This window comes from Heptranchias perlo, chromosome 4 (assembly GCF_035084215.1).
Source record: "Heptranchias perlo isolate sHepPer1 chromosome 4, sHepPer1.hap1, whole genome shotgun sequence".
Lineage (NCBI taxonomy): Eukaryota > Metazoa > Chordata > Chondrichthyes > Hexanchiformes > Hexanchidae > Heptranchias > Heptranchias perlo.
This window is the reverse complement of record NC_090328.1, coordinates 30000058-30243850: the sequence shown is the minus strand read 5'-3', so window position 1 is coordinate 30243850 and position 243793 is coordinate 30000058. Positions and strand designations below refer to the sequence as shown.

General features: G+C 43.9%; 2 protein-coding genes across 5 annotated transcripts in view; both read left to right on the top strand.

Moving 5' to 3' along the window:
• The first annotated feature begins 343 nt into the window (after positions 1-343).
• On the top strand, positions 344-143438 carry sv2ca (synaptic vesicle glycoprotein 2Ca). Of its 4 annotated transcripts, none has more exons than XM_067982156.1 (12): positions 344-914; positions 75361-75541; positions 79471-79622; positions 118059-118192; positions 118923-119012; positions 121470-121558; positions 128312-128422; positions 129454-129618; positions 130181-130314; positions 131621-131824; positions 135595-135754; positions 143255-143438. In XM_067982156.1, the coding sequence occupies exons 1-12, from the start codon at positions 344-346 to the stop codon at positions 143436-143438; spliced, it is 2175 nt and encodes a 724-aa protein (XP_067838257.1). The 4 variants fall into 4 exon arrangements, with proteins under 4 accessions (XP_067838257.1, XP_067838256.1, XP_067838255.1 ...); XM_067982155.1 differs by having other exon boundaries at positions 121470-121569; positions 128323-128422; XM_067982154.1 differs by having other exon boundaries at positions 121470-121580; positions 128334-128422.
• Positions 143439-198958: 55520 nt separating this feature from the next.
• iqgap2 (IQ motif containing GTPase activating protein 2) overlaps positions 198959-243793 on the top strand; it is a 330491-nt gene continuing 285656 nt past the window's right edge. Inside the window, exons 1-2 of the mRNA XM_067982692.1 lie at positions 198959-199112; positions 230729-230828. Of these exons, the coding sequence (XP_067838793.1) occupies positions 199070-199112; positions 230729-230828 (143 nt within the window). The 5' untranslated portion in view covers positions 198959-199069. The remainder of the gene's footprint in view (positions 199113-230728; positions 230829-243793) is intronic.

Here is a 243793-nt window from a genome sequence, read left to right as displayed (position 1 = left end):
AACAAATATAGTAATTTTTGTTTTTTGCTCACTGTAAGACTCCATTTGGAGTCAGTCAATTTAATTGCCATGGTGTTATGCCTGATTGGGTTTTTCCCTCTCATTCTTTTGTTGTGTAGCTCCCCGATGATGGGAATATAAGAGAAAAAAAATCATCAATCACTAGCTGACAACACTGAAATTGCAGCCCTAAACTCCAGAGCTTTTTGAGTGTGTAAATTAAAAACTTAATGCCAGAAGCCCAAACCCAAGATTCCAAATTTGGAAGGTGGTTCTTTCTTTCTGTCTGTCTCGTCTGGTAGAGTCTGTTCGCTGAAGCAAGGCGTCTAAGATTGGAGAAAGGATGGATGATGCTTACAGGGACAGGACTACCCTGATGAGGGGTGCCAAAGACATTGCCAAGGAAGTTAAGAAGCAAGCTGTAAAGAAAGCAAACCAAGGAGCAGACCACACACAGGATGAATACACCAAGACGTCTTATGCTAATTTTCAAGATGATGAGGGCTACAACTATCGCGGAGGGACTTATGGAGAAGAACCTCTTGAAGATGAAGGCTCAAGTGATGCTACTGAAGGCCACGATGAGGAGGATGAGATTTATGAAGGGGAGTATCAGGGAATCCCAGATATGGGCCAAAGGAAGGAGAACCAGGTAGCCATAGGGCAGCCTATCTCAGATGAGTACAAGGACCGCGAGGAGCTGGATGCTGAGAGGAGGGCCGATGAGGAGGAGCTGGCGCAGCAGTATGAGCTGATCATTCAGGAGTGCGGGCATGGCCGCTTCCAGTGGGCACTGTTCTTTGTGCTGGGATTGTCTCTCATGGCTGATGGGGTGGAGGTGTTTGTGGTGGGCTTTGTCCTGCCAAGTGCCGAGACGGATATGTGTGTAGAAAACTCCAGTACAGGATGGCTGGGTGAGTAACTACATTGATCTTTATTCCTTTGAATTCCATTACGTTTTTCTTTCAAGAACAAAGCTGCATGTCACCTTGAGTTATTTTTTGTAACCTTTCATTCAGTTTTATGATTTTGTCATGCCAAAATCCAATACTACATTGGCTTTCCCATCATTAAACTATTTGCCAAAAATATAAATGAAAGTGAAAAGTGTGATAGTGTTTCTTGTTGTTAAGATCTACTGTCTGAGATGACTAGGAGAAAATATTAAACTGCTATAAGTCAATAGTTGGTTTCCTGCAATATCACTGGTTAAGAGATATGCATCCATTTGAAAAAAAGCTACCTGACAAAAATGTTGTTAAAACTAAACTCTGGCATCCATTTTCAACAGTGATTATTTTTCAGACAATAAGATATAATACGTGAAAGCAAATACTGACCATAACAGCAATTACAAGATGCTGATGTCATTATGGACAAGTACTGTGTTGTCTTTCAAATATAAATTATACAATGTCTTCAGTGTGTCAGTATTTTAAAAGAATTTCAACTTTTAAAAATGAATTCCTTCAAATTGTTAGAGTAACAGCAAGTTCAGCCACTGAATGGATACATGTAGCATTAGTAGTATTTTAAAAATACAAGATCTCTCTGATTAATCATGAAAATATAGAACACACACATATATACATGGACACATACACACCCACTAATACATGGGTGTGTATGTGTCCAAACACAGGTTGGTGCACACACCATACACACACATACAGACACACACACGTACACATACACGTGCTGGTGCATGCACACACTTTCCCCACTGCTGGACACCATAATGCTCTAATTTACATATTTTGAGCCGGGAACATTCGAGGGCAGCTACACACTTTACTGAGTGAACCGATCTAAGCTATGGCTGTACAAATTGTCTTTGTCTCCTAATATGGGAGAAGGCTATTTTCCACCATGTGGCGAGGAGGGAAAATTCACTTCATTAATACACTGGAGAGGTTCAATGGTGGAGTCAAGGGGAACATTGTACAAGAGGAAGAAAGGGATAATATCAATAGATGTTCTAAAGTATAACAATCAGGGATAAATCTTCACCTAAACCCCACCTATTACCGCCTCCACGCTGTACCCATTGGGCAGTTTTGTAGCACTGTCATGGAAATATTGTCTATTATTACTAATATTAAATATAGAGGAAATAACTAGATAGTGCCAGCTTAGCTCAATGGTAGCACTCTTGCCTCTAAGTCAGAATGTTGTGTGCTCAAGCCCCACTCCAGTACTTGATTACTTAATCTTGACTGCAGTACTGAGGAGGTACTGCATTGTTGGAAATGCCATTTTTTTGGGATGAAACATTAAGCTAAAGCTCTGTAGGCCTTTTTAGATGGATATATAAGATCCCATGGCATTTTTCAAAAGAGATCAGGAAGTTCTTTCTCTCAGTAACCTGACCGATAGTCATCCCTCAACCAACACCTTCAAAACAGATTATCTGATTGCTGTTTGTGAAACCTTGCAGTGCACAAAATGGCTGATGCCTTTGTGTAAATAGCAACTGTGACTACACTTCAAAAGTAATGCATGGCTGTGTAATGCTTTGGGAAATCTAGAGGATGTGAGAGGTGCTATTTAAATGCATGCTCTTTCTTTCACCATTTCTGTTCTTTTATCTGTGGATTAATGCTCCTCTGCAGCTTTTCCGATGATGCTTCAAGTTTATTCAACGAGTAGTTGAGCCGTACATGCCAGAAAGATCCCATGTTTGATCCTTGGTCTGGGCTCAGTTACTCATCTGTGGTAGCAGAAAGGGCACTGGAATGAGCTTCAATGCTCTCTAGTCAGAGAGGGGAAGAGGGACTGGATATCTGGCTCGTGGTCACCACCAGGCAGGGGACAGGATTGGACTCACCTGTAATACTTCCTTCCATTTAGTGGCCTGCTGACATTCAAAGTCAAGGTTTACGTGAGTGGTTGCTTGGATGAGAGGGCAGAAGGAGAGCAGGGATGAGGAAAAACCTGGAAAAAAATGTTCCTTTGCATTAATAGAGTTCAGCTGTTTTACGTTTGGATTCTGCTACAGATGCTTTCCATTGTTCAGGTTTATCTTTACACTTATGTGTCTGGGATGAGATAAGGCTATATGTGCTCGTCCCCATCCTTGGCTGTTTCCTCCCCATGTAACAACCCTGCATTTCTCCACTTACTAGGAGAGGCAAAAAATCATAGACCTGCAGCTAACTGAGGAGTCCTCTGTGAAAAATTCATTTCCAACCCCTGATGGGTAAACAGGCAAGGCCCAGAGGTGCCAAGCCCATTAATTACAGAACTATTTGCCCTTAATTCCATATCACCCTGTTTTCCAGAAACCTATTGGCTTCTTGAAGGATTGTAAAGCTGTCACTCATCTCCTCTGTAATCCTGTTCTATAGGTCGATCGCCCCCTGGGTAAATTAAAATTTCTGGACATGCAACCTCACTCCCTACTTCCTTTGTTTATATGCATAATCTTTAGTTCTATCCAATCCCATCACCTCAAACACACTACTTACATATCGTTCTTGCCTTTAATAATTGTAAATAACTGGATGAGATCCCCTCCAAGTCTCCAATTCTTTAATGAGTACAACCCAAGACATCATGTCTATCTTCATAGCTCAATGATCTCAGGCCAGGGATAATTTTTTTGTCCTTATCTGCAATGTCACCAAAGTCATAATGTCCTTCCTGAGTTAACAAGGTCAAAACTTGACACTATACTCCGAATGAGGACTTACCACAGCCTTGTATAAGCCTATTATTGTGCTCTTAGTTTTGTAATGAATATCTTGGCAGTGTAGCCAGGATCCCGTTTGCCTTGGCTGGAGCCTGCTAACACTGCACCTCAACTTTGAGGGAGTAGTCAGTGGTCAGTCCCAAGACTTTCTCCCTCCCAGTTACCTTTAACTGAGACTAACTCATGTTTTATTCCATTCTATTATTACATGCGCCTATGTGTATAAATGTGCAGCTGTCCATACTGAAGGCTACACTGCCTGGATATTTATTCCAAAACAAAGACCACAATAATAGGCTTATTTGATGCTTTACTAAGGCCTCATTTGGACTACTGTTTCCAGCTTTGACCCCTACCAACCTTGAGCTCACTTCTCTACTATATCCAAGTCCATTTGAAATTTATTTTGTTGTTATAATTTTGCCACACAATTTGGTGTCACCTGGAATTTTAATTACTATGCTGCCTATGTCCTCCTTTATATTAATAATGAATGTATACTGAATAGAAAGTTACCCAGCGCTGAATTCTGAGGCACACTATTTAGAACCAGCCCCTATGATGGGGTCCACAATGCTGAGAGAGAATCTGTGGATGGCAGTCCGCCCCAAACAAGGTCATCAGTGTTAGAGGGGGCTTGGCCAGAGAGAAGACTCTCAAACTAGCCCAGCAGAACAACACCAGCCGTTATGCTCGTGAAATGAGGCATTCAGGCAGCTGCAAGGGCACGAGAGGGCCCACATGGAGGTCCAGGCCTGGGTCATGGTGTAGGGCTCCAAAGAAAATTTGGCAAGCTCATTGCTTGATCGGCCTCCTTCACAATGGGGCTGTTAGTCACTTTGAAATTTGAAACTGTGGCTGGGCTGCCGCTGTTTGCACAAGTAGCAGGCCTCTGCCGCACTTGCAGCCTCCCCCTGCTACAGCGGGTACATAGGATGCACTCCTAGTGGCATGGCCAGCAATATTTAAATAAGGTGCTCTCTCCCTGACCTCTCATACTCTGATAAGGTCAGGAATGAAGGTCACTGGCAGGCCCATCCCAGCACTTACACTGGATCGTCAGCCCTGCAGATTTTTGGCTCCATTCTCTAAACAACAATGAAATGGCAACATCTATTAATGAGCTTCTTAAACAAAATGTATTGCTCAGTCCAGCAATGAAAATACATGTTTCAGAACAGACTGTGACATTTCCAAGGGCCTGAGGCCATGTAATATAAAAGAAGGAATGAAATGAAGCTGAACCATGTTTGTACGTATCAGACCCTGTTGAAACCTTTGGAGTTCTAAAAATGTAAAGCACTGGTGGCCTGGATTTGGACCCAGTTCTGCCATCTGTACACAAGAGGATAGCTAATCAAAGGGTATGAAATCGATGTTTGTATTTCACTGTTAGGATAGCCCCACAAGTAATAAACAACATGAGTGAATTGTGTAAAGGACTAACTATGATTTACACTCAGTATAGTTTGTTTATACTATCAGCCACGGACTTCAAACCTTGTTTTCTTATGTTAAATACTGTAGGAAGTTAAGCAGGTTCACAATATAGTGAGGCGCTCAAAGCAGATTCAGTGACATCATTAAGAAAGCAAGGATGAAGGTCCCAAAAACTGAGGTTCTGGAATTCCAGGGCGTGGAGAAGACCTTCCGCCTGGGGTATGGGGCCAGGAATTTTGGGGAGGAGTCTTGTTTGGGGATTTTGCCCCATTTCCTTTGGCCAATTGAACTCCAGCAGGGGGAACTGTGGGCAGATCTTCCGCCCCAGCCCTCTACATCAAGGCGGAGTTCCCATGTGACCCAGGGAATTCCACCTTTTACACTCTGCGTAGGCCTCAGTAGAACTCATGCCAGCTGACGTGACTTCCAGTGAGGCTCATCAAGAAGCCTGGAATCTTTACATGGGGATCTGTTAACGTCACAAAGAGGTTCATTGGGAGCAGAAGAGGTAAAGAGCAAGAGAATTTTTGGGGCCTCCCCAGGCCTCCTCTCTGTTGTCAGAATGTTGCCAGGCTTTGGTCTGACACTCTGGGTCACTGGCTCGGGGCTAGGATGAGCAGGGAATCAGCAGAACAGGCCTCCAGAAAGTTATCTTTTTGCTTACAGAAGTAACTCAAGACATTTTCTACATTATATAAATGGAAGTTGTTGTTGTTGAATCCTGCAATCCATAATTTGAAGTACAGATGGATAGGAGAGCAGGTGTGCAACGGGCATAGAGGGAGCACTGAATTGGAAGAGCAAGCCCTGTGCCAATTTCTTCTGAGACCTGCAATTCTACATGTTTCTGTTGTTAAGGTTTGAAGTGCTTGTACCCATTTCCCGTGCAAGCCTCATTAAGACCCCAGCATTCATTCAAATATATTTAAATGCACATTTAGAACAATGCAACAGTGTTTGCTCGTTTTTTTCCATTTGGAATGGGAGCAAGAGAAGTTTCATGGGCACAGGAGCACTTAGATAGACTTTGAAAGGGTTTTTAAAGAAAATTATTACAGTGCCTTTACAATGCAATGTTTCTTGTTATGGTTTTCCATATTTATGACATTTTAATTAATACTGTATATCACTTTTTTGGACAAAATGGCAGCCGTTTCATCGGGTGGGGGGGTTGCTGTGGGGAGACGGGGTTCTCCCAGTCTCCCACTGCATCTCTGACAGGAGACCATCAGAAGCCCCCAGAAACAGGCAGAGACTCAGTGTGACCCAGTTACGGTGAGTCTCTGCTGCTTTTTTGGGGGGTTTCGCCAGTCCCCCCTGAAGTTACAGTGAAGGATTGGAATAAGCCCATGAAATTTCAGAGTCTTTGTTTTATAAAGTACCCCAAATACATTTGTTCATGGTTGAGGTGGTACAAGATAAAAGAAGGAATACCATGAAGACCAGCAGGCCCCAAAACATTCTACAGAGCTTGGCACATCTATCTGCTACAGAAAACTGCCTCAGCTAGCTACAGGTTGTATAGAATTACATTGAATTTACAGCACAGAAACAGGCCATTTGGCCCAACCGAGTCTCCTCCCCCTCAATTTACCATCTCACCCTATCAACATAACTTTCATTAGTAGGACAGAGCTTTGGCATCTGCAGCAAGGTCACCTCCAACAAACTTGCAATGTAGGGACAGCACTACCTGTGATTGGCATGATCACAATGCCCTTATTTATTATGCCTGTGGATCATTCCCAACTAGCTGGAGTGCCAAACAAAGCTAAGATTCTCACATCCATTTCATACAGTAGAACATCCGCTTTTCCAGCTATCAAACCAAGGGTAGGCATCAGCACTGCTCACCTATTTGCTCATAGACTCCATTTTGTGCCTTCACATTGCTTTGTCCTTTTGACGTTGCCCATCATTTCTTTCTCTCCTATCCCCCTTTGCAAAGGTTAAAAACTGCTGTGATCATTTTTGAGTCTCGAAAAAGGTCCCAACATTTTAATTCCCCTATAGCTGGTCACTCACCTTTGGCCACATCGATTTAATTTTGAGCAGTAGCCTTCAAGAGTTCCAAATTTCCTCCCTTCCTTATCCTCCATGTGCAAGGTTCAATCTGTGATCAACATAGATTAGCCAGCCACATAACTAGAACAATAGGTATGGTAGCCTTGCAGTTATGCTAATGGTCTAGGAATCCAGAGGTTGTGGCCCCGATATTTACGGGGAGGCGGGGAGGGAGCGGGGGAGCGCGGTAGCGGGGAAATGCGGAAATCCTGGGGACGCCAATTCGGCAGGACCTTATTATAATTTTTTAATTCCGTTTCCCACCGGCAGCCAGATGGATTGCCAGGTTGGCCGGCTGCCAGGAAGGAAAGCCTGTGTTGGGACGGTTCCCGGCAATCGGAGTTCGGGATCAGTGCTTGGTGGAGTCGGGGGGGGGGGGGGGGGGCGGGGAAAGAGAGCGGCAATCGGGAGGGAGGGAGGGCGAGATTGGGAGCCGATGATCAGGGCTTGGGGTTGGCCGATCGGAGGGCAGGCCGGAGATCGGGGGGGGCGGTCGGCACATCGTGGGGCAGGCCGGGGATCGAGGGTTTAGGGTGGGTCAACAGACTGTGGGGCAGGCCGGGTCACGGCAGCGAGAAGAAGCTGCGATCAGCAGAAGGTTTGCTTGAGGGGCCAATGACGGCTGCTTCCGTCTCCATTTCGCTGCCAGGTTTCCCGAGACCTGATTTAAATATGATAGTGAAGTGTCCTGCTTCTCCAAGACGTGACACATGCACGTCTCGCAACCCGCTGCCATAAAAACGTCAACGGGCGTGTACACGGTGGGTTGGGGACACATTCTCCGATCTTTAATTTTGAACCTACTCCCCCGACCCTCCCCTGCCTGTCGTGGGGGTGGCAGGGTTAAATAAACCCCTGTGAGTTCACTTTGGCTAATTGGGAAACTGAATTAATTAAACCTGGTGATTTGTGGGCTGGTACCAAATAAAATAACCATAAAGGCTGCCAGACATCTCATTCTAAACTTGCTCAGGTTATAAATTAATATTTGTGAATTTCTGCAAGTACCTTTCATTATATATGAGGAAAAATGTAAATGCTGCACTACACAGCTGTGGGTAAAAAGAATGCAGTGTTCCTGGTGACCTAGATGTCACTTGCCTTTGAGCTGGTATGTAACACGTGCCATAGAAAATCCAATAATTGGATCAACAGGTATCAACCACTAAAGGACACTGTTCCTTAAGGTCAATAGAGGGTCAACATTTTTTCTCTAATGAGAAAAACATCCATTTATTGGAGCCTTTTTTCCAGCTCAAGGGGTTAATTCAAGTGATGTTATTGATCCCTGATCCAATCTCAGTACCCCTGGAGTAGGTTTAATACTCTCATTTGGTGATGTACTTCCCTTGATGTGGGCTATCTGGCATCCACCAATATATTCAATGAAAACATCAGTTATAGAGGCATAACACTAATTGTGTAAAGAATTCAAAATATGCACTTCCTTTCTTTAGTAATTGACATCATAGAACTCAGAGCAAAAGTGATTTTATTTATTATGCACCATACTTTTTGTACCTAAATGATCAAAATGGTTGTGAATGCTTGATTTAATACAATGATTATGACTACCTAACTACTTAATTTTATGGCAACTGGTCCTCAATAAGTCAATATGACCTAAAAGTCGAGTTTCATCATCAGTAACCATTTAAAAATCAATTAGAAATAATTAAAATTTACTCTTAACTCCTCCTCCCCCTCCATCCCACTCTAATTTTTAATGTTTTTGCTTAAGCAATAAGTACAGATGAAATCATGGGGGAGAGGGGATTCTGACTGCAATGAGTAGTTGAGCTTGCCAGTGTGAAGGAGCTCGATTAACACAATCGAAAGACTATAATCCTTAAAGTACACTGGGTTAATGGCCAAGTCTACTGATGTTAATTCATGTCCCTCACAGTCAATCTAAGTAAATCCTTTCAGCAAATATCCTCAGTGATGTTATCAACACTCACCATTCAAAAAACTCAGGAGTTGGATAGAAAGAAACAGTATTAAAGTTGACCAGAATGTTGTATAATTATTTTGTTTAATAAATGCACATGGCTAGATTTTCAATTTTCAAAATATGGGAAAGTTGTCTGCTTTTGACCAACTATTGAAATCACATAGTTTTCAAACCTGCTCTTTCTGAGTGCAATTTTGTTAAGCACCAATGAAAATTAGCAGCCAATCATGATGCACCTGTAACGATCCCTTAATACTTCTCAAACAGCTCATGAGCCCCTTAAGTGGTAAAATATCAATAAGTTCATAAATGGAGCTGTGGAGTACACAATGGTTGTGGATAATGCCAGTTAAATATGTCACTTTAATGAACAAACCCTGCATGTACTGGTAAACTTAATAATGGAGAAACACAAACAGATTTCTGGTTATGGAGCGCGGCCCTCAAATGTGTAAATGAGGCCCTGACTGTGGATGTATGTCACTGAAGAGTGAGCAACTTGCATTTATATAGTGCCTTTAACGTAGAAAAAAAGGCCAAAGACACTTCACAGAAGTGTAATCAGATAAAAGTTGACACCAAACCAAAGAAGGAGATTTTAGGAAGGTTGACCAAAAAAAGGTGGGTTTTAAGAAGGGTCTTAAAGTGGAGAGACGGAGAGGTTTAGGGAGGGAATTCCAGAACTTATGACCAAGATGGCTGAAGGCACGGTCGCCAATGGTGGGACGAAGGGAGTAGGGGATGCACAAGAGGTCAAAGTTTGTTTTTATTCGTTCGTGGGATGTGGGCGTCGCTGGCGAGGCCAGCATTTATTGCCTATCCCTAATTGCCCTTGAGAAGGTGGTGGTGAGCCGCCTTCTTGAACCGCTGCAGTCCATGTGGTGAAGGTTCTCCCACAGTGCTGTTAGGAAGGGAGTTCCAGGATTTTGACCCGGCGACGATGAAGGAACGACGATATATTTCCAAGTCGGGATGGTGTGTGACTTGGAGGGGAACGTGCAGGTGGTGTTGTTCCCATGTGCCTGCTGCTCGTGTCCTTCTAGGTGGTAGAGGTCACAGGTTTGGGAGGTGCTGTTGAAGAAGCCTTGGTGAGTTGCTGGCGTGCATCCTGTGGATGGTACACACTGCAGCCACAGTGCGCCGGTGGTGAAGGGAGTGAATGTTTAGGATGGTGGATGGGGTGCCAATCAAGCGGGCTGCTTTGTCCTGGATGGTGTTGAGCTTCTTGAGTGTTGTTGGAGCTGCACTCATCCAGGCAAGTGGAGAGTATTCCATCACACTCCTGACTTGTGCCTTGTAGATGGTGAAAAGGCTTTGGGGAGTCAGGAGGTGAGTCACTTGCCGCAGAATGGCCAGTCTCTGATCTGCTGTTGTAGCCACAGTATTAATGTGGCTGGTCCAGTTAAGTTTCTGGTCCATGGTGATCCCCAGGATGTTGATGGTAGTGGATTCGGCGATGGTGATGCTCTTGAATGTCAAGGGGAGGTGGTTAGACTCTCTCTTGTTGGAGATGGTCATTGCCTGGCACTTGTCTGGCGCGAATGTTACTTGCCACTTATCAGTCCAAGCCTGGATGTTGTCCAGGTCTTGCTGCATGCGGGCACGGACTGCTTCATTATCTGAGGGGATCAAAGTTGTCAAAGTTAATTCCAACTTATCAAAGTTATCAAAGTTGGAGGAACGCAGAGTTCTCGGAGGATTGGAGAATGTTACAGAGATAGGGAGGCCATGAAGGGATTTTAACATGATGTGTCAACTATTCAGAGGACCAAGATGGAGGTCTGAAAGACACTGCATGTCTTAAAGATGGCACAAATGTAAGGCATTGATATTACTGTAAGGTAGCTATATAGGGACATAAAAGAAATGAACAATAACATAAAAGAAATTAACAATTGTTAAAGATAGGTGCGAATCTACTATACTGACACATAGAAATGTTAGTAAAGATGCAATCAGGAAAGTTAAATTAATAGGATTATACAATTCATGATGGGAAAGATGATGTATTGCAGGAAAGAATTGTCAATGGGCTATTCAACTCGTACAATCTCCATCACTCTTATGCTTAAAGGTAAAGGTCACACATAGTTGAGGGCACAGCATGGAACAGGTGGTGGACCCTATGATACAAAAGAACTGATACCAAACAAGGAAGCAACAATTGATTTATTTGGGAGAGCCTGGAAGGGATTGGGACAATGGAGCTGCAGAGAATTACTGGTATTTACTATATTGATTACACATTCTATAATGTACAAACTATGGTAAATCAACATGTTTGTACAAACAGTGTTGCATGTAATGGCAGTGCAATACTCAAATGGATGTCTGCTTATGAACTTAAAATATCCCATATGCTCTCTTTGCAAATCAAGTAGTGCTCAGTCATTGATCAAGTATATCAAAAGGGCACCACTCTCCTGAGCACCAACCTTCACAACTTTCACTTAAAGCACGCACACCACAAGAGGAGATCATAGTGATGTTGAGAAGAAAGCTCAGGGTGAAGCACTGAATACTGGTAATGAAGGAATAATAATGATGGGGATTGATGAGGTGCCAGCTGCTAAGTGCTTCTGCTGAGCTGTATGGGGATTAAGCTCTTAATGGGCTTGTTTTCTAAATGGAGGCAATCGGAACATCAGCACTGTACTTTCAGTGTGCACAGCACATTGGAAATTGTTCGGGTACTAAGGGGGATCCAGCACCCAGATAGTTATCGCCATAGTGCCGGAGGATTGCAGGACTGCTAACGTTGTACCGTTGTTTAAAAAGGAAGAAAGGGATAGACCAAGTAATTATAGGCCAGTCAGTCTAACCTCAGTGGTGGGTAAATTATTGGAAAAAATTCTGAGGGACAGTATTAATCATCATTTGGACAGGCACAGGTTAATCAAGGACAGTCAGCATGGATTTGTTAAGGGAAGGTCGTATCTGACTAACTTGATTGAATATTTTGAGGCAGTAACAAGGAGGGTCGATGAGGGTAGCACGTTTGATGTAGTCTACATGGATTTTAGCAAGGCTTTTGACAAGGTCTCACCCCATGGCAGACTGGTCAGAAAAGTAAAAGCCCATGGGATCCAAGGGAAAGTGTCTAGTTGGATCCAAAATTGGCTCAGTGGCTGGAAGCAAAGGGCAATGGTCGACAGGTGTTTTGGTGACTGGAAGGCTGTTTCCAGTGGGGTTCCGCAGGGCTCAGTTCTAGGTCCCTTGCTTTTTGTGGTACATGGTAATGATTTTGACTTGAATGGGGGGCATGATTAAGAAGTTTGCAGATGATACAAAAATTGGCCGTGTGGATGATAGTGAGGAGGAAAGCTGTAGACTGCAGGAAGATATCAATGGACTGGTCAGGTAGGCAAAAAAGTGGTAAATGGAATTCAATCCGAAGAAGTGTGAGGTAATGCATATGGGAAGGGCAAACAAGGCAAGGGAATATACAATAAATGGGATGATACTGGGAGGCGTAGAGGAACAGAGGGACCTTGGAGTGCATGTCCACAGATACCTGAAGGTAGCAGGACAGGTAGATAAGGTGGTTAAGAAGGCATACGGGATACTTTCCTTTCTTAGCTGAGGCACAGAATATAAGAGCAGGGAGGTTATGCTCGAACTGTATAAAATACTAGTTAGGCCATAGCTTGAGAACCGCAGACAGTTCTGGCCACCACAATACAGGAAAGATGTGATTGCACTAGAGAGGTCACAGAGGAGATTTATGAGGATGTTGCCAGGACTGGAGAATTTTAATAGGGAAATTTGGATAGGCTGGGGTTGTTTTCTTTGGTACAAAGGAGGCTGAGGGGAGATTTAATTGAGGTGTATAAAATTATGAGGGGCCGAGATAGAGTGGAGAGGAAGGATCTATTTCCTTTAGCAGAGAGGTCAATAACCGGGGGCATTGATTTAAAGTAATTGGTGGAAGGATTAGAGGGGAGGTGAGGAGAAATTTTTTCACCCAGAGGGTGGTGGGGGTCTGGAACTCACTGCCCAACAGGGTGGGAGAGACAGAAACCCTCATCACATTTAAAAAATACTTCGATATGCACTTGAAGTGCCATAACCTACAAGGCTACGGACCAAGTGCTGGAAAGTGGGACTAGGCATGATAGCTCTTTTTCGGCTGGCACAGATATAATGGGCTGAATGGCCTCCTTCTGTGCTGTAAATTTCTATGTCTCTATGATTCTATGATCTCTCATATGAGTAATGTTATGAAGCAATAACTGCTCACTGTGATCTGCCACTGGACAGAGGGCAGCCCTGGTGGCATCTTAAGTGCAGACCCCAGTTAAACAGCCATAAACAATACTCCCACTGCTGCTTTTAAAGCTTTGGAATCAAAGACGAAAGATGTGGTTATGTCTGGTATCAACTTGCTTAGAGAACAGTTCCTCGTACAAGAAACACAAAAGGTTAGTATGGAGGTACAGCAGGCAATTAGGAAAGCAAATGGCATTCCAAAATTCTATAGATTATGGAACAGATCCTGTAGATTGGAGGGTGGCAAATATAACCCCACTATTTAAAAAAGGAGGGAGAGAGAAAACAGGGAAATACAGACCGGTTAGCCTAACATCAGCAGTAGGGAAAATGCAAGAGCTTATTATAAAGGATGTGATAACAGGACACTTAGAAAATATCAACGGGATTAGACAAAGCCAACATGGATTTATGAAAAGGAAATCATGTTTGACAAACCTATTGGAGTTTTTTGAGGATGTAACTGGTAGAATAGATAAGGGAGAACCAGTGGATGTGGTGTATTTGGATTTTCAGAAGGCTTTTGATAAAGTCCCACATAAGAGGTTAGTGTGCAAAATTAAAGCACATGGGATTGGGGGTAATATACTGGCATGGATTGAAAATTTGATAACAGATGGGAAACAGAGTGTAGGAATAAATGGGTCTTTTTTGGGGTGGCAGGCAGTGACTAGTAGGGTACAGCAAGGATCAGTGCTTGGACCCCAGTTATTCACAATATATATCAATGATTTGGATGAGGGAACCAAATGTAATATTTCCAAGTTTGCTGACGACACAAAACTAGGTGGGATTGTGAGTTGTGAGGAGGATGCAGAGAGGCTTCAAGGCGATTTAGACAAGTTGAGTGAGTGGGCAAATACATGGCAGATGCAGTATAATGTGGATAAGTGTGAAGTTATCCACTTCGGAAAGAAAAACAGAAAGGCAGTGTATTATTTAAATAGTGATAGATTGGGAAATGTTGATGTACAGAGGGACCTGGGTGTCCTTGTACACCAGTCACTGAAAGCAAGCATGCAGGTGCAGCAAGCAATTAGGAAGGCAAATGATATGTTGGCCTTCATTGCAAGAGGATTTGAGTACAGGGACAAGAATGTCTTACTGCAGTTATACAGGGCCTTAGTGAGACCACACCTGGAGTATTGTGTGCAGTTTAGTCTCCTTACCTAAGAAAGGATATACTTGCCATAGAGGGAGTGCAGCGAAGGTTCAACAGACTGATTCCTGGGATGGCAGGACTGTTGTATGAGGAGAGATTGGATCGACTCGGCCTCAATTCACTCGAGTTTAGAAGAATGAGAGGGGATCTCATTGAAACATATAAAATTCTGACAGGGCTAGACAGACTGGATGCAGCGAGGATGTTTCCCCTGGCTGGGAGGTCCAGAACCAGGGGTCACAGACTCAGGATACGGGGTAGTACATTTAGATCTGAGATGAGGAGAAATTTCTTCACTCAGAGGGTGGTGAACCTGTGGAATTCTCTACCACAGAAGCCTGTGGAGGCCAACTCACTGAATATATTTAAGAAGGAGTTAGATAGATTTCTAGACACAAAAGGCATCAAGGGGTATGGGGAGAGAGTGGGAATATGGTATTGAGATAGAGGATCAGCCATGATCATATTGAATGGCGGAGCAGGATTGTAGGGCCGAATGGCCTACTCATGCTCCTATTTTCTTTGTTTCTATGTTGGCCTTTATTACAAGGGGGTTGGAGTACAAGAGTAAAGAAGCCTTACTATAGTTGTACAGGGTTTTAGTGAGACCTCATCTGGAGTACTGTGTACAGTTTTCATCTCCTTATCTAAGGAAGAATATACTTACCTTGGAGGCAGTGCAACAAAGGCTCACTAGATTAATTCCTGGGATGAGAGGGTTGTCCTATGAGGAGAGGTTGAGTAGAATGGGCCTATACTCTCTGAAGTTTAGAAGAATGAGAGGTGATCTCATTGAAACATAAGATTCTGAGGGGGCTTGACAGGGTGGATGCTGAGAGATTGTTTCCCCTGTCTAGAGAGTCTAGAACTAGGGCTCATAGTCACAGGATAAGGGGGTGCCCATTCAAGACTGAGATGAGGAGGAATGTTTTCATGCAGAGGATTGTGAATCTTTGGAGTTCTCTACCCCAGAGGGCTGTGGATGCTGAGTCATTGAATATATTCAAGGCTGAGATCGATAGATTTTTGGACTCTTGGGGAATCAAGAGATATGGGGATCGCGCGGGAAAGTGAGTTGAGGTTGAAGATCAGCCATGATCTGATTGAATGTCGGAGCAGGCTCGAGGGGCCGTATGGCCTACTCCTGCTCCGATTTCTTATGTTCTTATGTTCTTACAAGCCCCCATGAGTGATGAATTCAGATGCCCTTTTTTATGCTCAGATAGATCAATGGACATTGTGCAGAGATACTTTCCAGCAATGGTACGTGTAGAGTCACACACATATTGAATTCAGAACAGATTGCTAAATGCTGCTGCAGGTGAGGCGGGAGGAATGGCAAAAGTTTTAGAGAACAGTACCAGGAACCATTAACTCACCTCTGAAGAGCCCTTTCATAACTCGTGAATAGCATTCTGTTTGAGGCACACATACTGTTGGTGTTCCAGAGCGCAGATGTGGATTTGTAGTAAAAAGACAAAGCAGCTGCAAAAAGAGGGAGTTCCTGCCTCCACCAATCTGTCACTCAGTAAACTGGAGCAAGAACTCCGCCTCATGATAGGTACACCCCAGGTGCAGATCTGAATGAAGCAATTGTTGATGAATAAGCCTGGTATAAGACACTGGACCTAATGAGTAGGGTGGACAAGCATCAGGAAGTTTTCCAGTTCTCTATATTGGTAAGCTATATGGTGTTGCAGTAGACTTGCCGCTAAATTCAGTGATTTTTTTATTCATTCATGGGATGTGGGCGTCGCTGGCAAGGCCGGCATTTATTGCCCATCCCTAATTGCCCTTGAGAAGGTGGTGATGAGCTGCCGCCTTGAACCACTGCATTCCGTGTGGTGAAGGTTCTCCCACAGTGCTGTTAGGAAGGGAGTTCCAGGATTTTGACCCAGCGACGATGAAGGAACGGCGATATATTTCCAAGTCGGGATGGTGTGTGACTTGGAGGGGAACGTGCAGGTGGTGTTGTTCCCATGTACCTGCTGCCCTGGTCCTTCTGTGATGCTGCACCTTCTATCTCCTCTGCGCATCCGGGTAGATCTCTCTTCAAGCTCCACAGTAATATACCTGTCAATGGCCACTGCACCCTGCTCTCAGGCTGAAAACTCATCTGTACTATTAACTTCTTTCACTGCTGTCCAAATGTTCTCCTTCATTAAACTCACTCCGGGTCTGACCTGGAGCCAAATACGCATTTTTGATTTGACTTTGCACCTGCAGAATGTCGCATGAGTACGTCACATATGATTTTAGCAAATTAATAAGCAAAACTTGGCTTTTAAATTACTTTTCACTAACGTTGGGCAACCCATGTTTGGGGGGGCGGTGGAGGTATGAATCATCAGAGCAACATTACAAATGAATGAATTGTCCATTTTGCTTTCTACTGGCATTACGCCACTTTTTCCTACATTACAATAGTGACTACACTTCTAAAATACTTCATTGGCTGTGAAGCGCTTTGGGATGTCCTGAGGTTGTGAAAGGCAGTATATAAATGCAAGTCTTTCTTTTTTTGCTCACACCTTTTTCGAAAATTAGCGAAGATAAGAATGTCATCCCTATAGTGAGAAGGAGCCTCCCACTTTGATATGTGTTACAACCTAACTCCATTGCAGGCACGTCAATCACCGTGCAGTGCTGATGAGCTAAACAGAGTGAAACATGGTTTTACATGGTTGCAATCCTGGCCTAGTATCTCTATTACAGACAAAGAAGCTACTCTGTGCAGCAGCCGTAGATCAGACTGACTTATCAGTTTTGCTGCATGAACATCAATTTCTAAGTTCAGTTGCATCCTAGTGTCATACTTTATTGAATATAATGGAATTTCTGAATAGAGACAGAGCTGGTAATGCTATGGAGCTGCATTTTAAACAGATTGGATACTCTGTAAAAGCACCATAAACAAAGGATAGTTTGTTTCAATCCTCTGCACTATTAGTATTAATAATAAAAAGGCTGGTAGCATTAAATGTGACCATGAAACTGTCAGATTTTTGTAAAAACCCAACTCATGTCCTTCAGGGAAGGAAACCTGCCAACCTTACCCGGCCGGGCCTATATGTGACTCCAGTCCCACACCAAAGTGCTTGACTCTTACCTGCCCCTGAAAGTGGCCTAGCAAGCCACTCAGTTAGGGATGGGCAATAAATGCTAGTAATTATGCCATCATGAGATAGAATAAAATAATTTTTGCCTTCATTAAGTGATTTTTTTTCCCCAATAGCAGATGGGTGGAATGACAGACTCATATTGGTAGATTAATGGACTCCCACTGATAGATTATACAATATTTCTGTTGAGTTGGTAGAAAGTAGACATCAGTCCTGTCAGCACTCCCTGTATTCCAGATGTCCATATGTATTGCTGCAACATCCTTTAAAGCCACTACTTCAGAAAGACGTACTCTGCAGTACATCGTACAGCTACTGCATGGAGTATTTTTAGCCCATGCGCAGAATAAAGATAAGCTGCTTACTCACTGGTGTTGGTGACTGTTTCACTTGTGAGGGATTACGTCCAAATCAAAGAAAGCAGCAGATGGGTATGGTCCACTGACAGCTGTTAACCTCCCTCCCCCATGGCAGAAACCTTCAGTATGGCAGAAGATACTCTTGATGGTACCCTTGAAGTTTGTTTTTTCTTATTAATTCGTCAATTATTTAAGAGTTTGCCTAAGCTTCAGATGAGTTGCATCGGGGCTATGCATATTTCATTCACCGCCTGTCATACCAGTGTGCAATATTATTAAATAAAGAATAATCATGCACACAAAAATCCTGGCTGGCGCCCTTTGGAGTGCAGTTTGTTCAAGTCTAAACATAAGTTTGTGCTGATGAAAGGGTTAAGGGTCAAACTCCATTCAAACTCAAACTCGGCAACATTCTCTGAAGACGTGGGGTCAGGGTTCCACATGTACGCTGATGACACCCAGTGCTACCTATCCACCATCTCTCTTGACCTCTCCACTGCATCTGTGTTGTCAGGCTGGTTGTCCACCATCCAGTCCTGGGTGATCACACATTGGGAAGATTGAAGCTAAGGTTGAAGGAATGGGTCGAAGTCCAGATTTGGCCGGCTTGGCACAAAACAGCCGCGATGATGTTCTCCAATTACACATTGCTGTTCGCGTCAGAATCAAAATAGCAACATGTTCGTGATTGAGAATTAAAAAGTTAAGTGAGTAAGTTATCTACAGTCAGTTTTGACTGTTCACAACCTCGGCATCCTATTTAACCCCAAGATGAGTTTCCGACCCTATAGCTTCTCCATCACAAAGACCGCCCATGTCCGCCCTTGCCTCAGCGCATCTACTATTGAAACCCTCATGCATGCCATTGTTACTTCCAGGCTTGACTATTCCAATGCTCTCCTGGTTGGCCTCTCATCCTCCACTCTCCATAGACTTCAGCTCATTCAAAACTCTGGAGCACATATCCTATCCTACACCAAGTCCTGCTCTCCCATCACCCCTGTCCTCATTAACCTACATGGTTTCCCGGTCCCCCGATGCCTCGAATTTAAAATTTTCATCCTCATGTTTAAATCCCTTCATGGACTTGCCCCTCCCTTTCTCTGATCTCCTCCAGCCCTACAGACCTCCAGGAAATCTGTGATTCTCTGACTCAGACCTCCTCTGCATTCCTCACTTCCTTCACTCCACCATGGGTGGCCATCCCTTCAGCCGCCTAGGTCCTAAGTACCTCTGCCTCTCCACTTCTCTCTCCTCCTTAAAACCCATCTCTTTAACCAAGCTTTTAGTCACCCCATCTAATATCTCCTTTGGCTCGGCATCAATTTTTGTCTGATTTGCTACTGTGAAGCACCTTGGGACATTTTTTCTACATTAAAGGCACAAGATAAATGCAAGATGTTGTTGTAGTTGTTGTACATCTGCTCACCCTACTTTCCCTTTCTATTATTCTCTTTTTTTTATAGTTTTATCATTTTAATGTTACTTTTACTTTATTATATATAATATTTAACACTTCCATTTTTTTGAGCTTCTAAGATTCTACCATCCATTTAGGAGGTGGGTCCCACCTAATTCAGTACTGGCCTTTCATTCACTAAAGATCCAGATCCAAAAATAAATTCATCCAATTGGTTTGTTGGGGGGTGAAATTCAACTTTGGCTTAAAAACATCGAAAGATAAACCTTGTCGCTTTTAATGACACAATCTGGATAAAATTCAACTGCATCAGGGGTTCACATGAAAAGAAAATCGGGCGCAGTATATAACAGACGGCTGATCCACTACCGCCCATTTTGCACCGATGCAGATGTTCAATTTGACCCTTGTGTCACTAAAGCGACTAAACTAGTCTTCAGATGTCTTTTTAGGGATACTGTGGCTTCTTAATGAAATAATTTCTTGGCAATGCAGGGAAGTGGATGCCTCCAAAATCCAGCATCCTACGAGTTAACAAACCCTCTTTTGATTAGCTATGAAAAACAAATTTTAAAACCAATTTAAGTCAAAAAGCCAATTTAAGTCACCTCCTTCTACATCCCCTTGGTTCGCTCAAGCATTTGTTGTGGGAAAAGAAGGCCAATAATACAATGATGTGGACCCCAGAAAATTGGACATGGAGGCCTCCAGCACACCTGGAGCACTCAGCGTGCCCAATGTAGGCAGTGAGTGCTGGGGGCCAGCAGCAAGATGTACACAAAGCACTTTCGTCTCCCCAAGTTCCGTTTAATTGAGGTATCCACCCCATAATAGAGCTGGCACGCACAGCACTCATTTTGAATGGGTGCAGAAGAGGGTGTTGGCATAAAAATGAATGGTAAAACATTTGGATACCCCTGCCCGTTACCTCCCTTTTGCACCTCTGGCCTTTAGCACCAATTGCCCTTTTCCTAGTACCCTCCACCCACCCATAGCCAAGAAAGTGCCCAGCACACAATAGGCAGCCATCAGACCTTCCATGGCTGCTAGTGCCCGATGATGCATTGTAAAAGATGTGCCTGGGCCACCAGTACATTATGTAGATGGCCTGACCTTGCTTTATCCAACCAGTTCAGACTATTTGAGTACAGACGCACATAGCTCGGGCTGTGCGTCTGTACTCAAATAGTGTATGACAAAATTGTGGCAGAGGAATTACTTCAGTCAAAACTTGTTTTTCTTGACTCTGATGGTGAACAGAAGCTGAAGATTCCAGATCAGAAGAAGAAATCGATGTATCGAAAATTATTATAAGATATAATAATAATTACTGAGTAAGCGACAGAGTGATGAATGTCAGTGTGTATGGCTTTTGTGACACCATGCAATCCCCAGGGTGATGAGGAATGAGTATGTGTGGCTGTGAGGTTGTATGCACGACTGAAAGACTGCAATATATTGTTTAACTACAGATGTACAGCTCAAAGAAAAACTTACTGTGTTTTTCCAAAATACTCTCTTTTGTCAAATTGGTACATTTAAACCTCCCAGATGATTTATCCCATCATAGCCCTGAAATTCCACTGGGATTCTCCTAGTCTCTTGCCGTGACTTCGGCAGGACATTGATGGAACCCTCAGAGAATCCCTGAAAACGGCTGAATACAACCATTTCTCTAGGGATTCCACCAGTGACCTACGGAAGTTACAGCGAGAGACAGGGAGAATCCGTAAGGAATTTCAGGGGAGATATATATATATACATACACACTGTAGTCCTTTTTAAAAAAAAATCTTCTGCTAGTTAGTGCTGGGGAATGGAACAGTTTCTGTTTCAGGCACTAGTGTCAGCCTAAATCACTCCCAGGTCAGGCATAGTACGATAGGATACAGAGTAACACACTTTTCATCTGAATAATGGACATCAGCTCCAACCTCAGAGGATCTCCGTTTTTCCATTTCCCACATAGCAAGCCTATAGTCTACATGAGACTGCCAAATTAGTGCTAAATTATGAGCAGTTTTATGTATGGAATCATGCCCACTGGAATCTGGATTGAGGCTGCCGAAACTCATTTCACATGGTCACCTGACAGCCAGCAGATAGAGACTTTCATCCCATCAGCCTGATATAGATTTGAATCCAGTCCAGAGGTGACAGGCCAGTATCTATCCCACTGCACCAACCGTGCCTACACAGCACCCTCTCCAAAAATATGTAGATGATCCAAACATTGGGGTCAATTTTAACCCCCGCCTGGTGGATTCCATTCGGAGGTGCAGTTAAAATCGAGCAGGGGACTTACTCACTCCTTTCCCGCCCCGATATGGTCAAGTGCGATTTGAAATTGCAGCCGGCAAGCATACCCACCCCAAGCCAGCGCGGTCCTCTTTAAATATGGAGATCAGGCTCCCACGATGTAACCAGGGCCTGATCTGCCATTTTAACCTGAGGCCTAAGCGGGGCGACAGTGGTGGCCTTACCGCCAAGCAAAACCTGCTGGGAACAGCAACCAGGGCCAGAAAAGACCCCGCAAAGTCAATTCTTTTCATTTAGTTTCCATGTGGGCAAGGAAGAGCTGGAGTGCTCCTCCTTGCTTCACAAGGAAATCTTGAGCCTCTTCTGCCCCAGGCTTCCTCCCCCCTCTCCCCTCCCCCCTCCCCCCTCCCCTGACTGGGAGTCCCCTCCCGGAGCACTTACTTTGTGCCAGGAACCGTAGTGCTGATTTTAACAGCCAGGCAGCCGCTTCCCACCAACTACCCAGCCGTTTTGGTCGGGAAGTTGGCAAGCAGTTTGCTATTGAGGGCCAACCTTCAAAATTGTCCGAGCCTGCCCGCTGCCGCTCACTTTTCTGCGTGCCCACCCGGGAGTTAAAATCGAGCCATTTGAGTCTAACAGGGTTAGTGAAATCTTTCCAAAAACAGTATTTCTGGGGAATGCAAACTATTACCAGGACCTGAACACATAATCCAAAATGACACGTCAGTGCAGGACTGAGGGAGTGCTCCATTGTCAGAGATGCTGCCGTTTGGATGCGACATTAAAGCAAGGCCCTGTCTGCCTGTTCAGTTGGATGTAAAAGATCCCATGGCATCTTTTTGAAGGAGAGCAGAGAGTTCGTCCAGTGTACTGGCTAACATTCATCCTTCAACCAACAACACAAAATCAGATTAACTGATCGCTCACTTCATTGCTGTTTGTTGGACCATGCTGTGCGCAATTTGGCTGCTGCATTTACCGACATTGCAAGAGTAATTCATTGGCTGGGAAGCAGTTTGCTATATCCTGAGGATGTAAGAGGTATTATATAAATGATAGTCTTTCAGCACACTGGGAGTCTTAATTAAAAGCTGTGATTCTGTTCTTTACTACTACTCTAAGTATAAAACTGCCTCCAGTTAAAAATTCGGCAGTGTTTTTGAAGGCCAAGAACTACTATTTCACTCCTTGTAAAAATACAGGTCACTGGAGATGGTAAACTAGTATTTTCTTCCAACATTTATTAATTTAGATTTAATTTTTTTGGAGAAACTCCAAAGTGATGTTCCATTCCATCATAAAATGCTCACTGCTGATTAAGGTATTATCATAGAATTTTACAGCACAGAAGAGGGGGATGGTAGCATAGCGGTTGTGTTACTGGTCTAGTAATCCAGAGGCCTGGACTAATAATCCGGAGTCATGAGTTCACAATCCCGCCACGGCAGCTAAGGAATTTAAATTCAATTAATTAGATAAAATCTGGAATTAAAAAAAATACTAGTATCAGTAATGGTAGCCATGAAACTAGCAGATTATCGTAAAAACCCATCTGGTTCACTAATGTCCCTTCACAGAAGGAAACCTGCCGTCCTTACCCGGTCTGGCTTATATGTGACTCCAGACCCACAGCAATGTGGTTGATTCTTAATTGCCCTCTGAAATGGCCTAGCAAGCCACTCAGTTGTAAAAGCTTGCTAAAAAAAAGTCATAATAAGAATAAAACCAGACGGACCACTGGACACGACAAAGGCAAACCAAGCCCAGTCGACCCTGCAAAGTCCTCCTCACTAACATCTGGGGACTTGTGCCAAAATTAGGAAAACTGTTCCACAGACTAGTCAAGCAACAGTCTGACACAGCCATACTCACAGAATCATACCTTTCAGCCAATGTCCCAGATTCTTCCATCACCATCCCTGGGTATGTCCTATCCCACCGGCAGGACAGACCAACCAGAGGTGGCTGTACAGTGATATACAGTCAGGAGGGAGTGGCCCTGGGAGTCCTCAACATTGACTCTGGACTCCATGAAATCTCATGGCATCAGGTCAAACATGGACAAGGAAACCTCCTGCTGATTACCACCTACCGTCCTCCCTCAGCTGATGAATCAGTCCTCCTCCATGTTGAGCACCACTTGGAGGAAGCACTGAGGGTAGCAAGGGCACAAAATGTACTCTGGATGGGGGACTTCAATGTCCATCACCAAGAATGGCTCCGTAGCACCATTACTGACCGAGTCCTGAAGCACATAGCTGCCAGACTGGGACGATGGCAGGTGGTGAGCGAACCAACACGAGGAAAAACCTACTTGACCTCGTCCTCACCAATCTACCTGTCGCAAATGCATCTGTCCATGACAGTATTGGTAGGAGTGACCACCGCACAGTCCTTGTGGAGATGAAGTCCTGTCTTCGCACTGAGGACACCATCCAACGTGTTGTGTGGCACTATCACCGTGCTAAATGGGATAGATTCAGAACAGATCTAGCAGCTGAAAACTGGGCATCCATGAGGCGCTGTGGGCCATCAGCAGCAGCAGAATTGTATTCCAGCACAATCTGTAACCTCATGGCCCGGCATATTCCTCACTCTACCATCACCAACAAGCCAGGGGATCAACCCTGGTTGAATGAGGAGTGTAGAAGAGCATGCCAGGAGCAGCACCAGGCGTACCTAAAAATGAGGTGCCAACCTGGTGAAGCTACAACACAGAACTACATACATGCTAAACAGCGGAGGCAACATGCTATAGACAGAAGTAAGCGATTCCACAACCAACGGATCAGATCAAAGCTCTGCAGTCCTGCCACATCCAGTCATGTATGGTGGTGGACAATTGAACAACTAACAGGAGGAGGAGGCTCTGTAAACATCCCCATCCTCAATGATAGCGGAGTCCAGCACGTGAGTGCAAAAGACAAGGCTGAAGCGTTTGCAACCATCTTCAGCCAGAAGTGCCGAGTAGATGATCCATCTTGGCCTCCTCCCGATATCCCCACCATCACAGAAGCCAGTCTTCAGCCAATTCGATTCACTCCATGTTATATCAAGAAACGGCTGAGTGCACGGGATACAGCAAAGGCTATGGGCCCCGACAACATCCCAGCTGTGATGCTGAAGTCTTGTGCACCAGAACTAGCCGCGCCTCTAGCCAAACTGTTCCAGTACAGGTACAACACTGGCATCTACCCGACAATGTGGAAAATTGCCCAGGTATGTCCTGTCCACAAAAAGAAGGACAAATTTAATCCGGCCAATTACCACCCCATCAGCCTACTCTCAATCATCAGCAAAGTGATGGAAGGTGTCATTGACAGTGCTATCAAGCGGCATTTACTCACCAATAACCTGCTCACCGATGCTCAGTTTGGGTTCCGCCAGGACTACTCGGCTCCAGACCTCATTACAGCCTTGGTCCAAACATGGACAAAAGAGCTGAATTCCAGAGGTGAGGTGAGAGTGACTGCCCTTGACATCAAGGCAGCATTTGACCGAGTGTGGCACCAAGGAGCCCTAGTAAAATTGAAGTCAATGGGAATCAGGGGGAAAACTCTCCAGTGACTGGAGTCATACCTAGCACAAAGGAAGATGGTAGTGGTTGTTGGAGGCCAATCATCTCAGCCCCAGGACATTGCTGCAGGGGTTCCTCAGGGCAGTGTCCTAGGCCAAACCATCTTCAGCTGCTTCATCAATGACCTTCCCTCCATCATAAGGTCAGAAATGGGGATGTTCGCTGATGATTGCACAGTGTTCAGTTCCATTCACAACCCCTCAAATAATGAAGCAGTCCGTGCCCGCATGCAGCAAGACCTGGAAAACATCCAGGCTTTGGTTGATAAGTGGCAAGTAATATTCGCGCCAGACAAGTGCCAGGCAATGACCATCTACAACAGAAGAGAGTCTAACCACCTCCCCATGACATTCAACGGCATTACCATCGCCGAATCCCCCACAATCAACATCCTGGGGGGTCACCATTGACCAGAAACTTAACTGGACCAGCCATATAAATACTGTGGCTACAAGAGCAGGTCAGAGACTGGGTATTCTGTGACGAGTGACTCGCCTCCTGACTCCCCAAAGCCTTTCCACCATCTACAAGGCACAATCAGGAGTGTGATGGAATACTCTCCACTTGCCTGGATGAGTGCAGCTCCAACAACACTCAAGAAGCTCGACACCATCCAGGACAAAGAAGCCCGCTTGATTGGCACCCCTTCCACCACCCTAAACATTCACTCCCTTCACCACCGGCGCACAGTGGCTCCAGTGTGTACCATCCACAGGATGTACTGCAGCAAGGCTTCTTCGACAGCACCTCCCAAACCCACGACCTCTACCCCTAGAAGGACAAGAGAAGCAGGCACATGGGAACAACACCACCTGCACGTTCCCCTCCAAGTCACACACCATCCCGACTTGGAAATATATCGTCGTTCCTTCATCATCGATGGGCCAAAATCCTGGAACTCCCTACCTAACAGCACTGTAGAAGAACCTTCACCACATGGATTGCAGCGGTTCAAGAAGGCGGCTCACCACCACCTTCTCAAGGGCAATTAGGGATGGGCAATAAAAATTTTTTTTTTTTTTATTCGTTCACGGGATGTGGGCTTCGCTGGCAAGGCCGGCATTTATTGCCCATCCCTAATTGCCCTCGAGAAGGTGGTGGTGAGCCGCCTTCTTGAACCGCTGCAGTCCGTGTGGTGACGGTTCTCCCACAGTGCTGTTAGGAAGGGAGTTCCAGGATTTTGACCCAGCGACAATGAAGGAACGGCGATTTATTTCCAAGTCAGGATGGTGTGTGACTTGGAGGGGAACGTGCAGGTGGTGTTGTTCCCATGCGCCTGCTGCCCTTGTCCTTCTAGGTGGTAGAGGTCGCGGGTTTGGGAGGTGCTGTCGAAGAAGCCTTGGCGAGTTGCTGCAGTGCATCCTGTGGATGGTGCACACTGCAGCCACAGTGCGCCGGTGGTGAAGGGAGTGAATGTTTAGGGTGGTGGATGGGGTGCCAATCAAGCGGGCTGCTTTATTTTGGATGGTGTCGAGCTTCTTGAGTGTTGTTGGAGCTGCACTCATCCAGGCAAGTGGAGAGTATTCCATCACACTCCTGACTTGTGCCTTGTAGATGGTGGAAAGGCTTTGGGGACTCACTCGCCGCAGAATACCCAGCCTCTGACCTGCTCTCGTAGCCACAGTATTTATATGGCTGGTCCAGTTAAGTTTCTGGTCAATGGTGACCTCCAGGATGATGATGGTGGGGGATTCGGTGATGGTAATGCCGTTGAATGTCAAGGGGAGGTGGTTAGACTCTCTCTTGTTGGAGATAGTCATTGCCTGGCACTTATCTGGCGCGAATGTTACTTGCCACTTATCAGCCCAAGCCTGGATGTTGTCCAGGTCTTGCTGTATGCAGGCTCGGACTGCTTCATTATCTGAGGGGTTGCGAATGGAACTGAACACTGTGCAGTCATCAGCGAACATACCCATTTCTGACCTTATGATGGAGGGAAGGTCATTGTTGAAGCAGCTGAAGATGATTGGGCCTAGGACACTGCCCTGAGGAACTGCTGCAGCAATGCCCTGGGGCTGAGATGATTGGCCTCCAACAACCACTACCATCTTCCTTTGTGCTAGGTATGACTCCAGCCACTGGAGAGTTTTCCCCCTGATTCCCATTGACTTCAATTTTACTAGGGCTCCTTGGTGCCACACTCGGTCAAATGCTACCTTGATGTCAAGGGCAGTTACTCTCACCTCACCTCTGGAATTCAGCTCTTTTGTCCATGTTTGGACCAAGGCTGTAATGAGGTCTGGAGCCGAGTGGTCCTGGCGGAACCCAAACTGAGCATCGGTGAGCAGGTTATTGGTGAGTAAGTGCCGCTTGATAGCACTGTCGACGACACCTTCCATCACTTTGCTGACGATTGAGAGTAGACTGATGGGGCGGTAATTGGCCGGATTGGATTTGTCCTGCTTTTTGTGGACAGGACATACCTGGGCAATTTTCCACATTGTCGGGTGGATGCCAGTGTTGTAGCTGTACTGGAACAGCTTGGCTAGAGGCGCAGCTAGTTCTGGAGCACAAGTCTTCAGCACTACAGCTGGGATGTTGTCAGGGCCCATAGCCTTTGCTGTATCCAGTGCACTCAGCCGTTTCTTGATATCACGTGGAGTGAATCGAATTGGCCGAAGACTGGCTTCCGTGATGGTGGGGATATCGGGAGGAGGCTGAGATGGATTATCCACTCGGCACTTCTGGCTGAAGATGATTGCAAACGCTTCAGCCTTGTCTTTTGCACTCACGTGCTGGTCTCCGCCATCATTGAGAATGGGGATGTTTGCAGAGCCTCCTCCTCCCGTTAGTTGTTTAATTGTCCACCACCATTCACGACTGGATGTGGCAGGACTGCAGAGCTTTGATCTGATCCGTTGGTTGTGGGATCGCGTAGCTCTGTCTATAGCATGTTGCTTCCGCTGTTTAGCATGCATGTAGTCCTGAGTTGTAGCTTCACCAGGTTGGCACCTCATTTTTAGGTACGCCTGGTGCTGCTCCTGGCATGCTCTTCTACACTCCTCATTGAACCAGGGTTGATCCCCTGGCTTGTTGGTAATGGTAGAGTGAGGAATATGCCGGGCCATGAGGTTACAGATTGTGCTGGAATACAATTCTGCTGCTGCTGATGGCCCACAGCGCCTCATGGATGCCCAGTTTTGAGCTGCTAGATCTGTTCTGAATCTATCCCATTTAGCACGGTGGTAGTGCCACACAACACGTTGGATGGTGTCCTCAGTGCGAAGACGGGATTTCATCTCCACGAGGACTGTGCAGTGGTCACTCCTACCAATACTGTCATGGACAGATGCATTTGCGACAGGTAGATTGGTGAGGACGAGGTCAAGTAAGTTTTTCCCTCGTGTTGGTTCGCTCACCACCTGCTGCAGGCCCAGTCTAGCAGCTATGTCCTTCAGGACTCGGCCAGCTCGGTCAGTAGTGGTGCTACCGAGCCACTCTTGGTGATGGACATTGAAGTCTCCCACCCAGAGTACATTTTGTGCCCTTGCTACCCTCAGTGCTTCCTCCAAGTGGTGTTCAACATGGAGGAGGACTGATTCATCAGCTGAGGGAGGACGGTAGGTGGTAATCAGCAGGAGGTTTCCGTGCCCATGTTTGACCTGATGCCATGAGATTTCATGGGGTCCAGAGTCAATGTTGAGGACTCCCAGGGCCACTCCCTCCTGACTGTATATCACTGTACCGCCACCTCTGGTTGGTCTGTCCTGCCGGTGGGACAGGACATACCCAGGGATGGTGATGGAAGAGTCTGGGACGTTGGCTGAAAGATATGATTCTGTGAGTATGGCTATGTCAGGCTGTTGCTTGACTAGTCTGTGGGACAGCTCTCCCAATTTTGGCACAAGTCCCCAGATGTTAGTAAGGAGGACCTTGCAGGGTCGACTGGGCTTGGTGTTTTGCCGTTGTCGTGTCCGGTGCCTAGTGGTCCGATGCCGGGTGGTCCGTCCGGTTTTATTCTTATTATGACTTTTTGTAGCGAGATTTTACAACTGAGTGGCTTGCTGGGCCATTTCAGAGGGCAATTAAGAATCAACCACATTGCTGTGGGTCTGGAGTCACATATAGGCCAGACCGGGTAAGGACGGCAGGCTTCCTTCCCTAAAGGACATTAGTGAACCAGATGGGTTTTTACGACAATCCGATAGTTTCATGGCCATCATCACTGATACTAGTATTTTAATTCCAGATTTTTATTTAATTAATTGAATTTAATTAATTAATTGAATTTAAATTCGCCAGCTGCCGTGGCGGGATTTGAACTCATGACTCTGGATTTTAGTCCAGGCCTCTGGATTACTCGCCCAGTAACATAACCACTATGCCTTGCCAGTGATGCCCACATCCCATGAACGAATTAAAAAAAAGGATGTCATTCGGCCCATCGTGCCTGTGCCAGCTCTTTGAAAGAGCTATCCAGTTAGACCAACTCACCCGATTTTTCCCCATAACCCTGCAAATTTCGCCTTTTGAAGTATGTATCTACTCCCCTTTTTAAAGTTACAATTGAAGCTGCTTCCACCACCCTTTCAGGCAGTGCAATCCAGATCATAACAACTCGCTGCATAAATTTTTTTTTCGTCAACTGCCCTCTGGCTCTTTTGCCAAGAAACCTTATTGATTAGCACAAAGTTCTTCAGCAGCCTCGTCTGAGTAACATTACTCGTTATAGTAGATGAGCCGTATGTATTTGAAATGTATATTTTATGCAGGGAGTTATGCATCACAGAGCAGTTTGACTGGAAATGTGCTCGGCATCAAATATTAACTGTTTCTTTCATTATTATAATATTCAGTCGGGTGGACCTTGCACATACTTTAAGGAGAAACATGACTTTTTTTCCGCATTGTCGTGCTTTTTATTTTAAATGCTGGTCACAAATTGTGACCAAGTCACTTGTGCAAACAGCTTTTTATCCATATAAAGTGATGAGCACATAATTTCTGAACTCAGACATACAGAAACAAAACAAACAGATATTGCAGGGCAACAGCATAGCCTTCCAGTTATAAATAGATACCGCTATCGACATAAATGGACGGGCAAAAAAGAGTGGTGGTTTGTTTACTGAAAGAGAATACTAAAAGTGGTATTTTGCACCCACTCCTAAGTTGGAAACAATATTACATTGTTACATTTTTAATTTTAGGTTCTGTTGTGCTTTTACATTCCGAATAAAACATTAACCCTTAGGAGACTGAAGAGTTATATAAGGTATTGGTGAGACTGCACCTGGAATACTGCATACAGTTTTGGTGTCCATACTTAAGAAAAGACATGCTCTCGAGGCAGTACAAAGAAGGTTCACTCGGTTAATCCCGGGGATGAAGGGGTGGACATATGAGGAGAGGTTGAGTAGATTGGGACTCTACTCATTGGAGTTCAGAAGAATGAGAGGCGATCTTATTGAAACATATAAGATTGTGAAGGGGCTTGATCGGGTGGATGCGGTAAGGATGTTCCCAAGGATGGGTGAAACTAGAACGAGGGGGCATAATCTTAGAATAAGGGGCTGCTCTTTCAAAACTGAGATGAGGAGAAACTTCTTCACTCAGAGGGTAGTAGGTCTGTGGAATTTGCTGCCCCAGGAAGCTGTGGAAGCTACATCATTAAATAAATTTAAAACAGAAATAGACAGTTTCCTAGAAGTAAAGGGAATTAGGGGTTACGGGGAGCGGGCAGGAAATTGGATATGAATTTAGATTTGAGGTTAGGATCAGATCAGCCATGATCTTATTGAATGGCGGAGCAGGCTCGAGGGGCCGATTGGCCTACTCCTGCTCCTATTTCTTATGTTCTTACGTTCTTATGTTCTTTTGCTTTCTGAAAAGTAAATGCTTCCATTTGGACTTCTTTAAAGATGGCCTGTCTCTGACTCTCTATCTGATCGTCAAGTTAAAATATCCAAATGTTTTAAAATCACATGCATATTTTTACAAACTCATTCTTCTGGTCCAGAACTTTAGCCAACGGGACCAAATATTGGGAATTTGGCATAGATCCCTGCTGGATTATCCATTAATTTCATAAGGAGAGGCCCCGCACTGGGAGTACAAATTTATAAAATTACCCATACAGTCTTACCATGCTAGTATACTGCTTTTTAGTCAGGTATCAGTCAAATGAATTACATTATTTTTAATGGCCACTGAGATCCTCAGAGAGAATACATGACATTACTATTTGTCTTAAATAGTATTATTTGATAAATTTTATATTAACAAATACATATATGGATTTTAATAAGAATGTTCACATTACAGTCAAAGTTCTGCTTGTTGGATAAAATCTCAAACCAGAGTTTAACAAAATCAGAATCTAATACATAGAATTTACAGCACAGAAACAGGCCATTCGGCACAACTGGTCTATGCCGGTGTTTATGCTCCACACGAACCTCCTCCCTCCCCACTTCATCTAACCCTATTTGCATATACTTCTAATACAGGGATGCCCAAGCTTTTGTCTTTGTGGGTCACACAGGTCCATACCGTGAAGCCTTGGGAGCCAGATATTGGCCTGGAAATTCCGCAAAGGGCTCTCCCAATTCCCCTCCATAACCTCGGCATGAGATTGGTGGAACCTGTGGAAAAATGGCATAAATGGCAGAATTTACAGGCCGTAAAATTTAAATCTATGTTCCCATTAACTTGGAAATATCTCAAGTTGTGGATACAAATAAATCTTGAGTTCTGAAATGTATCCACCAATAAGGTAACGGTGCTAAAAACAACCCTTTCCAATCCTCTAGGTCCACAAAACCAGTAAATAAAAAATATAAACACAAATAGGACTGTGTTACCTGGGCTTTAAGGGCTGGGTGTCCAAGGATCAGGGGTCACGTAGCAGATCGGATGCCCCTGGTGTAACTAGTGAGGTTATAAATATTATCCCTTCCCCCATCATAGGTACAGCTTTCTAATTTTGTTTAACTAGCATGCTGAACCAATTTTGTTCAATTGATCAACCACTAGCTCCCATATTTTTGCTGAAAGAATCAAATAGTAACTTGAAGATTTAACAATTTAGCCTGCATTTAACAATTTCAGGAATAATTCAAGCTCTCGGTTGTATATTTGCAATCTTTCCCTCAGCTATTCATCCAACACCTTCATTAACAATCAAAAGGATTGGCTGAAATCTCTACCCAACGCAGACATATTGTAACATGAGGCTAGATATAGATGGTCACTGTATGAATCATGGATCTATGCTGCTGGGGTAATCAATGTGCCATCTGTTAAATGAAGCTAATCAGCATTGGATAGTGTGGGTTGCAAAGTTGTATTGACATCGATTGGCTCAATTTTCAAGTGCTTTATCTTCTTGGACATTTAACCTCTGTCTGGTTGCCACTCTTAGGAGATTAAAAAGCATAAGTAGTGTAAAATAAAAAAGAGAACTTATATAGCGCCTTATCATTTCCTCAGATGTCCCAAAATACATTACAGCCAATGGATTCATTTTGAGGTGCAGAAACTATTATGTAGGCAAATGTGGAAGGCAATTAGCAGACAGCAAAGTCCCACAACAACAAAGGAATGAGCGATCAGCAAATCTATTTTTGGTTGTGTTGAAGTTGGGAAGAATGCTGGCCAGGGCACTCGGGGAATTCCCCTGCTCTTCTTCGATTAGGGCCATGGGACCTTTTATGTAAATCAGCACAGGCAGAGAAATAAGGATGGAAGTCAAATGGGCCAAGCTCCCAATCTCCTCCCACAGCCCTTCAGTATACAGTAATTAAGTATTGATTGTACAATCATGTTTTTTTTGACGATATTGGCAGCTATTTTAGAACTTCATAATATCTATTGATATTTTAGAAGCATTCCAGGTTGCTGGCAGTACAAAACCCCAAGGACAGAGCAACCCAATTTTGCCTCTAAGTGCATTAACTATGGGTTCACCATGTGATGTCAAAAATTTAGTGCACTTAAAATATCCAAGATTAAAATTGCATCATGGTATGTATATTTATATAGTAAAGAGTTGTGTGCCTGTAATGTGTGCCGTGTCCAAGATATCTCTTGCGACCGTCTCTTTCAATGTCTGCCAGTTTCTCTATTTTCTCATTGGGTAAGTGTATTTTCTTCTCCTCTCTGTGTTTTTCTTATTTCCGATTTTCTACTTACATTATGCAATCCTTCCAAATTTAATGTTTCTCCTCAATTATTTTTCAACAATAGAAAATTTTCCCAATCATATTATAGCAAAAATGAATTTCTTCATGATACAGCCACTGTGACGCCCACCCCACGATACACCATTAAAAATAACATTTCTGCTCTTTTTTTAAATATACTCAAAATAAAAATGCCCTATTCCAAGCACACCTTACCTTGTGCAAAATAAGTAGTCAGGTAAGTCGCAATCCAAGTCTCCTTCTATCATGGTCCTGACCTCCCTCCTTAACTCCCACTGGCTTCCAACTGGAGGGCCAGGGTCATCTCCAATGTTACCTGTAGCATGCCAGATTCTGAGTGCCTGGGACTACAACACCCAGCACACACGATACTAATTCAACGCATGATCCTCTGAAGCAGCATAAGATCTGGAACTTTGTAAGCAACAGTAACAAGTGTTATAGTTCATCTATGATCTCCAATCAGGGCTGCAGCAAATATCAAATACTGCGCACCAGACCCTAAACTACCAATGAGCAAAGGCATGGAAGATTAACTGTACTATAAAATATATTAGGAATCTGAAATTAAGTTTTGCTCTTGGCTATTTGATGAAATTACAACAAATACCTCTGTTGTACAGTACTTGGAACAATTGAGGTTATAAATATTCGTTATTTAAAGGTTCATCAGTCTTTAGTGTTGTTACCCTCTGTTAATATGTCTCATTTAGAGTAGCCAGATTTACCAGCAGCGACTGAGCACTGTTACATTTAATGGGAAACCACTCCCAGACCCAGTTATGATGCTGGCACCAAAGCAGGCTGGGTAGCCTCATCAAGCATGTGAAGAATGAAGCCTTGGGCTATTTTATACACTGAATTGGATAATGGAACTTTTTTCTGAAAATGGAAGCATTTTTAAAAGATCAATTTTCACTCATTTACTTGTTTACTCGCTGCACTCTTCTATTCATGAACTCATTGACTTGTTTACCCATTTTACACTCATTGCACTCATTTACTATTTACCCATTTTACACTCATTGCACTCATTTACTATTTACCTATTTTACACTCATTGCACTCGTTAATTCGTTTACCCATTTTACACTCATTGCCCTCATTTACTTGTTTACTCATTTTACATTCTTTACACTTATTTGCTAACTTGGAACACACTGCTACCTGAACACTTTTTGATCTACCAGGTGGCTATCACCTGAGTCAGGCGGGCCCTTCAGCCACCTAAAGAGAAGGCCCAGTTAAGGTGGTGGTGAACGGGAATAGAGGGCTAAGTTTTCGGATGCAATTTTAACTGCGCGGTTGCTCTATTCCTACCAGGTGGGGTGAGTTAAAATTACCCCTTGTCTTTCATTATATCAAAATTATTCTGCCCCTTCATTAATGTGCAACTTTTCAAAATTGGGGCTTGATCAAATTTAAAAGTGGAACATTGAGCTCACTGAACAATGATATATCATTTCATCTGAAAAATTCTTAAATGAAAACTTGTACATTCAAGGTGACTTAACAGGATCAAGGTTGAGATATACTTAAAGCTTTAATTAGATGTCAGATTTGAGCAATAGTAGGGGATACATCAATTTATGGGCCACAAAACATTTGTAATTATCCATTCAAAAGTGAATAGGATTCCATATCAGCTTGCATTATCAATAATTAAATTATAAAAGGGAAAATTTATGCTCTGACCATATGGAATTTCTATGAAGGTTTAATCATAGTATGTAATGGTATGGGGAGTGTATGTGAATATGAATGTGGATTATACGTAGTGTATAATAATAATGGTGTTCAGGTATGAATGAGGATTAAGTCTTCAAAAATCAAAAGTGGGTGTACTCAGTATATCCTCAACTGAAGGGAGAGAGGGCTGCAGTCTACAACGACTTGTCACAGAATACCTTGGAGGGGTGGGCGTTAGATTATTGACAAGCATGTCTCTTTGCCAAAGCTGCTCCATTTAGATCTAGATTAAGCAAGCAAGACTGGTTCACAGCATTGGACTTAGATAGCTAGAAAATCAAGTTAGCTGGCACGTTGCAAGTATAGGTCCTCCTACCATCCTGAAAGAGGATGTTCATTGAGTATCTGTTGAGGAAATGTTGAGACTTGGTATGATAGCTGCCAGAAAGCATTACCTGGAGACGATGTATCAGAGCACATTGTTCACGTATCCAGGCTTTGCTGTTTACGGTGATTGAGCTGCAGAGAGCCAAGTAGCTGCTGCTGATGCTGTCCACCTGCAACTGATGGAACCATCATTCAATCAGATATGGTACTTGTCCATTCTATGTTAGTAGGTTAGTGACAACACACTCAGATTTTATAATGAGTTGTGCCATTCACCATGCTGCTCACAAGGATTCACCGAGCAAAGGCTCAACCCCAGTTGTCTAATGACCAAAGAGTGACTATTCTCCTTGGGGAGAAGGTAAATGAGGTCTTTCGGGGTTGAGATGATAATGACTGACATGCCTGATGATGGAAGATAGACCAGTGACAGGCAGGTCCGCAGTACTCTAAGGTACAACTGATGATTGACCAGCCAATTTGGCTCATTAATGGGACCTGAAGAGGTGGAACCGTCACTGGAAGCTGGGATTCTTCCACTTGGCTCCAGGTAACCCTGCAAGCCGATGCCCTAATGGGTAGAGTGCTCCTAGTTGGATGAGCAGAGGGAAATATATCAGCGACCTTTGCTGGTAGGTTTTCTGTAGCTGGTGAAACTCTAGCAGTAGCCCTCGAGGGTCTCTAACCCTTGGCTCTTGCCAACCACAGTTTAAGTTCTCTGGACTTAAATAAAAGGGAGAGTGTCTTTAAGGGAGAGTACATTCATTCCTTATCAGGCAAACATAAACACTACTTAAGTGGTTTTCACAGTAGCTTGGTATGAGACTCTTAAGCATTGGTGATGGGTGTCTGCATGTGTCAGATACCCAATTCATCAAAAGAAAGAGAATAAATGAAGGGTTTGTGACAACTCAAAACTCCTATGGGCCTAAAGCAGCCTCCTGAATCCTCCCAAAATTTGACTGCACCTCACACCTTCAGCATTTGGCTAACTGGGAAACTGACGTCAGGTTCAAATTTGCATCATGGTGTTGCAACAATAGACTTCACATTTATAAAATACCATGAAACATTATGATACAAGCTTGAACCTGACACAAGTTCCCAGTTAATGGGTGTCCTCGCACAGGGGCCTGCTCTGGATTACAGCTGCTAGATCTTGTGTTGAAGGATTCAGTTCACATCAAGAAGATGCTAATTGAATCTGTACCAGTGATGTTAATGGGGTATTAGATGTCTATGTTAATAGTGCAAGTCTTTCCCCATTGTCTACTGTATCTATGCTGGTGCAGGCCTGGTATTTGCATGTTATTTGTCATAACCATCAAATACTGCGAATTATTGCTGACTGTTTATTCTGTCAGAAAATTGCTTCTGAATTTTACACATAGATAAATGATTTCAATGAATGTTAATCCTAGGATTAAATATTACCATCTCTCAATGCCCATGAAGTCAGTTAACGCATTTTACTTCTCATGCCTACTTCTGAAATAACTTTGCAAGAATCCATTTTATATTTTAAAGACTTATTTGAGGCTGTAGCCAGCACTTAACTCTTTGAGGTTGGCAGTAGCAACAACAATAAAAAATGTGTGTTTTTAAATGTATTCAGAGAATAATATAAATCAAGAAACAATTTATGATGCCAAAAATCACTGAAATTAAATATTTTATCAGTTCACATGTGCTCATATTGTACAAGAAACTATAGCCCAGATTTTCCTGGGGACTTATGTCATTATAATGACACATCTACATCATAGGGACCCTTGACAAACAACAACTTGCATTTATATAGCACCTTTAACGTAGTAAAAGTTCACAGAAGCATCATCAGACAAAATTTGACACTGAGCCATGCAAAGAAATATTAGAACGGGTGACCAAAAGTTTGGTCAAAGAGGTAGGTTTTAAGGAGCGTCTTAGAGGAGGAGAGAGAGGTAGAGAGGCAGAGAGATTTAGGGAAGGAATTCCAGAGCTTAGGGTCTAGGCAGCTGAAGGCATGGCTGGCAATGGTGGAGTGAAGGAAATCTGGGATGCGCAAGAGGCCAGAATTGGAGGATCGCAACAATCTTAGAGGGTTGTAGGGCTGCCGGAGGTTATAGAGATAGGTGCAAAAAAAGAGGACTTTCCGATGTTCCTTCAAAGCTCTACCATGGATTTCCTTTTGATTTCTATGTAAGAAAGTTATTTATTTTCTTGTTTTTTCCAGCATTGTGCAATACCCATATTGCCTTAGTCACATTCCATAATTCCTTCAGAAATTAAGATAACCTTTCAAGCAAGTACTCAGCAGCAGACCTTATCAAGGTTCAAACTTCAAAGCACCAATATTTTCAGTGTAAGTCAGGTCTTTAGTGATTCAGTGCACATAATCACAAAACCTGGTATGAAAGATTCAGCTTGTTTAATGCATCATGTCTTCACATTCCACCTCGAATGATTTTAGAATGCGATACTTTTACATTCGTGTTCCAAATCTAATTATTTGTAAGTCTTTTTTTGTTTGAAGTAAAAAAGCAAAGTTTATCAATATGTTCAAATTGACTGGGGAGCTTTATGATGTAGAAATACTTACGTGTTTTACTCCGGATGCTGGAGGTTATGGTCACCCCCATTTAAGAGGTGGCTGATAAAGAAGTTAAAATGTGAATAAATCAAAAACTGGTTTCTTGCTGACTAATATAATTTAGCCTTCTGTAAAAGCATCAGTGCACGAAATCAGGAAAAACACTGCATGATGCAGCTGAGTGGCCACATCTTTCCCAGGGGTCTTTTCACAGCCTCTCATTGACATGAAGTAATTGAGCTGCATACAAAAAAAATTAGACTTTTCCCCCCTCTAAATCACAAAATATTTATGGGCCTTTAGGCAAAAAACAATCAAAGAAGACCAATGTGGAATTGAAATGCACAATGTATTAAATGATGTTACATTTAAATTTAATCTCTCGATGTTAAACATTGCGAAGCAGTTTGAATTTTTTCATGGCAAATGGTTTTTTCTTGGACTTCCATCACCTCTCAGCTGGAGTTAAACACAGGAGCCTCGTGCATTGACTCACACAGTAGCGTGCCTTCCCGTCCCATTATAGAACACAGCACCATACTGTAAAGTGTCAAATTACCAGAGAGTCGCAGTGGAAACCCCTGATCCTAATGCTGTTTCTATGGTGCACAGCTAGCATTTTATCAGCTGTGTGATAAGGGACTCAAGATGAAAGTGCTGATGTTCATTTAAATGCTGCTTACTGGCCTCTGACTCAAGTCAGGTTTTTCTGATTATCAGGAGCTGAAGGGATAGCCAGTTCTTTAGATTGGAAAGGCAGCCAGTATACCCCCAGAGGTTTGACAAAATATTTTTCCAAGAAGATAATTAATGCACTTCCCAATGTGAAATTGAGTTGAACCAGGACGGTCAGGTTCACTCCTTGGGCTATACTGAGTTGGCATATTTCAGCCAGGGTTGGAAGGGTTGAGCTACGGAAGGGAAAAAGCAGCCCGTGTTCCTGCTTCTAGAATTACATAGAATCTACAGCACAGAAACATGCCAGCCGGTCTACGCTGATGTTTATAATCCATTTGAACCTCCTCCCACTCGAATTACCTCTTTGCACCCTGCCCCTATGTCCCTCTATTTCTTTCTCCCTCATGTATGCATCAAGCCTCCCTTTAAATGTGTTAATGCTATCAGCTTTAACCACTCAACGTGGCAGCGAGTTCCACATTCTCACCACTCTCTGGGTAAAGTTTTACCTCCTAAATTCTTTATTTGATCTGTTAGTGATATTTATATTTTATATACTTGCCATAGAGGGAGTGCAACGAAGGTTCACCAGACTGATTCCTGGGATGGTGGGATTGTCTTATGAGGAGAGATTGAGTAGACTCGGCCTGTATTCTCTAGAGTTTAGAAGAATGAGAGGTGATCTCATTGAAACATACAAAATTCTTACAGGGCTCGATGCAGGGAGGCTGTTTCCCCTGCTGGGGAGTGTAGAACCAGGGGTCACAATCTCAGAATAAGGGGTAGACCATTTAGGACTGAGATGAAGAGAAATTTCTTCACCCAGAAGTTGGTGAATCTTTGGAATTCTCTACCCCAGAGGACTGTGGAGGCTCAGTCATTGAATACATTCAAAACTGAGATCGATAGATTTCTAGATATTAAAGGCATCAAGGGATATGGGGATGGTGCAGGAAAATAGCGTTGAGGTAGAAGATCAGCCATGATCTTGTTGAATGGCGGAGCAGGCTCGAGGGGCTGGATGGCCTACTCCTGCTCCTATTTCTTATGTTCTTATGCCCCCTTATTCTGGTCTCACCCACAAGTGGAAACAGCTTCCGATTGTGATGCAGTGACACGTGCTAGACAGCATGTGCTAGACAGCACGTGTACATGAATGTCAGGTGAGCACAGGATCAGCTTCAGGTCTGATGTCCCCCATGATAACAAAGCTGTTGACACTCACATTCCAGGCCACCTGATGAGGTATTGATGGATGGTCAGCATCTATGTCTAACAAAAGTCAGTCCCTTCTCAGAGAAGGAGGGGAAAGCACTAGTGGGAAACCTAAGTTAAAAGCAGGTTTTGCACAGATTGTAGTTATACTCCCATTGGTGAAAAGTGAAACAAAATGTGACCTCCTCTCAGAGATCCTGGCCGCGATATTTACTCACAGTGGCGGGGGTGGGGGGGGAAGAATTTCCAGACGGGAATCATGTCTTGCCGATTTTGACGGTAGGACTTCTTTTAAATTTTTTCAACATATTTCACCTCCAACAGCTAGACAGATTGACAGGTTGACTTTTTTTTTATTCGTTCATGGGATGTGGGTGTCGCTGGTGAGGCTGGCATTTATTGCCCATCCCTAATTGCCCTTGAGAAGGTGGTGGTGAGCTGCCTTCTTGAACCGCTGCAGTCCGTGTGGTGACGGTTCTCCCACAGTGCTGTTAGGAAGGGAGTTCTAGGATTTTGACCCAGCGACGATGAAGGAACGGCGATATATTTCCAAGTCGGGATGGTGTGTGACTTGGAGGGGAACGTGCAGGTGGTGTTGTTCCCATGTGCCTGCTGCTCTTGTCCTTCTAGGTGGTAGAGGTCGCGGGTTTGGGAGGTGCTGTCAAAGAAGCCTTGGCGAGTTACTGCAGTGCATCCTGTGGATGGTACACACTGCAGCCACAGCGCACCGGTGGTGAAGGGAGTGAAAGTTTAGGGTGGTGGATGGTGTGCCAATCAAGCGGGCGGCTTTATCTTGGATGGTGTCGAGCTTCTTGAGTGTTGTTGGAGCTGCACTCATCCAAGCAAGTGAAGAGTATTTCATCACACTCCTGACTTGTGCCTTGTAGATGGTGGAAAGGCTTTGGGGAGTCAGGAGGTGAATCACTCGCCACAGAATACCCAGCCTCTGACCTGCTGTTGTAGCCACAGTTTTTATGTGGCTGGTCCAGTTAAGTTTCTGGTCAATGGTGACCCCCAGGATGTTGATGGTGGGGGATTCGGCAATGGTAATGCCGTTGAATGTCAAGGGGAGGTGGTTAGACACTCTCTTGTTGGAGATGGTCATTGCCTGGCACTTATCTGGCGCGAATGTTAGTTGCCACTTATGAGCCCAAGCCTGGATGTTGTCCAGGTCTTGCTGCATGCGGGCTCGGACTGCTTCATTATTTGAGGGGTTGCGAATGGAACTGAACACTGTGCAATCATCAGCGAACATCCCCATTTCTGACCTTATGATGGAGGGAAGATCATTGATGAAGCAGCTGAAGATGTTGGGCCTAGGACACTGCCTTGAGGAACTCCTGCAGCAATGTCCTGGGGCTGAGATGATTGGCCTCCAACAACCACTACCATCTTCCTTTGTGCTAGGTATGACTCCAGCCACTGGAGAGTTTTCCCCGATTCCCATTGACTTCAATTTTACTAGGGCTCCTTGGTGCCACACTCGATCAAATGCTGCCTTGATGTCAAGGGCAGTCACTCTCACCTCACCTCTGGAATTCAGCTCTTTTGTCCATGTTTGGACCAAGGCTGTAATGAGGTCTGGAGCCGAGTGGTCCTGGCGGAACCCAAACTGAGCATCGGTGAGCAGGTTATTGGTGAGTAAGTGCCGCTTGATAGCACTGTCAACGACACCTTCCATCACTTTGCTGATGATTGAGAGTAGACTGATGGGGCGGTAATTGGCCGGATTGGATTTGTCCTGCTTTTTGTGGACAGGACATACCTGGGCAATTTTCCACATTGTCGGGTAGATGCCAGTGTTGTAGCTGTACTGGAACAGCTTGGCTAGAGGCGCAGCCTGTTCTGGAGCACAAGTCTTCAGCACTACAGCTGGGATGTTGTCGGGACCCATAGCCTTTGCTGTATCCAGTGCACTCAGCCGTTTCTTGATATCACATGGAGTGAATCGAATTGGCTGAAGACTGGCTTCTGTGATGGAGGGGATATCGGGAGGAGGCCAAGATGGATCATCCACTCGGCACTTCTGGCTGAAGATGGTTGCAAACGCTTCAACCTTGTCTTTTGCGCTCACGTGCTGGACTCCGCCATTATTGAATATGGGGATGTTTGCAGAGCCTCCTCCTCCCGTTAGTTGTTTAATTGCCCACCACCATTCACGACTGGATGTGGCAGGACTGCAGAGCTTTGATCTGATCCGTTGGTTGTGGAATCGCGTAGCTCTGTCTATAGCATGTTGCTTCCGCTGTTTAGCATGCATGTAGTCCTGAGTTGTAGCTTCACCAGGTTGGCACCTCATTTTTAGGTACGCCTGGTGCTGCTCCTGGCATGCTCTTCTACACTCCTCATTCAACCAGGGTTGATCTCCTGGCTTGTTGGTAATGATAGAATGAGGAATATGCCGGGCCATGAGGTTACAGATTGTGCTGGAATACAATTCTGCTGCTGCTGATGGCCCACAATGCCTCATGGATGCCCAGTTTTGAGCTGCTAGATCTGTTCTGAATCTATCCCATTTAGCACGGTGGTACTGCCACACAACACGTTGGATGGTGTGCTCAGTGAGAAGACGGGACTTCATCTCCACGAGGACTGCGCGGTGGTTACTCCTACCAATACTGTCATGGACAGATGCATTTGCGACAGGTAGATTGGTGAGGATGAAGTCAAGTAAGTTTTTCCCTCGTGTTGGTTCGCTCACCACCTGCCGCAGGCCCAGTATAGCAGCTATTTCCTTCAGGACTCGGCCAGCTCGGTCAGTAGTGGAGCTACCGAGCCACTCTTGGTGATGGACATTGAAGTCCCCCACCCAGAGTACGTTTTGTGCCCTTGCTACCCTCAGTGCTTCCTCCAAGTGGTGCTCAACATGGAGGAGGACTGATTCATCAGCTGAGGGAGGACGGTAGGTGGTAATCAGCAGGAGGTTTCATTGCCTATGTTTGACCTGATGCCATGAGATTTCCTGGGGTCCAGAGTCAATGTTGAGGACTCCCAGGGCCACTCCCTCCTGACTGTATATCACTGTACCGCCACCTCTGGTGGGTCTGTCCTGCCGGTGGGACAGGACATACCCAGGGATGGTGATGGAAGAGTCTGGGACGTTGGCTGAAAGGTATGATTCTGTGAGTATGGCTATGTCAGGCTGTTGCTTGACTAGTCTGTGGGACAGCTCTCCCAATTTTGGCACAAGTCCCCAGATGTTAGTAAGGAGGACCTTGCAGGGTCGACTGGGCTTGGTTTGCCTTTGTCGTGTCCGGTGCCTAGTGGTCCGATGCCGGGTGGTCTGTCCGGTTTTATTCTTGTTATGACTTTTCGTAGCGAGATTTTTACAACTGAGTGGCTTGCTAGGCCATTTCAGAGGGCAATTAAGAATCAACCACATTGCTGTGGGTCTGGAGTCACTTATCGGCCAGACCGGGTGAGGACGGCAGGTTTCCTTCCCTAAAGGACATTAGTGAACCAGATGGGTTTTTACGACAATCCGGTAGTTTCACGGCCACCATTACTGATACTAGTATTTTAATTCCAGATTTTTATTTAATTAATTGAATTTAATTAATTAATTGAATTTAAATTCACCAGCTGCCGTGGCGGGATTTGAACTCATGACTCCAGATTTTAGTCCAGGCCTCCGGATTACTAGTCCAGTAACAGACTGTCGGAGTGGAAAGCAGTCGGGGAGTGATTGGGGTCTTTAGGGTTTGAATCGGGTGGGGGGATGGGTCGGGGAGCGATCGGGTCCTTGGGGTTTGGATGGGGAGGGCGACCGTGGGGAGGTTGGGGAAGTCGGACACTGTGAGGAGGTGGGGCGGGGGAGGGTTGGACGATCATGGGGTGTTTGAATGGTGAGCTTGAGGGTCCGGGGGGAAGCACTCCTGCTCCTCTGCTCCTCCTGTCCCACAAGCATTGCAGTAAAGGCACTTACCTGATGGATCCGGCCCTTCAAACCTCCCTTCAGCTGTTGGGTTTCCGGAGGCCCGGGAGTCTTGGCCTCCATGCGTTAGAAATAAAAATCCAGTTAAAATGGAAGCACGCACCCTCCTTAAAAGATTTAAGAGACCGACCCGCCTCCTGAGAGCGGATTTTTCACCTGCCCCTTGACCCGCCTCCATTAAAACCAGAAGTGGGCGGGATGGAGGCGAGTTAGCTGTCGGGTTTGAGAATTTGAAGATTTTTACCTTCCCACCAGCCCCCAACCCACCCATCCTTGAGGGTTAAAATCCCCCCCTGCAACCCCTGTGTCTCTAATGCATAACATCTGCTCACATGAACAACTTTATACTGATCTATTGACACTAGAGCACCAAAAATAACAGCACAATGTTGGCACCTAAGTCACAGTATAAGGCAGGACAAGTGGTTTATTTTATAATAAGTGGTAGAGACATAAAGGAAATCTGGCACGTCATGCCATCACTGTAGAGGTAGAATGTTATCCTGCTCACCACCACCTTCTCAAGGCCAATTAGGGATGGGCAATAAATGCTGGCCTTGCCAGTGACGCCCACATCCCACGAGCGATTAAAAAAAAAATTGCCTTATCCGAGCTTAGAGCAGCACTGACATCAGGCAGGGAGAAGTCCGCAACCCAGACTGTTCTACCCTCCCTCCCTCCCTCCCTCCCTTCAGACTCGCACCATGTCCTGAGGAAAGGGCGGTGAATCCTAAAAAGGGAAAATAAAAATAATCATACGTGGCAAGATAAAACGACAGAGGCTATTTTGCATGACAGCAGGAAGCAGCATCAGAGGTCGATAGTAGGGAAAAACTGTGAGGAAACAATGTACCTAAAAAAGACCATGGGCTCAGTTTTACTGGCACTGCATCGTTACACATGTAATTTCGTGCTGTGCAAACCACAACTGTATTTTAATCCCAATCGTTCACATCAAAAGCTGTGTGATGCTGGAAACACCCTCGGTTTAAATGATATGGTTTTGTTCAATGCATTAGCCTTGGCTGTACAATGTCAATATCAATGCCTCAGCGACAGGAGGATTGCAGTCCTGCTACACTAACATCGTTAATAGAACTGACACAAGTAATATCTCGTCCTGCAAAATATGGTAACTTGTATTCAAAAAAAATTCTGCATTATTCGGTTTGAAGATGATGAAACCTTTACTTCGGCATGAAGAAGTAAAGACAGATTATGGTTAATTTTGTGAAAAAGTGTATCAGAATGTCTATTGCTAAGGCTCTATTACTAACCTTTTTGTCTGTTGCATGTTTTTGTATTCCAGGGCCTGTATTAAAAATGGATATTTTCACAGTGTAGTTTTATTCATAAAATTGATTCCGCTGTAGACAAAAGTACAAAGATATTACAGCAGGTTTGTTGGGCACTTCTGAGTCTGTATTCTATCAAATCACCAAATTATACTATCTTTCACTGTGATTCCAGAGACATTTGTAGTGCACACAACACACATCCATGTACACAGACACCTCTAAACACATACACCCCTAAACACACACACACACATCCCCTAATACACACACAACACACACATATACACATATATCCCCCTAAACATACATACCACACACAGGCCTAAACAAATACACACACACATACACAAACACACCTAAACACATACACACCCCTAAACACACACATACATCCCTAAACATATACACACACCCATAAATACATACACACACATCCCTAAACACACAAACATGCCCTTAAGTACTGGGGAAATTAATAAGAGTAAAAGCTGACAAATCCCCTGGACCTGATGGCCTACATCCTTTGGTTTTAAAAGAGGTGGCTGCAGAGGTAGCGGATGCATTGGTTTTGATCTTCCAGAATTCCCTAGATTCTAGAACGGTCCCCGTGGATTGGAAGGTAGAAAATGTAACCCTGTTATTCAAGAAATGAGGGAGAGAGAAAACAGGGAACTATAGGCCAATTAGCCTGACATCAGTAGTAGGGATAATGCTAGAATCTATTATTAAGGACGTAGTAACGGGACATTTAGAAAATCACAATAGGATTAGGCAGAGTCAACATGGTTTCTGAAAGGGAAATCGTGTTTGACAAATCTATTAGAGTTTTTTGAGGGTGTAACTAGCAGGGTAGATAAGAGGGAACCAGTAGATGTAGTATATTTGTATTTTCAAAAGGCATTTGATAAGGTGCCACATAAAAGGTTGTTACACAAGATAAGGTCTCATTGGATTGGGGGTGATATGTTAGCAAAGATTAAGAATTGGTTAACAGACAGAAAACAGAGAGTAGGAATAAACGGGTCATTTTCAGGTTGGTCGGTTGTAACTAATGGGGTGCCGCAGGGACCAGTGCTTGGGCCTCAGCTGTTTACAATCTAAATTAATGACTTAGATGAGGGGACTGAGTGTGTTGTATCCAAGTTTGCTGATGATTCAAAGCTAGGTGGGAAAGTAAGCTGTGAGGAGCACACAAAGAGGCTGCAAAGGGATATAGACAGATTAAGTGAGTGGACGAGAAGGTGGCAGGTGGAGTGTAATGTGGGGAAATGTGAAATTATCCACTTTGGTAGGAAGAATAGAAAAGCAGAATATTTTTAAAAGGTGAGAGACTAAGAAATGTTGGTAGTTAGAGGGTTTTGGGTGTCCTTGTACACAAATCATAGAAAGTTAACATACAGGTACAGCAAGCAATTAGGAAGGCAAATGGTATGTTGGCCTTTATTGCAAGGGGGTTGGAGTAAAAGGGTAAGGAGGTCTTGCTGGTGAGACCACACCTGGAGTACTGTGTACAGTTTTAGTCTCCTTACCTAAAGAAGGATATACTTTCCTTAGAGAGGGTGCAACCAAGGTTCACTAGATTGATTCCTGGGATGAGAGGTATGTCCATTGAGGCGAGATTGAGTAGAATGGGCCTGTGCACTCTGGAGTTTAGAAGGATGAGAGGTGATCTCATTGAAACGTATAAAATTCTTAGAGAGCTTGACAGGGTAGATGCTGAGAGTCTGTTTCCCTGGCTTGAGAGTCTAGAACTAGAGGTCATAGCCTCAAGACAAGTGGTTGGCCATTTAGGACTGAGATGAGGAAAACTTTCTTCACTCAGAGGGTTGTGAATGTTTGGAATTCTCCATCCCAGAGGGCTGTGGATGCTCAGACGTTAAGTATATTCAAGACTGAGATCGATGGATATATGGACGCTAAGGGAATCAAGGGATATGGAGATAGGGCAGGAAAGTGGAGTTGAGGTCGAAGATCGGCCGTGATCTTATTGAATGGCGGAGCAGGCTCAAGGGGCAGTATGGCCTACTCCTGCTCCTATTTCTTTTGTTCTTACGTTCTAAACATACACATCATGTACACCTCCTGAACACACACAACATACACATGCAAACACATAGACACACACACCCCTAAACACATGCAAACACAAACACATATACACACACAACATACACACACCCCTAAACAAATATACACACACACACACGCACCCCTAAGCACATACACTCACACCCCTAAACACACACACACTCATACACACATACTTAAGCACATACATACACACACACCATAACACATACGCACCCCTAAACACATACAACATACACATGCAAACACATACACACACATCCCTAAACACATGCAAACACACACACATATACATGCACAACACACACACATGCACACCACACAACGTACACACACAAACACATATACACACATACACCCCTAAACACATACAGCTAACTAATGAACTTCCCAAGAGAAGAAGACCAAGACAACCTGGGGGAGGGGAGTGGCATAGAATTAAATTTGCATATTACACCATTTTGTTTTTGCAATCTCACATTCCTATCCTTTCTCTTCATCATTGTTCAGTTTGCAAGTGTGTCCTCTCATTCCATATCAAATGGACAGTGCCTTAATGGGTAGGGTGGTCCTGGCTGTATAACCAGTAGGAAGCTTTACTAACATTCTGTGCTGGTAAACATTTCAATTTTAGTTGCTTAATCTCTAGCAGCACCCTGGCACATATTGGGGGTATTGGGGGGGGTCCCCAAATTCTGACTCTTGTCAACCTGCGCCTGGGCTTTTTGGACTTAGGTAAATGGGGTGTGTGCCTATGGGGAGAGAGGATGTGCTCCATATTGGGCAAACAGAAACTCTCCCTGTGTAGATTGCTCAGTATTTTTTGTGGAGACATAAACATGGTGGGAGTTTTCTGCATGTGTTAGATACCAGCTGAACAAAAAATATTATGGGGTTGAGACAGTCCCTAATATTGCAATAATAAAACTACTTAAATATCAAGAGTAGCCTTCTTGCAAGAATATTGATTCTGTAAAGGTAAAATAAATATTAAACAAAAAAATATATAAAAAGTGTTTAACACTTTTCTTCTATTTGACCTGTCTTCCCTTTCCCCCATTCACTGTCTTTCCCATTGTTCTATTTTTTTTATCATGTTAACATCACTTATACTTTACTTTACCTAATATGTCCTACTCTACATATTGTTCAGATTCTATAATTTCATATTCTTTAATTACTTGTATTTTTCTGTGCCTTCTGGGTGATATCATCCCTTTTAGAGATGGGGCTAACTTTGTCGAATTTGATTTCTGATTGGATGAAAATCAACTTGAAAGTAGGGAATATAAGTATTCAGACTCCATAAAGTGTGTGCTGCTAAGGTTCATTCAGTGTTGAGACCATTATTACATTCACAATGCTGCAATATTGCATTGTAGTACAGACTGTTCCATACTTGTTATCTAACAGATCATTGAATTTCATCCAGGGATGGACGACTCATTTATTTTGGCTATTATCAATCTGACACACGTACGTGCCAACAAATCCAGACAAGCACAACAGGCCCAAAAACATACAGTCAGAGACAGATACAAATACAGACAGACACAAACACAGACACCTACAGACACAAACACAGATATGGCCACGCACTGTCGGTTACTTACAGACACAGATACGTACAGCGTACAGCCGCAAACACAGTCAAGCACAACAGGCCCAAAAACATACAGTCAGAGACAGACACAAATACAGACAGACACAAACACAGACACCTACAGACACAAACACAGACATGGCCACGCACTGTCGGTTACTTACAGACACAGATACGTACAGCGTACAGCCGCAAACACAGTCAAGCACATACAGACCCAAAAACAAACAGGCGTAGACATACAGAGTCACAGACAGACACAAAATAGAGACAAACACAATGGGACACAACCACAGTTAAGGCCAAGTACAGCCACAAACGCATACACCTACCAACAGACAGGCAAACATAGACACGAACAGAGGCATATTGCAGTTCCAGCCTTTACAGAACTCCTAATAATGTATTGAAGTTTCAACACTACCACTGAATGACAGTATTGCGATTGAAATCAGGCAGTACCACCTCAAGAGGTGTTTATCCCACTGTGCCACTGGCTACACAGCAGTGCTGGTGTAAAATATGAACACCGGTGTCCGTGGTGCTGGATGCTTCATATACTGTGCCTGCAGACAGACTTAGCACTTAGCCTACCTGTATAGGCCAGCAATGCGGTTTTCCTATTGCTGACCTACATGGACCTTCACAGATATCGATGTACGTCCACAGGCAGAAATTAAAAGTCACAATCAAAATATTTAACAGCTGCACCTTGATAATTTTTGCATATGTGCATTTCTGTGTTGCTGCTGGCACTCTGCTGCCCACTCTGCTGTGCAATGGGTGCTAAGAGCCGATAATCTATATTAACTGTAAATGTTTTCCAGTGTAACCAGTGCATGATGATCAGCTACTAATTAACTTGAATGGATAGCACATTATAAAGTAGGAAGCACATGAACCCTCCTTGCTAGTCAGAGTTATTTACCCTAGACACCAGTGGGAGGTTAATTGGACAGAAAGCCGTATTGTAGAACATGTGGATCAAGGCATAGAAAGCCCTGTGACAGATTGTCATTAAGATAGGCCGTGCCTGAGGTGTGGCTCAGACTGTGACTTACTTGGCATCGGGGAAACTCGCAGAGCATAGAGAAGAGCAATGTTCAGGATAATAAGATGTGAATGAAAACAGACGTACGTACTGGGGAATGCCATTATACACACAATAGGTCAGGACTGGCAAAGAGGTGTCACACAACATTTGGACTTGGTAAAAGATATATCGATAAGTTTACGAGAATTGTCCTATCAGAATTGTGATACATGGCTTTGATGGGAAGCACTGGAATAGAGAAGTGCGGAAATGGGAGGAATTTCAGTTTATTTTTGTACTTGGTGTCATATCATGTTCTGGTAACAACTAATGTGGTTAAATGGTGGATATTATAGGCAATGTGTGAGGCTGTGCATATCAGTGCCTGTGCACAACACCCATTCAATTTTTTCCCCTTTTTTAAAATGCAATAACTTTCAACAGAGCCCTTTACTGAGTATGTAACTGTTTTGATTGGATTACCGTGAGGTAAGGCACTGATAGCTGCCCTGTATCCTCTATAAGATAGATAAAAAGAATGTCAAATATCAGCAACAATACATATTATTTCTTAGTAAAGCCCTTTTCTACTGTCAGTTTACCGCAATCTTGTGACATGGGTAAAATTTTCCCTCATTTGCCTTGAGTGAAGGGAAAATTCCAGCCATTATGTTGTAAGTCACTCCCTCCTTTCTCATAAAGTGGCAATAGTTCATGGCAGTAACAAAAAAATCTGACAGTAGTAATGGAAGAAACAGTTTTGGCTGACAAGATGTGAATACGAGGGCTCTGAAACAAAAAGAAGTGAAAATGGTTTATATAATCACAATAAAAGATACAGATATCAATACACCCCAGGGTGCATTGAAACCTGTTAACATAGCATGAGGGGATTCTCATTACAGTGCAAACCGCTTAAGCATTGCTGTCAGAGTTCATGGCACCACATGAACATGTCTAGTGCATAACACACTCCTATCCGTTCTCAACCATCCTCAATGTAATTGTTTAAGACACACATAGGATTCTAGTTAGGTATATAATGCCAAATAACACAGAAATCAACATCTATGAACAGCTTCTGTAGATATAATTAATGGAAGCAATTAATGTACGGAGTGTGTGTGAGCGCTTTGCAACTGAATTTAATAATGTGACTCTCTAGCACTATCATGAAGGGATCCGCAGATCTAGTGCATGGCTTAATTTCACCTGTGAGATACAACATTTTTGAACTTACAAAACTTTTGATACAAATTGAGACATAAAATATTTCAAAATGAAGATGTTTCCTATGATAGTGTCTGGATTTCTGACATTTTCCAGTATATGTCATTAATGTACTTTGCAAATATTTATACCATTTAATTTTGCAAGGGAAGAAAAGGAAGATGATATTTTAAAATTACTTCATGTTTTCTACAGCATTGTCGCAAATCTTGTTGCATTGAAATTTGTCTGGTTAACCTTCAAGTCCGGCTAATGCACAAGAGTCCTGTTGGTTTGTTGTTGCTTGTGGTGGGACACAGAAAAGCTGGCAATCAATGTATTACCTGACCATCGCATTTAGACATATGGCCAAAGCACCAGCTGTCAGTGTTTGTAAAAAGCCACATTTACAAAAAACAACACATGGGCAATATTTGATTTGATTGTTGCAAGAAGCACCTGGCTTCACATGTTAAAATCTCCAGATGCACTAATTAGCTTTAAACAATTTACCTGTACAATATCTATGCAAATCCTCATGATTCCACCTGTTGTAGGATTATTCTGCAACGTGTTCTGCTCTTGGGGTAATCACTTTTCCTCTCCTCATTCAGAGACCTTCGGAATAGCCATTTTGCAACCATTCTGAAGAAAAATGCTGTTCTCTCAGAAAGTACTTGCACATTTTCTAGAATTTGTTAAACAAGCATCAGTTATTTTTATGTAATTCTGAAAAGTGTGACTGAATATAAAATCCTGTCCTTTCATTCTCTACTGATGATTCAGTGGGTAAATGCACTGCTCTGTTTGCAACTAAGCCATCGAGGTCAAGAAGACTTCAGGTTGAATCTCCGGCCTGCAGCTCATCTCAGCTAGTATGGTGGTCAGCTGGCCTCAGAATATTCCCACCCCTGACTTCTGTTCAGTAACCCCTGCTGAAAGTGCATGTGTATGGATATTGGATGAGGACTCAGCTCTGATACCCCCACCTACTGCTGATTCTCACTGTCTTGACTCACACATAAAGAATGGCCACTTGGATGAGATACCGGAGAGCTGCCAGTGTCCTTCGAATCTTATCCCTGCAAGAGTCAGTGCCTACAGGAGAAGAGGGAGACAAATAGAATTGTATCCTTTCACCTCTGCAAAATGGGGTTGAATGCAGCTCAGACGTACTACTCATTCTTTCAGCTATAATAGATAGTTTAAGTAGTCTCAATGTAGTTCCTAATAGTCGGAAATCCATAGTGTAGAACTAACATTATCCAGCACTAATTGTGTCATTTCGAGATGCCACAATGATGATTGGTGAAGGAAATTGAACATTCACATTGGTACAACAGAAGATGCCTTTCTGAGGTTTGGGTTAGGACATATTGTTGGGGTGAGCAGAATGATCTTTACTCCACATTGGGCCATGGTTCGCCATAACTGATGCAGATGCTGGGTGCAAAAGATGAGAGAATGTTACATTTCCCAGCAGGCAACACTGACATTTCTTTCACCTTGATGAGCACTGCAAAGAAAAAAAAGAAATAACAATTTGTTTTTTTTAACCAGGCTTGAGAAGAAAAGGCAAATCCCTCATCAGGAAATATATTGCAATCACAATGACTTTGCAAGGGAAAAACTGCAAGTCATATTTACATTTACAAGGTTTTTGAAATATAATCCCAGTTTGAAATAAATATGAAATTTGATTTTCTACATTAGTTCAGAAATGCTACTACAACCTCAAAGAGTTAAGATACTTCACAAAATCTATAGCGAGCATTAAATCATCAGCTTACCAGTCAGAGACACAAAGGTTTCCTTTCCCCTCTTTCCTCTCTTGCCCTCTTGGGAATAAGAATAAGAAGACTGGAAAATTAGTGGTATTATATGGGCTTTAACTGGTCACTTTTATCTAATGCTTTTCAATCAGGGCTTTCTTCTAATACTAGGGGGACTTACAGAATTAACATAGGGATACACTGGGTGAGGGAAGGATGTGCTCAGCTGCCTCAAATACCCCAGCATTATCTGAAGGATTATACAGCTGCCTCACTGTCATGTGGGGTTGTATAATTCACATGACACCCTGCTGTAACCTGTCAAAACAATTCAAGCAGCAGAAAACTCTTCAAGACAAACCTTTCAATTATGTTTGAAGTCTATAATTGCCTCTTCTTGGTCTGTGTTGAGTGGATTAAAAACAATTCAAACTTCTTTAACAACATCGGTTTAAATGGCACCTTGTCAAAACCATCAATGGACTTTAACAAAAAAAATCTGAACAAGCTCTCTTTCACTCAGGCTGTGTGGAAAATTGCACAAATTTGCAAACAAATGAAGTACAACAAAGCAATAAAGTAAAATGTTTCCAATGGAGTCAAAGAGTGGGAGAAGTTTAGAACATTAGATCAACTATAGAATTCTAGGTCCTGAAAATCCAGCGGCCATCCAATGCATTCCTGCTGAAGACCGCGAATGAGACCAATTTCTGACATACCAGATCCTGTCTTCTGCTGGGCCTTTCCTCAAGAGCTTCTTTGGGGTGGAACCTCTGACAAATTTTCATCTTCGGGCCTAATTTAAGTGGCGATGTCGCGGTCTGATGACATCATTTGGACACGCACCACATTTTAACTGTGCTCCTCCTCGGGCTACTACCCCTTCCCCTCTTCGCAATCAATCCCGACCCTCCCCCGCTAAGTTACCTTGCCGGGACCGTTACCATGGGACCCTAGCAGCAGCCTGCCACTGCTGCGATTCCCCACTCCTGCCTGCCAGCCTCCATGGGTGGGAGTCAATGTCGGGAGATACAAATGAGGCCCAGGAGTTAAAATCTCTCATGCCTCATGTTCCGGGGGACAAGACGGATCGCCTCTCGCTTCAGCCCCCGATCCCTGGCCTGAGCTAAAATCTCTAGGTCTCGCGCTCGGGAGGACTGGACGGATCACCGCCTGCTTCAGCCTCCGCACCCCTGACCCCCAGCCTAAGTTAAAATCAACTCCAATAAACCTAAACCATTGTAGAGTTCTAATGTTGTAAAGCCCTCTCTCTTTACTTACCGATTCCAATACAGAATTCTAAGGTACTGAATCCCTCTCCTTCACTCGCATTGTATATAGCTCTTGATCTCATTACAAAATTTAAATATATGGAACCTCTCCCTATTCACTGCCATTGTATATAGATCCTGAACCCAATACAGAATTCTAATGTACAGAACCTCTTCTCATTCAGTCCCATTGTATTGTGCTCTTGACCCTCATTATAGAATTCTAATGTATGGAACCTCTCCCCATCCCCAGTATAGTTTCTAAATATCTGGTTTTAATACTCAGCAAATTAACTATCTTCAGTTTACTTTGCAATCTACCTGCAAAAGGCAGCACATTTTAGAAATCTAATCACTTTGTGCAAAATCTTGACTTTTTCTTAAGCGTTTCCTATTTTTGTTAAAATTAATTGCTGAATGAATGATTTAATTATCTGTGGTGCAACAACAGCAAATTGTTGAATTTTATTTGGCGTTTACAAAAATCCTGATCCAAGCACTTCATTTCCTGGCAGAGAAGTCCAACAGCTGCCACGCACATCTGTAGGAATTTACACCACTTGTGAAGATGGCAGAACAAATAGAATTTTAAAAGAAATCCCTGATGTCAACAGCTTCCGTGGACTGTCACTTTGATTTTTAGTACATCCCTATATAAAGCAACTAATACTTCCTAAGAGCTGACCGATGTCTCAACAGCAGTGATCCCTGCCTTGTCTCTATCTTGTACCACTGATACAGAAAGCCAGCATAAGACCGGACAATGAACTCTCCATCGATAACTTGGTCCCACAGAGAGAGCTGGCAATTAATACTAACAGGGCCCCAATTCTCAATGCACATCACTCTGTTATAACATTTTGACATAAACTGAGACCAGTTTATAGAATCATACAGCACAGAATGAGGTCATTCAGCCCATCGTGCCCGTGCAGGCTTTTTGAACATAAGAACATTAGAACATAAGAAATAGGAGCAGGAGTAGGTCATACAGACCCTTGAGCCTGCTCCACCATTCAATCAGATCATGGGCCGATCTTTGACCTCAACTTCACTTTCCCGCCCGATCACTTGATTCCCCTAGGGTTCAAAAATCTATCCCTCTCAGCCTTGAATATATTCAACGACTCAGCATAGACAGCCCTTTTGGGGTAGAGAATTCCAAAGATTCACAACCCTCTGTGTGAAGAAATTCCTCCTCATCTCAGTCTTGAATGACCGACCCTTTATCCTGAGACTGTGCCCTCTCGTTCTAGACTCTCTAGCCAGTGGAAACAATCTCTCAGCATCTACCCTATTAAGCACCCTCAGACCGAGGCTCAGCTTCCTGGACCTCTCTGAGGAGCAGGAGGCTCAGATTCAGTCGCCAGATGGTGGCAGACATCTGCAATCTCCTTCATGCCGAGCTGCTCCCGGCTGGGCCTGCGGCATCTCATTACCCGCCGCTGTTAAAGCCACCACTGCACTCAACATCTTCGCCTCCGGATCATTCCAGGGTGCCACCACTGACATTGCCGGGGTCTCTCAGTTGTCTGCACACAAGTGCATGAGGCAGGTCACTGACAGCTCGTTGCGCAGGGCCTCGTAGTACATCAACTTCCCCATGGACGACCTCAGCCGGATGGAGCGGGCAGTGGGATTCCACTCTGTGGCTGGCTTCCCATGTATAAAAGGTGCAATCGATTTCACGCATATAGCAAGCCGAGCACCTCTATATGAGCCAGGACTGTTCATCAACAGAAAGGGGTATCAGTCCATCAACGCTCAGCTCGTTTGTGACCACCGCAAAAGATTCCTTCACATGTGTGCCAGATTCCCTGGCAGCTGCCACAATTCCTTCATTCTGAGGGAATCCAACATCCCGCCCCTCTTCCACGCACCGAACACCCTTAAGGGCCGGCTCCTCAGGGACAAGGGATACATCCTGCAGATGTGGCTCATGACAATCTGAGGAACCTCATCAGTGAGCAACAGCGTTGATACAACGACAGCCACATCGTCACCAGGTCTATAATTGAACATGCGATAAGGCTGCTGAAGATGTGATTTTGGTGACTCGATTGTCCTGGGGGAACGCTTCAGTACGCACCAGCGAGAGTGGGTCGCATTATAGTAGTGTGTTCTGTCCTGCATAACATGGCGCAACAGAGAGGGGTACCGGTTGAGGAGGCCCCATCACCTCATCCACCTTCCACATCTGCGATCCACATTGAGGAGGAGCAGGAGGAGGAGGAAGAGGAGGAGGAGAAGTAGGAGGAGGAGAAGGAGGAGGAGGAGGAAGGCAAAGCAGCGGCTCACCTGGCTGCTCGTGAGGCCAGGGAGTCACTCATATGTGAACGGTTCTCGTTAAGATCAGAAAGTGAGAAGAGTCCAGTCCTCACACTACCTGGACAGACCAGCACCAACACCAGCTCTCCCGCACCCCCCCACCCCGGCCCCTGCACAAAACAGTCCTGCAACTACACATACACCTGCTGTAAAATGACCCACTGGGTAGCATCATGTGTTGCTGTTCATGGTAAACCACATGAAAGGGCCCGATCACAAAAGCTGGTCAAGAATGGGCAAGATGCGGCAGTAGTGGTGAGAATGATAACATTCAGTGCAACTTTAACAAAAAACAAATATAAATGAAAAACGTGACAGTCTGTCAGAAACCCTTGTGCATACCCTTCGTGATCACAAATCCTTCGCCTTTTTCTTCCTGCTACTTCTACGTGGTGCATCCCCTGTGGCTGCAGCAAAGGTAGTGGCAGTTTGCTCATGTTCATACCCTGATTGCTGAGATGCTTTGGGCCTACGCCCTCTGGGTTTTGGAGCCCGTGAGGGCCCCTCCATAGACGGCTCCACCTGTACCTGTGCAGGGGCAGACTCGGTCACCTGGAGAGGGGGCAGCATTGCGGGTACTGGTTGAGAGGGGGGCAACGGGTGAGACGTGGGAGTGCTTTGAGTGGCGCCCCACTTCCATGTCCCCTTTCGCCATCCCTCTCCTGGGCCAGGCCCACATCATTCCTACCACCCCTGCTGGACCACAGTTTGGAGGACATGTGTGATGCTTTTTAAGGCCACTTCTAAAGTATCTGTCAGTCTGTTTAAGGCAGCAGAGTGTTGTTCGCCTTGATTCCGAACGGCTGTTGTCAGGGCCTGAATGGACTCATTTGTGAGCCATGCTTGAAGCTCAACGGAGGCTAGCCTTCTCTCCATCGCAGACATTCCCACACTTACCTGCGCCACTATCTCAGACATTTCAGCAGTTACGTGCGACACTATCTCAGACAGTTGCTCACGTCCCTGTGACACTATCTCAGAGATTCCCTCCCGTACCTGTGCCACCATTCCACTCATGCAGGAGTTGGACTCCTCCATCCTCTGCGCGATTGTAGAGAGTGCGCATGGCACCTGTTCCAGTGCCTCGCAAATGTGCTGCTGTCCCTCGATCATTCTCCTTTTAAAGGATGGCCCCCGAGGTTCAGCATCTGCGTCCAGCTGAGCAGAGCCTGGAAAAGAGTGCGCCCACTGACGCGGACTCTCCACAGCTGCCCCTGCCACCAGTGTCTGCTTGTGCTCACTTGTGTGTGGTGACTCACCAGGTGCCAACCCAACTAACTGACTACGAGGACCCACCGAGGTTTGAGTATCTGCACTGGTGGATGGATCACTAAGATGTGATGGTGTGCCCTCAGAGGCCAGGAGTTCCTCTGAGGAATCACCCTCTGCCATCACTGTAGTCATTGAAGGGCCTGTAAGAGAACAGAAGGCAATATTAAGCATCATCACAGATGTGTCATGTTGCAATGAGCATACTGAGGTGTTCAAAATGCCAATCGTTGTTAACATCAATTCGTGTTGTGTGTGATGAATGTTAAAGTTGTGTCACCAGACGATTGTGGGGTGCCAGTCTCGGCGTCCCCGACAGACAGGCACTCGAGGGTACGGCTGATCGCCAGCGCCTCCTCCTCCGGGTCTGTGAGGACCACTATTTGTTGTGGCCCACCTCCAGTCCTCGCCTTCTCGTGTGCATTTTCCACTGTCTTCTCCTAGAAGAGGGGAATGTATGGACGTGTGAGTGAGTGATGGTGAAGTGGTCAGCCGATGAATGCATTGCTTTGGGTGAGGCTGATTGTGAAAGAGGTGCATCAGAGGGTGAGTATGAGACAGAGACATCACATTGGATGAGGATTGGGGTGAGTGGCAGTGGTGGGTTCACAAATAGGGAGGTGAGGAAGTGCTGAGGAAGTGCAGGTAAGTTGAGGATGAGCTTTAAGTGGGTGTGAGGAGTGATGTGATGGAGTAGTCTTGGCAGTGCAGAATGAGTTGGGGTGGGGGGGTGGGGTGATGTAGAATACGGAATGCAGGAGAATCAGTAAGTGTACTCACCTTTGCTGGCCTAGTTAGGTCATTGAAAAGATTCCTGCACTGGGCCCAGGTGCGGGAGATGTTGTTGCTGCTGGTGACCTCCTCTGGCGCCTCGAGCCAGGCCTCCTTGGGGCAGAGGCAGGGCATTTCCTCCTTTGAGCCGGGTAAAACAGTTCCCTCCTCCTCCTCACCCTGGCCAGTAGCACATGAAGTGAGGCATCATTAAATCTTGGAGCAGCCTTGCCCCTGTGCTGCTCCATTCTGTCTTTTTGGTCTTTGCTCCAGTAAAAGCCAACGGAGCAATGGCCCTATAAATACAGATGCTCCAGCTGACATCCTATCATGTGGGTGCGCAGTCTGCCCACTGCGCAGCTTTCGGATGGCAAACCTGGAATCCACGTTAAGGGTCACCACTTGAGTCGCGATCGCATGGGGAAAGGTAAGATTTTATTATCTGGGTTTGCCGCGCGCCCATTGACCCCCCCCCTCCCCCGCTGCCATCCCACCGCCATTTGAAAATTGAGCTCCATGTGTCCTCCTCACAGCTTACTTTCCCACCTAGCTTTGCATCATCAGCAAACTTCGATACATTACACTCGGTCCCTTCATCTAAGTCATTAATATAGATTGTAAATAGCTGAACCCCAAGCACTGATCCTTGAAGCACCCCACTAGTTACAGCCTGCCAACCTGAAAATGACCCCTTTATCCCTACTCTCTGTTTTATGTCCATTAACCAATCCTCTATCCATGCTAATAAATTACCCCCAACCCCATGCGTCCTTATCTTGCGTAACAACCTTTTATGTGGCACCTTTTCGAATGCCTTTTGACAATCCAAATATACTACTTCCACTGGTTTCCCTTTATCTACCCTGCTAGTTACATCCTCAAAAAAACTCGAATAAATTTGTCACACACAATTTCCCTTTCATAAAACCATGTTGACTCTTCCTAATCACATTATGATTTTCTAAGTGCCCTGTTACCACTTCCTTAATAATGGATTCCAGCATTTTCCCGATAACTGATGTCAGGCTAACTGGCCTGTAGTTCCCTGTTTTCTCTCTCCCTCCTTTCTTAAATAGTGGGGTTACATTTGCTACCTTCCAACCTGAAAGAGCTATCCAATTCGTCCCACTCCCCTGCTCCTTTCCCATAACCCTGCAGATTTTTTCTTTTCAAGTATATATCCATATTTTCAAGTTTATCTGCCACTAATTCAATTCTGAGCCTTCACCCCCACCCTCACCCAAGTATTTATAGCGATGCCAATAAGTAGGTTTAAGTGTGAGGCAACAGTGAAACAGCAAACATGTATGGGGCACTCTAACTTCTTCAGAAACCCAGATTTCTACTGCAGACATTCAAGACAGTCATTATTACTCATGTAATTGACCTCCGCATATGCAGTGTGCTCTGAGTTTCTGAGAAATGAAAGAAAGAATTGGCATTTATATAGTGTCGTTCACATCCTTGGGAAATCCTAAAGTGTTTACAAGTGATGGATGATTATTGAAGTGGCATCACTGTTGATATGTAGCCAAGCACACTGTCAGTGTGACCACTGCAAGGGCCCATAAACATCAAATGAATGAATGAATAACCTGTTAATCTATTTTTTGGTGGGTACTGGATGCTCTACAAATAGTGCCATAGAATATTTTATGTCAACCTGAACAGGCAGATGGGACCGCGTCAAACATTTAATTCGAAGGACAGCATCTCTGATAATATACACACTCCCTTAGAACTGCACTGAAGTGTCAGCCTAGATTGGGTGCTCAAGTCCATAGTGACACTTGAACCCATAATTTCTGACTGAAAGGTGAGAGTGTTATCAATGAAAGTACAACTGCCAAGGGTTGCCAGGAATAAAGCAGTATTGTTGAATGTGCCTTAATTGCACTGGTACCATGTATAACAATGGGAAGGATACGAAGGATAGCTAATGTGTCTTACAGGATAGTTAATGATGTGGAGATGCCGGTGATGGACTGGGGTTGACAATTGTAAACAATTTTACAACACCAAGTTATAGTCCAGCAATTTTATTTTAAATTCACAAGCTTTCGGAGATTTTCTCCTTCCTCAGGTAAATGTTTCGAGATCTTGAAACATTTACCTGAGGAAGGAGAAAATCTCCGAAAGCTTGTGAATTTAAAATAAAATTGCTGGACTATAACTTGGTGTTGTAAAATTGTTTAGGATAGTTAATGGTCTAGAAATTACTCACCTCCAGGTGCCGTTCCTCAATGGCGTCTTCTCTCTCCGCCGGTGAAGGGAGCAAGTTCACGATTGCGCACATGCACACAAAACCCGGAAATCGCAAACTTGCTCCCATTGGTTCGCCGGTGGTTTGACAGGTCCAAATTAAAGGGCCACCTACGCTACAATCAATGGAATCAATGGAATCATTAAACATTTATAAACTTTTCCATCTGCCCATTAAAAGGTACTCTGGAAAATACCAGCTCTACACTAATTTTTAAAAGCGCGATGACTATTACTGACTAATAAAAACAACAAAAAATTAAATTTTAAAAATGTGGACTGTCATATTACTCTTATTTTAATATTTTTTGAACATTAAAAATTAAATTTTTTTTTACTTTTAACCTCTGTAAGTTTCATTCAATTTTTATAAGATATGTTAAATTTTTATTTAAACTAACATACAGAAGTTAACTGTGAAGGGATGGTCTCTACTTGCCTGCTTGTGGCCATGACTTCTCTCCATGACAGATTCTGTGGGCGAGGCTTCCAATCCCACAGTCTCTATCGGATCCAACGGAATCTGCGCTGATTTCACAGCGCTTAAATTAAAAGAAATTGAAGAGGGTGCAAGTGGACGTTGGAGACCAAGAAGTAAGTATTTTCATAGTGTTTGTCTGCAGGATGTGTGGACAGCCTTGCCACGCTGGTCGGAGCAAGTTCTGGCCAATTGTGTCTTACAGAAATAGCAGTTATCTTGCTTCCACTCATCAACCTGGTCATAGAGAGAGAGAAGAAAAGGAAGAGAATGTGTTGGAATGTGGTGAAGAGAGAATCATTCCCTGCTTAATTAGTTCATATCACACGATGAAATATAAAGGAGGAGATTGATATACAAAGACCTCCTTTCTTCAAATTTTTATGAAAAACTGATATAGAAAATAGCCCACTCTGAAGGTTAAGACAGTTCCAGGAAAATTCCTAGTCCATGCTGATCTAGCTGATCTCAGCTGGGGCAACAGTAAGAATGTTTTAATAGGCCTCAGTCCATGGGTATGTAGCCCCTTTCACATCTTCAGAACATCCCAATGCACTTCACAGCTAATTAAGTACTTTTGAAGTGTAGTCACTGTTGTGTCCAATTTGCACACAGCAATATCTCACACATAGCAATGAGATAAATGACCAGATAATCTCTTTTTGGTAGTGTTAGTTGAGGGATCAATGTTGTCCCAGGACACCATTGAGAATTCTCCTGCTCGTCTTCAAATAGTGCCATAGAATCTATTACATCCATCTGACTAGTGTTAAAAAGGAACTATGAAGCCTTTTAAAAAATGCATTTTAAATTTAGCAGTTTCTTATTTTTGTTTGTTTTCTGCTAAAGTTTTCTCCTATTTTGTTCTGTATTTACTTTTAATTTTCACAGTCTGTGTAACTTTGTTCCCTTTCTGCATTTTCCCTCTTTTGTTCACTTTCATTTCTTTGTCTTTGTCTCTTAAATCAAGCTTCTTTTCTATGTTATGCTTTTTCTTTGAATTATGAATATTTTGGCAGGCCTTTCTGTATTCTTTAAATACTTCATATTTTCTTTAGCTGCATCAATTTTTCTTAAATTTATTTTTTCGTTTTTTTCTGTGTTTTGCTTGTCTTAAAATGGTGCGATCCTGTTCTTTTCATTTTTTCAGTTTCCCATTAAATAGATTTTTTCTACTATTATCTTCTTGCTCGCTTTAAAAAGGTATTGGGTTAGGGTTACGCTGAGGAGGAGATGGACATGATGAGACATTAGTGTTGTGAGCTGGATCGCTGGGGTAGTGTGAGAAGCAGCAGGATAGGAGGGCAGCTGCTGCGATAACACTCCGACTGCCTCAGAAATAAGAAGACATGCTGTGATGTGAGGAAAAGGCCATCAGTGAGTTCCTGCTGACTGCTAAATGGGTTGTAATGAGACATTGGCAAGATGATCAATCCTTCTCTCTGGTGACTCACCCTTACCGCTGTCACCGTATATAGTCAGCTCACGGTATTTCACACATGCGAAAAGGTCTTTTTTTCTACCCATAACATGTCCCATGGCTAAGAAGCCAGGCAGTGAACCTATTCCCGGAACTCTGGTAAGTTGGTTGTAGGGTGTATGAGCAACCTGGCGACCACTCTCCCTCTGATTTCCCCTCCCTCACGGGGAGGCCACGATCCATGGTAACACATGTGAGATTGCAACTCAATAGCCCGCCCCCCCTTTTCTGTGCCCGTGCGCTGGTCCACTAGTCAGCACATTTTACCTGGGGATGAAAGACCTGAGCTCTACTGCACAGCATAAGTGCAACAGAGTGGGCGCTGTTGACCTCCTCTTGAGTATTCAGTGTCAGGGTGGGGTCACATCATTTGCATGCCAGTGGCGCGCGCCTATACCACAATGGGTGCAACTTGGGTGCCCACCAGAGGAGGGGGCAGGAAATGAGGTGCCAAATGACCACTTGGTGAGGGCCACCCCAAAGGTACAGGCAGCGAGGCTGCTTGGCCTCCTCGATAGGGAGGCTGAAGTATGCAGCAGCTTGCATTATTACTTGGGGCCTTCCAGACCATGACCCCGGCCTGGTGACCCCAATAGGTGCCGCATACACCCCTTGGCAGACCAATATGCCAGGTTCATCCTGGTGTCCAGGTCACTGGGTAGAGGGAGGCTGAGGCCAAGGAAATCCCTGACCTATAATGTCCCGAGCTATAGTTTGGGGTAATGGAGGTTCCAACCACTGCAGGTACCTGTCGAGAATTGTTGGCCTAGCTCATTCATGGCAGAGATCCAGCGTTTCCAGGTCCTACCAGAATTTGCCTCTCTGTCAACCCCAATGTCTGTTGGGAGTCTGCTCTTGGGGCTGAGAAAATTCAGTGGCAATCTTTTTTATGATGTGTGACCAACTTGGTTTGAATTCCTAAACCAAAAGAAGCTAATATGAAAGTTATTGACCGTAATATTTTATTATTGGCCCCAGGCATTGTATAACAATACTATAAGCAATTCAACCCATTTTCCAATTGCCATTCGGCAGTTACACCAGAAAAACGCTCAGAATCCGATTGGAGTTTTGGCCCTAGGTATCTAACTCCAACTAATACGTCTTGCGCACCATCTTGCTGCGTATTCTCAGCTTTTAAACTGGTATGGGATAAAACTAAATACATTAAATACATAAAAATAAAGGGCACTGATGGCGAATGTACCCCATGCTCCCCACCCCCACCTGGTGTGCCAAAAATGGGCACGCGGAATTTCTACCCCTTGAACTCTTTGACTCTTTCAGATTTTTCTTCCTCCGAAAAATGTCAGGCTTTTAAATTCCAGGCTTGGTATCATCTAATCACTAGCTCCTAATTCACCTTGTCTTCTCTTTTACTCTTTTCAATATGAATGGTATCTTGCATTATAGGCCTTGGCTTGGTTTCTGCATCATAAAGTACCACTGCAAACTAGTCAAGGTTAAAATAACTTGTTTTCATTTATAGTTGAATGCCCTTGAAGTGAATCTAGTACAAGTTAAACCCTTTTGAGAATTGAATACTTACAGTGAATGATCAGTGCTTACACAAAAATGCTTTCCCTCATCCACTTCTGCTAATGGACATCCTTTCATTATGTATCCATATAGTTAATATTTTCTGTTCTATTGTGCATTGCTGATATATATCTATGTCATTTCATGTTATTTTTACAGTGTAAAGTTAGTAATCTTGAGTACTGCAGTAGATTTTTGCTGCAAGATGTGAGGCTGAGTGCAGCACACCAGAAACTTGATTGTTATTCAGTGCCCGCATCTATTCTCTGTCTGCCCACCATTTTGGTCAGCATCCTATGATAGTCAAATCTTTGTCTTAATAGTCATAGGTCATCCTGTTAAATTATCTTTACTGAACGAATGAATAACTAAATAAATATCATACATGAGCAACAACTAAAGCAATTTATTGTTCTGCATTGTTTAGGACTGATTTCCAAATCAAAGGGTTACATTACTGACCAGATTGAAGTGATGGTGGTTCTAGCAGTGATGGTTTTTATAGTGTTTTACTGCACATGATGACAGCAGCACTGTCACCGGGACACGGCAGTGACACAAAGAATTGTATTGTGCTGTGTTACACTGGCAGAAACCTGCTGCCATTGGTTTTACGTGACTGTGGGCAGTTGGCTTTTGTAGCACTGGAATAGATATTAAAGAAACTCCATCGGAGTTTGGATCTTCTGCATAGGTTATTCTTTCTAACAAGGAAATATTGATTGATCAGACTTTATTTTTGATTGTTTGGATATTATACTCAAATGAAACATGATAACACCTCCTCAAGTGTCTTCCCATACCAGAGGCTGTGCATGTAAGCTAATTGAAATTAGAGACATCACAGGAGGGTTGGTGCAGTTGGAAAGGGAATTAAAACCTATTTTTATTTGATTAGAAATATTACACACATGTTACAAGACTACCTGAAGAACTGGGTTCTTCCATTCTCCCCCTTGGACAGCAATGGCTGGCCCTGATATCAGGAGTAACCAGGTGCATTAGTGGCCTATTACTGTGATATGTTAGTGCAGTGTTATAAAGTGACAGGGTGTTAAAAACGTCATTAATGACAAAAGATATAGGGATAAATGTTCCAAGTTATCACTCCCAGGGCAAGGTCATCTGGTCCCATTTGTGGTTGCAGTGATTTCCAGGTAAAGTTTGTGCTATGGCCACCAATTTAAACTGCCAGTAATTTCTATAACATTCTGTACCATGCTAGCAAAAAAAAGAAAGTAGAAATACACAGCAGGTCTATCAGCAACTGAAAAGATAGAGGCCCTTCATCAGAACTCTGAGCTTCTGTTTCTATCCAGATTTCCGAATTTGTAGGTTTTATTTCTTATCTCTAGCGTTGCTAAAGTTTATAGAATCCAGATATCAATAACTACAAAGCCTTTGGATTTGGCAAACAAGATCCAGTTTTCAGAATCAGGACACCAATAACCCTGGAGAATTCCAATAAATGATAAATTGTGATAGCTCCTCACTAAATAACATTGGCGTCTTGAATTTCCACGGGAATTCTCTGACGGGAAATCGGTGGAGCCCCCGGAGAAAGAATGTAAATGGGTCCAATTAAAGACAACCATGTTGCAGTTTCTGATCATTAACAGTGTAAAACCATCAGCCAGACACAGAAAGAGGTCAGAAACATGGGCCTGGAAATTCCTGGGGCCCCATTCCACTGGTGTAAGTGTGCTGGAGCAGAACCCTTGCCCGCTTACACCCAAGGCCAGATACCCAGTCCCAAGTTCCAAGGACGGGCCTAATTGTATAGCTGGGAAATCCCAAAGGGGACAAAACCTTCCATCTATCCCCAACAAGACCATAGATGCAGAAAGAAGTGAAGCTCAGGGCAGGAACTCCCAGTGCTGGAAGTTTCCACATTCCTAGCACAGCAAAGGCTTGGCCAATCATCAGCAACCAGTCCACCTGGTGAGACCGGGTATACTGGGTCACCGAACCATGTATTTCCTGTCCTGGACTTCTGAATACCCAGGAATCTTTTTCACTAACATTTCAGCCCCCTTGCAAAAAGATCTGACACGACATAATAGAGAGGTTTCTAGGGAAAGGGAGATCGCCCCTCAGACCAAAATCTTGCGTCGCAGTATGCAACTTTCGGGGAAAGTGAGCTCCCTAGATTCACCCTTCTCCTGACCTCATGGTGTGGGTAATGCTGGAGGTCCCAGGCAAACCATCTGAGCTCTTAACCCGATATTCGCTTGCATGGATTTTCGGTTCCCATATCTGTGTGAAAAAACTCTATATGATGGGAATGTCATACCTGTGACAAACAGGGACTAAAGATATTGAGACTGTCCAGAGAAGCGAAATGGTAACAGGTGACTTAAGGGTTTCCTTTTTAACTGGAACTATCCTATGACTGTTAAGGTCACAGCTGCTATGACCGCTTTTATTATTGACAAATGTCAATCATCTTGTAGTTGATTTAGCAAGCAAGAGCATGGGTACAATGGCCACCACCATTCAAGCTATGAGCTGCCTCAGGTGTACTCCACTGAACTCACTTAAAGATAAGGGTACTCATAATCAATCTGAGGCCCTACACCAACCACAAAGACTATCATACAAACAACGTGGCGAGTGATTCACAAGAAAGGATCTTGCATTGTAGCCAGGTTCAATGCATAATTCCTTTATTTTCAAGCAGTTGTCCCTGGGATACTGTATCTCTATATGATGATTGTGCTAAGCTGGTTGTTGGGGAATTTGGGCTGGGGCGATGAAAACATTGCCCACGATGTTTTGACAGTTTGGGCTAGGGAAAGAGGGTTCCTTTACAATATAAATCAGTCCAAGAGTAATGAAAAATTGTGGTATTCAGCATAAAATGTAAGCTTGCCATTAAGGAACTTCACTTTGAACTAAAGGAAGAATATAACTGCTATAGTCAAAAAGGATGAAGAGCTGCAATTGCCTGTACTAGCAGAAGTTGAGGTAGCATTGGCACGGGAGATTAGGGAGAATCAGATTGTCACCCACTACAGCTAGGGCAACTTCAAATGCCATGGTGAGAAACTTAATACATTGACTTGGCTGCTACCAACCAGGCACAATAACAGAATCATCACACCAACCTTGCACCTGTAGGAAACATTGCACAGATTGTATATAGTAGTTGCTGGATACAATAAGTTAGCTGCCACAATAAAGCTTGTAATTTTCCTTTCATTATAGCAGCAACCATCCTCATTATCTTATCTTGCTACTTCCTATGCCAACTCACAAGTACATGTAACAGAGGGTACAAATGCAAAGATGGTAATTTCTATTTGTTTTTATTAGCTTTGCATAAAGTGCTTTATGTGCCTACTGTGTGTACATTTGTGGTCTTCAGCTGTAGTTTTTCTTGCCTGGTGGTTTAAGGCCAGTTCCTGCGCTGTTGTTTTCTCACATCATGGAAATATTTTCTGACCTACTGCCAGGTTTCACATTTGGTGAACACAGCAATGATCTATTGGCAACATGCACCCAGGCTTGTTTAGTGGCATGTCAATGGAGGGGCGGTGATACATGTCTGAGCATAATATTGCTGCTCTCCTGGGTAGTACCTCTTCCACAATGTCGCACACCTCAGCATTGGAGAAACAGCTTTTTCTGGACAGTTTCCAAACAATAGCTCTGATCTTTCTCATCAGCACATCTGGATTAGCGACTACTTAATAGAAGTGATTTTAACCCTGCCCATCCACCCAACGGAAATGGGGCAAGCGGGCGGTTAAAATCTCTGCGGAGTACTTATCACTCTGTTCCCGCTGGCCTCCATTTTAACTGTGTGCTTTTTTTTAATTGGCAGGGGCACCTGCCAGAGACAGGCAGGGGCATCATGAATACATGCAAATCAGGGTTCTATGATTCAATTAGGACCCCAATACCATTTTAACGCAAAATCATGGACATCCCAATCAGCGCATAACCCACCAGTAAAACTTAGCGGGATTGGTTTCTAAGAGCCACGAGAAACAGTATTTAAAGGGGCACTCACCTGACCTCCTCCACGAGGATATCCCAGGGCGGCATCTGAAATCCCAGGGGCAGCCCTGAGATTGATTGCTGTGAGAATAATTGTCTTCACAGTGTCCCAACGAAATCTTACAGCAAGGAATGCAAACACGCTTTAAGAGGTGCATTCCCACTTTAAATGGGCCTCAGTAGGCTCATCAGAAATTATGTGGAGAAGATGGGCGGGCTGCTCATTTTCTGATGTGATCGGGTAGGCAGCCAATTAAACGTATTGAAATGAAGCCCAGGAGTTAAAATCGCCAGGCCTCACATTGGCAATGTCATGGGGGTTGCCCCCACAACCCCCCTGATTCCCGCCTTGAGTTAAAATCGGGGCTAGTATCTTATAGGGGTCAAAAGATTCGTTCGCTGCTTGCTAAGGCACTAAACTGTGATCATTGCATTTTGGCAAAGAGTGGTTCACTAATAGAAAAAAAAGAAAGGGAACTTGCATTTCTATAGCGCCTTTCACACCCTCAGGATGTCCCAAAGAATTTTACAGCCAATGAAGTACTTTTGAAATGTAGTCATTGTTATAATGTACGAAATGAGGCAGGCAATTTGCACACAGCAAGGTCCCACAAATAGCAATGTGATAATGACCAGATCATCTGTTGGTTGAGGGATGAATATTCTCCACAAACAGTGTGCATTACAAAGCTGCAGCGTTCCGATGGGCTCACCTCCTACAATTTCTATATTAAAGGCTCTAAATGGCCAATACCCAGGAAATTGTCCCCTTTCCTCATACCACATTTTGTCACATCTCAATCAGTCTTGCTCCCCTAAAAAGTGAATGTTAACCATGGTGGGGCTGAGCTTCCATGGCCCACCTGGCATACTGGCACCGCAATTCCAGTGGAAGGGAAGAAAAATGGTACCTGCAGGGCTTTACAAGGGGCGGAACCTCCCTCTGCCACTTACACCCCGTCAGAGGGGGCGTGGGCAGCAGTGGGGACTCCCGGGTCAGAAGCCTCCTCAGCCTTGGCCTCTCAGTAGCCTGGCATTGAAGAAGCAGCAAGTACACCCAAGGAAAAAAAGCATATCAGCCATTACCCTCGTGGAAGTTGGGCCCACCTGCGATTCTAGGCCTCAGGCACAGGTCATCCAAAATGTTTTTTTAATTGATAATTTCAGCCCCCTTACATAGAGGACTGAGGAGCATTTAAAATGGGGGAGGGGTGGAACCCATGCCCTCCCGGGACAGCAGCGGGCACCGCACATTCCAGCCTGCGTAGGCTAGCTGGTGCCCATAATGTGCCCCTAATGCTGCAGATGCCCACCTCCCAGTGATCCCACATACTCCAGTGGTGACAATTTCCAAGGCTGTTTTCTTCACCCACCTTAATAATATAAATGTTACTTCATAATATTTTACTGTCTGTTACACAGCAGTAGATTTGGCAATGCACCTTTTTCTTGACCTTCTACAGACATTGTAATTTAGATCAAGGTGTACAAATGTCAATGTGTTAGTGTATGGTGAACAGGGCATGGGAGAGGAGGTGATTACAGTACCAAATTACCTCTCCAGCTCACTGCTTTCTGACAGTTCTTCAATTAGAAGTTCACCTAAGAAATATGGCACAAAAATTTGCTTTTGAACACCGTAAATGAGAGTGGAGCTAAAGTGGAACGCACCTAATGTCTAACTGTTATTTGAATAAAGAGGAAGATTGTAAATTCCTTTTTTAATTTTAATCACTGTACAAAAAGTGTTAGCCAGGTGCTCCTAGGTTAAAAGCCTTTCATTTCTGCCTGCAATGATACTTTGTCTTCCCACTGGTTTTTGGAGATAGCCTCCAATCTCTTTCCTTATCATTGCGTACAGCTGTGCTTAGTCTGCTCCTCGTGCTCCTGTGCAATCTGTTATTCATGACAGCGACTGCAGTCACACTGCTGTCTGTCACGGATTCATCGCTGCCTGAAGGCGCCTCTAACTAAAAAGTTAGTTTAGAAGCATACACCAGGGATGCGCTATGATCTCACATGAAGGCAGCAAGAAATTCTTCCTTTATTGACAGGGATGTTTATGTGTCTTCGCAGTAAAGCATTTGGTCTGTGTCCAATTGCATAACATTCAAAGCAAAGCAGATGCTCTCCCCATCACTCCTTCCTCACGCCATGGTGGAGTTATTTTCAGTTTATTCTCAAAGCAATAGATTGATTATATCTCTTTTCTCCCCCAACAGGAAAAACTTGTATTCTTGCGCTGTGTATTCTCCAGTGCTCCCATTTATCAAATTGGATCTATTTGAATTAAAATACAACTAATTAACTCTAAGTGGGATGTAGTGTAGAACAGTATCCATTCCCTTCCGGTGCTTGGGTACAGATCCAGCCAGTACAGATGGGGATGAAAATCGTCTGCTTCTGATGGCTCAATGTGTACCATCTACAGGATGCACTGCAGCAACTCGCCAAGGCTTCTTCAACAGCACCTCCCAAACCATGACCTCTACCACCTAGAACGACAAGGGCATCAGGCACATGGGAATAACACACCTGCACATTCTCCTCCAAGTCACACACCATCCCGACTTGGAAATATATCGCCATTCCTTCATCGTCACTGGGTCAAAATCCTGGAACTCCCTTCCTAACAGCACTGTGGGAGAACCTTCACTACACGGATTGCAGCGGTTCAAGAAGGTGGCTCACCACCACCTTCTCAAGGGCAATTAGGGATGGGCAATAAATGCTGGCCTTGCCAGCGTCACCCACATCCCATGAACAAATAAAAAAAAAAGTTGGTAGCCCTCTCGCCTCTAAGGAAAATAGGTTGTGGGTTCAAGTCCCACTCCAGAGACTTGAAAATGAAATCTAGGCTGACCGTCCAGTGCAGTACTGAGGGAGTGCTGCACTGTCGGAGGTGCCATCTTTCGAATGAGACATGAAACTGAGCCCCAATCTGCCCTCTTAGGTGAACGTAAAAGATCTCATGGCACTATTTCAAAGAGCAGGGGAGTTCTCCCTGGTGTCCTGGCCAATATTTATCCCTCAACCAACACCTAAAGCAGATTATTTGGTCATTTATCTCATTGCTGTTTGTGGGACCTTGCTGTGCGCAAATTGACTGCCGCATTTCCTGTAATACAACAGTGACTCCACTTCAAAAAGTAATTAATTGGCTGTGGAACTCTTTAGGATGTCCTGAGATTGTGAAAGACACTATATAAATACAAGTCTTTCGAGTCTTTCTTTTACTTAAAGTGAAATTTGCTGGAATAGTTTCAATTCACTTTCTAGTGAGCATTTATCCATAGCACGGTCGAAGCAGCTCTGCAATATGCGTGGGTCTGTGTCTCTGTGGTCTAGTGTGAGAAGCTTAGAAGACTTACTAATTGTACTAATTTGGCTTAAGCATGCTGTAACAAATTACAAACCCCAGTCTGTAAATAGCTGTGACATCCCTGGAAAGCCCAGCTTCAGTAGAAATAGCTGCTCCCTCCCACACTGCAGGATGTGCACCTCATTAGCAATTATGGCTGAGTGCAGAACAGCTACTAAAGCTAATGTTGATTTGTGGTCATCTGCTGCATGCTCCATAACTTCGCCATCATGAAGGACCAGCCTTTACCACCACCTGGTCAGCAAGAAGTAGAGGAGGAGGAGGAGGAAAAGGAGGAGAAGCATGAGCCCTCACTTCACCACAAATAGAAGCACCAATACCAAATCCATACCAGAAAAGAATTTATCCAACAACTGAGTTCCATCAGTGCCAAATATTTTACAGGAATAATTAAGAATCACCCTTGAGAAACTCCTTGGTTCCTGTCTTGTGTGCTTGTTTATCTATCCTAGTGCTCCAATGAGTTGTAACCTCAGTGGCTACAGCTTGATAGGTGGATGGCAGCGGAGCTTGCATTAAGGACACTTCAGATGTGTGGGCGACCTTGAGTAGCTCTGGGTCATGAGGGCCTGGCTGCAAACCGCAGCATCTCAACATGAGCCACGGCAGTCTGGCCCAGCTCGCGGTTTGGCACTAACAAGGACACTAGCAGAATGGGTGATGGGGAAGCAGACATGCTGTCTTCCTGAAAGAGGACAGCCGATGTCTCTCCCATAGAGGCAAGGCCACTCTCTTAAGACTGGGCCTCATCTCTCCTACGGCACTTCATGAGACCAGGGTGCAGGAATGTTGCGATGCTCTGGAAGCCCCTGTTGACACTGGCCCTCAGAGCCAAGATGGCAGCCATCTGTGTTCTGGGCCTTCCCACCATATTTATACATCTTCTTTGCCAAGATGGTGACATGTCAAAGCCTGCTAGCCAGGATATTGTGGTTTTAAATTTCTAGGCTCTTTGCCACTGTTAGAAATAAATCTATTCAGTTCTCTTTAAGCCAGGCCCCTAGACAGAGTGGGTGGTGAAAAATTGAAACGGCTTGCCAGGCTATAACCTTGCCATTGCCAACCAGTCATGCATCAAACTGACAGTGTCAAGTATTCCTGATGGTTTGCTAAAGCTACAAGTTCCTCTGAAGGCTTGCTTGGCAACAAACATACATGAAGGCTTTCAAGATAACATTCATGCTTAATGGCTTGTCATACTACAAGCATGTCAAATGGGCTTTCCAGGATACCAGGAAGCATGAATGCTTGCCAGGCTCCAGTTGTGTTTAATGTGGTTGCCAGGCTACCAGCATCCCTGATGGTTTGTTAGGATGCAGACTGACCTTTCACTGGACTATTATCTAATCTTATTGGCAGTAGTGATGGAGAAGTCTCAAAGCCCGAGATGATCCTTTTATCTTGACTGAAGGGAGTTGCACATGTGACAAGTGGCACCTGCAATAAAATCAATTGTGAATCCATTTGGGACTGTGTGATAGTTGTTGCCAGAAAACCTGCTGCTTCATTCTACATAAAAGAAAATAATATTTTTCAATGTCGTTAAGTTTATATAACCTAAGAATAACAACAGGCTTCCTTCAATCCTCGACATCAAGTTAAAGGATAAACAATTTTAAGTTTATTCACATAGTGAGACAATGGGGTAGATTCTTGTCTCCTTACCATCTCATTTACACCCAAAAAGGTGGCAGTAGTGTACTGAAAATGATGCATCAATTCATCCTGCCCAGTTTACGCCGGTTGCAAAGTTGCCCAATTTCCCGGGCGGCATAATTCCTGTCAGCGAGAGAGAGGTAGAAGCCTCATGAATAAATGCATATCAGGGTCACGTGATATCATTAAGACACCAACACAATTTCGCGACCTTACTAATGGACTGAGGCCACTTCCTGCTCCTACTCACAAACCACGGATTGTACAAAAGATTAAGCAGCCATTTCAAATGCTATTTAAGGGGATCCTCAGCTTCTCTATGGAGCTTTTGCATACATTTTGTTGCACTAAATTGTGGGTCATTTATCCTTATGGTTGTTTTATTTGCTATTGTATACTTTGCACTGTGAAATGGCTTTTAACATTACAGTTGTACTTTCATGGGGCTCTCCCATTCTGGGAGGAGGAGGAGGTGGAGGAGGAGGAAGGAGTAAACAGAGGTGAAGGGAGAGCAAAGAAAGAACTTGCATTTATATAGCACCTTTTATGTTCTCAGGCCGTCACAAAGTGCTTCACAGCCAATGAATTACTTTTTGAAGTGTAATCACTGTGATTTTTTTAGGCAAACGCAGCAGTCAATTTGTGCAAAGGGGGGATCCATGCTTGGAGAAACCATTACCCTCCCAACAGAGTTTATAGGCCCAGGACAACATGCCTGCAGCTCTCTGAGAAACAATGCATAAGGAGGCTTCATTTCTCCAGGGAGGCGGTGATAGAATTCAGTCACATCCTGCAGCTAACTGCCAGAGCTAGCACAGCGCTCACCGCTTGTGTCAGTCAAGGCCATGACTTTCTTTGCCTCCAACTTCTTCCAGGCTGCCATAGGGGATAGCAGAAACATCAGTCAAACTGTTGTTCATGCTTGTATTAAACAGGTGACTGATGCCTTGCTTGCTAGGGCAAAAAAAAAATGATTATTTTCCCCAGGGACATCCAGAAAGAGCAGAATAGGGCTCTGCACCCAAGTTGCCTGTGGTTCCTTCAACTATGACAGCTGCCTTCATGAATCATAAAAGGTATCACTCTGTTAGTGTTCAACTGGTCTGTGATGACCATCAGCGGTTCATATAGGTCTGTGCCCAATTTCCAGGCAGCTGCCATTATGTTTTTATATTGTGTCAGTCAACCATCACCGTCCCCCACCCCCCTACACACACACATTGATTACCCCTGCACAGCAAATTAAAGACTGCCAGCTTACCTGCCTCGGACCACTGTCCCACTCCCACTTCCAGTATCACCCTTTCTGTGAGTAAGTCTAGGAGCTTTAGGGAGATATTCCAGCATCGTAAGTGGTGGGCTGTAAAGAACGGCTCCTCCTGTGATAGAACCTGATTTCAGGTATAATTATTTGACTTCCACCAGCAATGAGGTTATAAATGTTTAATTTATTGCTCTGACCAACTAGTTGGAAGTAGTCTTGCGGAGAGATGGAGTCCCTAATTCCTATTGGCAATCAGTGGCAAATTCCTCTCGAGGTTCCTGATCCAAATTTGTGGGGATTCTCTCCTGTTTGGTGTTGGAATTCTTATGTGCAAACACATGTGGAGACTACTATACCTTGCATGTCAATTGGCCTTCTACAGTGGATCCATCTGGAACAGTGGATGAGGCGACAGTGAAATATGGAAGTTTGTGGTATGACAGCAGGTGAAATGTATAGACTCCAGAAAAACTCATTAATCAACTCACCTAAATAAAAGCTGTGATTAATAAAACTAAAATCACATTGCTAAAATGTTCATGCCGCAGCAGAAACAGCATTTGTCTCAGTGAGCACTTGCAAAGGTGCTTCAAATGGCGATGTTACAGTAGAGTTTTTTGAAGCTGTTCAAAGTACTGAGTCTGTTTTTAAAAAAAGTCGTCGCTGAGGTGATATTTGACAACAATGACTAAACAAAGACCATCTCTGTTTTATTGCAGGCAGTATAGTGTACCTTGGGATGATGATGGGAGCTTTTTTCTGGGGCGGTTTAGCAGACAAAATGGGCCGGCGGCAAGCCCTCATCATTTGTATGTCTGTCAATGGATTCTTCGCCTTTCTTTCATCCTTCGTCCAGGGTTACGGGCTCTTCCTCTTCTGCCGATTCTTTGCTGGATTTGGGTAAGATCTGCTGCTGTGTTATCACACCTCCGCAAGTCCAGCAAGTCTTTAATTACACTGAGATTGCTGAGCTTCCATTGAAAGGGTATCATCAGCATCTCATTAAAAACTGTATCTCATTATCATCTTTTTAAATTTGTAAATATCTTATAGAATGCATTTTATCTAATTTACTAATGAATTTAATGTTTGTATGCCATTTACAAATTACTTTTTGATCATACTTAACGGGGAGAAAGGTGAAAAAAGATTTATAGTATACAATTGATACATTTCAATGGAAGCTAGATAAGTACATGAGGAAGAAAAGATTTGCAGGGCTACAGGGAAAGAGCAGGGGAATGGACCTATTTGGATTGCTCTTACAAACAGCCGGCACGGACTCGATGGGCCGAATGGCCTCCTTCTGTGCTGTAACCATTCTATGATTCTATGATTCTAAAAAAAGAAAAGAAGGATATGCTGATAGAGTTAGATGAAGAGGGGTGGGAGGAAGCTTGTGTGGAGCATAAACACCGGCATAGACCAGTTGGGCCGAAAGGCCTGTTTCTGCGCCGTAATTGCAAAGACATTATTGTGCTTTGTAAATCTAAAATTCAGGCACTTTGGAGGTAATTTTAAACCCCAAGAACGGGTGGGTTGGAGGCGGGTGGGAGTTGAAAATAGTTGTTTTTTGGGTCGCGACCGCAACCCAGCTTTATTTCCGGGTTTAACGTCGGTGCGGAAAAGTACAGGTTCCCCACTGGGAATGCCAAGTCCAAAGATTTTGCGGTCACAACCCAAAAAAACAACTATTTTCAACTCCCACCCGCCCCCAACCCACCTGTTCTTGGGGTTTAAAATCATGCCCTTTGATATCCTCTTATCTTAACAATAGCGATCGAGGAAACCATAAATAATTTGTCTGCATGTATGTGTTGGGGGTGAGGTGTGAATTGTTTTTTGTATCTTCAAAAAACCTAGGTGAAAGACTAAGGTCAATTATACAGGGCACAACCAAAGTCGAATCGGGTAGGAGAGAATACGAGGTAAATCAGAAAATAATAATTAAACGACACCAAGCTTGGGTTTGGCAAGCCGACAGATGATAAGAGGAAGGGAAGATGAGAGGAGGCAACGAGTTCTGAGGTCCTGCAAAAGATGAAATTAGATTACAGGTGATGGTGTGATGTGCTGATTTCAACACAGTGAGAATGCAGTGAGGAGGAAAAATGTGTAGAATGGCACATTTGGAGTTCAAATTGTAGAATTCATTAGAAAGTTTAGATTTGGAAACTTTAGATTTTCAGTGCACGAAATACTCGCAATTGAATCTTTTTTTTCACTTTTCTCCCTGTTAAGTGCAATTTTAAACAAAGTAATTTAGAATGGCGTACAAACATGAAATTCATTATTAAATTAGATAAAATGAATTTTATAATCCACAGGGGACTGAAGGGGACACTGAGGGTGGGCACTGAAGTTGTCAGCACCATATGGCAGGCGGGCTCCAGACATATACCCGTAGTGGAACTGGCACTCTCAAGCCCCATAACTAATGAGGGGCCCTCCCACTGACTCCACAAATAGCCAGGAATACAGCTCATGGGTTTTCAGCTGATTCAGTGAAAACATGAGGAATATTCCATGGGGACAGTGAAAATTCCCAGAGAAAAGTGACACACATTCTGGATTGAAGAGCTGAACAATCTTTATAATCTTGGGATCTTGTATAATCAAAGGGATAGAGCACATATCTCAGGAGATGATAATGAGTCGGCACAAGATACTGGTATGGCCACACCTGAAGTACTGCATACTCTTCCAGTTACTTCAATGCAAAAGGAAAATTGGCTGGGTTGTATGAGGTGTGGCCGATTTGATGCCGACCGTTTTGTGCCCTGTCAAGGCTGAATTTTATAACCCATGTCTCTAATGGCAACCATTTTGCTTTTTACTTATAAAAAAATTGAGGAAGAATAATTACATGGGAGCATTCCTTGATGCCCTTTTCACGGAGTTTATCAGCAGCTAAAATAAAATGCACATGTACTGACTCATGGAACATGCCCACAATTTCTAACAGGCCTCAACAGAAGTTGAGGATTGTAAAATTTTGTCACATCACACGTACAAAATGCAATGAACCTTAAGAGAAAAATATGCAAATGCTGAAAATTTGTATTAAAGACACAAGATTCTGGAAATTCACAGCAGGCCCTTCAGCATCTGAAAACTGAAAAGATAATTTAATGTTTCAGGCAGAGACCCTTTATTGTTTCTGATGAAATGTCTCTTCCCAAAATGTTAATTTATCTTTTCTCTTTAAATATGTTGGCAGGCCTTTTGTGTATTCCCAATGTTTTGTGCTTTTATTTCCACTGCAATTAAGTCTTATTGGGGTTGTACCCTTAATATCCAGAAACACACTGAATACAGAGGCAGTGTGTTAATATGAGTTATGCTTGTTAACTCTCAGGAGGATTTTTAGGAGCATGAGCAAAAGTTAGCACCCACTCAATTGAGGCTAATGCACAAAATTACTGCATCTTAATGCACAATGAACATGTGAATTACTAATGTAATACTCAGAGCAAATTTTCCCCCTAATTGTCTCTTGAACCCATTTATATGTTGACTCCAGTGGCTTCTCTGATAACTTAACCTACAATTATATTACCCCTTGGGTCAAAAGTTCCACATGACTTCCCTTCTTACTCCTAGTTTTAACTGTCTATTTAGACCATGGTAAAGGTAATTGCTTCTTTTACACAAATTTAATCTGTCAATTTTGTCAACTATTATTTACTGTTTGTTCCAATCAATATGTTTTGAACCCATTTTGATACTGAATTTCCCAGGATTGGACAGTACAAAATCACCTCATAGCATTCTGTAAAATATTTAATAATGCAATGTTTTCACCCGGGCAGCTGGGTTTCGTTCACTCATTAATATTACATTGGAAAAATTGCAACGCTATATTCATCTTGTGTTGAACTATTTTGGCTAAGGTGGGGGTAGAGATTCACGACTTATTGAAAGGGTTCTGCCCAATCAACGCAGTGTTCTATTTTATAACATGTTTTACCTAAAGATTCCTCAGTAATGCTGTTACGTGCTTTACAGATACTGAGGATGTTATTGACTACATGGGGGTGATTTTATTTTGTGTATGACAAAAGTAACATGAATTTAACCCTACCTGTTCTGGTTTCCCATCGCTTCCGTCAGGTGAAAGCAGGTGGGAAGGGCCGGATCCATGAGGTCGGTGCATTTATCACACTGCTTGTGGGCCTGGAGCAGCAGGAGTGCTTCATCCAGGTCCAACAAGCTCACCTGGCCGACAGGACCCCACGACCGGCCAACCACCACCGCCCCCCCACCCTCCTCCATCCCGATCCCCAATGCTGGCTGATCCCCCTGATCCCTGATGCTGGCTGGCCCCCCTGATCCCCGATGCTGGCTGGCCCCCCTGATCCCCGATGCTGGCTGGCCCGCCTGATCTCCGATGCTGACTGACTCCCCCGATGTCGTTGCTGGCTGAAACCCCCCCCGATCGCCAATGCTGGCTGACCCCCCCCACCAATCTCCGATGCTGGTTAGGCCCCCTGATGTCATCCACATCCCCCACCACACCCCCCACCTCCGATTTTTTGCAATGCCGATGATCTCGCTCTTCCTCCCGCCCCTCTGTCTGATATGCAGCTCCTTTCTCTGCCGACAGGAAGCAAATTGAGTGCGTCGCAATGTGCGATCGCAATTCAATTTGCTTCCGGGTTCCCCAGGTGAATGTCTGTGGACATGTGGGGTACCCGGCTCTGAGGGTGAAAATCGTGCCCCATGTGAACGAAGGGGCAATGAAGCTCAGAAATCATAGTTAAATGGTATCCATGGTAACTGTACTATGACAGCAAATATCTGGCATGTATTTTGTTTTACTAACCCAGGATCGGAGGAGCAGTTCCAATTGTGTTTGCCTATTTTGCTGAAGTCCTGGCCCGGGAGAAGCGTGGTGAGCATTTGAGTTGGCTCTGCATGTTCTGGATGATTGGAGGAATCTATGCATCCGCCATGGCTTGGGCCATCATCCCTCACTATGGTAAGATAACAAAACAAATAAGGGCTGGTAATCACCAGGATACAGTATGCTGTTAGATGTTGGATGTCAATCTGGGGTGGGCAGAAAATGACTGTCTTAGGAGTGAGTTTTGAATGCAAAGATCAAATCTAAATTGTATGAAAATATGAGCTTTTGAGAAATTTGGATTCGGATATTGTTTTGGATTTGGACACATCTGCTCTGTGACTGAAACTGGTGGTCTAGCAGTGTAGTGCTCAGCTACACTGTGTATGGAAATACATAGAAGTTACAGCATGGAAACAGACCAACCGGTCTGTGTCAGCGCTTCCCCTGCACTAAACATAGATGCACAACAAGCTGCCTGGCCACACTAGCATGTGAGTGTTGATAAAGTGCAAGGTTATTCACTACAGGGAGGAAAGAAAAATTAGAGGACCATTCACCCAGATCATTCTCATGCACCTCTTAGTGGCCATAAGAAAATAAGAACATAAGAGATAGGAGCAGGAGTAGGCCATTTGGCCCTTCGAGCCTGCTCAGCCATTCAATAAGATCATGGCTGATCTGATTCTGGCCTCAACTCCACTTTCCCGCCTGTTCCCCATATCCTTTGACTCCCTTGCTGATCAAAAATTTGTCGAACTCAGCCTTGAATATATTCAATGACTCAGCCTCCACCACTCTTTGGGGCAATGAATTCCAAAGGTTCACAACCCTGTGAGAGAAGAAATTTCTCCTCATCTCCGTCTTAAATGGGAGACCCCTTATTCTGAGACGATGCCCCCTAGTTCTAGATTCCCCTATGAGAGGAAACATCCTCTCAGCATTTACCCTGTCAAGCCCCCTCAGAATAAGATCACCTCTCATTCCTCTAAACTCCAGTGAGTTTAGGCCCAACCTGCTCAATCTTTCCTCATAAGAAAATCCTTCCATACCCGGAATCAACCTAGTGAACCTTCACTGAACCGCTTCCAATGCAAATATATCCTTCCTTAAATAAGGGGACCAAAATTGTACGCAGTACTCTAGGTTTGGTCTCACCAGCACCCTGTACAGTTCTATCAAGACTTCCCTGCTTTTATACTCCACCCACCTTGAAATAAAGGCCAATATTCCATTTGCCTTCCCAATTACCTGCTGCACCTGTATGCTAACTTTTTGTGTTTCATGTACGAGGACATCCAAATCCCTCTGTACCACAGCATTCTGTAGTCTTTCTCCATTTATATAATATTTTGCTTTTTTATTCCTCCTACCAAAGTGGATGACTTCACATTTTCCCACATTATACTCCATCTGCCAAATTTTTGCCCACTCGCTTAACTTATCTATATCCCTTTGCAAACACTTTGTGTCCTCCTCACAACTTACTTTTCCACCTATCAGCAAATTTGGCCACAGTACACTCGCTTCCTTCATCCAAGTGATTGATACAGATTGTAAATAGTTGAGGCCCTAGCACTGATCCCTGCGGCACCCCACTAGTTATAGATTGCCATCCTGAAAATGACCCCTTTATCCCGACTCTCTGTTTTCTGTTAGTTAGCCAATCCTCTATCCATGCTAATATATTACCCCCAACACCATGAGCTCTTACCTTGTGCAGTAATCTTTTATGTGGCACCTTATCGAATGCCTTTTGGAAATCCAGATACACTACATCTACTGATTCCCCTTTATCCACCCTGCTCGTTACTTCCTCAAAGAACTCTAATAAATTTGTCAGACATGATTTCCCCTTCATAAAACCATGTTGACTCTCCTTGATTTTATTTTGCATCTCTAAATGTCCTGCTATTACTTCCTTAATAATGGATTCTAGCATTTTCCCAATGACAGATGGTAGGCTAATTGGCCTACAGTTACCTGTTTTCTGTCTCCCTCCTTTCTTGAATAGAGGTGTTACATTTGCGGTTTTCCAATCCTCTGGGACCTTTCCAGAATCTAGTGAATTTTGGAAGATAACAACCAATGCAAGCACTATCTCGGTAGCCACTTCTTTTAAGACCCTCGAATGCAAGCTGCATTGGCAGAGGATTGGTAGAAAATCACCAGCTGCCCTCTCAGCCTGGCAACTCTAAATGTTGTGGAGAGATAAAGAATTATGCAAGATAATGGGTGATTTTTTTTCAAATGACAGCTCACATCCAAGGTAACTTTGTACAGCTTTAATAATGCTTCCTGTGTCCTACCAAAGTGTTCTTCCACCATTGCTGGTGTTAGTGGCTGGAGTCACTGTAGCAAAGGTAGGTCTATAGTAATAAGAGGTGCAAAAAATGGAATATGAAATACACTTGCAAACGATGTCAAAGCTAACAACAGAAGTTTTTATAAATATTTTAAGAGAAAGAGAATGGAAAAGGAGAATATGGGCCCATTAAAGACAGATGCAGGTGAAACTATATGCGCAATAAGGAAATGGCAGACTTGTTAAATGAATGCTTAGTATCTGTTTACACAGTGGAGAAAGAGGACAAAATACCAATGGTGCAAGGGAACCTAAAAATAAGTCAATGGGAGAAACTTAATGGATTTAACATAAATAAGAAATAATAATGGAGAAAATAATGGTACTTAAGATAGACAAATATCCAGGACCTAAAGGTTTCTACCTCAGGCTATTAAAAGAAATAGGTGAGGAAATTGCAGGTGCATTAGACAGACTTTCCCAAAGCTCTCTAGATTCTGGAATTGTACCTTTGGATTGGAAAATTGTAAATAGTACGCCATTATTTAAGAAGGGAGAGAGAAACCAGTTTAGCATCAGTTGTGGGGAAGTTAATTAGGGACAATGACTAAGCACTTAGAGAAGTATGAGCCGATCAATGAGAGTCAGCATGGATTTGTGAAGGATAGGTTATGTCCAACTGATCTAGTTGAACTTTTGAGGAAGCCACTGGCATGGTGGATAGGGGAGTGCCTATGGATGTTGTCAATATGGACTTTCTGAGGGCATTTGATAAGGTTTGACATAAGAGATTATCAAAAATGAAAGTGCACGGAATTGGAGGTAACCTTGCGACATGGTTATTGGTTGGAAGGTAGGAGACAAGGAGTACAGATAAAGGGAACATTCTTTGATTGGCGGGACGTGACGAGTGGTGTTCCCTAGCGATGTGTATTGGGGCCTCAGCTTTTCATCATATGTATTAATGAGTTGGATGAAGGAATAGAGGGGGTGAAATTCATCTTCCTATCTGCCGCCTGTCGTATACCCTGCTCGATACTCAGTTCTATTAAAGTCCACCAGAGAACTAACACTTTGTGGAAGCAGAAAGCCATGGAGAAGAGTAGAATAGAGCAAGGAGGGAAGTTATTCGAAGGATTTAACTCCTGGTTGGATGTTATTACTAAGTTTCAACATTATAATATCCGATTTTGTGCATTCACAACAATGTACTGGCACTGTAGGTGATACCATTCATACCTCACTTGTACTCTGTCATATTCAGAGTCTCTCCCACCTGTTTGTGAAACCACATCATTTATACAAATGGAGGCAGTTTCAGCAACAGGAATGAGAAAAAGATGGTCATAACAGTGCCAAGAAGAAGACTGCCATCAGCCCACGGTTCTCCCACATCCGCTCTTCTACTTTGCTTGAAAGGGAAAAGAAACCGAGTGAGAAGGAGGGAGGAACATTAAGAAGCTGCAGCACATGTGCGCTGCGTGTTTCCATTTTACATTTGTTTCCCCATTTTCTTCAGTTCTTTTTCTTAAAGCCATTTAAGAACCAGATGCGGGTCCTGTGAGATCTGATTTGGTTTGGGGTGGGGGAGTGGTGCAGAGGTGAATGGGTAGAATACAGGCAGGCTGGTGGCGGCCATGTTAATTCACTATCAGAGGCTGAGTGTGTTGAGCTTTAGCAGATTACTTTTCGGGGGGTTCTGTTCATACTAAATGTTGTATATCCACAATATTTATAGTGATGATTTGGCCTCTTTTTTGTCACTAGAAACAAGGTATTAGGCAACAATAGCCTGAGCTATTTTAAGAAGCTCCCTGCAGCCTAGCAACTTGACACGATAATACAGCCTCTTAAAGGCAAAGGCACTTTTTTTTTGTCAATTTTATGAAACTTGAGGGAATCTTTGTCCTGTGGCATGATAGGAACCAGATTGAAAGTGACTGACCGCACTTTATTCAGGATGCTTTAAAAGCCGCCAGAGAATAGGGCCTTTCATCCCTTCCATCTGAGCTGGATTTGAAACCATGTCTGGAGGTGAAAGGATACTACTCTAACCTAGTGTGTAATCCGATTTCTTTGAAGGCATTTTTTCGATTTAGATGGGGATGTGTCATAATTGATTTTCCATGCACTGTTGCACTTGTGTTATTTTACATTTGAACTGTAGTCCGTTCTGCTGGACTGAGATGCTCTTAAAAGAAAATATCAGCATTATATCATTTCCTTTGTAACTTTTTGCACAGCAAAGCTGTCCGTTGGGTTTGTTTTATAAGCTAATCATGCATGTAGGTGTTGGTAGTCCAATAGTGCAAGGAGCATACCTCCTCCCTCTTAAAGGTGGCAACTTAAAGCAATGGAGCATCTTGTCTTTGGCGCTAATTATATCCATTGGCAATGACATTTGCTGGCCCTCAGCCAGGCCAGTACCTGAAAGCATGTTGAATCTTGGTCTGGTGCATCAATGGTAGACATGTGGTACTCCACATCCTGATCACTGTCCTATTGGCTGCAAGAGGCATAGGGATAATGTTGAGGATATGAGGCTTCAATCAGAAGTAAAGGGAACAGTGATAAATAAATTAAGATAAATATATAAAGGCAGAACCCTCAACTGCAGTAATGTAGAGTATTTATTGAAAGGAAGGAATATTAACTTATTGGACGGAGATGATCAGTGCTATTTTATTCTCAGAAATAATTTAAATTTTGTTCCAGTCTCATCTTGTGTTCCATTTATAGTCTGGAAGAAATTTAGCTCTAATTTAAATGTAGATTTTTCTTTCCAAATTTTAGTCATATATTAGGTTTAATCTTAGAAAAATTTTAGTAAAAAATTTAGTTTTTCCTTTCCATATTTTTGTTCTAGTTTTTTCAGAATGTTTTTTTCAAAATCTATATTTCAAAAATTGTCGTGAGTACTGTTTCATTTCCCACACGCTTCACAACTCAAGGGTCACTAGTTAGTGACTGACACTGGAAGTAAGGCTGATTTTTTCCCTTCTCTAACACAGGGGACACAAAGATCAACACAGCACGTACTAGAGAGCATGTCTTGGTAATATAGTGGTTATAGTACTGGACTAGAGGTTGTGAGTTCAATCCCACTCATGGCAAGTTATGAAATTCAATTCAATAAATCTGATCAATTGTGGGTGAGCAGAAGGAAACAAGTGACCATGAAAGCTATCAGATTGTCATGGGTCTATAATATTCTTTCAGAAAAGAGAACCCTATTACTTACATGGCCTACATGTGACTTTGGTCTTATCCTATGTGATTGACTCTTAACACTCTCTGAAGTGGCCTAGCTAGTCACTCAGTTGTCCAAATAATCACTGTGTTCAAGAGGAAGACCCACTAACCACCTACTGAGGGCAACTGGGGATGGGCAATAAATGCGACATTGCCAGTATTGTCCAGATCCCATGAACATATTGGCCCAGAATTTGCTGTCAAAATAATGGTGAAGCTAGCAACACTCACCATTATTTATGTGCAAATCACACAGCAACTTCAGGTGAGGGCAGATGCGCAGTTAAACATGAAGAAACAGAAATTGCTGTCCAAGATGCACCGCTCCTTCATTAGCTTTGCGAAAACAGTATCTCACTGTCTGACTCACCATACAAATGCATTGAACAGCATGAAGTTCCTGTACTTGCATGGTAGATATGAACTAAACTCACCACAGAAAGTTAGGTCTTGTCCATTTCAGTCTAAGTACCCTTTTTAACGGGGTGATAAGTGTTAATTACTTCCAAACAACTTCTCTGGCACTGTTAACTATTACAAGTGTGGAGTCTCGTTCCTCCAGCTTTTAATTGTTGCCGGAGATTTTTTTAAAATGTAAATTACATTTTTTTTTACTTTTTCTTTTTGTCTCTTTTTTTCTCTCTCTCTTAATGAAATCTTTCTTTCCCTCTCGTTATTTCTCTTTCTGTACCTGATTTGACATTGAATTCACTATTCTAATTTACACTTCCTGGTTCATACTCTGTGCTGGTCATTTCACAATTCTTCAACCTGATAGGTTAAGGAGATACACAGTTGCTTGCCCTGTTTACACAGATCCCAGGTGCCCTGTAGAGGGCCTCACCATTTCCATCTCCCACTTACAGCAACTTCCAGTGCAAAATCTCATGGAAATTAAACAGGCAAGGGTAAGTCTAACTAACGGTGGTTGCCATTCGTTGACTGGCTACAGCAAATTCTGGACCAATAAAGAAATCCTGAACTGTGATGCATTTACTTGCTGAGCCATGAGGGAAGTTCACTTTTACTATCATAGAATCATAGAGAGATTACAACACGGAAGGAGGCCATTCGGCACATCGAGTCCATGCCGGCTCTATGCAAGAGCAATCCGGCTAGTCCCACTCTCCTGCCCTTTCCCCGTAGCCCTGCAAGTTTTTTCCTTTCAAGTACTTATCCAGTTCCCTTTTGAAGGCCATGATTGAATCTGCCTCCACCATCCCCTCGGGCAGTGCATTGCAGATCCTAACCACTCACTATAAAAAAGTTTTTTCTCATGTCACCTTTGAATCTTTTGCCAATCACCTTAAATCCATGTCCTCTGGTCCTTGACTGTGTATCTCCTGAACCAATCAGATGGAAGGATTGTGAAATGAACAGAGCAGAGTCTGGGAATATTGAACCTCTAGCTCATTTTACACCTCCTGTCTTTCATGCTGCTCGTTAAAATGTTCGCAACTACATTTCTGGGTCATATGCAGGTCAAGGTATGAGGTGAATATATTACAGAGACTGATATCTTATCTTCTATCAGTGCAACGTCACATGTGTAAAAAATGGGGGAAAGGTGAATAAAATCATCATATCAAATAGTAATAGAAGAGTAAAATGTCCTTTAAAATGAGATCTAACAGGTAAAGGTAATCAAAGCAATTACAAAACTTTTTCTAAATGTAGATAATATTTTCATTTTTTTCTAGGTGTGAGTGTCTGACATCAAAGTTCAAATATGTTATTTTGCAATTCAGTCGAGTGAAATTTTTTAATAGGTTTTGCATGATGTCTATTGCTGTTAAGAATATCCTGGGGAAACCTTTAATTTCATTATTCATAACAACTTGGTGAAAAAAAACCTGCATTGGCTTCTGTCCAATTGTGTTTTCCACCTGGAATTTCTTTAATGATATATACTTACAAAAATATCAGAGAAAAGCTTCCCCCTGCAACATTATCTAGCCTGTCGGGGAGAGGGTAAACAAATGTGAAAAACATAAGAGAAAAGGTCCTTAAAGACCTGGAAGCAGTCAAAAGGAGAAAACAAAACAATACCTAAGATAGGAAAAGAGATAGGTACATTTAAACAGAAAGTACGGAAACCTGATGGCCCGAGGGCTTTGAAAGTTATTTGCAAATGAAATGTGTTCTGTATGCGAGCCACCAACATGAGCTATTCAGTTTTATGGTGCATGTATTTTTAAAATATTGTGGTTATTTTGCCACATTCTGAAGTGGAAATAGAGAATTTACTTTTTGGAACGGTGGAACAACACTCAGTCCTCATGATGTATGGGCTGGTTTCATGCTGGGCACCAGTTCAGTACCTACTGCTGTGAGTGGAGTGAGGGTCTCTGAGCAGCCTCTCTTCTCTACACATAATGGAAATATTTTGATGGGGTTTTGACTCTGGAGGGAGCCTACAAATACTCTTCATTAAAGTTAGATGCTCTTACATGCCTTCATTTTATTGTCATGTGTCAGGGACCAGACATATTGATGGTTGAGATCAGGGGTTAATGAAGGTCCTGCAGGGCACCTGGATTTTTTTATTATTAGCCATTTTTCGGATATGGGCATCACTAGCAAGGCCAGCAATTATTGCTCATCCCTAGTTGCCCTTGAGAAGGTGGTGGTGAGCCGCCTTGTTTTTGAACCGCTGCAGTCTGTGTGGTGAAGGTTATACCACAGTGCTGTTGAATAGGGAGTTCCAGGATTTTGACCCAGCGACGATTAAGGAATGGCAATACATTTCCAAGTCGGTGTGTGACTTGACTTGATGTCACACTGTTGGGTTTATGTTTGCTCTTCAAAATAGGTTGTGTTCCAGAAGGCATGACATTCATTTTTTAAAAAATAAAATCAGGAGAAACAACCTTTTAATGGGGCACTGTTTTTTTTTAAAGTGTTAAAGAAAGAAAGAACTTGTATTTACGACCTCAGGACATCCCAACACGCTTTACAGGCAATGAAAATATTTGTTTGCAAACATTTGATGCAACAGTGTAAATGACATAGAAGTGGACCATCCATCAATCTCACATGATACCATCGTTACTGAAGTGATGCTCAGCTCTTCTGGCAGTTCCCACTAAGGAGAAAATAGAATCATTGAACTACACCACAGACTGATTCAGCTCATCATTGCCTGTGCTGCTGCTAGCTCTTCATCTTGGAGCTGTATAATCCTATTTCTCTACTCTTTGCCTGCATCCCTTTTATATTCTTCCTTTTCAAATATTTATTCAATTCACTTCTTTAATCTCTGCCGCAGTAGCCATTCCACCTTCTAATATCTCTCCGTGTGAAAACAAAATTCCAGCTTCCCCCTTTCATTCTAACAATAATCCTGAGTTAACGTTGATGATGCGCCAACCAATGGAAACAATCTTTCACTTTTTACCATCTTAAAACTTTTCAGAATTTTGAAATCCTCTATTGGTCCCCCTTAACCTTCTGAGAAGGCAAAGACAGTTTAATGTTTCGGGTAATTGCCGTTCATCAGAAATGATCAGTTCTCATTAAAGGTCAGACCACAAATATTAACCTTTGTTTTCAGATGCTGGTTGGCCTGCTGTGCATTTCCAGCATTTTCTCTTTTTAATCAGGTAACAATGCAAAAGATGGAAGCTAACAATGCAATTTTAGCAGCATCCAGTTTAAAATAGCATTTTGGACACATGGACAGAACCCAACGGGTACGGTAGCATAGTGGTTATGTTACTGGACTAGTAATCCAGAGGCCTGGACTAAAATCCCGCCACGGCAGCTGGCGAATTTAAATTCAATTAATTAATTAAATTCAATTAATTAAATAAAATCTGGAATTAAAATACTAGTATCAGTAATGATGGCCATGAAACTACCAGATTGTCGTAAAAACCCATCTGGTTCACAAATGTCCTTTAGGGAAGGAAACCTGCCGTCCTTACCCGGTCTGGCCTATATGTGACTCCAGACCCACAGCAATGTGGTTGATTCTTAATTGCCCTCTGAAATGGCCTAGCAAGCCACTCAGTTGTAAAATCTCGCTACGAAAAGTCATAATAAGAATAAAACCGGACAGACCACCCGGCATCGGACCACTAGGCACCGGACACAACAACGGCAAACCAAGCCCAGTCGACCCTGCAAGGTCCTCCTTACTAACATCTGGGGACTTGTGCCAAAATTGGGAGAGCTGTCCCACAGACTAGTCAAGCAACAGCCTGACATAGCCATACTCACAGAATCATACCTTTCAGCCAACGTCCCAGACTCTTCCATCACCATCCCTGGATATGTCCTGTCCCACCGGCAGGACAGACCCACCAGAGGTGGCGGTACAGTGATATGCAGTCAGGAGGGAGTGGCCCTGGGAGTCCTTAACATTGACTCTGGACTGCACATTGTTCAGTTCCATTCGCAACTCCTCAAATAATGAAGCAGTCCGAGCCCGCATGCAGCAAGACCTGGACAACATCCAGGCTTGGGCTCATAAGTGGCAACTAACATTCGCGCCAGATAAGTGCCAGGCAATGACCATCTCCAACAAGAGAGAGTCTAACCACCTCCCCTTGACATTCAACGGCATTACCATCGCCAAATCCCCCACCATCAACATCCTGGGGGTCACCATTGACCAGAAACCTAACTGGACCAGCCATATAAATACTGTGGCTACGAGAGCAGGTCAGAGGCTGGGTATTCTGCGGCGAGTGACTCACCTCCTGACTCCCCAAAGCCTTTCCACCATCTACAAGGCACAAGTCAGGAGTGTGATGGAATACTCTCCACTTGCTTGGATGAGTGCAGCTCCAACAACACTCAAGAAGCTCAACACCATCCAAGATAAAGCCGCCCGCTTGATTGGCACCCCATCCACCACCCTAAACATTCACTCCCTTCACCACCGGCGCACTGTGGCTGCAGTGTGTACCATCCACAGGATGCACTGCAGCAACTCGCCAAGGCTTCTTCGACAGCACCTCCCAAACCCGCGACCTCTACCATCTAGAAGGACAAGAGCAGCAGGCACGTGGGAACAACACCACCTGCACGTTCCCCTCCAAGTCACACACCATCCCGATTTGGAAATATATCACCGTTCCTTCATTGTCGCTGGGTCAAAATCCTGGAACTCCCTTCCTAACAGCACTGTGGGAGAACCATCACCACATGGACTGCAGCGGTTCAAGAAGGCGGCTCACCACCACCTTCTCAAGGGCAATTAGGGATGGGCAATAAATGCTGGCCTCGCCAGCGACGCCCACATCCCATGAACGAATAAAAAAAAAATCCTCATCATCATCCTCATCACCATTATCATCATTTTCCTCGTGCCATTGAGATACATAAGGCAGTAACCAATCGGCGCCATTCAATTCACATGGACTGCAGTGGTTCAAGAAGACGGCTCACCACCACCTTCTCAAGGGATGGGCAATAAATGCCGGCCTCACCAGTGACGCCCACATCCCATGAACGAATAAAAAAAAAATTCAATTCTGTCTTGGGCTTTTGCCTCCAGCTCACCGAGTTGCAAGTGTACTCTAGCTGTATCTGTTGTTACTGTATTGTGTAGAGTTCCCCTTGGTCCACCTCTAGTTCTTCTCCTACGTGGTTTCCATTTCCATGTTTGCTTAGGGATCCTTGTGTCAGGACTTCTCAGAATGTGACCAATCCGTCTTCTCTTCCAGCCAGTTATAGTCAGTGATGGCATCCGTGCTCTCTGAAGTATGCTCTCACTCATCACTTTGTTAAATCATCGCAGGCATCTGTACTGGAAACTGTTGAGCTTCTTTAATGTGGTTTTGTTGGACCGCCACATTTCTGATCCGTTAAGGAGCACAGCCAGCAATTTACTCTTAAAAATGTTCAACATTGCTTTTTCTCCAATCACAATTGATTTCCAGATTGAGTGAACCAGCTTTCCTGAAACTCCATTTGCAGTGAAATTGTACACTCCAATCACATATTGAGCTCATCAGAGTGTTTCTCCCACATCTATCTGTTAGACCGCAAGGATCTCAGTAAGGCAGTAATGTGCTTTTTATTTGGAATAACAGTACTTCCAGGAGCACTAAGCTCATCCACATTATGAATCACCTCATGTAGCATAAAACAACAAATGAGTAAAATATTAATAACTAGACATTTTGTGGATTGTTGCATTGCTTTGTGTATGTTCATCTTTTGTTGTAGCAACAGCTTACAAAGTAATTTGTTCATAATAACTATTTATGTAAAATACAGCTTAATAATTAGATGTAAAAATTAGCACTTGACAAGTAAATCTGACTCGTTCCAGAATAATTTAATTAGATATTCTGCCTCCAATGTTTTTAATGTATTTTTTTTTCTATTCAATGGGATTGAAGTTTATAGAGATAAGTATAGATATGAATTATCAAATATTGCTGGGACTACGGACAAGGCAACCAGTCAGGTTTAATGGTACAAGTGTAAGTTTAGATAATTATCGTAAAGTTTTATTCAACTATCTTGGGAGTCAGGGAGAAATTTTGCAAACTTTCCCTCAGGAGATTAACAAAGTGAGATCGAGCCCACAGTAGGATCTGTGAAAGGAATGGGCTTGATATGCTCATTAGCCTTATTCTGTTCCATGCTTTCTTATGTTCTCATATCCCCACACCTAACACCATTCCCAGGCTAAGAAGAAAATTAGGTCATCTGCTCTGAGGCTTTTGCCAGTTCTGCTGTTAAGCCAAGTTCTAGGAAGGGCACAAAAGTGGCATGGGGTGACTTCCCCTCTCATTATCCTTACCTTCTGGGAGCGAGTTTCTAAGTAGTGAACCATGAGCATGAACCCATGCCCTGCCTTCAAGTTGAGTAACGCATTGAGTGCCAGTGCACAGTTCTACTGAGCAAACTTTGGTTTAAATGAATGAGCTATTATTTGACCAAATAATTTGTAAAAACGGTCAGAAGTAGATAATTACTGCACATACAAGGGGAAAGAGCAGGGAAGTGGGATTAATTGGATAGCTCTTTCAAAGAGTCACACAGTCACAATGGGCTGAATGGCCTCCTTCTGTACTGTAAGATTCTATGATTCTATATATATTGTACATAAAAACTGTTTTTGAGCTGTTTGGGTCTATTTTAACCCCTAAGAATGGGTGGGTTGGGGGCGGGTGGGCGGTAAAAATACTCCGTTTTCGGATCGGGACCGCATTCCGGCGCCTACTTCCAGGTTTGACCCAGATGCCTTTGGATGTGTGAGTGCTTCTGACACCCAGAAGTCCCGCTGGTTTTAGATATTTAAAGGGCCAATTTAGGTGTTTAAAGTACTTAATCCTATAAATATTTTGTGTACTGAGTTACACAAACCATTTAAACTTCTGAACGTATTTCCCGTGGCCTTTGAAAAATTCCATGGAAATGGAAGTGAGTTGCAGCCGACCCTCACTTGGACCTTTAAACCAGTGATTGACACATGTGAAGAAAAGGTGAGTTTTCGCAGCAGGGCACTCAGTTCTCTCAGACAAACCTTTGGCTGGGAGTTCTTCGTGTTCAGACTGAGATTTCTTTGTTCACACTCAGAATTCTTGTGTTCAGACAAATTTACCTACATTTGGACTCCCTCAAACTGACAACATCAGGATGGGGGGCCGCTATGGATTTATTCTACAGTACATCTGAGGAGGAGGCACATCACCATCCATGGCAGGCACAGCGTGCAGTTCTGGGAGCTGCAGGTACACAAGACAGAGGTGCACCAGAAAGACCTGGAGAAGAGCAGAGACGGACTAACGGAGGGGCCAGGGTCTCAGGAGGCACTACCCACATGGGAGGGTATACAGATAGAGGCTGAGCTTCCTGGACCTCTCTGAGGAGCAGTGACTACACAGGCTCAGATTGAGTCGCCAGGTGGTCGCAGACATCTGCACACTCTTACATGCAGAGCTGTTCCCGGCTGGGCCTGGTGGCTACGCATTGCCCGTCACACTCAAAGTCATCACTGCCCTCAATTTCTTTGGCTCCGAATCCTCCCAGTGCACCACTAGTGACATCTCCAGGGTCTCTCAGTCGTCTGCACATAAGTGTATATGACAGGTGGCTTGTTTGCCAGGGCATCCGGTTACATTAGCTTCCCCTGTGACGACATCAGCCAGACTGTGATGGCAGTGGGTTTCCACTCTCTGGCTGGCTTCCCATAAGTGCAGGGCCCAATTGATTGCACACAGGTAGCAATCCGGGGACCTGCACATGAGCCAGAAATGTTCATCAACTGAAAGGGATATCACTCCATCAATGTGCAACTGGTTTGCTATCACCGGAAGAGATTCCTGCAGGTGTGTGCCAAATTGCCTGGCGGCTGCCATGATTCCTTCATTTTGCGTGAGTCCAACATCCCGGCCCTCTTCCACGTACAAGAGAGACTTAAGGGCTGGTTTGTTGGAGACAAGGGATACCCCTTCAGACATGGCTCATGACACGTGTGAGAAACCTCACCAATGAGGCACAGCAGTGGTACAGTGACAGTCACATCACCACCAAATCTGTCATTGAACAAGACATCGGAATGCTGAAGATGCACTTCAGGTACCTGGATCAATTTGGGGGAGCCCTTCAGTATTCACCAGTGAGGGTGTGCAGAATAATAGTTGTGTTTTGCGTCCTGCACAACATCGCTCAACAGAGAGGGTTACAAGTGGAACAGCTCCAATGCGCTCATGAAGCATCCGCATCTGCCATCAACATTGAAGAAGAGGAGGAGGAGAAGGAGGAGAATGAAGATGGGCAACCCATCGCAGAACAGCGGCAAACATGGCTGCTCGTGATGCCAGGAAGTCACTCATACCTCAGATTCTCATAAGGAGATCTGCAAAGTGAAGATAGTGAACTACTCAGACCACCTGGAACAAACACCGTCACCAACACCAGCCCACCCACCCCCGCTTGCACAAAACAGTCCTTCAACCACGCACTCACCCATTGTACACGCGCCTAGTGGGTGGTATCATGTCTTGGCGTTCATGATGAAGCACATGAAAGGGAGCTTTCACAAAAGGGACTCAAGAATGGACAATGCGTGGTAGTTGTGGTGAGAATTACAACATTTATTGTGCATCTAACAAAAAACAACTATAAATGAAAAACATGACATTGTGTCAGACACCCTTGTGCAAATCCTTGGTGATTACAAAACCTTAGCTTCCTCTTCCTAGTGCGTCTACGTGGTGCATCCCCTGTGGCTTCAGCTGAGATAGGGACTGATTTGTGAGCTGTGCTTGAAACTCAATGGAGGCTGCCATTCTCCCCATCAGAGACATTCCCACACTTACCTGTGCCACCATTCCACTAATGCTGGAGGTGAACTCATCCATCCTATTCGCTACTGTGGCGAGTGTTCGTGGCACGTTTTCCAGTACCTCACAAAAGTGCAGCTGTACCTCTATCATTCTCAATCTCAATGATGGTCCCTGGGGTTCAGCATCTGCGTCCAGCTGAGCAGAGCTTGGAGAGGAGTGTGCTCCCCGATGCGGACTCTCCACAGCTGCCCCCGCCACCAGTGTCTGCTCGTGCCTCACAAGTGAATCACCAGGTGATAACCCAACTATCTGCCTAACAGGACCCATGAATGTGCCAGTATCTGAGCTGGTGCATGGCTGGATATGATGTGATGGTGCATCCTCAGAGGAATGGAGCTCCTCTGAATCGCCCTCTTCCATGGCGCCTGCCTCCCCATCAACCTTTGAAGGCCCTGGAAGAGAACATAAAGCAATATTAAGAATCATCACAGAAGTTAGTTGCCAGTGACCATATTGAGGTGTGCAACAGGTCAATCATTGATAACATCAATTCATGATGTGTGTGAAGGATGTTAAAGTTCTGTCACCAGCAGTTTGTGGGTTGCCAGTGTCATCATCTCGGACGGCCAGGCACTCCACCATTGGGTGAGCTCCAAGGCCTCCTCCTCTGCCTCTGTCATGGCCACTATTTGTGGTGCCCCCCTCCAGTCCTACTCCTCTCTCGTGCATTTTGCGCTATCTTCTCCTGCAAGGGAAGAAAGAACAGATGTGTGAGTGAGTGAGGGTGATGTGGTCACCCAACAGATGCATTGCTTTGGGTGAGGCTGACAATGAAACAGGTGCATCAGATGGCGATCAGACAGATTGATCGCATTGGATCAGGATTAGGGTGAGTGGGAGTGGTGGGTTCACAAATGGGGAGGTGAGGAAATGCACAGAAAATAAGGTAAGTTGATGGTGAGACTTAAGTGGGTGTGAGGAGTGATGTGATGGAGTAGGCTTGGCAAGACACGGACTGCAGTGGTTCAAGAAGGCGGCTCACCACCACCTGCTCAATTAGGGATGGGCAATAAATGCTGGTCTTGCCAGCGATGCCCACATCCCATAAATGAATTTAAAAAAAGACAGAGTGAGAGGGGGGGTAATGTGCACCACAGGATGTAGGTGAATCAGGAACTGTACTCACTTTTCCTGACCTGGTTAGGTCATTAAAGCTCTTCCTGCACTGCACCCATGACCTTGCCACTGTGCTCTTGCTGCTCAGCTCCTCTGCCACCTCGAGCCAGGCCTTCTTGGTGGCAGAGGCAGGGCGTTTCCTCCGATCAGCCTGGTATAGTATGTTCCTCCTGCTCCTCACACCAGCCAGTAGCAACTCAAACGAAGTCGTTACACCAGGGTGGTGCCTTCGTCCTTTGGTGCTCCATCTGCAAATTCCTCCTTTCTCCCTCAAAATCCATGGTTGCAATGGCCCTTTAAATACTCCAGTTCCCAGCACGTCATTCAAGTGTGCAGTATGCCCGCCGCGCAGCTTGGAGACGCGAAACCCGGAAGGGCCTTCAATTGAGTCGCGGTCGCTCAAGCCGAAGCACACAAAATTTTTCTGGGTTTCCCACGTGACTATTCACCTCCCCTGAGTTCCCACTGCCATGTTAAAATTATGCCCGTTATCACTGTAATTTTCACCATACTTCAATGGCTGATACAAGGCTTGCTCCTGACCAAATACCTTTCCAATCATTTCCTGCAGTAGCAAGCAGGGAGAAGATGTTCAGACCTGGAAAGGAGCAGGTAGGTCCTTGTGACCCTAGGTTCTCTGAATTTCCCTCCAAATGTTAGGCAAAGGGTTTATTGTATGTAACAGCTGCCAAAGACAAATGTTACTTCATACCAACACCACAACGCTGCTTTAAAAAAACATAGTGCATTTCTTACCCTTTTTCTTGTTTTTGCTTATCAAAAATTATAGGAGTGTTACAGATGTTCAGATGCTTAACAACAACAACTTGCATTTATATGGCACCATTAACATAGTAAAACGTCCCATGCGCTTCACAGGAGTGTTTTCAAACAAAATTTGGCACGAGCCACATAAGGAGATATTAGGACAGATGATGGTAGGTTTTAAGGAGTGTCTTAAAAGGAGGAGAGAGGGAGGTAATTCCAGATCTTAGGGCCTCGGCAGCTGAAGGCATGGCCTTTGGAGTGCAATGAAAATCGGGGACACGCAAGAGGCCAGAATTGGAGGAACGCAGAGATCTTGGAGGGTTGTTAAGGCCTTATTTTAATCCTGCCCACCCGATGAACCTACTACTGCAGAACCCTGATTTGCATAGTAAAGCAGCTGTACACCTGTTTCAAGCGGGTGGGCTGCTTGTTTGTTTACAGGCCCGTCTGAAAATGGCATCAGGTGGGCCTCAGGCATCAATGGGCTAGCTGAGTTGCCCCCCCACCCCCCACTGCAATCTATTTTGAACACTTGGTCACCCATTTCTCAAGCGTAAAACAGATGGTCGTGAGTTGAATTTCTCCCCCAAGGTCAGTGAAAGATCGAAAGTCACGTGAATTATGTCAATGCGTGGAGTTTTTGTCGACAATTGAAATAAGATTTGCCAAACCAGTTTCATGAAATGCTGCTGCTCTAAGGTTTGTTGTACTGGGTGAGACAAGATTTGTCTTAAAACTCTACAGTTAATCTGACAATTAAAAAGGGAAAATTCTAACATTTAAGTGCAATATTAAAATTTATGGGGAGCCGTTTGTGAACAATGGCACACTTTAAGCGGTAGTCCATGGATCTTTTTGAATTCTTTGAAAGATAATCCAGGTAGGCAAGGGTATTGCTTCTTTGCACTGTTGGAGCGCTACTGCAACAACATCTTAATCATGTAACATTTGGCACAGTGCAAAGACAGAACTCATGCTGTGGGAAAGAGGGCTGCCAAGTCAACTGTCTGATATGACTCATGGCATCCGGGTGTGAACAGCTGCTGAATAAACAAGCTGAGATAATCTGTACTCATACAATATATTAGAGAAACTGACAGAAAATATTTGTTCCCAGCTTACTTGTGATCTTTTAGAAGCTGTCTTTCTTCACGGTTATAACCACCCCAGTTATGCTTTCCACCTCTATTAGTTGGTGACCACCTCAGGTCTTCCTGCATCCAGGAAGATGAAAAGGCCTGAGCCACAGGCTGTGACCACCCAGTGTTTCAAGTGGGACAAGAGCTCAGTGCTATACTTTTTTTCTTCCTCCCACGTTGCAGTGCCTTATTTGCATTTGGTGCTCCATTTTGCAATTCAGTTTAAAAGTCGTTCAAGAGAAGTAGGAAGATTTGGGTGGCAAGCAACCCTGAGATTCAAACTCACAACCTGATGATTGGGCGGATAGAGCTATTACCACTTGCTGCACCACAATCACTTTTTATTTGACTTATCATTCATTTCGTGGTTCTCCATGTATTTTGTTCTCACTCCCCTTCCATCATGACCAATGTGCCCATCCATTTTTCTTTGTTTGGAGAACACAACAAGAAGTTACATTGCTTTCCGTCTGCCAGTAACCTGCCAGCACAATGTTACTCCTTGCTTGGCCAACAGATGTTTTTGTGGTAAAGGAACATCAATAAAAGTCAGTGTTCTCCCCAGATCAACTGTTTTCTCTCTGTAGGTCATCCCATGTAGCAACGAGCTCTGACAAAATGTCTCACCCTAATGACAGCCCAATTTGTGTCCCATTAAGGAGGTTTGTAATCAGTCTTTACATCTTTAATATATGTGCAGTGTAAAATAGGACTTTTTTTTCTCCTGTTTGTTTTTTTTTGTCAGTTTTCTCTCTTGCTCTCCGTAAAGCACTGATTCATACTACAGTCCCCAGCCATCCCACAGTACCTCATCCAAGTGACCATACTTCATGTGTGAGGTCTGATGGTGAGTATTAATAGGCTATTGAATTATGGGGGGGATCCATCACAGCCAAGTCCAATCCTTCCCAGACATGCAAACACTCAGCAGGGGATAGCGGACAAGAGCTAAACCACTGGTTGATTTTTTTTCCTCCCTAGCCCAAGGCTGCTGAGGCTAATGCATCGCCCCTATCACCATCCCAGCCAAAATCAGCTAATTCAGCACAGGCTGGAGATTAAACCTGGGACCTTCCTGATCTGTGTGACGCCTGTTAACAGTCCAATTACTAATGTAATGCATCAGGGCAGATAAAGAATGATTTTTTTGTTTATACTGGACCTTCTTCCTTCCAGCAGATGGCACTATTGCACATTGTAAATCACATTATGAATGCAAAGATCCCTCCCTCCCTTTTGTATTTACAAGCCTGTTGGAAAGGGCTTATGGGGGAGGGGAGTAAATACAAGACTGTGATGAAAAGAGATATAAAGTCTGAGTTTAATATCTTTCACTGATGTTGGTTCCAAAGTAACAGCAGAGCAAAGACTCTGCTTCTACACAGATGTTAATACTGGAGTTAGTACCGACTAAAAACACCAGCTGGAGACCAGTAATGTAACTGTTATGCTACACAGAGGATTGGTAAGATGTAGACTTGAGCCTGCATTTCCTATGCAGAAAGTTTCGAACCTCACCCAGATCATCAGAGGAACTGGTGAGTAGAGGATACGTGATTCACCACAAAGAGGTAGAAGAAAAAAAAAATCAGCGGATGAATTAAAAGAGGCTGCTCTCACACACCTCCCAGCATGCACACACTTCCTACCTAGGAGGTGGCTGGGTCATGAGTCCTGTGAGCTACTGCAGTTGATCCTTATCTACTGTCTTCCTCAGATAGGAATTGGTGCAAGAATTAGGGAGAATAAACAATAAAGCAAAAAATAACCAAAATAAATCTTTTTTTTTATTCATTCATGGGATGTGGGCCTCGCTGGCTAGGTCAGCATTTATTGCTCATCCCTAATTGCCCTTCAGAAGGTGGTGATGAGCCGCTGCCTTGAACCGCTGCAGTCCGTGTGGTGAAGGTTCTCCCACAGTTAGGTAGGAGTTCCAGGATTTTGACCCTGCGACGATGAAGGAACGGCGATATATTTCCAAGTCAGGATGGTGAGTGACTTGGAGGGGAACGTGCAGGTGGTGATGTTTCCATGCACCTGCTGTCCTTGTCCTTCTAGGGGGCAGAGGTAACAGAGAGCGTTGATGAGGGCAATGCGGTTGATGCTGTGTATGTGGACTTTCAAAAGTTGTTTGATAAAATGCCACATAATAGACTGGTCAATAAAACTGAAGCCCACTGAATAAAAGGGGCAGTGGCAACATGGATATGAAATTGGCTAAGTAATAGGAAACAGAGGGTAGTGGTGAACGCCTGTTTTTCAGACTGGAGGAAGGTATGCAGTAATGTTCCCCAGGGGTCGGTGCTGGGACCACTGCTTTTCTTGATATATATTAATGACTTGGACTTGACTGTACATGGCACAATTTCAAAATTTGCAGATGACACAAAACTTGGAAGTGTAGTGAAGGATAGTGATAGATTTCAAGAGGACATAGACAGGCTGGTGGAATGGGTGGACACATGGCTGATGAAATTTAACGCTGAGCAGTGTGAAGTGAAACGTTTTGATAGGAAGAATGAGGAGAGGCAGTATAAACTAAAGGATACAACTCTAAAGGGGGTGCAGGAACAGAGAGACCTCGTGGTATATGTACACAGGTCATTGAAGGTGGCAGGACAGATTCAGAAAGTGGTTAAGAAAGCATATGGGATCCTGGGCTTTATAAATAGAGGCATAGAATACAAAAGTGAGAATTTTATGTTGAACCTTTATAAAACACTGGTTCGGCCACAATTAGAGTATTGTATTCAATTGTGGGCATCGCACTTTAGGAACGATGTGAAGGCCTTAGAGAGGGTGCAGAAAAGATCTATGAGAATGGTTCCAGGATGAGGGACTTAAATTACGTGGATAGACTGGAGAAGCTAGGAGATTTGATAGAAGTGTTCAAAATCATGAAGGATTGAGACAAAGTAAATAAAGAAAAACTGTTCCCATTGGCGGAAGGGTCGCAAACCAGAGGACACAGATTTACGGTGATAGGCAAAAGAACCAACGGCAACATGAGGAAAAACTTTTTTACGCAGCGAGTGGTCAGGGTCTGGAATGCACTGCCTGAAAGGGTGGTGGAAGCAGGGTCAATTGTGGCTTTCAAAAAGGAATCAGATAGGTACCTGGAGGAGAAAAATTTGCAGGGTTACGGGGAAAGAGCAGGGGAGTGGGACTAGCTGGATTGCTCTTGCAGAGAACCGGCGCAGGCTCGATGGGCCGAATGGCCTCCTTCTGAGCTGTAACCATGCTATGATTCTATGACAGGTCGCAGGTTTGGGAGGTGCTGTCAAAGAAGCCTTGGCGAGTTACTGCAGTGCATCTTGTAGATGGTACATACTGCAGCCACGGTGCGCCGGTGGTGAAGGGAGTGAATGTTTAGGGTGGTGGTTGGAGTGCCAATCAAGCGGGCTGCTTTGTCCTGGATGGTGACGAGCTTCTTGAGTGTTGCTGGAGCTGCATTCATCCAGGCAAGTGGAGAATATTTCATCACACTCCTGACTTGTGCCTTGTAGATGGTGGAAAGGCTTTGGGGAGTCAGGAGGTGAGTCATTCGCTACAGAATTCCAAGCCTCTGACCTGCTCTTGTAGCCGCAGTATTTATATGGCTGGTCCAGTTAAGTTTCTGGTCAATGGTGACCCCCAGGATGTTGAGGGTGGGGGATTCGGCAACGGTAATGCTGTTGGATGTCAAGGTGGTTAGACTCTCTCTTGTTGGAGACAGCCATTGCCTGGCACTTGTCTGGTGCGAATGTTACTTGCCACCTATCAGCCCAAGCCTGGATATTGTCCAAGATTGCTGCATGCGGGCACGGACTGCTTCATTATTTGAGGGGTTGTGAATGGAACTGAACACTCTGCAATCATCAGCGAACATCCCCACTTCTGACCTTATGATGGAGGGAAGGTCATTGATGAAGCAGCTGAAGATGGTTGGGCCCAGGACACTGCCCTGAGGAACTCCTGCAGTAATGTCCTGGGGCTGAGTTGATTGGCCTCCAAAAACCACAACCATCTTCCTTTGTGATAGATATGTCTCCAGCCACTGGAGAGTTTTCCCCCTGATTCCCATTGACTTCAATTTTACTAGGGCTGCTTGGTGCCACACTCAGTCAAATGCTGCCTTGATGTCAAGGGCAGTCACTCTCACCTCACCTCTGGAATTCAGCTCTTTTGTCCATGTTTGGACCAAGGCTGTAATGAGGTCTGGAGCCGATTGGTCCTGGCGGAACCCAAACTGAGCATCGGTGAGCAGATTATTGGTGAGTGAATGCCACTTCATAGCGCTGTCGATGACACCTTCCATCACTTTGCTGATGATTGAGAGTAGAATGATGGGGCGGTAATTGGCCAGATGGGATTTGTCCTGCTTTTTGTGGACAGGACATACCTGGGCAATTTTCCACATTGTCGGGTAGATGCCAGTGTTGTAGCTGTACTGGAACAGCTTGGCAGGAGGTGCGGCCAGTTTCAAGTGGAAAAATCCTTTTACTTGCAGCTAATTGCTGAGGAAACAGGATGGTAACATCGTTTTTTTGCATTTCGACACAAGTTCAATGGAATGGAAGAAAATAGTAAATCTGTTGTATTTTTACACAGAGTATCCAGTCCTTAATGCAGAGATACTCATAAACTGTTTGTCAAGGGCCACAATGCAGTGCATAGGCTTGCTCGAGGGCCTCTCTCAGTTCCAGCGTAACTCAACACTGTGTGCATATTATTTTTAACATTTACATGTTTTTCTTATGGTGACCTTTTCCTCTTTCCCTCCCCTGAATCCCGGTCCCATCAACATTATTACATATTTGTCGATGATGTCATTGGGAAACCTAACGGCAATTTTTACTTGACAGCCTCTGCACTGCTCATGTAGCCACAGTGTTGATAATGGCTGATCGAATTAAACTTCTTTGTCAGTAGATTTTGATGGTGGGACACTTAGTGATTGTGATGACATTGAGGGTCAGAGGGAGCTGCTGGGATTTCTCTTGCTCATGATGGTCATTACCTGGCACATATGTGGCGCTAGTGTTAGCACCCACTTGACAGCCCAAGCCTGAATGTTATCCAGGTTCTGCTGGAATGGGTCGTTTTGCACTAAATATATAACTTGTGCTATATCTGTAATGCTTGGCACTAAGTGAAAGTTTTCTATCCGCCGGAATTGACATTGCTTATTGTAATAAACACAAAAAATGATTTCCCAAAAGTTAGAAATTGAAATATTTTAACTTTGAAAGATTTCCATACGGGGCAATGTATGTCATGTTGAAAAAAGTAAGAGATAGAATGAATATCACTCAAATCACAAGGAACACATGTCCACTGTTCTTTGACAGCCTTTCTAACCAGCATGTAAATTGGATCATTGTTTCACTATTGCCAAAATACATGTATTATATTATTAAAAAGGTGAAGAAATTCAGTATGAGATAAGAAAAGGCCATGTGGACATAAGAGTCTGTTCCTTCCAACAAATTGTATTAAATTTGCTCTCTCATGAGCTCTCGTCCATTATTTAATTGCCCGAGGGAAATGATTAGACAGAAGGTACAGTCTTCAAGAAGAGAAATCTCTGCAAAGTATCTCTCTGATACCTGGAGGTAAACAAGCAAATGCTCAAGCTATTAATCAAACCCTTCAACTTACATTAGCCAACCCTGTCTGGTTGTATTCCACAGATGACATTCCCATGGCCAACAGCACTGCAGCCACAGTGTTCCAAAATATTTGATCACCTATGACTAAACATCCTTATAACCATCAATCCCTTTCCTGTCAAACTATTTATCCAGAGTTGATTGACACGGAATTAACAACTTCAAATTGTCTGTTCCAGTTGAAAAAAATAAAAGTTCTAATTGCTGATCTCATTTGAGGCTTTCCAATTTTATTCTGTTCTTCTCTGGTTCTGCAAACTTACCTTAAATTCAATATCCTGTTTACATCAATGTTATCCCTGCTTTTCCATCATTTTAAGACCTGGATTAAGTCATTTCCCAATTGTCTTTTGTCCAATGAGAAGAAACTCGATTCTGTTGCCTTTTATCATAAATTAAAGTTTCAGAACTCTTCCTAATGCATCCTTTCAAAGGTAGAGTGCGCAGAATTGTACAACAGATTGAAAACATGGCCTTACCAATGAGGAAGAAAATGTCGTCCAATTAAAGGTGAATAATGCGAGTTATAAAGTTAGGTAATTACTTTATTTAATTACCCCCAATAGAGGCATAGAGTACAAAAGTATGGAAGTCATGATGAACCTTTTGGTTTGGCCACAACTGGAGTATTGTGTTCAGTTCTGGGCCCCTCACTTCAGGAAAGATGTGAAGGCCTTAGAGAGGGTGCAGAAGAGATTTACTAGAATGATTCCAGGGACGAGGGACTTCAGTTACGTGGATAGACGGGAGAAGCTGGGGTTGTTCTCCTTGGAACAGAGACGGTTGCGAGGAGATTTGATAGAGGTATTCAAAATCATGAAGGGTCTAGACAGAGTAGCTAGACAGAAACTGTTCCCATTAGCGGAAGGATCAAGAACAAGAGGACATAGATTTAAGGTGATTGGCAAAAGAACCAAAGATGACATGAGGAAAAACTTTTTTACACAGCAAGTGGTTAGGATCTGGAATGCACTGCCAGAGAGGGTGGTGGAGGCAGATTCAATCATGACCTTCAAAAGGGAACTGGATAAGTACTTGAAAGTAAAAAATTTGCAGGGCTACGGGGAAAGGGCGGGGGAGTGGGACTATCTGGATTGCTCTTGCATAGAGCCGGCCCAGACTTGATGGGCCGAATGGCCTCCTTCTGTACTGTAACCTTTCTATGATTCTATGATTTTGCCTTCTGGGAATTTGGAGAGCATTATACATGGTTTGTGGAAGGAATTAATTTAACAGACCGAGTGGTCTGTTCTTACTTAATGCTTTCATATGTTGTTTTTTTTCTCCCCGGCGCTAGGAGGTTTGAAAAGCAATGTTGCCTGTCCTAAAAGAGGAAAAACAGTCCTAACGTACATGGCATTCTGATGCCTTCTGCCAACCCTCAGGGATGAAAGCATCTTTATTCTCATGTTGTGTACTTGACTGTGCTGAATGAATACTAAAGGATTGCTGGGAAGCACACAGAGAATAAACTGGATTAGCAACATCATACTTGGCCAAAACAGAGTCACTGAAGCCCCATGGGGATTGAAAATGGTGGCAGCAAATCAAAGGACAAAGAGAGATGTGAGCCGCCTTTGAAAATAACAGACACAGTTCTTGTATTTACCGATTGGCAAGCATGGTTCCTTGTATTTACCCAGTCCATTCTCTGTGTGATGGTAAATATTGCAGACTTCAAGTCTCAAGCTTTCAGTTGGAACATTTGTATATGTGCAGTACTCAATTTCTCTACTCACAGCTGAACCAAACAGAAATATTTCTGCAACCGTTGTTTGTGTTTAATCAGAGTCTACAGAGGAATTGAATTCTGCACTTACCTTTCCTGCAAGAGTTCAAGATGAGCATAATGAAAAAGAAACTCTGATTCCACCTCTCCCCACTGACAGACACACAGACACACACACAGACACAGACACACACACACAGACACACACACACACAGACACACACACACAGACACACACAGACACAGACACACACAGACACAGACACACACACACAGACACACACACACAGACACACACACACACACACACACAGACACACACACACACAGACACACAGACACACACACAGACACAGACACACACACACACAGACACAGACACACACACACACACACACAGACACACACACAGACACACACACACGCACACAGACGCACACAGACACACACAGACACACAGACACACACACACACAGACACACACACAGACACACACACACACACAGACACACACACACACAGACACACACACACACAGACACACACACAGACACACACACACGCACACAGACACACACACACAGACGCACACAGACACACACAGACACACAGACACACACACACACAGACACACACACACAGACACACACACACACAGATACACACACAGACACACACACACACACACAGACACACACACACACACACACACAGACACACACACAGAGACAGACACACACACACACAGAGACACACACAGACACACACACACACACACAGACAGACACACACACACACACACACACACAGACACACACACACACACAGACACACACACACACACACATAGACACACACACACACACAGAGACAGACACACACACACGTCAAGAGAGTAAAAATATCCCTCAATAAATTGAGACAAGAGTCTACGTTAATTCCTTTTTTCAAAATGTTCTGTAAAATATTATATAATTAAACATTCAACAATTTGTATCTACTACAGATTAAAATGAACACCAGTGACGTTTTAACAGACTGGACTTGGAGAAAAGCAGTTACAGTAATGATTATTGCTGGCATTAGGTAAAAAGTAAAGCTGGTCTCTCCATAGCCTTTATTTCAGGAAACATATCTGACCTGATTGAGTTCTATTGATCAGTAACCTCTACCACTCTGTAAAGAATAAATCTTGAGGACTTGCCATTGATTCTGCCCTCAGCCTGGCAGTTTCATCAGTATGATTGGTGCTGTGTCGTGTCCACAGTATTTCTAAAGCAAATTCAGTGCGGATGTACAGAGATAATTCAAACAGCTTCATGCAGGTTACTGAATGAGGGTGTTGAGTCAGAGAGTGCCACCTCCGATCAAGGACTCTTGCAGCAATGTGTAGGCATAAATCTCGAGGGCTGCTGACTCAGTCAGCCTTGCAGTGAAGTCAATTATGTACCATAATCCACATAATGAGATTTTCTGGGGATCAGCTAAAATGTTAACCCTCAGTGCTGTACCACAGCATTTTATAGGTTACTGTTTGTGCACAATATGGTAAAATAAACATCATGCTGAGATTTGTATCTTTGCTGCCTTGCTAACAATCTTTTAACATTATTATTGTTAGCTGAATTCAGCAATACCTTTACACTGAGTTTCAGGTATAATGAGACATTTGTTTGTTTATTTTATCTTCAGGTGGTACATTATTGAAGGAGACTGTCCCTTTCTTATTTATATTTTGCGATAATTTTGAGGTCAGGTTTTGTAAATTTGCTTCTTTCTATCATCAGAGAGGACGGAGGAATCCAAGGTACATACATCTTCTACCATGAAAGAAAAAGAACTTGCATTTGTATAGCGCCCTATCATGTCCTCAGGGCATCCCGTCATTTATCACCCATCCCCCAGTCCCATGTCGATTTCCATACCAATATATCCACCCATCTCTCTTCCCTCAACCTCTGGATTAAGCATGTCCTCATTCTCAGTGATTTCAACCTTCACATGAACTCTTCTAGCATCCACTCCTTCGATCTCACCACCCTCCTATCTTCCCAAAATCTAATCGTTCGCATAAACACGCCACCCGTATTTTTGATCAACTCCTTGACCTCATCATCTCTCACAGCCTTTCTTCACTCGAAGTCTGGAGGAAATGTCTGACCATCTCCTTTGCCACCCACATCCCGCTAGTCCTCTTCGAGTTTAACTCATTTATGAGACCTATCCCCTGCTCCTTCAAACCCCTCCCCTCTCAATACCTGACCACTAAACACTCCTTTCTGGCTTCCATGCTAGGTGACATCTTCAGTGGTTCCCTTTGCTTAGGGATTGTCCTTCCCTTCAAAACCACTATTATTCCCTCGCTCAAAAAACTCTCAAACTGCCACTCCATCTTAATCACCCCTTCCTCGCTAAGGTCCTTGAACATGTCATCATTTCCCAGTTCAGATCCCATCTCTCCTGAAACTCCCTGATTGAATCCTGCTAATCCAGCTTTTGCTTTTCTGACAGTTCCAAAATGGCCTTAGCCAAAGTGAAAAAATGACATCCTTTGTGACCGTGACTGTGGTGTAAGATTCCCCCTCGTCCTCCTGAACCTTTCCACTGCTTTCAATATAGTTTACCACATCCACCTTCTTCAATGCTACTCTTCTTCAATCCAATGCCTGGGACTGCCTTTGCATGGTTCCACCCCTACATACTGAACACAACCATTGCAACTCCAGCAATGGCTTCTCTTCCCTCTCCTGCATTGTCATCTTCAGAGTGCCCCAAGGATCCATCCTTGGCTCCCTCCTCTTTCTTATCTACATGCTACCCCATGGTAACATTTTCACAGGCACAGATGGCTGCTTTCACATGTACACAGATGATACCCAGCTCTATCACTCCACCACTTCTCTAAAACCCTTGACTAGCTCCATGCTGTCAGACTGTTATAGTTCGAGATTGCAGAGACATCATTCCTGGACGAGTCACAACCTCCTCCAGTTCAACATCAGGAAGACTGAAGCCATTGTCTCCTTTGCCACTTACTCCACCCGCTACCTGAGTTGAACTTAAAACCCCATATCCTATCCAATGCTTGCACCTGCCTCTACTCCTACCACAGCCTCTCTGCCATTGAAACCCTTAGAGATGCCTTTGTCACCTCCATAATTTGCTCTCTCCTAATGCTCCCCTTGTTGAACTCCCATCCTCCACCCTTTATAAACTCCAAATTGTCCAAAACTCTGCTGCAGATATTGTGTCTCACACTAAGTTCCAACTACTCATCGCCCCAAGCTTGCTGACCTACGCTGGCTGGCTTCCTATCCCCCAACATGTCAAATTCAAAGTCCTTGTCTTCATCTATAAACTCCTACGAGGCCTTGCCCCACCCTATCTCTGCAATCTCCTCAGCTCTATATCCCCTCCTGAATATTCTTTTCCTCTCCGAATCCCCCCCTGACTTTATCCCATCACTAGTGTTAGTGTTCAGCTGCCTTGACCCTACTCTTTGGAATTCCCTCCCTAACCCTCTCCACCTCCCTTGCTATCTTTAAAAACTTCCTCATACCCATTCTTTCAGCTTAATCTTTGATGACCCCTCTAATTCCTTCCTTCTGGCTCAGTATTTGTGAAGAAACAAGAAATTGCCAATTCAAACCACTTTAGGTTTTCAATTTGTTTCAAGTTTCATTCCTAAAAGTAACCAAACATTCCAGATGCGTTTTTTTGGGCCAGTACCAGGGTATAGAGTTAAATGTTTTCACCCCTTTCCCCTCCTCCCTGCCCCAGTTGGTGCTTCCCAATTCCTCCTTCAGCTGAGAGAGGACAAGACAATATCAGCTACAGATAGAAGTTTACAAAATGGAAACAGGCCCTTCGGCCCAACATGTCCATGTCGCCCAGTTTATACCACTAAGCGAGTCCCAATTGCCTGCACTTGGCCCATATCCCTCTATACCCATCTTATCCATGTAACTGTCCAAATGCTTTTTAAAAGACAAAATTGTACCCGCCTCTACTACTGCCTCTGGCAGCTCGTTCCAGACACTCACCACCCTTTGAGTGAAAAAATTGCCCCTCTGGACCCTTTTGTATCTCTCCCCTCTCACCTTAAATCTATGTCCCCTCAATATAGACTCCCCTACCTTTGGGAAAAGATTTTGACTATCTACCTTATCTATGCCCCTCATTATTTTATAGACTTCTATAAGATCACCCCTTAACCTCCTACTCTCCAGGGAAAAAAGTCCCAGTCTATCTAACCTCTCCCTATAAGTCAAACCATCAAGTCCCGGTAACATCCTAGTAAATCTTTTCTGCACTCTTTCTAGTTTAATAATATCCTTTCTATAATAGGGTGACCAGAACTGTACACAGTATTCCAAGTGTGGCCTTACTAATGTCTTGTACAACTTCAACAAAACATCCCAACTCCTGTATTCAATGTTCTGACCAATGAAACCAAGCATGCCGAATGCCTTCTTCACCAACCTATCCACCTGTGACTCCACTTTCAAGGAGCTATGAACCTGTACTCCTAGATCTCTTTGTTCTATAACTCTCCCCAACGCCCTACCATTAACGGAGTAGGTCCTGGCCCGATTCGATCTACCAAAATGCATCACCTCACATTTATCTAAATTAAACTCCATCTGCCATTCATCGGCCCACTGGCCCAATTTATCAAGATCCCGTTGCAATCCTAGATAACCTTCTTCACTGTCCACAATGCCACCAATCTTGGTGTCATCTGCAAACTTACTAACCATGCCTCCTAAATTCTCATCCAAATCATTAATATAAATAACAAATAACAGCGGACCCAGCACCGATCCCTGAGGCACACCGCTGGACACAGGCATCCAGTTTGAAAAACAACCCTCGACAACCACCCTCTGTCTTCTGTCGTCAAGCCAATTTTGTATCCAATTGGCTACCTCACCTTGGATCGCGTGAGATTTAACCTTATGTAACAACCTACCATGCGGTACCTTGTCAAAGGCTTTGCTAAAGTCCATGTAGACCATGTCTACTGCACAGCCCTCATCTATCTTCTTGGTTACCCCTTCAAAAAACTCAATCAAATTCGTGAGACATGATTTTCCTCTCACAAAACCATGCTGACTGTTCCTAATCAGTCCCTGCCTCTCCAAATGCCTGTAGATCCTGTCTCTCAGAATACCCTCTAACAACTTACCCACTACAGATGTCAGGCTCACCAGTCTGTAGTTCCCAGGCTTTTCCCTGCTGCCCTTCTTAAACAAAGGCACAACATTTGCTACCCTCCAATCTTCAGGCACCTCACCTGTAGCTGTCGATGATTCAAATATCTCTGCTAGGGGACCCGCAATTTCCTCCCTAACCTCCCATAACGTCCTGGGATACATTTCATCAGGTCCCGGAGATTTATCTACCTTGATGCGCGTTAAGACGTCCAGCACCTCCCTCTCTGTAATATGTACACTCCTCAAGACATCACTATTTATTTCCCCAAGTTCCCTAACATCCATGCCTTTCTCAACCGTAAATACCGATGTGAAATATTCATTTAGGATCTCACCCATCTCTTGTGGTTCCGCACATAGATGACCTTGTTGATCCTTAAGAGGCCCTACTCTCTCCCTAGTTACTCTTTTGCCCTTTATGTATTTGTAGAAGCTCTTTGGATTCTCCTTTGCCTTATCTGCCAAAGCAATCTCATGTCCCCTTTTTGCCCTCCTGATTTCTCTCTTAACTCTACTCCGGCAATCTCTATACTCTTCAAGGGATCCACTTGATCCCAGCTGTCTATGCATGTCATATGCCTCCTTCTTCTTTTTGACTAGGGCCTCAATCTCCCGAGTCATCCAAGGTTCCCTACTTCTACCAGCCTTGCCCTTCACTTTATAAGGAATGTGCTTACCCTGAACCCTGGTTAACACACTTTTGAAAGCCTCCCACTTACCAGACGTCCCTTTGCCTGCCAACAGACTCTCCCAATCAACTTCTGAAAGTTCCTGTCTAATACCATCAAAATTGGCCTTTCCCCAATTTAGAATTTTAACTTTTGGGCCAGACCTATCATTCTCCATAGCTATCTTAAAACTAATGGAATTATGATCACTGGTCCCAAAGTGATCCCTCACTAACACTTCTGTCACCTGCCCTTCCTTATTTCCCAAGAGGAGGTCAAGTTTTGCCCCCTCTCTAGTCGGGCCATCCACATACTGAATGAGAAATTCCTCCTGAATACACTCAACAAATGTCGCTCCATCCAAGCCCCTAATGCTATGGCTGTCCCAGTCAATGTTGGGAAAGTTAATGTCCCCTACTATTACCACCCTATTTTTCTTGCAGCTGCCATAAACACTGCTTTCCAATGAAGTCAACTGATGGTTGTGCTTCTGCAGAATCAGACTGGGCTTGCTTTCCCCTGGGATTGAGTATTGTACTGCCATGAAGCTCTTCATCTAAAAGCCCTAGATAATTAGCAAAATATATGTAATTAGTAAGTTGCCTGAGGCATTGCCCATGGCCAGTTGATGAATATAAGTTTTTTTTAATATCCAAGATGGTAATGGAGTTGTGAGTGACTTCAGGAACTAGTTCCACAGAGCCACCCAGTGGCCAGAGGCTGCAACTGCACTGTGACACCTAACATAGTAAAATTGAATGGGAAATATTGACATAACAATTTACAATGGTAAATGTTGATGAAATATTGTGACAGCTGGAAGGTTTGTACACAGGAAGTGCATGCCCTACATAAGATTTTCAATAACGTGTAATATCTTACAAATCTGATTGTTGCACACACTTCCTGTCTACATAACCTAACTTCCTGTTGCCCGGCTTTTGTCGCACTTTTGTATACTTGTCACACTACAATTACACCCTCCTGCCAGTGGTGGCGCTGTAGTGCCTCGGTTTTGCACCTTCCAACACCTTGGCCTGTACTGCGTGGAAAGTCCTATGGTCCAACCAACTCTACTTCCCTGCTTCCCAAATTGCCATAAGTTTTGCTAATTGACCATAAATATTAATATAAAATCAAGGTATTATATTGAAATAAAGACAGAATGTATAACTTTAAAATGGGGACTGAGTTATGTCAGTGCACCCTGATCCGATTAGGCCTTGACCTCTAACCCTGTTTTGACTGAAGACGACACTTGGTCTTGACTCACCGTGTGAAATTTCATGGAGATCAACTGGCATATATAATAAATAGGAGAAGGGGAGTTCGAATAGCAGCTGATGTTGGGATTTGAGTTTGTAACCCCCCAGTTGGAGGTTGGCTACTTTCTCTCTTGAGCTACCAGATCTGCCTAGCTCTGTACTTTTAATTTTCAATGCTCCAGAGGAATTAGGATCTCAGTAGACTTGGGAAATATGTCTAAAATCATGTATGTCTCCAGTTGTGGTGCTCCAGATAGACTCTTTTGTCGACTTATTTTATTTGAAATGTTACGGTTTTCTTGAAGTTCTCTTTTTTTTAGCAGATCTGATGGCTCAGAGGTAAAGTTTCTCACTCTGCCCTATACAGACCAGAAAGGTCCTAGGTTTGATCCCTCGGTAGATGCGGAGTTAACTGAACTCAGTCAGGGCAGTGGTCAAGGTGCTATAATGCCGGCTGCGCCCATTGTTTAGGAAAAAGAAAATTAGCTGGAATTCCCATACCTGATTACTGTCCAGCGACCCCTGATGGCCGTGTGTGATGAGGGCAGGATCGGGCTTGGCTGTGATACTTCCACCGTTGGATAGCCAGCTGGCACTCATTGTCAAGGCTCACAAGTGAATAATAGCCAGAATTTGGCCTGTGGAACCATATTCCAGGGAGGGAGTCAACACCTTTGGAAAAGGAGGAAAGGGGAAAAAATTGGAAAGAAAAAGAATTGAAAAAAAAAGCTCACATTTATAGCAATTCACATGGTGGGTTTCTTTAATGAAGCATTGGGTCAGCTCTGCACATCACGTACTGCAGGCACCACTGTCGCAGTGATTCATTTGGTCATTTTGGGTAATCAGTAGAGTGAGAAGGTGATATTGAGCGAGAGGAATGCTGAGGCTGTCTCTGGGGTTACTCGAGTTCTGCCTGCGCAGTGGTCCACGGAAATTGCTCCCTGGATACAGCCTAACCAATGGCTTTAACAATCTGTGACATTGCAGGAACTCAGGGCTAGACTGAAGATTAATGACTAGCCAAGTATATACACACTGCGGCACCTGCAAAAAGCAATAGTGATATTTAACCCTGTGTTGTATTCTTCATTTCTTTTGGGGATACAGTTGCCTTGACAAGACCTTGTGATCCTTTGGGTACTGGCTTTTGTTACTATCTTGAGGCGGACATATGTGGTTCATCACCTTACATCAACAAGCATGTCCATTAGCAATAATGGGAAATGAAAATGAACAGAACACAATGTACTCTTTACTGCAGGTTTATCGATGTCTTTTATTGATTAATGCAAACTAGCAATTACAATGTGAAAGCTGACTTATATTCACGTGTTACTTAGTTAATTAAAAAAAGCTTTTAAAGCTTTATTTATCTAATACAATCAAAGAGGGTTTATCACGATACCATTCTGACTTACCTGATGTACTTTATACAATGTGCCCAACATTCTTCTCCAATGACTTCAATGGAAAAGAAACTGGGGCGGGATGTAAAACAGGGTTTTAAAACAGAATTTGAAACTTGAGGTGTTGGGGGACTGAGAACCAATGTAGGTCAATGAGGACAGAGGGCGATGGGCAAACAGAATAAGATAAGGTGTGAGTAGCAAAGTTTTGGATGAGCTGCAGTTTTTGGAGTCTGGGAGGTCAGCAAGGAAAGCATTGGAGTAATTCAATCTGGGTGATGTAAGGCACGAATGAGGATTTAATGGCAAATGAACTGAAGTGGAGACCCTCAAGACTACCATGGGTTTTCTCCTTTTTCTGTGAATTTTCTCTCCTCCCATTTTCTTCTTTTGAAAGCCTTGTTGGGTATTGTTTAACAGACACAGACTGTCCTCTGGTACTTTTCCCAACTGGCCATTCTTTACGTGAGCACCTGGACAGTATGTATTGAATGGCTATTGGACTGTAGGAGGTAGGGGCATCACATCAAGCCCAATCCTGGCCTCACTTGATGATCACATGCACATATCACTACTTCCAGGGATCACTGGATTGCGATCAGGAGTGAGAACCGTGGCAGATTGTCACCTCTTCTACACCATTGCTGATGAGCCCAATTATGGTGTCCCTACCACCAACCCACCTGAGACCACAGACCACAGCACAGATCAGGTTTTGAACTTCAGACATGCCTGGTCACTCACTTCCCTAACCGGTTGAGTTATTGGGGAACTTGTTTCTTTAAAATATATAAAGCCATGCATTTTCCAGTTAGGTTTGTTTCATTTTCTACCATCTCCACCTTTAAATGTATAGTTTGCAATTTGAACTACTTCCATGTGTTATTTGAGTCAAACAGGCACATTATTTGCCAGGAAGGCAAAACTTCATGTGATAGGAATAGAAAGGGATGGAAAATTGCTATTTCCATTTTTCTCCAGCTGACAGGAAGTGAAGGGGGAGCAAAACTGCCGTGGAACAGGAAGAAAAGCAGAGATAAAAAGCTGCACCTTGTATTTTAACCAGCTCAAAACTCCGTATTCTAGGATAAAACATCCTGGGGCTCTCATTATAACTATTAGTGGGTAGTAATGCAGCTATTAAGCTGTGAGAGTTAAGTTCTTTTTTGGAAGATGAGCTTTCATCACTCCCAAGAGCCTGCATTAGTCAATGGGATAGCAAGGACTCAATAATCTATTTACCAATACAGTTTATCATAATGGGCTCTTATAGGTGAATGCAGAGTGCTCGACTCTCTACAAGCAAATTGTTACTTGACTTCTTTCTATCTGAATTTTTAAAAAGTCAATGTTGTATTAATCATTTATTAGCTGCAATAAAACAGCTTTAAGGGACTCTTCCTGCATGGGGCAGTTAATGTACTTTTGGTGGTTCTGTAATTACATAAATAACATAGATATACATAATATACAGTACTATTTTACCATGCAATGCCATCCATGTTTCTGCATTGTAATTTAGCATTGTTTGTAAATTTAACCCATTCTATGGTAGGCTAGATGAAATTGTATTAATTGACCGGTTTAATAATCAGAAATAAACCACTTGACTTTTGTTAATGAATCTGGCTTAGTCTCCACTGATAGTAACAGAGACAAAATGGTACACTCAACTGAGGAGACAAGAAAATCATGCTTTCACGAAGCTGAATTGATGGCTTTAGTCAAAGAATTTAAAATATGGTGGGTAGACATTACGAAGTCTCCAAAAGTTCCTACCTCTTCAGTTATCAGTTCAATGGCATTGTATCATTGCAGCACATTACTCAACAAGTCTGGGCCTATATAATGGAATAAATTAGCTCTGCAGTCGATCTGCTGACCTGTAGTGACGAACTGATTTCACAGTCAATCTGCTGACTATACCACTGCGGAACCAGCCACCCTTCTCTGTGCGATTGCTAGTCAAAGCTTCATGGAATTAGCTGATAGGCAATCAGATGAGAGAACACCTTTGAGTGCCCTTGCAGTTAATGTGTCACCTTTCTCTGCAGATCAATATATGGAACTTCCTTTCACAGAACAAATTAACATTTTTCTTGCATTTGTACCATACATGTATTTTAAGAGTACCTCTCCCCTGACGATTCAGTTGATAAAGGCAGCATGTAACCGGCCCGTACAGACCAGAAGGCCCCAGGTTCAACTCCTGGTCTGAGCTGAGTTAACTGATCTTAGCTGGGTGACGGGAGGACTGCTATAATTGCCCTCAGTATCCTGGGTGTCTCGCACCTGATCACTTTCCAGTGATTGCTGCTGGAAAGTGCACATGCAAAGGGAGGTTATATTTCCAGCATTCCTACCGTCTCTGTATAAAATCTGCATTGGCACTAGCAAGTATTATGGGTGAAGAATGCGCTTCTATTTTGCACTATAAAACTGGGCATTTCCCACACGGATATTCTGCCTTGCGTTTCTGCACCTATTTTGTTACGTTTCTTTTGTTTAGTACACAGGCACCTCTCTCTTTCACAGATTGGCACAGGAATCAGCTGGGCATGGCTAAAACAACTACTATTATTCAACCACACAAATAGTTTCTCTGAGACAGGTCAACACTATGAGTAAGCAGTTTAGAGTCTGGGTTTTTATAGTGAGAACCAAAAAATTGTAAAACTTAAGAAAAATATGAAACTAATTTGCAAGTATCTCTGCAACAGAACTTAATGTTACTAAAATTGTTCTGCTTAAGTAACATGGCCACAAATTTCCTTGGGACCTGGGGTGCAGTTCCAGGAAAAAGGGGCAGGAAAGGACCAGCGGGGGCTGGGAAATAGGGTTGGACCCAGAAATGCCATGTTTTCATGTATGGAAACTCCTGCTGCGGAAGTAGTTACCAAATAAATTTCAGCTTAAGTGGATCGAGGCAACCCATAACAAGGAGTTAGTAGAGAAAAAAGAATATAAATGGGGGAAAAATATGGAAGCAGAAAACAACTAACTGAACTACGACAAGAAAACATAGGGAGTCCCCACCTTTGACCCCACCTCATAATCCTATTCCCCCCAAAAAAAAGAGACAATACAAGCCTTGTTTTATAAAATGAGATCTATATCCATATCAAATTGTCAGCATTTTACACTAACAGTCAGTAATTTGGGGGCCTGGTCAGGATTTAAGTGTTTCAAGACAAAAATCAACAAAGCCAGGCTCCCTTCTGTGCGGCAGACCCATTCCTCCCAAATCAGCACACTCCCTGCACTAATGATCACAATTGCTGCTTCTGCACACTGTAGGTAGGAACTCTCATGCAGAGGCAGCAATCCTGGCCATTAATGCTGGGATGCTGCTTAGAGCAGAGTGGATGCGTCCTGTGCATGAGCCACTCGACTCAGGTAGCGGGGAGGTGATGAATGGCAAGTGGATGACAAGTGAAGAGGAGGGGGTGGGAACAGAACAGATTTCAAAGGGAAGGAAGCAGGGAAGTAGAAAGCAAGGGAATGGGTGAGGCGTGGCAGTGGGAAAGGGAGATGGAAGAATGGATGGCAGGGTGAGGCGAATAAATGCCAGTGGAAAGGAAGAGTGGTTAGTAGTGAAGTAAGGGGCTATTGATGAAAGAGGGATATGGATGGCCATAAAGGAGAGAGAGAAAAGGGAAAATGAAGGGGAGCGGGAAGGGATAAATGGGTGGCATTGAAGGGGACAGGGAAAGGGACAGAGGTTGTGATTGGGGCTTTGGGGTAGAGGAGGAAAAGACTTGGCAACATTAACTGAGAGGGAGTTGGGAGGGAGAAAGCCAGTATGAACTCTGGGGAGGAAGGAAGAGTACTATTTGAATGGAGGAAGATTACCAGCTTAACTAGATTGGAGGGGCGAAGAGTGCCAGGTTGAATTGACGAAGGAAAGAGGGAAGAATGCCAGTATAAACTGGAAGGGCTGGAGAAGAGAATGTCTCTGTGAAAGGGTGGGGATTTGGATGGGTGCAATGAGTCTGTATACTGAAGGGAATGGGGGCTTTGGATGTTGGAGCAAGATGTACAAATTCAAAATTTGCCAGGGGAGCAACCTTCAGATTTCCCAAGAAATGCACCACTAATTTAGTGCCTTCAATATTTGGATTTCTCATTCAGATTTGCATGTATGTATTTTATTCCTGGTGTAAACGTGAAGGAATGTTGGATGTGCCTACAGCTTAAGTTACAAATCCCGTGTAACTATTTGTTTCCATATATCACGGCCATTCTTGAGTTGTCAGCTTTATGGGGGCTGTGTCAGTTTTGCTGAATTTGTTGATCAGCTTTTGCTGATTTTCTAAGTTGGCATGTATTGATTCAGCCCCTAAAATTGTATTAATTACTTTTTACTAAACTGGTACTAGTCAATCAGAGTTATTTTAATATAACGTGGACAATGTACAGTAACCTCCTTTGCTATCAGCATTACCACACTGTATTTGGTGGTAAACATGCAGTAACATCACATCACACGGAACAGTCATTAGACACATTTAAAAAGAAGTTGCTTCGTATACTTTCACCAAGCACTAGGCGATCAGCCCTCAGAGGTATGTTTTGAACAATGCCTGTTGATTATAACAGGAAAATAGTAAAAGCTTTCCAAATGAGTTGTTGGCCCTTTGGATTTGTGGAGTCGGCTCTCATTTATGAATGAGGTGGTACTGCTAAAAGTCGCATGGATTAGTTGCACTAAAGTTCTAAGAATTTGCATTTTTCCTGTCCAGGTTGGAGTTTCAGTATGGGTTCTGCGTACCAGTTCCACAGCTGGCGAGTGTTCGTCGTTGTCTGCGCTCTTCCCTGTGTCTCCTCTGTTGTGGCACTCACCTTCATGCCTGAAAGTCCTAGATTCCTGCTGGAGGTAAGGTATTTGGAAAGAGGGCAGAGGCCCACGCTTCCTGAGTGGGCTTTAAAGGAAAAAAAAAGTCAATGATGTGTTTTTTGAAGAACAGTTATTCATAGTAAAGGTCACCATTTTCTCTTTTTTTCTCGATTTCTCTTTTATTTTTCCCCTCCTTTCCTGAAGGCACTGATTCATGCTGGGGTAGGGTTCCACAACCCTTTATTGGCTGGTCTTTGTGCGTGAGCTCAGATATTGAGTTTCAGCAAGCTAATCTACCATGGGGGGTTAACAGTTGGGCCCAAACCCATCCTCGTCCGACAAAAGCACTTTCCAGCAGGGGATCACTGGATCACAACCAGGAGTCGGAATTTGTGGCTGATTTACTCCTTCCTGAGGACACCAAGGCCCATTTTACCCTAGCTGAGACTAGTTAACTCAATAGAGAGAAGGAAGTGAGCCTGAATCGTTCTTGAACTGTATGGCTTATGTAGATAATGCATTGCACTTCAAAAGTTATTCATTGGCTGTGAAGCACATTGGGACATCTTGAGGAAAGCTCGATGTAAATGCAAGTTCTTTCTTTTCTTCATAAATTGAGCAAAATTGATTGATTCTTCCTTACATAAAATGCCCCCAATTTTAACATTAATAATTTACTGTGGGTCCTGGATCAACAAAGGACCCATGAGTTTAATCTGTTATTTCTGAAATAGTTAAAACATATGTTCTTATTTTTTCTGTTTTATAGGTGGGGAAACATGATGAGGCCTGGATGATTCTGAAGCAAATCCATGACACCAATATGAGAGCACGGGGACAGCCTGAAAAAGTGTTCACTGTAAGTGCCAATGATGAAGAGTTCAAGGATAAAGGATGAGTTTGGTTTAGTGAATTGGAGTCCTGAGAGAGACTAAAATGTAGGACAATAAGATAAAAAGAGCGTTTATTGAAAAATAAAACTCATTGCTCTCGGCCTTCCTGCGTCATAGCCCATACTCATGCAAATGAGCACCCTGGTCCCAGGGAGCAGGTGATACTCTACAATGTGACAACTATGAGATAAGTGAGAGTGGCTCAGGATAGCTACCCCACCAAAAATCCCTGTAGGTGGGAAAGCATCTGGCTCACCTCGAATGCAAAGCTGAGGTCATGGATATTTCACTACTTTGTAAATTGAGACAATGACATTCTAATATACTGTGCCATTCTGCCACCCTAGAAAGACATTTTAAATAGTATGTAACTTAGAAAATTACCGTACATGCCAACTTACAAAACTAGCAAAAGTTGATCAACAGCTTCAAAAAACCTTGACACAACCCCAAAAAACCTATCGCCTCAAGAACGGCCCTGATTATAGGCCTATAAGACGTGAAAACAAATAGTCACGCAGGCTTTGTAAATTGAGCTGTAGGTGCATTCAACATTTCTTCACTTTGGAGGGAAAAAAACGTAAGTATGAAATCCCAAACGAAGAAATTCAAATGTTGAAGGGGCAGATGGTGCTTTGGGTTAGCGACTCATCTGAATGACATCACCTCTGGCGATGTAGCATTCATATCATCAACTGCTAGCGATGCAGCGGCCCAAAATTGAAATCCTTTTCTCTAGCGAGCTGGCTGGGGCGCCCAGCAGGGGTCTGCAGATCAACAGTCTCATGCAAATGAGGACCGAGGCCCAATATCAGGTCGACCCTACCCTTTCCAGCACGGGGATTGTTCCCCATGCCCAATTTCTAGGCTTATGTTTGGGAAGAGAGGAGGCAAAAACTTAATTACCATTGGTACTACAGGGTGCTCTCCATTTGCTCCAGGGATAAAAAAAATGACTTTGCTTTGAAGCAGACTGCTTTTTCCAAGAAGAACATTAAATTATAACAAAGGTTGAGACAAATTAGAAATTGTTATCCTGAGGAGCTACTTTAAAAGAACAGCTACATTTGAGTTGCTGGCAGTTTATTTTCATAGAACCGTAGAAAGGTTACAGCACGGAAGGAGGCCTTTCAGCCCATCAAGTCCGTGCCGGTTACATGCAAGAGCAATCCAGCTAACCCCACTCCCCCACCCTATCTCTGTAGCCCTGCAATTTTTTTCCTTTCAAGTACTTTTCAGTTACTCTGCAGTATTTTTGGTAGTTATTTTCCATGTATATTAGAGCAGTAACGTGATTTACATGAAATTCATCTTGGAATGCGTGAGGTGTAGGTGAGAGTCTACAATTTTCCCATGCCAGTTAGCTTTTACAACTCTCAAATGAAGTGAAAGAGAAAATTAGAGTTGCTCTGGCTGATATTTTTGGGAGCTCCATAGTATTTGAGGAAAGAAGGATGGTAAATGTGATTCCAAGGGAATGTAATTGATCACAAACAATTGCACCCATCAGTTACGCTGGAGCCAGCCAGCCCCAACTACTGGCACCCCTGGCCTGTGGAAGTCATATTCCAGTCCCCCTGAGGCAAGTCTCCTGGCGAAGGTAGAAATCACACTGAGAGCCCATCAATAATATTGGGCCAGAATTTGCTGGCAAAATAACGGCGAATTTAAGGAGCATGTGTCATTAGTGTGTAAATAACCCAGCAATCTGTAAGAGGAAGAGATACACCGTGAATTGTGAATCGCCACAAATTGCTGGACGACTTGCGCCGCCCTGCTGTTAGCCACGTGGAAACAGGAGCTTGCCGTCAACCTTCCCATGAGCTCCAAGAAATTGCTGCATTTGCGCTGTTTAAACTAATTATAGTCACTGCAGAAAGTTAGGGCCAATACTTAATGACTTAAGGATCCTTTTAATGATGAGATTTATGTTCCTGCAATGCCACTCAAATTTTTTACTTTAAAATTTTTTTCTTACTTTTCTTTTCCATCTCTCTTTTTCTCTCTTTTCATCCAATTTTTCTTTCTGTACCGAATTTGACTCTAATTCACCCTATTTCCTTCTCCGTCGTTCCTCTGCTTCCTTCTCTATCCTTAAATCTCAATGTGTAAAGGAGATAGACTGTTGGTCCCGTCATATACCAAGGTCCCAGCTGCCCCCTTGACCTCCCCGTTATCAGCTCGCACTTCCAGCAATTTGTGGCGTAAACATTTTTCGAGCTGTAAGGTGAGGAAAATAATCTAACAAAAAGGGGCACGTCAGACGATGCCCCACTCCAGCAAATTCTGGACTATATAAGTTTGATTATCAATGACACATTTACATTGTGGTAAACAGGGAAAGAAATCTTGAAAATATATTTAGCTCAGAAACTTCGTATTCTGGTGAGCTATGTTTTATTCACCAGCTCTTGTTTTCACAGGTAAATAGAATCAAGACTCCAAAACTGATTGATGAATTGATAGAGATACAGACAGACACAGGCACTTGGTATATGAGGTGGTTTGTTCGAATCAAGACTGAACTGTATGGAGTAAGTAAAATAACTCTGTGATTTAATTTATAAATATATCTTCCCCCTCGATGATACATGATACAATATACCAGAAAAGAACATTTCACCAGTGATTTGTGCAATTCATGTTGGATGTAGACTAATCTCATGATGAAATGGCACCGGCTGCAGTTTTGCTCAGACAGTAATCTTATCTAACGACGATCTGAGCTCCAAAATTCCTAAGTTCAGGAGGGTAGAAAAGATTTCTGCCTGGGAGGGGACAGGAATTTGTGGTGGAAGCTGGTACTGTTGGGATTCCAACTCGACAAAAGTGCCTCTTTCTGCTGGGGGGAGGCGGTGTTTGGGGGGGGGGGGCGGTGGGAGGGCCATGGGCGGATCATTTGCCCTGTCATCCCCGCCCACGTCAAGGGAGCACGTTTGGGAGTGGGCTACCCTGGGAAATTCCACCCCGATTGTCCTTAAAAGTCCTCAGGGGAACTCACGCTAGTTCTCAGTTGGCCTGACCTCCTGAGGGCCTTACAAAGGGCTCAAACCATTAATAAGGAAAGGTACTCAATCTCAGAGGGTGCTTAGATTACCCTTCTCTGTTTGGTAGCAAATGGACATGAAAACCACCAGTAGTTAGCAAATCACACTTCAACGAAATACTGTTTGTTGTGATGAAATGATTTCGGTGTAAGAACTAGTTCAGTGCAGCTGAATTCAATATGCAAGCATGTCTCAATGTTTCCAAACCAAGCTTATCATTGATGCTACATATCTCTGAGTGAATCAGTACCTGAGTAGGTTATCTTACAAATAGAACACAGACGACTCCCTTAAAACAACAATTAATGCTACAATTAGATACGACAGTCTAATTGTGCACATACAAATAGACACAGTACAAAACTTACAGAAAGAAAGGCATACAGAGAGACCAGGCAGGAAAGTGTGTGAGAGGCAAAGAGAGTATATGATGTAATGAAAGAAACTGAAAAAGAAAAGCAAGAAAAGGAAGAAAGATACTAGAAACTGTTTGAGAGGAGACAAAAGCAAAGGGAGAGAAAGGGGTCATTTTAACCTAACCCGCCCAGGGGGAAACTGACGGGATCCGATCGGCTGCTCGTTTTACACTCTACCCGATTTGACTTTCCTTTCATTTTGATGGAAAGTAAAATCAGGCGGGGTGTAAAACAGGCGGCCGATCTGATCCCGTCAGTTTCCCACTGGGTGAGTTAGGTTAAAATTAACCCCAGAGTTAGAAACAAACCCAGAGATTCAGGGGTAAATTTTAACCCCCAAGAACGGGTGGGTTGGGGCGGCGGGTGGAGAGTAAAAATACTCCATTTTCAGAGCGGGACAGCATCTCAGCTCCAACGTATCTGCTTCTGGGTCTAACCCAGGCAGGTTTGTCTGTGTGTGGGGAGTAGACACCAGGCAGTCCCACCCCAACTTAATTCCGGCGGGCCGATACTTAAGAGGGCAATGTACCTCATTGAGATACTTGAGGTACTTAATATTTTGTGAATTGGAATAATAAAATGAATTTAACCTTACCCGTTCGGGTTTCCCATCGCTTCCGATTCACGTCAGGTGAAAGCAGGTGAGAAGTGCCGGATCCATGAGGTGAGTGCTTTTATTGCACTGCTTGTGGGCCCAGAGGAGCAGGAGTGTTTCATCCAGGCCCAACAAGCTCACCTGACCGACAGGACCCCCGCGATCGGCAGACCCACCCCCCCCGACCAATGGTGGACCCCACCCCCGTGGTAGACCCCACCTACCTCTGACTCTTCACCCGACCTCCAGCGACCTCTGATCTGCTTCTCAGCCCCCCGATCTACTTCTCAGTCCCCCCGATCTGTTCCTCAGCCGCCCGGTCTCTTCCGCAGCACCCCACCCCTCCGATCTCCACCCCGGTCCCCCAACCCCGATCTTCTCCCTGGTCGCCCCTCCATCTTCTCCCTGGCCTATAGTCCCTCCCTCCCTCCCTCCCTCCCTCTGATCCCCGGCTGCAGCCTGCTGCAGCAGGCCTTCCTGGCCGACAGCCAGCCAGCCTGTCAATCAGACTGGCTGCTGGGTGCGAAACCCGGAAGTGCCATTGATCGGCCTGATTAACCCACTTATCTTCCGGGTTTCGCACCCGGAAAACTTTCCCCTCTGCTCCCTTCCCATCTCTCAGTTAAAATTTACCCCAGAGAGACAACAAGAAAAGTGTATCAGAGGCACAGGGAGAGAGAGAGAGAGAGAGAGAGAGAAAGAGATGAAATTCAACTATAGTGTGGGTGAAAAACGGAAGGTAGCGGCTTAGCTGCACATTATTTACCCTCCCCGGAAGGAAAACCGGGCGGGGTGTATAACAGGCCCTCGATCTGCCACCATCCATTTTGCGCCCCCCCCCCCCGGAGAGAGAACAAGAAAGACAAACTAAGACGGAGAGAAGCAAAAAGAAAGAATTAAGGTGGGAGACAAGCAGAGACACAGTTACAAGAAGGGGGAGACACATTTTTTTCTAATTTTGGTCTGTGAGCATTGCCACAGGGGATTAACTGTCCTAATATATTTTACATTTCATACTATAATACTCCTCTGACTTGCCATTAGCAATGCCACAGAAAATCTCAATGTTAATGTTTCATTTTTTTCTACCTTACGTAAAATATTTAATTTCTTATTATAATTGGGCTATATCTGCACAAATCTTTGAAGGTGGCAGGAAAGGTTGAGGAAGCGGTTAAAAAAGCATACGGGATCCTGGGCTTCATAATTAGAGATATAGGGCTCAATTTTAGCCCGCAAGGTCGGGTGGGTCGGGGGCGGGAAGTGGGGGGGCAGACAAAATCGATATTTTTGGGAGCGGGCAGACATCCCGGCTAGAACCCGCCCATTTTTGCATTAGACTCAGGCAAATCTGCATGCGTGCGCACAGCAGACACCAAGAAGTCCCATCCCCACTTAAAGGGGCAATATACCTCATTGAGATACTTAAGGTAGTTTATATTTTGTGTATTGGACACTTAAAATAATTTTAACCTTACCTGGGCGGCTTTCCCATCGCTTCCGATTCACTCCTGGTGAAAGCAGGTGGGAAGGGCAGGATCAATGAAAAATACAACCAATTAAATAAAATAAAATGACATTTTCCATTGTAAAAAAAAGTTAACAAACATACAAGTTAAAAACTGCGGATGTCCAAAGGGACTTAGGGGTTCAGGTACATAGATCATTGAAGTGTCATGAACAGGTGCAGAAAATAATCAAGAAGGCTAATGGAATGCTGGCCTTTATATCTAGAGAACTGGAGTACGAGGGGACAGAAGTTATGCTGCAGCTATACAAAACCCTGGTTAGACCGCACCTGGAGTACTGTGAGCAGTTCTGGGCACTGCACCATCGGAAGGACATATTGGCCTTAGAGGGAGTGCAGCGTAGGTTTACTAGAATGATAACCGGACTTCAAGGGTTAAGTTACGAGGAGAGATTACACAAATTGGGGTTGTATTCTCTAGAGTTTCGAAGGTTAAGGGATGATCTGATCAAAGTTTATAAGATATTAAGGGGAACAGATAAGGTGGATAGAGAGAAACTATTTCCGCTGGTTGGGGATTCTAGGAGTAGGGGGCACAGTCTAAAAATTAGAACCAGACCTTTCAGGAGTGAGATTAGAAAACATTTCTACACACAAAGGGTGGTAGAAGTTTGGAACTCTCTTCCGCAAACGGCAATTGATAATAGCTCAATTGCTAAATTTAAATCTGAGATAGATAGCTTTTTGGCAACCAAAGGTATTAAGGGATATGGGCCAAAGGCAGGTATATGGAGTTAGATCACAGATCAGCCATGATCTTATCAAATGGCAGAGCAGGCACGAGGGGCTGAATGGCCTACTCCTGTTCCTATGTTCCTATGTTCCTACCTTAAAAGCAATGCTGTATGGACCCCCCCCCCCTCCACGCGTCCGATTTCTGATGTCGCCCGGAACCCCCAACCAATCTCCGATGTCTCACCCCCCCCCCCCAATCTCCGATGTCTCCCCCACTCCGATGTCTCCCCTCCCGCCCCGATCTCTCTCCTAACAGCCGATGAGGTCTCTCTCTCTCTTTCTCACCACCGCCCCCCAACTCTCGGATGTGTAGCTCCTCTCTGCCGGGTGCGAAACCCAGAAGAGGCATTGATTGGCCTCATTAAGGTCACGACCACCGATCGTGACCTGCTTACTTCCCTTCCGGGTTTCGCACCCGAAAATCCCTTCCCCCCACTCTCCTCCTGCCAACATGATAAAATCATGCCCATAAAGTACAAAAACAAGGAAGTTTTATAAAACATTGGTTTGGCCACATCTGGAGTATTGTGTTCAATTCTGGGCACCGCACTTTAGGAAGGATGTGAAGGCCTTAGAGAGGGTACAGAAAAGATTTACTAGAGTGGTTCCAGGGATGAGGGACTTCAGTTATGTGAATAGACTGGTGAAGCTGGGGTTATTCTCCTTAGAGCAGAGAAGATTAAGAGGAAATTTGATAGAAGTGTTCAATATCATGAAGGTTTTAGATAAAGTAAATATAGAGAAACTATTCCCATTAGCAGGGGGGTCGAGAACCAGAGGACACAGATTTAAGTTGATTGGCAAAAGAACCAAAGACAACATGAGGAAAAACTTTTTTGCGCAGCGAGTAGTTATGATCTGGAATGCATTGCCTGAAAGGATGATGAAAGTAGATTCAATCATGGCTTTTAAAAAGGAATTGGATAAATATTTGAAGGGGAAAAAATTAGCAGGGCCACGAGGAAAGAGCTGGGGAATGGGACTAACTGGATTGCCCTTACAAAGAGCCGCCTCTTTCTGTGGTGTAATCATTCTATGATTCTATTATTCTAATTATAGGGTTGTCACTGAACTTCTCTTGTTGTCCTAGGCATCGAACTGTCCTTATATTTTTTCCTTTACTATTGAGCAATCAACTGTGCTACATTTGATTTGCTTGATTGGCATCCCATCCACCACCTTAAACATTCACTCCCTCCACCACCGGCGCACCGTGGCTACAGTGTGTACCATCTAATAGATGCACTGCAGCAACTCGCCAAGGCTCCTTCAACAGCACCTCCCAAACCCGCGCCCTCTACCACCTAGAAGGACAAGGGCAGCAGGCTCATAGGAACACCACCACCTGCACGTTCCCCTCCAAGTCACACACCATCCCAACTTGGAAATATATCGCCGTTCCTTCATCGTCGCTGGGTCAAAATCCTGGAATTCCCGACCTAACAGCACTGTGGGAGTACCTTCATCACACGGACTGCAGCGGTTCAAGAAGGCTTCTCACCATCACCTTCTCAAGGGCAATTAGGGATGGGTAATAAATGCTGGCCTTGCCAGTGACGCCCATATCCCATGAATGAATTTAAAAAATTCAGCTCTTTTTTAATTGTCCCTATGTCAAATCTCACTGTGGTAGTAATGACCTGTGTTTATCATTGGGGTTGGAAGGGGGGTGGGAACAAACAATAAGATTTCCCATCACATGTACCATTAAGCACCTCTGCCAGTAAACTGAGGTCCTGTTTTAAATAATTACTTACTGGTTGTGCTCTGACAATTTTAAATTACGGTTAAAAAGGAATACCACCAGCAGAGGAAGGGATAACTGGTCCAGGGGAAAAATCCAGCCCAGCTTAAAAATGGGAAATAGATTAGCCCTCCTCCCTCCTCAAATGCCTTGTAAAAAACACATGCTGGGAATCCTGTCACATTCAGGACATAATACCAGCTGTGCCTGATGGGAAACAGCTACTTAAAACACATATATTTAGTAGTGCCATTGTGTGGCCTAAGTATATTGTGTCCTTATCACAAATACTTTTAAAAATGTTGAAATTTGGGTTTTACTCAGAGACACTCAGGTTAAAACCATTAGAAAATCGGATGGCAAAGTTACTGCCCACAGAAAATTCAGCCTGAAATCTCTTCTCTGTGACTGTTTTAATAAATCCTGGAAATCTTAGCTCAAATTTAAAATGAAATATTTATAATATACTACTAACCAAGATTTTGGTTTTGCAAAGTCTGCTGTAATTGTGTAAAAGACACAGGGGTAGAAATTGGACCTCATTGCACCTGTTTTAAGGGTGTGAAATGTTTCACACCCAAAGGATGCCTGAAAGACATAAGGTGATTTTTCAGGCGTCCCTGGAGGCTGCCTAAAAGAGGCGTTACATATGTAAATGATGGGCCTAAAACCTGTTTTATGTCCACTCTGCTAAATTTGACATCGCGGAGAGGAGCAGGAACTTGAGCCTGCTCCGCTCAGGATTTTTAAGCGCCATCAAAAGACAAATTTTTAAAAAAACAATTTTTAAAAAATCAGGTCAACCCAGGAAGACCAGCAGCACTCCCCTGACTCCACAATATCCTGGTCGCTCCACCCCCCCAGTTGCCACTTCCCCACCACCCCCCCTCCACCCCCAGGACGAGTCTGCAAGCCGCTGTCAGTGAGGCATGTAGACCGATATTCATTTCTTCAAATGGGCGAGCGGCCTCTAGAAGATGACAGACAATGGCAGCTCACCCAATTGATATTAATGAGGCCCAAGACCCAATTTCAGGCCAGCTTCGGGCCTCCCAGTTCAGACGCATGTTTTGGCCTCCTTCATGCCTGAATCCGGACACCGGTGAATTTATACCCCTTACTAACAGTTCCCTTAGCACCTTTATGTCTCCTTGTGTTAGCAGCTGAGAATATAATTACATAGATCTTGCATCTTATGATATCACTTTGTCTATTTTCACAGATTTGGATGACATTTATGAGATGCTTTAACTATCCTGTCAAGAAAAACACCATTATGCTGGTTATAGTTTGGGTAACCTTGTCATTTGGGTAAGGCTTGTTATTGTTGAAAACCATTAAACACAACTTACCTGTGACATAAGCTTTTTTTCTGTTGTTTGATTTAAATTACTTGCATCAAATAGTAGATATATCCCGGGCAGCAGTGTGATTACCATAAATATCTACGCAGGTAAAGCTGAATGGATAGTTGTGTAACTCTATTTGCAAATAGGTCATAAACTTATTTCTTTCACATGATTTGCCATGAAGGTTTTCAAAGGGGAAGGGGGAAGAACTTCACTGAATATTTTTGTAGCCCAGGGAAGTCAATTGAAACCTGTAACTGTAACATATGCTTTTTTTAATCTGCCCAGATGACTCAGTGGGTAAATGTACCACCCTATGTGCTACTGAGCCATACTGACCAGGAATGTCCCAGGTTTGCTCCCCAATCTGTGCTGACTGACAGTAGGATTACTATAATTGGCTACAGTGTTCTTGGGCTAGGGTGGGGGAAGTCAATGATTGCTGCATAGTGACCTGTGCTGGAACGTAGGGGTGTGAGGATCCCAGGTGAGGACAGGTGATTAGGCTCAACTGTGCTGCCCCACAGTTCAAGAGTCTTCTGGCACTCACTGCCTAGGCCCACATTGCCTCTCAGTATCTCATCCAATTAGCTTAGAAAGACTGCCAACAACCATTTAACCACATTGCAGCAAAGGAGGGGAGAGCACTGGAGACATACTTTTAATTTAAAAAGTATTTACATTTTTCTTTCAAATTTCCACATGTGTTGAAAAACCAGTTCTGCGATATTTTAAGCCTATCTTATTCATACCCATGGTTTGCAGTAGTCAGTTAATTAATCAATTATGAAACCATCCATTATATGTATTATCCCATCATGCATTCCATTATTTTCTCTCAAGCATTACCAAACAGATTTAATTGTATAAACAGCAGAGAATTGCAGCAAATTGCTTCCTGTGCATCAGTTAATGTGAAAGCAATATCCTTCTGTTCTTATTTATACATCTTCCGGCAGACGTACGTCTTAAACCCATTCTGTTATTTTTCAGTTACTATGGTCTCTCTGTCTGGTTCCCTGATGTCATCAAACACCTTCAAGCTGACGAGTATGCATCCCGAGTGAAAAGGTTTTATGGAGAAAGAGTTGATGATTTTGTGTTCAACTTTACACTGGAAAACCAGATCCACACAAATGGAGAATACATCAGGGACAGGTCAGGAATGGTTAAGTCATTCATCTTAATGTATGCAAAAAGTAAAAAGCATTCCAGTGGAAGTTGTTAAGAATGTAAGCTCTTTTTTTATCAACATTCAAGTTCAGGGGGGTTAGTTAGCTTCTATGCTCTATTCCAGATGTTCCCAAACTGGGTGGCTGACGGACGCATTTCTGCTTAATACACATTTCAAATCTTTTATTAATTCTAGCCTGGAAATTACTGTTGGTACAAGCTTGCAAGAAGACTGTTTCTTAGAAAGAGGGACGGCATGGGCCATGAATCTCTGATGGGAGGCTCAGCTTGCCTGGCTGTATGGAGAAGAGAGACCTTTAAAATAGATTTTTGATAGCTTTCTGTTAGGCAAGGGTATTAAGGGTTTTGGAACCAAGGTGGGTAGATGGAGTTAAGATACGGATCAGCCATGGCTTGAGGGGCTGAATGGCCTACTCCTGTTCCTATGTTCCTAAAAGAAGAGGGATAAAATAAAGATGGGGCAGATATTTTTTTAGAGCAATCAACAACAACAGTAAATACAAAAGTGTATTTTCTCTTTTAATAGGTTTACTAGCATGAAGTTTAAAGCAGTAACTTTTGAAGACTCCCTCTTTAAGAACTGCTATTTTGAAGATGTCACATCATTAACTACTTATTTTAGGAACTGCACATTTATTGAAACTCTCTTCTATAATACAGGTGGGTGTGTAAATCATGACTCTAATGGTGAACATGTTAATTGCACATGTCTAGTTTTTCAAATAGTAAAGCAGTATTCATTTCAGGCCCAGGTAAGGCTGTGAGACTCTTTTTAGTCAATGGCCCCAAATTTCCTCAGGTCACAATCTCATTAGTTACATTATGCCTGAGAGTGCCCACCAGCCACAGTTTGCAATGGGGAGCGTGCCTCATTTGCACGTGTCAGGTGGGTGTAAGCACCACTTTGGTGGCATCGCCAGCGCCTAATCCCAGCCACGACCCTGTGCGTCCCCTAAGCAAAGGTGCTGATATGTGAAAAATCTTTACCTCTTTGGGGGTCTAGGCCGCTTGCCTGGCCTGGACCCCCAATGGTGAAGCTCACATATGCCTTTGTGGAGGACGATATGCCTCCACTCACTCAGCTTACCAGTCACTGCTACAACGCCAGCTCATGGAGTCCCCACCATTGTCCCTGCCCCCCGGTCATCATTTGCCCTGTAGGGGATGGACAGAGGTCCTATCCCTTAGGAGGCAGCCAGGAAATTCCCAGAAATGGCAAGACCCCTCGCAACTGGAGTTACAGCTTGAGACTGGCAGAACCTCCGAGGAATTTCAGAAGAGTTGTGTTTTACTGCTAGTTAACTGAGATCGAATCTGACTGGGTCCAGGCTTCTACTTCATAAATATATCGGTAGCTTCAGCCCCAGCCAAGCATAAAATTATCATAAATTTATACTTATTATGAGAGTGTGGGGTAAAAGTATATGGAAGTAGAAACATTTTGTGTGTTGGCATGGGGTGAGGGGAGGGCTCTCTCTTCTAAATTTAAAATTGAGGGGCATTCCAGGAGGTTGAAATCCCTTGGTGAAATAGTAGTAAGAAAATTCTTTTGTATGCGATTTTGACAAAGACTTTAACCGCTTATTTTAAACATCTTCCTTAAAGTAGCCTATAGAGGAATTCTATATGATCGCATTCACTACAATTATTTCACTGTGCAACTTCAGCCCAGAAGAATATAACCATGCCATTCATCTACACTGAAAAGAAAGTCTCCTAAAACATAAACTTGTACATTATCTACAGAAGTCGGGGAGGAAGCTATTTTCATAATTAACTGCCTAGTTTTCTGATCTGGCTTTGCATGCTTACACTCTTCAGTTTTTTCTTGGCAGTGGTTTAAACACTTAATCATAATGAGGAATAATAAGGAGGAAATACCAACCATTAAGTAATTTAAATAATAACTTTATCTTTGAATCAGTGCCAACCATAAATTAATGTGTGTTTCTTGTTTTTCCCTCAGATCTTGAAGAGTCTAAATTCATTGATTGTCAGTTCATCAATACTACATCTCTGCACAATAAGCAAGGATGTCAGATTAACTTTGATGAGGACTACAGTGCCTACTGGATCTATTTTGTCAACTTCCTAGGAACATTAGCAGTGTTGCCGGGTAACATTGTATCTGCACTGCTCATGGACAGGATTGGACGCTTGACAATGTTAGGTACAACTTGCCTTTTATTTTTACAAACATTTATATAGCAGATGGAGACCTTCCGAGTAGTCAGCATTAGTGTGTTTCTTATTCCAGCTCATCTAACAGTAACGTGGTATTGAGAATGGATGTGATTCCAATTTGATTCAAAACTGATCTTGCAATGCTTCTTTTGCTAAATATTTGGTATATGACCATGGGCTACCACTCCTAATCTGGCTGTTAGCCATGCAAACTAGGTAGATGCCAGAGTTAGCTGGTTTCACCCAGGCTGATAGTGAGGCCATTACAAATGGCCTTACTGTCCCTGATCTGTGTAGGGGGAGAGTTGAGGCCACGATTCCTATTAGTATCCCTGTCTTATGACGCCTGTTGGAAAGTCATGTGGGCATCTGATTAAGACAGGATTAGGCTTGATAATGATCCATCCCTCTTTATGCACCCACTTACACTCTGGATATTCTGCTCACGGCCGTCCGATCTACGGGTATATATCAGGCGGCTATGAACTGAAAATTGGCAAAAGTTCCACTTTGCTGGAATTCTGTCCACTTTGCAGCTCATCTTGGTTTCTAAGGGGCAAACACAAGCAGTGTCAGAGGAGCTAGCCTCAAACAGGTGGGAGCCGCATTTCATTATTAATTTGGGGGCAGGGATAGCTTACATCCCATTTTGCAATGGTTTTTGCAGGAGATAGTTTCCCTTATGTTGCTAGGGAATCAGCTGTGGTGGCAGTTTTTTAAGGACACTAGCAAATTGAATGTGCAATTTTATCAGTTACTTCTTGACCATTGTTGATGATTTTTGCGACGGGAATACCTGTCAGAAATTGGGGTGTAGGCCTCAGCTTGGCTTGCACGCTTTTCCATCCGAAATTAATGGACAGAAAATCATGTGGATCACGCTGACCTCCACACCCGTATTCCCAATATGTGCTCCTGTGCTAATTGGTGAAATGTACTCTACACAATTTACAACTAAACTGTTATAATGTTGAGTTTTTAGAAAATAATTTTCACTGTCAACTGATTCGCAGCAGTTCTTGTAAATGCAACTTATCCTCTAAAGTCTGAAAACTGTACATTTACTGCTAGTATGTATTAACAACTATCCTTACTTGCAATAATCTCCTTGGGGCATTTACCATGATCTCATTTTCCAATACCATTGTTTTCAGATTGACAGAATATTAAACACAGACCAGAGATTTTCGACTAAAATTGTTTGCAATTAAGTGAAAATATGAAGCAAAAAGGAACTAAACAATCTATTGCTAGAACACAACATGAAGCATAATGAGTAAAGTTGGAACTGGGTTAATTGCCCCATTAAATAACTTTTCTTGAAGAAATACAAGAGTGTTTCCTGTTTTGAAAAAAAACACAAATTTCTTGTTAATGCTTTGAAAGCAGCAGTTTTGTTTCTTTCTCTCCATTGCCACTTCCTGTCATTAATAACTTTATGAGCTGGCCACCAACTTTCAGAAGCTCCCATCCTTTCACAGTATCATGGTTTTCACCAGTTTGTATTCCTGCCATTCATCCTGGGAATTTGCAATTGCTGTCCTGCTCAGACAAAGGTAAATGATGACTTCAGTTATCTGAGTCACTGCAGATACATTGGTATGTGTAGATGGATGGGTTTCCTGAATATAATGAGATTACACTTGAACAATGCAAAGAGTACCATTTAACAATTCAAATATCTATGTGTGATTGGTGGCTCAACAGTACATTACATAAACTCATATATGGAGGTGTCAGGCACCCTTAATAATTCCCCATCAATCTCTTGATTAATCATGGAAATAAACCATTTTGAACACGGATCAAAATCCCCTTTTGATCTTTCAACTGGAAGCTACTGCCTGAACTTTTAATTGAAAATGGAACAAGCACATCCACATAATTAGATCAGTAACCCACCTGGTATCAGAGACTATCATAATCCATTTACTATTGATATTTTCTGTTTAGTTAGGAACATAGGTACAGGAGTCGGCCATTCAGCTCCTCGAGCCTGCTCCGCCATTCAATTAGATCAAGGCTGATCTGTATCTTAACTCCAATTAAATGGAGTTCTTCATATTTTGTCCTGATTTGAGTCCCAAAAGACACCGGTTAATAGAATTATATTTATGTTAAAAAAAGATTTCCAGTCATAATGAGCATGAATTAAATAATTTATTTTGCGAACACATCCAAACCATTTTCTAGCTGATCGTTCTGAGAACTGTACCCATCATTAATTTCATGATTATACCCTTCTGTGACATTTCAACAGTCTTCTCAATATTTCATCTCCTTACAATGTACCACACCTGCTTCTTCAGCTCTTCTCATTTTCTCTGATCACTTTCTTTATTGCTGATCCTTGAAATAATTGATTTCAGCAATACCCTCTTCCAACTGTCTGGGTATCATTTATGCCTGTAACTGAAACTGATAACCATCTTGTCTTGTGTCCAAGGGTGAAATTCAATGGTGCGTTAGACCACTGTAAATATTTAATCAATGTTATCTTTGCCTATCAGCTGGGCAGTGGTTCTACTGGGACATAAAATGCCTCTCCGCTTTTGATATCTAAGGCTAAATTTTTCTGTTGGGGCAGAGTAGTGGCCGTGCCTGTCCTGCCCGTCTGACGCTGTGTCGACTCCAACCCATTTTCTTGGGTCAGGGATCATCAAGCATGCAGGGCAGGCTCCTGGCAGGATTCCATGCTGCTAAGAGGGAGCCCACAGCTGCGAGGCCGGAAACTCCTGGTGATGTTGCAGCACCAGAAGAGGGGGCAAGAGATTTTAAAAGAGAAGAGCCCCGAAGATCAAGGAAGCTAATAGGAAGTAAGCTTTGGCAGAGACCGAGGCCGGCAAAGGTAAGTTTTGGGGCTACATCAAAGAGAGAGGAGGCATCTTCTAGGTCCTTTATCTCCATTAATAGCCCACTGCTATTATTGTGATTATTGCCACCTTTCTCCAAGTGGTCCTGGGGAATGGTGGTAAGAGGAGTGGATGGGAGGGAAATTCACTGGGAACACAGGCCCCCCACCCCCTTAACATGTGTGACAGACAGGGGAGAGGTAGCCAACTTAAATAGGCTGCTCACAGCTGCATCATCTATCTTCTCACTATTCTGGAGACTTAGACCATGGTGGGGTATTTTTTTGAGTAGGTGACAGTGGAACCGTGCCCATTGCCAGCACATATTGGAAAATTGCAGGCAGGCTGCAGTGGGTGATGTTTCCCATAGTTATCGCAAACTAGATGCATGTCTCAGTGAAAAGAGTCCTGTGGATCTCTCCTCTTAATTAGAGCCCTAAATCCCAAAGTCAGGATGATCCCAAGCAGAGCCGGGGAGCTTCACATGAGAGTCACAACATCAGAAAGAGGTGACTCGCGTTGCTTATGCATCCCTGGACAGTAGGAGAGAATGACATTGGTAGCAGTTCACTGCTGCCTTGTCAGGTAAAAGTGGAGGCATGATGCAAAAGGCAGGTGAAATAAATTCAGGAAAAACAATTGATAAATTGATTTGGCGAGTTTGTTTTCTTTAAGCTGCATGATATCGAGGGGGCATCTCAGTTGTCTGTGGTGTTAATGAAATGTTTCTCTTTACTCATATGGGCAGGTTATCTTGTGATTACCTTCACTCCCGTGAAGTCACGTCCACCCAAAATGTTAACCTGTCTATTTTTTCCCTTTCAGATGCTGATGAGGCAATGTATTTCCAACATTTTCTATGTCTATTTTACATTGATTACTATTGGCTTGTCAACCTCTGTAGGTGGTTCCATGGTTCTGTCTGGGATCAGCTGCTTTTTCCTGTGGTTTGGGACAAGTGAAGCCATGATGATTGGAATGCTGTGCCTGTACAATGGTCTGACTATTTCGGCATGGAACTCTCTCGACGTGATCACTGTAGAACTTTTGCCAACCGACAGGAGGTTAAGTATACCGTTTGCACCCTATTTCCTTTTTACATATGTGTCATTCCGAGGTAAAACCTCTTTGCAAAATATGATATGGGGTTTGTAAATGATGGGCCTTAAATGCTGAAAAACACATTGCACTTTATTTGTGGAAATGTGCAACCTTAATGATTTTGTACATTTTTCCCAATAGCGCAGGGCAATATGCGACCAACCAGATCTGATATTTAAACAAAGCTTATTTCCAGTCACCATATTTCTGTGCCAAATACACTGCTACTAATCAGGAGATGTATTCTTAAAAATTATACTTGCAAGTCACCAGAAGTCAATTTAAATCGATGTAACTCTTCCATCAAAATCATTCTAAAATATTTACAACAGTTGGATAATCTATAGTATGTTTGTGGGTTACACACATTCATTTCTTTATATTTATATTTCAATTAAATTTCCACCTAAATGTGCTTTTCTTTTCATATCTGACTTTAATACTGCTGTAGATATAGGGTCTGAGCAAAAGTCGTATGTCTGGTGTAGGGCACTGGATACACCTGTTCTAAGAAAAAACACACTACATTCCAGTGGTGTTGACTGCTGGAAGAAGATGTGTCCGCCTCCAAAGTGGCAAATGACAGACTAATAAGAGCCAAAGCTGGTGTCCCAGATATTCCACCATTTACTGTACCTCTCACTGATTCAGAAGATTGTGGGTTGACGTCCCACTCCAGGGACTTGAGCACAAAGTCTAGGCTGACACTTCAGTGCAGTACTGAGAGAGTGCTGCACTGACGGAGGTCCTGTTGTTTGGATGAGACGTTAAGCCGAGTCCCCGTCTGCCCTCTCAGGTGGATGTGAGATCCCATGGCACTATTTCAAAGAAGAGCAGGGAGCTCTCCCCGATGTCCTGGTCAATATTTATCCCTCAACCAGCACCTAACAAAGCAGATTATATGGTCACTATCTCATTGCTGTTTGTGGGATCTTGCTGTGCCCAAATTGGCTGCCACGTTTCCTACATTACAACAGTGACTACACTTCAAAAGTACTTAATTGCCTGTAAAGTGCTTTGGGACGTACTGAGGTCGTGAAAGGTGCTAAATAAATGCAAGTCTTTCTTTCCTTTCATTTTTACATTAGTGTTGCACCTAACTTAACATAGAAAACATAGAAAATAGGAGCAAGAGTAGGCCATTCGGCCCTTCGGGCCTGCTCCGCCATTCAAAATGATCATGGCTGATTGTCTAACTCAGTACCCTGTTCCCGCTTTTTCCCCACATCCCTTGATCCCTTTAGCATTAAGAACTATATCTATCTCCTTCTTGAATACATCTAATGACTTGGCCTCCACTGCCTTCTGTGGTAGAGAATTCCACAGGTTTACCACCCTCTGAGTGAAGAAATTTCTCCTCATCTCGGTTCTAAATGGCATACCCTGTATCCTGAGACTGTGACCCCTGGTTCTGAACTCCCCAGCCATCGGGAACATCCTCCCTGCATCTAGTCTGTCCAGTCCTGTTAGAATTTTATATGTTCCAATGAGATCACCTCTCATTCTTCTAGACTCTAGTGAATGTAGGCCTAGTCGACCCAATCTCTCCTCATACGTCAGTCCTGCCATCCCAGGAATCAGTCTGGTAAACCTTCGTTGCACTCCCTCCATGGCTAGGACATCCTTCCTCAGATAAGGAGACCAAAACTGCACACAATACTCCAGATGTGGTCTCACCAAGGCCCTGTATAACTGCAGTAAGACATCCCTGCTCCTGTACTCAAATCCTCTTGCAATGAAGGCCAACATACCATTCGCCTTCCTAACTGCTTGCTGCACCTGAATGTTCGCTTTCAGCGACTGGTGTACAAGGACTCCCAGGTCTCGTTGCACCTCCCCTTTTCCCAATCTATCACCATTCAGATAATAATCTGCCTTTCTGTTTTTACAACCAAAGTGGATAACCTCACATTTATCCACGTTATACTGCATCTGCCATGTTCTTGACCATTCACCCAACTTGTCTAAATCACATTGGAGCATCTTTGCATCCTCCTCACAGCTCACATTACAACCCAGCTTTGTGTCATCTGCAAACTTGGAAATGTTACATTTAGTTCCCTCATCCAAATCATTGATATATATTGTGAATAGCTGGGGCCCAAGCACTGATCCCTGCGGTACCCCACTAGTCACTGCCTGTCACCCGGAAAAAGACCCGTTTATTCCTACTCTCTTTTTCCTGATGTGGAGATGCCGGTGATGGACTGGGGTTGACAATTGTAAACAATTTTACAACACCAAGTTATAGTCCAGCAATTTTATTTGAAATTCACAAGCTTTCGGAGGCTTCCTCCTTCCTCAGGTGAATGCTGTATTCACCTGAGGAAGGAGGAAGCTTCCGAAAGCTTGTGAATTTCAAATAAAATTGCTGGACTATAACTTGGTGTTGTAAAATTGTTTACAATTCTCTTTTTCTTGTCAGTCAACCAATTCTCAATCCATACCAGTATATTCCCCCCAATCCCATGTGCTTTAATTTTGCACACTAACCTCTTGTGTGGGACCTTATCAAAAGCCTTCTGAAAATCCAAATACACCGCATCAGTGGTTCTCCCCTATCTATTCTACTTGTTACATCCTCAAAAAACTCCAGTAGATTTGTTAAGCATGATTTCCCTTTCATACACACATGCTGACTTTGTCCAATTCCGTTAATGCCCTCCAAGTGTTCTGTTATCACATCTTTTATAATAGACACTAGCATTTTCCCCACTACTCATGTTAGGCTAACTGGTCTATAATTCCATGTTTTTTCTCTCTCTCCTTTTTTAAATAGTGGGGTTACATTTGCCACCCTCCAATCTGTAAGGACTGTTCCAGAGTCTATAGAATTTTGGAAGATGATCACCAATGCATCCACTATTTCCAGGGCCACTTCCTTTAGTACTCTAGGATGTAGATTATCAGGCCTTGGAGGTTTGTCAGATTTTAGCCCCATTAATTTCCCTAGCACTATTTTTTGTACTAATACTGGTTTCCTTCGGTTCCTCTCTCTCACTAGACCCTTGATTCCCTAACATTTCTGGGAGGTTATTTGTGTCCTCCTTTCTGAAGACAGAACCAAAGTGTGTGTTTAATTGTTCTGCCATTTCTTTGTTCCCCATTATAATTTCTCCCATTTCTGACTGTAAGGGTCCTATAATTTGTCTTCACTAATCGTTTTCTCTTGACATATTTATAGAAGCTTTTACAGTCAGTTTTTATGTTCCCTGCTAGTTTACTCTCATACTCTATTTTCCCCCTCTTAATCAATCTCTTTGTCCTCTTTTGCTGAATTCTGAACTGCTCCCAATCCTTAGGCTTGCCGCTTTTTCTGGCAATTTTATATGTCTCCTCTTTGGATCTAATACTATCCCTAATTTCTTTTGTAAGCCACGGTTGAGCCACCTTTCCTGTTTTATTTTTGCGCCAGACAGGAATGAATAATTGTTATGCTTGTAAAGGAGAGTGGAAAATTACCTGCATCACTTGTCAAACCAGCAAGTGGTTTAGTTCACAGCTTATGAATGTATAGAAACTGTGAGAAAAATATCATCTTTGACTGAAGCAATTAGCAAATTCTTTTCTCAGTTGGGAATGATGGGTATGGTTTTGGTATTGGACTAGCAATCCATGGGTATGAGTTCAAATCCCATCATGTCAAGTTATGAAATAGATTTCAATAAATTGGTAATTTGTGGCTGGCATTAGAAAAAATGAGTATTAAAGCTGCTGGATTGTCAATAAAAACCCAACTGGTTCACTGATGTCCTTCAGGGAAGGGAATCTGCCACCCCTATGCTGTCTGGCCTCCAGGTGACTCCAGTTCCACACTATGTGGTTGATGCAAATTGCTCTCAGGGCAACCGTGGAACCATGGATGGGCAATAAATACCTTGCTCATGTTGCCCACATCCTTATATAAATAAAAACTAAGAAAGGATTCTGCAAGCTGCTTCTCAGCTGTTTAAGGCTGGAAAATCTTTTGCTTCCCACTGATCTGGAATGCACTGCCTGAAAGTGTAGTGGAAACAGATTCAATAATAGCTTTCAAAAGGGAATTGGATATATATTTGAAAAGGAAAAAAATGCAAGGCTATGGGGAAAGAGCAGGGGAGTAGGTCTAATTGGATAGCTCTTTCAAAGGGCTGGCACAGACATGATGGGCCGAATGGCCACCTTCTGTGTTATATGATTCTATGATTCTACATTTTTCATTTGTACAATTGTGAAAGATCAATTGTGTTTCGGACAGCAAAAACTTAGTGTTACACCACGGCTGAAACAGGTCATAGGACACAATTTTAGCCCGGGATGGAGGTGGGGGTGGAATTCTGGTCGGGAAATCCGGAAGTACGGATTTCCCAGACATCCTTACAATTTTGACATAAGGACGTCGTTTTTTTTTCTTTTTTGCTGGTTGACAGGCTGGCTCTCAGTCAGATGCGAGAAGAGCCAGGAAGAGAACGTGTTCAGATAAGTGTTAGATTGGTGGGGGGGGGTCACCGGGGGCGTGGTCATCGGGAGGGGTGTTGTGGGTCATCAGGGAAGGGAGGGTCAGTCATCGGGGAGGGGGGGTTCAGTCATCGGGAGGAATCGGGGATCGGAGGGTCAGTCATTGGGGAGGGGATTGGGGGTCAGTCATCGGAGGGATCCTTAAAAGCTTCTAATGCCCAACCCGCCTCCTGAGAGCTGGTTGGTTTCCCGCCCCTCGTCCTGCCCCTGTGAAAACCGGAAATGGGCGGGTTTTAGATTTTTGCCAATTTTACTGTCCCCACCCCCCCCCCCCCCCCCCCCCGCCCTCCACCGCCAACCCACCCATTTTCCAGGCTAAAATCATGCCCATAAATCCAAAATAGCTCTGGAATACCATAATCCAACAACTACAACAACTTGCATTTATATAATACCTTTAACGTAGTAAAATGTCCCAAAGAGCTTCCCAGGAACATTATCAAACAAAATTTGACACCGAGCCGCAAAAGGAGACCAAAAATTGGTCAAAGAGACAGGTTTTAAGGAGCGTCATAAGGGAGGAGAGGTAGAGAGATGGAGAGGTTTAGGGAGGGAATTGCAGTGTTTAGGGCTTAGGCAGCTGAAGGCACGGCCTCCAATGGTGGAGTGATGAAAATCAGGGATGCGCAAGAGGCATGAATTGGATGAACGCAGAGATCTCGGAGGGTTGTAGGGCTGGAGGAGGTTCCAAAGATAGGGAGGAGCGAGGCCGTGGATGGATTTGAAAACAAGGATGAGAATTTTAAAATCATAGCATTGCCGGACCGAGACTCAATGTAGGTCAGTGAGCACAGGGTGATAGGTGAACAGGACTTGGTGTGAATTAGGATACAGGCAGCAGAGTTTTGGATAAGCTCAAGTTAACGGAGGGTGGAAGGTGGGAGGCCGGCCAGGAGAGCATTGGAATAGTCAAGTCTAGAGGAAACAAAGGCACGGATGAAGGTTTCAGCAGCAGATGAGCTGAGGCAGGGGTGGAGATGCAGTCAGCTCATAATTAATTTTACATCTCTTATGACATCTCTGAAACAATGTGTAATCGTCTTTGAGTCTAATAATAAGTTATCCTGCTGGATACAAATAATGAGAAGGAATGCTTTAGTCATCTGCTAGCATCTTCCGTAATTAACCTTCCTACAGCCCAATAACTGCGTTCATGCGAAAAGCCAATCAGATGTCATGGAGGCAGACTATGTACCAGCAGGATTTAAAAATAATTATAGAAACAGTACAATAACTCTTTTAATACATTTAAGAAAATGAACATTAAATAATTAGATTACTGTCCAGTTTCATAGTTGAATGAATTTTGGAACACATTTCAACCACTTCTCCAGGAGCCCTGCTCTACTTCCCTCACTTGAAGAATTTTACAGATATTGGGCTGCCTGTGAGAAGCTGCAGTAACTTATACACAGTTGTAATCTGAACACTTTACAGGGTCAGGATCAAATATATGTGGTGCAACGGGCTGGGTACTGGCCTTTCACCACTAGGATCTTGGTTCGTACATAAGTGCAGCACAATGCAGCACCAGGTTGCCACACTGCCTGTATGTGTGATTACTTGTAGAAAGAGAAAAGATGTGAGAAATAGGCGGACGCCCTGCTGTACTTGGCCTTCAGCATCATCATCCCTGATGTTTCTCCTGCTGCCTGCTCCAAGCTTCCTCTTTCATCTGAGTGAGAGCTCGTATAGAACCTGGTCCACCCCCCATTCTGGTCCTCTCTCTTTTGTTGTGAGCCAGCTTGTCCTGCAGGAAGAGTGGGGGTGAATTAATATATAATTTGTACAGAGAGTTGTGCAGATGTGTGAGGCAGCTTCATATAACATGTGTGCTGAGAGGGGAAAGCAGCAAGTTGTGAGCAAGATGAGAATGTGGTAATGTGCAATAAAGTGACTCCAATGTGACTGTGAAAGCAGTTAGCAGAAGAGTGAAATGCTTTCTAGTTGTTACCAAGTGAAAGCAGAATGCGGTTTGTGCCTCTTGTCAGGGCAGCGTCAGTAGGTGAGTGTGTGATTAGAATGAGAGGAGGGTTGGTGCAGTGTCCTGTTCTGATTGAAGGAGGAGCATATGGAGTGGGGGAGGGAAGTGTTTGGAGTGCTTGGGGGGCAGATAGGGGAAGTACCGTGGCAAGGTCTCACCATGAGAAAAAGAGATAGCAAGTCATCATTCTCACCTTTGCTGTCTGGGTAAGGTCGTTGAGCTTCTTCTACCACTGCACCCATATTCTGTTAATGATGCTTCTGACATTGACATTCTCAGCCACCTTTTCCTAGGCCTGCTGTAGCATCTGCCTGGGCACCCTTTTGCCATTTGTGGGGAAGAGAATCTGTCTCCAGGTCCTCATCTGCTCCATCAGGACCTCCGCTGCTGCATTACTGAAGCTGGGAGCCCTCATAAGAGATATCTATTGCAGAAAACTACACTAAAAAAATGTTCAAATTTAATGCACACCTACCTTGCTTTGAGAGGTGCAAATTTGCTTTAAACAGGCACTGGGCCCACCAAAAATCCTACCACTGACTCAAATGCAGATCGCTTTTGAGATTTAAATGAGGTCCAACCATCAAAATGGTTCAGACCTCTTGCTACTGACATCAGGCAGGTATCCTAATCACCCTGTCTACCACCTGCCCGATTTGCACCACATATGAAAATCAACCCCAGACTTTTAACAATTGGCAACATGATAATGTAGCTGACATTTTCTGAAAAAGTTGTTCCAGGGACAAAGGCCTCCTGAAATCTCCTCATTTAACCAACAGCCTTCTTTATATTGATTAAATCAGCCATGTTTTTTTAAACCTAGCTTTCTTTAAAAAAACATTCTGAATGGGACTCAATCTTAGCAAAAACACCAGAACAATCACTTGACCTTGACAGTGTTAATTATGTGCCTGCTTCACTCCTGAGGACAAATGAATATCATTTCATTGAAAATAATCAACACTTTATTTTTTAACAGAGCGACAGGATTCGGATTCTTGAATGCCCTGTGTAAAGCGGCAACTGTACTTGGAAATCTCATTTTTGGTTCTTTGGTTGGTATAACCAAAGCAATCCCGATCCTGCTGGCATCCACTGTCCTTGTCTGCGGAGGCCTCGTGGGACTCCGACTTCCTGATACAAGAAACCAGGTGCTTATGTGATTAGGTAAAGCCATCTGATGGATTTTTAGGTGCCCTGCGGCAGTGATCAAGTGAAAGTTTTGAATAAAAATATCTGTGGTGTAAGAAAAAAAACTATTGTCACACACAAGTACATGCCCTGGTTCTTTGCTTTCCCTGAAGATTCCTTCCTATATCTTTGCTCTTTCTAAATTGTACTCACTCCTACTTCAATTAAAGTTGTGTGATCAATGAGGCTGCAGTACACAGATACACACTAGTTTGTATGGCTGCAGTGAGAATAAAGAAGGAATAGAAAATCTGACCTGACAGTGGTTTTTTATCCAGCGTGTGACCATTAGTCAGGTTTATCATCCACTATATATTTAAACCAATTTAAAACTTTCAGTCACAATAAATCAGCAAATGCATCAAATCAGTAAAGCTATGAAGCAATGCTAACGGCAAACAATGGAGTGCCATTAATCCTAATGAGATATTTGCAGGACCCATGATCTGAAATTATTCCATTCCTTCAATGTTCTCTAAATTAATTTTGGTTTCCAAACAGTTTGTTGTGTTTTCTTTTTTAAAAATATTTAATTTCAATGGACATTGTTTTGTTTAAATGAGAATGGAGATTATAATTGCAATGCAGAAATCAACTTTTTTGTTGGGTTTTTATATCATTTTATAACTGCACACAAACTCACCATTATAGATTTCACGACAGTGGTAATGATGAATGAGTGTCTTGTCAATAGTAAGCAGTGTCTCTCAGAAAGGAAAACTGTAGTCTCTTGCATTTCCACTTCTGTCTTTTAATGCACGTTATATTTCCATTTCCAAACACATTCAGTGATAATGCTATAAAACAACAGACACTTCAAAGAAAGTAATTTATTGTGCTAAGACATTTGAGACATTATTAATAGGAAAGATGCTGTACAATTGCCAGTAATATTATACTAATTATACAACATTAAAACATTTAAATTGTAAATGCACTAAAAAAGGTCATTTTAAACAAGAAGAATGTACAGAATCATCCATTTAGTTATGTTACTTTTACATACTTTTATAACATTTCATGTGAAAAGAATGTCTTTTATTTACTAAATTCAAAATATGAATAAGAATTTTTTTAAATCACTAGTTAAGCAACCAAAATGAGCCAGTGTGTCCATTTGTTCTTTGAAACCTAAACGGCCTTTGACCTCATGTCTGCCTGTAAATTATGCATTGTGCCTCTTGAAGTTTGGATTATATATAAAATATTGTTTCCATTGCAATTATAAATGCCAGGGCTGGACATTAAAACTAACTATTAATGTCTAAATATTAATATCATTTAAAGATAATCTGAATAATTATTTCAATAGGAACTATTTTCTGTCATTTTTTTTATTCTTTGCATTTAACTTTCTTTGAATAGTTTTGTGGTGAATAATGAAACATAGGCTAGGAATATCCTCGGAGCTGCTCCCGCTCTGCCATTGTAACTTTGCTGCAAGTGTGGTGGAAAGCACAGGAGCAGCTGTGAGGAAATTCCCAGCCATAGTTTTGCATTTGCCAAATCAATTCTTCCATTAACCAAAGTAAACTACACAGTCGGTGATCAGGTTTGGGTTTCCTCCTTTTCTATAACATTGCAGTATATTTTCCTCTGCCCACTAATTTTACTGAAAAGTAGATGTGAATCTAAAGTGGTGTTACCTTTTACTAAAATGAGCAAATGGAGGAAAATCTAGCCCATTTATAGCGTAACATGGATATCGTCTTAATAAATGTAACTTTTCTAATTGTCTGGGGAGGAGGGAGTGTTTTATTGTTGATTATTTTTCCATTCAATACAACAACAACCTGTATTTATGTAGCACCTTTAACATAGTATAACGTCCAAAGGCGCTTCACAGGAGCGTAATCAGACAAAAACATTGACAATACCAATGAATGCATTTTACAACTCATTTTCAACTTTGGCGGGGCTTCAAACATTCAGTATCGGATCAGCCGCCTGTCATACACCCCACCCAATTTTCCTTTTCATTGAAGCCAATGGAAAGAAAAATCAGCTGGGATGTATAACGGGCGGCCGATCCAATATCGCATCTTTTACATCCCCGCAGAATTTGAAAGTTCCACCCATTACCCCAGTCCTTTTCTTTACATAAAACACAAGATAATCATTGGAAAACTGTAACTGCAAACTACCAGCAGAAATGTGATGGTTGCTGCTCTCAATGGGAGAATACGGCTAAATAAAAATTTCCAACAGGACTAGAAAAGTTGAACAAAATCTGGCTACAGATTAGTAAAATATCCCATCAATGCAGAGCTGAGCAAGATTCTTGAACACTTTCAGCTTCTTAAGCATTCCTTACCTTGGGCTGTTGTAGGCATTTGGGGATTACTTTGCAATTCTTCTTCCAATGACAAGTGTATTTCCTTTGTTTCTGCTGGTCTACCCTGTAACATGTTAACCTGACCAGAATCACCTAGAGTTTGGATCTGAAATGGGTTTTTGCGCTTGCCTATTTTATGTTATTTACACTTGTAAATGGAGATCAAAGGAAAGACATTTGCTTAAGTCCGACCTCCAGTGGACAATATTAACATGGCAACCAATTAGTTCAGTATAAAATAAGTTCACCTCAGGAGTAAATTTCATGTCAAGACCAATTTGGAGGCTGCACAGTGCAATTTTTTGGTGAATTCACTGTCAAGTTAACCACCTCAGTAGCCATTTTCCTCATTTATCAACCATATCTTTGAGGTGAGCAGGAATTCATAAGGGCATAAGGAAAGTCAAATTTAACCTGTTGAAGCTCATCTATTTTGTCCCCTAATTCTACCGTTATGGTATCCATCTTCATTTTGAACTTCCTTAATGTTTTTTGCTCAACATACATTTTCTGGGTAATCTTTCGTCTACCATAATGGGATCTGTAATAATCCCATTTTTTGGTTATAAGATGTAAATTTTAAAAAACTGTATACTAGAAAATTAAGTTAAAGATCAAGTTCCAGCCTAATCCTTCAAGGAGCCAAAATGTGTTAAACCTGCATAAGGGCAAAAAAAATGACCCAGGAAGTCACAGGACATCCAAGGAGATGTTAGGTGAATCTTTCAGTGCAAACTCAGCAACTCCTTTATACTTTACAAATGAAACTCACATTCTGAGCTCCACAGGATTAAATATCAAGAAAGTTCAATCTAAATGTTCCAATTAAACCAGTGGATTTTCACTCTTTTATTGCCAGGTTAAGGTCTTATAGGGTACGGAGTTGTCTTCTGAGAAATGCCTAAAGAATTGGCATTATTCCGCAATGTATAATATTTACCTGCCTCTATGTAAAAATGGAAACTTTTTTGTCTGTATCTTCCTCATGGCTTACTGTTTTAAATATGCGTATGTGTCGTAGGTCTAGTATATAACTGTGAGAACTCACTGCAGTTGTTTCTCCTCATTTGTGAACTTGCACCTGTCTCTGCCAGGGCCATCGCCAGAATTTAGTAGGCCGGGGGACAAAGCTCTTTAGAAAGACTATAGCATAATGCAATAGCGCTGAAATTATGGTAGTTTACAAATTCATAAGACTGTGTACAATCTGTTCAGTAATGGATTCTAAAATGTGACACATGATTTGTGAATTCATGCACTATTAAAGAAATAAAGGTCTACAGCTATCAAATATCCAGTAGGATAAACTATTCACAAATTGTATGTAACCTCTTTAGAGCCTTATAATTTAAATCCAATGCTATCTTGTAGGATAAATGAAGAATCCTATAGGAGTTCTTGGTAATGCCTATGCAGGCTTTATGCCAAAACTTTTGTATATAGATAGATCCATGCAATGCTCCCCTTAGTCTTATTAGGACATTTTCTACAAATGTAACGAAATGGGAAAAAAATGTCTGCAGGTCTATCAAAGGCTGAATTTGTTAACCAGGATGCCACTGTAACTGGTCATACATTTGTTGTAAGTACTTCAGCACAGTCACTTTACATGCTTCAGATCACAGATTGGCATGACATTTCTTGTGGAGCACAAGGGCAACACTTTGTAGACTTTTGCTGATAAGAATGGAGAGTAAATTTCGTACATTGATGAAGAAGGTATTTTGCATCTATAAACCCTACAGTAGAGAAGAAAAATAGCGTAGTACGAATATTTTAACATAGGCAAAAAAACATATTGGATCATATATCCTTTCTGTGGAGATCATGATATGCAGTTAACCACCATTTGTCATAAATTGTAATGCAACTGATAGCTGGAGATATGAACGATGGAGTTTTACCAAGTTCATGTTTATTCTGTTTTCTTAGACTTTGGGATTTGTATACTCTTCATTTCTAAACAGAGTTATTAATTGGAAAGGTGATAACAGCCAGTTAAAATCCATGGTTGACAGCTAGAAAGGGATCCCTCAGCCCCCATCCAAGGTATAAAACATTAATGATGCAAACAATATACTTTATGTAGATTTAAAATGCATGCCCTGTGGTCCTGTAATATAATCCTGCTCAGGATGACTCTCTAAACCCACACAACCTACACAGTATTTGCATTATAAATATATGATAAGAATTCGAGTTACAATTCTTCTATAATTTCAAATCTTTCTATTTCAGTTCTCATTTATCTCTTTCAGCAATGCATTCCTGCCTCTTTAATATAATGATTATGATGGTACTAAAGACATAATTTCACTGATCACAGATATTAAATCAAAACAGCACTACCTGACATAGTAAGGTGGTGATACCTATTAGATAGCCTGGGACCAGCTTGTGTCCGGACTCCCCTTCATTGGTCAATTATTCAAGTTATAAAATGACATTTTTACTCTTTGTTACTGAGCAGTGCTGCATTTAAATTATCTTTTAACAATAAGTAATAACTATACTGATACTTCAAAATCTTCCCCTTCCTTTATAAAACTAACTCAGAAGCCTGAATGTGAATTCAGAACTCATTTTTCATTTATATCCACCCCCCACTACACACACACACTTTTTTCTAGACTTTATTATTATTCTTTAATACGGTTTTAACAAGCAATTTTTTGCACTAATTTTCATTACACATTTTAGCATGGCAGCAAGACTCGGTTAACAATAGAATAAAAGTCAGTTGGCATTTAGTCTTGCTCACCAGTTTATTCACATCTACTTTTTCGTTAAACCTGAAGCAAATATGGCCCATGGTTTGAGTTTTCCCCCTTTTTGTGACTTGCAGTCAGCAACTTCCCAAAGTGGCATGATTGATGAGCTTTTGATTTCAATGTGGGAAAGTGCATGTGCAGTCCCATCACCCCCATGATGCACTATGTTGGAGTCCTCTAAGGACAACACTGCTTGGGATTGTGGCCCTTGACGAAAAGTTAGTGAGTTACACTAAAGTAAGACATGGTCATGAAGCTAATTGTATTGGCATTAAAGCATCATCATTTTCTAATAATAACTAATAAAGATTTCCCACAAGAAATTGCTACAGCAATTACACATTAATTCATAAAGCTTTGTTCCCATTTTGTGTTTGTGATTTTTTTAAAAAATCACTTTTGAGTATTCCCAAACTCAAGAGTTCTCTGAAATTTAAACCAAACTTTTTAATTCGTATTGATTTGACACTATATATTTCTTTCATATAGTTGTTATCATTGTCCGTTACATACACACCAACATATAGACAATGGAACTGTAGCGATATTGACCCCATCAAGAATGATTCTTTTAGGACAAGTACATCAGATTATCCATTAAATGTAAATGAAATTGTGTCAACTATAATGTGATTATGGTAAATTTAGCCACTTAGTGATCAAGTTGTGGTTTTGCCTCCAGTGATACCCTTGCTCTACTATGATTTAGCTCCTTAAGCTTGACTGAAACTGGCTAATGTTGTTTCACTGCATGGTCTATGATGGGTGAAGTTCCTAAGAGCATTCTTTCTACAGGTATACAACGAAAGAAAAACATGCACTGAAATTTAACTTACTTGATCAGTTTATAAAACAGGACAGATATATAAGCAGATGATAAAAGGGGCTTGTGAAGATATAACAAATTAGTTTAATTTGTACTATATATGACTCTCCTATCCTTAATGTTGGCGATGTCCCTGACATTTAAGTCCACACATCTCTCCATAGTAAAATTTTGGGGGAAAAAATAACACACATAATCATCTACTCTGTGCGCTTGCTATTGTGTGTCAGCTGATTGTGTACAAGTTTTCTGATTTTTTTCTGTTAACGTTGTCCAAAACTGGGATGCATCTTGCTAGTATGCTGCAACCAATGGGATTTCTGTGCACTGGAACTACAGTGTGTTTGCCATAAATCTCTCGAAGCTGTGTCTATACTTGTGAAAGGGCATGTCAAATGTACAGTATAAATTTAAAAACGTGGGATTGTGTATAAAAAAAATTGCCAAATAAATATCATTGATGTAACAAATAAAAAGGTTTAATGTGAGCCACATGAAAGCAAGAGCGTTTTTGCTCTATGGTATTAAAATAAATAAAAACAGCAATGTTCTCAGTAGAAATATTTGCAGCTGTGTTTTTATTAATAGTGATGTTCATAAACTGAATAGTGACTTGAAAGCTAAAGGAATTCACATTTTCTAAGCGATCTCGGAGGAAGGACTATACTGGCCACTATGTATAGCGAAATCATAAATATGTTCTTTTTGAATGTGTTTTCGATGTTGCCACACAGCAATTAGAGTAATGCTTCCCCCTCGTTAGTCCTTTTCCAATGTCTAGGACAAGTTTCTGACATCTTTCTGATTCAGAACATACATAGGAAGATCTACTTAGTCAGTCTTTACTGTGGGGATGACCCATATCACACAAGTTTTGCAAGAGTCTCACATCAAAATCTTCACCCCACCCAGCTTTGATGGAGACACATTGTCCTCCGCCCAACATTGCATCTTGCAGAAGCATGACCTCAATCCCTTTTTTTACAATGGTAATGCAGTGTCTGTACTAGGCTAATTGTTTATCTTCTGGCCAGAAAATGGCAGTGGACACGTTTAAGCCTGCCTCAAATTTTCTCTGGGTTTTGCTTGACTCCCGCCGCATCTCTGGCGGGAGTCTGGCAGAACCCACCAGAAGATGGCAGGGTCCCAGTTGCGCTGCATCCCTGCCAATTGCAGGATTTTCTGGTCGGCTTTATAGAATCATAGAATGGTTACAGCATAGAAGGGGGCCATTCGGCCCATCGAGTTCATGCCGGCTCTCTGCAAGAGCAATCCAGCTAATCCCACTCCTCCGCCCTGTCCCCGTAGCCCTGCAAATTTTTTACCTTCAACTACTTATCCAATTCCCTTTTGAAAGCCACGATTGAATCTGCCTCTACCACCCCCTCAGGCAGCGCATTCCAGATCTTAACCACTCACTATGTAAAAAAGTTTTTCCTCATGTCGCCTTTGGTTCTTTTGCCAGTCACCTTAAATCAATGTCCTCGGGTTCTCGACCCTTCCGCCAATGGGAACAGTTTCTCTCTATCTACTCTGTCCAGGCGAGGAAAGTAACCTGGACATCCGAAGGGCAACAATTTTTTTAGGAAGACCCAGATCAGCCCCTCACACAGGGCTGAAGGTAAGATGGCTGGCGTCAGCACCGTAGCGCACTGATGGAAAACACAGCCTGCAGGTTTTCACGTCACTGGCAATAACTGCCTCGCACAAACAGAAGCTCACCCTCAACTTCCATGTTATTTTTAAGAACTTGCTGGATTTACACATTAATTGCTTCTTAAACTCACCGTAGAAAATTAGGGCTCTTAGCAGCGTAAATACCCTTTTAATGATGTGATAATTGTCATTGCAATGCCAATCAACCTCTCACGCTGTTATCAGCTTGCACTTCCAGCAAGTTACGACGCAAACTATATTTGAGCTGAAGATTGTAGGAAAAAGTCTAATTAACAGCATACGCTGCGAGATGCCCCACTCCAGCAAGATTTGGCCCGTTGTGTTTTTCTTTGAATTATCGACTTAGTTTTACAGTTGATAAGTATTTTGTTTTGCTACCAGTTGGTAAATTCATTGGTCAGTCCAGCACTGTTCCAATCAGAGCAGTAATATTCTAGGCTCGATCTCAGCCAACACCACATTTTCATTTTGTGGTTGTGCAGTACTTCCTGTGAGCAAATCTCTGTCCCTCTGTAGTAAATTGGATACTGAAATTGACATAGAATTCCCAGTATATATCTAGGCTATTGTGATGTAGAAATATCACACTCCAGACTACACTTAACCAGGCTAAGAGATCACTATAATATTATAATATAACACATTAAAGAAGACACAGACATTTAAGAACTGGACAGCATTATAAGCTGAAGGTAGTATTTTAAAATGCATAAAGCGATAAAAAGCCCTCTTCAATTACCTTAATTCTCATCTTTTCTCTGGATTTAAAAAGTCTTCTGTAGGTTAAAAGCCACAAATGATCCAAGAAGCAGAACTCCACCAATGTATTTTAATTTCTTCCATTGTGATGTGGATTTCTTTCTTCTGACTGGCTTAGGTTGAGAATAAACTGCAGAAACGGTCATTCTTTAAGTTCACCCTTGCCTTTGAAAATCAGACGCCTCATCAAGTTTGATTAAATCAATTATGAAAGTCATACTTTCATTTTGACATGTAACAATTGCACAGCCTCTCCCAATGTTTCTGTAAGATTATAATATGCGGTATTACAAGAAGACCAAACAGGATCCTAATAAGCAATTTAATATAGATGGACCAGAACCTGAGCTAGCTTAACACCATTGTGACTGCAGGCTAAGGATCTGACACTTGCTGGCATATCACCTCCTGATTTCAGGAAGAATAAATCTGGCAGTTCACAATTTAGAATGCACACTTTAATTCATATATAGATGAAAATAACTTTCTTAAAGATTGGTCAGCTTGTTTGCTGATGCCATTTTAAAACCTAGTATCCATTTTACCATTAAAAAACAAACTGGGCATTCAGCTTGATCAGTGTACACTAACATGATAAGAGGACATAAATTTGCCACAATAAAAGCTCTACATTTGGTATTAAAAGCCCCTTTGCCGAGGAGAGAAAAAAAGTCATAGGGCTCCCACATCTGATCATTATCCAAACGACCTCTGCTGGAAAGTGTGAATGTGAGGACAAGATCGAGCTCAGTTGTGACGGTTGAACAGTGGCTGGTCACACAAATAAAGACTGGCCACCTGAGGGAGGTACTGAAGTGATGCCTGCAACTATACCCAAGCATGAGTCAGTGCCCTCAAGAAAGGAGGGGAGAAAATAAAAACAAACAAAAAAGCATCTTTTCTCCCATTGCTTTTCACTGCCTCTATAACCTACATCTCTAATAGCTGCAGATTTGGTAGACCCAAAGAGATGGATTTTCCTCTGCTATCCCACCCAAAATTGGACAGGTTAATAGAGTGCAGTTACGTTTCTGCCCAGACTTCAATTTCCCTCCCCTAGCCCCTGCTGAGATGGCTCTTCTACTCCCTTTAAATCCTAGCTGCCCATTTTGATGCTGCAGTAACAGTCGCACTGTAGCACTCCCACAATTCTCCACTTGTGCAACGGCAGGCTTCGCCTTGGTGGCAGATTCCCATCGGGAGCCTACCCCACATCCCAACCCAGGCAAATGGGTAGAGGTTACAGCAGAGTAACAGTGGTGTGCAGAGGTCCCAACACGCTACTACCCTGCTGAGAAGAGGAGAATTCCGCCAAATTTGCACTGCTCTAAATGTGCCCCATTCCAACAGTGGCAAAATCCCCAATACAGGTTAACCTTGTGGCATACAGGATGTGTTTAAAATGTTCCCCTTTATAGTTCAGAACTCCTAGGCATGCAACAGGGGGGTTTTCCCTGGCCTATGCGCAAGATCCAAGATTAAACTGTGAGGTGGATCTATGGCAAAGGGAAGAAATAGCAACAGGTATTAGGGCAACAGCCTACATTGATCTGCTACTGAATACCCTTTAAGTAGGGGACAGGAGTCAGCCTAACATCTCTTTGCTGGTGATGAGTATGCCTGGTGTGTGGCACTGAACTGGGACATCTAGAACATCAATGTGGCTGGCACAACACATACTGCCCTGTGTAGGTTCTTCCACCATGCTGAAAACAGATGTCCATCATATAGCTGCTGAAGAAACTGAGACTTAGGGTGCCAGCTCCTGGAAGGCATTACCTGAAGGGTGGATATGAAATCACATGCTCATTTTTCCACGGTTTAGTGCCTGCTATGATATGGTTTCAGAGAGGCAAGCAGCTGTTGATGAAGCCTTGCACTTCCAATTGATGGAACCGACATTTGATGGGGTATGTTGTATGTCCACGCAGTGGTTAAGAGGAGGGTGGCAATGCACGCCATGCTGAGTAGTGTTGCTCACCATATCACTCATCCTGAGCTCTTGGTATGTGCTGTCCAACTTGCAACAGCTGAAATCTAAATTTGTCAGTTGTCTAACAACCAACTAGTGACTATGCTCTTCGGAAGATCTCTTTGGGGTCAAGGTGGCTCCACTCACCTGCCAATGGGGGAAGTTCAGAGCCAAGTCAACCATCTGTAGCAGGCTTGGTAATTGATACAGGAACCAGAAAGATCTGCAGTATTTCAGGGCACTGTTGATGATTAACCAACCAGCCTGGCTCATTATTGAAACTGTAGAGATAGCCCTGTTCCTGGGCTAGGGATCTTCCCATTAATTTCCAAATGACCTTGCCTACCAATTCCTTAACAGGTAGAGTGGTCCTAGCTGGTCAACCAACAGGTTTTTATCAGATTAAACTCCAGTATTATCCCTGTATACACTGCTGGGCGGTGGAGGGGGGGTGGGTGTGGAGTTCCCAAGTCTTGGCCCTGCCAACCTCTTTTTACGTAGGTAATTGGGATGTATTTTTATAGGGAGAGAGTGTACACTCTTAAATATGGTGATGGGTTCTTGTGTGTATCAGTCACCCGGCTGACCAAAAATAGAAAATGTCCCAATCCAACTCTTTCCCCCGCCCCCCCCCCCCCCCCCCACCTCCAGAGAGGCAATCCCAAACACAGGGAATCACCCTAAATTCAAATACAACAGCAGCGATCGGCAGGGATTTTTTTTGGCTTATCTTGATTCAAGCATATGCTTCCTTGGGAAGTAGGCAACAGTATCTATTGTACATGAATACAAATGAATGGCTGGTTCTTTAAATTCACTGAGTTGTGCACTCACTGTGCACATCAGCGCACAGGAATTTTCCTTAAAGGCAGAAACTGAAATGACAAAATTTGATTGTATTTCTTGTTCATTCACATTCCCAAAGAATGTGGCTGCACAATGTAAATAGATTATTATCTAGTCTGGTTGCCGGTACAGTTGAGATTTTATAACTACAATTCCATTTTGACAAAGAAAGAAAGTTTATTTTAAAGGAATATTACACGATACATGAAATGAACAATTATCGAGGAAGGGATGTGCCTTTCCAGCTTCACCAGCAAACTTTTCTGCAGGTAGGGATTGGTCCCTCGATGTGCATTTGTGTCGTTAAGCAACCATGGTCAACAAATGAGGTAAGGGACAGTATCAAACTAAACCAAAAGGCTTACATAAATGCAAAGAAAAGTGTAAATCTAGCAGACCGTGAAAGCGATAAAAAGCAACAAAGGAATACAAAGTATTAAGCTGCAAAAAGGCAGAAAAAACTTGCAACGGATATCAAATCCACCAGCAAAAGTTTTAATAAATATTGTAAGAGAAAGTGGGGTCTAATTTGACTTTTGGATGTCCCTGACTGGTGGAGCGCCCTGGTCTGCTGCCCATTCCGGCTGCGAAGAGACCCCTGCGATTTTGAGGCTCTAGCCTCATTTAAACCTGGCAGGCAAGCTGCAGGGCAGCAAACAGGCTGGATTGAGGTCTCAAAATCAGGCCAGGGCAGCTGCCAGCAAGGTAAGTTGAGGGGGGATGGTGTAGGACCCAGAGTGGCAACGGCCGAGATTATTTTTGTGGCACTCCTGCAATGCAACACTTGCCTTTAGCAGGTCTCTTCGGCTTCTATTGGCTGTGCAACTGGTTGAAACCTGCATTGCACATGCTCCAACCTGTTCTGATCTAAAATGGCAATTGGGGTCCTATTTTTATTTATTTGTTCATGGGATGTGGGCATCGCTGACAAGGCCAGCATTTATTGCCCATCCCGAAATACCCTTGAGGAGGTGGTGGTGAGCCGCCTTCTTGAACCATTGCAGTTCGTGTGGTGAAGGTTCTCCCACAGTGCTGTTAGGTAGGGAGTTCCAGGATTTTGACCCAGCGACGATGAAGGAACAACGATATATTTCCAAGTCCAGATGGTGTGTGATTTGGAGGGGAACGTGCAGGTGGTGTTGTTCCCATGTGCCTGCTGCCCTTGTCCTTCTGGGTGGTAGAGGTCGCGGGTTTGGGAGGTGCTGTCGAAGAAGCCTTGGCGAGTTGCTGCAGTGCATCCTATAGTTGGTATACACTGCAGCCACGGTGCACCAGTGCTGAAGGGAGTGAATGTTTAGGGTGGTGGATGGGGTGCCAAACAAGCGGGCTGCTTTGTCCTGGATAGTGTGGAGCTTCTTGAGTGTTGTTGGAGCTGTACTCATCCAGGCAAGTCACACTCCTGACTTGTTCCTTGTAGATGGTGGAAAGGCTTTGGGGAGTCAGGAGGTGAGTCACTCGCCGCAGAATACCCAGCCTCTGACCTGTGCTTGTAGCCACAGTATTTATATGGCTGGTCCAGTCAAGTTTCTGGTCAATGGTGACCCCCAGGATGTTGATGGTGGGGGATTCTGCGATGAATGTCAAGGGGAGGTGTTTAGACTCTCTCTTGTTAGAGATGGTCATTGCCTGGCACTTGTCTGGTGCGAATGTTACTTGCCACTTATGACCCCAAGCCTGGATGTTGTCCAGGTCTTGCTGAATGCGGGCACAGTCTGCTACATTAACTGAGGGGTTGCGTGGAACTGAACACTGCAATCATCAGCGAACATCCCCATTTCTGACTTTATGATGGAGAAAAGGTCATTGATGAAGCAGCTGAAGATGTCTGGGCCTAGGACACTGCCCTGAGGAATTCCTGCGGCAATGTCCTGGGGCTGAGAAGATTGGCCTCCAACAACCACTACCATCTTCCTTTGTGCTAGGGATGACTCCAGCCACTGGAGAGTTTTCCCCCTGATTCCCATTGACTTCAATTTTACTAGGGCTCCTTGGTGCCACATTCGGTCAAAGACTGCCTTGATGTCAAGGGCAGTCACTTTCACCTCACCTCTGGAATTCAGCTCTTTTGTCCATGTTTGGACCAACGCTGTAATGAGGTCTGGAGCCGAGTGGTCCTGGCAAAACCCAAACTGAGCATCGGAGGGCAGGTTATTGATAAGTAAGTGCCGCTTGATAGCATGTCGACGACACCTTCCATCACTTTGCTGATGATTGAGAGTAGACTGATGGGGTGGTAATTGGCTGGATTGGATTTGTCCTGCATTTTGTGGACAGGACATACCTGGGCAATTTTCCACATTGTCGGATAGATGCCAGTGCTGTAGCTGTATTTGAACAGCTTGGCTAGAGGCACGGCTAGTTATTGAGCACAAGTCTTCAGCACTACAGCCGGGATGTTGTTGGGGCCCATAGCCTTTGCTGTATCCAGTGCACTCAGCTATTTCTTGATATCACGTGGAGTGAATCAAATTGGCTGAAGACTGGCTTCTGTGACGGTGGGGATATTGGGAGGAGGTCAAGATGGATCATCCACTCGGCACTTCTGGCTGAAGATAGTTGCAAACGCTTCAGCCTTGTCTTTTGCACTCACGTGCTGGACTGTCATCATTGAGGATGGGGATGTTCATGGGATCCTGATTTTGATATTAAAAGGGGTTGATCATCTGAAACAGGTGGACACTTAGGACAGCCGAGAGTAGGCCCCTTTCAAATCTAGAGTACTGCGTTCAGTTTTGGGCATTGAACCTCAGGAAAGATATATTGGCCTTGGAAAGGGTACTGTGCAGATTCACCAGAATGATACTGGGCTTAAAAGATTAAATTATTAGGAGATGTTGCATAAACTTGGCTTGTATTCCCTTGAGTTTAGAAGGTTGAGGGGTGATCTAGTCGAGGTGTTCAAAATGATTAAGGGATTCAATAGGGTAGATACATAGAAACTATTTCCTCTGCTGGGGGAATCCTTATCAAGAGGGCATAATCTTAAACTTAGAGCTAGGCCATTTAGGAGTGAAATCAGGAAGCACTTTTTTACACAAAAGGTAGTAGAAATCTGGAATTCAAACAATATTTGTCCCTATATTCAGCTAGTTACCTTTAAATGCATACCTCCCTTTAAGTTTGAACAATGGGACAGATTTTTCACAACCCCCTTTGGGCTAGCTCCCTACACAAGGCCAAAGCTGCACGGGCAGCTATGAATAATTATTCAAAAGAGCTGACTGCGGAAAATTGGGGCCAGTCAGCTCACTGTGCTCCTGGTTGGCTTTACACCAGCAACTAGGTAGGAAAGCTTCAACTTAGCCTGAAGTAGAAAATTGGCATTAGAATATTGGGAATCAAGATTGCGCTTTATCATTGTTAATAAAGTCAATTCTAGTAGTGCACTACGCTTACAATAACAGAAATGTACTCCTCATTACATCCAGTAGGCATGAGAGTCAAGATAACCCTGTAAATAAAATATAGAGTACCTGATCAATTCTGCCCTGTCCATCATTCTCGTGAATACAAACCATACATAGTTACAATATACACCTTTATTCCCAGTGATATATTGATACATTTTGCTGCACAACATAGCTTACATCATGCATCAATAATTAAATGTTTATTTGACTTTAGGCAGTCTTTGAGTGGTAGCTGTGAATTAACAAGCCCTCTAAACCACAAACTCCACAACAAAATAGTTTTAATTAAACTCCATGGTTACTGATATTAGCTGGGAGCATGTCTATTCTGATTACATAGATAGCAAAACAATAACACTATATAAAAAAAATCACATGATATCTGGTTCCATTTCATAGGAGCTATCGGTGACAAAAGTGAAACATTTTTCGTTTATGATGTATCATCTGATTGACTTATTTTTTTAAACGTCATATATGGGATTAAAAGCTTACCTGACATTGGTAGGAAAATGGCCTGGCTTGTTTTGATACAACTGGGGCGAAATTGGACCGTGTAGCTCCCGTTTTGTAGGTGCTATGCAGACTCCTAACCCCCAAAAATGGCGTCCAAGAAGCACGCGCACACTTCTGACATGAAATGTGCAGGACGTCATCTTGATAAAGGCGTTTGCACACACGCAGCTAACGAACACCGGCAGCATGTAGAGCAGGGAAGTTATGACGTAAATAGTGCACAATGCTGATTTAAAGCAGTCAGCGGCATTTTCGAACTCCACGCTCCAACCAACACACTATCCTAACCTCGCACAGCTGAACAGGAGTTAAATGGTATGAAGGACCCCGCCACTAGTACTATTTAAAGGGAGCATGTCGGAGTTACAGGTTAGTTGCTGGATGAGTTATTCTGGCTGCTGGTACAATTGTGGGTGTTTGTGGAAGTTTCCTATACTTGGAGAAAGCTGCAATATTCTATAGAGAGTGGTCTGGGTGGTCTTGCAGTACTGTTAGTGGCATTTCAAATAGTTTGCTGACCAAAGTTGCTTCCAAACATGAATGGCCTGCTGGGGCTTCCTCTGGGAATTGAACATGACTGGGAGTATGCAGAGAGGCCACGCAGTGCAAGACAAGCTGCTAGAAGAGGGAGGAGGAGGAGAAGTCGGCGTAGGGCACTCAGCAGGAGGCCATATCCAATGATGACCTTCAGGGAACAATTCTCTTACCTCGACTTCAGCAATGACCAGTGCATCCGACTGCTGCGGTTGACTGAGATTTGTCAACTGCTGCAGCCACAACTGCAGCCTCAGAGCAGGGCAAGGACAGCATTGCCTGTGGCTGTCAAGGTAACCATGGCGCTTAATTTTTATGGTTCTGGCTCCTTTCAGGCTGCTGATGGAGATATAAGCAACACCTCGCAGTTTGCAGTGCACTGCTGTATAAGGGAGGTCACTCTGAAACAGATTCACCACACTCCCTCTTGCCAGAGACAAGCAGCAGGAGCGAGCACAAGGTTTTGCTTGCATTGCAGGCTTCCCCATGGTGCAGGGTGTCATTGACTGCACACATATTGCCATGTGTGCTCCACATTAGAACTCAGCCATAATCATGAACAGGTTAATGCCTGTTATCCTGGCAGCAGTCATGATTCCTTCATTCTGCGGGAGTCCCACGTGCCACCTATATTTCAACCAGCACATCAAGTCAAAGGCTGGCTACTGGGCGACAAAGGTTATCCCCTCACGAAGTGGTTCATGACTCCAGTCTGGAACGCACGCACATGTGCACAGCAAACGTACAACAAAAGCCACGCTGCCACAAGGAACATCATCGAGCACACCATAGACATACTCAAGCAATGGAACATAGGAACATAGGAACAGGAGTAGGCCATTCAGCCCCTCGTGCCTGCTCCGCCATTTGATAAGATCATGGCTGATCTGTGATCTAACTCCATATACCTGCACACTTCTGACATGAAATGTGCAGGACGTCATCTTGATAAAGGCGTTTGCACGCACACAGCTAACGAACACCGGCAGCATGTAGAGCAGGGAAGTTATGACATAAATAGTGTACAACGCTGATTTAAGGGCCCATATTCCCTAATACCTTTGGTTGCCAAAAAGTTATCTATCTCACATTTAAATTTAGCAATTGAACTAGCATCAATTGCCATTTGCGGAAGAGAGTTCCAAACTTCTACCACCCTTTGTGTGTAGAAATGTTTTCTAATCTCACTCCTGAAAGGTCTGGCTCTAATTTTTAGACTGTGCCCCCTACTCCTAAAATCCCCAACCAGTGGAAATAGTTTCTCTCTATCCACCCTATCTGTTCCACTTAATATCTTATAAACTTTGATCAGATCACCCCTTAACCTTCTAAACTCTAGAGAATACAACCCCAATTTGTGTAATCTCTCCTCGTAACTTAACCCTTGAAGTCTAGGTATCATTCTAGTAAACCTACGCTGCACTCTCTCCAAGGTCAATATGTCCTTCCGAAGGTGCGGTGCCCAGAACTGCTCACAGTACTCCAGGTGTGGCCTAACCAGCTTCTGCTGCCTGGAGGAGCCCTGCAGTATTCAGTTGAGCGGATATCAAGATTTGTCATTGTATGCTGCATGCTGCACAACCTCGCCATTATGAGAGAACAGCCTTTGCCACCACCTATCTGACAAGAATCTGACCAAGAGGCAGAGGAGGCGGAGGTGGAGGAGGAAGAGGAGGAGGAGGAGGAAGATGAGGAAGAGATGGGGAGGAAGTGGAGGGAGAGGCACGGAGGCAAGAGGTGGGTTGCCAGCCTCTCACTCTTCGGGGCCCCCCCAATGTCGGTCCCACGATCTCTCCAGGGCCCCCCCCAATATCCGACCCACGATCTCTCCAGGGCCCACACCCCCACCCCGAAGTCCGACCCACGATCTCTCCAGGCCCCCCCCCTCCCCCCGATGTCCGACCCACGGTCTCTCCAGTGCCCCCCCTCCACCCCGATGTCAGACCCACAATCTGTCCAGGCCCCCCCAATGTCCGACCCATAATCTCTCCCTCCTCTTTGCTCCCTGGCTGCAGCATGGTACCGCAGGCCTACCAGCCCGACAGCCAGCCAGCAGCCGAGAAACGGATTCAAAAAATGTTAATCAGATCCTGCCATTAAATTCGGCAGGATCTCCAGGAAACCCGGGTTTCCCGGCCACTAAATCTCCCCACCGCTCCCTCCCCACCTCCCCGTAAATATCGGGGCCATTGTCTCTAAAGGCTTCTCCACCACCGACGTTAAACTGACTGGCATGGAGTCGCTGGGTTTATCCCTCTCCCCTTTTTTGAACAGGGGTGTAACATTTGCAATCCTCCGGTCTTCTGACACCACTCCTATATCTAGTGAGGATTGGAACATTGTGGCTAGAGCCTCAGCAATTTCCATGCTTACTTCCCTCAGCAACCTTGGATGCATCCCATCTGGACCGGGTGACTTTTCTATTTTGATCCCTCCCAACCTTTAATACCTCCTCTATCTATTTTTACCCTATCCAATTTCTCTACCACCTCCTCCTTTACTGTGACATTGGCAGCATCCTCTTCTTTCGTGAAGACAGATAAAAAGTACTGATTTATTACCTCAGCCATGCCCTCCGTCTCCACAAGAAGATCTCCTTTTTGGTCCCCAATTGGCCCCACCCTTCTTCTGACTATCCTTTTACTATTTATATGTTTATAAAAGACTTTTAGATTCCCTTTTATGTTACCAGTTAATTTATACTCATACTCTCTCTTTGTCCCTCATTTCCTTTTTCATACTTTCTGTATTCGGCTTGGTTCTCTACTGTATAATGAACCTACCATATTTCATAAGCCTCCTTTTTCTGATTCATTTTAATCTCTATATCTATTCTTCCAGGGAACCCTAGCTTTGGATGACCTTCCTTTCTCCCTCATGGAAATGTGTCTGGTCTGTACCCAAACTATTTCCTTTTTGAACACCTCCCTTTGCTCAATTACCGTCTTGCCCGCCAATGTTTGATTCCAATCCACCTGGGCAAGATCCCTTTTCAACTCACTGAAATTAGCCCTCCTCCATGTAAGCATTTTCAAACCTGAATGATCTTTGTCCTTTGCCATAACTATTCTAAACCTGATAATATTATGATCACTGTTCCCCAAATGCTACCCCCTAAAACATGCTCCATTTGCCCCACTTTATTCCCCAGAACTAGATCCAGCATTGCTTCCTTCCTGTTGGGCTGAAAACATACTGATCAAGAAAGTTCTCTTATACACATTTCAGGAATTCCTCCCCCTCTTTGTCCTTTACACTGTTACTATCCCAGTCTATCCCAGCTCATCTATTGTTCCTTAACTCTAACCAAATAGATTCTGTCTTTGACCCCTCAACTTCATCATCCCTTTCCAATGCGGTAATAGTTTCTTTGATCAATACTGCCATCCCTTCCTTTTGTTCCTTTCCCATCATTCCTGAAAACCTTGTAGCCAGGAATATTAAGTTCCCAATCCTCCCCTTCTTTGAGTCAGGTCTCTATTATTGCCAATATATCATAGTCCCATGTGGCTATTTGTGCCTGCAGCTCACCAACCTTATTTACTACGTTCTGTGTATTTACGCACATGCACTCCAAACACATCTTAAACTGTCTCACATTAACCCCCCTGTCTGATCTCTCCTATTTCTGAACTATTTTTTACTCTAATGCTGTTTGTCTCTCCCAGTCCTCTGTGCACCTTGTTCCTCCCTTCTAATGCTTCATCCTGTTCACAAAATTCCTGGGTTGGAAGATGGCCTAAGTCTGATTTCTGCCCAGCGAGACAGGGAAAAGGGGAAGACTGGAATATGGGACAGAACCCTGTTCCACCAGGATTCTGCTCCATTTAGGCCAGAACTTTAAATTCTGGTTGGGGGTGCGAGCATGGGCAGATCTTCTGCTGTCCCCTCAAGTCAAGGAGACATGTTAGGGTAGTTCCTGGGCTTGCCTGGGAAATTTCTCACTTTGCACCTTGAAAGGCCTCAGCAGAACTCTGCCAGTTGAGGCCTGGCGTGAGGCCTCTCAGGCTCTCAGAAGGTCCTAAACCTTCACTACACTCTAGAATTCAGTGGGTCCAACGGAAGCCAAAGATTGGGAAAAAAAAAATCGGTCAGCCCGTTTGGGCCTTGTGGAGACTTCAGACAGAGCAACAAAGCTCTGGCTATGCCATGACCCCATCCCCGGGATGTGGAACACGGTCTCCGGCCTTGGACAAGGGTGAGTGGGGGTTCCATTCTGCCGCACATGCCGGTGGAGTGGACTGGCAGGAATTCCTGGGCCATTATGTCTGATTAGGTATCTGATGGAGAGGGCAAACCATTCAATCCAAATACAAGCAGCTTGTGGGTTTTGTTTCCATATGTTTGATTGGCAGACCCTTTCTGAGTTTCGTAACACATAGAAGTCGATTTTAACCGTACCAGCACAGTGGAAACTGGGTGGGTGGGCAGTTAAAAAAGAGTGGGTTACTTATGTACTTGTAACTCAATTTTTCCCTGACATTGACGGTTTTAACCTGTAGGGTTCTGCAGGCAGATAAGGCGCCCGCCTAAAGCAGGTGGGGGCCTCATGAGTTTATGCAAATTGGGGTCCTATTATGTCGAAAGGACCCTGATTGTACTTTAACTGAGCGCAGCCGGTGGTTTTCCCACCAGGCTGAAGCTGGTCTGCAGACAGAAGAGGCCCTCCAGGGTAAGTGTAAAACTTTCCTTTGTGGGGCCAGAAGGAGCTGGAGTCATCCTCTGAGTACCACAAGGAAAGTCGTGGCCTCCCCTACCTTGGACGCACTGCCCGCAAAACCCTCCCTATACCCCCTTTCTGCAACTTGCCAGCGAGCCTTCCCTTAGTGGCAGTCTACTTCCTCTCCCGCCCACCGCTTTCCACACATTTTCAGCTGTTCCTGACCATCACAGATTGTGTCCGGAGGAGCAGGGAAATGCGGACTTGTACCCATGATTTCTCACGTGGAAAACTCTGGATCCCAATCCCAAATGAGCCGTCTGGGAGAATTGCTGAGTAAAGACCAGGCTGTATCCACAGGGAGGGAAAATCAGAGTACGTGTCATCCAAGGCTGCTCTTCTGAACCTCTTAAGTCTGGGGCAAATGTAAAATCACGTTCTCTCCGACCAAGAAATTGTATTGTTACAGACTTAAAAGAGGTGAGAAGTCCTGAAAAAATAAAGGCTGTGGCCATGTATTTTTTTAAATGTACAAAAACAAAGTCCAGTATTAACTCTTTGGGGATGCATTATTTTCTGCTGCAAAATTCAAACATAATCAATTTTACAGCTATAAAACAATGCTCTCTGGTTTGTAGATTCTTCATAATTATATTTAATGAGAACATAAGAAATAGGAGCAAGAGTAGGCCATACAGCCCCTCGAGCCTGCTCCACTATTCAATAAGATCATGGCTGATCTTCTACCTCAATTTCACTTTCCCGCCCTATCCCCATATCCCTTGATTCCCTTAGTGTCCAAAAATCTATCGATCTCAGTCTTGAATATACTCAATGACTGAGCATCTACAGCCCTTTCGGGTAGAGAATTCCAAAGATTCACAATCCTCTTAGTGAAGACATTTTTCCTCATCTCGGTCCTAAATGGCCAACCTCTTATCTTGAGACTATAACCCTAGTTCTAACTCTTTAGCCAGGGGAACAGCCTCTCAGCAGCTGCCCTGTCAAGCACTCTAAGAATTTAATACATTTCAATGAAATCACCTCTCATTCTTCTAAATACCAGAGAATATAGGCCCATTCTACTCAATTTCTCCTCACAGGCAACCCTCTCATCCCAGGAATCAATCTAGTGAATCTTTGTTGCACCACTTCTAAGGCAAGTATATCCTTCCTTAGGTAAGGAGACTAAAACTGTACACAGTACTCCAGGTGTGGTCACACCAGAGCCCTATATAATTGCAGCAAGACCTCCTTACTCTTGTACTCCAATCCCCTTCCAATAAAGGCTAACATAACATTTGCCTTCCTAATTGCTTGCTTTACTGCATGTTAACTTCTTGTGATTCATGTACAAGGACAACCAAATCCCTCCCTGACTACCAACATTTCTTAGTCTTTCACCTTTTGAAAAATATTCTGCTCTTCTATTCTTCCTACCAAAGTGGTATTAGATTCACCAGGACACTGGTCCCAGCCCAGTTTAAGTGGAGCCATCCCAACGGAACAGCTCACTCTTTCCCCAGTACTGGTGCCAGTGCCCCATGAATTGAAACTTCTGCTTCCCACACCACAATTTCAGCCATGCATTTAACCATCTAATCTGTTTGTCCCTATGCCAATCTGCACGTGGCTCAGGTAGTAATCCAGAGATTATTACCTTTGAGGTTCTGCTTTTTAATTTGGACCCTAGCTCCTCAAACTCCCTCAGCAGAACCTCATTCCTAGTTCTACCTATGTCGTTGGTTCCTACATGGACCACAACAACTGGATCTTCCCCTCCTGCTTCAAGTTCTTCTCCAAGCGCGAGGAGATATCTTTAACCCTGACACTGGGCAGGCAACACAGCCTTTGGGACTCCCAGTCGCGAATGCAAAGAACAGTATCTATCCCCCTGACTATACTATCCCCTAACACTGCCAAATTCCTTTTCGCTCCCCCCATTTGAATGGCCTCCTGTACCATGTGCCGTGGTCAATTTGCCCATCCTCACTACAGTCTTTGTTCTCATCCACACAGGTAGCAAGTACCTCATATTTGTTGGACAAGGTCAAAAGCTGAGGCTCCTCCATCACTGCATCTAGGGTCCCTTTACCTGCCTGACTTGCAGTCACATCCTCCTGTACTGATCACTAAATAAATCTAAACCACCACCTAACCTAAGGGGTGTGACTGCCACCAGGGTCGAAGTGTCCAGCAACTCTCCCCCTCCCTGATGCATCACAATGTCTGTACCTCGGACTCCAGTTCAAAAACTCTGAGCTGAATTACATCGAGTTGCAGACACTTACTGCAGATGTGGTTGCCTGGGATTATGTTGCTCTCAATAAACTCCCACATGCTGCAGTTATGGCACACCACCTGCACTGCCATCTCTATCTAATCTTGTTTAATTAAGTAAATAATCTTGTTTGATTTATTTACTTAATTAAAGTTTTTATATAATTAATTCACTTGGTTTATTTCTTTAAACGAATTAATTAATCTAGTTTAAGTTATTAATTTAATGAAGAATTAGCAAGTTATAGGTTCCTAGTTCCCAGTTTAAACCACTCCCCTAGCTTAGAGAGCAAAATAATATACTCAGCAACCAAACACCAACCTGCTGTCCTCTGATGTCACTCGTTCAAATTTCTGCCTGTGTTTGAGTTGGTCTCAGCTTTATTTGCACTGCTCTCGGTCGCTGGGCCCGTTCCTTCTGCTCTCAGGCCTCCTTTTATACCCAATAACCACAAAAACCACTAAAAACACTAACCAATGAACGAAATACTTACTGACTTATCCTCAGCGCTCCTCCTTGTCTTGTGACTCCACTTTTTGACTTTTCTTGATTTTTGATCCCTTGTGGGGCTCCCTTTTTGCTCCGCTCAGTATTAGTCTATAGTTCTTTGGTTTAAATCACTTAGCACCTCCTTCCCCCTCTGCACCTAATTCCCAAAACTCACTAAATTCCCAATTGAAAGTCCTCACTCTGTTGGTACTTCACTCCGTTAGAGGTTCACTCTCTGTCTTTCCCAACCTCTGAGCTCCTTTAATCATGTTTATTGTATAAAATTTACATTGTACAGAAAATCAGCCTCGGAAATGCCAGCATCATGACTATTGCTGCCCTTCCCCACTGACCCTACTGGAATTTGCAAGATCAATGGAGGACACCTCATTTTGCATGGAGCCAGTGGGTGTTTGTACCATTATGAGTACACCCTGAGTGCCCACCTGTCCCGTGCTGTAGCAAACTTCAGCACCTGGCTATCATCCAGAAGGGTGCCCAAGAATCCCCCACCACATTTACTCCCTTGGCTCCCTATGTAAGGGGGCTGATCCATAATTTTTAAAAAAACATTCTTACCCTTCTTCACGGGTCCTGCACTCTTCCTTGGCCTGGAATCTCCCCCCCCCCCACCCCCTGCCCACACTAGGGTTCATTTCTGTCCTTCTAGAGGCCGGTACATCTCATCTCACTGTGTGCACTGGCTTCCAGCATTATGCAAAGTCTGCCCAGGCCCTATCTTATCTCTATAAGTAGCCTTATAAGGGGTGGGTGGATGCTTTGCTTCTTATAAGGTTAAACAGGAATTCCCAACTAAGTTTGGGACCCAGTGTATCTTAGTCCTGGCCTTTTTTTGTGGTGTTCTTACCAGACTCCCACCCAAGTTGTGGTGGGAGTCTGGCAGAACGGCAGAGGTAATTTGGCCCCATCATGTTTCTAGGGGTTCCATGAAAGGAAAAATATGTGTACTTCCAAAAGATAAAATGGTGTTCCAGTGCTCAGAGGGTTCAGCAAAACTGGTTATGTGATGAATACACCTTCAGCAACCAATTTGACTTCCCCAGTATATTTCAGGTTCTTTAGCAATATTTCTGAAGAACTAAATTACTAATTTGCTACATTTTAAAATATTAAATGTGATAAATTAAATACTGAATCCCTTATACTTTGTCAGAACATTTTGCTGTGGCTCAGTGCATGTGAATTGACAACAGACTTTACAAATGGAAAATAGAAACTGACTGACAAACAAGGGATTAACTGCTACAGCACCCTCTAAATCAAGGAGGAGGTTAATTTGAACTGATACCTTATTTGTCAATGTCAGTGGACAAAATCAATAGCTGAACGCAAGTCAGATTATGCACTGGTACAGCTCCCTAGACTGAAAGTGATGATGCTCTCTCTCATTTTGTTTGGGTGAATCTGTCAGATCTCATATAGGGTACTGGTAGGTGGGTTCTGCTGCTCTGACTCATGAAATAGACTGATTGGTCTATTTGAATGATGTGTTCTGTTAATCATTCACAGAGCAGCATTTACTGTGACTGTGAAGAAACCTGTATGGGGCCTCTGGTGGGCTGCAGGGGTGATAAGTGCAATTACTGAGGATAAAATTGAGGATCAAATGAGAGAAAAGATAAATGAAGGTGAAGATTTAAGCAAAAACACTCGACGTTCATTGAATTTGTAATGAAAAGTTATCCAGATGTAGAATTAGAAGCTAGAAAAACCCCAGAGCTTCTTTTGTTTTTCTCAAAGGGATGGTATGATCAATATCTATTTCTGCTATTGCACCACCATGCCCATGTACCCAGTTAGAGGCTGCTGTAGATGCTGGCACTCTGCTTAGCTTAATAACATTCTGATCACGCTGACCCTAGGCAAATATCAGAGGTCCTTGTAACCTGCTCAGGAGATAAAGGGACCAGGGAGAGGAACTCTTTGGGGGTGAATTTCTGCAACAGGGTCTCCCAGTGATCAGCCATAACCCTTTCCACGGCTCTTCCGTCGAAGTTACAACAGGCAAACAAGATAAGCCCCGCAGAAATTCACCCCCTCTATCTTTGTCAGGCAACACTTTCATCTGCCAAATTATGATTAAAAATAACAGTGAGCTCCCTGGATGGCTCAGTGGGTAATGCACTGCATGCTGAGCCAAATTTGATTCCTGATCTTTGCTGACAGTTCTTCTCAACCAAGGTGTGGTAGGATCCTTCTAATAGCCTTAGTCTTCCTGAAGTATGGAACAGTTCCCTATCCCAATTTTTATCGAGTAATTTTCACATAGACTAGAAGAAGCAGAACAGCTCAAGTAATAAAGGCAATCAATTTCTAGAACAATATGTTTTAGAACTGACCAGGGAACAGGCCATACTAGACTTATTGATGAGTAGCGAACAATCTGACGGTAAGGAAACATCTTCCAAATAGTGACCACAATATGAATTAATTTGATATTAGGTTTGAGAAGGAGAAGGGAGAGTCACGAACCAAGGTTTTAAATTTATGTAAGGTAAACTTTGACAGTATGGGAAATGAATTCACAGCAGTAAACTGGGTCGAACTGTGAACGGGTAAAGCTGCAGACAAATGGTGGGAGGTAATTGGTACAATGCAAAATAAGTACATACCCCTAAAATTCAAAAGCTTCACTTGTGTTGTTAAGCAACCATGGACAACAAATGAGGTCTGAGACAATATCAGGATAAAAGAAAAGGCTTACACAAGAAAAAGTGGAAATACAGCAGACTGGGACAGCTATAAAAATCAACAGAGAGATAGAAAGACAGTCATAAGAGGTGCAAAAAGGAAACATGAAAAAAACTTGCAAGGGATATTAAAGATAACAAGAACAGTTTTTAAAAGTAAGAGAAAGAGAGTGTAAAGGGGAGTGTGGGTCCATTAAAGACAGATGCAGCTGAGACTATAATGGACAATAAGGAAATGGCAAACTAGTTAAATAAGTGCATTATATCCATTTTCACAGAGGAGGAAGAGGACAAAATACCAGGGGCACAAGGGTTCTTAAAAATAAATCAAGGAGAGCAACAGTGGATTTAATATAAGTTAAAAAATGCTAATGGTGAAAATAATGGGATTTAAGGTCGATAAATCTCCAGACCTGATGGTTCCCACCCCAGGGTATTATTAGAAATAAGTGAGGAAATTGCAGGTGCTATAGTCATAATTTCCAAAACTCTCTAGATTCAGGAATTGTGCCTTTGGATTGGAAAATTCTAAATGTCACTCCATTATTTAAGAAGCGGGGGGGGGGGGGGCAGAGGTGGGGGGAGAAACTAGGTAACTACAGACTTGTCAGTTTAACATCAGTTGTGAGGAAGTTACTGGACTGTGAGCACTTGGACAAGTATGAGTGGATCAAAAAGAGTCGGCATGGATTTGTGAAGGTCAGGTTATGTCTGACTAATCTAGTTGAATTGTTTGAGGAGGTCACTAGTTTGGTGGATATGGAAGTGTATATAGATGTTGTCAATATGGACTTCCAGAAGGCATTTGATATGGTTCCGGAAAAAGGCTGTACGCTGGGACCATGCGCCAGAAGCCGGAAGCCCGAGGCTCTTCCGAAATTGGTGCCTTGGGAGTCACCAACATATTGCCAATCGGGCATCCAGAGGCAGCTCGCCAGTTTCACAAGACCGAAGTTGGCCTGCTGCCTCCCTCAATCCTGGGAGGGGGCCAAATGGGGGCTGGCAATGCTGTTCAGGACTGCTGTGGAACCGAAATGAAGACACCTTTTTTCCCCATCTCGAGCTCAGGGGTGCTAAGGTCAATTGTAGCACCTCGATTGCTACCCTGGCTGAGAACACACTGTAGTTTCATTACTGGTGTGTGAAATGGAAAATGGTCACACTAGTGCAAAGGGTGCTGTTTTAAAGATAGTTGAGACATACTGTTGAGGCAAAGTTGAGGGAGATCCAGAGTCCTTGATGCTGGTACAGGATGCACAAAATTAAAAATGCTCCAATCTCCAGCACTAATGGACTTCCAGGTAGGCTAGTGGTGGCAAAATCTATTAAATCAGTTATAGAAACATTTGTATGCAGGTGGGTGGACTGTCAGCTTCTCTTGGACTAATTAGCTAAGATGGCCTTCCTTATGGGTATTCACCTTATTAATCTCCCTCACCTCGGAGAGCACAAAACAACTAATAAACTTTAATGCAGTTTTTGTTTTCAGTGAATATTTTTTGAACATCTAAATTGAAACAGTGAGTGCTGATGACATTCATTGGGGTAAGTGGATTGGAAGAGTTACTGTTAGAGAGATAAATTAACATACACAGTGGAAATTACAGGATTGCTGAAGCTCTTTGCTGATATTAAGTCAGCTCCCTCACATCAATGGACTCACTAAATCCTCCAAGTTCCTTTCCCTGATAATGTCATTAGCCCTAATTGTTAAGAGGAATGTTTAACAGCTTGACTGTTGCAAAAATCACCACAGCAAAAATAAAATGTGGATGTATATGGATAAATTGTGGGTTTGCCGTTGTGTTCTCACACATCATGATAAACAATTTGGTTTTGACCCACAGGCTCATTTTGGAAAGACAATTTTAAAATATCAGCAGTAGCATAAAGACCAAGCAATTAAAGCAACTCTTCTGACCATTTATAACTTGGAAGTTGTTTGTTAGATCACAGTTTTACGACAAACATTTTTCATTGAGACTGCTTATCTTGTGCTGACCAGCAATCCTCTCACTTCAAGGCTGCAGGTAATAAATCAAACGTTTCAAAAGGATTTACTCTTTTATTCCACAACAATGTGATTCTACACAGCCGTTTTCAACTGTGTTTGAAAGGCATTGTTCTGCTCTTAGGTGTTTGACCTGCACTGAGAATGTTTTACAAAGATTATCCCGTCAGTTATACTGTACATACATGCCAATCTAGAAAACTGACAAAAGCTGACACAGGTCCCAAAAAGCTGACAATTCAAATAATAAGCAACAACTCAAATATATATCTCTGACCAAGGCCACTGCTTTAGCTTGACTGAAGAAGTTACATTCTGTTTTATTACATGTGATTCCAGCATTTTCACCAGTGTTTTGGGATTAAATTTCACAATTCAGGTGAAAACTGAAACCTAAAGGCTTTGTATGTGATGTGAAAACAGATGGTGATGCTGACATACATGCCAACTATCAGAATTTCAGGCTGACAGTCAACGTTTTGGGAGCCTAGTCAGCATGCTGGCAGAAATCAGTGTAACTAAGCACCCCTCTGCCCTCCCCACCTGTTCTACTTCTCCGTAGTCTGATGGCTAATGCACCAGGTAGGACCATCTCCTGCTCTTCACACTGCCCCAAGCATTAATAACCTGGATCACTGCTTCTGTATACTAAAGATGGAAAATTACAAGAGGGGGAATGCATTGGGGCAGAATACATAACAAGGGGAGATGTCAGAATTCATGCCAAGGGAAGGGGAGGTGGCAAATACAAGGAAAGGAGAGGAGGCAGATGCATGGCAAGGGGGTAAATTTATTGGGGAGGGAGGGGAGGGGGTCTGTGGATGGCAATAAAAGAGGGACGGAGAGGAGGGCAGTGAAAAAGGGGGAAATGAATGGCAGTGAAGGGCAGAGGGAAAGGGGGAAATTTAACAGCAATGAAGGAGGAAGTAAATGGATGGCATCAGAGGGAATGGATGGTAATAAAGAGGAGAGGGAAAAGGGCAGAAGCTGGAAATAATGATTTGGGGCAGGAAGAGGGGTGGTGCTGGAAGCAGAGCTTTGGGGTGAGGAAGGAAGAAGAGAGTCTGCATTAAGTGAGAGGTAGTGGGTACAGAAAGTGCCAGCATGAACTGGGGAGAGGGGAGGGAAGAGTACCAGCTTGAATGAGGAGAATGGAAGAAGCCTACCGGCTAAACTAGATTGAAAGAGGAGAAGAGTGGCAAGTTGAATTTACAAGGGAGAGAGGGAAGCATGCGAGGGTTGGAGGAGAAGAGTGTGTCTCTCGGCTACTTGCAGAAAACAAGGAAAGTGAGAGGGGGGTGACCACCGTCATGCACCACGTCAGCTATCAAAGAGCAAGTGGCCTGGGTATGATTCATAACTCTCTACTGTCTCTGCCACAGACATGCATGAGAGAAGGGAGGGCGAAGAGCCTACGAGGGGAAAAAACACAGGGAGAGTAATGCACCTTCTCAAAAAATGTTAACATTTCAGTAGTCATGAAAAAAGACTTCATTATTTAGTATTAATTTTCTTGCTAAATATTTCTTGAATCAATGTTATGTTGTAGTAAAGTGCTATTATTGTCCGATCTTATTTATTTTTGGTGGGATTGAAGTATTGAAATACTGAAAATGACAACGAAAGGCTCACCTCCAATCCAGTTTCAAATCTCCTGAACCTATAGCAATATATAGATAGGTTGTTAATCCACCCCTGCCTCATTTAGACACATCAGACAACCAGGTTACAAAATGTATCAATGTGGCAGGATTTCAACAATCGTACAATGAATCCACAGAGGACAGCAACATCACCAATGTAGCAAGCTAAAAAATGCTTCACTTGTACCTTCTCTGTTCTCTGAGTATTTTCAACAGAGACATATTCGTCTGTCTGGTCACTTAACTCTCAGTCTGTTTAATAACATTCAACGTTATGTAGTTTAGAAAGAATCATGTGATGAGAAAAGAGTCTGTCAGAAACTAAAAAGAACAGTCCTTCAGTTGACTAAAGGATCCTTGACGATCCTCTAAGGATTTTTGAGGAATACGTGTTGTGATGACAGGAAGCTTTTTTGGGCCTCAGACATTTCAAGCAGAATTACAATAATGGAGAAACTAGAGGAGAACAAATGTTTTTTTTTTACTGACATGTCAATGCAACTGAAAACACTGAAGGAAATTCTGGGCCAATTTTATTGATACTGCATTTATTCTAGGAGCAATCATTTGTTCTTGTTCATATTTCTGGGTGTTTTAAGGTTAACATTTATGCACTACCTACAATAGTATCAAACTTTCAATAACTGTACATGCAAGGTCCTTTGACGGCTTAGTGGGAAAATGCACCATGTGTGGCTGCTTGGTGCCACATGCTTTTTGGCACACCTACTGTCACTTGTGCAAAGACCTTGATAGTTTAAATGTGGCGTCACCTTGACAGCCAGCTTATTGATTGGTGACTGTTACTAACAGGCCTTTGCGACTGAGCACTTCATCAATATGTGCAATGATTTTTCAGAGTGGAACTTTGGGCAGCCAAGACGTTTGTGAATCTCTGGCTCAAAGTTGTCTTTAAAATAATGAATCTTAATGGTTAGCGCCTAAGACCTCTATTGTAGCAGTGTAAATATTCCTGAGCGATGCTCCCACAATGCCCATTGCCTGTGGCACTCAAGTTTATTGTGTGCTCTGTAGGGCAGAACGTGATACAAACATTGTGATCGTGGCCAATAGTTTGAGGGAAGACTTAGGCTTCATAGTTCCTTACTATATCAATGCTTTCCCTCCCAATATTTTCTAAGATGGCCTTCTCAAATGGGGTCAGGTGTTTGTACTGTTTAGGGCTCCTTCTGATGAAATGTCATTGTGTCTTGTAAGTAAAAGAATAGTATTGAGATATTGAAAGTACTTAGATCACTGACACTGCCTTGCAGCTGTGCAGTTTTAAGGATATGAAGCATGTTTCACGTGGACAGGCCTCACCCTGCTAGGTTGAGATCTGCAATCTTTTAACACAATATCAGGTTATGAAGGTTTGGGATACAGAATTGACACGTTCTGGGGTTTCCTTCCATGCCTACTGCACCAGGCACCTCTGGGTGAGGGAGGGGTGGCCATCCATTGTAAAAATTTTCTTTTTTAAAAATTTGTTCTTGGGATGTGGCTGACAATAACAAGCCAGTATTTTGAAGCAGTGCTTCCAGCATCGTTGCCTTTTATATTCCATTATACCAGAAAATTGCTGAGTAAACAGCAGGATTGGGCTCATACACACTATTTCAAGTCCTTAAATGGCTTCTTAGTGTTGTTAAAATTGCTTCATTGGATGCCTTGTTGTGCGGCTGTTATAAAGCACGTCTCATCATAAGCAAGTAAAACAGTAAAATCATGGGTTTATGGGCATGTTTAGTTATGCTGGAAAAGCTTTGCGATGCTCAGTTAACTCTTTAATACCATACAAGTAGTCAGTTTTAGCTTACTATCTAGGACATTGCATGAAAAATGCAATTGGAAGAGGTATCAGAGGACTGCTGGCATCCATGGAACTGTATCCCAATTAGGAGAGGAGAGGAGAAAATTTGAATAAAGAAAGATGATGATTACGTGATTTTTTCTAGTTTTTAGATGCTAAGTTTACATAATTTTGCCTTGAGTTGCCATTGATGGCAAATATGAACAAAAAAATACTGTATTTATGGATCACTGATAAACATCAATTATTTTTGCATCTGTATCCCCAAAAGGATTCGAGTTATCCCATACAAGACAATTACCTGCTATGGTTCCTTTCTTGTACATTACAAATAAGAGCAAAATGACATCCAAAATGTTTGCAATATGCTTACACTGCAGCCAGCACTGGCACCATCTCAATGGAAAAGAGACCGTGGCTCTTTAGGACGTACTAGCAACTATTATGTTTGGTTAAGGGTGAGAACATTTTTAACCATATCTTTTACTTGCTGAATGTGGATGTTTCATTTGTGTGTAACAGTTTCTATTTGAACTCCTTATGTTTTTAAATGCCATCTAATTTTGATTATTTATTTAAATGCAGCAGTGTTGACTGAGAAGGTGTATGTTAGCACACCCTCTTCCCTTTTGATACAAGGGTGAAACTCAACGTTAGTGACTGAAACCAAGATAAAATCACCCTGTATCTCCATTATTGCCATTAGATTACACATTTGATTGCTGGATGAATTTGTTTGAAAGACATCGAGCAATTTAGCTTTACTATAGATTTCATCCGAGCAATCAGGCAATCAGAATTCTACTCTGTGAGTACGCATCACCCAACATCATTTCTTATTGTATTTGTGAAGCATGAAAGGACTCAGTACTAGAGTACTCTTTTTTTTGGTCTGTTGAGATTGGTTCTAACTGCAATTTCTCACCTACAATGATGAGATTTTGTGCTGTTTGTCTGTCACAGAAAATGTACCTGGTTAAATAAATTGACACTATTTCAATGTCAGGAAAATGAAGTATGTAGGCAAAGCTTAGTCACACTGGGAAGGATTCTATTTACACAAGATGCATTGGTGCTAAAAGCAATTTATAGCATAAAGGTGTTAAAAACCCATTTGTTCATGTGATGTGTGAGGACTTTAGCAACATCACATGAATGCTTAAACAGAAATCTTATTCAGTTCTGCTTTTGAAGTGCCATGTTTTGCTGGAGTGCAGGGCACAATGGTGCTGGGAGTGTAAGCAGGGAGGGATCAGGGGCACTGGTGACATGGAGAAGTAAAGAACATTTGTAACTTCATCAGGGTTAGGGGTCCTTTACTTGTAATTTCACTTGATTTCCAACGACAACAATAACTTGAATATATATGTTGCCTTTAATGTAGCAAAATATCCTTTACTGTACATGTAGTAGGTCTGTGGAATTTGCTGCCCCAGGAAGCTGTGGAAGCTACATCATTAAATAAATTTAAAATAGAAATAGACAGTTTCCTAGAAGTAAAGGGAATTAGGGATTACGGGGAGCGGGCAGGAAATTGGACATGAATTTAGATTTGAGGTTAGGATCAGATCAGCCATGATCTTATTGAATGGCCGAGCAGGCTCGAGGGGCCGATTGGCCTACTCCTGCTCCTATTTCTTATGTTCTTATGTAGACAATGCAGTCATAACATATTTACTTGCAGGGGAGGGCAGATACCACAGTGGCAAGACCAGAGAGAGGTGGGTGTGGCTAGGGAGCATGGGAAGGGTGGGTGGGTTGTAGGCTGAGGGCTGAATGTTGGATAAAGGTTTGAAGATGGCGGAAAGAAGGTGAACTAAAGCAAAAAGAAAGTTAAAAATAAAAGAAATCAAGGTTCCCATCACATACGTGGTTGGAGCTGAGCAAGTCGTGCTACAGTGGTAAGAAGTTTTGCTACGTTACATATTAAAAGTAACAGAACCAGGCACTACTGCAACAATTTAAGTGTTACCTCTAAGTTATTTTTTTATTCATTCATGGGATGTGGGTGTCGCTGGCGAGGCCAGCATTTATTGCCCATCCCTAATTGCCCTTGAGAAGGTGGTGGTGAGCCGCCTTCTTGAATTGCTGCAGTCCGTGTGGTGAAGGTTCTCCCACAGTGTTGTTAGGTAGGGAGTTCCAGGATTTTGACCCAGGCACGATGAAGGAACGGCGATATATTTCCAAGTCGGGATGGTGTGTGACTTGGAGGGGAATGTGCAGGTGGTGTTGTTCCCATGTGCCTGCTGCCCTTGTCCTTCTAGGAGGCAGAGGTCGCGGGTTTGGGAGGTGCTATCGAAGAAGCCTTGGCTACAAAATCATTACTAAATCATGACAACAGGAAATAGGAATGACAAACAGGAAGCCTCAGGAATTTTATTATGGATAGGTTTATAGGTCAGAGGAAATATTTTGTACTATTCCACTGGGGGAGGGGTGAGAGAGAATGCAGCTCAATTTAGTATCTTAACTATCTACAGTATATAATTGTTTATATTACTCCTGTTTTTAATGCTTTAAGGATTGCAGTAGCAGTCTGCACTATATTTTAAATAGGTTAGTGCTGCTATTAAAGAGAGAGGAATCTGGTACCAGTGTGTTCAACGTTATTTTATAAAACCAGCAACAGGCTTTTTATATTCTTCAGTCTCGAGATGTAATTTAGATTTCCACTTAACAGGCAACACAACAGATTGTGATATGCTCCTTCATCCTCGTTTTCAGTGTTTTCTATAATACTCAATTGCCTGGATCACTCTATGTGCGGTAATAGGGGTAATATTACCCCACCCCCCCAGAACGGATGGGGACGCAGGGGGGGGGGGCAAAGTGGGTCGGGGTTAAAAATAAAGAAATGGGAAACCCGACCCCAACCTGCCTCCAATATGCCCTCTTCCGGTTCTAACGGAGGCGGGGGTTGGGCGGTGGGCGACTATTTAAATATTTTAATGAGGCCTCGGGAAACCCGGCAGCTGAAGGGAGGCGAGAACGGCTGGATCGAACAGGTAACTGCCTTTCCAGCACTGCTTGTGGGCCAGGAGAAACAGGCGGCTTCCCCCACCCCACCAAGCTTACCTGGTCCGATCTGCACGATTAGACCCCAGCGATCGGCCTCCCCTCGCATTGGATCCCCTGCCCTGTTGTCTGACTCACCCCCTCCCCCCACCACCGATGTCTGACCCATGATCTCTCCCTCCTCTCCATTCCCTGGGTGTGGCCTGGTGCCGCAGGCCTACCTGCCCGACAGCCAGCCGGCCTTTCAATCTGGCTGACTGCAACCGGAAAACAGATTCAAAAAAGGTTAATCAGATTCTGCCGTTAAATTCGGCAGGACCTCCGGGAAATCCGTATTTCTGGCTCCGCTAATCCTCCCCCACCCCCCCCCACCGCACCCTCCCCGCCTCCCGTAAATATTGGGACCAATGTTACTGTACACTTATGGCTGATGATTGTCATAATTTACCACTGCTGGAATGCGATACTGAAAGTAATTACTGCTAATCCTGTGATTGGCCCTCTCCCTAACTCACTATCCTCTCCCCTCAGGGGGTCCCGTCTCACATTTAACCTCAACCCAGCTCTGTTTTTACTGATATATTTGTAGAACATGCCCTCTTGTTAAATTTTAATTTGTTCCTAGCTCATCCCTCACCTTTCTAAAATCTGCATGATTCCAATCTGGTCTAAGTTGTTTTTGTACTAACTTTTTTCCCTTTCTAATTGGATCTTAAACCTTATCATAATATAAGCACTACTCCCGAGCTGTTCACACACATGTAACCGATCTACCTGGTCTATTTTCTTACTAGAACTAGCATCACTTCTCCTCTTATAGGCAGACAGACATACTGCTTGAGGAAGGAGTCCTGCACATATTTGAGGAATTGAATTTCCTTTTCTGTGTTTACTCCCTCCCTGTCCCAATCAATGAGTGGATAATTGAAATCATCAACCCTGATCTGTCTACAGATTTCCTCTTCCATTTCTCTCCCACGATTAGGGGTCTGTAATGTGACAATCCTTTTTTATCTTTGATCTCTAACCATATTGACTCTGTCTGAATCTCCTTGTTTGTGTACATCAGTCCTCGTTACGGTATGCATTCCCTTCTTCACCAATATTATCACCCCTTCTCCTTTCTTACCTGTTCTACCTCTCCAAAAAATGTTGACCTCTGAAGTGCTCCGTGATTCCACCTGTACCCTCTCCTCCTTCTCATTTACACACTGTCCCTTAACAGGCACAACGAGCATAATTTTAACTGGGAGCCGGGAACCCAGCCCGTCTTTAGATCGTCGCATGGGGAACCCAGAAGCCAAACGAGTGGATCGGGGGACGTGGACGACATCAGGTGGGTGTTGGATTAGATCGGAGGGGGCTCAGCATGGGGGGGACATGCATCGGAAGATCAGGGCGGGGTTCAACCATCTTCAGCCAGGAGTGCCGAGTGGATGATTCATCTCGGCCTCCTCCTGATACCCCCACCATCACAGAAGCCAGTCTTCAGCCAACTCGATTCACTCCACGTGATATCAAGAAACGGCTGAGTGCACTGGATACAGCAAAGGCTATGGGCCCCGACAACATCCCAGCTGTAGTGCTGAAGACCTGTGCTCCAGAACTAGCTGCGCCTCTAGCCAAGCTGTTCCAGTACAGCTACAACACTGGCATCTACCCGACAATGTGGAAAATTGCCCAGGTATGTCCTGTCCACAAAAAGCAGGACAAATCCAATCCGGCCAATTACCAACCCATCAGTCTACTCTCAATCATCAGCAAAGTGATGGAAGATGTCGTCGACAGTGCTATCAAGCGGCACTTACTCACCAATAACCTGCTCACCGTTGCTCAGTTTGGGTTCCACCAGGACCACTCAGCTCCAGACATTATTACAGCCTTGGTCCAAACATGGACAAAAGAGCTGAATTCCAGAGGTGAGGTGAGAGTGACTGCCCTTGACATCAAGGCAGCATTTGACCGAGTGTGGCACCAAGGAGCCCTAGTAAAATTGAAGTAAATGGGAATCAGGGGGAAATCTCTCCAGTGGCTGGAGTCATAGCTAGCACAAAGGAAGATGGTAGTGGTTGTTGGAGACCAATCATCTCAGCCCCAGGGCATTGCTGCAGGAGTTCCTCAGGGCAGTGTCCTAGGCCCAACCATCTTCAGCTGCTTCATCAATGACCTTCCCTCCATCATAAGGTCAGAAATGGGGATGTTCGCTGATGATTGCACAGTGTTCAGTTCCATTCGCAACCCCTCAAATAATGAAGCAGTCCGAGCCCGCATGCAGCAAGATCTGGACAACATCCAGGCTTGGGCTGACTAGTGTTAAGTAACATTCGTGCCAGGCAATGACCATCTCCAACAATAGAGAGTCTAACCACCTCCCCCTGACATTCAACGGCATTACCATCACCGAATCCCCCACCATCAACATCCTGGGGGTCACCATTGACCAGAAACCTAACTGGACCAGCCATATAAATACTGTGGCTACAAGAGCAGGTCAGAGGCTGGGTATTCTGCGGCGAGTGACTCACCTCCTGACTCCCCAAAGCCTTTCCACCATCTACAAGGCACAAGTCAGGAGTGTGATGGAATACTCTCCACTTGCCTGGTTGAGTGCAGCTCCAATAACACTCAAGAAGCTCGACACCATCCAGGACAAAGCAGCACGCTTGATTGGCACCCCATCCACCACCCTAAACATTCACTCCCTTCACCACCAGCGCACAGTGGCTGCAGTGTGTATCATCCACAGGATGCACTGCAGCAACTCGCCAAGGCTTCATCGACAGCACCTCCCAAACCCGCGACATCAACCACCTAGAAGGACAAGAGCAGCAGGAACATGGGAACAACACCACCTGCACGTTCCCCTCCAAGTCACACACCATCCCGACTTGGAAATATATCGCCGTTCCTTCATCGTCGCTGGGTCAAAATCCTCGAACTCCCTTCCTAACAGCACTGTGGGAGAACCGTCACCACACGGACTGCAGCGGTTCAAGAAGGCGGCTCATCACCACCTTCTCAAGGGCAATTAGGGATGGGCAATAAATGCCGGCCTCGCCAGCGGCGCCCACGTCCCATGAACGAATTTAAGAAAAAGATTGGGAGGGGTGAAGCATCGGAAGATCGGGAGGGGTCAAGCATCAGAAGATTGGGAGGGGTCAAGCATCGGAAGATCGGTGGGGTCCAGCATCGGAGGATCGGGGGTCCAGCATCGGAAGATCGGGGGTGTCCAGCATCGGGGTGGTCCAGCATCGAGATGGGGGGGCGTCCAGCATCAAGGGGGGGATCCAGCCTCGGCGGGGGTAGTCGGATGGTTGTGGGGTCATGTCGCATCAGGTGAGCTTGTTGGGTCTCGATGAAACACTCCTGCTCCTCCGGGCCCACAAGCAATGCAATAAAAGCACTCACGGATCCGGCCCTTCCCGCCTGCTTTCACCTGACGTGAATCGGAAACGATGGGAAACCCGAACAGGTAAGGTTAAAGTTGTTTTACTTTTGTTATACATAAAAAATTAAGTACCTCAACTATTTCAATGAGATACATTGTCCCTTTAAGTATTGGCCACGGGCTTTAAGTGGGGGCGGGATTTCCGGGTGTTTGTTGCCCGCGCACATCCAAACACGCCTGGGTCAAACCCGGAAATGGGTCTGTTGGAGCCGAGATGCGGTCCAGCTCCAAAAATCCACTATTTTTGCTGCCCACCCGCCCCCTACCCACCCGTTCTTGGGGGTTAAAATTACCCCCAATATCCCCAGGCACAGGATGTTTCCATACATATGCTGTTAACACCCTGTTTTATATATCCACAAGCACCCTCAATCCCATGACTAACCCTGTTCTGTTGACATCAAGTCATAAGTGAACCATAGAGGCTTACTGCACAGAAGGAGGCCATTTGGCCCATTGTTTCTGTACCAACTCTTTGCTAGAGCAATCCAAAACTAACTCCATTGCCCTGGTCTCTCCTCATAGCCCTGTATCTTCCTCTGCTTCAAATATTTATCCAAGTCTCCTTTAAAAGATACAAGGATCTCTGCCTCAACCATTCCCTGTGGCAAAGCATTCCATGCTCCAACAACCCACTGCATTAAAACAATTTCTCTAAACCTCTTTCCTCACTCTCTTAGTGATAATTTTAAATTAGTGAACCCTTCATCACTGAGTCCCCAACCAGGGGAAATAGATTTTCCACATTCACTATTAAAACCCTTCATAATTTTACCAATTTTTAAAATCTTTGCTCCACTGGAAAAAGTCCAAGTATGTTATATCTCTCATAAATATAGTTTCCCATCCCAGGCATCATCCTGGTGAATCTACTGTAAACTCTCCATGGCTTTAATGTCCTTTCTATAATGGGGCACCCAAAACTACACATAGTACTCTAACTGTGACCTAACCCATGTTTGTGTAGAGTTATCATTACTTCTTTACTTGTGCACTTGTCTCCCCTATTTATAAAAACCAAAATGCTGTTGCCTTTTTTTGTGGCTTCATCTACCTGCACTTGTACTTTCAGGGAACCCTTAAGTCTCTCTGGGTGGCCAGCACGAACTGGGCACAGGGTACGATCCCTGCGCTGGAACGGGTAGGCCCGAGGCTCACCTGATATTGGGCCTTGGGCCTTATTTGCATCAGACTGGCGAGCTGCAGACGCCTGCTAGACATCCCGAGACAGCTTGCCGATGAATACGATTTGAATTTTGGGCCCTCAGGTAGGTCTTGGGAGAAGGGGGGATGTGATCGGGAGCAAGGGGGGAGAGCGGAGGAAGTGATCGGGAGCGAGGGGGGAGACTGGGGGAAGTGATCGAGAGCGAGGGGGGAAACTGGGAGAGCGGGTAAGTGATTGGGAGTGAAGGGGAGACTGGGAGAGTGGGGGAAGTGATCGGGAGCGAGGGGGGAGACTGGGGGAAGTGATCGAGAGCGAGGGGGGAAACTGGGAGAGCGGGTAAGTGATTGGGAGTGAAGGGGAGACTGGGAGAGTGGGGGAAGTGATCGGGAGCGATGGAGGAGACTGGGAGAGCGGGTAAGTGATTGGGAGTGAAGGGGAGAATGGGAGAGTGGGGGAAGTGATCGGGAGCAATGGGGGAGACTGGGAGAGCGGGGAAACAATTGGGAGCGAGGGGGGAGACTGGGAGAGTGGTGGAAGTGATCAAGAGCAAGAGGGGAGACTGGGAGAGTGGGGGAAGTGATTGGGAGCAAGGGGGGAAACTGGGAGAGCGGGGGAAGTGATCGGGAACAAGGGGGTAAACTGGGAGAGTGGGGAAAGTGATCGGGTGTGAGGGGTAGACTGGGAGAACGGGGGAAGTGATCAAGAGCGAGAGGGGAGACTGGGGAGCGGGGAAGTCATCGGAGCGAAGGGGGAGACTGGGAGAAGTGATCGGGAGTGAGGGGGGAGACTGGGGGAAGTGATCGAGAGCGAGGGGGGAAACTGGGAGAGCGGGTAAGTGATTGGGAGTGAAGGGGAGACTGGGAGAGTGGGGAAAGTGATCGGGAGCGATGGAGGAGACTGGGAGAGCGGGTAAGTGATTGGGAGTGAAGGGGAGAATGGGAGAGTGGGGGAAGTGATCGGGAGCAATGGAGGAGACTGGGAGAGCGGGTAAGTGATTGGGAGTGAAGGGGAGAATGGGAGAGTGGGGGAAGTGATCGGGAGCAATGGGGGAGACTGGGAGAGCGGGGAAACAATTGGGAGCGAGGGGGGAGACTGGGAGAGTGGTGGAAGTGATCAAGAGCAAGAGGGGAGACTGGGAGAGTGGGGGAAGTGATTGGGAGCAAGGGGGGAAACTGGGAGAGCGGGGGAAGTGATCGGGAACAAGGGGGTAAACTGGGAGAGTGGGGAAAGTGATCGGGTGTGAGGGGTAGACTGGGAGAACGGGGGAAGTGATCAAGAGCGAGAGGGGAGACTGGGGAGCGGGGAAGTCATCGGAGCGAAGGGGGAGACTGGGAGAAGTGATCGGGAGTGAGGGGGGAGACTGGGGGAAGTGATCGGGAGCGAGGGGGGAGACTGGGAGAGCGGGGGAAGTGATCGGGAGCAAGGGGGGAGACTGAGAGAGCGGGGGAAGTGATCGGGAGTGAGGGGGGAGACTGGTAGAGCGGGGGAAGTGATTGAGCGAGGGGGGAGACTGAGAGAGCGGGTGAAGTGATCGGGAGTGAGGGGGGAGACTGGGAGAGCGGGGAAAGTGATCGGGAGTGAGGGGGAGACTGGGAAAAGTCATCGGGAGTGAGGGGGGAGACTGGGAGAAATGATTGGGAGTGAGGGGGGAGACTGAGGGAAGTGATCGGGATTTAGGAGGGAGACTGGGAGAGTGGGGGAAGTGATCGGGAGTGAGGGGGAGACTTGGAAAACGGGGGAAGTGATCAGGAGTGAGGGGGGAGACCTGAGAGAGGGGGAAGTGATTGAGAGCGAGGGGGGAGACTGGGAGAATGTGGGAAGTGATCGGGAGTGAGGGGGGAGACTGGGCGAGTGGGGGAAGTGATCGGGAGCGAGGGGGGAGACTGAGCGAGTGGGGGAAGTGATCAGGAGTGAGGGGGGAGACTGGGCGAGCGGGGGTAGTGATCAGGAGTGAGGGGGGAGACTGGGCGAGCAGGGGAAGTGACCGGGAGTGAGGGGGGAGACTGGGCGAGTGGGGGAAGTGATCAGGAGTGAGGGGGGAGACTGGGCGAGCAGGGGAAGTGACCGGGAGTGAGGGGGGAGACTGGGCGAGTGGGGGAAGTGATCGGGAGTGAGGGGGGAGACTGGGCGAGTGGGGGAAGTGATCGGGAGTGAGGGGGGAGACTGGGCAAGTGGGGGAAGTGATTGAGAGCGAGGGGGGAGACTGGGAGAATGTGGGAAGTGATCGGGAGCGAGGGGGGAGACTGGGCGAGTGGGGGAAGTGATCAGGAGTGAGGGGGGAGACTGGGCGAGTGGGGGAAGTGATCGGGAGTGAGGGGGGAGACTGGGCGAGTGGGGGAAGTGATCGGGAGTGAGGGGGGAGACTGGGCGAGTGGGGGAAGTGATCGGGAGGGGGGAGACTAGGCGAGTGGGGGAAGTGATCGGGAGTGAGGGGGGAGACTGGGCGAGCGGGGGTAGCGATCAGGAGAGGGAAGGAGGCAGCGATCAGGAGTGGTGGCCGGCATCAGCCCGTGGTTTTAATTTGGAGCCGGGAAAAGCACTCCTGCACCGCCTGGCTCTTAATTCAGGTATTATTTAAAAACTTACCTTTTCGGTGGCAGCCTGCAACGGTTAAGGACCGCTAATTGGGCCGTATGTAGACCTGGTTTTCCTGGTTCAGGGCAGCCCAATTTTACAAAGGAGGCCTTAAACAGGCATGAGGCCCCTTATTTGTATATACAAAGGGCCTAACGCCTGTTTCAGGAGTGGGCCCTGGACGTCTCTTTTGATGCCTATACCAATATGGCAGGTAGCACACCTCTGGCATGGAATGAACATGAGCGCGCCACCCACCATATTGGACGCTTTGGTGCCAGTTTTACACCTGTAAAATGGGTGCAGCATCATTGAATTTCTAGGCCATTATATCAAAAAGATTGTGCCCTGAGAGGCTGGGTTGGGAGGCCCAGGCACCTCCATTAAGTAAATATTTTGCAAACCTTGGAAATGAGGATAAATGGATGTTTCTAAAACAAATTGACTGATAAAAGGCACAAGATGGCAGCATTGGCCTAATCCCCAGTGGATAACAATTATTCAGACAATAAAGGCTTTGTGTTGAAAATAGTTTAGGAAATGAGAGGATCGTCCAGAGTAGTGTCGTGCTCTTTTGAGACTGCAATGGAAGCATGGGGCTCATATAGACAGGCTCGACAGCTCAGGACTCTCGAGTTACACTGGAAACTGCACAACAAATTTGTTCTGCACGATAGCAAAAAAGCCATAAATAATAGACTTTTCCTTCTCTGTGCATACCCCTTCAGAAGTATACTTGCTGAATTTAATTGTGCTGATACACAGCATATTTTCTTTATAGTTTTTTCTCCCCACCACCTTCAATTTTCTTCCCTGCTCCTCGAAAGGCACTATTTCATGTTGGGATATGTTTCTACAGGCACTGGTTGCATACTGACACTTCACAGAAATGGCCCTTCTTCACGTGCGAGCCTAGACAGTGAGTATTGGCAGGATATTTGATCATGAGGGGGCATTATTGCCAATCCTAAGCCTGCCTTCGCCAATTTCTACATAAATGCACTTTTCAGCAGTGTCACTGGATAGAGATAAGGGGGTAGAAATTGCATAGCACTGGCCTGCGAACTGGGTGCAGGGAACGATCCCTGTGCCAGAACAGGTAGGCTGAAATTGGGCTTTGGGCCTCATTTAAATTAGAACAGTGAGCTGCAGACACCTGCTGCATGTCCCCAGGCAGCTCACTGGTGAAGCGGACATCAATTTCGGGCCTCAGGTAAGACACTAACATCAGCCCTTGTGCAGGTCCTGGGAGTGGGACTTACCTCCCAGTTTTAAGAAACTTACCTTTTTGGTGGTGGAATCCAGCAACCCCTTTAAGGACCATTGGTTAGGCCATGTGTAGACCTGGTTACCCTAAACACAGCTGGCACCGGGACGACGTTCAGGGCAGTCCAATTTCAGGATGGGGTCCTTCAACTGGTGTTAGGTCCTTCATTAACATATTCGAGAGGCCTAACACCTGATTTAGGTGGGACACCTAGAAAATGGGCCCCACGCATCTATGCAGGCGTTGGTCCGACTGCTAAATTGGTGTGCGTTGTGCCCGTTTTACGCCCGAGAAATGGGACGCAACACATATCAATTTCTACCCCAAAGTGTGGGAACCTGCCTGATTTCCCTAATGCAAGGATACTGGGCCCAATAGAAGCACCCCTATTGGCACTATGTGAGATCAGCGCAGGCCGAGAATCATAGCTAGATCCTTTTGGTTTGTATAGCTCATTTCCATGTTGCCTTTACCAAGGGAGCTCTTAGAGAAGCTGCATCATTTTACTAACAAGGCTCTTGGAAAAGCTACTTTTTCTTTTTGAAACATAATTGTCAAGTTTGCCGCATTGATCTAAGGGGTCCACCCTGACCAAGGCAAGCCAGGTCAGTCCTCTCTCTTTAGGTTCATGCATGGACAATGGGCATTAGAAGGCTTCTGGGAATTGTATGACCCTGCAGCTTCAGGGGAATAATGGAAGAAAACTATAATTTCTTAAGTAACTATTGATGTCCTTACATTTTTAATTATTACTTTGAGTCATTACATTTATGTAATTTCATTATTAAAATATTAAACTTTCACTTAAAATTATTAAATTATGTGTTTTAGGGCTAGAAATTCGGCTGTGTAGCACCTGTTTCTCAGGCGCTATGAGGCCACCTGAGGTCCCAAAATGCGAATGCACGCGGGCCGTGCGCTGGACGACAACTTGGTAAAGGGGTTTGCGCAGGTAACGAATGCTGACAGCATGTAAAGTAGGGAGAATATGCATTAGAACAGTGTGCAACACTGATTTAAATGGATGGATACCATTTTGGCACTCAATGCTCCAGCCAACATACTGTCTTAACCACAACCTCTGAACATGTCTTAGACGTCCTGGAGGACCCCCGTACCCACCAGTGCTATTTAAAGGGACCATGCAGGATTTACAGGTTAATTGCTGGATCATTGCTTCTGGCTGCTGATGCATTTGTATCTGTTTATGGAGGTCTCCCATACTTTTTTTTATTCGTTCATGGGATGTGGGCGTTGCTGGCAAGGCCAGCATTTATTGCCCATCCCTAATTGCCCTTGAGAAGGTGGTGGTGAGCCGCCTTCTTGAACCGCTGCAGTCAGTGTGGTGAAGGTTCTCCCACAGTGCTGTTAGGTAGGGAGTTCCAGGATTTTGACCTAGCGACGATGAAGGAACGGCGATATATTTCCAAGTCAGGATGGTGTGTGACTTGGAGGGGAACGTGCAGGTGGTGTTGTTCCCATGTGTCTGCTGCCCTTGTCCTTCTAGGTGGTAGAGGTCACGGGTTTAGGAGGTGCTGTCGAAGAAGCCTTGGCGAGTTGCTGCAGTGCATCCTGTGGATGGTACACACTGCAGCTACGGTTTTTTTTATTCGTTCTTGGGATGTGGGTGTCGCTGGCAAGGCCAGCATTTATTGCCCATCCCTAATTGCCCTTGGGATGGTGGTGGTGAGCCGCCTTCTTGAACCGCTTCAGTCCGTATGGTGAAGGTTCTCCCACAGTGCTGTTAGGAAGGGAGTTCTAGGATTTTGACCCAGCGATGATGAAGGAACTGCGATGTATTTCCGAGTGTGCCAGTGGTGAAGGGAGTGAATGTTTAGGGTGGTGGATGGGGTGCCAATCAAGTGGGCTGCTTTGTCCTGGATGGTGTTGAGCTTCTTGAGTGTTGTTGGAGCTGCACTCATCCAGGCAAGTGGAGAGTATTTCATCACACTCCTGATTTGTGCCTTGTAGATGGTGGAAAGGCTTTGAGGAGTCAGGAGGTGAGTCACTCGCCGCAGAATACCCAGCCTCTGACCTGCTCTTGTAGCCACAGTATTTATGTGGCTGGTCCAGTTAAGTTTCTGGTCAATGGTGACCCCCAGGATGTTGATGGTGAGGGATTTGGCGATGGTAATGCCGTTGAATGTCAAGGGGAGGTGGTTAGACTCTCTCTTGTTGGAAATGGTCATTGCCTGGCACTTGTCTGGCGCGAATGTTACTTGCCACTTATCAGCCCAAGCCTGGATGTTGTCCAGGTCCTGCTGTATGCGGGCACTTAAATACCAGGATGAGGGACATGGCCTAAAAATTAGAGCCAGGACTTGCAGGAGTGAAGTTAGGAAACGCTTCTACACGCAAAGGGTGGTAGAAGTTTGGGATGTTCTTCTGCAAATGGCAGTTGATGCTAGCTCAATTGTTAATTTTAAATCTGAGATTGATAGATTTCTGTTAACCAAGGGTATTAAGGGAAATGGAGCTAAGGTGGGTATATGGAGTTAGGTCACAGATCAACCATGATCTCATTGATTGGTGGAACAGGCTTGAGGGGCTAAATACCACTGCACTTGCTGCCTCCTGTTATGTGCCACCTTCTCCTGCAAGAAAGCAAGAAGTGTGTTGGTGAGTGTCCTGCAGGATGTCTGGGTGATGTGCCTGTCATGGTTGAACAGCTGCCAGTGTGTGTGACATATGAGCTGAGGGTGTGCGGCTTGCAACAGTGGTAATGTGTGAGGGTGAGAGGAAGCATCTGATTGGAAGAGTTGAGTACTGATTGAAAGAGTTTGTTGGTATGTGGGTGATTGGGGTTGGAATGCGTGGAGCAGTGGATGCGGCTAGTGGTGCAGTTGGTAGGAGATGCCACTTGACAGTTGGCCTCACTCACCTTGACCACTCGTGTCAAAGCATGGAATTTATTCCTTCACTGCATCCATGTTCGTGGTGCCATGCGCCTGGCATTGACTTCATCCTTTACTGCCTCCGAATGCCTCTTGAGCATATGTCTGGATGCCTCTCCTTCTGTCCACCTCTTGCACCAAAGCCTCTAGTATATCATCAGGGAACCTCGGTGCACGCTCTCTCGCAGGCCTGGTACAAACTCAAATTGACAGAATGGTGAGGTCTGGCGTGCAGATTGGAGGATGTGGGATTTTATTAGTGCGCAACCTTTATTCAATGTTTTAACATAACACAACAGTTTGTAAACATAGGGATGGGACCTGCATCTGCGTTTTACGTGTGCGATGTCAGATCTCCATTCACACTCCGTGTGGACATGCATCTTATATTTTGCACATAAGAGCTGCAGGCTGCCTTTAAGAGGTGCGAGCCACTCATGTGATATCTGGGCCCCCCTGCTGGTGAGAAGTGCGAAGCTGGTGAGAACATCGCAGCTAGGGCTGACTGCTGCGCTACAATCAGGTAAGTGAGGAGGCAGGACGAATCTCACGTGCTGCCTGCATCGGAACCATCGGGCGCGGGTTAATCGGGCACCACGATGCCCATGCCCGGATTTGGGGGTTAACCAAATTAACCCCCAGATTGTTCTCAGTTATTAAATTTTGTCTTTTACTTATCAAATTTATTGCATCTGTTAGATAACTACAATGACTATATCCTAACCTTTAATGTAAAGATATGTCATTGTGATTCCAGCAATTTTATTTATGAAATCTTATCTGCCCATGTTCATATCTTACTATTTCTTAATAAGACTAATTATTGAATCTTAATACACTTCATTCAGATTTACTAAATTTGATTTAATTATTGAAATTTTTTTTACCAAAGTCTAATTGTCTTTGCAAAATATATAAACTTAAAAATGTATAAGATTTACCAACTCTTGGCTTTGTGTGTATGTGTTCAGATTTTGGAATTATAGAACAAAAAAATGAGGATCTCACTTTGATATGAAAATAAAAAAGTACTGCAAAGTAAGTAAGTAAGCACACTTTATTTCTTCAGCTTACTACATTTAGAAAAATGTTAACAGGAAACCTTTGGTATGGTTTTACAATACATGTTCATGTTAGGGCACAGTGCTAGTTTTACAATGAGAATATCCGTCATTTCTTTATGTAGGCTTGAACAATGAATAAACCACAGTTGCATCATTTTTTTTTTGAAACACAGCGTAAGGAATGTGTTATAGAAAATAGTATTCCTTTCACTGTCTTTGCTGGGGACTGAAGAGGAGGGAGGAAGAGATCATGGTGGGGGTGGGTGCTCGGCCGATCACAGAGAGGGAGGCCGATCGCGGCAAATTAGCTTGAGGGGTCGGGGAAAGCACTCCTGCTCCTCCTGGCCCACAAGCAGTGCTATAAAAAGCACTTACCTGCTGGATTCGGCTGTTCTCGCGCCCCCTCAGCTGTCAGATTTCCCAAGCCCTGGGAAACCCAGCCCATAACCGTTAAACCTCAAAGGCTGCTAAAATCTGAGGCACACAGCCTCATTAATATATTTCGATTGCTGACCCGCCTTTCGAGAGCAGGTTCCTCACCCTCCCCCCAACTCGTCTCCATTGAACCAGAAGTAGGCGCCTTCATGGCAGGTTGGGGTCGGGTTTCAGGTTCTTAAGAATTTAATCCCCCCCCACCACTCTCCTGTCTGTCCTGGGGGGGTTAAAATTCTCCCTGTTGTTTTCCAAACCCCGCGCCCCCCACATTTTTCTTTTTGCCAGACCTGTTGAAATATTTGCTTAGCTTTCAGTTTTTAGTTGTGATGAAAGGTTATATTCAAAATGTATTTTTTTCTATTACAGATGCTTATAGACTTGCTGTGTATTTCAAGATTTTCTGTTTTTGTTTCAGAAGTGTTACTGAGTCAGCTTGGTGGTGCTTGATGAAGACAGGGGTGATGAAGATGTGGACGTGGGTGAGCACATAGCCTGTGGTAGTACTTTTGCTTTTGGGTCAAAAGCTGATAGGTTTATGCCCTATTCCAAGACTTCAGAACATAATCTAGGCTGTACTAAGAGAGCGCTGCTTTGATGGAGATGCCATTCTTCAGGTGAGATGTTAAATTGAAGCCCATCTGCCTGTTTGATGGTTCAAATGGACCTTGAAGATCCCATGGCATTGAGGCAGTCAGAAAATACCAAAATGGAGATGGGGAGGAAAAGAATTCCAAAGCCTGGGGCAAGATGGCTAAAGGAGGACGACCTATGGTGGAGTAAAGAGTGGGGAGTAAGAAATAGGCTGGTGTTGGAGGAGTGGGACTAACTGGATTCCTCTTGCAGACAGCCGGCACAGGCTCAACGGGCCGAATGGCCTCCTTCTGTGCTATAACCATTCTATGATTCTATGACTAGACAATGTACACAGAGACATATGGCTGGCGAGTATCACAAAGGTAGGGAGGGGTGAGACCTTTGAAGTGATTTGAAGGGGAAGATGAGAATCTTAGTGAATTCTCTGAGAGACAGTAAGACAGTGGTGCTTGATGAAGACAGGGGTGATGAAGATGTGGACGTGGGTGAGCACATAGCCTGTGGTATTCTGGGTAACATAATTCATAAATGGTAGAAGCAGGGAGACAGACAGGCAGGCAGAGAAAGAATTGGAGAAGCCTAGCTGCAAGATGAAAAAAGTGTGGATTGGGATTTTTGTGATCGAGAGGTGGAGGAAGCAATGTTGCAGAGGTGTAAGAAAATGGTTTTGGTGACGGATCAGATGTGAGGGCTGGGTGGAGCTGAGCTTGGGCAATAATCAAGATTTTGCACCCCAAGGCTAAGTCTGATATGGCAGGGAGATGGAGTTGAGGCGAACAAATAAAATATTAACTGGTCATTCATCTCATTGTTGTTTACGGGACCTTTGCTGTGTGCAAAATGGCTATCATGATTACCCACAGTAACTGTGAATCATGAATTGTTCTATGCGAAACACTAGAATGTTTCTGAGAGGAGTGATAAAGCTTCCTCTAACTACTTCAAACACAAAAAGTGATTAAATCTGCTTAGGTTACAATACTGCAAGACATCATGGCTTTCCTGTAACGCAACCCACCCGAGATTCAACTTTAAAAATATATCTAGTTTTCAAGTATCTTATTTCTAGGGCACTGTTCTACAAGTTACTGTTAATAATTTCCAATAAGGTCTACAAGTGCTCCCAAGTGAAGGATTAGACTGTTGTAAGAATTAAATATGCAGCTATTGTAATGGGTCATGTGTCTCACCAGCCAACTACCTGATGCCTCTCTGCTGTGTAAATAAAACCTTTATATAATGTTGGCACACAATGCACATATTTCTTTAAAGAGACTGCAAGACAGGACAAAAGGTGGCAAAGAGCCTTTGAAAACATTGATACTTTGGTGGGTTGGTACTGAATTGTGATTTTTTTTTTCCCCACCTTTTGTTTTAAAAATAAGCTGTCAATTTTATTTTGTTCAGTTTATACCACATTATTTCTGATCCTGGCACGGTTTGACTCCCATGATTACAGGACACATCATATGATGCATGTGCATACCTGATGGTAGCAACATTTTAAATTGTCTATCCTTGTACTAGCTATGAACCATTAATTGCAGCACTTCAAATGCTACTTTTTCAATGTACTATTCAAGTTGTTTTTTTCTCCACTCTTTGGTGCCCTTTGTGCCTCACGCAAACGGCTGTTCTTCGTGTATAATCTGATGGTGAGCACTGACATGGTATTCGATCGTGAGGACACAACAGCTAAATCTGATCCTGACCCCTCCTGGTCTGATGCATGCACACTTTTCAGCAGAACTCATTGAATAGTAATCAGGAGTGGAAACCATGGTTTATTTTTTCCCTCCTCCAGCCTAAGGGCATGGATGCAAATTATCCTTCACCATTGCCCCAGCTGAGATCAGCTAACTCATCACAGACCTGATGCTTTTCCGATGTATATGGCTCAGGTTCTAGATAAGCTAAAGGAGCTTGAAAACCAATACATCCCCTGCTACAGATGAATTATACCCCACAGTAAGATGGACAAGATAGAAGGTCTAAGAAGCAGTGATAGTCACTTTGAGGGAGTTAATGAACACTGAGGAGTTTCATAGCAGACTAGAAACAGTTAATTATAGTTCCTATACTCAAGAAGGGTGGCAGATCCATACTGGGCAACTACAAGCCCATTAGCCTGACCTCAGTAATCTGAAAATAACTGGAATCAATAATCAAAAACGAAATAACCTAATGACAATCAACATGAATTTAGGTGTAGATCTTACCTGACTAACCGTGTAGACTTCTTGAGGAGTGACATCTCTAATTGACAGGGGGAAGCCATAAGATATAGCGGCTGAGTTTGTCCTTTCAACAGCAGTGTTCTGACAGGGCAGGATTTCTGACCACCACTCCCTCATCGCTGGAACCCTGACCCAATTTCCTGGGTTGGGGTTCATCCTGTATGCATGGTGGGCAGAGACTAAGTCCAACACAAGAAGGCAAGTGAGGTCCAGAATGGAAAAAGACGAGACTGCTACTTCTCCACCCAATGGGGAACCTGAAGTTGTTACCACCGCTTCCAGGGCATTCTGCCGCCTTCCCCATGGTGGACCCAACAAGCGGCGGTAACTGAGGCAAACAGGAACGAAAGCCACTGGGGACCCATTTGCATGCGGCAGACAGGGAAGGAATGGCCAGCGGCAGTCCTGGTGGGGGCAGGGAGAAGGAAATGCTGGTTGGGTGCTAAGGTGTCGCTAGGCCTACTGATTATATTTTCCATCATTCTCTGTTGTGATCCCACCCAGTGATTCTTCATTTCCAAAAGACCTTTGATAAAGTACCACATGAGAGATTTATTTACAAACTAAGATAAGTGACTATCAAGGGACACAAACACGGATTGGTAAGTTGCTAGATGGAAGGTAGCAGTGAATAGTTATAAGATGACCTAGGTTGAAATAGGAGGTATTAAGTGGAGTGCATCTGGGGCGCGTACTGGGCGCCCTGCTGTCATATCTCTCAGAAATGTCTTTACGTACAATGAATTACAGTTACTGTTGTTATATAGGTAAATATGGCAGCCATTTTGTGCATAGCAAGGTTCCTCAAACAGCAGTTACATCCATAACTTATGTCACTCATGATTTTACATATCTGGATTATACACACCCTTCTCATCTTCTTTACTCCTTTGAAAGCAAGTTCAGTTCTTTGAGACTTTCCATATGATTTAGGGCCCTACATGCTGGAATCATTCTTATTGATTTTCTCTGAATCATCTCTAACAAATCAATGGTTTTTTGAACTTCTGAGTTACACACACATTATTAATCAATGATTAATTTTCAAAGTACCAAGTCCTATTTTGTGACTTTAACTTACCTCTGAAAGTAGTATAAACCATGTAAAAATATCATTGACATCACTAGAATGTTAATGCGGTGAACTAAGGTGCAATTTTAAATAGCTTTCTAAAAACTAAAATTGGTGTGAAAATTGCATATGCGTGAACACTTTTCTGCATTTTGGTGTCATTTTTGTTACTATTAAATTGAGTGAAACACTCATAAAGTAGTTTTTTCTGAGTGTACAGCAATCTGAGTATGTACTGCGCCTGAACATGTCTAGTATATAAACAATCTGTGTTTACTTTGAAAGAAATGCATAATGTTTGAGGGGAAAATGTCAGAGTGGTTCTAACTGAACACAGGAGTCCATCAGAGTTCCATCTTGTCAATATTGTCAGGCATCATACCACGAGCAAGGCATTGGGAAATAGAGATACTGAAGGTGGTGAAGATGTAGAGGGTTGATTGTAACTTTGGGTGGGAAGCCGATGGGAATGGATGGCAATCCCGTATGGGAGTCTTTGTCGGACCTCATTTGAATGCCGCTAGTCAGCTGCTCGCCTGTTCTGGGTGGAAAGTGGCAGCTGGCCGGCAGGGGGAGATGAAAATTGGGCAGCCTGGAGGCTACATGCTGGTACCAGGAGAAGGCCGCCGGCAGCAAGATAAGTCCGGGGGAAGTGGGGTGGGGGTGGTGTTGTGATATCTCATGGCTGGGGGCGGTGGGAGGGGGAAGTTTTTGGCAGCAGAGGCCAGAACTTTCCTTGTGGGACCCGGAGGTGTACTGCTGCCATTTGCATGCGGCAGACAAGGAAGGAGTGGCCAGCGGTGGTCCTGGCGGGGACAGGAGAAGGAAATCCTGGCTGGGTGCTAATGCGATGCTAAGTTTTTAACTTAACTTAGAGGGCCTCATTTTCTTCCCAACAACTTTACCTGGCAAGGGCGCCTGTGACAGACGTCCCCTCCTGAATGGGTTAAAATGTCAGCGGGGCCCTATGCATGTCATGTATGCCATGAGACCCCGATGACATTTTAACCCATTCAAGAGTGAGATGTCCGCCAGTGGGAGCTTCATCCGCCGCCAAAACTAATGGTGTTAAAATGGGATATCAGTAGTAATTGAGCAGGAAATGGAGCCACTCCATTTTAAAATGCTGCCCCACTCCTCTCCTGATGATTGCGGAGAGTTAAAATTCCCCCTAAGGTGTAAGCAGAGAACCGGACTTCATAAAGGACTTTTTTTGTTGCCATTCTCATTGGATCCTTGTTTGCTGCCACCTTCATGATAAGTAAGTAGCTGGGCAATTAAGAAAAGAAGTGGGACAATGATTATGCCTGCTGTATGAGGAAGAGGATAAAAGGATTAAGAAAGACTTGAAACATTTGGATATTGATGATGAGAAATTGGAAATAGTGGATGAGTTTACGTCCGTTGAAAAGGTATGTGAAAAAGATGTGAAGAGACACATTGCTCTGGTGAGAAATGATTTTGATGATCTATGGAAACCACTTTGGAGAAGAGGAGGTCTATCAGGGGATATGAAAAGGAAAGCATATGAGACTAGTGCCAAGTCAACAGTTTTATATAATGTTGAGAATTGGACCCCAACAAAAGCACAGGAAGAGACCAGATACATTTAGAATCAGCTGGGAGGACAGGATGACCAAGACTGAAGCCCCCTGGACTTGGCTAAGTGGGGTGTGTGGTTAGGAGATGAGAGTGTGGGATCCATAATGCGTAAGTAGAAACTCTACATATCTCTTTTACCTTGTTCACCTTCATTGCTTTCTGTTTCCCTTCTATTGTTTGATCAGGTTTCTTCTAAAACTCGCTTTCACAGTCACATCTCTTTCCTCAGCAACTGTCTCTGGCTCTGACCTAATCCATGTGTATTCCAACTTAAATTCCACCCTTGATGTTTTGGATCCACCCGTGATTACAGATATCTCCATGATATTCAGCGTTCCTCGAACCATTGCTCTTGCTGCTTCCTGAGATCCATGCTCAATGCCATGCGCCGCCACATGCACGCTCTCGGCCTCTCTCTCCCGCAGCACCAACTCTTGATCTTTTCATTGCAAACTGCCGGTGTGACATCGGCCGTTTCAGTTTCTCCAATCCCCTCACTCACTCTAACCTAACTCCCTCTGAACTTGCAGCACTCCGTTCTCTCAGGTCCAACCCTGACATTGTCCTTAAACCTGCTGACAAGGGCAGCACTTTTGTTGTGTGGTGTACAGACCTCTACCTAGTGGAGGCTGAACGCCAACTCTCCGACATCTCTGCCTACCTCCCCCTGGACCATGACCCCACTGCCGAACATCAAGCCATAGTTTCCCAGATTGTCACTGACCTCATCTCCTCTGGAGATCTTCCCTCCCACAGCCTCCAACCTCATAGCCTCCCAACCCCGCACAGCCCACTTCTACCTCCTTCCCAAGATCCACAAACAGGACTGCCCTGGGAGACCCATCGTTTCAACCTGTTCTTGCTCCACGGAATTTACTTCTTCCTATCTCGACTCCCCTTGACCAGTCTCTTCTGACCTACATCCGCTACTCTTCTGACACCCTCTGCCACTTTAACAGTTTCCAGTTCCCCGGCCCCAACCGTCTCCTTATCACCATGGATATCCAGTCCCTCTACACCTCCATCCCCCACCAGAACGGCCTGCGGTCCCTCCGCTTCTTCCTTGATCGGAGGCCCAACCAATCCCCATCCACCACCATCCTCCTCCGCCTGGCTCAACTTGTTCTTATGTTGAACAACTTCTCCTTTGACTCCACTTACTTCCTCCAAATAAAAGGTGACGCTATGGGAACCCGTATAGGTCCTAGCTATGCCTGCTGTTTGTGGGATACGGGGAACATTCCTTGTTCCAGTCTTTTCAGGTCCTCTCCCTCGCCTCTTTTTCTGGTACATTGATGACTGTATCAGTGCTGTTTCCTGCTCTCGCCCCGAACTGGAAAATTTCATCAACTTTGCTTCCAATTTCCACCCTTCCCTCGCCTTCACATGGTCCATCTCCGACTCTTCCCTTCCTTTCTTTGACTTCTCTATCTCCATTTCTGAGGATAGGCTGTCAACCAACATCTATTATAAGCCCAAGGACTCCCACAGCTACCTTGATTACACTTCCTCCCACCCCGTTTCCTGTAAGGACTCTATTCCCTTCTTACAGTTTCTCCGCCTTCGTTGCATCTGTTCTGACAATGCCACCTTCCACACCAGTGCTTCCGATATGTCTTCCTTTTTCCTCAACCGAGGATTCCCCTCCACTGTAGTTGACAGGGCCTCCAACTGTGTCCGTCCTATTTCTCGCACTTCTGCCCTCACCCCTTCCCTTCCCTGTCAGAACCATGATAGGGTCCCCCTTGTCCTCACCTTTCACCCCACCAGCTTCCACATTCAACGTATCATCCGCCGCCATTTCTGCCACCTCCAGTGCGTTGCCACCACCAAACACATCTTCCCCTCCCCTCCCCTTTCAGCATTCCGAAAGGCCTGCTCCCTCTGCGACACCCTGGACCACTCTTCCATCACCCCCAACACCCGTTCTCCTGCCCATGGCATCTACCCGTGTGAGCGCACAGATCAGCCATGATCTTATCAAATGGCGGAGCAGGCACGAGGGGCTGATTGGCCTACTCCTGTTCCTATGTTCCTATGAGTGCAGGTCAGAGGCTGGGTATTCTGCGGCGAGTGACTCACCTCCTGACTCCCCAAAGCCTTTCCACCATCTAGAAGGCACAAATCAGGAGTGTGATGGAATACTCTCCACTTGCTTGGATGAGTGCAGCTCCAACAACACTCAAGAAGCTCGACACCATCCAGGACAAAGCAGCCCGCTTGATTGGTACCCCATCCACCACCCTAAACATTCACTCCCTTCACCACCGGCGCACAGTGGCTGCAGTATGTACCATCCACAGGATGCACTGCAGCAACTCCCCAAGGCGAATTTGACAGCACCTCCCAAACCCGCGACCTCTATCACCTAGAAGCACAAGAGCAGCAGGCACATGGGAACAACACCACCTGCACGTTCCCCTCCAAGTCACACACCATCCCGATTTGGAAATATATCGCCGTTCCTTCATCGTCGCTGGGTCAAAATCCTGGAACTCCCTTCCTAACAGCACTGTGGGAGAACCGCAGGGACTGCAGCGGTTCAAGAAGGCGGCTCACTACCACCTTCTCAAGGGCAATTAAGGATGGGCAATAAATGCCGGCCTCACCATCGACGCCCACATCCCCTGAACGAATAAAAAAAATAATAATATTATTACTATTATCCACTCTGCACTCCAGCCCCTGCGGTGCTGCAATACAGTAAATGAGACTGTGTGTGTGTAAATTTGAAGGCAGTCGAAGACTATGAATGTGCTCTAGGCTGCATAAACCAACAGGGGCTACTGTGGTAGATTGTGGCCGGAGAGGGGCGCTGCTCCCCACGGTATAACGGGACGGTGAAGGCAGCTCTGCTCGTCAGTCACTGAGTGAGTGAGGGGGAAGCGGGAGTCATTGAGGGACACGAGTGTGTACACCACACCACACAATACGGACCTGGTTGTCGGAGTCTTGAGTGCAAGTCAGCGCAGTGCAGTCAGGATGTACGAGGAGAACGCGGCTCTGCTCAGACCCCGCTATGGATGTGAGTAATATAGTAACACGTTTGAGTGTCACCGCATTGGGGAAACAGATGGTGACCCCGCTCGCACTCGGCAGCGCCCGCCAGCCAGCGTCTGCCTCGCGCTACTTTATATCCGCAGCACGCGACTCCAGAGCAAGTCTGTAACAACTTTTGATGCAGGAATAAATACAAATAGTTGCAAATAATAATTGAAGCTGCTCTCCTATCCTCGCAGGATTATTCGAGTCCCGTGGTGCTAAACGAAGCGAGAGGCTCGTCTGTAATTGTCGAAAACGTGTATTCATTATATTTTGGCTGAAGTCTCTTTTTGTGTGTGTGTGTGTGTGTGCTTCAGAAGAATACGTGTCTTCAGATTTCCGGTTTCCCCTTGAAATTTAGTTTTTTTTTGTTTCAAATCTTGAATCTGAAACGTGCAAATAAATAGTGTCCGCGCGCGCTATTCAGATTTTTTTCAAAAAAATTCAATTGCATTTTTCTTTTTAAACTTAGAAGTTTGGCAAACTTCTAAGTTTAAAAAGAAAAATGCAATAGAAGTTTGCAATGCAAAAAATTCAAAGTTTAAAAAGAAAAATGCATTTTTTTGCATTGCAAACTTCTAAGTTTAAAAAGAAAAATGCAATTGCTTTTTTTTCCAATAAATCTAAATAGCGCGCGCGGACACTGTTGCAAAATTGCAAACTTCTAACAGTTGTGAGCGCTCGAGACACCTTTTTGGTCTGTGGAATTGGGTCAGAGGCGAGAGCTGGCGGGGGAGTGTAACCGGATTAAAGACTCATGTGTTCGGATAGAGATCACAGGACGCTCCCCGGGAACAGAGAGGGGCAGGGTGCGGTTTTAATGCACTTTGAACGCATGTTACTAGCTACAACTTTGCATTATCAACACATCGTATGTCTGCAACCTCTAATTCTTAATAACGTTTCAACATCATAGGTAAACGTGTACCCGAACTTTAAGGAAACATATAGTTTTATTTTTTTAAATGGGTTGGGTGGGGGTGACATTTCGCAACCATAAGGGGAAATGACTGTTTGAACCACCTGCTCACGAAATTGTGTTTCGCTGCCACAATTTCGTTAGGTAATAAGAGAACAAGAGTAATTTTCCCTTACTTTCTAATGATAGTCAAAAACCTATAGAAAAATAATATACAGTAGGTTCTCGATTTGTATGTGTATGATAAGGATTAAATGAGAATACAGACCTCTTGGGCTGTCCACTCATCTAAATGTTATTTGTTTCGGTCGTTAAAACTAAGTATTTTGGAAAATATTTGGTTTGCTATCTTTGGACTTTACTCCTGGATTTTGGCATACTGATGCCAGCACACATCAGTCCTTCTAGTAGTTTGTATTTGGCCTGTGGTTTGAGAATCGAGAACATGTTTTGCTTTGTGTTTTAAAAAAATGATATATTGGTGGTTGTATGCAGATAGCAACAGTTAGAGATCCATTGAGGTTCTTAATCATTATCCTTCACTGCTCTGTTCCAGTCACAGAGGTGTGCAGTTTTGTTAATGATTTATGGAGCTCAGTTAGCAAACCATAGGAAGAACTATTTTTGATTGCACTTTTTAGTGGGTAAGAGTTGGTACTGATGTAATGAGCAACTTTCTTTGACCCCATGTCTTTAAAAGTTTGAAAGTCATGAGACTTTCCCAGATAATTTCTTGTCAGTATGTATTATTCTTCCTTTAGCAAAAATGTAGGAATATAATTGTGCAGTGCTCTCCATACCAACCTCATAAAAAAACTTTTAAACATCTGAAACTTGTATTGTGAATTTATATTAAAATTAACAATTGCATTAATAAAGATGTTCAATAACAAGTCTTCCTCTTTCCATTTGTGGTTTATAATTTCTGCTCAAAGCAAAGGATAGTGACCTGTCATCCTAAACCTTTGTGCAAGACAATTCTGAGCCTCAAGCACTGATCAGTGTTGACCTAGGAATCTGGGATGATTGGAGTTAGTGTTTTAAAATTTCAATCTTGTGTCGAAATCGATTTTTTTTTGGGGGGGGGAATGGGTGAGACATGAAAGACTGGCTTGGTTATGGATAAAACAACTAATATCAGGAATTTTGTGGAATTTAGTGGAATTTAGTGACATTGAGCATTAGATTGTGCATAAGACTGTGGAGTGGTTGGTTGAATGAATGAACAGACCATGTCCTGAGGCCTTTATTATGACACTTCTGCAATGTTCACTGCTGGTTAATCTTAGAATTGTGGAAGGAAATGATTTTGCCAAGTAATAGATTTGAATATGAACTTTTTTTCGGGCAAATGTTTTTACACCAGCAATTCAAGTGCAAATTTGCACTTGATAATTATAAAAAGAATGATTGGATAAAATGAGTTTTTAATTTCAAAAGGCAAATATTCTTAAGTCATTCTGTACCAAATTTTCCTCGTGTTTTTCATTCCAAATATCTACACTGCAAATGCTTGTTAATTATTCATCTATCTGTTACAGTTCAGTTGGATACTGAATCGTAAGGACTAGAAAAATCACAGGTTAATGCTTGATCTTTGTTGAGTTAGCTGATCTCAGCTGATGTAGCGGTTTATGCTGCTGGGCCCAACGGGAAAAATTAGTTGCTATCTGCTGCAAACTGCGTATTTATGGAACTCTGGTGAGGACAGGACTGGGCTCAGCTGTGACACCCCTATCATCGAATACCTTGCTAACATTTCTATCAGTGTTCACATGGGAATAAAGGTAACTTGGGGGAGGTATGTGTAATTGTACCCCAGTAGGAAGATGACCCCTTAAGGAAGTGAGGGAAAATAAAGCAGAAGGTTTAATGTTGCAGTTGGTTGAATCTATTTTACTTCATATGGTGACTTTTGCTGGTCACCTTGTCCATGGTTGGAAGCATCTGAGTTCAATATCAACATTACAAGGCATGGATCACTCGCAATGACTGATATCCACAAACAGTGTTTGCATTGTTTGCAGATTACCCACAATTTCCAGAGTTGTATTGCCTTTGTCAAGCTTAGCAGTAAGTCCTGTTGGGAACAGAGTGTTCACTATTTAAAAAAAAATGTCTCTATGAAGTCTCTTGATCCTCTAGGCAAAGAGTTCCGAGTTCCAAGTTCCAGCTCATTGAAGATGCAATTCAGGTCAGGTAGAGAATTGATCACTAGTTGGGGTTGTCATCAGAAACGGTCCAAAGCGGAGCACTGGTGAAGTTATGTTAGAAATTGATTCAGATGCTTGGGAATTGGTATTGGGGATATTGGAGCTTATCTCGGCTCCTCCAGTTTAAGGCATGTGACTACTTAACCCCAGTGTTCTCTCGTCATTCGGGTACTCATTAATGCTGGAGCTAAGAAAGCAAAGGCTTCAATCTCTCTTTTCCTTCATCGGAATCATCAATTGACATTGACGTGTTTCAGTGATTGCACAGGCATCAGGTAATGTTGGTGAGTCATCAGCTACTATATTAGTGAAAGAACACCTCGAAATTAGAACTGGAACTGACTTCACCCCCCCCCCCCCCCCCCCCCCCCCGGTTACTTAGTTGACCTGGATCCTATTTGTTTTGTTTGACTATATGACGCATTATCACCTGTAGGTTGGGCCTTTTTTTATTCATTCATGGGATGTGGGCGTCGATGGCGAGGCCAGCATTTATTGCTCAGCCCTAATTGCCCTTGAGAAGGTGGTGGTGAGCCGCCTTCTTGAATCGCTGCAGTCCTTGTGGTGAAGGTTCTCCCACAGTGCTGTTAGGAAGGGAGTTCCAGGATTTTGACCCAGCGACAATGAAGGAACGGCGATGTATTTCCAAGTCGGGATGGTGTGTGACTTGGAGGGGAACGTGCAGGTTGTGTTGTTCCCATTTGCCTGCTGCCCTTGTGCTTCGAGGTGGTAGAGGTCGCGGGTTTGGGAGGTGGTGTCAAAGAAGCCTTGGCGAGTTGCTGCAGTGCATCCTATGGATGATACACGCTGCGGCCACAGTGCGCCGGTGGTGAAGGGGGTGAATGTTTAGGGTGGTGGATGGGGTGCCAATCAAGTGGGCTGCTTTATCTTGGATGGTGTCGAGCTTCTTGAGTGTTGTTGGAGCTGCACTCTTCCAGGCAAGTGGAGAGTATTCCATCACACTCCTGACTTGTGCCATGTCGATGGTGGAAAGGCTTTGGGGAGTCAGGAGATGAGTCACTCTCTGCAGAATACACAGCCTCTGACCTGCTGTTGTAGCCACAGTATTTATATGGCTGATCCAGTTAATTTTCTGGTCAATGGTGACCCCCCAGGATGTTGATGGTGGGGGATTCGGCGATGGTAATATCGTTGAATGTCAAGGGAGGTGGTTCGACACTCTCTTGTTGGAGATGGTCATTGCCTGGAACTTGTCTGGCGCGAATGTTATTTGTCACTTATCAGCCCAAGTCTAGACGTTTTCCAGGTCTTGCTGCATGCGGGTACGGACTGCTTCATTATCTGAGGGGTTGCGAATGGAACTGAACACTCTGCAATCATCTGCGAACAGCCCCATTTCTGACCTTATGGAGGTAAGGTCATTGATGAAGCAGCTGAAGATGGTTGGGCCTAGGACACTACCCTGAGCAACTCCTGCAGCAATGTCCTGGGGCTGAGATGATTGGCCTCCAACAACCACCAACATCTTCCTTTGTGCTAGGTATAACTCCAGCGACTGGAGAGTTTTCCCCCTGATTCCCATTGACTTCAATTTTACTAGGGCTCCTTGGTGCCACAGTTGGTCATATGCTGCCTTGATGTCAAAGGCACTCTCACCTCACCTCTGGAATTCAGCTCTTTTGTCAGTATTTGGACCAAGGCTGTAATGAGGTCTGGAGCCAAGTTGTCCTGGCGGAACCCAAACTGAGCATCGGTGAGCAGGTTATTGGTGAGTAAGTGCCGCTTGATAATACTGTCGACGACATCTTCCATCACTTTGCTGATGATTGAGAGTAGACTGATGGGGCGGTAATTGGCCAGATTGGATTTGTCCTGCATTTTGTGGACAGAACATACCTGGGCAATTTTCCACATTGTCGGGTAGATGCCAGTGTTGTAACTCTACTGGAACAGTTTGGCTAGAGGCGCAGCTAGTTCTGGAGCACAAGTCTTCAGCACTACAGCTGGGATGTTGTCTGGACCCGTAGCCTTTGCTGTATCCAGTGCACTCGGCTGTTTCTTGATATCACGTGGAGTGAATCAAATTGGCTGAAGACTGGCTTCTGTGATGGTAGGAATATCGGGAGGAGGCTGAGATGGATCATCCACTCGGCACTTCTGGCTGAAGATGGTTGCAAATGCTTCAGCTTTGACTTTTGCGCTCACGTGCTGGACTCCACCATCATTGAGGATGGGGATGTTTACAGAGCCTCCTCCTCCCTTTAGTTGTTTAATTGTCCACCACCATTCACGACTGGATGTGGCAGGACTGCAGAGCTTTGATCTGATCCGATGGTTGTGGAATCGCTTAGCTCTGTCTATAGCATGTTGCTTCCGCTGTTTAACATGCATGTAGTTCTGAGTTGTAGCTTCACCAGGTTGGCACCTCATTTTTAGGAACGCCTGGTGCTGCACCTGGCATGCCCTTCTACGCTCCTCATTGAACCAGTGTTGATCCCCTGGCTTGTTGGTAATGGTAGAGTGAGGAATATGCCGGGCCATGAGGTTACAGATTGTGCTGGAATACAGTTCTGCTGCTGCTGATGGCCCACAGCACCTCATGGATGCCCAGTTTTGAGCTGCTAGATCTGTTCTGAATCTATCCCATTTAGCACGGTGAGTGTGCCACACAACACATGGGATGGTATCCTCAGTGCGAAGGCGGGACTTCGTCTCCACGAGGACTGTGCGGTGGTCACTCCTACCAATACTGTCATGGACAGATGCATCTGCGACAGGTGGATGGTTGAGGACGAGGTCAAGTAGGTTTTTCCCCTCACCACCTGCCGCAGGCCCAGTCTGGCAGCTATGTCCTTCAGTATTCGGCCAGCTTGGTCAGTAGTGGTGCTACCGAGCCACTCGGGTGATGGACATTGAAGTCCCTTACCCAGAGTAAATTCTGTGCCCTTGCTACCCTCATTGCTTCCTCCAAATGGTGCTCAACATGGAGGAGGACTGATTCATCAGCTGAGGGAGGATGGTAGGTGGTAATCAGCAGGAGGTTTCCTTGCCCATGTTTGACCTGATGCCATGAGATTTCATGGGGTCCGGAGTCAATGTTGAGGACTCCCTCCTCACTGTATATCACTGTACCGCCTTCCAGTGGGATAGGACATACCCAGGGATGGTTTGGAAGAGTCTGGGACGTTGGCTGAAAGGTATGATTCTGTGCGTATGGCTATGTCAGGCTGTTGCTTGACTAGTCTGTGGGACAGCTCTCCAGATTTTGGCATAAGTCCCCAGATCTTATAGAAGTCTACAAAATAATGAGGGGCATCGATAAGGTAGATGGTCAAAATCTTTTCCCAAAGGTAGGGGAGTCTATAACGAGGGGGCATAGATTGAAGGTGAGAGGGGAGAGATACAAAAGGGTCCAGAGGGGCAATTTTTTCACTCGAAGGGTGGTGAGTGTCTGGAACGAGCTGCCAGAGGCAGTAGTAGAGGCGGGTACAATTTTGTCTTTTAAAAAGCATTTGGACAGTTACATGGGTAAGATGGGTATAGAGGGATATGGGCCAAGTGCAGGCAATTGGGACTAGCTTAGTGGTATAAACTGGGCGACATGGACATGTTGGGCCGAAGGGCCTGTTTCCATGTTGTAAACTTCTATGATTCTATGTTCGTGAGGAGGACTTGGCAGGATCGACTGGGCTTGGTTTGCCTTGTCCGTCTAGTTTTATTCTTATGCCTTTTTTTTAAGTGAGATTTTACAACTGAGTGGCTTGCTGGGCCATTTCAGATGGCAATTAAGAATGAACCACATCGCTGTGGGTCTGGAGTCACATATAGGCCAGTCCAGGGTAAGGACAGCAGGTTACCTTTCCTAAAGGATATCAGTGAACTCGATGGGTTTTTATGACAACCCAGTAGTTTCGTGGCCACCTATACAGATGCTAGTTTTTTTTTTAAATTTCAAATTTTATTTAATTAATTGAATTTAAATTTCCCCAGCTGCCATGGTGGGATTTGAGCTCATGACTCCAGATTATTAGTCCATGCTTCTGGATTACTAGTCCAGTAACATAACCACTATGCTACCGTACCCCTGAATCAAGCGGGCCTCTTTGTCCTGGATGGTGTCAAGCTTCTTGTGTTGTTGGAGCTGCACTCATCCAGGCAAGTGGAGAGTATTCCATCACATTTTGATTGTTGGGCAAGAAAGAACAAACTTGCATTTATATAGGGAATCTTACAACACCAGGTTATAGTCCAACAGTTTTATTTGAAAATCACAAGCTTTCGGAGGCTTTCTCCTTCGTCAGATGAGTGTGGGATTCCATGAAGGTTACCGCATATATAGTCCGAGAACAATGCCTGGTGATTACAGATAATCTTTCCAACTGCCCGTTGTCAAGGCAATCAAAGTGTTCAGACAGAGAGACATTACATACAGGACTACTGAATATACAAACGGTCAGAACCCAGAGAGAGAGAATGACCAGTTGTATTAAAAACAGATAACTTTTTTTCGCTGGTGGGGTTACGTGTAGCGTGACATGAACCCAAGATCCCGGTTGAGGCCGTCCTCATGGGTGCGGAACTGGGCTATCAATTTCTGCTTGACGATTTTGCGTTGTCGTGTGTCTCGAAGGCCGCCTTGGAGAATGCTTACCCGAAGATCGGTGGCTGAATGTCATTGACTGCTGAAGTGTTCCCCGACTGGGAGGGAACCCTCTTGTCTGGCGATTGTTGCGCGGTGTCCGTTCATCCGTTGTCGCAGCGTCTGCATGGCCTCGTCAATGTACCATGCTCCGGGGCATCCTTTCCTGCAACGTATGAGTTAGACAACGTTGGCCGAGTCACAGGAGTCTGAACCATGTACCTGGTGGGTGGTGTCCTCTCGTGTGATGGTGGTATCTGTGTCGGTGATCTGGCATGTCTTGCAGAGGTTGTCGTGGCAGGGCTGTGTGGTGTCATAGATGCTGTTCTCCTGAAAGCTGGCTAATTTGCTGCGAACGATGGTCTGTTTGAGGTTGAGTGACTGTTTGAAGGCGAGTAGTGGAGGCGTGGGGATGGCCTGAGCGAGGTGTTCGTCGTCATTGATGACATGTTGAAGGCTGCGGGGAACATGGCATAGTTTCTCCGCTCCGGGGAAGTACTGGACGACGAAGGGTACTCTGGTTGCGTCCCGTGTTTGTCTTCTGAGGAGGTCTATGCGATTTTTCGTCGCGGCCCGTCGGAACTGTCGATCGATGAGTTGAGCGTCATATCCCGTTCTTACGAGGGCGTCTTTCAGCGTCTGTAGGTGTCCATCGCGTTCCTCCTTGTCTGAGCAGATCCTGTGTATTCGCAGGGCCTGTCCATAGGGGATGGCCTCTTTGACGTGGTTAGGGTGGAAGCTGGAAAAGTGGAGCATCGTGAGGTTGTCCGTGGGCTTGCGGTAGAGTGAGGTGCTGAGGTGCCCGTCTTTGATGGCGATTTGTGTGTCCAAGAAAGAAACCGATTCTGAGGAGTAGTCCATGGTGAGTTTGATGGTGGGATGGAACTTGTTGATGTTATCGTGTAGTCCCTTCAGTGATTATTCGCCGTGGGTCCATAGGAAGAAAATGTCGTCTATGTATCTGTTGTATAGCGTTTGTTGGAGGTCCTGTGCAGTGAAGAAGTCCTGCTCGAACTTGCGCATGAAAATGTTGGCGTATTGGGGTGCAAATTTGGTCCCCATGGCTGTTCCGTGTGTTTGGGTAAAGAACTGGTTATCGAAGGTGAAGTCGTTGTGATCCAGGATGAAGTGGATGAGTTGTAGGATGGCGTCTGGAGATTGGCTGTTGTTGGTGTTGAGTACTGAGGCTGTTGCAGCGATGCCGTCATTGTGGGGGATACTGGTGTCGAGTGCCGAGACGTCCATCATGGTGAGAAGTGTTCCTGGTTCAACTGGTCCGTGGGCACTGAGTTTTTGTAGGAAGTCTGTAGTGTCACAACAGAAGCTGGGGGTTCCCTGTACGATGGGTTTCAGGATGCCCTCGACGTATCCAGAGAGGTTCTCACACAGGGTTCCGTTGCCTGATACGATAGGACGTCCGGGTGTGTTGGCTTTGTGTATCTTTGGGAGGCAGTAGAAGTCTCCCACGCGGGGAGTACGTGGGATGAGAGTGCGTAGGATGCTTTATATAGCACCTTTCACAACCCAAAATGTTTTATAGCTAATGAAGTGCTTTTGCAATGTTGGTTGAGGGATAAATAGTTTAATCTCCATGTATGTACCTACCTACCCCTGGAGATTTTTTTTTTGTGTGGCTTCGTACTTTTTATTGTCTGAGTTTAAACTTTCTGCTGGTATCAACTTTGTCTTTTTCTTTCATCTCCTGTCAAGAACTGGAGTGTGGTTCAGAATGATTTGGTCTCATAGCTCAGTGGGAAGACCTCCTAACCAGATCTTGCAGGACACAATTCCAAATGGACTCCCCTGTTTTGGTTGTTAGATATGAATGTATTTGTATTTTGTGGCTTAACCACATTCGAGGGAATGAGGAAGACCATACCAAAAATCCAGTAATTCCAAATTTCTGGTATTAACACTTTCTCCTGTGTTTCTTCCCCATGTCTTTTTCCCCCACCCCACAAAAAATCCATATTATTGAGCACTCTGGTACTGTGTTGTGACAGCTTTGAGAACTGATAAAATTCAAAACGTAAAGTCGCTCAAGGTTAGAATGATGGTCAAAGCTGGAGTTTTATCTTGTGACCCTCAATTTTCACCTCACTGAAGTGAAGGACGTGAAACAGTTAACCTTGATGCACGGAAGGTGCCAGTTAACTGAAATTCTGACTTGATCAGTTTCTGAAGACACATTAACACTGAACAATGAAACTCTGACTCTTGATCAGTTTCTGACAAGAAAGGAAGACACATTAACACCTGAACAATGTCATGAGCTAAACGTCCATCACAGTGAGGGAAATCACATTGTCCTTTATGTGGTATGGATAGCAGGGGAGGAGATAAGGAGTTGTCTTCAACCTTGCAGGTCTGCATAGCTCAGGAGATTGCAAGACCGAGATGAAGAGGTGTGAAATGCCAGGTGGCTCAGCAGGCTGATAACCAAAGCTATGGTTGGGGCCTAGGTGTGGGATAGCGTGACTGGAACACTATAAGAAGGGACGACATCAACAGGTGGACACTGCAGTCAGGTGAAGAAGGACACCTCAATTAAATCTCCCCTCGGCCTCCTATGTTCTAAAGAAAACAACTCCAGCCTATCCAATCTTGCCTCATTGCTAAAATTCTCCAATCCTGGCAACATCCTTGTAAATCTCCTCTGTACCCCCTCTAATGCAATCGCATCTTTCCTGTAACGTGGTGACCAGAACTGTATGCAGTACTCTGGCCGTGGCCTAACTCGTGTTTTACACAGTTCTATCATAACCTCCCTGCTCTTATATTCTATGCCTGGGCTAATAAAGGAAAGTATCTTGTTTGCTTTCTTAACCACCTTATCTACCTGTTCTGCTACCTTCAGGGATCTGTGGACATGCTCTTCAAAGTCCTTCACTTCCTCTATACTCTCAGTATCCTACCATTTATTCTATATACCCTTGCCTTGCTTACCCTCCCCAAATGCATTACCTCACACTTCTCGGGATTGAATTCCATTTGCCACTTTTCTGCCCACCTGACCAGCATCACCTCACCGAATGTTACCCATATTATGTTCTCTCTAGGACCTCCCACCTCCCCCGTCCAGGGACACCAAGGCCAGATAATAGTGGTGCTTACCTATCTCATCTGAGATCAAGCAACTTGGCACAGACCAGGCCAGGGATTGAACATGGGAGTCTCCTTAATTAGGGCAGCATGTGGTAAACTTGCCCATTTGGGTTCAGTCTCCTTAATAGAAATATACAACCGGAAAAAGTTATTTTCAAATTCTATACATAATTAAATTTAAAGCAAGTTGTGCTGTAGGTTACTGATTCGTGTTTATAGGTTTGGGTCTTGAAGGATTTCACTTGAATCAGTCCTCGGTTTGTAATGTACTGGCTTATGCTTGTGTGACGGAAGTAGACGACCACAATTATACTGACTCCATCTGGAATCGTTGTGTAGAATCTGAGGAAGGATTGAATGGAGATACTGTACTTGTGTGATGTCAGTGAGGCTGTAGGATTTTTGTGTACGAACATTGTGTAGAAGTTTCTTTACAAGTATTTTTTTGGTTCAATCATCAAAAACAAATAGGTTGGATGGCTGTGGCACTGTTTCAGAAGGAAAACAGTGAATAGAAAAAGACTGCTTTCAAGTCTGGTGCCAGGTTCTATTCCCACGTGTTAGGTTTAGTGAAAGTATGTAGACCTTCCCTGGGGTGGGTCTTATTTACTTTGGCTTTAATTTGAGATTCATAAATCAAATGTAATGGAGTGTATTTAGAAGGTTAGATATTACACCTAGAATACGATATGACCATGGAGTAAGACTGATGTTAGGGATATTCAGTTATATTGAATTATTTTCATTTGTTTTTAAGTATTCTAAAAATTGCCTTCAGGAGCTGTGGAACAAGCAGATGTACAAAAAGTGAATTTGATGTATGTGCATACATTTCTATGGCAGCTTCCCGGCAGTTTCATCTGTAGTTCAGCTCGATAAGTGCATTCTTCATACATGGATCCAGGCAGTGAGTGTGGGGGAGGGGAAGAATTGCAGCAGACCCTGACTCTCACCTAATGTGCACTTCTCAGCAGAGGTTACTGGATAGCATTCAGGAGCCTGACTTTTTTTTCTCTTACTTGGCCCAGGGCCAATTGTTGTACCTTGTGTTCAAAATTATGAAGGGTTTTGATAGTTTCTCTTTATTTACTGTTTCTACTGATGAGAAGGATGGTACAGTAACCAGAGGACACAGATTTAAGGCAATTGGCAAAAGAACCAGAAGGGACATGAGCAATATTTTTACACAGTGACTTATGATCTGGAATGCACTACCTGTCAGGGTGGTAGAAGCAGATTCAATTGTAACTTTCAAAAGGGAATTGGATAAATACTTCAGAAGGGAAAATTTGCAGGGCTATGGGGAAAGAACAGGGGAGTGGAACTAATAGCATAGCTCTTTCTAAGATGGGCCGAATGGCTTCCTTCTGAGCTGTTTGATTCTACCGTGACTGCTGTCTTTGCTGATATCGGCTAACTAAGCACAGATTAGAGATTGAACTTTGGATCTTCCCTTTCCTGTTTGGTTCATTACTGTACTGGTGGTACATTTACCCACTAGCCATGGGGATGTATGTGCTGTGATTATTTTGCAGCTTCATATTATAAATTTGAACACCTCAAATATGGAATGAACTGGTGTTCATAGCTTGCCTTAAATTAAGAAGCTCAGCCTAAGACATTTACTTGGAGTGGGAAAATGCTCCATGTTGATATAAAGAGGTAGCTTGTTTTTTTTAAAAATTAGATTCTTCATCAGAAATTTCAGTGTTTGGACAGTGCTGCTGCATTGTAGAGGAATTCAGTCTGCAAAATTACAATTTAGTCTCCACATGGGTAGTGTTACATCGTCTTTCTATTTGTGCATAGGAGGAAGAGATAGACCAGCTGATATTAGACGTGAATAATGTAAACTTTAATGTGGAACAAACTAACTAACATAAATATGTTGGCTTAGGAAGGAATTATGATGTGTCTTTCCTGGAAGATGTGGGAGTTTCGAGCATCAGGTGTTAACTGTTGTAAGCATGTCTGTGGGAAATGTCACAAACTCACTTTACTAGAGTTCAAAATCTCCGCATTTGAGAAGGAGACAGTCTCTGTCTCAGACATCAGAAAGGGAGAGCACTTTTTGAAGTGAGAGTTTGGGAGGGTCGTCACACCAATCAGAGTTAGGGACCAGGCTATGAAGGCGGTAAGATGGGCGACTATCTGAGGGGCAGGAAAAGGCATGAAGGAAAGGTTAGGACAGGAGTGTACAGACCAACTTACACTCTCAGATTTGAAGCTCTAGCTTCCTATGGGGAAAATGAGGACCCTGGTCAGGGCCGTGGCACCAACAAATAAGAGATGGCGTAAGGGGTGTGGGGAGGATTAGTAACACAACCAGAAATGCAGTAGTGATAACGATTCAGTAGTTGGAGGGGCTGACAATCTTTTGCATTCCAGACTGACAGTCCGAGATGCTTTGTTGCCTCCCAGGTACTCGGGTAAAGGACATATCGCATAGTCAGGGAAAGATTATCTAAGGGAAGGGTGAGTAACCAGTTATCATGGTCCATGTGAAAGCCAATAATGTAGGTTAAGAAAGACCTGAAGTCCTGCAAAATGAATTTAGAAGATTAGGAAATAAACTTTGGAGCAGGATTTCATGGCTGGGGAAGAAATCCTGACGTTACAGTCCATGTGCTAGAATAGGGAAGGACAGAAAGATTAGGGAAATCAATGCATGGCTAAATGTATGGTGTGGGTGATGGACTGGGGTTGACAATTGTAAACAATTTTACAACATCAAGTTATAGTCCAACAAATTTATTTTAAATTCCACAAGCTTTCGGAGGCTTCCTCCTTCCTCAGGTGAACAATGTCCCGTTCACCTGAGGAAGGAGGAAGCCTCAAAGCTTGTGGAATTTAAAATAAATTTGTTGGACTATAACTTGATGTTGTAAAATTGTTTATAAATGTATGGTGTCAGGAAGAAGCTTCCCTCTTCCTGACACCATGCATTTAGCCCCACTTTGTTGGGCAATGGCACCAATTCTAGGACAGAATTATTTTACAACAGAAGAGGGAAGGTGCTAATGTGCAGGCAAAATGGTTTAATAGGGGAGTGACATGGTATTTAAACTAGGAAGGCGGGGTTGGGAAAATAAAACCCACCAGGATCAGGTAATAGTGAGGGGAGAAATAGATGAGGATTATATTCATGCAGAAAACAAGAGGGATATGGAGTAGAGGAAAAAACTCAAATGGGCTAGATATAAACTGGAGAAGATTGAAGCAAAGGTAGGGGGTAGCTTAGACAAACAATCATGGGGGAGGGAAAGAAGTAGTGGTTTAAAATGCACAGAGTGTGGGAAATAAATTGAGGAACTGGTAGCAATTATTTTACAGGAAGATCTGGAATTAATAACATTAACAGAAATCTGGCTGCAAGAGAAACTTTAGCTTAACATCTGTGGTAGTGGAAAATTTTAGAATCGCTATATACATGGGAACTTCATCCTTAATTAGATAGAGAGAATAGTTAAGAGTAGCTAGTATGGATTTCAAAAGGGATTCCTGTGTTTAACCTCAATTTTTTGAGGAGGTAACCGATTTGGTAGATAGGGAAAATGCAGTTGATGTAGTGTACATGGACTTTAGGAAAGCCTTTGACAAAGTACCTTACCAGAGATTGATTAATAGACAGAATTAGGGAAAGGATTGGAGATTTGATTAAGAATTGATTTAGGAGGGAGAAGATAGGGAGTATGACTGAAGTGTAGTTTTTGAAGTGGATTGTGGTGTCCAGAGTTCAGTTTGGACCACTTCTGTTCACTGCATATCAATGATTTGGATTTAGAGCGAGAAGTGGTGTTGAAATTTGCAGATATTAAAATAGGGGATATTGTTACTTCTTTAGAAGACTAAAGGAATATTGATGATAAGGGGGAATGGGCCAAAAATCGCAGATGGAATTCAGTGTCCGTAATTGCGAGGTAATACACTTGGGTTTAAAAAGTAATATTTATACTCAGTGGAAGTGTGGAAGAGCAGAGGGATTTGGGGTATAGGTCCACAAGACTTAAAAGTTAGCACCTCTAATTGATAAGGCTGTAAAAATAAAACTACTGGAATTCTAGGTTTTATCGCAAGAGGTACAGATTCTAAAAACCAAGAGGTATTATGATCCTATATAAAACCTTAAGACTTCAGAGTACTGTGCACAGTATTGGGCTCTACACTGTGGAAGAATATTGAGTCTTTAGAGAGGGTACAACACAGATTCACTAGGAATCTGGTATGATGAAATACAAGTATGAAGAAAAACTTGAAAAATTGAGTTTTTTCATTGGAACAACGAAGATTATGGGGTGATTTGGTAGAAGTGTTTAAAATTATGAAGAGATTGGACAAGGTAGATAGAAGCAGACTGTTTCTAGTAGTGGTGGTGCCCAACCCTCCTAGGTCTTGGAAGAATCCCCCTCCTCTGAGCAAATTTTGCCCCTCCCCACAGCCCACCAGTGTCTGTAGAACTAAATCAACACGGTAAGCTTTCATATTTCTAAAAGTCGCAAAAACAAGTTGGAAAGAAACACACTGATCAGCCAAGCAGCAGTTTCTTTCTCATTGGACTAGCCAATGCAACAGAGAATAGAATCTCATTGTGATTGATTCTAACTTATTACTTTCACAGGACTGCAACAGAAGATTTGAAGGCCCTGTATCTAACATGGTTGACCTTTGTAATGGTGTGTTCTGCAACAACATTCGTTGCTGCAATCATACTCTAAACTGAATACAGAACTAATAAACTTGGAAAAGCTGCGAGTTGGCTGACAAGCCTGAGTGGTTTGATGAGCCCATAATCAATCCATCTTGACAATGAAACACAAATTTCTGTTTCTTCCATATCATGCTCATGGTCCATTTTTGACGTTTTAATGGTAAGATCTTGTAGTTTGCAGACGTTGTAATAGAGAGGATATGGGGTCAAATAGAATGCCACGGTTGCAAACAGTCTTGTTTAACCTGAGACACTGGTCGGGGAGTAGGATGGAATTGGTGGTGAGGGAACGGAGTTTGTGACGGGGCTCAAAGACCATGTTTAACTGGAGGAAATTGTGGCTCATCCAGGACTGGATGTTAAACAAGCAGTCTGACAATACAGGCAGTGAAGGGGCTGAGAGTGGTGGTGGAGTAGTAGAGCTGAGTATCATCAGCGTGCATGTGGATGCTGACCCTATGTCTTGGGATGATGTTGCCAAAGGGACATCATGTAGTTGAGGAGGCCATGGGCAGATCCTCGGTAGACTCTGGGGATAACGGTGTGGGGGGTGGGAAAAGAAACCATTGACGTAGATGCTCTGGCAATGATTGGATAGTTAAAAGTGGAACCAAGTGAGGCCGGTCCCACTGAACTGGACTGCAGAGCCGAGGCGTTGAAGGAGGATGGTGTGATTAACCGTGTGAAAGGCTAGAGAGGTCGAGGAGGACGTGGAGGGATAGTGCACTACAGTCACAGAGGATATCATTTGTCTCTTTGATTAGAGTTGTTTCAGTACTGTGGCAGAGGCAGAAACCTGATTGGAGAGATTCAAACAGAGTTACAGGAAAGATGGGCACAAATTTGGGACGTGAATACATGTTCAAAAACTTTGGAGAGGAGGAGGTTGGCGATTGGGGATTTTATGGTGGTTTTGAAAGGGGCGGCAAGTACCCAAGGAAAAGGAACCTTTTACAATGTAAGCTAGCAAGGGGATCAGTAATGAAAAGTTGGTGGTCCGCAATTTAGTGGGAATGGAGTCACGGGAGCAGGAGATGGGTCTAATGGGCATGAGCAGTGAGAGGGCTTGAGGAGAGATTACACAGAAATGAGAGAGAAAGAAAGAGACACACGTGGGTTCAGGGCTAAAGCGGGGAGAAGGTTGCTGGGGGGTGGGGTCAGGCTTGGTAGGAAAGGAGCAGAGACAATTGAATGGTCTCTTATCTTGGTATAAATCTCCCATGACCTCATTGGACATGTTACAAGTGAGGGTGGAGCTGTCAGAGGAGAAGGGTTTAAGAAGGTAGTTGGTGATGGAAAAAAGACTGGGACAATTTGAGCTCTCTCGGATGACCTTATAGCAGTGGGTGCTTTTGGCAGAGGCAAGTGAGGCCTATTACAGCTTGATGTGGTGCAGCTATATCTGGTGATGGATGGCCAAGCCAGTTGTGTGCTAAATACACTCAAGTCCATGTTTCTTGGACTTGACTGAATGAAGATAGGGGCCATACCAAAGAATGGCCAGGATGTACTGGGAGCAAGGGCATTAAATTTGGTGGTGATGGAGTAGTTGAGATCAACAGCTGCTGAAGTATTGTTGTGAATGAAGGTCCAGAGGCTATGCAGTTCAGAATTTGAAAGTGCAGTTGTAAACGACTTGGGAGAATTTTTCCCAGGGTGGAGGCAGAAGGCCATAAGGGAATTTGGCTGGTGAGGGATACAAGAAAGTAGTTGATGGTCTTGTCATTGATTGAGACCATAGTAGTTGAGAGGGTATGAGAGATGGTTGAGAGTGAGGGACTGCCATGAATGTGGATAGGAGAGCTTGTATGTAGAAAATATTGCCATTCCCATAGTTACTGAGTCAAAATCCTGGAATTTCCTACTTAACACTATCACAAGCACTGCAGGGGTTCAAGGGGAAGATCCTCCACCTTCTTAGGGCAACTAGAGATGAGCAGTAAATGAAGCCTTGCCAGTGTCACCAATTTTTTTTCCCAAAAATATACTTTATTCATAAAATTTGCAACAATACATACAATACAGTTGTCATCTCATTCCAAACGTACACAATACAGATTATACAATTTCCAGGTTACGTCAAGTACAGTTCAACAAACACGTTGGACATAATTACAGTTCATGACACTCTACGGTGCCACATTGCATCACAATCAATACAGGTGATTCATTACAGATTCATTACAGGTACATTACATTTCATTACATCAATTTGAATTTTACATTCTGCCCGAGGGGTTTTTCCCTGATTGCAGCCCCGCTGTATACAGTGGCGGGAAGGCTGTAAACGGTTCCCTTTCCCCACAGAGCCTTTGCGGCGGCCGCACCCATCCCCAGTGCGTCCCTGAGCAAGTAGACCTGGACCTTGGAATGTGCCAGTCTGCAACACTCGGTCGAGGACAACTCCTTGCACTGGAAGACCAGCAGACCAAAGGGCGTCTTTCACAGAGTTGATAGTCTTCCAGCAGCAGTTGACGTCCGTCTCGGTGTGCGTCCCCGTGAAAAGCCCGTAGAGCACAGAATCCTGTGTTACGAAACTGCTCGGGACGAACCTAGACAGATACCACTGCATCTCTCTCCAGACCTTCTTTGCAAAGGCACATTCCAGAAGGAGATGGGTGACTGTCTCGTCTCCACCGCAGCCTCCTCGGGGACAGCGTGTGGTGGCGCTGAGACTCTGAGTGCATGAAGGACCTGACTGGAAGGGCCCTTCTCACCACCAACCAAACTATTCTTGGTGCATGTTCGAAAGCTCTGGCGATGAGGCGTTCTGCCAAATGACAGTGACAGTCTGCTCGGGGAACCAAACGACAGGATCCACCATCTCCTTTTCCCGCAGGGTCTTGAGGACGTTACGTGCGGACCACTTGCTGATCGCCTTGTGGTCAAAAGTGTTTTTCTGCACAAACTTTTCCACGAAGGACAGGTGGGGCAGAACGGTCACCAATATCCCAAGAACAAATAAGTTTAATTTTGTCCCAGACTGAGTTGCAGAGGGTGCATAGTACCATTTTAAGTGCTGGAAAAAGCACTGTAATATCATTATAGAGGGGAGTCGGGTGGATTGCCTTGGAGCAGTCAGGTTGTGACTTTTTGGCTTGAGCTGAATTTGCTTTTGCTACTGTTACTATTGTTTTATATTGTTGGAAAGGTGATGTTTGATGTCTCCGCCTTTTGAATGCTGAACACAGTGGGAGTGTACTACATTGGGTAAAGCCATTATGCACTAGACTATTGGGAAGCTTGCACAGTGACATTAATTGACTTTAATACTACCATTTAGTAAGAGAAAAGGAAATAAAATCCACCTGGAGATTAGCTTAACTCGTCAGTTTAAAGTACAGTGTAAATCATCAGAAGCTGTTCACTGATGAATTCCAACTGTACAAAACAAATGGTCAGCTTGTTCGGAGTTTTGTACTAGTGAAGTAATCTGAGGTCTAAATTAAATTTTCTTTTTTTTAAAAAAAAACCTTTTTTAAATTTGTGCTCATGTGAAGATGTACTCAACTTTTTTCAATTTATTTAGATTTTAAATCTTCTGTTAGAGGAGTAGAGGACATACATTGTGGGCGGATTGGAGAATGGCAGTCATATTGCTATAAATGAGCATGTTCCATGAATCATCATTGAATGCTAAACCCAGATTTTGCCACCAAGTCTCAACACAAAAAGATGCCAAACACCAAATGTATTAATCAGTCTGTTTAACAGCTTAAAAAGCAACCCTAGACCAGTCCCAAAGAGATAAATATTTTATGACAAGCAGGACAAAACTCATACTAATTATATTTCATTAGTGATCCCAAACCATACCAGCACTTGCCAGAAATGTCACAATGAGAAAGAATCTGGGATTTATTTAGCGCCTTTCATAAAGTGCTTCAAACCCAATGCAATACTTTTGAAGTGTAGTCACTGTGTCCGCAAATGCAGCAGCCAATTTATGTACAGCAAAGTCCTACAAATAGCAACAAGATAAATGTCTTATTAATCTGTTTTTGGTGATGTTGTTTGAGGGATAAATGTTGGCCAGCACACCAGGAGGACTCCCCTGCCGTTCTTCAGTAGTGCCATGGGATCATTTACTTCCATCTGGACAGGCAGATTAATGACTCGTCTGAAAGGCGAGTAAATGGTGAGAAACTATTAAATGTTGGAGAGAGAGATTTGGGTGTCCTCGTACAAGAAACACAAAAAGTTAGCATGCAGGTACAGCAAGCATTAAGGAAGGCAAATGGCATGTTGGTCTTTATTGCAAGGGGGTTGGAGTACATGAGTATGGAAGTCTTCCTACAATTTTTTTTTTAGTTACAACATGGAAACAGGCCCTTTGGCCCAACATGTCCATGTCGCCCAGTTTATACCACTAAGCTAGTCCCAATTTCCTGCACTTGGCCCATATCCATCTATACCCATCTTACCCATGTAACTGTCCAAATGCTTTTTAAAAGACAAAATTGTACCCGCCTCTACTACTGCCTCTGGCAGCTTGTTCCAGACACTCACCACCCTTTGAGTGAAAAAATTGCCCCTCTGGACCCTTTTGTATCTCTCCCCTCTCACCTTAAATCTATGCCCCCTTGTTATAGACTCCCCTACCTTTGGGAAAAGATTTTGACTATCTACCTTATCTATGCCCCTCATTATTTTATAGACTTCAATAAGATCACCCCTTAACCTCCTACTCTCCAGGGAAAAAAGTCCCAGTCTGTCTAACCTCTCCCTATAAGTCAAACCATCAAGTCCCGGTAGCATCCTAGTAAATCTTTTCTGCACTCTTTCTAGTTTAATAATATCCTTTCTATAATAGGGTGACCAGAACTGTACACAGTATTCCAAGTGTGGCCTCACCAATGCCCTGTACAACTTCAACAAGACATCCCAACTCCTGCATTCAATGTTCTGACCAATGAAACCAAGCATGCCGAATGCCGCCTTCATCACCCTATCCACCTGTGACTCCACTTTCAAGGAGCTATGAACCTGTACTCCTAGATCTCTTTGTTCTATAACTCTCCCCAACGCCCTGCCATTAACGGAGTAGGTCCTGGCCCGATTCGATCTACCAAAATGCATCACCTCACATTTATCTAAATTAAACTCCATCTGCCATTCATCGGCCCACTGGCCCAATTTATCAAGATCCCGTTGCAATCCTAGATAACCTTCTTCACTGTCCACAATGCCACCAATCTTGGTGTCATCTGCAAACTTACTAACCATGCCTCCTAAATTCTCATCCAAATCATTAATATAAATAACAAATAACAGCGGACCCAGCACCGATCCCTGAGGCACACCGCTGGACACAGGCATCCAGTTTGAAAAACAACCCTCTACAATCACCCTCTGTCTTCTGTCGTCAAGCCAATTTTGTATCCAATTGGCTACCTCACCTTGGATCCCATGAGATTTAACCTTATGTAACAACTTACCATGCGGTACCTTGTCAAAGGCTTTGCTGAAGTCCATGTAGACCACGTCCACTGCACAGCCCTCATCTATCTTCTTGGTTACCCCTTCAAAAAACTCAATCAAATTCGTGAGACATGATTTTCCTCTCACAAAACCATGCTGACTGTTCCTAATTAGTCCCTGCCTCTCCAAATGCCTGTAGATCCTGTCCCTCAGAATACCCTCTAACAACTTACCCACTACAGATGTCAGGCTCACCGGTCTGTAGTTCCCAGGCTTTTCCCTGCCGCCCTTCTTAAACAAAGGCACAACATTTGCTACCCTCCAATCTTCAGGCACCTCACCTGTAGCGGTGGATGATTCAAATATCTCTGCTAGGGGACCCGCAATTTCCTCCCTAACCTCCTGGGATACATTTCATCAGGTCCCGGAGATTTATCTACCTTGATGCGCGTTAAGACTTCCAGCACCTCCCTCTCTAATATGTACACTCCTCAAGACATCACTCTTTATTTCCCCAAGTTCCCTAACATCCATGCCTTTCTCAACCGTAAATACCGATGTGAAATATTCATTCAGGATCTCTCCCATCTCTTGTGGTTCTGCACATAGATGACCTTGTTGATCCTTAAGAGGCCCTACTCTCTCCCTAGTTACTCTTTTGCCCTTTATGTACTTGTAGAAGCTCTTTGGATTCTCCTTTGCCTTATCTGCCAAAGCAATCTCATCCCCTTTTTGCCCTCCTGATTTCTCTCTTAACTCTACTCCGGCAATCTCTATACTCTTCAAGGGATCCACTTGATCCCAGCTGCCTATGCATGTCATATGCCGCCTCCTTCTTTTTGACTAGGGCCTCAATCTCCCGAGTCATCCAAGGTTCCCTACTTCTACCAGCCTTGCCCTTCACTTTATAAGGAATGTGCTTACCCTGAACCCTGGTTAACACACTTTTGAAAGCCTCCCACTTACCAGACGTCCCTTTGCCTGCCAACAGACTCTCCCAATCAACTTCTGAAAGTTCCTGTCTAATACCATCAAAATTGGCCTTTCCCCAATTTAGAATTTTAACTTTTGGGCCAGACCTATCCTTCTCCATAGCTATCTTAAAACTAATGGAATTATGATCACTGGTCCCAAAGTGATCCCTCACGAACACTTCTGTCACCTGCCCTTCCTTATTTCCCAAGAGGAGGTCAAGTTTTGCCCCCTCTCCAGTCGGGCCATCCACATACTGAATGAGAAATTCCTCCTGAATACACTCAACAAATTTCTCTCCATCCAAGCCCCTAATGCTATGGCTGTCCCAGTCAATGTTGGGAAAGTTAAAGTCCCCTACTATTACCACCCTATTTTTCTTGCAGCTGTCTGTAATCTCCTTACATATTTGCTCCTCAATTTCCCGTTGACTATTTGGGGGTCTGTAGTACAATCCTATCAAAGTGATCTCTCCCTTCTTATTTTTCAGTTCTACCCATATAGACTCAGTGGGCGAACCCTCAGATATATCCCCTCTCACTACTGCCGTGATGTTCTCCCTAATCAAGAACGCAACTCCCCCTCCTCTCTTACCTCCTGCTCTATCTTTCCTATAGCATCTGTACCCTGGAACATTGAGCTGCCAGTCCTGCCCCTCCCTTAGCCATGTTTCAGTAATAGCTATAACATCCCAGTCCCATGTACCCATCCATGCCCTGAGTTCATCTGCCTTGCCCATCAGACTTCTTGCATTGAAATAAATGCAGTTTAATCTAGACTTCCCTTGGTCTTTGCCCTGCTTTCTCAGACCATCTGTCCGGTCATGTTCTGTACACTCTCCCTTACTGCCTTTTGTTTCTGTCACCACTTTATTTCCCACTGACTTCCTGCATCGGTTCCCATCCCCCTGCCATATTAGTTTAAACCCTCCCCAACAGCACTAGCAAACACTCCCCCTAGGACATTGGTTCCAGTCCTGCCCAGATGCAGACCGTCCAATTTGTACTGGTCCCACCTCCCCCAGAACCGGTTCCAATGTCCCAGGAATTTGAATCCCTCCCTCTTGCACCATCTCTCAAGCCACGTATTCATCCTAGCTATCCTGTCATTCCTACTCTGACTAGCCCGTGGCACTGGTAGCAATCCTGAGATTACTACCCTTGAGGTCCTACTCTTTAGTTTAACTCCTAACTCCCTAAATTCAGCTTGTAGGACCTCATCCTGTTTTTTACCTATATCGTTGGTGCCTATATGCACCACGACAACTGGCTGTTCACCCTCCCCCTCCAGAATGTCCTGCAGCCGCTCCGAGACATCCTTGACCCTTGCACCAGGGAGGCAACATACCATCCTGGAGTCTCGGTTGCGTCCGCAGAAACGCTTGTCTATTCCCCTTACAATTGTACAGGGCTTTGGTGAGACCTCACCTGGAGTACTGTGTACAGTTTTGGTCTCCTTATCTAAGGAAGGATATACTTGCCTTAGAGGTGGTGCAACATGGGTCAACCCTCTTATTCCAGGAATCAATCTAGTGAACCTATGAGGAAAGATTGAGTAGAATGGGCCTTTACTCTCTGGAGTTTAGAAGAATGAAAGGTGATCTTGTTGAAACATAGAAGATTCTGAGGGGGCTTGACAGGGTAGATGCTGAGAGGTTGTTTCCTCTGGCTAAAGAGTCTAGAACTCGGGGGCATAGTCTCCGGATAAGAGGTTGGCCATTTAAGACTGAGATGAGGAATGTTTTCACAGTGGGTTGCGAATCTTTGGAATTCTCTACCCCAGAGGTCTGTGGCTGCTGAGTCGTTGAATATGTTCAAGGCTGAGATAGATAGATTTTTGGACTCTGAGGATCGGGCAGGAAAGTGGAGTTGAGGTTGAAGATCATCCATGACCTTATTGAATGGCGGAGGAGGCTCAAGGGGCTGTATGGCTTCTCCTGCTCCAATTTCTTATGTTCTTATCCTCTGGTAATGCAGCATTTCCTCAGTACTGCACTGAAGTGTTAGCCTACGCACTGGAGTAGTGCTTGAATCCGTAACCTCTGATTCAGAGGTGAGAATGTTAGTACTGAGCCAATGCTATAAATATTGGGATATGCAACACTCACAGATGAAACTCCGATTATTGATTTTTGCATCTGTGGGTGCTATGAAACTCTAGAAAGTGAGTTTGTACCATTAATTCTCCACACCTGAGTTTCCAGTGATTCAGGTGACTTGCTGGAAAGAGGGAACAAGGGAAAATTGAGCCATGCAGGTTCGTCATATTTGTTTGCTAAATGGCTTTGCTGGTAGCTTGAGAACAGCTATGGCTGGCAGTGGGGACTTAAAAGATGGATAATTTAAAAATGGATCAGAGGGGTCGGTGTGGTGGTAGGAGGTAGAGGAGAACCGGGAAAGTTACAACACCTGTTTGTAAAACACCTTCCCCATCTTAAAGGAATAGCTTTTCTCATTACCATGTGTGGATAATGATTTGATGTTTGAGAAAATATTCTCTTAAGCAGCTACTGGTATATGATTCAAAATGAATGAACCCATGAATGCAGAATCTGTTTTCTCTAACCTGAGCTTTGGTATGTTTCACTATGTAATGAAATTTTCAGTCACACATTGTACTTGTGACTGAATCCCATATGAATATGGTTAAATACTCTTAAGATAGGTTTTCTCCCCATCCCTCCTGAAGGCAGTGACATTGCTTGGGTGAAGTTCATCAGATGTCAGTGGGTCTTTGGTACAAGAGACAAATTTTGTATGAATGTAGACCTTGAGTAAGACCTTGAGCTAGATAGACAGACAGACAGAAAGAAGAGCTCTCTCTCTCTCTCTCTGTCTGTGTGTCTATCTACATAGCCTCAACACCCACTCACTTTGTTTCCAGCAGGAATAACTGGATAATGATCAGAAAGGGGCACCCTCATTGTTTTGTTTTCCCACCCCATTGTCCGGGGACACTGAGGTCACTTGTAGCACCCATTATAGTCCCAGTTGACCGGCTAACTAGGCACAAAATGTAATGATGTTTAAATAAACAATTGTATTTTTAAAATACTTTCTCATTAAAAATGGGTTTTTCCTTTTACATTGTCTTTATTTTAATGAAAGTTTTAGGGTTTTACATCCATAACGCTCAGAGTGCTAACATAGCCTAAGTTGTACAGGGTCAGTGTAGTGTGAAACATGATTTAATGTGGTTGAATCTGACTTTTTTTTATTATTTGTTCATGGGATGTGGGCATCGCTGGAGAGGCCAGCATTTATTGCCCATCCCTAATTGCCCTTGAGAAGGTGGTGGTGAGCCGTCTTCTTGAACCGCTGCAGTCCGAGAGGTGAAGGTTCTCCCACAGTGCTGTTAGGAATGGAGTTCCAGGATTTTGACCCAGCGACGATGAAGGAACGGCGATTTTTTTTCCAAGTCGGGATGGTGTGTGACTTGTAGGGGAACGTGCAGGTGGTGTTGTTCCCATGTGCCTGCTGCTCTTGTCCTTCTAGGTGGTAGAGGTCGCGGGTTTGGGAGGTGCTGTCGAAGAAGCCTTGGCGAGCTGCTGCAGTGCATCCTGTGAATGGTACACACTGCAGCCACTGTGCGCCGGTGGTGAAGGGAGTGAATGTTTAGGGTGGTGGATGGGGTGCCAATCAAGCGGGCTGCTTTGTCCTGGATGATGTCGAGCTTCTTGAGTGTTGTTGGAGCTGCACTCATCCAGGCAAGTGGAGAGTATTCCATCACACTCCTGACTTGTGCCTTGTAGATGGTGGAAAGGCTTTGTGGAGTCAGGAGGTGAGTCACTCGCCGCAGAATACCCAGCCTCTGACCTGCTCTTGCAGCCACAGTATTTATGTGGCTGGTCCAGTTAAGTTTCTGGTCAATGGTGACCCCCAGGATGTTGATGGCGGGGGATTCGGCATGAGCCCAAGCCTGGATGTTGTCCAGGTCTTGCTGCATGCGGGCTCGGACTGCTTCATTATTTGAGGGGTTGCGAATGGAACTGAACACTGCAATCATCAGCGAACATCCCCATTTCTGATCTTATGATGGAGGGAAGGTCATTGGTGAAGCAGCTGAAGATGGTTGGGCCTAGGACACTGCCCTGAGGAACTCTTGCAGCAATGTCCTGGGGCTGAGGTGATTGGCCTCCAACAACCACTACCATCTTCCTTTGTGCTAGGTATGACTCCAGCCACTGGAGCGTTTTCCCCCTGATTCCCATTGACTTCAATTTTACTAGGGCTCCTTGATGCCACACTCGGTCAAATGCTGCCTTGATGTCAAGGACAGTCACTCTCACCACACCTCTGGAATTCAGCTCTTTTGTCCATGTTTGGACCAAGGCTGTAATGAGGTCTGGAGCCGAGTGGTCCTGGCCGGAACCCAAACTGAGCATCGGTGAGCAGGTTATTGGTGAGTAAGTGCCGCTTGATAGTACTGCCGACGACACCTTCCATCACTTTGCTGCTGATTTGAGAGTAGACTGATAGGGCGGTAATTGGCTGGATTGGATTTTCCTGCTTTTTGTGGACAGGACATACCTGGACAATTTTCCCCATTGTCGGGGCCATTGTTGTAGCTGTGCTGGAACAGTTTGGCTAGAGGCGCCGCTAGTTCTGGAGCACAAGTCTTCAGCACTATAGCTGGGATGTTGTCGGGGCCCATAGCCGTTGCTGTATCCAGTGCACTCAGCCGTTTCTTGATATCATGTGGGGTGAATCGAATTGGCTGAAGACTGGCTTCTGTGATGGTGGGGATATTGGGAGGAGGCCGAGATGGATCACATGATACTAGGAGCATGGTATCGGGCAGCAAAGGTAGAGAATGCAGCATTGACTAGTCTCATCCATGCCTTCACCACCTCAAAGATTGACTTCTCAAATGCTTTCCTCACTGGCTTCCCTGCCTCTACCTTTCAGAAACTCCAACTAATCTAGAACTTCATGGCTTGAGTCATCATCCACACAAAGGGTGGAAATTGCGGAGGCTCGGGCCACAATCTACCAATCCTCCTTTAGATATGGGGATGGTGCCGGAGGACTGGAGGATTGCAAATGTTGCACCCCTGTTCAAAAAAGGGGAGAGGGATAATCCAGGCAATTACAGGCCAGTCAGCTTAACGTTGGTGGCGGGGGAACTTCTAGAGACAATAATCTGGGACAAAATTAATTGTCACTTGGAAAAGTATGGGCTATTAAATGAAAGTCAGCATGGATTTGTTAAAGGAAAATTGTGTTTGACTAACTTGATTGAGTTCTTTGAAGTAACAGAAAGGGTTGATAAGGGTAGTGCGGTTGATGAAGTGTATATGGACTTTCAAATACATTTGATAAAGTGCCACATAATAAACTTGTTAGCAAAATTAAAGCCCATGGGATGAAAGGGACAGTGACGGCGTGGATACAAAATTGGCTGAGGGACAGAAAGAGAGTAGTTGTTTTTCAGACTGGAGGGAATTATACAGTGGTATTCCCCAGGGGTCAGTGTTGGGACCACTGCTCTTTTTGATGGATATTAATGACCTGGACTTGAGTATAGAAGGTATAATTTCAAAGTTTGCAGATGACACGAAACTCTGAAATGTAGTAAACAATGTGGAGGATAGTAACCGACTTCAGGAGGACATAAACAGACTGGTGAAATGGGCAGACATATGGCAGATGAAATTTAATGCAGAGAAGTGTGAAGTGATACATGTGGTAGGAAGAATGAGGAGAGGCAATATAAACAAAATGGAACAATTTTAAAGGGGGTGCAGAAACACAAATCTTTGAAGGTGGCAGGACAAGTTGAGAAGGCTGTTAATAAAGCCCAGGATCCCATATGCTTTTTTTTAAAAACAGAGACATAGAGTACAAAAGCAAGGAAGTAATGCTAAACCTTTTATGAATCACTGGTTAGGCCTGAGCTGGAGTATTGTGTTCAATTCTGGGCATCACACTTTAGGAAGGATGTCAAGGCCTTGAGAGGGTGCAGAAGAGATTTACTAGAATGGTACCAGGGATAAGGGAGTTCAGTTATGTGGAGAGACTGGAGAAGCTGAGGTTGTTCTCCTTAGAGCAGAGAAGGTTAAGGGGAGATTTGATAGAGGTGTTCAAAATCATGAACGGTTTTGATAGAGTAAATCAGGAGAAACTGCTTCCAGTGGTAACCAGAGGACACAGATTTAAGGTGATTGGCAAAAGAACCAGAGACGACATGAGGAAACAATTTTTTACGCAGTGGGTTGTAATGACCTGGAATGCACTGCCTGAAAGGGTGGTGGAAGAAGATTAAATAGTAACTTTCAAAAGGGAATTGGATAAATACTTGAAGGGAAAAACATTACAAGGCTGAGGGGAAAGAGCAGGGGAATGGGATTAATTGGATAGCTCTTTCGAAGAGCCGGCACAGGCAGGATGGGCAGAATGGCCTCCTCCTGTGCTGTGCCTACTATGATGTGATACAAAGTCCTGCACATCCACCACCCACTCTTTGCTTGGCTCCCTGAGCCCCAGCAAATTGACTTTAAAGATCTTTATCCTTGCTTTTCCCACCCTTTTTGGGTAATCTTCTCCGGTCCTGTGTCCTTGAATCGTCTGATTCCAAATTAATACTTATCCATTGCTTCCTCCACTCTACCTTCCGAGGTCAATCTTTCGGTCACTATGCTCCTGCCCTCTGGAATTCTTTTCTAAAATCGTCTTGCTTTGCGACCATTCTTCTTGCATTCCAAAGCCTCTAAAACCTGTCTCCTCATAACAGTAGATGACACATTCTCTCATTTCTTCGTTAATTATTATGGAGCAATAGGGATAAGCTGGGAACCAGTCTATTAGACATGTACTGCCTGTATAAAAGAAGGCAGAGCTAGAAGAAAACATCAGACTGTATGGAGGCGTCATTGTACTGCACTTAGCTAGGCTTTTCAATATTGAAGCTTTATATCTTCCGTGCATTCATTCTGTGAGTAAAATGTTTTATTTCACTTAACTGTGGATGGTTTTTCAATTGATTGCCATCACAAAGCTCTTCAATGGGGCTATGTATAAATACATTTGAATGAATAATTTAGCTGGGAAAAAGCTTTGCCTGTTTAAAGTTATTATGGGTTGGAGCCTATATTTATTGCTACCTGTCACTGAGACGAGTGACTTTTGTGCATGTGATGCATCATGTAAAATATAATGTGGCATGCAGCTGGGATAGCAGCAGTAGTTGGGAGAACTTCAGTGGGAGTGAGCACTGTACACAAATATTTGTCTTTTAGCAGAGCTGTCAGTGGAGCTTGCCAAGCAACTGTGCTCATCAGGAGGTGGTGTCAATATGAAAGAGTCCTGATGGAAAAAGTGGAGAACAGGAGCATGCAGAAGGGAACGAAAAGAGGAAATAAATGCACAGTGGCAGAAATATGCCATCTTCAACATTCAATAACAACTTGTATTTATATAATGCGTTTTAACATTGAAAAATGCCCTAAGGCATTTCACAGAAGGGTAATCAAAGATGGACACCAAAACAGAGGCATTAGATGGAGTGACTAGAAGCTTGGTTAAACATGTGTTTTAAGGAGGCTTTTAAAGGAGGGGAGGGAGGTGGAGAAGCAGAGGGGCTTGAGAGGGAATTTGAGCTTGTGGCTCAGACATCTAAAAGCACAGCTGCCACTGGTGGGACTAGGGGAGTGGGGGATGTGCAAGAGGCCAGAGTTGAAGGAATGCAGAGTTTTTGGAGGGTTGTAGAAGGTTGCAAAAATGGTGAGTGGCAAGGCCATGAAGGGATTTAAATGCTAGGATAAGAATTTTAAATTTGGGGACCGGGAACCAATGTAGATCGATAGCCACAGGGATAGTGGGTGAGTGGAACTTAGTCTGGGCTATGATAGGGGCAGTAGAATTTTGGATGTGCTGAAACTTGTGGAGGGTGGGAGTCTGGCCATAAGAGCATTGAAATAGTCAAATCTAGAGGTGACAAAGGCATGGATGAGGCTTTCAGGAACAGATGGGCTGAGGTAGGAGCAGAAGCGGGCGGTAGGGAGATGGAAGTAGTCGGCGGTCTTTGTGATGGAGAGGATATGTAGTCGGAAGCTCAGCTCAGGGTTAAATAGGATGCTGATGCTGCGAACAGTAGGCATCAACCGTAGACAGTGATTGGGAAGGGGGATGGAATTTGTGGCAGGAGCCAAAGACAAAGGCTTCAGCCTTCCCAGTGTTTTTAACTGGAAGAAACTACGGCTTATCCAGGACTGGATGTTGGACAGGAGATTGAGAGAGATGGTGGAGAGGTCGAGGTGGATGTCTTTATCTCTTCTGGTGATCTTGCTAAAGGGGCATCATGTAGAAGAGGAGGGGATCAAGGTTAGACCTTTGGGGGACTTGAGGTAATAGTACAGGGGTGGGATGAGAAGCCACTGCTGGAGATATTTGACTACAATTGGATAGGCAACTGGAACCAAGAGAGGGCAGTCCCAAAAGCTTGACCATCGAGGAGGATGGTGTGGTTGACCCATGTCAAATGCTGCGGAGGGGTTGAGAAGGACAAGGAGGAATAGAACACCATGGTCAAAGTCACAGAGGATGTCATTTGTGACTTTGATTCGGGCCATTTAAGTACAGTGGCAGGCACTGCAACCTGATCAGAGAGATTCCAACATGGAATTGTAGGACAGATGGGCATGGATTTAGGAGGTGACAATACGTTCAAGGACTTTGGACAGGAAAGGGAAGTTGGAAATGGGGCAGTAGTTTGTAAGGACAGGGGGGGGTCAAGAATGGGTCTTTTGAGGGTGGAGGTAATGGTGGTTTTGAAGGGAAGGGGGTCAGTACTTGCAGGAAACCATTTATAAAGCTAGTATAGGAACCAAGAAGGTTGTGGGAATATGGTCGAGAGAGCAGGAGGTAAGTTTCTTGGACTAGATAAGCTTGACTAAGGCATGAGGGGTGATTCGAGAGAAACTAGAGAACAGTGCAGCTTCAGGGCTAGGGCAGAGGGGGAGCCATGGGGAAGATTTTGCTTGGTGAGCAAGGGAAAGAAAAGCACCGCATTGAAGTGACATGTGATGTGGAAGTGATGGCATTCCCACAACATTGCTACTCTTGTTGGTAAAGGTGATAGCTTGGAAGTGATGTTGAAGTAAACTTGGTGAATTGCTGCAGTGCACCCTGTAGATAGAACATACTGCAGGCACAGAGTGCCTGTGGTGGAAGGGAATGGATATTGAGTGCAGTGGTAGTGGTGCCAATCAAGTGGATAGCACTGTCCTGGATGGCGTTGAGCTTGTTGAGTATTGTTGCAGCTATATTCATCCAGGCAAATGGTGAGTGTTTTATCAAACTCCTGACTTGAGTTTTGTAGACGGTAGAGAGGCTTTGAGGGATCAGGATGGATATGAGCCACTCATCATAGAGTACCAGAAAATGTTGCCACAAAAATATGACAACAGGAAATATATATATGTATGTAGCATGTATGTGTAGGTAAGATTTTTGATGTATTATGGATAGGTCAGTGTTCCAATAAACTTTTATGAACTATATTTAGTAGCCCTCTGGTTCTCAGTGGAGGTGTACAAGTAACATGCAGTATAGAAATGGCACACAACACATTAACACCCTGAGCAACTTTGAGGTCTTATTGCTACTGATACTCCAGTTCTCCCTCCAGCTGTGTAATAACCATGTGCATTTCTGTTTTGTAGCTATTGTGGATGATGAAAGACTCTCTGCGGAGGAAATGGATGAGAGGAGGCATCAGAACATTGCCTATGAATATTTATGCCACCTAGAGGAGGCTAAACAGTAAGCACCATTTAAACTTTATACTTAATAGTGAGAAATAGAATGTGATCAAAATGATCATAAATGTTCAAATACGCCCTTTGTAAAGTAGATATTTTTCCATTTTTTCCAAAAAATGTGGAATCTGGGGTGTGTGTTAATGCACAGGTTATTTAGAAAGGAGCAACAGAGCTCCCTGACACATCAGCTTGGTAGCACTCTCTCCTCGGAGTCGGAGGTTGTAGGATCATCCCCCTCCTCCCCCAATCCACAACTTGTGTGTATAATCTAGGCTACACTGCAGTCTAGGCTGTTGCATTTTTGGAGGCACCACCTTGAGATGAGAGAGACTGAGGCTCTGACTGCCTTTTCTAATAGTTTAAGTGCGTGCCAAAATCCCCATGGCATTATTCAAAGATGAAAAGAAAATTCTTCTGCTGTTCTGGCCAGTGTTTTCTTCCTCAATCAAAACCACCAAAAACAGACTAACTGTTCGTTCATCTCATTGGAATCTTGCTTTGTCACATTTGCCTGCTGTTCAAAATAATTCATAGTATGTGAAGCAGTTTGAAAGTTGTGATGCTACATTAAAAAAATATGCAGATCATTTTCTTTCTTAGAGACCAGGAAAGTCCAGATTGGATCCCTGAACTGTGCTTGGCTGGAGCATCAGTAGGGGCACTATAATTGGAGTGGATTAGTGAGGGAAAATTGCGTTCAGCTGTGGTGCATCCCACAATGGAATAGCTTGCTGATACTTACTGTCTAGGCTTGCACAGGAATAATGGGCATTTGGATCAGGTATCAGAGATCAACTGATAGCCATGGGACTGTATCCCAACAATGAGTCAATATCTTAGAGAGGGGAGGGACGAAATTAACGAGGAAAAAATACCATATGACATGTTGTTCAGAGTTTTAATCTCTCCTCAATGAAATATTAATGTTTTTATATTTTAGAGGAATTAATACAGCCTATGTTGCAGTACCAGTTTAGTACTAGATTTGTAATAATACTGGTGTAAATCCTTTCCCAGATTTTTGGTATAGTAGCATGAACTGGCAGTTCAAGTTTACCTGGCCCTTTGGAAGGAGTTGGTTCAGTATCTGTCTCTTGATATTTGTTAAGAATGGGGAGCTTAATATTCATGGGTGGCTGATATGATGTCACTATATTGAACTTGCAGTGTTGATTCTGTTTGCAAAATGTTTACCAAAATGATTCCATTCTGATTTTTTTTAGTCGACAAAGATCAATTTCATTTTTTGATGTCCACAGTGAATAGATACATAGTACTGGCTGTATTACTGATATGAGGCAGCCTACAATTTAATTGTCACAATGCTCTTCGAAAATGATGTATACATTTGTGCTTTTAAATTTAAGGAAATAACTTGCTGCCTTTCTAGCTAGGGTGAGTTTTGATTTTTAAAAGAAATACTGTTGTGTAATTATAAACCATTAAACTGCTTGAAGGTTATTATGACTTGAGCAAAAATAACTTACAAGACTAACTAGTGTGAACTTACATCATTTAGAAGTTTTATTGCATTCTCTTTGTACACTTTATAGCCTGGGGGCCAAGGAGGTTCATGTTGATGCAGCTTTTAAAAGGAACATCTATTATTGCCATGAAATATGGAATAATTTGGGGGGAAAAACTGGAGGGGATTGTTTGTGACCTCACTGAATGAAAGGGATGTTGGATACATCTATAATAATACAACTTTTTTTTACATAAAACAAAAATAAATATATTTTTAAGTTGTAATTTTGACCTCAAAAGAGTCTGTTAACATTTGGTCTTGGGATCATTTGAATTTCATCTGAAGCTGAACTATATATATATATATATATATATATATATATATATACTGTATATATGTTTTTTTATTTGCACACAATGCCATAAACTGTATTGAAGAAAGTATCTGGAATTTTTTTGTGGGAGGCATATCTTTCATAATTTTCATTAAAACATCTGCTGTATTTGCAATTCTATTTTGATACCTACTGGAACTTGGATGATTATGCTTATTTGGTACTTATCATGTTTGTGTTGCTTAATCTCCATATTTTAGGACATCATCCATATTTTAGGACATTGTTCTCTGTTAAACCTTTGATGCCCGCAGCTTCAATTACATTACTGAAGTCAGATTTTCTCAATCAGTAGTGCTAGAGACAGTAGATCTGATCTAGCTAATTTTTGTTAGGTAAGGGTATCCAGAGATATGGATCAAAGGTGGGTAATTGGAGTTGAAGTACAGATCAGCGATGAGCTAATTGAATGGCGGAGCAGGGTTAAGGGATTGAATGGTCTACTCCTGTTCCTATGAAATATCCTTATTGGGTGGCAGATTTAGTTGGATACATTGAAAAGTGTGGTCTGGTGCATCGTAAAAATTGAATTTTAGGACTAACCTATTCAAAGCTTGACAGACAAACATATATATAATCCTAGTGACTATTTCATCAGTAGAACTATGGGATGTTGCACCTTATGCTGTGAAGTTTGAAGAGAAGTCTCTTTTTCATTGCCAGTGCATCATAAAACTGGTGCCTGGTGGCTAAAGACATTGAACAGTACAGTACTAAAAACATGTCTTTGATTCCTGTTCTGTGCTAAGTTCGCTGACCTCAACTGAGGTAGTAACAGGGATACTACAATTGCTCTCAGTACTCGTTGGGCCAGGCAGAAGAAAAATAAACCAGGGTTCATGTATCTGATCACTATCTAATGACCCCTTCTTGAAAGTGGTTTCTGGAACTATATTACAGGATGAGTACTCTCCTTCTGGAGAAGGCTTGGGGGAGAAATTGGAGTGGTGGGGGGGGGGGGGGGGAACTTATGCCTAATGTTACTAATCTGTTTTTGATGTGCAGCATTTGATCATTCACAATTTTAGTCCTGTACCCGTTTACATGGGGTATTCTACTATGTCCACTTTACTCTTTTCTCTGTCAAACACAAATTATACATCCCCAGTCCTATCAATAGAATCCAGTGGAATTTACACTCTCATTTGTCTCGCTTGAAAATAGATGATAAGAAATCTTCTATTGGTTGTCTTTATGTTAGACCTTGTTCCTTTTTAAATCTCTGGGCATTTGCAATTAAGAGATACTTTTACAAAAATGAGAGAGTACAGAGCAAATTAACTAAGGTTGCTGGTGTTTAAGTACAGATTGATCGTGAAGGGTGATGTGCCATTCACACAGTTACACATTGGCTATCATTGGTTATTTCTAATCGGTTGCACAAAATGCTCTGACAATGATTGCTTGGGGTTTGTTGTAGGCAGGAAAGGAATGCAGAGATTTAGAAACTCTGTTTTGATGGAGAAATTCATAGAATGCATGTCTGTGGCAAACTAGACAGTGTTCTTCTGCTGGAAGAAAACCACATTTCTCCTTGCTGGGTTGCATGAAACTCCAATCCAATCTGACGTAAGCTTCTTTCACAGTCAAGACAATGTCTTTGTGGGATGTCATGTTTCAAGTCCTCCAGTATGTCAGAGTACTTAAGTTGCTTTAAATTATGTATCCAGAAACTTATAAATGATTGTGCAACGTTTTAAGTTATTTTATGGCTAAGCATTATCCAGTCATTTTTTTTGGGCCATCAACACATTTTATGCCGTTCAAAAGAATAGACATTTGGGTTAACGGCTTTTGACATTGTGCCCACCCTATGACTATATACTTTTTAAAGGTATCTCGCCCGCCCTCCTTTTCCCCTCAACTCTGTCTCGCCCGCCCTCTTTTTCTTTTTCCCCTCGCCTCTGTCTCGCCTGCCCTCTTTTTTTTCTTTTTCTCTTCGCCTCTGTCTCGCCCGGCCTCTCTCTCTTCCCATTTCCTTTTTCCCTCTTTCTTGCTCATGACTTTGCTTTGCTGAGTCACCATCTTTGTCATTGGTATGCAACAAAGTGCACCCATCACAGAACAGTCCTCCAAGAGTCCATCTTTGTCTTCAGGTCCCTCTCTTTAATAGCTGGATTGTCAATCAAAGCAGCTCAGTTTGCAGAACAAAAACCACACTTAATAACTATCTTGTTAAGAATTATAATTTAGTATTTACCCACCCACTGCAGTTCAGGCCAAACTTCCTCTTTTAATTCAGCTGCCTTTTCACTCTGCTGCTCAAATATCCTTATCTTTATTCATGTCTTGTCATCCTCCGCTATGTCACCAGTTCTTGTGGCATGTGCAGCAGGAAATAAAGAAATAATTTGCATTTACACAGCGCTTTTCATGACCCTGGGACATCCTAAAATGCTTCATAGCCAATAAAGTACACTGGTTAACCTATTTCAATTCATTCAAAATTTATAGGCTACTCCGACGAGCTTGGAAAGAATGTTTTGTTGCGGTTGATCACATTTATTGCACCTCTCAGCAGGACTGTGTGTGTGGGCAAGGCAGCCAAACAAATCATTCAAAGGCCCAAATTTGAGGCACAGGAGAGCGACATGTGGCACGAGGCACAAGTTGGCCGCTTAAATTTGGAATTCAGTATAATTCTAGCGAATCTCAATTCTGTTATCATCTCTTGTAAGGAAGGTTGCTTAATTTTTATTATTGTGTTGGTGCAAGGACTTGGTACAAATTTGAACTATGGCCAGGCATGAACCATCGGTTTGATCCAGTGACTGTGTTCTGCAATGCAGTTGTAGCACGGTTGGTAGTGTCCAGATATTACAGCCACCAAACGGATACATCCAATTCATTTTTGAGGGATGAAATGATTTAGAAAATGTTACTGATTTCTAATTAACAAAATTTTCCCTTGAACTGATCAATAATTTCTTGATGTGGAGATGCCGGTGATGGACTGGGGTTGACAATTGTAAACAATTTTACAACACCAAGTTATAGTCCAGCAATTTTATTTTAAATTCACAAGCTTTCGGAGATTTTCTCCTTCCTCAGGCAAATGTTTCAAGATCTCCTTGAAGGAGATCTTGAAACATTTGCCTGAGGAAGGAGAAAATCTCCGAAAGCTTGTGAATTTAAAATAAAATTGCTGGACTATAACTTGGTGTTGTAAAATTGTTTACAATAATTTCTTGTAAGAAATACTGCGGTGACAAAGTTCTGTGTTTTCTATTAGACTACATCCTTGATGCCTTTTGCAGTGCTTATAAAAAGAGAAAGCCAAAAGAGCAATGCAAGGAAGGAAATAATCACTCCTGACAGGCGCGAACATTGAAGATGGCAGCAGCCGTTTTGAAAGCACTGTGTTTGCGGCGCCTACCTGTCTACATGCACCCTAATGAGAATGATCTGATAACTGCAAATAACCTAAACTGGTGAGCTGCAGAATTGGCGCCAAATTGACTCAACTGGTACACTAAAATTTGCATCGCCTACTGAGGTTAACTTCTTGCTGATGTGGTAAGCATAGTCACGCAAATACAAGTCGAAACTTACTGTCTGAAAGGTAATAGTCCTGTTTGATGCTGTACTTTTGTTTTCCTGAACTTGATCTGAGTGTCAATTAATTTTGTTGCTTCGCCTTGTAAAGTTTTCCTACTGGTAATGATGCTGATAATTTGAAATGATGTATAAACAATGCAGAAATAATTTTAAATAATTGTTACTTGTAGGACAAGCCAGTCAATAATCACTGTTTACTCTCTGAGGAAAGTCCTTTGCACAGCTGTGCTCCACACAACTTGATATGCCAGAGCCACTGCATTAGGTTGTTTAGTGAAATTACTGAAAGATTTTCTGTATCAAGGTGATTTTTCAAGATCTTCACTTGTAAGGAACAAATATCACAACGTTTTGCAAAATCCTCATCCGTGTGCTCATAGTTAGTGCTGAAATGAGTATTTGAGGACCTGAATTGGGAGACATTTCTTTTGTTCATTCTCGGGATGTGGTGTTGCTGATGAGGCTGTCATTTATTGCCCATCCCAAGTTGCCCTGACAACTGAGTGCCTTGCTAGGCCATTTGAGAGGGCAGTTATGAGTCAACCACGTTGGTTGGGACTGGAGTCACATATAGGCTAAACTGGGTAAGGACAGCAGGTTTCCTTCTCTAAAGGGTATTAATGAACCAGTTGGGCTTTTATGACATACGTCATTTTTAGTGGTATGAGCTTTTTATTTCCAGATATTACGTGGAATGTACAGAACAGAAACAGACTATTCGGCCCAACAGGTCTGTGCAGGTGTTCATGCTTCACACGAGCCTCCTGTCACCTGGGTCCATCTAACCCCATCAACATATCCTTCCATTCCTTTCTCCCTCATGTTCCTTTATCTACTTTCCCTTTAAATGCATCTATGCTAGTCACCTCAACTACTCCTTGTGGTAGTGAGTTCCACTCTCTGGGTAAAGAAGTTTCTCCTGAATTCCCTATTGGATTTATTAGTGACCATCTTATATTTATGACCCCTAGTTCTGGTCTTCCCTGCAAATGGAAACATCTTCGCTACGTCCACCCATAATCCTTCATAACCTTAAAGACCTCTGTCGAGTCACCCCTCAGTCTTTTTTCTAGAGAAAAGAGCCCCAGCCTATTTAATCTTTCCTGTTTAGTATAACCTCTCATTTACTAGGATAACAGAACTCTTTTGCACCTTCTCCAATGCCTCTATATCCTTTCTATAACATGGAGACCAGAAGTGTTCACAGTACACCCAAGTGTGGCCTAACCAAGGTTCTATACAAGTTTAGCATAACTTCCTTGCCTTTCAATTCTATCCCTCTAGAAATGAACCCCAGTGCTTTGTTTGCTTTTTTTTTTAATGGCCTTATTAACCTGCATCGCTACTTGTAGTGATTTGTATATCTGTACCCCCCCCCCCCCCCCCACCACAGACCCCTCTGCTTCTCTACCCCATGTAGACTCTTACTTTCCAAGGACTATGTTGTCTCCTTGTTCTTCCTACCAAAATGTACCACCTCACACTTAGCAATATTGAAATTAATTTGCCAATTACATGCCCATTCTGCAAGTTTATTGATGTCTTCCTGTATTTTGCCGCAGTCTGCCTAAGTATTAACTATACCCCCCAAATTGGTGTCATCTGCATATTTTGAAATTTTACTTCCGATTCCCAAGTCCAAATCGTTTGTAAATGGTGAACAGCAGTGGTCCCAGCACCCATCCATGTGGAACACCACTTCCCACCTTTTTGCCTGTAACTACCTTTTAACTCCTACTCTCTTCTGTTTTGTAGTCAGCTTGCTATCCATTCTGCTACTCATCCCCTGACTTCACATACTCTGACCTTAGTCCTGAGTCTACGATGCGGTACCTTGTCAAAGGCCTTTTTAAAAATCCAAATATATTACATCTACTACATTACCCTTGTCGACCCTTTGTTATTTCTTCAAAAAATTCAGTAAGATTGGTCAAGTATGACTTTCCCTTTTGAAGTCCGCACTGACTACTCTTTATTATATTTTCGATTTCTAGATGTTTTTCTATTACATCTTTCTTTCCTACCACCGACGTTAAGCTAGTTGGTCTTTGGCTCCTTGGACTAGTTCTATCTCCCTTTTTAAATATAGGAATCACATTAGCTATCCGCCAGTCCTCTGGCACTATCTCTTTTTTTAATGAATTTTTATATATATGTAATAGCTCCTCTGTTGCCTCCTCCCTAACTTTTAACATGTGCAGATGCAATCCATCCAGACCAGGGGTTTTATCCTCTCGAAGTTTGATTAGTTTATCAATTATCTCCCCCTTTTCTATCTTAAATGTCTTTATATCTTTTTTGATCTCTTCTTCTCATACGCACCTTGTTAGTCTCCCTGGTAAATACTGAGGCAAAGTAATTATTTAATATTTCTGCCATTTTGCTGTCATTACCTGTGAGTTTATAATGTGTTTCCTTAGTGGCCCTATCCCTATCATGATTTTTCTTTTGTTATTTGTGTCTGTAGATAATTACTATCTCTTTTTTTATAATTCCTTGATAATTTAATTGCATCGTTTCTCTTGTCGTCCTAATTTTTTTTTGACTTCTTTCCAAACCTTTTTGTATTCCCTTTTGTCATCGTCTCCTTTGTTGTCAATGTACTTAGTGTATATCTTTTTCTTCAGTTTCAATTTTACCCTTATTTCTTTATTCATCCATGGTGCTACACTGAATTCAAATTCTCCAACTGCCATGGTGGGATATGCACTCATGTTCTATGGATTACTAGTTCAGTAATATAACCACTGCACTATGTTGTGACAAAGAAAGTACATAGGTTTTCCATTGCACTATCAAAAATAACAAGCGATCTCCTATATCTGATTAAAAACGAATGATTATTATCCGGGTATGGTAACATAGTGGTAATCTCGAGGCCTGGAATAATAATCCGGAGTCATGAATTCAAATCCTGCCATGGCAGCTGGGGAATTTAACTTCAAATAAATAAAAATCTGGAATAAAAAAAGCTAGTATCAGTAATGGTGAAACTACCGGATTGTTGTAAAAACCCATCTGGTTCACTAATGTCCATTGGGGAAGGTCTGGCCTATATGTGACTCAGACCCACAGCAATGTGGTTGATTCTTAATCGCCCTCTGAAATGGCCTAGTAAGCAACTCAGTTGTACAATCTCATTACAAAAAGTCATAATAAGAATAAAACCGGACGGACCACTAGGCACCGGACACGACAAAGGCAAACCAAGCCCAGTCGACCCTGCAAAGCCCTCCTCACTAACATTTGGGGACTTATGCCAAAATTGGGAGAGCTGTCCCACAGACTAGTCAAGCAACAGCCTGAGATAGTCATACCCACAGAATCCATACCTTTCGGCCAACGTCCAAGACTCTTCCATCACCATCCGTGGTTATGTCCTGTCCCAACAGCAGGACAGACCGACCAGAGGTAGCGGTACAGTCAGGAGGGAGTGGCCCTGGGAGTCCTCAACATTGACTCTGGATTCCATGAAATCTCATGGCATCAGGTCAAAACATGGGCAAGGAAACCTCCTGCTGATTACCACCTACCGCCCTCCCTCAGCTGATTAATCAGTCGTCCTCCATATTGAGCACCACTTGGAGGAAGCACAAAGGGTTGCAAGGGCACAGAACGTATTCTGGGTGGGGGGGCTTCAATGCCTATCACAAAGAGTGGCTCGGTAGCACCACTACTGACCGAGCTGGCCGAGTCCTGAAGGAGTAGCTGTCAGACTGGGCCTGCGGCAGGTGGTGAGCAAACCAACATGAGGGAAAAACCGACTTGACCTCGTCCTCTCCAAACTACCGGTCACAGATGCATCTGTCCATGACAGTGTTAGTAGGAGTGACCACCGCACAGTCCTTGTGGAGACGAAGCCCCATCATCACACTGAGGACACCATCCAATGTGTTGTGTGGCACTACCACAGTGCTAAATGGGATAGATTCAGAACAGATCTAGCAGTTCAAAACTGGGCATCCATGAGGTGCTGTGGGCCATTAGCAGCAGCAGAATTGTATTCCAGCACAATCTGTAACCTCATGGCCTGGCATATTCCTCACTCTACCATTACCAACAAGCCAGGGGATCAACCCTGGTACAATGAGTGTAGATGAGATGCCAGGAGCAGCAGTTGGCGTACCTCCAAAATGAGGTGCCAACCTGTTGAAGCTACAACACAGGACTACATGCAGGCTAAACAGCGGAAGCAACATGCTATTGACAGAGCTAAGCATTTCCACAACCAACGGATCAGATCAAAGCTCTGCAGCCCTGCCACGTCCAGTCGTGAATGGTGGTGGACAATTAAACAACTAATGGGGGGAGGAGGAGGCTCTGTAAACATCAGCATCCTCAATGATGGCAGAGTCCAGCACGTGAGTGCAAAAGGCAAGGCTGAAGCGTTTGCAACAATCTTCAGCCAGAAGTGCCGAGTGGATGATCCATCTCGGCCTCCACCCAATATCCCCACCATCACAGAAGCCAATCTTCAGCCAATTCGATTCACCCCATGTGATATCAAGAAACAGCTGAGTGCACTGGATAAAGCAAAAACAATTGTCCCCGACAGCATCCCGGCTGTTGTGCTGAAGACTTGTCCTCCAGAATTGGCCACGCCTCTAGCCAAACTGTTCCAGTACAGCTGCAACACTGGCATCTACCTGACGATGTGGAAAATTGCCCAGGTATGTCCTGTCCACAAAAAGCAGGACAAATCCAATCCGGCCAGTTGTCGCCCCATCAGTCTACTCTCGATCATCAGCAAAATGATGGAAGGTGTTGTCAACAGTGATATCAAGCGGCACTTACTCATCAATAACTTGCTCACCGATGCTAAGTTTGGATTCCGCCGGGACCTCTCTGCTCCAGACCTCATTACAGCCTTGGTCCAAACATGGACAAATGAGCAGAATTCCAGAGGTGAGGTGAAAGTGACTGCCTTGACATCAAGGCATCATTTGACCGAGTGTGGCACCAAGGAGCCCTCGTAGACTTGAAGTCACTGGGAATCAGGGGGAAAACTCTCCAGTGGCTGGAGTCATACCTAGCACAAAGGAAGATGGTAGTGCTTGTTGGAGGCCAATTATCTCAGCCCCAGGACATTGCTGTAGGAGTTCCTCAGGGCAGTGCCCTAGGCCCAACCATCTTCAGCTGCTTCATCAATGACCTTCCCTCCATCATAAGGTCAGAAATGGGGATGTTCGCTGATGATTGCACAGTGTTCAGTTCCATTCACAACCCCTCAAATAATGAAGCAGTCAGTGTCTGCATGCAGCAAGACCTGGACAACATCCAGGCTTGGGCTAATAAGTGGCAAGTAACATTCGCACCAGACAAGTTCCAGGCAATGACCATCTCCAACAAGAGAGAGTCTAACCACCTTCCCTTGACATTCAACAGCATTACAATCGCCGAATTCCCCACCATCAACATGCTGGGGTCACCATTGACCAGAAACTTAACTGGACCAGCCACATAAATACTGTGGCTGCAAGAGCAGGTCAGAGGCTCGGTATTCTGCCAGCGAGTGACTCACCTCCTGACTTCCCAAAGCCTTTCCACCATCTACAAGGCACAAGTCAGGAGTGTGATGGAATACTCTCCACTTGCCTGGATGAGTGCAGCTCCAACAACACTGAAGAAGCTTGACACCATCCAGGACAAAGCAGCCCTCTTGATTGGCACCCCATCCACCACCCTAAACATTCACTCCCTTCAATACCAGCACACTGTGGCTGCAGTGTATACCATCTACAAGATGCACTGCAGCAACTTGCCAAGGCTGCTTTCACAGCATCTCCCAAACCCGTGAGCTCTATCACCTAGAAGGACAAGGGCAGCAGGCACATGGGAACACCACCACCTGCATGTTCCCCTTTAAGTCACACACCATCCCGACTTGGAAATATATCACCGTTCCTTCGTCGTCGCTGGGTCAAAATCCTGCAACTCCCTACCTAACAGCACTGTGGGAGAATCTTCACCACACTGACTGCAGCGGTTCAAGAAGTCGGCTCACCACCACCTTCTCAAGGGCAATTAGAGATGGGCACCAACTGCTGGCCTCGCCAGTGACGCCCACATCCCATGAACGAATTTTTAGAAAAAATGCTTCTACTGTTCCACATTGCTTTGCCATGTTGAATTAAATCTTGTTCACTCCACTGCATGATTTGTATTGACGGCAAGGTTAATGCACCATTTGGTATTTAACGTTAATAAGCCTTAGGATTTTCACCTTTGATCCATAAGTTTCACCCCTCACTTTGCCCTCAACACCATTGGCTGCTCATTTAGCTCTTGGTCCCAAAGCTCCAGTTCTGAAACTGGTACTGATCCCACATGTGTAAGATGTAACTTCTCACTCCAAGATTAGTATGTGTGCCCGTAACTACTGAAATTACAGGCAAAGGTCAAAAACATGCACTTGACATACAGAAGAGCTATGCACGACTCGAGCTCACTGTTTAGGTTCACATGTGAAGATTGACTACGTTAACAAGGTATTATAGAGCTGCTGGTGCCAGTATAACCAGAATTAGTCTGTGGTTGTGCAGACAAATGCAGCAGCCAATTTGTGCACAACATGATCCTATGAATAGCAAATAAGTAATTGACCAGTTAATCTGTTTTGGGGAAGGTGGTTGAAGGATGAATATTTTTACAAGATACTGAGATAACTCCTTGCTCTTCTTTGAATAGTGCCATAGGATGTGTTGCGTCCCCCTGAATAGTCAGATAGGGCCTTGTTTCAGTGTTTCATACGAAAGACAAGGAGCTAGATTTTCCTCCACTATACTTCCCCCTTCTGGTCCGGCAATGAGTTCCCTGCTGCAGCACCACTCCATTTTCCTGGCTGGTGATAACAAGTTCCCTCTGAGGTGAAGGTACCACCGAGAACCCTCCCTCCAACTTTAATGATGCCTGACCTAACAATATAGGTCCGAGTCACAACAGGGATTTGGGTGGTGGGCGGAATTCTTGCCTCGATCCACCTCCGGCAATACAATTGGCCCATAGGAAAATTGATCACTACACCTCTGACACTGAAGTTTTGATGGAGGTATCAGTCTCAATTATGTGCTTGTATCTTGCAATGGATTTTGAACCCATGACCTTCTGACTCCGAGGGGAATAATGTTACCAATTGACCAAACTGATAAGATGGATAGAAATCTGGCCTTGCGGATCCCCAAGGATTCCCTTTTGAACCTCAGTTTGAAAATCTATGCTTTAGAATTACTCAAGTAATAGCTCAGTCAAGCCATAAGACAACCTTTTCTAATAAAGGTGCCACTGGATTATGGCAATAAATTTTTTTTCAATTCTATGTGCAGCATAATTAGTGTTTACAAGCCTTCTGCATACCTGTTTTAGTTAATGGACAATAAATGTCCAGTTGACACACATTTATTGTTTTTTGCGTCACTTGATGTTAAGTCACATGGCAAAATTTCAAGTTTTAATGATGCAAGTAAGCAAAGGTAAAAACCGGAATGGGGGAGCTTGGGTGGGATGTGGGGGAGGATAATAATACAGGCAAAAGGTTGTAGACATGGCA

Bases quoted from the DNA above. Each gene is read 5' to 3' on its own strand.
- sv2ca (XM_067982156.1), top strand. From the start codon at position 344: ATGGATGATGCTTACAGGGACAGGACTACCCTGATGAGGGGTGCCAAA. The intron at 75,542-79,470 runs GTAAGATCTGCT...TTACTAACCCAG, and splicing joins CGATTCTTTGCTGGATTTGG to GATCGGAGGAGCAGTTCCAA. The intron at 121,559-128,311 runs AATCAAGACTGA...GCATCTTATGAT, and splicing joins TATATGAGGTGGTTTGTTCG to ATCACTTTGTCTATTTTCAC.